This window comes from Blennius ocellaris, assembly GCF_963422515.1.
Source record: "Blennius ocellaris genome assembly, chromosome: 1".
NCBI classification, from domain to species: Eukaryota; Metazoa; Chordata; class Actinopteri; order Blenniiformes; family Blenniidae; genus Blennius; species Blennius ocellaris.
The window spans coordinates 30,845,779-31,112,864 of NC_137650.1; the positions used below are offsets into that span (position 1 = coordinate 30,845,779).

At 39.7% G+C, this 267,086-nt stretch overlaps 16 protein-coding genes and 1 long non-coding RNA gene across 22 annotated transcripts; 8 read left to right on the forward strand and 9 right to left on the reverse strand.

Moving 5' to 3' along the window:
• Window positions 1-23,652: 23,652 nt before the first annotated feature.
• On the forward strand, window positions 23,653-26,381 carry myod1 (myogenic differentiation 1). The gene is made up of 3 exons (XM_080495172.1): window positions 23,653-24,400; window positions 24,603-24,675; window positions 25,689-26,381. The coding sequence occupies exons 1-3, from the start codon at window positions 23,861-23,863 to the stop codon at window positions 25,880-25,882; spliced, it is 807 nt and encodes a 268-aa protein (XP_080351298.1). The 5' UTR covers window positions 23,653-23,860; the 3' UTR covers window positions 25,883-26,381.
• Window positions 26,382-27,040: 659 nt separating this feature from the next.
• Window positions 27,041-37,673, reverse strand: LOC308129278 (troponin T, fast skeletal muscle isoforms-like). Of its 3 annotated transcripts, XM_080495142.1 has the most exons (12): window positions 35,972-37,673; window positions 33,274-33,291; window positions 32,991-33,011; window positions 31,701-31,719; window positions 31,568-31,613; window positions 30,950-31,066; window positions 30,314-30,391; window positions 29,335-29,448; window positions 29,121-29,230; window positions 28,290-28,380; window positions 28,032-28,072; window positions 27,041-27,311 (listed from the first exon to the last, which is right to left on the reverse strand). In XM_080495142.1, the coding sequence occupies exons 1-12, from the start codon at window positions 36,171-36,173 to the stop codon at window positions 27,272-27,274; spliced, it is 897 nt and encodes a 298-aa protein (XP_080351268.1). In that variant the 5' UTR covers window positions 36,174-37,673; the 3' UTR covers window positions 27,041-27,271. The 3 variants fall into 3 exon arrangements, with proteins under 3 accessions (XP_080351268.1, XP_080351269.1, XP_080351270.1); XM_080495143.1 differs by lacking the exon at window positions 32,991-33,011 and having other exon boundaries at window positions 35,972-37,671; XM_080495144.1 differs by lacking the exons at window positions 32,991-33,011; window positions 33,274-33,291.
• Window positions 37,674-38,103: 430 nt separating this feature from the next.
• LOC308129302 lies at window positions 38,104-42,121 on the reverse strand. Its single transcript, XR_013936600.1, has 3 exons — window positions 41,949-42,121; window positions 38,228-38,267; window positions 38,104-38,117 (listed from the first exon to the last, which is right to left on the reverse strand). It is a non-coding gene; the product is annotated as an uncharacterized lncRNA (long non-coding RNA).
• Window positions 42,122-47,108: 4,987 nt separating this feature from the next.
• Window positions 47,109-60,300, forward strand: LOC308128791 (uncharacterized protein). Its single transcript, XM_080494456.1, has 2 exons — window positions 47,109-49,613; window positions 52,272-60,300. The coding sequence occupies exon 2, from the start codon at window positions 52,281-52,283 to the stop codon at window positions 58,191-58,193; it is 5,913 nt and encodes a 1,970-aa protein (XP_080350582.1). The 5' UTR covers window positions 47,109-49,613; window positions 52,272-52,280; the 3' UTR covers window positions 58,194-60,300.
• lsp1a (lymphocyte specific protein 1 a) lies at window positions 51,443-78,963 on the reverse strand. 3 transcript variants are annotated; one of them, XM_080494468.1, is made up of 14 exons: window positions 78,736-78,963; window positions 68,661-68,801; window positions 67,072-67,354; window positions 66,422-66,558; window positions 65,843-66,131; window positions 64,634-64,759; window positions 64,420-64,443; window positions 63,355-63,396; window positions 62,756-62,787; window positions 62,391-62,475; window positions 62,149-62,289; window positions 61,728-61,826; window positions 60,312-60,417; window positions 51,443-51,719 (listed from the first exon to the last, which is right to left on the reverse strand). In XM_080494468.1, exons 1-14 carry the CDS (start codon window positions 78,792-78,794, stop codon window positions 51,694-51,696), a joined length of 1,590 nt encoding a protein of 529 aa, XP_080350594.1. In that variant the 5' UTR covers window positions 78,795-78,963; the 3' UTR covers window positions 51,443-51,693. The 3 variants fall into 3 exon arrangements, with proteins under 3 accessions (XP_080350594.1, XP_080350596.1, XP_080350595.1); XM_080494470.1 differs by lacking the exons at window positions 68,661-68,801; window positions 78,736-78,963 and adding an exon at window positions 67,832-68,346; XM_080494469.1 differs by lacking the exons at window positions 68,661-68,801; window positions 78,736-78,963 and adding an exon at window positions 67,805-68,346.
• Window positions 78,964-103,518: 24,555 nt separating this feature from the next.
• Window positions 103,519-109,555, reverse strand: LOC308138184 (V-type proton ATPase subunit d 1). Its single transcript, XM_080507196.1, has 8 exons — window positions 109,391-109,555; window positions 107,955-108,126; window positions 106,609-106,787; window positions 106,410-106,489; window positions 106,100-106,177; window positions 105,758-105,934; window positions 105,538-105,615; window positions 103,519-104,611 (listed from the first exon to the last, which is right to left on the reverse strand). The coding sequence occupies exons 1-8, from the start codon at window positions 109,515-109,517 to the stop codon at window positions 104,450-104,452; spliced, it is 1,053 nt and encodes a 350-aa protein (XP_080363322.1). The 5' UTR covers window positions 109,518-109,555; the 3' UTR covers window positions 103,519-104,449.
• An 11,330-nt stretch (window positions 109,556-120,885) lies between these two features.
• Window positions 120,886-151,681, forward strand: adamtsl5 (ADAMTS like 5). The gene is made up of 13 exons (XM_080495902.1): window positions 120,886-121,541; window positions 130,419-130,494; window positions 136,141-136,292; window positions 136,957-137,017; window positions 138,203-138,308; window positions 138,443-138,570; window positions 141,782-141,905; window positions 144,953-145,039; window positions 145,628-145,791; window positions 147,262-147,475; window positions 149,330-149,449; window positions 150,151-150,222; window positions 150,930-151,681. Exons 1-13 carry the CDS (start codon window positions 121,522-121,524, stop codon window positions 151,262-151,264), a joined length of 1,659 nt encoding a protein of 552 aa, XP_080352028.1. The 5' UTR covers window positions 120,886-121,521; the 3' UTR covers window positions 151,265-151,681.
• A 2,939-nt stretch (window positions 151,682-154,620) lies between these two features.
• serinc4 (serine incorporator 4) lies at window positions 154,621-175,654 on the reverse strand (the record flags this gene model as incomplete). Its single annotated transcript, XM_080513738.1, has 11 exons — window positions 154,621-154,828; window positions 155,842-155,995; window positions 157,303-157,415; window positions 157,526-157,652; window positions 161,959-162,054; window positions 162,751-162,962; window positions 165,248-165,341; window positions 166,501-166,580; window positions 168,604-168,782; window positions 169,276-169,443; window positions 175,535-175,654. The coding sequence occupies 11 exons, from the start codon at window positions 175,652-175,654 to the stop codon at window positions 154,621-154,623; spliced, it is 1,551 nt and encodes a 516-aa protein (XP_080369864.1).
• A 5,561-nt stretch (window positions 175,655-181,215) lies between these two features.
• hypk (huntingtin interacting protein K) lies at window positions 181,216-183,430 on the forward strand. Its single transcript, XM_080500392.1, has 4 exons — window positions 181,216-181,388; window positions 182,380-182,435; window positions 182,542-182,593; window positions 183,196-183,430. Exons 1-4 carry the CDS (start codon window positions 181,227-181,229, stop codon window positions 183,289-183,291), a joined length of 366 nt encoding a protein of 121 aa, XP_080356518.1. The 5' UTR covers window positions 181,216-181,226; the 3' UTR covers window positions 183,292-183,430.
• Window positions 183,431-183,439: 9 nt separating this feature from the next.
• mfap1 (microfibril associated protein 1) lies at window positions 183,440-187,530 on the reverse strand. The gene is made up of 7 exons (XM_080500273.1): window positions 187,357-187,530; window positions 186,079-186,295; window positions 185,650-185,976; window positions 185,001-185,270; window positions 184,716-184,875; window positions 184,384-184,473; window positions 183,440-183,982 (listed from the first exon to the last, which is right to left on the reverse strand). Exons 1-7 carry the CDS (start codon window positions 187,436-187,438, stop codon window positions 183,803-183,805), a joined length of 1,326 nt encoding a protein of 441 aa, XP_080356399.1. The 5' UTR covers window positions 187,439-187,530; the 3' UTR covers window positions 183,440-183,802.
• Window positions 187,531-188,020: 490 nt separating this feature from the next.
• On the reverse strand, window positions 188,021-191,958 carry LOC308132497 (uncharacterized protein). Of its 2 annotated transcripts, none has more exons than XM_080499619.1 (3): window positions 191,878-191,958; window positions 189,221-189,719; window positions 188,021-189,133 (listed from the first exon to the last, which is right to left on the reverse strand). In XM_080499619.1, exons 1-3 carry the CDS (start codon window positions 191,880-191,882, stop codon window positions 188,618-188,620), a joined length of 1,020 nt encoding a protein of 339 aa, XP_080355745.1. In that variant the 5' UTR covers window positions 191,883-191,958; the 3' UTR covers window positions 188,021-188,617. The 2 variants fall into 2 exon arrangements, with proteins under 2 accessions (XP_080355745.1, XP_080355744.1); XM_080499618.1 differs by lacking the exon at window positions 191,878-191,958 and adding an exon at window positions 189,810-190,231.
• hddc3 (HD domain containing 3) lies at window positions 191,332-193,955 on the reverse strand. The gene is made up of 4 exons (XM_080499639.1): window positions 193,746-193,955; window positions 192,891-192,946; window positions 192,553-192,793; window positions 191,332-192,328 (listed from the first exon to the last, which is right to left on the reverse strand). Exons 1-4 carry the CDS (start codon window positions 193,855-193,857, stop codon window positions 192,198-192,200), a joined length of 540 nt encoding a protein of 179 aa, XP_080355765.1. The 5' UTR covers window positions 193,858-193,955; the 3' UTR covers window positions 191,332-192,197.
• On the forward strand, window positions 193,896-201,148 carry vps33b (VPS33B late endosome and lysosome associated). The gene is made up of 24 exons (XM_080499649.1): window positions 193,896-194,014; window positions 194,275-194,371; window positions 194,699-194,779; window positions 194,873-194,934; window positions 195,026-195,075; window positions 195,841-195,908; window positions 195,992-196,037; window positions 196,130-196,224; window positions 196,457-196,561; window positions 196,900-196,990; window positions 197,076-197,153; window positions 197,820-197,893; window positions 197,983-198,069; window positions 198,305-198,395; window positions 198,471-198,545; window positions 198,897-198,961; window positions 199,061-199,115; window positions 199,200-199,246; window positions 199,823-199,955; window positions 200,075-200,148; window positions 200,284-200,385; window positions 200,492-200,567; window positions 200,700-200,819; window positions 200,962-201,148. The coding sequence occupies exons 2-24, from the start codon at window positions 194,276-194,278 to the stop codon at window positions 201,039-201,041; spliced, it is 1,851 nt and encodes a 616-aa protein (XP_080355775.1). The 5' UTR covers window positions 193,896-194,014; window position 194,275; the 3' UTR covers window positions 201,042-201,148.
• Window positions 201,149-201,928: 780 nt separating this feature from the next.
• Window positions 201,929-209,598, forward strand: prc1b (protein regulator of cytokinesis 1b; the record flags this gene model as incomplete). Its single annotated transcript, XM_080498071.1, has 14 exons — window positions 201,929-201,939; window positions 202,128-202,260; window positions 203,754-203,876; window positions 203,974-204,207; window positions 204,756-204,926; window positions 205,106-205,255; window positions 205,371-205,518; window positions 205,608-205,744; window positions 206,164-206,259; window positions 206,610-206,756; window positions 206,828-206,938; window positions 207,044-207,148; window positions 207,706-207,885; window positions 209,049-209,598. The coding sequence occupies 14 exons, from the start codon at window positions 201,929-201,931 to the stop codon at window positions 209,121-209,123; spliced, it is 1,821 nt and encodes a 606-aa protein (XP_080354197.1). The 3' UTR covers window positions 209,124-209,598.
• A 1,313-nt stretch (window positions 209,599-210,911) lies between these two features.
• ptpmt1 (protein tyrosine phosphatase mitochondrial 1) lies at window positions 210,912-213,920 on the forward strand. Its single transcript, XM_080496991.1, has 4 exons — window positions 210,912-211,192; window positions 211,724-211,804; window positions 212,095-212,286; window positions 213,237-213,920. The coding sequence occupies exons 1-4, from the start codon at window positions 211,046-211,048 to the stop codon at window positions 213,363-213,365; spliced, it is 549 nt and encodes a 182-aa protein (XP_080353117.1). The 5' UTR covers window positions 210,912-211,045; the 3' UTR covers window positions 213,366-213,920.
• A 569-nt stretch (window positions 213,921-214,489) lies between these two features.
• On the forward strand, window positions 214,490-219,007 carry ndufs3 (NADH:ubiquinone oxidoreductase core subunit S3). The gene is made up of 7 exons (XM_080496980.1): window positions 214,490-214,563; window positions 214,915-214,980; window positions 216,282-216,379; window positions 216,599-216,748; window positions 216,935-217,060; window positions 217,165-217,284; window positions 218,711-219,007. The coding sequence occupies exons 1-7, from the start codon at window positions 214,509-214,511 to the stop codon at window positions 218,879-218,881; spliced, it is 786 nt and encodes a 261-aa protein (XP_080353106.1). The 5' UTR covers window positions 214,490-214,508; the 3' UTR covers window positions 218,882-219,007.
• Window positions 219,008-223,238: 4,231 nt separating this feature from the next.
• Window positions 223,239-225,911, reverse strand: c1qtnf4 (C1q and TNF related 4; the record flags this gene model as incomplete). Its single annotated transcript, XM_080498082.1, is given in 3 exon segments — window positions 223,239-223,322; window positions 223,325-224,113; window positions 225,555-225,911. Coding segments are annotated over 3 exon segments (1,230 nt in total).
• Between the last annotated feature and the right edge of the window lie 41,175 nt (window positions 225,912-267,086).

Sequence of the window (267,086 nt, forward strand, 5' to 3'; positions counted from 1 at the left end):
TCTGCAGGTTTCCTTCCAATAGCTTCCACATAGTTCACGTTCACTAAACATTGTCCTCACAAAGCACCTCTGCTTCCACTTTATTTATGTCCCTGCCACCCTTGACCTGTCTCAGGCTTACACCTTGTTTTTATTGCTTCGTGGCTGAAGCCGCAACTTATCTTCTTAGTCACGGCACAAAAATGAAATCACCTATAGGAATCAAGTTCAGGCCAACGTGAAGGAGTTAACGGTGAGGAGGAGGAGCGTACGGGGTTTTCCTATATTACTTTGTTTCACATATTTTCCATTGTTTTTTATTTTACTAGAAGAGTGTTGTAGGTAGACATGAAAATGATCATATTGGGACAGAAATCCATACGATGACTTCATATAGAATTCATTTTGATTGATCCCAGCTGACTCTGTGTGATGTCAAGGTACACAGGGCAAACAGAGACAGTCCTCTCTCTCTCTCTCTCTCTCTCTCTCTCTCTCTCTCTCTCTCTCTCTCTCTCTCTCTCTCTCTCTCTCTCTCTCTCTCTCTCTCTCTCTCTCTCTCTCTCTCTCATGCAAACCTCACACAGAAAGGCCACCTCACCTACAGTAACTATAGTGGCACACATAAACCCAATGACCTCTGCAGCTTCGTGCCTCTGGAAACAAAAGCTGTGCACTTAATTGTGGTTTTGTCACCAAGACCTCACTTCTGGGTGCGGATGTCTTTGATTCTTCCATGTTGATGGCACAGGGTCACGCCGATAAGCTCTAAATGTGCTCACTGATCCCGCCTGACTCTCTCTTCATTTTCTTGTATGGATTTAATCAGGTTTATATGAAATCACAATGTCAGTTATTCAACCTCTCTTTGTTGTCTGTATCATTTCTCGGTGCTTTTCATACAGTAATAATAACTTGCATTACTGATTCATAATTGATTCCTTTCCAATTTGAGATCACAGAATATTTTTTTAATTTACATACCAACAATTTTTTTTTCTCCACAAGTTCCTGTGGAGAATTTTTTTAAACAATGTTTCCAACATGTTAGATAACGTGACACATAGGCTATTCAACATGTTTTATTTGTTTTAAAACTGTTTCCTTGATCCCAGTTGGCCACCAATTACAAAGCCAACCCTGAACTCTTTACTGAATGCACATATTAGTTGTATTTCACCGAGCTCATGTTACCTCTTCCAGGAGCAATTATTAATGACGCTTACAGTCAGACCCCCCCCCCCCCCCCACCCCCCACCCCACCACCACCCTATCTCTAAGTACTTAACATTTCTTCTCTCTGCTTTCAGCCAGACTTCTTGATAAAATGTCCATCCAATATATTGCACTCGCTTACATTATCATCATCTTGTCACTGAATTATGATCCGAGCCCACATTCCTGCGCTCCAAAAGTCCTGTTTGGTGAATGTGAATGTAAACGAGACCTGAAACTTATCTCAATGCTCGGCCTGTTTTGAGACGATAGAGGAATGGTTACTGTAAATGGTATGTGTGTGAAGTGAGACAGAAGTCCGGAGGACAAAAAGTCCTTTGAAAAAGAATGAAAGAGTTGGAGGGAGAAGCAGAGGGCAGAAGTGGCCGCCGTTGATTGGAGTTGTTGTTTTGACAGTAAGACGGCCTCTCCCCGCTCATCTTGGAGCCTCGACTTGCACTCAGAGCACAACTGAGTTCAACCTCAGCAACGTAAGCGCGACCTGGGTGGAGGCTGACGATGAGCGCTTTTGGGATGTGCTGAAGGGAACCACAGGCTGATTTCTGGCTTGATGTCGGGCATCAGCAGGGTTTGGTTTGCTGCTTTTCTTTCTTCTGTCACTTGAGGGAGTCATTAAAATACTTTCACCCATGTGCTGTCCTCGGGGAAATAGTTTGACATTAAAGGAGATTTGTGCTTTCTTGACGCAAGATATCATTCCAGTGTTGTTCTGACAAAGTGTTCTAACATTTAATGGCAATCAGACATCCGCAACATAATTTTTACAAGCACAAATACCGCTTTCACTGTTTGCTTGTCAGAGGTTTTTCATTATACACATCTGCAATACAAATTATGAGACCAGATTGGTTTCCTCGAATTCTATCCGTCATAATATCAATCACACGTAAAGCTGAGGATATCATTCACTTTCTTTAAGCAACATAAGAAATCTCATTTCTCAGACGTCCTGAATTATGGAATTATGGTCTTGATGACGCAAAAACGACTGCACAGACGCAAGAACACTCTAAACACAACACTGGTGACGTGATGTCAGAGCTCAGTAGACTGTTTCTGGAGAAGCGTAAATGGTTCCCATCAACGAGGTGCAGTGTGGGAGAGAGAGCGAGGCGATGCCAGAAGCAGCGGGGTTGCCCCCTGCTCCTGCTTGACACAGAGGTGCTGTCATTTACAGTAAGACACCACCTCTACACCCCACCCACCTCCATGTTTCACCCCAAGCTTTTACTCAGTTAATCCCCACACGCTCCCAAACTGAGCGTGGGCTTCATTTTAGGGAATGTTTATCCCTTCTTCCTGAAATGGCTCGACTAAAAAGCCTGAAATAGCGAGACTGAAACAGATGTCAGATAAACATTTTTTTAGATTGAAGCCTGATTGTGTTGGGAAAATATTCCTTGTCCTTTCTTGTCATTAGAAAACTAATTTGCAAGCCGTGCTCTATACAGCACGTCGCTTGTTTGAATGTGGCTGCAGCCAGTTTTTCTGCATCGCAAAATATTTCTTCACCCAGTCATCCTTTTGCCTTATGTGTTTCATACATCCAAAGGCGGGTTTTTAATAGCTTAGATTGAGATTGTATCTCTTTGCCATGAGCAGAAACTGCAGCAAGACTTTCTCACACTGTATGTTGTCTTTGGCTCCGGCAGCTACGGTTCATTTCCTTTTGTCTTCTGGAGCACAACTGCTGCCAATATTCATGTGAAATATTTCAAGAAAATGAGCTGCAGCAGAAATGAGAACCCCCCCCCTTCCCCCCCCACCCCTCACTCCTTCCCTCACTCCCTCACACCACACACACACACACACACACATACACACACACGCATTCTATACATGTGTGTAATGAGGTTACATGTGAGTCAAATGTTTGGCCTTCAGATCTTTTTTTTTTGTTATGAGAATAATGTAATGATGGAATCCACCCAACTGTTTGGGTTTGGCTTTCCACTATCACATATGGTCCTCCTAACTAACACACCCTGCACATATACAATGCACCAACATACATAACCATAAAATAATTCAGAGGAATCCTCTCTCCTCTCCAAATGGATCTTTTTTCATACTATGTACCTATGCACTGCATGAACTTCTTTCCTTTGAAAAAAGAAAAAAAAAGTTTCCCCAGAAGGGTAAAAGAGAATTTTTTTTAAGCCATAAAAAGTTGTAATTGGTCCCTTTAGCAGTGCAGATGCCTCTTTCAAGCAACATCGATAGGGAGGGGTTGCAGGAGGAGAGGATGAGAAACACGAGGTTGGCAGTATGAGTCATCTCCAAATGTGCTGGGAGCAGAGTTTAATAGCTGGTGTGCTCGGCTGGGAGGTTTTTCAGCCAAACTCTCATGCTCTTTGGCGTCATTCCTGACAGAGAAGACGGGACAATATATCTGAACACCTTCAATGAATGGAGTAAAATGCTGAACTGTCCATCCATGCTAGATCTCTAACATAATCCAATTCTTATAAATTGATCTTAGAGAGAAGAATAAATACATTTGAGTTTGCTTGCTTGTGAAGAAGGTCAACTCCCACATTTAATAGAAGACAGATGAAAGGGAACTGAAATGTGAAATATCAGGACTGAAAACAGGAAGATAAAAACTTTGGTGCTCTCGTAAGGTGACAAAATAATTCTCCCGGCACTGCTTAAGGTCTCTTGCTGACCCTGTTTCAAATAATTAAAAATGCTTGTTCAAGTTTAAGGATTTATCTTCTCTCCAGCTCACTCTGAAGTCAGATGAAGCATTAAAGATACAGTGATCCAATCATTTGTAGATGTACACATACTGTATATGTGTGATATGCCCTTCTTTCAGCAACAAAGAAAAAGACAAGGAAACAAACCTGAGCTGTTGAACTCTCGGCTGAGGAGAATGTGAGGGAGAGAACAAAGGTTTATGTTTTTTTTCATGTGATCAACTACACCTAATTAGTTACCTTTAAACCCAAAAGTGCTTTCATGGAAGCCGCTGCAAAAATATGCCAGCGCAAAACCCTCCAGACAGTTTGTAATTATATCCCTCACACTTCATTCACTTTGAGACCGCTCCAATTTAAATACTGTTTTTCATGCTTCATTCACTGCTGAGGGATACGTGTTGCAATTCTGTTGTGAGGATAGTTTTAGAAAACATGTAATCATCATTAGTTTCCTGATATTCTTACTGTGGAGGAGTAGCTAATATAATGTACTGACTATATATATTCCTGTTGGAGTTTTTTGTTGCAGACTTTATTTTTGCATTCTCGCTCACTACCATGCAGAACACTTACTTCATAGTCCTAAAACTCTCATATTGGACAGAATAAAAGGCAACCAGTCACTGGTTTCTTTTTTGTGGTGTCTCCGCACAGCTGCTTTAGCTTTGGAGATTATGTACATAGCTTCCATTAATACAGCATTCGACACAGAGCTATAGCTTTAGTTACACAGATGCCATGTTTTAACTTTCCCCATCTCTCTAGTCATTCAGTTAAGAAACGATAATCAGTCCTGATATATGACTTCCCATTCAACTGACTGGTATCAGTCTTTGTAATTGTTGGACATGCATATGGAAAGTAGTTATCCTCACTGACCATAAAATCCAACAAACAGATGGACTGATGTGCACAAGGCATATAACTGTTCTCTTTTGTAGCTATCAGACTGACTAGGTTAAGATCCATCAAAACTCATGCTCGATTCACTTTATGTTGCGATAGAGTGATATCCAACCAGTGCTTTCAAGCAATATTATTATTATTATTATTGTAATGGGACATTGTTACATTATTGATCACTTCATGGATCTGTTGACAGGGGTTGTGTCTGCCACCATGTTGGCCTCACCAGAATGTTTTGGCAAAGCTGAGATCAGAGAGGAGACTCACAAGCTTTCTTACAGGTAGTCCTAATCCTTCAAGAAACACAGCTTGGGAATGTTCTTACCTTTGGCTTCGTGAGGAAATTGTATTCCATATGCACAAACTTGGTGAAGTAAGGCAGTAGAATTTTCCCAGTTTCTCATGAAATTGGCCCCATTTTCATACGTTCACTCTGGTTCATTGTTGATTGTGATGCTGAGCTGCAACATGATATCAGGTGTCCTTGTCAAATTGTGCACACCCTCTGTCTGCATACACGTAGATTTATTCAGGAACGGTGCCCTGTGGGGCACACTGGATAGTATCCAGGCTGGTCTAGCTGCCTACTTATCTCTCTTCCACTTGTGATTTATGCTGAGTCGGTGCCCCCCCCCCCCCCCAGACACAAATCTGACCATCTTAGGGATGGAAAACATTCCCTGTTGAGTTTTCCCGCTGGTGGTTCACTGCCACCATCTGCAAGAGACACTCACAGATGTAGAGACTCATAAACACATGCCATACAAAACAGACACATAGAGAAATATACTACAACGGTATTAATGCGATTCTATTAGGCGAGGGCAATCAGACCATAAATTCAAGTGTACGTACACACCGTCTGTTAGAAAAGGGAGTGCAGAAGGGAGTGAGGAGGATGATGGGGTAAAGGGCTGTCAACAAGGATGAAAAGATGTCAGTGATGGAGAGGAAAACAAAGAGCTTAAGCCTGGAGTTCTGTTGATATTGACTTTGCTCCTAAAGCAAAGACTCAGCTGTGTGTTTAAGACTTTACGTTCATGAGAAGCCCCGTTCAGGTGATTTGTACCACATACCAACATAAGAATGATAATGTGATCATGACGGTGCCAATGTGCGTTCATTAGGGGCGTGTCAGCTGAACATGTCTGTTAATAAGCTTCCCATTATTCATGCAGGTGCTTAAAGAATACTGGACACAGTTGCATGTTTAACGTGTTACAGTTGAACGTGCATGCCTTTCTTAATCTTATCTAATTCATCAGGAAGATATTGAAGTATAAGTAATAACTCTGACCTGCTGATGACACCGTATTAAAAGTCAAGGCATCGAAACGTCAGTAGGATTAATTTTCCAGGAATGTGGTTGCAGAATTCTGTGGCAATACATCAAGAAACTGCCGAGACGTTTCCACCAAAGTCCTTTTCAAACTGACCGACGCTGCAGTACGTATACTTCATGTATAATTACCACGTAATTATTTTGAAAACCTTAAGTCTTAATTTATTCTGATACAGTTTTTCTAACTCAATACCAAGTAAAGAGACGTTTCATCATAAAACCCCATATTATTGTCCTGTTGAATTCATTCTGGGAAAAGGTAAAATAAATTATGTGTAAATATAAAGACTGTATTTAAGTCTTTGATTTTTGCACCTATTACTCCAATGTATTGTGACAAAACAGGGAGAGCCACTTTTGCAAGATTAAGCCTTGTTCACATGACAACATTTGGAAAATGCATAATTTTTACATTGTCGTTTTAGAAAAGTTTTGTGTTTACAATGCGGCATTTTAAATACGTCAATTTATACTGAAATAGCAGAAATGCAAAAAATTATGTCATTTCCCTCGAAGACCACTAGTGAGTGCTGTTGGTTGTTTTTATAATGGAAACAGAAACATGTGCACAAAGAACGACACACTATAAATGTTAACAGTGGCGAGTTCATGGACATTCCAATGGACAGACGATGAAGATGGATTGCTATTACGGTGACTATTATCTCAACTATTAAACCACTAAGTCCCAGGAGAATATGAACTGGGAGTCATGAGACTCTGGAGGAAAATGTTGTTATTGTCCATCTACTGGGCGCATATGCAGAAGTATTTTGTGAGCGAGTCTCAAAAAGCTGCGTTTTCAGTGGCTCTGAGCATTATTGTCCTGTTAACTGACATCTGAAATGCAACGAAAATGTCTCTTGCTCTGGTTGGGCTTGGAGGCCTATTTTGTTTGAGTTTCCATTATCTCACAGTATTTGTATGTGCTTTCTTCAGGTTCTCAGGTTTTCTCCTACAGTCCAAAAACATGTGTTTGTCCTGTGATGGACTGGTGACCTGTCCGTGGATAAAACACCTCGTATCTCTGAGATGGATGAAGCAGTGTGGAAGGTGGACGATGGGTTGTTTTGGGCTGGGACATTCTGAAATCTGATTCTCAGTTGAATGTTCTAAAATTATAGACTGTATTTATATATATGTATATTTTGCTGTACTTAGAGTTTGACAGCATTTTGACTGTTCCTTTGTTTAGTTGTGGCCTTTCTCATTGAATATGAGTCATGGAGTATCCTTCCTCTTTGTGTTACACCCTGACAACCTAAAAGGGTGTAACGGCTGTGAGGATGAAGACAAAGAAGAAAGACAAATCAAAATAATCGTTAGTTGGAATAAAAGCACGATAAAGTGAGCAACCCTCAAAGTGTGTCAGTTGAGAAGTTCCCTTGGAAAGTCTGAAGTGGTACACATCATCTTCATCATTCACAACTTCACAAAAGTGGTGTGATTGAATGCTGATCACACAATTTAGGTTTCTCAGAAGCGAGTCTGGAGGCCTTATTATTGCCACAAGGTGTTTTATAGGAATTGGCCTCAGAATGCAAATAACGATTCAAGTTGTACAACTTCCAAAGAGGTATGCCTGTTTATCGACAGTAAGATCAATTGTTGAAGATCAGTGTTTCGAGAGCAGTTGACGGCACCACAGGGATCTTCACAACTCGAAGCAGAACCTGCAGCACGGAAGGCATTCAGGGAAACATCCCTCCAAAGTTTGGGCCAAGTTCTGTTCTGTGCTTGAAGAAAAAAAAAAAGAAGCCAGCCAGAGCGTGAGGGAACAGAGGAGGAATGGAAAGCAGAGAAAGAGAGAGAGAGAGAAACACTGGAGGAAAAGTTGCCTTTTGAAGTTGGCCAACAAACAGTTTAGATTCAAGTCTCCCACATCTGTCTGCTGCCTCGTGCAAGAATCCTGGAATCCCCCACCCCCTCATCAACACCGTGTCTCAGACACACACACACGCGCGCGCACACACACACACACACACACACGCACACGCACACGCACACGCACACACACACACACACACACACACACACACGCACACACTGCAGACTTGAGTTGAATCTACTGGCACAAAGCATGAAAACAAACATTTTCAAGGAAGTTCTTTAGCCAAGTGGCAGATAAGCATGGCTGCTAACTGAACGTGATCACTCACACACACGCACGCACGCACGCACACACACACACACGGTTGGATTAGATCCTAATGACATGAACTGACACTGACCTAGTTTCCAGAGGGGCAACGATAAAGAGAGAGTGGAAAGATGGAGATTTGAAGGAAGTAAAGGAACTCCAGGCCATAATGTGAGTGCGTGTGTTTCTATTCAGAAAGGTCTGGTAACAGTGGTCCACGCACCCATCATGGCTTCAGGGAGCAGAGCTGTCATGCAAAGCTGGGTTAGAGGGCTGCAGCCTGAGAGTTGAAGGAGGTGAAAGCTCAACCTGAGTGCCGCTGAAGAGTGAGGCGATCACTTGTGGGGGTTATAGAGACACTCATCTGTTCTGCTTCGACTCCAGCAAAACAGCAACTCACTCTATAGTCATTTAACAGAGACCCTTGGCTTGCTCCTCCACAGCACGCCCTTACTGGTTCCTGACTTCTGGAAACAGGAAACAGAACCAGGCGCACAAAATTTTTCTTTTTTTTTAAATGCGTTGATCCCTGTGTTTTTACCCATTAGTTTGTGGAACTCACATGACTTGCATGTCTCCTGCTCCGGCCCGTCTCAAGAGGAACATACATGTAGATTTTGGCATGGCAGCAACTTTGCTGCTGCATGGGCCAGTCAGTGGCCAAGTGTTGCTTTGTTTCCTTCCAGATCTGAACTCTGTGTGACTCTGATAACATTGAAATGAGGAACAATTTCATGCTCTCGTACTCTGGGTGCTTTTTATGACTTTAATTGTTCCATTAAGGCGCTTCGGGGTCTGGGAATGCTTTGTCATATATATACGCAGTGTGTGTGTGTATGTGTGTGTGTGTGTGTGTGTGTGTGTGTGTGTGTGTGTGTGTGTGTGTGTGTGTGTGTGTGTGTGTGTGTGCGTGTGTGTGTGTGTGTGTGTGTGTGTGTGTGTGTGTGTGTGTGTGTGTGTGTGTGTGTGTGTGTGTGTGTGTGTGTGTGTGTGTGTATCTGACTGTCTATTTTTTAAAGTTAATGCCCTCAGGCTCATCAGCACTCAAGTTTACTCTGCAAAGGAATTCAAAGAGCTCAAGCTTTTTAATGCTCTGGATCTGGACCAAATCCACAGAACCTGAAGATTATATTGAATGTTTATTATTTCCGGTTTCATAGACTGTCAGGTCAAAGAATGAAAATACAAACATGCACATACCAAAAAGAAAATGTACGCAAAACATGCGGTTGCATAATTTAAGGTAAAGCCTGTGGTGTACTTTCACTGCAGACTTTGGATTTATTAGAGTCCATAATAATGAATCTCATGGAAAACAATTAAGGCTCCTCAGTATGTTTTTGGTGGAGGTGGAGGAGGAAGTTAATGTCTGCAGTGATTTACAGCTGAACTCAGTCAGGATTAAACATTACTTAGCAGGTTTACTGTATATTTACATGATTGAAAAGGTTGCATAGTGGTTGCTGCTGGTCAGTTATTATTATTAATATTATTATCGGGAATTTTAATAGATAAAGAATTTTAATTAATAATAAGCATTTTGCTCATCAATATAGTATTAATTTAAAAAAAATACAAGCGTGCATGTCTCAACCAAACTAAAAGAGCTGACATATTCAGGCTCAGTTTAATTCTTATGTGTACAATGGGGTTTGGGGAATTATTAAAGCCAATTAAAGCTACTCTCACTGAAGGAGAGTGATATTTATTTGAGTGATTTGTAGTTTTATCTGGACTCCTCTGCAATCATCATCTAATCATTAAAATGTTGCATCTACTGTATTTATCATACATACTGTAGGTTACATGAAGACAGAGACAATAAAAGAACGTGTGAAGTTAAAAAGTTCACCTAAAATATATCAAAAGTAACTTTAAGATGACACACACGTAGAGTATTAATAGTTTAAGTTTGTATGCCCCTGTGTTAAAGTGGAATATTGATGGCCATGTCTTTGAGTTCATTCTGAATTTATCACATTTCACAAAGGTGTCAAAATTCACATTAAACCAGAACAAACTGTAGGGGCCCTCAGAGAGCGTAGATCTCCGCCAACACAAATAGTCCACTCTTCTGTGTCCTGTAGATACACAACCGCAAACCACCACATGCCTGCATATATCTCCACTGCCGTCTGGATGATGCAAGATATCCCTTCTGTCTGTTTGCACTTTACGAGTGTGTGGGCTGTGATGTGGAGTTTTTATATTTATGCTCCAAACTTTGCTGTAATCTAAAGAATACGAGTTATTAAGTGGGCCAAATGCCCCCAAGGCAGGCAACACGCGTATGCATGAAGTATTTACAACCGTTGTCTCGCAGCAAGAGGGTCCAGGTTCGAATTCAATCCAGTTCTCTGCGAATTTTCCATGTTTTTACCGTGGCTGAATAGATTTTCTACAAGCACACCTGCTCCCTCCCACTAACCAAAGACATGATTGTTGGCTTGTTTGGTTGGATTGTTGGAGTTGTACATGTTCCTAAACCAGTGGTTTACCTTTATTCCCTTGATGCCCCCTAGATTGCCTCTGAACAAGGCTGTGGACCCTTTCACCAATCTGCTTAAACTTTACAGTGAAGTTAGATGTTGCTGACCATAAACATAATCATAAACATACCAAAATAAATAAATGCTTTGAAATACAAAATCAATGTGCAGTTTCCCAGTCCTGCAGGTCTCGGAAGTATTTTTTATTCTGGCTTTCCTTAATTTATGCAAACCTGATTTCAACATCTCAGGGAAGACAAAACCACAGGCTCTTGTGACTACGGGGGTCCGCACCAGAGGTTAGGGACCTCTGGTCTACACTTTATTTGGATTTTCATCAGACTGTGTGCCTCCATGAGGTTTTATGAAAACTATGCTGTTATTTCTTGTCTTTGTTTTCCACCAACTGACAAAATAACAAAACCGCAAAGAAAAACACAATGTCTTTGTCAGGTGGAGAATATCTAACATCATCAGCACCAGTTTCATTGAAATGTAGTCTGACAACTTTACAAAGGGAATCACTCAGAAACGCCTCCTCCAAACTTCATATAAAATAACAGTGGAGGTTTCCAGCTGGGGCTCTACCATTAATGGGGGGGGGGGGGGGGGGGGGGGGGGGGTCAGAGGTGCAACAATGACCTCACGGTTTTTGACAACATGTGACCGTCAGCAGACCTCACAGGTTTGAAAGAATGGCATCATCACACTAGGTCATTGTTGTTCTTGGTGAGTTGTTCTGGGTGAGGTCCGTGTGACTCAGACAAAATCCACCGGGACGTAATTGAAGCAGGAAATCAACTTCAGTTAGTTTTTAAAAAAAATCTCATGATTTCACACTTGTAGTATGTTCTTTTAATCTGATCCCAGCAATGCTCATATTGATTTTTCTTTACCAAAAATGCAAATTAATAGGAAAAATAAAACACTTCAGGTATGTCCAGGTCCACTTTGTTGAGATTTATTTATTTAACTCCGGAACTTGTGGGAAGTTAAAAGGCTTGTGAGTTTGGTGATAGTATCTGAGTGTCTGACAGAGTTATTTGAACGTGCTTCAACTCTTGCTATTCTTGCGATAGCCCCGAAGAGTTTATCTGGTTTTGTATCAGTCTTTTTCCCCCCATCAGCTGCCAGTTGTTCCCCGATCTCAGCCCAGCAAACTGTGCAGAGGGTGATTAATGTGGGCGAGACCCTCCAAAGCCTCTCTCAGAGGACGACGAGGGCCACGGCCCGAAAAACAGTCAACCGCATACTTCCATCGCGCAGTCATTGTTTGCTTCAGAAAAATCCACAAGTGACTCAAGATTAAAGCAGCAAACATTACTGTTTACTAAGCAACTGTTTTCACACAATACACGAAGACCTGTTAAACATCCTTCAAAGCTGAGGAAGCCATTGTTTGAATCTCACTAAATATGATCATGAAAGCTGCATAATTTTGGAAACGTGCAGTCTTTGAAATGTAACCAGATGTTGTCCTCTCTTTTTCACGAGTCATGGATCCACATACTGGTGCAAGTTGAGAGGAAGGGAGAAGTCCTCTCTGAAAGGATGAGAGCACCACCTTGTGGGTCAAAGCATGAGGATTAAGAAAAAAAGAAAAGTAAAAAGATTTCACTACCCCGGTGTCACAAACTTATTTTTTCCTTCGCCAACAAAGATAACACAAAAGATTTTTTTTTTTTATTAACATTTGTGGCATAAAATGAAACCTGGGATTTTTAAAATTAATTTCACAACTTGAAATGTTCAAAAATATTTATGTAAAAGTATGTTATTGGCTTTTCTTTATAAAGACATTGCAGTTTTGAATATATTGAAAGGTTTATAAGATATTTAGGGATACATGTGCATGTACATTCATGCCAATATATAAATTATGTGTTCAGTATTACTCAAAGGTTGAAGACACAATGAAAATTTAAAACCTACTTTCTCAAAGCATTTGCATTTTATGACATGCACCGGTATTGAATTGTGCAATGTCAGACTACAACATCAAACCTTAGGAGCATCTCAAAGGTTAATTTGAAAATTACAGCTCATAAGATCTAAATTAGATCTACCAGACATGTTTTATTTTAAAGAAAATCTACCCAAATGCTGCATTTAAAGATTATTCTAAAAAAACAAACTTGCACATCTTTCATCAAAATCGTTATTATGCTGTTATTTACAGCTTATCACAGCTGAGGTGACAATTTGAATAATTCACAGGTGTAAAGTCAGAAACCTCATCATATATTTAACCTTCGTTCCAGTTTATTTCCTATTAATAGAGACGGTGTTGTTTATGATGATTGGGTGCCACATCTTCTAATGGAATAACCAACTTCAACAAAATACCAAAACCTCATTACAGAATAAACAACTCTCTTATATTTTTTTTTATAACTTGTCATTGTAACTTGTCATGTACTTCTCACAGTTCATCTCCAGTACCTTCAGGGCCCACTAGAGGGCCACAGCCCACACTTGGGGAACCATAGCTATGCCCTGCCCTGGGTATAATCTGCCTTTTGTCCAGTCAATTGGGATTTCCTCCTGCTCGTCTGCTCTCTGGTGGTCAATAGTCCACAGTTACTGTCTTTGTTTATGTCAGGTTTAATCCAAAAGGCCAAAAGGTCAAAATACCGGGGTACACAACTGCCGAAAAGATAAATCGAGAAATGACCTCATGGGACCCTGGTGTGGCTTCGCATGTGCTCATGCCAGAGCGCCAGCACGTCTGACCTGATGTCAACCAGCCACACCTTGCCTGTAAGCCTGTGCTGAGGGCCTGAGAAGGGCACGCTGTGGCTATCTGATCAGGCTGGATGTCCTGAGACTCGCGGTGATGCAGCTGCTGACGTCCAGCCGGCTGGAGCGCGGCCCCTCACTGACGGTGGAAAAAACATGTAACGGCTGAGCGGTGCCAAGCTGGCCTCTGAGGCATCAAAAGAAAGCTGGCTGATGATGGGGGGGTTCAGTTTCTGGAGGATGAAATTAGTATCAAGTTATTATCATGATGTTGATGCGTCTGCAGATCCCTGCCTGGATTTAAAGATGAAGTCATGTCCTGCTTTTATTTTCAGCAACATGGGAACGTCAGTTCAACTGTGGACATGTTGCTTAAAGGCAAAACTGACATAGAATGATGTTCCTTGATTTTTTTTTTTTTAAGCTCATAAAGGGCTTTAATGGGCTGAACGCTTTCATTTGTTACTCAAAGTGACAACACTTTGGGCTCAAACTGAAAATTTCAAAAGATAATACCATGGAACCACGTCACATCAAGTTAATTTAATTTCAAGAAAATATTTGTCAATGACCACAATTAATCAAGGGGTTTTAGATTAATTGTGATTCATTGAATCTGAAGCATCATCTATTGCAGAGGTACCAAACTAGCCGCATATTATGACAGATATATACGCACACACTCCTAACTCCTGATACATATACCCAGTGCATATATATAATTGTACAATTAGAAAGTTAAAAAATAGCATGAAATGAAGCGGTCCCCATGAGATTGTGAGAAATGCATTGTGGGATCAGAGTCAACAGTGACTCTGACAGTGTCACATTGACAAACTCAGAGCAGCTGCATGGGAACACACACACTTTCAGTTTGTGTGTGTGTGTGTGTGTGTGTGTGTGTGTGTGTGTGTGTGTGTGTGTGTGTGTGTGTGTGTGTGTGTGTGTGTGTGTGGTCCTGTACTGGCTGAACCCATGTTGTGGGTATGTGGGTCTGTTTACACCGTCATCAAATGGGGACATGTCTTTATGAAGCTGCAAAACTTTACATGTAGTTTGTGATCCCCCCCCCCATTGTGGAACAAATAAAGGAACATCTCGTTTTGTCTCGTCTCATCTTATCCTAACTGTGGGTAGATGTAATGAGTCTGTCAGAATTAAAAGTTGTGTGCGTGCATGTGTTCCTCTATACTGATGTGGACCTGATTGCAAACCTGAACCCTTCAAAAATGAGTCCCGCTCCCTCCACATTGAGGTGCAGGCTGAAGCCTCTGCCACAAAATATCACACTATAATGCACTCATGTGGCTTTTCTAATAAAACTGAAACACAGGTGACATTTCCATCATCGTGCAGTTCTTCATTGGCTTAGTCCGCTGCTGTCAGAGTGTTATATATCTGGACATATTTATATTGTATCCACTGACATCCATTCACCTATTTATAATGTGATTAGTTACTGACCCATTTGGACTTCCAGGAGCTCCAGTACAAACTGGTGGTTAACGACAACTCAAGGTGAGTGTTAAATCATATTTTTTTCCTATTATTTGAGTTTTTCTAATACATTTTCAGGATTTTGTTTCAGGATTTAATCAAAGTACAAATCTTTACCAACAAATGGTATAGGTGTGGATTTTATTGCTTTGATATGGTAAAATCAAATAAGAATTGTGTATTTCAACTCTGCCTGCAACGATATTACCTTTCTTTACCCCTGATTATGACACATTTTGAGAATATTGAATTCACTAAATAATCAATGGTATTCAACACGTAAGAATAATACAAGAGAAATACCATATAGTTTATGGACCATTTTATTTTATTTGTACAATTTTATTGATACAGTGCTTTCAGTGCTTCAGTTTATGTTCGTACTGGGTAAAACGACATGCTTGTGTGCAGCTTAGTAACGCTGCACATCTCTTTGCCATACTGCTTTCTAGTTTACTAACTGTACACACACATAATGCTGAATAAGAGCACATACAGTACAGTAATGCAATACAGTGTACCTTCTGACAGGACTTAAATCAACGTCGAAGCGGATTCCTGCCAAGGTGTTGACCACGTAGCTTCACGTGTAATGTTTCCACATTCCAGGGATATTGACACGTGAGCCTTTGGCTCTCACAGAGACGTGTTGAATTCTTGGCAATTATTTTAGATTATATCTTGATTGATTCATCTTTGTAGTAATTATTGACCAGGAGGAGGCAAATTGCACAAACACAACAGGCCTCCTGTAAATGGTTAAAGTCTTGGCTTAAGCTTGGGACTTTACTGTGTGGAGTTTACGTTGACTATGATATTCTGAGATCAAGATCATGCATGTGAGTTTAGCAACTAACTCTAAATTTCCATCAGTGCAGATATGAATATGTGTTTGTCTGTCTCTCTGTGTGTTTGCCCTGTGATGGACTGGTGTCATGACCATGATGCCCATAGAGAGCTGGGATCGACTCCAACAGCCTGCAACACTGAGCTGGAAGATTCTGTTCAAAATAATCCACAAGGGCCAATTCAAAGTACACCGAGGAACATAAAAACATAGAACGACCAAAAGATTATCTTCATATTGTCATATTATTCTGATTAGTCAGATTATTAGTATCGTCTGAAGCCTATGTTTCCTCTGATCTGATCGGTCTCATTCAGCAGAAACGGTTGTCCACGAAGTTACTCTTTCACCTAACTCCTGTTCACTGGAGCAGTGGAAAGCTGCCCGCATGCTTGCGTTGTTGTTGCCTCTTTCTTGACATCGTCGGCTCATAAATTAATTTCTGTTAAGAATCACCAGCCTCCAGATTACAGAGCATCTTCCTCGAATTAACTAATTTACGGAACGCCAATGTACCTTGTTGAGTGAATCAGTTTTTTTAGAGCCACCGGTGCGTTGCTGACAGCTCAGCCATATCATCTGCTCCTTATTGATGCAGGCCAAGTTGAAAGAGTTCAAAGTAACACGAGTCACTAGTTCCTGTTTATTGGCAGTAGCAATGTCATTTCACAGCATTTAGAGTGGCGACTGAATCAGGCAACAGAAAATACAAAAATGAAGGCTGAAAAGCCACATAATTATATTGTTGAAGTAGACATTCATAGAAAGTGATTTAAAAAAGCAGTGGACTACATGTCTTGGATGATCATTTTCTATCATATGACTAAAAAGAAATTTGTTTTCGTGTAATCATATTTTAGACTGTTAGTTTGGCATAAAACTAGACAATACTTTCACCCCTTAAAAAAAAATCACTCATCATTGCATCTACATATTTTTTTTTTTTTACATTATTTTTTGTAAAGAGAACCCAAAATATTATGTTATTTTAACTCGCTGATGGATCCATATTGTTGCACCCTGCTTCATTTCAGTAACTTGTTAAACACATCGGGGTTGTCAGCACTTTAATCACTGCTTCCTTTGTCACTGTGACTTTGAACTGGATGGCATCGTCACTCACATTTAGGAGGCGAAGGAGGAGGAAGAGGAGGAGGAGGGGTAAAAAAAAACATCCTGACGTCAGAGCTGCTGATGACAAGGCCAGAGCTCGACTGTCAGGTGATGTCTGCGCACACTGAGGACATTATTGCCCCTGTACAGGAAGTGACCTGGTGGCTTTGTCACAGCAGGGGCAGATAGCGGGAGCAGGTTGAACTGATTTAACCTTTGACCTCTGAGAGGCGGGAAAAAATAGAAGATCTGATCTGTTCTCAAGACTGACACACACAAAGGGCCACAGATTGTACTACTTCCTTAAACTATATTATCTAAAATGTTTTTATGTCGAAATAAGAAGAAGACTGCCTGTCACATATTTGACTTCTGTAAAAGCAGCACAACTACTGAGTGATGCAACAAAAGTTACTATGTGTTATTCTAATTTACTTTATTCCTCATGACTAAATCATATCTAATGCTTAGCAGAGACGTTGTACAAAAAAATGCTTCAAGATATTTCTGACATTATCTCTTGTTTTCAAAACAGCAACAGGTGCTACTATCATTCTTTCTCCCAATTCAGATAATAACAATATGTTTTTCTTTGGTTCTCATTTCTTTGTTATGATTATGATATGTCTTTTAACTTCGTCCTGAAGAGATTAAAAAAAACAATGAATATTAATCCTAACAAAACTAATGATAACATTATTTTTGATAGTCATGTGCTCAAGTTGGCATGTTATTCCTGTGGCTTTTCTAGAGTCACTTTGATTTGCATTATTAACGCATCCTTACAGTACTGAGAATTGGGAAGTCCCCGATTTGGTTTTACAGGATTTACAGTGCCTTGAGGAGGGGCTGTGTTTACAAGAAGAAGGCTCTTGAGTAACTTACACGAATGTCTCATTTATGAGTAAGGAGAAGTTTTCTCAGAGTTGGGTTTCCAAGCAGTTATTCAACATTTGTTGTCGTTCCGAGACACAGAGACACAGAAACACACGTATGCACTTGAAAACATGTAGCTCAAACTAATTGACTGTAATTCTCTTTTTTTTGAGAGAGAGATTTTACAGTGTGATTGTATTTTCTCAGGGAAAAGTTAACATAATTTCCTTTAGAAGGGTTATATAGCTTCTGTATCCATCAGTCAACTCTCCCTCCTCATTCGTACATCCATCCATTCATCCATCATTCATCCCACAGACATCTATTAATCTACTTATCCCATTCACTTATCAATCCATCCCAATCACCCATCCATCCATTCTCCAGTCCATCTCAGACCACATTCACACCTACGCACTTTTTCTGAGTCATTGGTTTTTAGAGAACCTGAAGAACTTATTCATCCACTGGGAGAACATGCAAACTTAACGGAGAAAGGTCCAGATCTAGAAATATACTCGTATAACATACAGACCTGTTGTGTCCAGCGACATCGAGGGACTGTGCAGCACAGAGTCTGACGGCTTTCCTAAACTGATCAAAAACAGATCTCAGTGGAGCGACCATGGTTAACTACTTTGCCTCCAAACAGGCTGATTACAGCCCAATACAGCATTTAGTCATGGACGTACAGAGGTCAAGTACCTCAGTATGGAGCAGGAAGTCATAATTCACGGTCCTTCAGTGGCAGAAGCTGTACACCTGTCCAACACCACCTTCACTCCTCTGTCACCTCAATACAGCTCAGCTTGGAGACAACGTGTCTTAGATGAATTCAGATCCTATTTAGGAGTACATTTTGGGGGGAAAGTCTTAATACAATTTGCTGTCCTTAGTATTAAAGCATATTTTGCCTAAAAAAACAAGGAAATGAGACAATTAAATCTGAAGAGTGGTAGATGTAAGCCTCAAGTTGTACTTTACTTTTATAATGATTATGCTCAAACTATTTTTTCAAATAGGCTCGGAGGAAAATCAAGATGATATGTTTTGAAAAGAGACGAGAGTACATCAGGGAGAACAAATGGAAAATATTTGTGATAATTATCAGTGGATTATTTATAGATTATTATGCTGTTATTTCACTGTTCTGGTCAATTCTAAATCAAATTGGATGTTTATGAGGCTCTTGAACTTAAGAGAGTTTGACAACCTCAGAGTTGTTCATTCAGTGCATTGGATATGGTCGCCATACAGTCTGAACCTCTAACAGCAGAATTAAGAAAACAGTCTCGAGTGACAAGGCCAGCCATAACAAAAATGCTTCAGGATATAAAAACGTGAAACCTTATCTTCAAAGTAAAAAGTGTTGCTTATTCATAAATGTTGTCAGTGTCAATAACCAGGTCAATCACGAGTTTATGGTTCAATAACAACAATGTGTGAAGAATAATCATTGTGTCTCTTCTCCATTAAACGGATGTGAGAGAGAGCAAACCTGTGAAAATGAAGGAGCGTGAAGCACATAATGAGCCTGACAACAGTCAGTTTGCTTTGACTGTTAACAGGGGTTATAAAACTCAGGAGGGGGTACGGCGGTGTGTTTAGGTACTTGGTGATTCCCTCTAAGCTCCCAGGATCCATCTGGAATCCACATCCAGGTCCAGCACAGTCCTGATCTGAGTGTCCCGACGTGTCCTGTCAGACTGAGGCTTCATGGTTTCCTCGTTTCAGCTTTGATGATGACGTTGTCGATAGGTGAAGGCGCTGAAGATTTACAGTTTGTTTGTTGTCTGAAAGCAAAACAATGGCAGTGATTGATCCAGACAGACTTTCACAGGCTTCATCATGGGAAGTTACCAAAGGAAATAATCCATTCATCAGATGGACGAGATGCCTGGAGTCCATGCTTACATCTTGTCACAAAACTGAACTCAGCAATTAATAGGATGAAGACTCAAGAGTAGGGTAAAAGTGGAATTTCTGTGTTTGCTTAACTCATGAACAACAAGATATGCTTGAATTATATTCTCGCAAAGCAAAATAATTTCTTGTTTCTGAAGGAATCAACCAGCTGAGAATTAAATGGTTTCACAGTGGTCCGGTGGGTAAGATTGTAATTTCACAGCACGACAATCTTGGATTTGAATTTGGCTATTTATGTGTACAGTTCAAAAACATGCATTTTACATTGATTGTTGCACATATTTGATTGTGTGTGTGATATCTATCACTATCTCTTGAGCGTGGAAGCCTTTGTCCAGATGTAATGGGTATAAATTGGTGGAATTGGCTGAATCCATGACCCGGATGGGGTTAATATCCAAACAAAGTTTTCAAGTTCTTGCAATATTGTGTTGAGTGCAAAAAAAGTAACAAACAGACCAAACTGTGTCTGAGTGTAAAGTGCAATTCTTAAATTGATAGTAGGTTGCCATTTTTAAAGTTGTTGCCTCTGTGTCAATCTGCAGCAAAACACCCTGAAAACTGAACGTTTTCACATCCAAATATACTTGTTGTGGCCCATTCAAGTGTTAGAATGAATGTATGGTTGATGGGAAGTTGCACAGGAGAGTTTTCTCACTCCCTGAACATGAAGGAATTGGGGAGGAGCAGTGAAGTCGTCATTTACTAAAAGATTTCTCGATAAACCAGCAGGAACTGATCTTTTGTGAGTTGACTCACAAAAACTGCAGGTCAAAATACTTTGGTTTTTTGTTTTGTCTCACAAAACACTGACTTGAGTTTTTCTCCAAAGACAACTCATTTTATCTGAAAAGATGGCTTAAGATGACTGAGTGTAGTTGTTTTTTTTAACTTTTATTTATGTAAATATTCTAAAAAATATAAAATATAAAAATTCCTCCCTGTAAATAGTGGTGGCTGTGTTTTCTGTTAATTTAATCATTGCTGTGCTTATATTGGTCACCATAAAGCCATATATATTAAATATTACTTATTTAATTATATCCTGTCTGATTTAATATTAAAATTTTTGTTAAAATGTCTCTTCTCTTCTCTTCTCTTCTCTTCTCTTCTCTTCTCTTCTCTTCTCTTCTCTTCTCTTCTCTTCTCTTCTCTTCTAATATAAAAACACATGAGTATAAACAGTAAAGCACAGGAATGTGAGACTTAATTTTATCTCTAATATTCTCATATACATATATATTTATCCATGAATAACACCTTTCAATCCATTATTTTACAGTAATGCAGTGAATGATATTGAAAGTTATAAAAGTAGTTTTGATGAATACACAAACGACAATATTCAGCTGAACATGTCTATTACTCATCTACTTTGTAGCTCATTATTATTATGATTGTTATGATTATTATTATTATTATTATTATTGTTATGATGATGATTATCATTACATTTTGCTGTTTATTGGTAAGCACTAGCTAACTAACTAACTCACATTTCTGTCTTTTGTTACACAACAGTTTTAAGTTATTGTAAGCATGGTGAGTTTCTCAGTACTTTCTCAAATTCTTCTCAAACCCTGTATATATATTCAGTTCATACAGAAAACCCAAAGTCTTATATAAGCACTTCTTGGGAAAGTGATTCCATTGTGACAGCATTTGATTGTGCTGCCACCAGATTATTTCAAGTTTCCCAAAGTATGCAGCGGGTGCGAAAGCCAGCAGAAGGATCTTCCAAAATACCACGGCTCACCTCACCCAGAAGGGCACTCGTCTTCAATTTCACAAGCTGCTAAATTTAACGCAGTGCTTTCCCATTAAGCTGCGAGGAGCCTGTGACATGAGCCGCGCTCTCCCACATCGGCGTTCCCCTCAAAAACCTGAGAAGTCTCTGAGTTACATGACCATTAATAAAAAAAAACAACACTTTTATCTGAAACAGAATAAACAAACAAGGAATGTGTCACTTTAAATCCTTAGTTCGAAGTAAAAAAATCATAGATCCTTAATATATTCTGTGGACTGTGATGGCCAACAGAAAGTATAAAAGCAGTGTAACACAAGCTATTTATGTGCAAATTGCCATTAGCTTTTGTTGTTTTGATGTAACACATCACCATTATAAGATTAGTTGGCTCAGTTATGTTCACTGATGCTGTCATGAAGTTGTTGTTGCTTTTCAGGGCAGAAATAGCTGTAAAGCTACTTTCTCACTCCGTCCTGCTCACTGAGTCTTCTGTTTGTCATCAGCATCATCTACAGCCGTTACCTTTAATAATTAGCTGCTCTGTTCCTGAAATGGATGGAAAACTGAAGTACAGAGAGGAAACCCACAGTGTTAAAATCCATGAACTTGTCTGTATGAGGTGAGATAACTAACTGCTGCATCACCGTACAACCCTAAGAAAGTAAGTAATACTAGCTACTTGCAAGGCACCAATGGTGACAAAAATATAAAGCTATTGATCTTCTATACATAGCTTTTTATCCTGTCTAGTGTTAAGGGAAGCTGGAGAAAATCTCATTACCGGGCAAACACATAGAGACAGAAAATTACATATTCATAATCAAAACTTTGGGAGATTAACAGTTACCAATTAATGTCAAATGCCCCAATTTTCCTTTAAAACCCCATAGAGTATCCATGGAAAACCCACATATGTATAGGGAGAGCATGCAAACCCCTCATAGTCTGGCTAAAAGGGTTACTATTCATAAAACATTCAAATGTCCAGGCATTGAGGAGCTCACATTCAAAATCCATAATAAACATGATTATTTTACAAATAATAAAAATCTTAAACTTGCGTAAATAAGTAGTGTGAATTTTCATTGGTCATCTGGTCAAATACACACACACACACACACACACACACACACACACACACACACACACACACACACACACACCCACGCACGGTAGGGGGAGGAGCTTGATGACTGTGTGAGTTTATGACCTCGGCAGAACAACAAACTGAAGCACTGGACAATAAACTGCTTTAGTAATCTGAATAAACTGTGGACAAACATCACTTAGAAGTAAAAACCGAGCAGTTTCAGAACTTTCTGTAGAAACATGAATTTGTGGAAACTGGCTGATGTTTGTAAAAATGGTTCATTTTGCTGCTGTACTGTTTCAAATATCTGAAATCAAATGAATAAAATAGTGAATGAATGAAATAGTCAAGAGAAATTCACATTGTGTTCATGGGCTTTAAACAATAAAATGTGTATTTTCTGCAGAATAAAAGCTATCAATTAAACAAATGATTCAAAGAGGGTAGAAGTCTTTTTAATTCAGATTAATTTTTGATTTGTTGTATCTTAGGATTTTTTTTAAATAGCATAATCTTTTTGTCTTTCAATTTTTTTCTTAATCTTGTGTTTTGGAATAGACATTGTTTATTTAAAGCACAAAAGTCAAAAGTGCATTCTTGTTATTATTGTATGTAAACAGAAGATGGAGTACTATAGAGTTTCAAATAAAAGTCACTGTCTTAAACAAGCTTTGGTTGCATAATAATCAACCTTAAAGGCATAAAAGAAGCCTTTTTTGTTGACATAATTTAATAGCTTGATAAAACAAACAAACAAACTGAGTATTGTTATTGGTTCATGTACGTTTTCTTAAACGACACGTGGCAGGATGACTCTGGTGGAAAAAGCAGATGACAGCAGACTGATTTGTGAGATTGACTTCATTACCCTCCTATCGCTTCCTTTTTGTGACCCGTGTTACTCACACACTTAAACACACACCCCAACAGACCATTGGCCACTTAAAACCCCACCCAGTCTCCTCACCCATGTCTTTATAAAGACACACCAAGTCAAGGGAGCTGAACTTACACAGGCTGGCCCTTTAACCACAACAGCTCCACTTTGGACAGTTTAATTTAAATCAGTCATGTCAGCTCACTTCAGTGAGACACTTTTCAGAGGGACTTTTCTGTTTTCTCTTTAGGTCAAGTCCTGGACTTTTTAATTTTTTAATTTTTTAATATTTCTTACATCTTCTGTATTCAGAGGGACTTCTGAGGAGAAGTTCTCCTGCAGAAGCTGATGGATCTCTCAGACTTTCCCTTCCCTCTCTCCTCTGCCGATGACCTCTATGACCCCTGCTTTAGCACCGGCGACCTCAACTTTTTCGATGACCTGGACGCGCGGCTTGTGCACACGGGCCTGCTGAAGTCCGAGGAGCATCTCCACCAGCACGCGGCCACCACCTCGGAGGAGGAGGAGGACCAGCATGTGCGGGCCCCGGGGGGTCTCCACCAGGCTGGACACTGCTTGCTGTGGGCCTGCAAGGCCTGCAAGAGGAAGACGACACACGCCGACCGCAGGAAAGCGGCCACCATGCGCGAGCGCCGGCGCCTCAGCAAAGTCAACGACGCGTTCGAGACTCTGAAGCGGTGCACCGCCTCCAACCCCAACCAGCGGCTGCCCAAGGTGGAGATCCTGCGCAACGCCATCAGCTACATCGAGTCGCTGCAGTCGCTGCTGAGGGTCGGACGGGACGACGGCTTCTACCCGCCGCTGGACGCGCACTACAGCGCCGACTCGGAGGCCTCCAGCCCCCGCTCCAGCTGCTCCGACAGCGCCGTCAGTTCACTTTCTCTCTCTAGTAACTCTCACTTACAATTTCTGATGATGCAATTTACAAAGTGCATGTCTGGTTTATACAAATTGTATTAATTTAATTTAATACAAATCAGCATTGAAAACGAAACAGTTTGTGTATTATGCACACACGCCATTGTCAAAATTGGATTTTTGTTCATTGTCATTCCATTTGTCTTTCCAGATGGACTTTATCTCTCCTGGTTCTTCTACAAGTGAAAACAGTGATGGATCATACTGTGGTCAGTCAGCAGGAGGTGAGCCTCTTTTATCATGATGTGTTTAGATTCACCCTGGACACATTTGATCACGTGGTCATCCATAAATATGAAATATTCTGCTATTTTCTTCACAGTGAATCATCATCACGTAATTATTAGAAAGAGCCAATTAAAAAGACTGTCCACTTCATTAAGAACAATCTGATAAGAGCTTTGCTTTGACTTATGGTGCTTATATGGTAAAGACTGATTTGTATCAGATTGAACAAGATCTTAAAAAAATCTATAATTTTTATTAAATGTTCTGCCCAAGTTTCACCCACATCAACAGTTACACCTCTACTTTTGTCTTTACGAGAGCAAACATTTAAATGGGCTATTGGTTAAACATGCAATAATGTTGAGAAATGTGTTTGTGATGTGACTTGTGACAGATAAACAGAAACCCCTTGACTCTGGCGTGTTGCCACCAGTTATGACTTGAAGCTGAAATGATGAAGTGAATTAACTTCACAAATAAGATGGTCTCCATCTGATTGGTCACAAATATTAACATGCATTCACGGTTCAGTCTGTCTGTCCATCCATCCATCCATCCATCCATCCATCCATCCATCCATCCATGCCCTCCTTCCTTATTCCAAATAATATGTGAGGTAATATTTATTTAATATGATTTCCCACTGATTTGATTAAGCTTCTAAGTTGTATTCAGGGCCACATAAGTAAAAGAAAAAAGTTAAATTACTGACACAATCGATCAATATTGGAGAAGAAAATAAGCAGGCCACAGGGGCTTCCAGAATATTAAGAAAAGATGACAAAAAAGAACAATTCAGTGATAAATAAGAAAAGCTACAAAAACCTTCACAAAGTGGTTCAAATCAAGTTGAAATGTTGAATCTAAAACCAAAATGTTATTTCAATAAAATCGCCCTTCTTGTATTCCATGACATTAACAGACACGACCGTCTGTTTATTGCAAAATATGTCCAAACAAAAACAACATATTCAGCAGAAAAGGAACCATCTTTGTTTCTCCTCCTCAGATTGCCGCAGCAGTAAAACGTCGCTCATTTCCAGTTTGGACTGTCTGTCCAGCATCGTTGAGCGTATCAGCACAGAGCCAGCGGCGCCCCCTGCAGGAGACAGTGTGGTCCCCCAGGGCCCTGAATGTCTTCACAGCGGCCCTGCAGTCACCAGTCCACCTGCCCAACCAAACAGTGTCTCCGAGCCTCTCTGAGCCCGACGCAGCCGAGGACTCTTCTTCTCCAAACTTATTCTCCTCCATTTACCAGGAGGCCTGATGACAAGAACACTAAGATTCCTGCTTTCTACAGAGACTTACAGAAATAAGGACTTGTAGTTTCAATGTTTTATAGAATTTCTCTTATTTCTTGTGATTGTAGACTTTTTTTTTCTTGAAGTTTTGTGTCCAGTTTTTTTTTTTTTTTTTTTCTCTGGATGAACTTAAGGCTGCTGTGTTTGTTGAATCCCTGCAGTTTTAGAAAAAGGACCTTTACCATTTTTACTTCTGCTGATGAAAACTGAGGACCATTTGGTGCATTTCTATCCAATTAGGAGCTGACAACTCATATGATACCTTACAACACATTCAAAGGGATGCTGAGTCGAGTGTTTAAAATGTTTCTACATTATTTATGAGTTAACGAATATTAATAAACAAATATTTATATTATGACAGACTTGCTTACACGTGATTCTGCCATGATTTCTCCCTGTCTGGTGTTTGATAAATATTCTTTTATCTTGCAAACTGTTTGGGGGTTTTGAGAAGGATTGTGGGCATAATACCAATTTTGACTTAACACAGAGGAACTTACTGTAAACCAGTCCAATATTATTTATACGACACTTTGAGAATAACAGAGTTCACCAAAATGCTTTTCCTCTGGTCCCGGTCCACACTGATAACACACTTACATCAGATATGATTCAATTTCAACTCTGTTCTGGAATTAACTCCTTGAGACAATGGTTTGGATGAGTTATAAACAGTTTTAGACGAGTTACTTACCTGTTTTGATATTTTTTTAATATGAGTTACTACTGCTTTAGATAATTATGAACTGGTTTACACTCATGATAAACTGGTTTAAATGAGTCGTAGTAATGTTTGGATTAATAAGAGGCTTATTTGAATCAGTTATTACTGCTTTAGATAAACTGGTTTAGATGAATTATATTTACTTTAGATGACTTACAGACTGTAAATTTGCTCCACAGAAAATATTATAGATAACTGGTTCAGATCATGGTTATGTTTTATATTGGTTATAAAATAGCACAGCATAACATTGTTATTATATTGTATATTTTAATCTGATTAACTGGCCTGTAAAGTGAATCCATACATACAAATATGGATGAGCAATGGAACTGATATTATAATTTCTGCACTTTATTGATTGAACGTCACATCTTTACACAAACACATTTATTTCTTTATTGGGTGCAAATTCATTCTTGAAAATGAGTTCACTCGCAGGTGCTAAGACATCCAGCTGTTGGTGGTGCTGCAGACCCCCACCCCACAGGGTGACTCTGGGGGGTCCCAGCCGGTGGATCGTGCCTCCAGCTGCCCCGGGCTGACCGGCTTCCCAGGAGGCGCTCACTTTCTGCGGCGGCGTGTGGCGGCTCCCTTCTTGCTACTGCAAGGCGCAAAACGCACAAAACAAGAGTCAGAGCTGCGCAGTGTGCGTGAACGTATGATTCACTGACGACGTCTGTCCCTCTAAGTATAACTTTTAGATATAATTGTCTACAGAAAAGTGCACAAACTTACAACATAAATGTAATTTAAAGTCCTGGTGAACTATAAAACATAGCAGCTTTTGGTTTAACGTTGGACTTTCCAATGTGTTTCACATTAACTGTTGCACCTGTTACACTTGTTTTTAACAAACAATGTTTTTATTATACAGTAGTTTATTTAATTTTATATTGTAATCGTTACAGTGTATTTATAACATTGATTTCAATTTCAAAATTTTTATGAAAATATATGTGTGAAAAACAATTATTTCATACCCTCTAATCAAAAATACTTATATACAGTACATGTGTCAAACTTTGAATGTCAGCAAGGCTGAGTGTTGTTTGGGTCTGTAGGGCCTTCGAGTGTAGTTTTTGTCAATTTTTTAACCAAATAAAATCCATCTCATTAAAGATTTTAAAAGATTTAAAAGAAATAAATCTCAGCTGATGGCTAAATTATCAATTGATTTTACCTGCAGCATCTCTATCAGTGTATTTAGAGTCAATAAATGTATGTCCACATGATTAACAAATGACTGGTCAGTTATTCATAGTGAAGACGTGTGGTTATTTGAACACATAAAAAAAACCCAATCATTCTTCTCATCACTTACTGTTTCTGCAGCTCTTCAATGCGGTTTCTGAGAGACACGACCTGTGAGACAAAGCATTGACTGAGTTTTTATTTTCAAGGTGAAACACTATTTTTTTTTTCCCACCTGAAAATGATTGAGCATTCTTCATCTTGTTTTAATTAGAATGATAATGTCACCCAGGTTATTCTTTGATGCATTGTCTTCATTATATCTGAATTAATCAATAATAATTCATATCCTGCATGCAGCAGAGATACACAACACGTCCTCACTGACCTCATATCTCTGTCTCTTGAGCTTCTCACAGTCGTCGTACTTTATCTCCTCCAGGGTACGTAGCACCTCCAACATCTCTTTGGCCTTTTCCCTAAAAGAATACACAAACCAGAAGCAAATAAGTTTGATAAAATAATTTGCATATAAAGTAATCATTCATTCTCAAAGTGAGTTAATTATCCAGCAGGATTAAATTGTGTGTGTTGTAATGAATCAATGGTGAGCAGAACTGGTTTTCTCCCTGTTGAAAAAAAATCTTGTTTGTTTTACTTGTAATCAAGCAATGTCAACACGCATTTCAGATTCCAGCCTAGACCGCTAATCCAGGAATTTAGTGATTTAATTTTCTACCTTGTAGCAACCAATATTGTGTAATAATTTTGTCCATTTCAAATGTTAACCCAATACCTAGTAACTTGTCATTGTTGTTCAGTGATGACTTTACATCGACTATACCTATTTTTGATCAACAAACTGCAAAAAAATAGAACTTTATTTCCACAACATTTAGCTATTTTAATGTATTATTACATCATTAGCTGTGCTTATGCCATTTTCAAAAGATTCTCAAAAGCAACTTCTTAAAAGCAACGTAACCAGTCAACTGATTAGGCAAATGGATTTTGGAATGATATTGGCTCCACACTACAATTACGAACTTTATCACATTTATAATGACACGTGTTACTACATTATTATCCATAATTACATTATTGGTTTCTCCAACCCTCTCAGTCATGTTAAATTGTGACTCTGGGGTTTGTAAGCTCCATTTGCATGCAAACCGATGTTGAGTGTGTTTCGTGGCTCTTAGCCTCCTCTGGGTCATACCTCAGTTTGTCCTCACTGAGGGCTTCGATGTTCAGTGGTTTGCATCTCTCAGAAAGGACCTTCTTCTTCTTTTCTCTCTCGGTCTGCTTCTTGCCCCTCTTCTGGTCGATCTGCAAAAGTCACAGCAGGAGATGAAACCCCCAAAGTTGTCACCCACATTTGTACAGTTTGCCAGATGTAAAAATCACCACAGGGGAGGAAAGAAGAGAGATACCCTCTGCAGGTGGCTGGTGTAGCCCGATCCCATGCTGGACAGCGCGTTCTTTTTCTTGGCTTCATCGTCAGCCTTCCTCTGAGCATCAGCTTCCTCTTTTCTGATCCTCTCAGCCTGTAAATCAAAGGTTTACATGACATCAGTTAACAGCATGTTCACATTTGATTAAACCATGGGGCTAAAATCAAAAAGGAGAAACTGATTACACCACTCCTCAGACATACTGTGTCACTGGACAAATCTACACAATTGAAATGAAAATATACGATAATAACTAATTCCAATGTTTGTTCTAATATCATTATACATTTGATGCTCTAATATAACATTTGCGCCTCCATGTGGAGCAGCTTCTCATTGCTGAGTGCCCAAAGTAAACCAGAGGCACCAGAAGAGGTCAGTGTGACGCTGCGGGATTTTAAAAAGCTTCGACATAGCGTCCACATATAGCCAGACTTTCTAAAGCAAATTCATACTGCAATAATATCTCTGGGTTGAGACCAAGCTTGGGGGCCTTTCTTGCAGTTTGCATGTTCTTCCTGTGCATGTCCATGTTTTCTTCAAGCACTCCACAGACAACAAAACCCCAAAACATTTCAAGTTGACCTTTAGGCTGTAGGATTGATCTATATTTGGGTTTTCCATACTAAGTTGAATAAAATTGTTTAGAAGATGGATAATCTCTCTCCACATATCAAACATATAGATAAGCCTGTGTAGTTTGCAGTGAAGGCCAGTGAGTGTGTAGCCTTCGTATAATGTGTTTTTTTTTATTTAGATGCCACATCTATCAACTGAAACTGCAAATAAACTGCTCAGCTACTTCCTCTTAAAGCTTAATTTTTTTTGTTGGGAAATGCCGACTCCTTCATTCAGATATTTTATGAATCAAAGCAGTGGGTGAACACGAGTCTAGTGGAAAGTTAAAGACTGGAGCTGTGAAATAAAAGTTGGATTATATCAGAGACGAGATGCATACCTCCCTCCTGGCCTGTCGCTCCTTATCCTGCTCGGATCGGATCCTCTGCTGCTCAGCTCGCTCGGCACGGCGCTTCTCCTGAAGACACCAAGCAAAACACAAGGCTGAAATCCTTCTCACACAAACACGCCGGCAGATATCACATGCATGGGGGTTTGTTAGAGGTTTTTTTTGTTTTGTCATTTTAAAGGTTTTTTTTTTTCTTTTTCATGTTGAGTAATTTTGTCATACAGAACTCAAGTGCATTTTCATTGAATTAACTGGCAGATTATCAAAGACTAGCATGGTTATATACGGTCATATATATAGTTTTATTTTGTATGTTGTCGTTACCCATGATCCAGTCCCCTGAGCTGGAACTCTACTGTATATGGCACCTGGACCAAAATGAGTCTTTTTGTTTTAAAACAGAGAACATTTAAAATGGATACTATTTATAGGTTATGATTACTTTTTACAACTCTGGCTCCACTGAGACCAAACTGGACCATCTGTGACCTCTGAACTATAATGGAAATGATACTAATCCACTGAAGAGTGTGTTCTGAGGAATCATATGCTCTGGTGACGGTGAAAAAGCAAAAGAGAAAAATATTAATATTAATATTTATTTTACTAATTTCATTCCAAACTCACAATTCTTTCTTTGAGGGCGATGAGCTCCTCTTCCTCCTGCTTCCTGCTCTCAAAGTGAGCGTCGATCAGCGACTGCAGCTCATACAGATCTTTGTTTTGACGTTTCTTCTGGATGTCCTGTGAGAATGAAAACAAACAATAAACAAAAACCCCTAAAAAAAACACTCAGGTATTCTCAAAGGGTCATTCAGGCAAAATAAAGTATGATCCTTTACCCAGTGACTGGTAAACAAAAATAATTTAATCTTTTAAATTTTGTTTCATTGAACATTTCAGCAGCATTTGAGTTTGAGTTTTCTCTCCGCCACCTGAATTTAATAAAAATCTTATGACTGTAAAAATTACAATATTGACGAAAAGACCTTGAGCTGAAGTGACATAAAAGAAAACTTGTGATGATATTCCACACATTATTTGTTTGTATTTTGTTATATATTTTCTATTTAATCTATTTCGATAAAAAATAACTTCATGTAGAAAAGTGACTTGAAATTACATCTAAATTCTAAAATGACATGTCATGTATTTAGATCATTGGATTTTAATGGCGAATATCCACCCACGGGTTCATTTTTAACCTTTTTAATGCAAAATTTAAACTGATGAAAACTCGCTTACATCAAAGTCCACCTTCTCTCCATCAGGGATCTTGGGAGCACTCGGCCTGTTGATGGAAACACACACGTTTTTCAGAAATGCGATCAAGGTGAAAACATCTGCTACAGACAACACTAGAAGTCAATGTACTCACTTATACTTCGGCTTTTCTTCTTTGTAATCGGAACCAGGCAACACCCAGGAGAGGAGAGAGACATTGAACCGTCAGATGTGTAGAAATGGAGAGAGTGCATGCAGCTACTGGTTAATGAGGGAAAGGATCCATGTGGACAAACTGAGTTACATCTGAGGGCTGCAGGTTGTTTCACACCTCAGCTGGACGATTGTAACGTGAGAGTGAGTTTTAATTATAGCAATACTTTCCACCAACAGTGACCGAACGACTGTGCACGAGCCTCCCTTTGAAGTTTTGCTTGTGAAGGTTGCGGACCTCTGGGCCGGTCTGAGCTTACCAGCTCCTCCTGCTTTCCACTTTGCCCTTTATGGGGCGATGAGCATATTTAGTGACTTTATATTTCTTCTTCTTTCTTCCAAACTAACAATAGATGGACAAGAATATTCATGATTAAATCCCCATGGATGCACATAAAATTAGTAGAAGGTTGATGTCAAACCAATGCCGTTCATATATAGGACATTTTTTTATCCTCACAGATAATACTATAAATAGTAGGACAGAGGTCATCAAAAGTGTAGAAGTTGACTTTTTACAGAAATTTCCTGAGAAATGTTTCTAATATTAATTAAATTTAATTACGGTACATTCTGGTTAGTTTAATACTCTCCGACAGAAGTAAGTTTATGAAAAGGGCACTTTAAAGGCTTGAAGCCTTGGAATATCCTTCCTTTGCACTATAATAGAAACATTTCCCTGAGTTACCCTTGACATAATGAGCTAAACTCCCAAACTGTAAAACTAAGCTAAGCAACTGAAGCGGCTTCACTCGGCATTCTCTTAAAGGTGAAGGGTCGTACACAGGAACGAGGCCACTGTCCTACAAGACGTTCACTAATTTACTCGTTAATTTCTTGCGCATTAGTGTGTGAATCAAACCGGTGTAATCAAAAGTGCGAGAAGTGAGTACGTTGCGTTCATAAACATAAAACAACATCAAACTATCCACCATACTGAACATACAGGTGCATCGGGGGACAGAAGGAAGGAGAGTTTGAACTCGTGACTACGGTTAATAGTTTTTTGTGGTAAAGACACATTCAGGATTGGGACGTGTGTGATTAGCTTTCAGTTGCTTTCTGTCATTGTTTTTTTTTCTGTGTGTGTGTGTGTGTGTGTGCGTGTGTGTGTGTATGTGTTTATTTATTTTGTGTGTGGCCCTCTCACTAAAACACAGGAAATAGACAACACAGGGGAGGAAGGCAAAAGCAGGCAAAGCAACAGCGACTCGCGGAAAAGACAAACTACCATCTTGATCGCCATCGTCCACTGGCAGGACACATTCATGCAAAAAAGAGAAGAAGCAGAGATGAGCAGGGGGGCAGGCGGCACCACGATCCAGCATTTATGAATTCCTTCACACTGTTCCTCCTTGTCACCTCGGTCGCCTAAAAGCCAACCGACTAATTCAGCCTTTGCTCTCAGGGGAGATCATCGAAAACAGTTAATAACGTGTCAACGGTGTGAATATAAAGGCTCCCGGACCAGCAGGGAAACAATCAGAAGAACTGAGAAAGTCAGGTCAACGTACCTTCCTCTTCATAGGCGTCTGCATGCAGCAAGCGTCCAAAGCAAGAGCAGAACAGAGATCATTAGTGGCGGCACCGGGCAGCCTCTTCCTGTCCTCTTTACAAAGCACAGCTTAGGAAGCACATTTACCAGATTGGGGTGTTCATATCCAAACTTTAGAGGCAGAAGGAAGCGACTGCACAAGTCTATTGTCATGCACTCACACCGTAGGCAGCTCTCTGTTCATCCAATACGAAAGATTCTGTTTGGAAATGCCTTTTAATTAAAGATTTTTGGCAAACTGAAAGTCATTTTGCTTTTTTCTCTGTTGTTCGGGTTTCATTTAAGCGTTTTTTTTTTGGCCTCTTTCTAAATTGTTTGGTGTCAAAGCAGCAACCCTAAAGCATGAAACCAATAAGACTTTTGCAGTGACTCCCTCTGCAGACAGGATTCATCACATATCACAAATGCATTTGATCAAAACAAAACATTTTCATGGAGGATTTCAGTGGACGAGGACTGTTTTTTGCAACACCCCAATGTAAATGCTTTGGAGCAATTTGCCAATCTCACTCTTAGTCTACACACAGAAAGATAAAAAAAAAAAAACGAAAGAAATGATGCTAAACATGGCAAGAAGAGAGGCGAAGAAATGGCTTTTACATGAGTGAAAGTACCCATCATCCTTTCTACTGGGGCCTTGAAGAGCGACGCACGAGTTTGCCAAAATGCAAACAATGGAAATGGTCATTAACAACAACATGGGATATTAAAATGGACAGAAGGCCACGGATGAAGCAGGGCAAATCAATTCATGTAAGAGGCAGCAGATTTTCTTCTTCTCTCTTCCAACATTGACTCTATATGCACAGCTCATATTCAGAACACACACATGTGACACTGAGTGGCAATGCAGGATAAAGTGCTCTGTGTGCATCGGCTCATGGTGACAGAATGGCGTGATAACCGTGGAGAGTTCGTGAAGCCAAGACCAAATATGTGATGCGGTGAGCGCTACGGTGACACAGAAGGTGGCTTGTTTTTGTCGCAGGCAGTGTGGAGAATGAGTGTGACAAAGTGCAGCTGTTATTCAGAGTGGTGTGTGTGTGTGCAATGATGCCGTGAAGCAATGAGGTATCTCCAAACTTACGATCCGGCTGTTATTACAGTCTAAAAATGTCTTTCACTAGAAGAAAAGAATATAGACGTGACCAAAATCAAAATGTCAGCACCAATTAACTCACTGTAGTCATTAGATCATAGGGAATGTTGTATACATTGTAACCTTAAAATGTCTGTAGAAAAGAAATATATATATTTTTTATTAATACATATACGACTGCAAGTTTCTTTCAATGTGGTCGAAACATCTGCAAAATTGGAAAGATAAAAAAGGCTGACATATCAAATACAGACATTTGTGTTCATATGTGGCCGCAATACTAAACAACACAAGGCTTTCAAGGTAAACCTTCTTGTGTGAAAGTATCATATTAAATCCCATCGGATCACATTGTGAGACGAGAAATCATATTTAATAACTTTGCTTCTGCTTTGTGGATGTACATGTAACATTTGTCATAAAGACTCTTTATGATGTATTTCTGTGTGAATATTATATGTATCTTAAAACGGTTATGGATAAAGTATGGTGTGTGGTGAGAGTCTGTACATTTCTTTTGGTGTTTACTCCTGAAAACTGATTTTGAAAAACTGTATTTATTTATTTATTCTTTTTGTTAAACTGGGCAGCTGGGGACTAAAGTGGAAAAAACAGCTGCATGAATGAACTGCAAAAATATCAAACCCAACAAGTCAACTGAGTGGGTTTTTTTGTGACAAGAAATTGGAATCTCTCAGACAAGTGCGACATTTCTGAGATTTGTTTGCTAGATAAAAAGGGGACTGTATGATTGAAGCAGACAATCTTAAATTGTGATCACTTTGTGGCAGATAGTTGTCACTGGTATCAACAGAAAATGCATTTTGAAACCAGCTTCAGCATGATTACAGTTTCTGCTTGTGAAACCCACATCTTTATTTTGTAGACAGCGAACTGACTCCGCAAAAACATAGTCAGTCATTATAGTGAACCAAAGACTTTCCACAGGCCATTAGTCCTCATTAAACCCACGAGAAACCCTTATTTTGTTTAAAATGAAATCACAAATGTTGAATTGGAAACATATAACGTAAAAAGAACCCGAAAATATATGCATGCTCCCTTGTACAAGAATCATTTTTATTTTATATGGAGTCTTTCTTTTTCCTTGTTTTTTTCTTTAGTAGTAAATGTTTGTTTTGGGATATTAAGCCACAGATCATAGGATGTCACAGTACACTCTCTGCTTGGAGGTTGTCAAAATCATATTTCCACATGTCTGATATTTTATAGAATGGCGAACAGAGCTGAGATTTAGTTCTTTGTGTATATTGTCTATCATTACAAAACTATTCATTCTGATCAGAGACCAGAGAAGAAGTCTGCCGATATTCATAAAGGATGTTTGAGGGGTCCTAAGAAAAAGGTTAAGATTTAGGACCTGTTGTTTTTCCCATGCCTGAAGCACAAACTGAAATCATGCTGAATCTTCCTTTTTAGACTGTTGTGTTGGATATGTTTCTCTGTGTGTCGATGCCTCGACGTTTGGCTGTCTTACAGGGCAGAGTGCTAGATGTCCTGCAGGGGAAGGGTGAACGGAATCGCCCATGCCACGTACCTTCCACCACCTCCTGTGGCTCTGGCTCTGGCTCTGGCTCTGGTTCAGGCTCTACCTCTGGCTCTGCTTCTACCTGGGCCTCCGCCTCAGGGGCTACTTCTACTTCTACTACCTCCTCCTGGGCTAGGGGCACGCAGCATGCACCAAACCGCCGGGGAGAGGAAGAGTGTCGGAGAAGGCCGTTAATGAAGACCACAGACATGACAGAGCCATTAGAAACCAAATAGTGAGAGATTACTTTAGTGACAAGTACGATGGATGGATGAGCGCTGCTGGAGAACAGAGAGAGAGAAACAGATGATGATGAGACAGAGTCAGTTGACCTTTCACACAGAAGACATATTGAACCTTTGAAGCCAAAAACTACCTGAAGGATGAACAGTCATTTCACAAATTAATGAAAAACTTACTTTAATCAACATTACTTCTTTTGCACTGTATCGAGAATCAGGGCTTTTAAAGCTGGCAGATTAATTTGATTTCAATCGAGACAGACTAGCTGTTCCCTTTATCAACACTGAGCTAAAGACGCTCACATGTTAGTTCTTAATTTATATTTATCTTTCAGCATATCTTGAAATCAATTCTGCAAATGTATAAATAATTACATTGAAAGAGGTTGTTTTCAGGCATACAAATGCCCCTGAGGTACTTCTTAGGCAATGAATCCAGTACAGGATCTTAAATTTTCATAAACTGGCATCCATTGCTAACATCAAGCTCAATGTTGCATAATGTTACATTTTACTGTCTTTTTCTGGGTTATATTCAATGAGTTACTACAAGTTATCTTTAAAAATCTACAAATATAAACAAAAGTCACTCATTTCATATCTCTGCAATTTTAAAATCACAAATGTGAATAACATAAATTAAAATATAGTTTACCCTCGGAGTGACCGAATATGTTCCCAAAAAGAAAGGTAGCATATCCCTAAAACAGCTCTATGAAAAATTAAATGTGAGATTTAATACACTCACTTCTTTTAAATCAAGCTTTAAAACACTCAGGACTTCCACTATATCAACAGACTTTTACCTATTTTATTACTTATATCTCTGTAAGTTTTAGACTGTTTCTTTCAGGGACTTTTTGTCATCTTTTGTTCATCATATGTCCGTTGTGTGAATCAGGTCAGCGACCGAGATTTACAGATGACCATGTGAACTTGTCACGTGCAAAGAAAAGAAATGCAAATGGCCTCGAGGCTCCGTCGCATTTTATTCTTCAGCATGTGATCCAAACATCACTCAATCAGAGAGAAGTCACCTTTAAGTTGGAAGTGTTTGACTGACAGCTGGATGTTAGTTGCAAAAATAAAAAAGTTGCTATGGCTAGTATGTTCGCCTCCAGGTTAGGATATTCATTTCTTTACGCATACAAATAAAGAACCAGCCAAAAATAACGCATCAAAATTTTTTTTTTTTTTAAAGCTACACGATAGCCTTATGTAGTATTTATCTATTAAACACTGACCCAAATGTGAGATTACAATTCACTTTTAGCATTTTTATAGAAATCCACTAAAAGTTTAATTCTTTACTTTGTGTGAATAAAGCATGGAATTATTTTAATTCTGTTTTTAAAAAAAGCAGGTGCCACTGTCAAACACTTCAAATCAAGGGTGAAACAAGGCATCTGAAAATTAGTACAATGGAGAAAGTGATCTGAAATGTCGATTGGTTTCGTTTGTCTTTACCTTCCTCTTCTTCAATCATGGCAGCGATATGATGGAAAAAGAGAAATAAAAACATGACGTCAGTTCAATTTCTGAGTCAAATGCCAATAAAGATGAATCGCAAGTTAAAATGACAAGATGCAACTAGGAAGAAACAAATAGATAACATATGATAATTACATTTATTATCTGAACACAATTTATGAATATCTCCATTAGAAAAGAAGAACAGCAGTTGTGAGTGGGTCTATTTAAGGCACCGTGTTGCAGTGACAACACAAAGAAGAAAAGAGTCATTTTAGTCAGGTTAAAGTTTGTTTTCGTGTCAAACTCATGACTAAGTAACAGAAAAAGCTAAAGAAAATTACAACAATGATCACTTTTGCCAATACTGATGTTGTTTTACATTACTTGTATGTAGTAGAAACAGAACAAAGTTTTTTTATGACTTACCCTCCACCTGATCTCTGAAATAGGAAAGATAAAGACATTTAATATCAATCCAAAGAAACAGTTTAAAAAAAAAGAAAAGTTAAATAGAATTTCAAAGTAAAGTCCAGCAGTGCGATTCACTTACATGTCTTCAGTGTCAGACATGTTGACAGCAGACTTCTCACCTGAGGAAGGAACAAAGAGTCTGGTGAGTGGATGGGAGTGGCGCAGATATGAGAAGGTTACTGGTTTAATCCCCACAGAGACGAGTGTCCTGCTGCAGGAATACCAAAGATCTCTTGTTACCGCTCACTCCTCGTTGTCATGAAACTATGAGTATGTGACTCCGATAAACACCTGTGATGGTAAAAATGTTTGGACACAGGACCGAGTATCAAACTTCACTCGCAGAGTCTTACAGAAATCAGCATGTATAGATATATAGAGATACACTTTGATGATTTCACCACAGTTCAATGTAAAAGATGGTGAAATTTACTGTTTGGTTTTACATTACGGTACATTATTTTTAAAATTATGACCCTGCTGTCCTGACTGTTACTGCATATCTGGGCGAAGAGTTTGATACCAGATTTACTTCTCAAAATGTTCATCACAAGAGGGCTTAAGTGAAAATATCCATTAGTATAGCCTTCATGATTTGCCAGTTAAGCAAATAAAAAAGTGTCCCTTTACAAAATTGTAACTTTTAAGGTTTTCTCTCACACATATTCATCCTGTGATATTGATCTGTTTTCTGAGAGGTTTTGTTTTTTTTTGTTCTTGATTGATTTAAGTTTCAATATTGTGGTGAAAAAGCAGCCTTAAAAAATATGAACTATATGAAACTGAAAACTCTCCACATGACTGGTCAAGCAATGAAGGCTAATACTCAGTTAACGGACCACTGCCATGAAATAAGACGAGACGAGACACAGTTTAAAGATTTAAATAAAAACATTCTTATTTCTCCTAATTCTGAAAAGTATATCTTGAATATGAGCTGTTGATGATAAGATGACAGAGCTGTGGCGGTAGATCACACACGCGACCCCACCAGAGCGTTTTGGCACCTTGTCCAGTTGTGTTTGCTCAGCTGTTCTGGGGGTGTCACCCTCTTCACGGGTTGGTCTTGACGTGTGGGAATCCGACAGAAAAACTTCAGCACATTAGACATCATCGACGCTGGTGTCATGTGAGGCCCGTTTAGCCTAAAAGATATTCATTGCTTCTTTCTTTTGGGGTCTTGACTTTGACTATTCTAAGACAATATGTAGTATCACACAACTCATCAGGACAACAAGTGTTTCCCAATATGACAAAAAAAAAGAAGTTTGTGGCTAGCTCCTTAGCTTCTTAATGTTATACATCTTCAACCGGTTGACTTTGTGGCAGTTGATTGGTATTGTGGGCTAATTTTCAATAGCTTCAAATAAATAAATTACATATTGTATCTTTGAACAAAAGAAGTGTGGAAAGAATGCACAGAACTGAACAGATTGTAATTTTTGCCACAACCAACTCCCAATATTATCAATATTGTTAACTGTGGATGGTGTCCATTGCTTTGTAGTTTAAAGACAGTTCTGTAAAAGATTTATATGCATCTTGAATCATCACAATTAAAACTGGCTGCAAAACTGCGATCAGTTTTGTGTGAAGTTTTTGATTCAGGTTTACTTATCCATGTATCCATAACAAAAATGGATGAATCTCGAAATCAAACAATTAAAGTTGTCAGAAAAAACATTTTTAATTTGAAAGTCGTTCATTTTATCCCACCCAGTGAAATTTTTTTTATGAAAATCGCCTCACCAGAGTGGTGAAAGAAGTCTTGATTAATCTTAGAAATCACAGAAAACTCTTAGCTTGATACCAGAAGTAGATAAATTACAAAATACCAACCTTGATTAAGTAATTTGAAGGTACCATAGCCAAATAAGTGTATTATTCGATTTCAGTCATGCGTTTCACTGTTGGAGAAATAAATCCAAACTAAGACTGCTTTTACTGAATACAACTCCAGCTTTCAGTTTCACCCAAACTTGCATGAAAACAACCCTCAAGCAAACCTCAGTGTGAAGATGTTGTGAGAGGCTCTGATGTGAGGTGAAGCGGCAACAAGATTATAATGGACTCCCCTGGGACTCCCCTGATGGATGTCAAATTGCTGTTTATTCTATATTCAACTACGCAATATTTGATATATATAAAGTGTCTTTGGATGACTCCTTCGCACTTAGAGCTGAGCACAGCTGCAGAGGACTGGGAGGATTAGTTGTGGATCAGATTTCTCCCCATCAGCTGAGGAACGGTGTCCAAATAGCAGCTTTAATCCTCCAGCTCGGCCCGGCGGGAGGATCCGGAGCGGCCCAAAGGCCAATCAGCATCAGTCGCAGCTGACAGCGGCCTCACCTCTGTGTGTCCAGCCTTCACTCAGTACATGCCGGCACTTCAGCACCCAGTATATTTAGTGGAGGCCCACTTCATTTCTTCATCATGACAGCACGGGATGCTGAGAAGTGTTCTCTGAGTCTTTCTGAAACTAAAACTCAGGTGTTGAAACCCAAAGGCCGACGGAGCCGGTGAAACCGCCAAGGAAAAACACATCGCCGGCCAATCCAGAACAGATTTAGATTGAAAGGCCAATAGGAGATGATTATATCCACAAGTCACGACCCCGGGAGAAAGTTGGCCAGATGAAGGATGGAAATATATCTCACTATCTTAAAACCTCAAATCTCCGCGAAGTTGGCCTTGTTTTCAAGAGCAACCAAAATATCTGTATGAGCATATGAGTTACAGTTACAGGGAGCACACCGTCATTAAAATTTTAGGAACAAACAGAGTTATGGAGATTGAGAGTAATGACATGATTCAGAAATCTGAGAGTTCAACATCGATTCATGTAGAGCCTGAAGCATGATGCTAAACCCATCAACAATCAAGTATCAAATGTGTAAATATTGAGGCATGTTCTGTTTGAGGTGGAATAAGAATACGAATAAGAAATGTAAATATATAGCCAGGAATCAAACCAAATGTTTGTCCATTTTCAACCTAAAGGGTGTCAAAACATACCCAGCAAATTAGAAATAAATGAATTAAAGCTTTTGTGGTTTTGATTCGATTATGTGGATGAGCTCTACACTTTGTCAGCTGTTCACCTGTGAGCCTCTCCAAGCCACAGCACAGCACCGACAGGCTTAGAGGCATTTCAGAAGGTTTTATTTAACACCCACGGTCCTCTATGCCAGCCATGCTCTCTGAAAGTAAATATAATTGTAACCTGCACCTGCACATAAATTCAAAAGTGACGTGTAGACATTAAAACAGCTGATAAGGGATAATAAAATAAACAGGAAGTAATATTTCTTTATGGCATTCTAAGATCTCTGCCAGTGGCTCATAAAAACATCTAATTTGGCTTCATTTAATCATATTTAACATCCTTGCTTCATTAAATTCTCCCGTCTCCCATTTCATTGTTTAAAAAAATGTGACAAGCGTCGAGAGAAGTACTGAGAAACGCAACTTAAAGTTGCTTTTCTTTTGGATGGAAACTGTAAACCGTCTCAAACATAAACTACATGTGTCTGACATGCTGCTGAACACGTCTACACCTCGTTCAAAAGTTCCTCCTGAAGTTACAGCCTGCAGTGCTGGAGGATGTGTTCTGTACACTGGAGGATCTTTTTTCACCTGATACAAACACATACACAAATCACCTAAGCTAAACTTAAAAATAACAACAAGAACATCCACAAATTGCTTCTTTTTTTTCTTTTTTTTGCTGAAATAGGAAACAAATGTTCAGAAATGAGTTTGTTGAATTGAGGGGTTTCGGGGATGAAAGTGCGTCTCACCTCAGAGATGAAGAGAAGATCCTTCAGTGATGAAGGTGAAGCTCTGTAAGAAACTACAGGCTCCACTCAGAGAATAAGTCCTTGTGTTATAGTGATACTTGAGCTCATCCGGCCCTTATTGGCTGTGGGATGAGAGTGAGGTGTGTGTGTGTGTGTGTGTGTGTGTGTGTGTGTGTGTGTGTGTTTGTGTGTGAGGTATATATGTTTATGCGTGAAAAAGGTGGGGAGGGGTTGGGCCGCTGCAGCCCATGACCCTGGAGAAGGAGATGGGTGAAATACTGTGGATGGAAGAGGAGGGCTCAGGTTTTGGAAAGGAGCAGCTGAGAAGCTTCTGTTGCTAAATTTACAGTGATAGAAGGCTGAGAGCCGGCGTTACACATCAGCTTGGCATGCAGACAATGGAGGGAAAGTCTCTGTGTGTGTGTGTGTGTGTGTGTGTGTGTGTGTGTGTGTGTGTGTGTGTGTGTGTGTGTGTGTGTGTGTGTGTGTGTGTGTGTGTGTGTGTGTGTGTGTGTGTGTGTGTGTGTGTGTGTGTGTGTGGCAGCCACTTCATCAACCAGTCAATCAGTTGGACACTCAATCAGTGCCGAGAAGCAGAATAATGGAATAATTATAATAGAACATAGAATCTCACCAGTCAGTCAGTCCACTTTAATGTAACTTGATTTCAATGAAGACTTTTAAAACTTTGGCTTTTGTTTTTTTGTAGAGACACTTAAAGAAAATGTTCCCAAAAACACACACAATAGGCTAATATACAAAAGGTACAAAAGATATTTTCAGGATGTGTAACATTGTTATCTATAAAATTGCCATATTTTTTTGGGAGTTGTGCAACTTGACAGGCGATCTTTATACAGCACTGCATAATAAATGATAAATAATACTGGTTTTTAAATAGTGAAATTGATTTATTGGTTACTCCAAATTAAAAAAAAAGAAGTTTTAAGCTACTAGGGAAAGATACTGTTACATTACGTTTGCATTACTTTCTCACTTCTGAATGTGAATGGAGTTGTATTACTGCAGCGCTGAGCGTCGTGTTTTGCAATCTGGCCTCATACGGAGAAGGTTTCTGTGCTCGATGGAGAGCAATAAAGCTGAGAAATAAACCAAGCTGCCATTTGTTTTGATATCTCGCAAGATGGACTTGAGAGACACACAAAACACAGTCAGGATACAAGGAATCAAACACAGATTTGTGTATTATCATAGCAAACGGGCAATGCAACCGCGATCTCTCTCGTATGTGTAAATGTCAGCAACAATTTCACACGTAGATCAAGGGAAGTTGCTGACAAAGTACATTGCACATTGCGTTTATGTTTTGTTTTTTTCCTGGGTTTCTAACATTCCCGCACAGCGTCTAAACAGAAATAAGCTCCCGTGCTCTACGACCCAGAACTGGATGAACATTGACGCCGTGCCGTGACACGTTATCTGAACGTAAGTTGTTCTGATGCAGCTGTGACTCTGCTGATAGAGGAGCTTGAGGTCCATTGAGCAGGTCGCCTGTCAACTGCAAGGTTGTGGGTTCAATGTCGAAGTGTCCTTGAGCTGAACCTCAAACTGCTGCTCCCTGTGGACACACCAAACTTTGCATAGCAGCTGCTCTCATTGGTGTGTGTGTGTGTGTGTGTGTGTGTGTGTGTGTGTGTGTGTGTGTGTGTGTGTGTGTGTGTGTGTGTGTGTGTGTGTGAATGAGTGAATGTGACAAACACTGCAAAGTGCTTTCGAGCTGTTAATGAGTGGAAAAGCAACATGGAAGTGAACTTAATCTACCATCTAATGGTTAATTCACTAACGAAGTTTAACATTAGTTAATTAGAGGAAGATGCTCCACTCTCTGGTTGTCAGCAACTCTTGAAAGAAACATTTAAGTACTAATTAGTAGAAGCTGCAACAAACAAGCTGAGATCAAATCCCTTTTGACACAGAAACAGGTTTATCTGTATTCACATACATTTTTGTTTTAGGATGTCCAGAGTGAAAAAAATCTGAAAGTGCTCACTGAGCCTTTTGGTCTTTTGGGCAAAACATGTTTTCCCTTAAAGATTTTGGACCCAATTTTGCCGTTATTTTTTTTGCTCAAATGTCAATAATTGCTAATGTATGTGTTTGGACTTTGATGTGCATTTTTTATGTTTTCTTCACTGTTTTTGAGTACATTTGCCATTGTTTTGTTTTGGGTTTTTTTGTGTTTCATTTTATTCTCCATGTGGAAGAGTCTAACAGCATCCAAACAGCTACTAGATTATATAAACATTTATTTAGAGTCTGAGTCTGGTTTCTGTAAAGGTTTCTTCCTGCTAAAAGGGAGTTTTCCCTTTCCACAGTTGCAATAAATCTGCTTCCTCATGTGGAAATTACTGCGTTGTATTTGGTGTTTTATGACTATAGTTGAATTGAATTGATTTAAAGCATAATGCTAAAGCGAAGAGGTTTTTTTTTCTTTTTGTTTTTTTTTAAGATCGGAACAGAAAGAGACAGCAGCTCTGCAGCTCTCCAACTGTTGACACCTACTTTGACACTCACAAGTAATGAGCTCACTGAAACTCCAGTAACTGTGACTGTGTTACTAATTTCATGATTTTAATTGCTTTCTAACGTGTTACTGCCACGAATAGTGTCACAGTAGTGTGTGTGAATTTCTAACACTGCTAAACAGGAGCTAAACAGGAGCGGGGACGTTTTATATGACAGATTCAGAGCTTCCATACACATAGAATTCCTGCAGATGATGATGGATTTTGGTGCGTGAAGTCTGCTGCATGTGTCTCTCGTGGAGTGTTCACACTTGTCAAGTCTGGTTGCATTTACAGGCGCTCTTGTGTAATTATTCTGTCACAGCTGTTTAGTGGCAGTGGAATCAAACACTGCTATCTGAACCTCGATGTGCATTTAATGAGTCAAGTGTTAACAGTTTAAAAAAAAAAAACAGGTCTGACTTCTGATTCAACAAACAAACTGGATTGGGATTGTTTAAAAAAAATGATTCAGCAAACTTCATTGGCTCTTTGTAAAACAGTCAGGATATATATTTTATTCTTGTGTTGTTTTGAGATTCTAACTGATTGCCGGTCCCTGCTCTGATGTGTTTCACCTGTGACTGAGTGTGTGATTGTCTTCACCTGGTGGGTTTTTTTCAAAATGGAATGACAGTTAGAATTTCTTTTGTCACTGGGTGTGCCACGATAACCAGCAGGCAAAAACAAACTCAAGCCACAGGAACATTTCTGACACAGTTTTATTACATACATAAATGTAAATCCTCATCAAAGCACTGTTTTAAAAGACAAAAGATTGTATCTATCATGCAGAACTGTGCTCACACACACGTATGTACATAACAAAGCACTGTTTTCAATAACTTCTTCAACACATATCAAAAAGAGAGAGAAAAATTACATCAAAAACCCTTTACTCAATATGAAACATACACATGAGGACATGTGTGAACAACAACCCATCTAGACTTCAATCAGATGTAGTGCAGAAGATTTTTTTAATTTAGTGAAGTTAAGAAATGTATTTTCTCAAAAGTTTAGGGAAAACAATTGCAAAAGAAAACGAATTTGACCAAATAGCTAAACAGCAAGTTAAATTGCATTCTTGTTTTGACTGCTTTCTACCTTTTTAACTCTCAGCTGGTAAAAATGCCGCCACAATAATCCCACATGCTTTCAGTCCAGCACACAGGCACACAGCATTGTTCTGGAAGTTATGAGAGTTATGTCGCGGTGTCTACGTCACGGCAGCTGTCGAGCAAATGCTCTGTTTACTGTTCTTTGTCCGTTGTTAGGAAATAAAAACAGGAAAAAAAAAGTTCAACAAATGCCTCTAAAAAAATACTGCTTTCATCAAATATTGTTAAACTGCAGAAAAAAACAGAACTCAATGCTTTTCAAATAAAGATGACACATCTGTTCTCCAAAATCTTAGCAAATTGGTCAACAAATAAAGAATTTTACTGGAGCTCCTAACACTGGAAATGTACTGGCAGCAAAGGAAGCAGGGAGGATTTGAGACATAAACCCCCATAACGTAGCATAACCCCAAGTCCCCCCACCCCAAAAAAATAAGAAAAGAAAAAAAGTTCCACTTTGTTTATAGAAATTTCTTGGTAATGAATGAGTGTAGACGTCAGCGGACACACTAATAGTGTGTAACACTATTGGAAAAATCTGTTTGTTGGAGATAAAATAATAAGAGAAAGTTGCTGTTCTTGGGCTGCAATCCAAATAACAAGACGAGCTTCAAGTCTGAGACATCCCACAGCGAACGAGTGTCTTTTTTTTTTACAAAAGTAAATACCACCACTGGTGCAAACTTCAGGAAACCTTAAAAGTTAAACAGCATCTACCAATCCAATAATATAAAGGGAATAGTTAAATTCTAATATATTTTGTTTTTATAAAAATGCATTATTTATCCAACTGAATTCAAAGTGATTACAGAAATCAAACAATGTTAGTTATTGTGCCATACCGGGTTGCACAAGTGAATTATCACTACATTCACTGACTGTACGCTCAGTGCTTATCAAATCAAATGCCTTTACTGATACTGTGAGCTGTCCAAACATTGACATTGAGGGAGACGCTCTAGTTGTTAAAAATAGGCATTAAAAAAACAGGACAATGCATATACCACATTTACAAAAAGACAAAACAAAACATGACTTAGGATGAAGCTTAATAATACAAATCTGTCGGATGAGGTGCAAGCACATGAGTCAAGTGCAAAATAGATCAAATAAAAAATCTGACAAAAATAGATTTTGGCAGCATTAACACTTTCTATTAAGAGCTTAAACAGCCATCGGATATAAATTTTGTGTTTTCATTGATTTGCATCACCTGTCAGAGTGCAGCCGGTCCATCAGGGTCTCAGATGATGTAACCGACTCTTTCAAAGTAGCGTGTCGTTGTCACGTCTTCCAGTGGTGGCATCAGGCAGACAATGATTTTCTCTGCTGCTTCCATCAAGCTCAGTCAGGTCAGATGAGGACACCACTGTTTTGTAGTTGAATGCTCAACCTATTCTAATAGATGTATATTGAAAGATGATGCTGTTAATGGGATCCATGGACGAATGGAAGTCTTTACTGAAAAGTAGGATGCAATCAAATTTGATTCTTCTTTCGATTTTTCCCTGTTAGGTGTATCTACTGTGGATCTACTCTGTTTTTTGAATTGTCTTTCCTCAAATCACTCACCTACATGTGTGAACCTCCTCACTGGCAGCTTCTTTTTAATTTACTATAATTCATCTTCCATACACGACAAACTGATAATGGAAACTAAAATGTCAACATCACTGATTACAAGGTGATTTGTCTTAATTTTCTTTTAGTGAGTTTGCATTAAAATAATTTCATTGCACGTAGAAAAGTTCTCATCTCAGAGATATGCAGAAGCCAGGATGTGTAATTCTGCCCCTAATGGGCATAGACTTTATTAGAAGCGTGTTGGTTTCTGTGGTTTTTGGTCGATTTGAAGTGTCGTAGATATATGACATAAAACCCACAATGATTGCGCTTAATTCTACAAACCTACTGAAAATCATATGTGTTGCTCAAAAAGCCTCCTATTTAAACACACAGTGGTGTTTCTGGAGATAAAATAGTTTTATGCTGTAAAATGAGGTTTATAGAAGCATTTATTGACAGATAAACTGAAGACATTTTACAACCAAACCCAATCTGAGTATTTAATTTGTGATCTATACACTTTTTTCTTTTTAAGCAAAGTATTTTAGAATTCTATATACTGTAGTTATTATGTTACATGGTAATTTAGAATGGTGACTATGGGACACATTTATTTTATTGCACATAAAATATAAACAAAAGTTGTGTCAGATATACAGGGACACTTTTTTGATTTACACTGGGAAGGTGATTATCTTCACAGACAAACCTTGTGAATGAAGTCTGTCTCATCTTCACAAATATGATCTTTTTTTTTTTTTTTTAGCAAATGCAAGAGAAGAATTATACAAATATCTCATTACCATGCAGAAAAAATACAACATGGCATTATGATGTCATCATATTTATTTTTTGATTCAACATTTTACAAAAAAATGTAAATTTGATTATTTCTTCTTTCCGAGTTTTGCAATGCCATTTTTAAGGAGTGAACCTTTTATCTCCCTCTCACGGCAAAACATCAATAATGCAATATAGACAGAACACAAAAACATAACACTGCTCTGTAACACATTGAAAAGTCATTTACACTAAATTACAGGCGAGAAATAAAATGTTATTTTTGGATGATGGATCTACAAAGGAAGGTGACAAGATTTTTTATTGGTTGAGGTTGTCTGGATACAAAGGCTAGAGAGAACAGTATCTTAGGAATCAGGAAGGGGTGTCCTCACATGCAGGGTCTTATTACATGTCTTACTTGTGATGTTCACAACAGTTTATAATATCAAGCTGTCTTCATTATGGTGACATCAGATTCAGTTCTAATGTTTATCCTAATGAAATATATTTTTGGTGGGGTTGAGGAGGTTTATTTACAAATCACACCACGGATATACATTTTCTTCTATCTAAACGTCACACACACACATATAATGCCAATTTACTTGTTTGATGCCTATTTAAATAATGTAGAATAAATTGAATCATATCTGTATTGATGACTGTTCTTGTATGTAAACATTTAGAAGGACTAACCTTACCATAATGACCATATTATTATTATTATTATTATGGGTGATAAAATTGCATGCAACACTTTAAACACAGGGATTCCATATGGTTGTGCAGTGGTTTACACTCTTGCGAGAAGCTCTGGGTTCAAATTCCTGGCCAGGCTTTTCTGTGGAGGCATTACATGTTCTCTTCATGTGCATGTAGGTTTCCTCTAATAGTCCTAAATAAAAAGCATGTGAGATTATTTTCTGTAGCTTGTCTTCACCCATGGTTAGCTGATGATTTACTGCACTGCCCTGCAGCGCTTAACAGGACAAAGCAGTACAGACGGAGGACAGGTGGACTCTTCCGATTGCAGTCAGGGGGTTATGAAGAAGGGTTCACGACAGAAAATTAACTTTCCAGAAAGACGTTTTATTACAATGATACACAGCCGGCTACACTATTTCATTTTGTGGCACATTATATTTGCAAGCAAAGAATAATTGCAAGGGTTATATTATTGTACAATTTGTTCCTCAGTGGCCAAAATGCATCCCAAATTCAAGCATTTTCAAGCAAATTAGTAAATATACCAAACTGTCATTGTGATTTAGCTTCTCATTTCACCACAGCAAAGGTGTGACTTTGTTAAAATCAACATTCTCGTGAGGGCTGCAGACCAGCAAACCTAGTCGGTTTCTTGTCAACCACAAAGGGTCTATTCATGCTGAAGCTTTGTCCACAGCGGCCGCCCGAGCTACCACCTTCCTTCAGGTGGACGCGACTGTTGCCCGCCTGTAGGGGCTGCACCTCAGCCATCTCAGGTGGCCTGGAAACCCCCATGTGCCCCTGCAACATGCACTGAAGGCAACAGTTTTATTTTTGGAGTGGCCAGGGGCACTGTGGCTCGCTCCCTAAGGCTCCAGTTTACTTCAGGATGAGACGGCCCAGTGGCACTCTGAGCCGGGATTAACAAGCAGAGAGCAGTTTGTCCCCACAGCCGCTTGCCGAAGGTAAACCAGTCAAACTCGGTGTCTGTTGATTGACAAGCTGGTGGTTCCGCTGAACCTGTCGGCCAGGTGCTAACCTGCAAACGATGCATAAGATTTGATAGAAGCACGTGCACGATCTGAAATCTTAAACGCATGATGCATATCAGACGTATTATCCACGAGAGGGAGAGCTTGCAAAGCAAATGTTTGGCATTTTTAAATGTTTCTGCACTATGTATGCATAGGTCAGCAGATAAGCACATCACCACATGGATTACATACATTCTGACCCTCATATCCACTTCGAACCAACATTTCTACCCACTTTCTTACTTCACACTGTTTACTTCGCAGCCTGTCCAACAAAACACAAACGACTCTCACTTCAGGTAAGTGGTTCAATATCATTAAGCAGCAGCCTTGCAACAATTAAATGATCTTCCTCTATTAGGCCTAATTGGCTTCTTTAAACCTCAATAGATTGAGGTCATAGCACAGGTTTATCACAAAGCTAATCTTACACTTTCCTCTTTTGAGCTGCTGCAGTGGAAGCTTCCCAGATATCCAACCCCAGAGCCTTAAAAGGGGGCTTCCCATTTGTCAGCTGGCCTCCTTGTCACTGTGATGAGAGGAGTCACTCTGACAACAGGGAATAACAATAAACATTTACTCCGATTCAGAAATACAAACATCTCAAGGCGTTTAAACATGGCCAGCTCGGCCAAACACCTTAGATGCTACAACATTTAGGTCAGGTAGGGCTAAACAAATGTAAAATATCTCACTCGCTATAATCCTCCCACTTCACTTGATCCAAACCCAGGCTCTGCGGGACATAAATAAAAATTTATAAGAAATCATCGCTCTGAAACACAAGGCTTGGTTCACAGTCGGAGGAGCTCTGAGAGGATTTGGGTGTCAGATTGATTTCCAGCACACTGAGGCTGTTTCTGAGTGCTGGACGGCAGGCAGCAGGTGCTCGGTGTCAGGATGTTTGCTCTTATTTCCCCCGGGTTAAAATTAGACCGTGGACCTTTACTAGTGCCACCCAAAAGACGCTCGAGTATTCAGACAGAGAGAAAACAATTCAGGTCAGGTTGCCACTCTTGTTCAGGACAAACAAGTAAAAATGTAGTAAACAGCCACTTCACATGACAATATATATTCTATTCTATTATGAGCCATTTAAAACAATAGAGCTCCTCTCGGAATCTCATCTTTAAACAGTTTTGTCTGAAATAATCCTAAAAGCACTGGAAGGAATGTTTGTTTTGTGCTGTTGTGAAATCACTGGCTGAAAAGTTTATTCCAACTTTGCATGTTTTGAGCTTCTTTGGTTATGGATATTTACTTGTTACTGATGCTCCTGCCTCCCTGCCTGAACTTAGTCACCCTCCTGTATTTGTCGGTCTTCATCCTTTGGGTTTACTTATATTTCTTGTGGGGGTCATTTATAAATCTGACAGTCTCCTTGAGAGACTATTTCCATAAGTAGTTTGTCATCATTTCAAAGTAGCCTTGCCATAAGCAACAGCTTCACATGCCTTTCTATTTCCAAGAGAGATCCCTCTTGCTCTCATGCAGCATCTTCAGGACACAATTAAGAGTTTTAGAAACTCGCTAATGAGCACGTTTGTCATGGGAGCTCATAGTTTTCTAAGGTCAGCTGCAGGCTTGTCCCGAAGCCATTAGTGTGGGTTAAATCAGTGCAGCTGGTAAACAGCTGAATACACTATGCCATGGAGTAAAAAAAAAAAAAAGGTGATGGCGACAGCTTGGCAGTAAATCAACAGAGGCAAAAACAGAAAGCTGGATGAAAAGCTGTGGAATCATCAGTAAATAATCAGTAATCACTTGAAGTGGATTTATTTAATCGTATTCCAAGACACATAAACTCTCTCAATTTTTTTTTCACAGAATAAAATGAATATCCGTTCAGGTTAAACACAGAAAAGACTTACTCGGCTTTACTGCTCCAGGAAACAACAAGCGATAACAAAATTGAACAAAGTATTTTATCAACTTAATGCTTAGAATAATAACAATGATGAAGCGATAGTGGCAGTTGTATTTTTTTTTCTTTTACCCCTCCAGAAGTGGTTTACAAATCTTCATAGTATGGTCCAGCTGTGAAGAAAAACAAACAAACAAACAAACAAACTAATCAGTATTGGTATCACTTTAATTATATATTTGAAATAGCTATTTTTGCTGAATTTCAACTTTAATCAACTATATAATATTAGAATATGAATAAAAGTAAATACTATTTAATGTGATCATGGATTTATATCCTTTGTTTTCTTGCACTGAAGATGTACTTATTGCCTCCACCTTGTTTAAAAAAAACCCAACTTCTTTAGATCATTGTACAAGGCAATGGTATCATTTCCAATTCCAGCTTTGATATTTTCAGACCTAATAGACAACAGTTACATTTAAGGTAATTGGCAAAATACCATTTGTTTGATCAAAAAGTAGTTTTGGGAAACTTTGAGTCTGTCTAGACAAAAGCATCAACTGTGAACTGTGATGTGATTTTAGGAGAATTTATATTACCTGGTATGATTAAATTAATAACCAGAACAAATATTTTGTCAAACAAATATTTAATTCTTTAAAGACTGATATAGATTTTGACGAAAAGATAAGTAAACTCATGTTTCATTTGTATTGCAGGATTGCAAAATGCTGATGGAAGTCGGCTACATGAACGGGCTGGAGCCTGACCTTTCCCAGCAGTATCCTCCACCCTTACTGCCAAAACCGGGCAAAGACAACGCAAGGCTTCAGAAACTTAAGAAGAAACGAGCCAAGAAAAAAGGGAGCCTCTCTCAGACGCCCATCCCCTTTCGCTCCTGCTTGTCGCCTGTCAACGAAGCGAGCACGGACCTCGAGCACAGTGATCAGTCCAGCCCACGGAGGACACCCGATACAATCTACAATGCGGAGCCTTCCATGTCTAGTTTCCCCTTTAGCTCCTTCTACGATCCCTCTGCAGCTGCATTCCCTCATCCTCAGAGCAATACCTGCAGCCAAGCTAGGAGCTTGCCCCTCCAGCCCCATGCTGCTCACATCAGGACGACCGAAGACCAGGTGGCTCCCTTGTTCGAGTGCTCTTCTTTCTTATTTGACGATGCGTGTCCTTTCATGATGCCACCTGGGATTTCACCGCCCCCACTGCCACCCGAGCAGGTTCCACCACCACAATGGCCTCCTACTTTCAATTCGAACATGATGTCTAATTCTCATGGGTCAGCCACAACAGTCGCCACAGTCACTGTGTTGCAATCCAGCCCTAAAATATCAACTCGCAGTTTGACCCTATCGTCGGCCACCCTCAACTGTGGCCTGGGCCCGGCACCTTCTCAAGTTGCAGAATTACCTCCCGTCCCAGGGCTGCTATCAGTTTCAAACAGACAACCTTTTATTTCCAACCAGAGGGAGACAAACAGCCGTTCAATGGATAACTCCCATAGCCAGACGTCATCTTGGACTGCTAGACCCATAAGTAATGGCAACTTTGCTCCAAGCCAGATGTCCCCTGAAGTCACTGCCTCAAAAATATCACTGGTTGAAACAGTGAATGGTCCAAGATCCGAAGCCACACAAACTAGGATGTATACATCAAAGGCAACATTTTACGAGCTCTCCAAGCCCACGTCCATCCAGGACCTTACATTATTAACCAACTCCAACATGGAAACACCATTACCTGCTGCATACCGGGGGCAAACAGCTGTTGTGAAAACTGAGCAGAAAACGTCGGCAATCAGAACCCCAAGTGTGAGACCTAATACTCCTGCCTATATACCAAGCCGAGTTTCCACACCCATTTTTGAAATATCAAAACCAAACCCGTTTTTATTTGCGGCAAGTCCTGCTTTCAACACCTCCCAAAATTTTAAAGCGCCAGTTCTTCCCAAGGAGGCTCCACAACACAAGCCAGCGCTTCAGACTGGTGCAACAAGGAAAGCTCCACCACCCACAGAGGAACAAGAGCAGGCTGATGTTAACGTAAATTCCCTTCAACAAGCCAGCAATTTTAAAGAGATAGAAATTCTAGATATCAAAAGAAGTACAATAAATCTAAGTGTTACCAATAATGAAATGCACCACAGTGAAAACATGACTGCATCTGAGTTGTCTGTGGTCAAACCAACAGTACAAGAAACTGTCACTACAAAGTTAATAACAGACCAAGCTTCAGAAGACAAAGTTTCGTCTTTGCCAAAGGTCCCGTCATTTCTTTCTGTCCCAAAGAATCTCAATCCAACACCCGTGATTTTAATGCAAGCGCCGCCAAGTCCATTTTCTGCATTTTCCCCCTATTGTCCTCCTGTATTTGAAGCACGGAAATCTTTGTCATCGCTATTGGAAAATCAAATGTCACTGGCAACGTCAAAGTCCAAATCACGATCTACATATTATGGGCTTACTCCAGCAGAATATGTTGCCTATGGTGGCATTAGGACTATTACGTCCCATTGCAGCCCTGCATCACCCGGGATTAATGAAACCACAACAGACAAAACGGATCTATCTTTGGAAGGCTCAAAGCCTCACAGACAGCTCAATGGACACATGGATCTTTCTTCTTCAGTTCAGACTTCACAACTGGTTTCACCTCCAAAGGATTCAGAGCTTCCAGTTGAACGGATTTTCACACATAGCAAAGATGTTCTTGAGGAAAGTCAGTCTGAAGCTCATGAAATTGGAGTACAATCACTTAAAACTTCTATTGTGGATGTAATAAAACCTGAGCTTCCTCTTGGCTTGGCACAGAATTCAGTGCAACAATCCACAACTGATGTATCCACACCAAAAGCCTCAAACTCCGAGGCTTCAATACCAATGCCTAAAGCAGGTGAGGTACACACACAAAGTGCAGCACAGATTACAATAGAATCAGCGCTTAAAGCAACATGTCTAACAGATAGCAGCTCTTCCTCCACCTGGGTTAGCGTAGATTCAAACACTAAAACGCAACCTAAAGCACAGATGAGAAATGTCACAGAAAAAGACACTAACCCTGAAAAAGTACCTCCAATTTTGCAGTCCAATAAAAACTGGACAGGAGAACCCAAGGTCATAAATGCAAAATACCAGCCTCCAAAAGAAGAGGTGGCTCCCGTCCAAGCTCATCAAATTGCTAGATTGGGTAAATCATCAGTTTATGCTCTCAATGCTCAGCTCCCTGTCAAGCCTGTCCAGTATCATGCTAATAATGATAAGCCAATGGTTCAGTCTTCTGGAATACAGAGTAGCATTGCAGATGGTACATCCATCTCAGCCACACAAACACCCACCAAACCCAGTCCAGAAACCCTTCTTCCTTGCAAAGTGGCCCCTGACCCAATTCCACACAAATGCAAGGAAGAAATCAAACAGCACATTGAAGAAAACGATGAGGTTATTCAGCACAATAAAACAAACATTGGAAAATCATTATCTATTTTGGGTACCAAGACAAATGAATCTCCATTCCAAATCCAATTCGCTGAAGGAAAAATGATTGCCTCCACAGGATCATTTTTACCTCATGAGCCTGTCACTGCATCTGTATGTTACACCCACCAAAGCGTCTGCACAGTATCTTCATCTGAGCAACGAACCAAATTAATACAGTTACTCAATGCAAAGGGTCAAGCTTCCAAACATAATACATCTGTAAACAACATGAATGGTTTACCCTCTCCAAGTTTATCAAATATACCCACTTTAAATGCTTGCTCAGCGAAACCTAAAGCGGTTATCCCAGTACTGCATGTTACCACTAATCAACCACTCACTTGTTTAGATATTCAGATTTCGTCAGAGAAAACTCCATCAAATGTGCCAGTAAAAGTGGCACAAAAGCAAACTAACAATCAAGAAAACATGTTTGTAAACCCACAGACCAACACAGTATTCAATAGTAATAATAACATTGTTAATGAAGGGCATTTTAATGCAAACACAAGCAGTGTAATAAGTGAAACTCAAGGGGTAACCAAAACCACAATTCAGAGTAAAGAAGTAGTTCTTCCATATAAAGAAAACACAGTGGGCAAACTGTCAAACAATATGAACAGTGACACAAACAGATGTACCAACTTAACAATAGAAAAAGAAACACATGCACAACTGTTCCCTGAGAAGGCTGGCTTGTTGACTGGGGAAATACCTTCAGAGCATTCACCCATCACACCTTTTGGATTGGCAAACATTCATGCTACTGAAACCAAATCAAAGCCAACTTCAAATCTTTTAAAAGAAAACACGACGAGCACTGAAACCAAACCAGTCAACAAATCAATTGCAAATCAGCCAACGTCTTCAGCCAACACCGTTTCACCTGGAAAACCAGAAGGTTCAGAGGTTATTCAGCATGAAACTGCACAGATAAACAAATTCAGATCAGACAACAATATTCATAAACCCCCAACTGCTGACACCAAACTTCCCAACAAGCTTTACTCAGAAAGTGATCTGCCAATGACGATAGAAACAAAAATATCTAGAAAGTCAACACTTAACAGTTCACAGGCTACTGTACCGCCTGTGCCTTCGAGCCCTAGAATCAGGCAGGTCCCGCCAAAAAGCCCTCAGATGAAATTAGATAGACCCTGGAGTCGATCTACACCAGTCCAGCCAATAAGCCCTAAACCCTCTGGCTCTGGTGAGTTTGCACCTATTCCCATTCCTCTCACGGTAAACACGTCATCTGACCCAACTGAGAAGGGATTTGACACTCAGCAACTTGTAAAGGGACAGTTAGGTATCAGTCAGCCAACTATATTCAGTAAATCTCTGGCAAGTCCAAAAATTGCAGCCAAATCTAAAAGTGAAGCAGCAACGTCAATTTCTGCCAGTTACAATACGGTTAACACATCCAGTGTCAGCGTAGAGCAGAAAACTACTAAAGCAGCAAGTCAGATTGTGTGGTCTGAAGATAACGTTCACACCAGCATTAGTTCTTTGAGCTCCAACATTGTCAAGGAAACAAAAAAATGTGTTGAGGCAAAAAGCCACACTGTTAATACTCAAATCATCTCACACAATACATTGAATAACTGCAGTGCTGCACATGATCAGACTCTCAATGACGCCTCTAAAGATTTAAAAGTCCCACAAAGTCCTCGGACATCCACTCGACCTTGGGCTTCCCCTCTTCCAGAACGAAGACGTTGTTATACACCTAAACAGATCTATACCCCAACTTTACCTCAATCCTCTCAAACTCCTGTCTCCTTAGAGTTAGCTAGCCCAATTCCCAACGGCTTGACAGAACCAAAACAGTCATCATCAGTCGTTACAGATCCGATTAAACCTCCCATTGAACCTCTACAAAATAATAACTCCACTAGATTGGATCAGCGGTCTGATAGGTCCATTTCAGAACAGATCTCCAAACAACAAAGGAAACCAACTACAGCAAAAGACATTTCAATTTCGGAGGTCGATGTGCAATCCCAAATGCAAGACTCAACAACATCTAAACCCAATGAAGTAAAACTCCCCTCAACAAAAGGTACCCCTCCAGTAAATGCCAATCATGTTTTAACCAGTAAAAATAATCAAAAGGCAGATTTAAATGTTAAGCAGGAAGAACAAAGACCTTCAGCCGCCACTGTAGAAATAGTGTCAGCTGAAGTGACACTTTTACATACAGATACTTCAGAATCCCTCCCTGACATTATTAACAAACAATCCAGTCAGGTTCAGCCTTCAACAGAGGAACCAGCAAATAACAATTCCCAAACACAGCCAGCTGCAGATACTGATATAAAAGCCCCGGTAGTTCAAGCTGCTGTGATTGACTCTGCCACTCCTGCCTCTTTGCCTCAGGCCTCAGTCTCAATCAAAGCTCCATCCCCAAACAGAGGAACATCACCGCCATCTCAGCAAAACGCTGGACTCAAAGGCAAGGACCTTCTGAAGGAAGCCCCTGCGTTGACGGACACCCCGGCAGCACAACCCTCCATGAAGTCAGCGACATCAACTGCATCTTCAACTGCTGACCAGAAGTCTGCGAAAGCAGAACCTCCCGCTTCAACTTCTGAGCAAACGGCTGGCAAAAAGCCAAAAGGCCTCAAGGGTAAGCTTAGCGGGTGGACCCGGCTGAAGAAACATATGGTTGTTGAGGCAGAAGAACCGGAGTTTCCAGAGCTGGAGCAAAAGCCTCAGGTGGAGGCTGAAGGCAACGCAGAGAAAAAAGATGAAGTCGATGACAAACCATCGGTCGGTCAGGGGGTGGTTCAAACCAAAGAAGCTCCTCTGGCATTGAAGATGTGGGACGCACTTCTCTTTGGGATGTTCTCCACCAAGGAGAGAATTATGCACCAGCTCACCGGCACCGAGAAAGATCCAGACAAAGAAAAAAAGCCCCCCAAAGACCATCAGATGGATGTTCCTTCTTTTGTCAATCGTCTGCCAATTTTACTTTACAGCCCAAAATTTAATGCCAGGAAACTGAAAGAAGCTGCTGAGAAGCCCCTCACAAAAATAGCGGCAGTTTTCGAAAGAGGGTTAATAAAACGCAAATCTCAGGATGACGAACACAAGGACTTTAACAGGAAAGCCAGAGGATTTGGTCCATCGACAACTATTGATGAATAATAATAACTGTTGGTGATTAATGAATGAAGAGGGATTTTTAATGAAATTATCTCCTGTGTGCCTTATCGCAAAAAAAAAAAAAAAATTAAAGGTGACTTACCTTGAGCATGGAAGCAGCATTGAGAAAATTATATCAAAATGTATGTTTTTTTTTTTTTATTAAGTTTGCAAAAAGAGATTGATAACTGCATAATGAATATTTACTTCACCCAAATATGGAGCCTTGTCACAATTTATTTAAAAAACAAAATTGTGTCGCAAATCTTTGACTCGTTCATTATATTGTGAATATTAGAATAATATATGAATATTGAAGATGTAAAAATTAGTAGAAATGACCTTTGCTGGCACTTATGAGGTCAAAAATATCATTACAGCTTTTATTCATGGGCGGCATTTAAGCACTTTTAATCAAGTCAAATTAAAATGTGACTTAAAAGAATAATAATAAATCAACAAAGAAAAGGAAAATCATACAAACATGTTTTCTTTTTCATTTGATGGAGGCCTAGAGTTAGCTATGGATACACGTATTGTAGTCACTCATTCGATGGTTATATTTTTGAAGCTTTTATCTTTTTTCTATTTTTCTAAACAAAGTGAAGCTTTTAGTGTGCACCTCTGGTAGGCCTTTTTTGTTGTTGTTTTATTTTTTTTTAATCGCTGTAATAAATGGGGCTTTTACATTCCTGGGGCAGATGGATTTGGGAAAAACTGCAAACAGACAAACGAGGGGTGGAGGTTGTGTCAGAGGGGAACTGAGAGGTTTGTGTAGGTGAGGAGGAAAATGCAGTCACAAGAAGGCATTCATGATAATGTTATACTGGTTTTTAATAATGTCCGATTGTGTTCGCTTCCCGTCACTAAGTGCCAACTGCATTTACTGGAGGTAGATGATTAAGTTTATAGAAATTTTTAAAATGATAGAAATTAAGGGAGGTGGGACACATCAAGATATCAAAGAGGGAAACAGTTCATGTGAGGACGTAAAGAATCAAGGTTTTTTTTAGGCGACTGATGGTAGAGTCCCATGTGAAATCCAAAGAGTTAAATAATATAACATTAAACATTTAATTATCAATTGTTAGAAAAAAAAAAGGGGGTTTTGTACACAGCCATGTGGTGTTTGTACCTGAACACAACTAAAGTGTAAATACTACGATTATGACAACTGAACCAATTTAGAGGCAAGAGTGAAGCATAATTTCTCTGGGACTGACAGTGGTCAACAGCAGTGTCTTATTTGGTGACATAATGCAATGTTTATCTCCATTATAACAGATTCATTGATCCAAGTTAACATAATCTGGATTATGGGTTGGAATATTTTGGAGTAAAGAAAACTATGGATGAGTTTTGATCACAAACTGGATGTATGATAGTGATGATGATGATGATAATGATGATGATGATGATGATGATGATGATAGTGATGATGATTATGATGATGATGATGATGATGATGATGATGATGATGATAGGCCTACTGTAGGAAGACTGATTGATTAATAGAGAGGATACAGTTGTAGGATTGCGGTTGATATCAGAAGTTCAGATGTTTGTTTTGACACGTTTTGTCTCTTTGCCGAACTTTATGAAAAAAGCTGTTTTTCCCCCCAAGAAGATCATCTCAATGTGGAATTTCACTTGATGAGGGAGACTAAACCCTTGCAAACTAAGCACAGCCCCATTTATTACACTGATGCTTTAATATGCCTTTGTTCATTGTGTGATTTTTAAAAATGCATAAAGCATTTTGAAACTCTCTTCTTGTATTTGTCCCTTTTTGTATTTGTCCCATCTATTTGTCCCTATAAAGATGTTTATATGGTTCTAGCAAGTAAAACAGTGACAGACCAGACACGTTGTTCAAAGCCATTTCTGGTTCCCTGCAGATTTTACATCTTGGAAAAACTTAATTGTAATTTTGACTATTAGACAACTTCAATTCACAAATTCATTCACTACAATGAGGGAACTTAACAAATACAACATCGTGCTACTGGGAATGTTTTCACCATTACAAATAAAAACTTACATTGAAGAACAGAATATTTAAAGCATTTGAAATCAGTTTGTGTCATAAACATGATGGAAGATTGATAGGTTTTTACCTACCTGACTGACAGCAGATATTTTCACTGCAGCCATCATCAACGGAAACCTTCTCATACTTCCCGTGACCCGCCACCACAAACTTGTATTTTTTGCCGCAGGAGCTCTCCTGAAAAACAGAGATGAGTCATAATGTTTAATATCAGCATTCATTCACTGCTTAGGATGACTGGAGCAAGTCTCAGTCAGGCCAATAGTTTAAACCAGAGTGGCAAACAAATCACAGGCAGAATTCAAGCAGGGTAACACAGGCCGATCTGTTACATTGTGTGCCTCATCTTGATGGTGAGCTGTAATTTAATTTTATTTCTTCTGTTATTGATTTCAAGGCTGTGGGAGGGAGTCATGTGACATCAGCATCCAAAACTGGAAACTCTACCTTTAAATTCAGTTTGTCTGTCTCTCTGTAGCATCATATACTTTCGGCCTGTCACAAGATCGTCATATATCGTCAAAAAGTAGAATCACAATTATAGTGAATCTAAAAATGGCCAAAACACTGAAAGTAAATAAATAAATCTACAACTGAAGCGAGTGCTCTGTTTTCCGTGACAATAAGGGCCACAGTGCCTGATTAAGATCTTTGGCAAGCTGCTTTTTTCCCCAGAACAATAGGTTGCAAAATAAAACTAATAACAAGCAAACAATTGTAAGCTTTGATCACCAGACTACACATTTTATACTCTTCCGCTGTGCAAACTGTAAACTGTTTCCCTGCCAGGAGATAATGTGTTATATTTTCTCCCTGAGAGCAGACAAATAAGTTTGTTGTTGTTACCACACGGTGGCAGGCTTTCACTGATTACTCTGTTAAATTGTGCTGATTTACACCAGATGGAAAGAGGCACGGCTGTATGGGGTGTGAGCACATAAAGCAAAGAAAGAGTAATGAGGACAAAAATGAGGAGGTAAAATAGAAAAAAATCCCCCAAAAAGAATCCATTGTTGAGACTTGTTTGAGGGTTTAAATGCTACTCTTAAAACACAGATATGCGTTTAATGTTAACCAAATAAACCGATTCAATATTATTCCACAGTTTAAGGTCGATGGGTGCTGGAAACACAATGAAGTGGTGATTTAATTGCTCTTGGCAGGAGTTGCCGCAGGTCGTAGTTGCACGCATGTAGTTGCAGCTGAGCGTGGGAAATAATGCCTCCACATAAAGCCACTGGCAGAAGTTAGATTTACTCTCAAAGGAATGGACAGAGGTCACGATGAAGAAGAAAATGTGAAATTAATTACATCAGTACAAACAAATTGTTGTATAGTTACAGTCCAAACAGCGGGTGGAAAATATGCACATGAGATGAAAGCAGGGTAACGTGCCTTGAAAAACACAGTAAGCTCAAGGTGAATACATAAAATACATTTCATGCAAAAATGGTGGTTTGTGCATTGAGGAAAAAAATCGGACATACTGCAGGTTTGAATGGGGAGCTACACCTGCTTCCATCTTCACTTCCTTTCACCCACTGGTTGATGAGATCAGCCACACCAACTTTTAAAACATCTGCGTCCTGAGGCGGCAGTGAAAAACACATTCCTGGCATCGGTTCAATCAAAACAATCACCTATACAGATGTCATGGAGCCAGGAAATCCATTATTTATGCAGGTTTTATGTGCAGATCTTAGTGAAAGCACATTTTACAGTGGAGAACAGTGAAGAAGCTGCACTATATGCATTATATTCTCTGGATTCAGGCTTCTATCCACAACATTTCACATGTCAGCATTAAACTGCACCAAAGTGATCAATGTTGGGATAATACATTCTATGAAATGTGCAGAAACAACATATTGAGAGGAACCGTTATTATTATGTGGAGGGCAACCTGACCTTGTGAGGTGTGGCTGAGATGTTATTTTGGGTTCCAACTTCTCGAGCTTCAAACATGTTCTTCTTGGATGCGACAGGCTCAGTGGGACTCATCAGGTCTGTCGGTGCCTGGCAGCCTGATCTTCCCTCCTTCGAGGAGACCTGAGGTAAATAATACCATCAGCCAGGTCGAATACTTGATGTCCACAGTGGAGAATCAAACCAGCAACCTCCTGGTTTTGACAGTTTGCTAATAGACTTACCTCCAGAGCGTGAGTGTACAGCTCCAGCTTCTTGTCAATCTTGGAAATCGGAGCAGGTGGAGGCGTCTTCTTTATGTTGCTGGTGCTGAAGGAGAAAACATAAATTATAAGAATATTTGAGTCATATTCTGTGTGGATTTCAGTTAAACTTTGTCAGAGCAGAGAGTTTGTTTTCTTTCCAAACGAGCTGTTGTTCATTTCCAAACATCAAATTGAACAATTGTCTATTAATATTAATAATTTTTTGTATACCTTTAGGATAATTGATAACAAATGTAGTTGTAATTTAGGTATAAATGGACTGTATTCTGGCACATGTTGTCTGTATTGAAAATGTGTTGTTATGTTTTCTAACTCAGCCTCACCTTTTCCTCAGAGACTCTGTTCTCTCTATAATCTGAAGGAAGAAAAGAACACAGTCAACATGTAAAATGCACAGGATTTTTTTTAAACAATATGTTACAGTAATTCTGCCTTCTTTGCAAAACACACATACAAAATACAAAAAAAAAAATCCATGTTCTTTTCAGCAAAAGACATAAAATAAAACGGAGCTTTCCATTTTTATACATGAGTGATTCCTAATCCAGCAAATCCAATAAACTCAAATAATCTTTCATTAAACGCACCATAATTACTAAAGCTATTTAGCACTGACACTAACCACAGACCTCCAAGGAGCTCCCATTCCTCGTCTGCAGCAACACATCCAGGCACTTTACAACAGTAATAAACATTTACACAAACTCTACTTCCTCTCTTAAGTATACAAGTATGTTTTTTTAAACCATCCTTTCTAAATTTTTGCATGGTAATGTTTCTATAAAATGTTCCACACTATCGTACGACATGCAGAAAACAAAGAGCCATTCTCCCTCCTCTTGCGTCTGTTTTCTGGAGCTGGCCCTGGATGACATCACCCGCTATCTTTGACCCTGACCGTTTTTGAAAAAGGAGCGCTCACCGTGCATTTTCCATCTGTCGAGACTCGGCTGTTGGCTTCATCCTGCACAGAGAAACACTGAGCTGAGGCACGGATCACTGCAGACGATGATTTAATATTTCCATTGCCCTCAATCATTTTAAAGCCTTTTTCTAAACTCCCCCGGATAAATTGATTAAGGTTGTGAAATCCAGCTTTAGTTTTGACTGCATTGGTTGGCAGACGTAAAGGAGTTTAAATAGCGGATCACATGTTTCTTCCTCATTCAAACTATTCATTTGTTTTGTTTTTATAAAGTAGAAAAGTAAATGCAGGTGCCTTAATGATGGACATAGCTGTGTTATAGTTTTGCTGTGACACATTAACTGATGAGTGATTCACTTATAAGTTCAGCAGAAGTTAGTAGGAGGCCGATGCTCTTGATGTACACACTTTTTGAAATAAATCAATTTTAATGAAAAGAAGAGGAAGCGGCAACTAAACAACTGAGAAAAACATGCAGATAGCAGAAGACAGCTCGTCAATAGTGAAACTAATGTGTTGTCAAGGACTGTTAATGCATTACAGATAATCTGGCTCCAAGCGGATGTTAATATTACTGATCGTTTGACACTTATTGTGAAATTTCATCCACCAGTGAACATGAGTTTAGTTACAATAGACATAGAGCAACAGCTTCAATTAATGCTTAGGGAATGAATGCAAACAGTCCAATAGTTGAAGACAGAGAGACTCAGTAATCATTTCTGCATTACAAGTTTCATAATAGTGATCTGTCTTTTACACTTAGTAAAGCAGCGCTTTTCAAAACGGTATAAACAAACTAATGAAGGGTAACTGGTTCAAACTCTGTAGGGGGCTCATCTCACCTCACTTTGGAAATCCTTGGCAGTAAACGCTTTACTGTATGATGGATTCATTTAAAGGCAGGTTGACTGCTTTTCCAGAGTGTTTAGTGAGTGTACCCATTACATTCATTTGTGTTTTGTGTTTGTGCTGTGTGTGACACTGAAACAGCTCATCCATCAGATAAAAACAACAAATATCACTATAACATCGCATAAAATACATTAGCGCCATACTCACTGGGTAGAACTGGATGAGGAGTTTCTGGAAAGACACATCAAAAAGACAAAAACACAGTTGGTTAAAAGGTATAAAAAAAAACAAAAAAAAAAACCCACAACATAATATCACCATCACAGCTGTAGACGTTACCTCAACAAGAAAAACAATGGACACTCCATACATGAGGAGACCTGAAGTCTCGCTACAGACCACCCTGGGTTTTATGAGCTACCTTGAATGTGGGGCTCATGGGCCCGTAGCAGTTTAACGGCTCCTCGCTGTCGATGATGCTGCAGGCCGACAAATCAGATTCTGCGTTGACCTCCTCGGCCCCCCTGGATCCAATCTCCTCTGATCTCTGGAGTGACATTGAAGCAAAACCCTATTTAACAATCAACATTTGATTTCAACTCACTTTCATTGAGGTGAGTTGAAAACACTCAAAAAACCAAGATGAAAACACTTAAAAAGTTGTTCACTCCACTTCTCAGTACTGGAATATTTGGTGGTACAGGACTAATGAATAGCTGGCACAGAGTTGGTGCTAAAAACTGGAATTCTTTGCTGTGCTTTACGTCATATCTGCTTTCAAGCTACATTTCACTTATACACCCTGCGAGCCAAAGCAGCAGTTTTACTTTCATGCGTTCAGGTTTAGAGCCAGACTATTAACAGGAGGTTATATAACTAGGATGTGCACATTTCATCAAGCCATTAAAAATAAAGAAGAAAAGAAGATTAAAAAAAAACCCTGCTTCCTGTCCCTCCTGTTGAGAAAGCATTTATAGGCAAATAGCTGAAATTGTTCAAATCTTTTTTCTTTTACTATGACGCCTTTGTGTCAAATTTTTAATATAAAGATAAAACGATTTATTCACAAGAGCAGAACCATGAGATTTCAAAAAATGTTCTTTCAATTCAGTGGACTTCAGCCATATGACATGTGACATCTTCACCGATTTACCAGTCTCACTTTATATGATCAGTTTTCGCCAACACCTGGGAGCAACTTGGACTTCAACGTCACTCTCAAGAACTGTCCAACAGATGGATTGGAGGAACATTTGCTCCACCATCTTAGCAACAGATTGTTTGCTGGCTATGATGAGAGATTTTGACGGGGCGGGTCTGTGAATGATTTGTTGTTTACCGAAAAAAAAAATTTTTTTCTGCTGCCAGTTATTCATTCATCTCTTTCCATCAAATAGACTTAATAGACCCAATGGTAAAATTTGAAACAATAGGGAAAAGGGTCTTGCATTGATGAGTGATGGACATGGTTTGGACATGTGATTCATGAATGTAGTGATGAAAAAGATGGAGAGGTTGGTGTAACAGGAGAGAAGGAAGATGATCCATGGAAACGGGAGGGAACCACAATCTTAAAGTGTGTAGTTTTATGCCGTAGACATACTTTAGGAGAGTTTCTATCAGAAATGACCTTGGTTTGTGACTTGTCTCGCTCCTCCTTGAACACCTCCTTGTTGTGTCTCGGCTCTGTCTGGAGGTGGAAGTCCTCCTCTCCGTGTGTGAAGCTCAACTCTTCATCCTCCTCGTCCTCTTCCTCTTTGGGGCTTTGTTGGGTCACCGCTGACCTCCACTTCCTGTGTAATGTGAGCTTCTGCTCTTCTGCTTCCTCTCGCTCAGTCTGCACCTGCTGCTCCACCTCCTCCTCCAACTCCTGCTCCACCTCCTGCTCCACCCCTCCGTCCACCTTGCAGGTCCCTCCACTGTGGAGAACATAACCACACCTGTTATTGGTGCTGCTATCAAGTGATTTGCATTCAGACTGATGATGATTAATGGAATTTTTTTTTTAAACTGTTTAAAATCAGGATCACACTAATACAACATTTTGTGTTTTTTGGTCGATGTACCTTGAACTGACCAGGAAAAGTGGATAACAAAATCCTTTTGCATATTCTGACACATTTATAAGGATTTTTCCTTCCCAGCGAGCACTGTCCTTGCAAAATAAAGAATTTAAAATGAAACCGCACAGAGAAAGTGTGAAGCATACCGAGGCTTCATCGTCCCTGCGGCCAGGTAGGATGTCCTGTCGGCTGATCGGCCTGCTGCGTGATGCAGCCTGGTGTCCTTCGTCAGGAAGACCGACGAGCTGTAAGACGTCCTGCATTCCTTCAGGTTACTGGGTTCCTACAATTTAAAAAAAATAACATGTTACGACTGACATACATTGGCTTGCTGAAGATATGAAAAGTATTTTCAGCCTAACGTATTGTTTTGAAAATGCTCCCAAATGTCTTTCTGATTATGATTAATGCTTAAGACATTAATCAACCCAACTAATCAGGCACCTTAATACAATTTGCTGGTTGAATTTCAACAACAAATAGCGCTTAGCACTCCTGCCTCCGAAAGAAAATATCCCAGTTCAGTTTGTGGTATTTCTGTGTACAGTTTGCATGTTCTCCCTGTGCATGGGATTTCTCCAGGTACAAGCTTCTCAATGAAAAGATAATTAGGTAAAGCGAATGGAGCAGGGATCTGTCCAGGGCATAGCTAGACTTTCTGTCTCATGACCACTTAGGATTGGCTCCAGGCCCTCGTCACTATAATCTTCATAACAGATGGTAGATGAATCTAATCTGAAGTGTTTAAGCCAAGAAGAATCAAACAGACTTGTTTGATATTTTGCCAGGTAGAAACCTCAGCAGCTGATCTGTGGAGCTTCTCTGGAGGTCTTGTTGCCACAGCAGCAGCTTCAGATTGTCTGGTTTGCTCCAGATCCTCTCCCTCCGTCTGCTCCTCCTCTTTCCCCCGCTGCTTCTCCTTCTCCGGGCCTGGTGGCGCCACGGGCCGCCGCCGTCTGGCCCTGCAGACGTCCTGCATCTCCTGCTCGTTACGGTGCTCCAACCTGTGGCTCCAGTCACTGAAGCCTTCGTCTTCGTCCAGGACCAAGCAGCAGCTGGGCTTCAGCTCCCCATCAGACCTGGACACAGAAGATAACTGTGAGGTAAGATGACTTAAAGCTGTTCATGGAAGATTTATTGCTCAGAAGGAGAAAAAAATAACAAAAACAAAAACACAAAAACAAGCTTAATAATAAAATGTTTAAATGACTTGCAAATGAGGAGGTAGAGAGGGAAATATTCAATCTGTGCTCAATTAACTGAATTTTAATAAACGAAACAATTCGGCAACTTTGGCCTTTTTTAAAAGACAAAGATGAATTTTCAAGTCGAGGTGTGAAATAAAAATAATCTCTACTATCTCTTCACTTCCCGACACCACAACACACTGATGTCATTTTATGCATCATATATCGATTTCTGTATCAAGATTTGTTTCTGTCAAGACAAAGGCCTTAGAAAACATCCATCCACCCATCCATCCATCCACCCATCCACCATCCATAATAGATAATGCAGAAATACAAAACCTTTCGAACTTGAACAAGCTAAGTGACCTGCAGCTGCTGCTGAGTTGTACACCCAGGTAAGCAGCGGTCTCACGTGTCACCCAGAGTGATGGAAGACATTCAGCAGGTGGCAGACGGGACCTGCACTTTCAAGCTCCATCACAACAGCAACAGGAACCATGGAAACACCAAACAAAGAGGCACTGCTCAGGTCAACTGAGGTCCATGGACTGAACCACAGCAGAAACTTGATATTTCTCTTAAGATGGTAGTTTGGAACCACACAATTATTTAATTAGTGATATTATGATGGAATGTGCTGGATCTATAATATATCTATAATAATAATAATAATAATAAATTATCATTATTGCTTATTCAAATCTAGCTTCAGATTACCTTGGTAAGTCAAAGTGAAGACACCTCCTTTATGTTTCATTGTGAATGCAAGATTTAAAAAGTGAGTATTTGATGATCCTTGAATTGAGTTGCACAGTTGCAGTGTAATGAAGTTACTTTCCCCTGAGATTCCTTTTCAGACCATGAGTTGACAGCAAAGCAGCTTCCTCAGCTCGTTCACCTGCAGAATCACTGATCTGAACATTGCACACACACACAAGCATTTTCCTCTCTAATCAGCACTACTGGTGGGGCACACTGATGTAAACATCAACAACCAAGTCAATCACAGATGATGATTAGTAACTGCATGGATAGCAGGTCACAAGAATTATTTGGAAAATAAGAGAGTGCAACAGAAGACCTTTTATTTTTGTTTTACTACATTGTGGCATGACCGTATGTCTACACTTGTGCTGTTAAAATTCAGTAGTGCGTCTGACATGTTACATCAAATATGTCAGGAGGTGTAACTCACTCTGTGTTGTGCAGGAGGTCGCTGTGTTGAGGGGGCTCCGGCCAGGAGAAGCCTTCCTCTCCTCTCTGCTTGTCCCTGGCTCTCCTCCTCCGTTCCCGTTCCACCTCCTCAGCATCCTCCTGGCTCCTCTGAGCTGTCACCCTGCAGCAGGCAACGACACCAACTGTCAGATTGTTCATTCAAAATCTAGTCTCAGCATGGGACATTTGGAGAAAACGTCAAAACTACTGGTTGGCATGAGTGGTTACCATGTAGTAGTCAGCAGTGTCCACCAGTAACTTTAGTAACATTCTTCCTGTGCATTTGTGTTTAGCTTTTTGGTTTTTTTAATATGCCATGATCCTTAGATTATTTGCTGACTTTAAGTCAGATTAATTAAACTAATTTGAACTCCCTTTGTTTTAGTAGAAACTGGTATGACATGATGAAAAGTCTGACTTCAACTAAACATCTTAATAAATTCTTACAAACTTTGAATATCTTAAAAAAAACACTTTTTTTTTTAATGAAACCTTCCTGTGCAAAATGCAGTGAAATCTCATAAAACTCTGTCCTCTGTTTGCAGCATTCTGTCACCTTCTGCATGCATGTTACCAAAACACTGCTATCCCCTGAAAATAAATTACAAACAGCAGTTCCTTTTACGGGAAAATTTCCAATCGATGGTAATTTTTTCCCCTTAGTAATGACTAATCCAACAATCCTGAGGGATAAATTGGCTCCATAAGTTGAATAGAGCCTGTGGACAAATTCTTAGCTGTTTACAGTTGCATGATGGATTTCTTTGATTGGCTTTTACCTATTCGTTGATTCATGTCTTTATATTGTAGTTTAAACCACTTTTCTGCCTTTGTAGGAAAACTTACTTTGAAATCTTAACTTCGCAGCGTAAATTCATCAGTATCCAGATATATAGTTAAATGCAGGAAGCATCTCAAAATTACACATATACGAGATATATTTTGAGATGCTAAATAGCACCCATTCTTCTGGTTTCTGGAGAAATGTGTTCTATTTGTGAATGATGTGTTGATGTAATGGAATACGGTAACTATTCACAAATAAAATAAATGAAGAAGCTGAATTATGTGTTCTCGTAATTGTATTATTAGTTTGCTATGATAGTAAAGACTATTGAATAGTTTACATGAGGATGAGGAATTCAAGATCTTTTACAAAATCATTACCAAAAATCTTTTTTTTTTTTTTTTTATATGCCTGATCCTCTTTCTTTCAGTTGGTCTGACTTGATAACAAAAACTCCCTTTATCGTCCCAACACATCTGGAGGAGATCGAGCTGGCTGCTGTGCTGCTTCACTTAGTTTCGATCGAGAAACAGACAAAGCCAGAGGAAGGAGTGGGAGGAGATGATGTGATGAGGGAGAAGCAGCACGGACAAAGACTAATGTCATGTCTCATTGTGCGATAGGCTCCAGAAGTTCTTACAAAAATTCTGGAAATATAGCATTTGGATTGGATGGGACATTGACATCACATCAGCGGTGCAGAAATATTGATATAAAAAAAGAGGATGAGCAATTCTTATATATTCTATTAAGCCATATTTTAAAAATCTGTTATACATAAAGGTTTGACTTACTGAAACAATAGATTGTTTTAACAATAACTGTACAGTGTAAATAAGGACATACAGTCAGTTTCATAGTAAATGCATTGCTTTATTGACTATATGATTTTTTTCCAGCCTATGTGAGGAAACCCTGCATTCAAATAGAGATGAATACTTGGTGTGAGGCAAATGTTTGTTGTAGGAACTGTGAGGCAATATCACTTTCTCATATGGATTTCTGATGACTTCACTGTCTTCATCAGCAGAAAATGACACCATGACTCACTGCTCCTTGTTTACTGTTTCACTCATTTAATTACAGCGTGTGTCTGGATAGATTCATTACATCATGTTTTCTGCATAATTATTCCTCTATAGCCACACATGCACGCACGCAAGCACGCACACGCACACGCACACGCACACACACACACACACACACACACACACACACACACACACACACACACACACACACACACACACACACACACACACACACACACACACACACCATTAAAGGCCATTTTGTCTGCTGCACCTGCACAAATAAGAACAATTTAAATTAGTTCCTCCATAAAGTGTAACTTTAAGATGCCCACTGGGCTCGTCTATTGGAGACACTGTCCTCAATGTGTTAATAAACTTACCGGTACATGTAATGTTTACATTATAGGTAATGAAAGTGTTGCCTGTGTACAATAAACTCACATGTGGTTGTGATACTCCGTGCTTTTCGAAATGGGAACCATCAAAACAATCTCATGGTAGAACGTTGAGAGGAGGAGAGTGTGTGTGGGATGGATAATGCAAATAATGTTTTGGGGGACGGAAATATTTACATTTTTAACAGAAAATGTACTAACCAGCAACTCCCAAGTTGACGCCACATTCTCATGTGAACTAAGAGTGGAAAAAAGATGAATGGGTGGCACTACCTCATGCAATCGGAAGTTTTTCTGCAAGCAGCAACAGGATCCACAAAATTATCCAAAGCATCAAATGTGTACATTTACACAATGCTGCTCATTTCATTGACATGCTACTAAATCCCGGATTTTTCGGTTGAACTTTTTCACTGTTCTCACTGTTCAATGATCTCACTCTGGAAACTTTGCTCAGTATAAAATCTGTCACGATCACAACATGGAGGCATTAGGATCATTGTTATGGAACGAAAGCAGGCCGAAGCTTTGAGCTTTTCTGGCTCTCACTGCAGTAATACATAAAACATGCAGGCCATCCGTCATTGTATTGGCTGGTTTGGGGCCAGTTCAATGCAGGACTGTAGAAACTGATTATTTTTTTTCCCAGTGTGTCAGCCCCTTTGTTCATTAAACATTATGTCTGAATGAAAAACATCTTAAATGTGTAAAGAAACAAGTTCAAATATGATAAAAGGGTGAGGCTGAGGGCACTGGCTACTTAGGGATGCTGTGGTCATTATCATCTGGAAAAGTGACCTAAATAACACTTAGTGAAACTTAGTGGTAAGGTTTGCTGTAAAATAAATGGATATGTGACGGAGCTGCTTTGGCTTTCCAGTCAGACTATTTTTATTGGAGAGGAAAATGAACCGGCAGAAGTTCTGGTCTGATTGTCTTGACATCATCATTCATGCCCAAAGTGTAATTAAGAGAAAATGCATAGAGGACACATTAGTGTGTTGCAGACTTGATACCTGTGACTACAAATACTTTGCAATTGTGAAAGAAACCATTATTTCAAGCATGAAATGTTATTTTATATTAAAGCCTTTAAGATTTCCACACAGTCAGAAAGGTATTACAGTTATTGAGGGTTCTTGATTAAGTTGGTATCAAGTAACGAATGGGTTTGTAGCAGAGTTGGCAAAAAGTACTCATAAAAGTATTCACTTTAGTAGAAGTGCAAAAAAACTCCTGGTTCTGAAATGTATATAATTTCATCAATCATCATGGATTACATTAAATTAAATTAAATTACATTTTGACTTCCTGAACCCCTGATTAGCTGAGTTGTTTATCCATTTTAAAAACTGGATTGCTTTCATAAGGTGACAAACTCAGAACTTTATTACTGCTTTGCAGAAAGTTAGGATGTGTCTCATGTCTGAAATGAAAACATTATAACATTAAAACGTCACTAAAATTGTCCATTCTTCGACCCCATCCAGTTAAAATCCTGTTTAAGGGGTGCTAATATATTTGTAAGATGTTGTTTATTGGCAACTTGTTGCTTTGAGTGAATAAAGATGTACTGTATATACATGTATGCACTTCTCTCAAGAAAGTAGAGGTGTCTGATGAATTATGGGCGTAATAAATGAGCCAGTTTGTGGTTACCGTGTTTAGAAAAGGAGGAAACATTTGACTTCTATTAAATGCTAATTTATTAGGAATGGAGGTGGGAATTTGGGGCGGTGGGTGATGCTGTGATGTTTTGACAGAAAACTGGTAACTGAACTTTGTTACATGTCAGAAAACTATTCACCTCACATGAAACAGATAGATAGATGAGAAGAAACTACAATCCTCAGGGTATTATGTGTCCACCTGGATATATTTGCCGTGTCAAATAAGTCAAACACCCATTTATCATCCACAACTACTTTATTCAAAAAGAGGTCATAGAGAATTGGAGCCCATTCAGGCTGAAAATATGGGTGAAAGGCAATGAGATCATTCTCCAGATCATCGGTTTGTTCATACACTTGTCATTTATAGAAGGCAGAGCTGCTCATTCCAACATAAGGAGATGATGGCAGACGCAGCTTCTGTGTAATTGTGTACACTTACGCATAAGATGAACACACATGTTGCAGCATTTATCTGATTTTTGTGTGAGTGTGACAGCTGAGTGAGTGACAATCCATCCAATCGAGCCTGTAAATCTAATATCTTTGCGGTGGCTGGAGTGAAGAAAAATGTATGTGCTTTTTGAGACATTTTTGGAAGTCACAGCACCTCCATTGCGCAGTCTTCAAAAGCAACAGCACCAACTCTGACTTGCATTAAGATTTGCGGCCCGGGTGATTAACATGCGCAGATCTTCGGAGCTAACTCATGTGGAATAGATTATGATGTCAATGTGGAGCATGGAGAGCATTAATGTAAAGCACAGCTCTGCGAAGCGCTAACTTCCTCCCAAGAGGAAAGAGGAAGCTGGACTACAGGTGGATCAGTTGTTGGGTGAGTAATGCATCAACGCATACCGCAGAAGGAATAAGCAGAGTAGTGCTGACGGGTTGAGTATGATTCAGAAGGTGTGATGGAAAGGTGCAGCTCGGTTGGGGTACGATTGCTCATGGGTCAGCGCCGCATCAGACATGAGGCAGCCACAAACGGCCAGGTTCAGTAAGCGTTTTGAAATCACATCTAGATTGTATTCAGACATTTGGTATAGTCTTGGAATAAAGAGTGTAAATGAGGGGAAGTTCGTCATCTTGTTTCAAGTTTGAAGTCAGCAGCCTGAAGTCCTCAGCAGCATGAAAATATAACTGAACAGGCCTCCTGATATTTAAAACTTCAACAAAGACGTTAAAAGAAACACCTCACCTCATGACAAAATTATACACAATGACCGTAAGACACACGAAAGGATCGCACAAGCATGGAAAATTACCACATCTGTACTTAAATGAGCCAAAAAAGAGCTTAAAACAACAGCTAACACATACAAATTGACCAAAAGAAGATCAAAATGATCACAATGAGACACAAAACCACTACCATACTTAAAGAGATTTAAAGTGAACACTAAAACCCTACAAAGCATAGCAATTGATTAAAAAACAAAAAAAACAGCAATGATGTTTCAACCAACCACGAAGAGGCACCAAATGATAAGGAACAGATGTAAAAGACAAAACAATGTGTATGATTAATTTGCATGTATCGTATGTATAGGCAGATACAAAGAGATGACGAACACAATCAAAATTAGCAGAAATAAATGTAAAATATAAAAAAAAGAGAAGAAGACCAAAAAAAAGCGAAATGGGCAAAAAATAATGACAAGGAGATGCAAAACCATGAAATTAACACAATAACGAAACCACAAAAAAGCACAGAGTGACACTGAAAAGATGCAAAATAACAATCAGGCACAGAAAAGATGCAGGGGTTGGATGGACAGATCTACCACAAAAATTAAGGAAAAGCACACAAACAGATGAAAAACAAATGCAAACATATACAAAGATAAACATACACAGTGAGAGATGATATGAACAAAACTACTTCAAACAAGGAAATAAAAAAACTGAAAGTAAGGGAGAAAAATAAGATTTAAAACCCCAAATAGACCAAAATGAGATGTAAAGTGACCACAAAATGACAATAAACAGAAAAACCTTGCAACCTTCATTATTTGACAAGAAAGGGAATATGAACTCGGCACCCTCATTACATCTGAACCATAAAGCTGTAAACCAATCCCGAAAACACACTTCATAAATGGACAATACACAATAAACAACCGCAGCATGACAAGCAACTGTCATGAATGAAAAAATAAAGTACCAAAAGAGACAAACATTTCTAGACAGAGATACAAAAACAGTGAAAGGAGACAAACATAGCAACCACAATGAGGATTGAGATAAAAGAAACAAAGTCAACAAAAAGTTGTTTTACAAGATTCACAAAGAAAATCACCAAATGAGCAAAAAGCCCACAAAGACGAGAGAGCAATATTTATTTGCTCTCCAGGAGAGGTGGGAGTGTTTGCCCCGGGGGGGAAAGTTGCCGAGCAGCAGAGGTCCTGGTTTCACAACCAGCTCCCTTTACAACCTGTCATCATGATCTGGAATCCACACACACACTTACTGTCCATCTCTCCTATTTTATTTGTCATGTAAAACATTCGTTTCTGAATGAAAAGCAGCTTTGATGAAATAACAAAACTACCAGCGGAAGATGAGGTGACGCAGTGTGTCAGACTCTCGTGCTGTCACAGTGTGTTACCCCGACGCCGTCTCATGTCACTTGGTGTGTATTATGTATCTCTGCAGGACGGATCAGTACAAGCGCCGTATCTCTGGAGTCTGCTCAGACATGATGCTGCGAAGCATAAATGTGGAATGAGCAAATTATAGAGGAGATCCGTCTGATAGGCATCAGTTTTTCCACCATTTACACACAATGAGGCAATGGTGGCGGCGTTTCCTTTGTGTGTGTGTGTGTGTGTGTGTGTGTGTGTGTGTGTGTGTGTGTGTGTGTGTGTGTGTGTGTGTGTGTGTGTGTGTGTGTGTGTGTGTGTGTGTGGCTCAGCCAGATGATGTCATGGCCATTAAGGAAGTTTCAGCTATAAAAGAAAACCATTGAACTCAGTGTCACTTTCAGTGAAGTCACTTCGCAATGTTCCACCACCCGGGGAGGAAAACAAGACGCACGCTGGCAGTCATGCTCATCATCCGGTGAGAGAGATACAAAAAAAAAGAAAAAGATAAAGAAAAAGAAAAAGAAAACAATCAAACAAATTAGTCTGCCATGCCAGTTGTTGGAGAAAAAACAAACCCTGAATTGACTGTGTCAAATTGCCAAATTACAGCAGTGAAAATCTACGTGGTTACAAGGAGCAACAAACAAACAACAGCATGGCTGAATTCAAAGTGATAAGGATCATTTAGGGGGGGGTGGTTTCAATATGTTCCCACAGCTTCCAGCATCCTTCTGGAAAACAGAAACCTTTGCTACTGAAGAAGGCTTATTATTCTCATTGACGCAGTTTAACTCAGTTTAAATCCTCTAAATAGTGCTTCCAGGGGAACTTGTGAATACAATCAGAGCCACACTCTTGAACTAAATAGAATAAGAAGCTCTATTTTTTTTTTTAATATGAATATGAATTATTTTATTTATATGATGTTGAAATTAAAATAAAACTGCTCTGATGGTGGTTAAAAAAATAAACTGCTGTTTTCTTTGGCGATCTGTTTGAAATCAATAACATTTCAAATCTGGAGATAAATTAACATCTCCTGTCTATCAAATTGTATATAACTTCAATAAACTTGGGAAGTGATTTTGAGGCTTCAATTCATATTGTTACAGCTATCACTGGTTTCACAAGCAAACTGACGCAACATAAATATTTCTACAACGAGTTCAGTTTCTACATTTAACATTTGCCACTAGTTTCTGGAGTTAAAACAGTTGTAGAGCTGCTGTCTGATCTTATTAAAACAACCTATATCATTAAGACGGCCACAGTCGAAGACTAATGTATGATGTTCTGTCTGAAGTTACTCATTACTGCTTTTCCAAACAAACTAAAATTATTTCATGACATTCCAACTCCTCTGACTGCCTACATAAGATAAAATAATAGCCCCTTTACCTATAGTTCATGTCACCTTCCGCACTTTTCACACCTTTTTATGATGCTCTTGCTTTATAAAGAGGGTAAAACGTTTTCTTTAGGAATTTCTTCCACGACGACATTATTTGCTACACCTGCACAAATAGGTGCTAATTTGAATTAGTTCCCTCACAAGGTTTAAGTTATAGACGCCTTCAGGGCTCGTCTTGTGTAGACACTGTCGAAGACGTGTTAATCAACTTCTATAGCGTTTACATTATAGGCAATGAAAGTGTTGCTGGCGCACAATACACTCACATGTGGTTGCAATATTGTGTCCATGTTTGCAAGTGGGAAAGTCCAAACCATTAAAACACTTCCCAGAGTCGAGCTATAAGAAACTGACTATAGAGGCTTTGTAAATATAAACTTTTTATGTAATAACTTTTTATTCCCAGGCATGTGTTTGTACTGAGTGTAATTTAGCTGTTGGGCATTCTTCTGTTGGAGAAATTTGCAGCAGATTTCTTTAAAAATAAATAAATAAATAAAGAGCCAATCCAGGTTTCCTTCATCAGTTGAGGTGCAACAACTTCCCTCTCATTGTTTTTAACGATTAAACATTTTTGATCTCCTAATAGACATATTAAAATCTAAATTTAGATAAAGGTGATAGATCCTGATAGGCGGTAGGACGGGAAAAAGTGAGAAGTCCAGTTCAGTCAAAGTGCTCCACATCACCTCCAAATCATTTAAAACATACTCCGAGTTAGAATTTGAATATCCTCGGCAGCACATATAACCAGAAGGAAATAACCTAATTTGGATGTTTATGCATTGTGCTTCTGTGATACATTATTATCATTATTAGAATGCTTCATAGATTGTGAGATGATAGTAATATAAAATTGAGTTAGAGGCAAAACTATGTTTAAATTATAGTGATATTTGACAATGTAGTAAAGCTTCATTGAAAATTCTAATTATAAATGCGAATCACGTTTACAATCATGATTCATTAATTTAAATTGAACTTTGTGACTGATATTGATGTGTGATCACCACAATAAACAAGTAAATGTTTCTACACTGATACTCTCCTTACTCTACTGATTGCTGAGGCTAAACTACAAAATATATGTCAAATTGTACCGGATGATGATCCACTCTTCATGTTTACAATGTCTCTGAGCTCCAATACATAAAAAATCGAATGAAATGTTTTGTATATAAAAAAAAATATTAATGACAAAGTAATAAAATAGATAGATTAAAAAAAAAAATTAAGTACATGGTAATAGAAATATGATAAGTCGCAGTTTAGTTCATGAAAAATATACAGTTCCACACTTTGCAATGTGACTGATAGCCTTCATATAATCACTAAATATTTCGGAGTTTGGTATGTGAGGTTTCACACGTTTACCTATAAAATGATTGTTAAAAAAAGGTTTATATATTTTTCTTCATATAAGTTAAATGTTTTAGACACTTTAAATATTATACAAGTACTGCAACTATTACATTAATGTGTATATTTTTACAGATTAGTTAATGCTTCAATATTTTGTAATGGCAGATGAATATGTGCCATGTTTTGACATTTTTATTGAAATATATTCAGAACTTCTGACTGCATACTCCTACTAGAAAATAAACAATCGTTGTGTTTTAAAAACAGATGAAACTTTGCAGCATGCTCCGAGGCAATGTGATGTGTGTATTTATTTTTTTTTAATTGTGCTTCTCAAGTCTGCATCTGCAACTTTAGCTGCAACAAACAAAATAATAAAGTAAGACACAAATATCTCACTTCGACTTGAGTAAACGGGCTTCATTTGTAAAGGAAACGTCACCGTTTCAGCAGATTTTAAATGCTTCACACTTCAAGTCCCAGTCACCATTCACACACACCAGTGACACACAACATGCAGAGTGCTGGATTCTAAAAGGAGGAAGATGGGATGCAGTGTCTTGCCCAAGGACACTTCAACATTTTTGGACACAGAGATAGAGGGGCAATCAAACCACTGCAACTCCTAGACACTACAACCATCTCCAGTGCGTCCATTTAGCTGCACTTTGGAGTTTCTGGACTTAAACGTGTTACATTATTCCTGCAAATCTGTTCTATTGCTGAGTTTCTGAGAGAAACGCCACTGATTGAGCAGTGAAGGTAGAGAAGCAGCGATCATCATGTGTTAAAAACATTTTCCTCCCACCTGATGAGGTTCTGCAGCAGCTGCCTGCTGGAGCTTCTCCTCCTGATGGACTCTGACATGCTGCTGCCTGGTCCTCGGTCCGGGCTGTGATCCTGGTCCACAAGTCTCAGAACTTCCCTACTGCTGCTCTCCTTTTTCCTCTTCTGTCCCTGCAGCTCGTATTGCACCCCTCTATCTCTCTCTCTCTCTCTCTCTCCTCTCCTCTCCTCCCTTCTCTCTCCCTCTTTCTGTTTAGTCGCAGCTCTCTCCTCCCTCCATGTGGTTTTCATTGAAGCACATTGACTCCCCCTCCTCTGACACTCTCACCCGAACAAGGGGTCATGTGACTCTCCCAAGGGGGCAAGAAGTAAGATGATATCTTAACGGTGGAGTTGTGACAATGTTTTCTGCATGCATGGGTCGCAACCTGCAAGGGAAGAATCATAATAGGAGACAATCAGTGCAATTCTGTGTTTATATATACAATCATTTCTCTAAACATGGAGACAATCTGTTGCTACACACATGAATGATGCTTCTGCCTGCTGTTTTTCCTCAAAGAACTGTACAGAAATTTGAAGTTTGAAAATGTGTTACTTACCATCTGTTTACTTTCTGAATGAGACTCTAAAGAATATGTTACATAATTCATGCTCCTCCAAACAACCCTAGTAATATTAACGAAACACTGTTGTGGTATATTGAGGAAGTTGCTATTACTGAAGTTTGTTTTAGTAGTTTAAGAGCTGCACAGCAGCCTTTTTCATTGTTCTACCCACCAGCCACAAGTTGTTGTCATCAGGGTCGTTATTTTCACTAAACTCCTGTTTACTGCAGGCAGACTGGCTGATCTAACCTGAAGATGTACCACTGTAAAGAATATTAACCATTTCTCCATAGTGCCTGTTGTGCATTAGCAGCACTTTCTGAGGGTTAGGGCGAAGGCCAAAAGGTTCAGGGTGTATTTCCTGCCTTTGAACATGCTAAATGAATTGTTAAAGGCTGGGTTGAGTTTGAAGATGAACTTTTGATACAACAATTTAAAGTGGGATTAATGGATGTCTGCAAATGACATCAGAATCATGTCCCTTCATATTTATCGATAAGGAGATGGTGGCACGGTGCAAAACTGCAGGATTAGCTGGAGATGGCAGAGATGAAAATGCTTAGATTTTCTCCGGGAGTGAGTATAGGATTGACAATTAAAATGAATCGATCTGATAAGAGAGATAGTTAATGTTGACGAGTTGAGAGACGTAGGTAGAGATGACAGGTTGAGAGTATTTGGACTTGTGGTGGGGAGAGATAGAAAGACTGTCCAGGCAAGAGGAGAAGAAGAAGACCTTGGAAAATATTCACTGATGTAATAAAAGTGGAGATGGATGTCGAAAATGGAGGAGGATGCAGACCCAGTTCTCCTCAGCTGTGATATAAATTACCTTTTTTGTGGGTGGAATTGCATACATTGACAAATATTACAAGCCAGTGTTTAAAAAATATTGAGGATCAGTGGAGGAATATGTGATGATGAAAAAAAAACAATTCTGGAAAGGCTCATAAAGTGTCGATGAAGTTGTGTAAGTCACAATTAAATCATCATGATCCATGATAATGTCTGCTTTCCATCCATGCAAAGGTCTGTTCATATGGTGAGGCCTAATTTTAATTCTCTTTTCAATTAAAGAGCTGTCAAAAAAGATTAGATGTGGTTTGGAAAAAAGTATGCAGAGAAGAATTCAAGTCATTTAAAATGATTGTGCCTGATATTTATTACAAAATGAAAAAGCAAATACTTTGAATCTTTAAAAAAAACAACAACAACAAAAAACAAACTGTATGATAGGATCTCTAGTGTCCAAGAGATCAATACTACAAGCTCTAACCATGTTAGTCATGAAGTTTAACCACTTGTTCGTGTTCATGTTATTGGAATTTGAGAAAGAAATGTTAAAAATGTCCGACTCTCACATGGGGGTTGGGGGGGTTGGGAAGGGGTCACATTCTGGTAAACAGACACCGACGCTCGTAAAGAGCCGAGCCTGCGCTCAGTCAGAGATGAAACTTGCTTTGTTCTGTTGCGTAACACTCTGATATGAGCCGCAGCCTGAGAACCTGGCGCAGCGAATAAAGAGCGTGTTGGATCTGGTTACTGCTCCGCAGGTAATGAATAAGATATGGCTGCTCAGAACAGGAGCGGCTGCTGGAGGCGACCGGCCGACCTGAGTCCCGCCACCGTCCCACCACATCATCGGCTGCAGTCCTTTCAGTTTCTGAGCTTGCTGCTTCTTGTGTCATACATGAGAACAATTTGTCTGACTGACCTGCTCATTGGGGAGCTCACAGCCTGCCTGCCCTGCTTCCCTGAGGCACAGCTGATGTTTCTTCTGCTTGTTTATGTTGATGTCGATCTTCAGGGTGATGCTCCTGGTGCAGATTGTCCCTGTGATGCTGCTCGCTCACCTGGTTTATCTGCATTCAGGCACTTGATGAAATGTCGAACTGCGTTCATGTATGCGTGCATGCCAGTGAGATTGTGTGCAAGTGTGTTTTTGTGCTTTTTTTTCTCCATCATATAAAACACTTTGTGCTATACTTCTTTTGTGAAATGTGTTATATGTATATAACATTGGTTGGTTGGTTGATACTGTAGTTACTTCACAATGTAAATGTACTCTATCAATAGCGTTATTCAAATTGATGTTGACTCTTGTATTTACAATTTATTGCAATTATTACAATATATTTACTTTTTATTTTGTGATAAGGTATTTTTATTGTATTTTTGATTTTTTTTTTGTATTGATTGATAATTTGTGAAGCATGCTGCTCAATTAGATGACATGTTATCTTATAGACAATTGTAAAAACAATGCAATTCGATTTCTTTTGTCAGCGTATGTAAATTGCTGATAGAGGGAGGCGCCATATAAAACCTTGCCTACCCACACTGGGTAGGGTGGCTCTGGCGTCAGGGTCCATGAGCATCAGCAACCCTTATCAGCATTACCTATTTTTTATGTTGATCTCGGCTACTTCTAATTTGTCAAAGTCCTACCATTCAGATCAAAGAGCATGTTCCTCAAAATAACTTCAGCTTGAGTGCATCAGACATTATTGGAACAGCCTGAACTGAGGAAGACGATAAATAGTAATGCAAAAGTTGCTTCGCGTGTAAAATTTTGAGTAATTAGTATTAGTAAAGTACAGCAATCACTTGCAATCAAGTACTCCATTCCAGTAACTGGATATCTGTTTACTTATGTGTTTTGTTTTTGTTGTGAAACTGAGAAAGGCTGCTCTCTGCTTCTGCAAGCTAATACATGAGATCTTTTCCCTTTAAAAATTCTCTCAGTCTGTCAGTCCAGCGCACACAGATGTGCATTAGGTCACCCAGATATTTCCAGCCAACACTGATTTACACACACACACACACACACACACACACACACACACACACACACACACACACACACACACACACACACACACACACACACACACACACACACACACACAATTTCCCCCCTCACGCATGCCCCCTCGCCTCCACTTCCCGCTGGAGCTTGAAACACTCACAAACACACCACAAAACGGTTGCCACGGTGACACTCCCAAAGCACTTAACACAGTGTGACCGTTGTGAGAGCCCGGTGTGAGGCTGATGGTGGCGGTACGAGCCGCCAACTCCAACACTTTCTCTGCCATTTCCTCAGCAGAGAAGCTTCACTTGTAAAACACAACACTCCGTGAGCTGGTATCCAACAAACAAAATTACTTTAGTCACTTCTCTACCAAAGCTTATAATCAAAACATTTCTTCAAATCTGCTTTTATTTTTTTAAATCTCTCATGAATAGTAAATGTAGTGAGCACTCTACTGAGACATAGACTGTAAAAATAGTCAGAATATCTCAATTTGTGATTTAAACACCCTTTTTTATATAATAAACAGAGCACAAAACATGGTTAATAAGTGTTATGGTTAGTTATTCATACTTGTTTTGATTATGTTGGGTTATTTAGAAATAAAAAAAGCCAAATCTCATCTGTCATGTTCAACTTGTATTTTGACAGAAGTAAATGACTTGTACAGTTGCACTCCTTTCTAAAACAAAGAGAACAGAGGGTCTAAAGTTACTGTCAAGTTTCAGCTCACTTATATCAGCTCAACAGTTAACTGTTCACATGTCAGCAGCTTTTTCCAAAGCTGCATCAGATCTGCATTTACTGCCAAAGCAGTCAAAACATGCTCCACTGTTGCTATGAGATTTTAAAGCTTTGACCATTCAGGTCAGTGTGGTCTCCTTTAAAAAACGGCTGCGGAATTAATCTACTTTTCTCCCACTAATATCTCCAAAACCACAGATTTCATCAAATTGAAATTAATCTTTAAAGAACTTTTTGTTAATTGTGTGCCTGTCTATTGTATTTTCAACTAATTATCACATTTCTGTATATAGATCTATTGTTTACAGTTTCAAACAAAGTTTATTGAAACATTCATTTCATCCATCTACATGCAGGTTTCCTGAGTCTGTGAACCAGCTCAGCTTACAGGGTACCTGCAGATTACTTAAAACACATATTCGAACTCAAATAATGCAGTTAAAAAAAATAAAAAATTAGGACATATTTATATTCAAATTAAAAGACGTCATTATTCCCAGTAGATCATCTGTTTTCAATGTCACCTTTCATTCAGTTTCATAGATTTTGTCATTTTAAAACTGTGTACAACAAGTTGAGTGACTTGTGGGAGTTTAAAAAAAAGTTTGTCAGCTCAGATTTACTTAGATTTTAATATTATGTTCATCTCGTATTCTTTGTCTCTGGACTGCTGGAAAAGGAAGAACATAAATGTTATCCCCATCCATTCAGTGATGTTTGCAAGGTTCAATTCACATTTCCATCCTGTTCGGGTCATATAAAGACATAACACTAGTGCAAAATAAAATAAAAAAGCATGAATTGTAAGAACAGCTAGAAGAGTGTCGAAACTGGCTGTAACTTCTCATTGATAACTGTGTGTCAGTAATATAGAGCCACCAGCGATTGGTCACGGATATCAGAGACGTTGTACTACATAATACTGAAATAATCAAGTTCAGTTCATTCATGCTGGAAATTAAACAACCCAAGTTCTTCTTTCTTTGATGGAATATGAGTGTTTGCTGGAGAACTTCCACCCGAAGCTCTTTGTAGTTTATTGAATGACTTTGACCTTTGGTTCATTTAGTTTGTTGTTTCAATCATCGGACACACATTGATTTGTTTGAAAAGCATCTCTCTCATGGCTTCTCTCAAGTAAACTGTTCACCTTGGAACACTTACACTCAAAATGAAATGATCATTTCTGTCCTGGATAAGTCTGACATATTAACAGATATATTTACACATTGATTACAGTACAAACTAGGGTGGGTTCAGTTTAAACAGAGTGCAGATTTTAAGCAAACAGACTGACAGGCTTTCCTCTGGAAGCTGAGAGTTTCATGTGAAGCAGATGTTTGTCCTCAGCTTATGTGGGTGAACCTGTCTGCTTCCTTGAGCTAGTTTGGCTCCACGCTGCCTTTTTTGCATATATTATATGAGCACAAGGTTTTTGACAACATGCTAGCATGTTGATCCTTTTATTTTCTGAGAATGACAGCTTCTTTACCATTTGCAAACATTTTTAAGAACTTCCGGTTGAGTTTCAGGGTCTTTGTCTTCAGTTTTGTTTTGGGTATTTTTTTGACTAAAGCTCCCTGTCAGTCTCCCTGACTGCAGTAAATGTTGCCAGCTGTCCCGTAAAGATGGTGTCATGAGCCGGAAAGCAGCCGCTGCTGATCGACTCCAGACAGATGAGGGCATGGATTCAAGGTGAGTGACGTCAAGGGGGAACATTCGACAGCTAATCCAAGAAAAGTTGACATTTTTAAAGCTTGTTGAAAACAGAAAAGAGAGAAAAAGGGGGGAAAAAGTTCTTGAAATGAGTCTTTGTTTCAGAGTAAAAACAGATAAATCGATGTACTTAGGCTTTTCATAAAGGTTACAAGAAGATTGTGGAAAATACGACCTCATCAACTGGAGGGTAATGTTTGTGGTGACTTATAAAAAAAGAAACAAAACCTTTGTCAGGTACACGTAAAGCTGATTTTTTTTTTTACAAGGTTTGCATTGACGGGGGTCAACCCTCCCGCAGCAAAAACATTCCCTTTGGGTCTCTTTTCATCCACCTGATATTCTGCAAATACTGTTTTTCCAGCCTCTCATTTGTGAAAGAAGAAGGAAGAGGTGGTGAGTTCATGTGTTTAACATTTCCCCCATAATAAATTTTACGGATGTTGTAATTACAGAGAGACTGTGGGTGCAGACGTGGAGTCTGATGGTCAATGATCAGGAATTCAAGAAAAAAAAGAAAGAAAAATAAAATAAAATCTGCAGCTGAACCATGTCAGCCCGTGTAAAACATAAACAAAACTCTGCCTTCAGAAGAAAACAGGTCCTATTTTCCATCTCAGCTCGCAAAGCAAATTATTCCAAAATATTTAAGACCAAACCACCAACGTCTTGCAGCTCTACATTGCTGCAGAGGGAGGTTCACAGTTCAGGCCTCTTTCATGGGTTTCAGTCATTTTGGGACCATTTATTGGACCAAAGCACCACCCACATGCTCCCACCTGCTGATAAAAAAATAAAATAAATAATAATAATAATTCCAACCCAAATGCACACACGTTGGATTTCAAATTTTCTAAAAGAAACAAAGTTAAAAAAAAATTTTTTATTCATTTGGGAATTCGCCTGCTGTGTTTGTTTTCTAAATAACATTAATGGCTCCATTTGCTACAACATTACCCAATTCTCTTCAGGATGGGCCATTTATGATGAGTGCAAAGATGATCAATCTCACAAAAGACAATTAACTTTTTAATGAAATCCCCAAAGTCAAGTCCATCGATCCATAAATGTCACCACTGTTTCCATTACGCTGATTAAACCCCGGACTGTGTAAGCGAATCATCGTCTTTAATCACTCGGTCATCTTGAAAAATACATGCTGCAATGTAAAACAAATGACATTGCAACAATTTTTTTTGTAACTGAGTCCCTTTATGTTTGTTGTTCAATGCCTGGGAAATAAATGCACAATTAACAAGCAGACACTATCCACAAACAAAACTGTAAAAATGATCATTGTGCTTGTTTACTTAATTTTTCTTGGAGTTTCAATCAATCAACTCTACCTGCTACAACATTTTTTTTTAAAAGACTATGACAAAACATTTTGGATCTAAATGTTGTTATATTCTAAAAGTACTTAGTGGAGTATAGCCTTTACATTTTAACAGTTTATGGGAAAAAGCTGTGACCTTATACACAGCTGACACTAACGTCAACATAGAAACATACATACTTTATTTTCTATAATCAGTTAATTAGAATTATTGTACAGCAGGAGGTTCTTATCCCACTGAGGGAAACAATGCAGAAGAAGACTGCTCACCAGTCCATTTCAGCTTCATCTCTAACACGGAGATGGAGTATAGTAGCCAAAAACAACATGCTATCACAATGAAAACTGTCCTTTCTTTCTGTAACACAGAAAGTTCTTCTTCTCGGTACAGTCTCTGGTCTCCACGCTGCTCATGTTGGCCCGTGATAAGGCTCCGCAGTGTTTCCACTCCAGGGGGCATGAAGGCAGGTCAGGGTACAACATGTCTGCTCCGTTCACCCACAGCCACAACCCGGCCAGGAAGTGCAGGTTGACCCACACCTGAAGAGGAAAATGTACATGTACATTCATGTGTGTGTGTGTGTGTGTGTGTGTGTGTGTGTGTGTGTGTGTGTGTGTGTGTGTTATATATATATATATATATATATATATATATATATATATATATATATATATATATATATATATATTTGCTTTGCCCAGTTGTGTTTCTATGTTTTGTGTTTTTACTGGATTGTGTTGTTTTGTGTGCCACTTGTCCAAAATAAACTTTCAATTAAAAAAAAAACATACTTCATGAGAACCTTACATTCCTAAGTGAATATAAGCTCACCTCCTCGGTGTCAGCCTCAGCGACCCTGGTCATCACGTAGCCCTGGTCATCTCCAGGCTGCACGCTGAGCAGATCGTAGACATGCTGACTGTCGGAGGTTGAAGTGAGGGCTCGGCAGTGCTCCAGCGCCTCCTCCCAGGTTTTGTTCTCCTTTACGACCAGTATGTTGTCGACATAGCAACTGAAGGGGAAGCGGTCGGTGCAGCTTTTCGTCACCATCTTTTTCCGGAGAGATGAGATTGTGACACATTCATTGCTGTTGTCTGGCTCATCTTGGTCCCAATTCCTGTAGTCTGAAGGGCCTGAGCTCCAGTTCCATGTTTGTTCTGCAGAACAGAGGTGAAAAAACAGATAATTTCCAATGATACTCTCCACTTTATCATCTGCCATGCAGCTAAACTTACAATGCACTGTGGTGAGAATGAGGAAAATGGACAAAATCCTTTTAGAATAAAAAGCAAAATGTTTACTCTGACCTTAGTGTTTCCAACAATGTGAGAATTAGAAATTGCATTGTGCTGGTTTCCACTCTTTGAGCTTTTTCAGACGTTTTTAAGGAGAATCTATGATTGTACAATGTTTGGGGGTATAGTGTTGCCAGCAACAGAGTTTACTCCAGCTTTGCAGTCATTTGAATTTCCTGTCCTGTTCATCCATAAATATATTGTAAAGTTATGGAAACCTAAGTGTATTAACGTATCATATCCTGTCATCTTACAAGAAGCAAATACATGATCTAATTCAGACACACTACATGTGATTAGTTCATATCAGGATTTACAGTTTGTGACCATGTGAGTATGAACCTTCTCTGTGCAGTCCGATCCAAACAGGAAAGTTCTGAGAAAAAACTTGGTTGAAGGAAATGACATCTGAAAACGTTGCGAGATCATCGTAGTGCTGTCTGCAATATTCCTGAGCTTCTGACCATGTCTTTGACAGTGGTATGAACTCGTGCTCGTAATGATTTGGTTTCTTCTTGTGGCAAAAGAAGAAGAAGTAAGCACGACATTTGTTTCCAGTAATCCTTTGAAAGGAAATAGAAAAATGGAAAAGGTCAAATGTGTTCAATGTCGATTCAATTTACATTTAATTCTAGTACATTTCCATTTGAATTCATGCATTCAATACTTCACTTGTGTCCCACTATAGAACTGCTGGGAGGATGGTGTAAATGCTCTGCCACATAAGAAAACACATGCAAACAAATGACTAAATCTATATGACAGCATGCCAACTCAACAAACAACATGCAAACACTGGGAACATGCAAATAGAAAAATGCTGCAAGCATACAACAAGCCTTTTATTTAGGAAAATAATATGGGACAGTATATATAGTCAGTGTGTCAATTCAGAAATAAAATTAAACTCCCAAATGTAAAAACGGAGTTATTGTGTTGAAATTAAATAGTCCAGTTGTGGTTTTATTGAGCAGTAGATTCGCAGCACACGATCGCTCACATTACCATAGGGAGGTGTAGGAGACAAAGCCACAGATGTCCCTCTCTTTTGGCTCGCCTCTTTCCCAGAGAGGATTATCTTCGCTCTCTCCACTGGACCAAAACCACTGATCTTCTTGACGATCTGGCCGATACAGACCAATGTAAGCGTCGTATGGGCTCATGGAAATAGCGTCTCCATCTGACTGCTTGGTGAAGAAGGCCAAGTCAAAGTAGTGCCTGTTGAGAAACAATATTATGCAAACAGTAAAGCATTTCTCTATATTTACTAATACAATAGTATAGTACAGACTATTGAGTTACTATTGTGTAATAAACAAAAAAAAAAACATGATGAAATCTCTGAGAGATCAATTTAAGTAAGTAAAATTCCAATTTGTATTATGTATTTATTAGGTATTAGACTGACCATCTCAGTCAATCACATTATCAATGATACATTTCTGAAGCACTTTTCATAACATTCAAAATGATTCAAAATGAATTGATACTAATAAAGACAAACTCATTAAAAGCCAGAAAAAATCTATTCAAAATGCAAACAATATTTCTTCCATATTCCATCATTTGTATGGCCAACCACCAACATTTTTCTTTCACCAAATGGAGTCTTGCATATTGAATCTGTTACACGTGATATTTATCTGACAATGATGGATCGGAGCTGAAATTAGTTTAGTTCAGAGTATTTGGAGAGGCAACATTGCCATTCAAATGAACTGGTGGTTATACAAAAAACACCTCCTGAAGAGCATGATAGTAACAGTTTCCATACCTGATGCAGCATTATTATGAAAACCAACAGATCATTTCCAAATTCAAACAGATAAACGTCAGCCAGTTTATGTTCAGATAGACAGTAAAGAAGGAAAACTCACTGCCTGCAGAAGGATTGGGCGTCGTACCATGTGTGGTGAGCAGAGTGGTAGGTGTACTCTCGAGAGACCACTGATCCCAGCCCGGATGCTGTGCCGCTGCTCAGCAGAAGGAGAATCGGGATTCTTAACAAGCTGTTGCTCTTCATCTCTGTCATCGTCAACATGCTGTAACCAGAAAGCATAAATGTAAACCTCGTTTTTTCTTTTAAATGACTTGACAGTAGAATAGAATAGAATCTCTCACAATCTCACATCGATTAGAATGAATTGTAGTAGTTGCCTGTTTCTGTTCAAATGGATATCAAAAATCATTTACACCAACTAATGATAGTGTAATAAGTTGCCTTATTGAGCTCCAACATTGAGGAAGATTGGGCAGTGATCCTCCATAAGTCTCCAAAAATCTCTGCGGCACCTTTCTGGACTTGAAGCTGCACATATCAGATCAGTCATTTGAATACAAGACACACGTAAATCAACAATCCGCTGCCTGCCACTGCATCTGCAGGCAACATTTGACTGCTGGCAAATGAAGAGAAGGTTTACATGTAGGCATTACAACATCACACCCCCCCCCCCCACCCCCACCCCCACCCAACCCACCCCAGAGAAGCCCTGGAAGCAGACATTATTGTTTCATAACCACATAGAACCTGTGCAATATGGAGCGCTTTACAAAGTTGAAAAAAACGGATGAAATGTAAATGTGCTCACATTTATTATCATATAAAGTGTATAAATTGATGACTTTTACTTCATAGTCGTATGGGAATGACAGCAAAATTGACGCTAAAGAGTTTCCTGATCTATTTAAAATAAAAAATAAAGACAGCTAAGAAATACAATAAAAATGATGACAACACACTGGTTCGAATTAAAGGAGTCTTAAACTGGAAGGAGGCCCCGAGGTTGGTCCAGGACACTAGAGAGGCAACCTCCCTGGTCTTGCAGAGGCTTCCTCTGTGAACTGTGAAAGATGGAAGCATCATATCAGTTTATTATCAGTAGTTTTGACACTTTTTGTAAAATATCCCATGAATGCAAGAGTGGTGATCATGTATGTTTTGTTCAATCTCAGAAAACAGAGTATTTGTTCTGTAGTATGTGAACCACCTTCCTGTTCCACGTTTTCAATGCCGGCTAACAATGTGGACATCCCAGACAGGTCACCAGGGCAACACATCCACGATCACTTCAGAGGGATCAGTTATGTTCAGATGCATGTTTTTGGACTGTTGGGTGAAACAGGACTACCTGTGCTGGAGACAAAAGGAGGGACTAGATGCAAATTCAGCATTGAAATGCTCCAAGGGCTCGATTCAAAGCAAGGGTATTCTTTGCTGTAAAGTGAGAGGACAAACCACTGCATCACCTTCTGGTCTTTCATCTAAACATTTGGAACAAATTAATACTATGTGCATTTCTTTTTTAGTCACAGGCAGTAAATATATATAAATCTTGTACATTAATCTCTAAAAGTCACCTTTATAGCACTTTTCCACTGATTTAACAGACTCCAAAGGGCTTTAAAAATCAGACACAACCTATTAGTGACAGGTTGTGTCTGATTTTCATTAAACACATGAAAAGTGTTTAATCCATCTATGCGAGCAATGTTGGGATTGATTGTCTTGCTCAAGGGCATTTCAAAGAGTTGACAGATTTGGGATTGACCCAGCAATCTTCCACTTGAGAGACTCCTCAACTGAGTTGCACCTTATCTTACCCCAACAACAACCCCAGTGTGCCTGCTTTGTGGTGCATATGTTATTTATGTATCTTTAAAGCTCATGTACATTATTGGTTATGAAGAAGAAAATTATGAAGAACAATTTCAATATTCAAACAGCATCTTTGTGTCTGTGTGCAAGTTCTGGTCCTCTGCGCTCGCTATTACCACATAAAGCTGAAGAAAAAAAAACCCAAAAACAAAACTATTCCACTTAGTAGCACATTTTTGCACTTTGTCCCAGCTGTAATTGTGGGTGGGGTACAACAATACTGCAGGTCTGTGCAGAGAGTATGGGGATCACATCTCTGTGGATTCAGACTGTGTGGCAGACCAGACAGCCGGAGAAAACTTGACTACTTTCTACTCAGCAGCTCCTCCAGCTGGCTTTTCTCTATAAACCTGCCAAGTTCCAGCAAGTGTCATGCATATGATGAATCAGCAGCACAGACATGGATCTCAAGCCTGTATTTTAAAGTCACCATGAAATGAAGGGCGATGTGAGCAAAACTGAGACCTGTTTTTGTTCAGCGCTTCATACAGACACAATTCCAAGTGTATCTGTTGTTTTTATAACTTTTTACAGATATATATTTTTTATGAGTAACAACTATATAATTTAGGTAAAGTTGTCTGCTATGCTTCTTACCTCACAGCTCTCTGTCAGGTTTGACATTGATATCATTGAACCACGCTTTTGCAGTAATTTTTGTGGAATAACCCATCAGACAGGCGCCTTCCCTGTCTGTTTTTACATTTGCATCTTAATACTCACCTTCTCTCTTTGGCCTTTACCGTGTGAGCTGCTGACTTGTTTTATTTGTATGGTCTCTTTCTTTTCACTATTTCTCTGTGGTGAATTTAAAGTGCTTTAAAAATAAAGTTGCTTCCTTGCTTGCTTGTATATAAAGAACATACAAGCACACAGAGCTTTACAGATTTCCCTGATCAAGGCGTCATACCGACCTAATAAAGAATATGTAAATACACTTTATTCATAGAAAGAAAAATCATTACAAATTCAGCTAAGAAACTAATATTTCAATCTGGAAAACTGTTCTTGACTTTTATATTATACTTCTGGGTTTTTTCACATGGATGGAGCCTGAATAAGGAAGCTCAGGATCATTAACCCTTTGTAAAAAAAAAAAAAAAAAAAAAGATTCTTCAAGCTAAACTAATAATAAACTGAGTGATTTGACTTCAAGTTTCCTGAATAATTCAAATAATTTTGTTTGTAAGGACTACTGACCAGTATTTTTAAGGCAAGCCTTAATGGTTCCAAGTTACATTCTAAAAAAAATGGAACTATCAAAGAAAAACATAAAATTTTATTGATTTACTTCACATCTATTAAGTTGTCATGCTGTTTGCATAGTGTCTTGTATGTAGCTCTTGGTGAAAAGTTTGGGCACCTTTGTTCTTTCTAATGAAGTAACATATTTCTCCAGTATCTATATTCGAGATTTAGAGATTTAATATATTTTTGAATTAGTTTCTTTTTTAGGTATAATAACTAATATTAAGAAAAACATTTTACCACCTGTGATCAAATGAAGTGCATTTCTTTATTGAGGCACTGAAGAGTAAACATTTTACCCACAGAAACACACAGGATGCAGGAAAATACAACTGGCCAGTGTTTATATATATATATATATATATATTCTTTTTGCAACTTCACAAACAGTAAGGGCATTAAATTAAAAGTTATGAAGAAAGAGTGCAAGTTGAACAGTTTCAATACACAGGTGAGGTGTCACTATGATTATTTTTTAAATCCACATCAGGCGTTGCAACTGATTAACATCAAACAAACATAATTTGATTTACTTCTAAACCAGAAAAGTCCACACTATAACTTATGGTCTATTTTTAATTGGCTTGTAGAAAATCTCACCCTTGAACTTGACTGTATTGTTCTTCTGAGTTTTAATAGTCTTCAACAAGGTAGCCTCACTACTAGCCAGGGGTAATTCAGCAGACAATGAAATAAAGCCTCAATATTTTAGAAACTGAAAAACATACCAAACCCTAACTGTTTGCAGGCTAGATTTAGGGTGCATTAACCTCATATTGTAACAAAACTCAAGAAAGTGGTGGGTTAACAGAAAATGGGTGTGCCATTATTCATTGACTTGAATAACAATGTGACTTTTGGTCTCTTGACAAAGTGGAGGGACAGAGAACTTGGATAAGGCAGATATGCAAAAGCCACAAAGACTACTAAGTACAAGGATACGGAGAACCTGCGACATGAATCATGACAGTGGAAATGTCGGGGATCAAGATGACCGTTCACAAGGACCCACAGTGGTACCAACAGCTGCAGCACTGCGTCTATAAATATTAGTAACCTTACCAGAACTAACTGTTAGATTCCCTACTTTCTGTAACACAGAAAGTTCTTCTTCTCTGTACAGTTTCTGGTCACCACATTATTCTGGGTGGTCGTGGATAAGGCTCCACAGTGTTTTCCATCAAGGGGACATTGAAGCAGGTCAGTGTACAACATGTCTGCCCCCGTCACCCACAGCCAGTACCCAGCCAGGAAACGCAGGCCCACCCACACCTACAAGGAAGAAACTTCAGTAAATACATTTTCAAAAGCTTCATCATTCTCTCCAGAAACTCAAACATTACAAATTAAACAATTGTAATTATTAATCACAGGGCATTCACTTATAATGTGTAACGTTTTCATTCCCATCCTGACAGGATTTGTATTCGTGTATATTCACTTCTCATAACCATACCTCCTTGACTGTTAATGATACCTAGAGAATTGAAAAAAATAATAGAAACCTGGCAAATGAAGCTCTAATCCCACACACTTCTCCATATAATGGTCCTCATGTCTTCAGCCAGTTGCAAGCAAAATTCAATAGCATGTTACTTATTTGTAACATGCCAAATTAACAACATATAGAAGTGTTGGATGACCATTTGTGGGGCTGAAGTTTTCACTAGTAGTACATTTATTTTGATAATACTCCAATTAAGAAACCTCATCATGTCACATTTTTGCACGACACATTGAATTGGCTGTAACAGATTTATATATATATAAAAAAATGTTTTAATCTCTTGATTTGCTTTTTTCTTTTTATATAATGTGCATTTTCCTCCAAGAAAACTGAAAAAAATAAAATAAACATTCACATTAATCAAGATGCACTGAGTTTATCATTCCAATGTCAATCTACTGTAACCATACACGAGGTGAAAACTTGTTTGTGTTTTTTTCTCACATCTTTCAGATGTTACACCTTAATATGTTATTTGCCAAAAAAAAAAAAAAAAAAAATGCATAGGAGTGATTTTGAGAGATGGCCTGTATCAGATCCACTGATTGCCACTGAATGTGAGCTCACCTCCTCAGTCTCGGCCTTCCTGACACTGGTCATAATGTAGTCCCGGTCGTCTCCGGGCTGCACACTGACCAGATCGTAGCGGTTGTTGTTGTTGTTTGAGGGCGAGGTGTAGGTTCGGCAGTGCTCCAGCGCCTCCTCCCAGGTTTTCCTCTCCTTAACCAGGAGTAAGTTGTCACCGACGCAGACGAAGGGAAATCGCTTGGAGCACCTTTCAGTGGCCATCTTTTTATGGACGGATGAAATGGTGACGCAGCCACCATCATATAGTGTTGGACTATTCCAGTTCCTGTAGGCTGACCATCCCGAGCTCCACTTCCATGTTCCTTCTGCAGATATCGAATAATAACGAATGTGTGTGAGAAGAGAGATCAGATACTTATGGTGACTTTGCACAGTACATGATGCCATCTTTGAAGAAACCAATGAATTAGTTACTCAAAGAAAAAACTTGATCTTTTCCAGACAATTCCTCACCTTCTTTGTGCAGTCCAATCCAGACTGGGAAGTTTCTTGGTCCTAAAGAATTCAGGGAGTTGGGCTGATTCAAGGAAACCAACTCTCCTCTGATCCTCTTGCAGTACTGCCGAGCTTCTGACCATGTCTCTGACAGAGCTACGAATTTGTACCACCAGTTTCCTGATGCCGCTTGATAGCAGAAGAAGAAGTTATATGCTTCACAAGTAGTGGCCTCAATCCTTTCAGTGGAAAAAGACATAAAAACAGTTTTATGTAGAGATTACATTTGTTGAAATTGACAGTTTGTGCATCACTATACCAGTGTTCTGACAGTGAGTCGCTTTGAGTTGTTTGCATAAATACTTTAAAAATAAAAATAGAACTCACACCTTGACCTAATGACTTACATGAAATACTTATGTAAAAAAACAAAACAAATGTGCTTTTGTAGTATGTAAATATGTAACTGAGTGGAAAGGAATTATTTTTGTGCATATTTACTGAGATGTGAATAGATGTGAAGTATATGCTTAGCTATGTTCCAGAAAGCCAATACATTAAACTTCATATTTAATGTATTGAATTGTGAGAGTACATCTGCATTTAATAGGAACAAGCAGTCACTGTGAACACTTGATGTGAATGCTGAGCTCACGAGGCCACTCGTACCTCTGTTATATCTTATTTATCTTAGCAATATTTTTGATAATAGAGAAAAAGCAGCACTGTGGTCCATTTTATGTGTTTTAACCAACTCTGTTACAAATAGTAGGACTTACTTTTTGGAGCTATAATCGAAGTAAGCACAGCGGCCGTCACCTTGCAAGTTGGATGTTTCCCATTCCGAATTCAAGAAAAAAGCAGGACTTCCATATGTCCAAATCCAGTCACTTAGTCCGGCATTGTTTGCGTTTCTGTATAGACCAATCCATGCATAATATATATCTAAAGACATACTGTCTGCATCCGATTGCTGGTAGATGATGGCCAAGTCTGTGTAGAAGCTGTCAAAACGGCAAAAAACATTGAGAAGCAAAATGAACACACTTTTCTAGACAGTTTGGAAAATTCAGTTGAAGAGTGATATGATATTTTTATGGTTTTAGGCACACTGTAGACTGCTTGTGTTTTCATCCCCGATTTCCTTTAAGTTTAAGGATTTCAATCATTTCTTCTACCCCTGTAGAGTTGCAATCTGGGCCATGTTTTTTTAATGCAAACAGTGCATTTGTGTTTTGGAAACTTCTAGACATTTAAAAGGTGCATATAAATTTTAAGCAAACATGCATTGTGTTGAGGTATTTCCACATATTATTGGAAAACCATCTCTATCAGTGTTTCCTCATCCTGCTCCTTCAGATGTTTTAGATGTCTGCTGCAACACAAGTGACTCAAACAACAAGCCATTCATTTCAATCAGGTGTGTGAGAGACAACAAGCCACCAATCTTATGTATTGTTGTCCTACAGAGTCAGAAGAAGCAAGACTGTATGAGCGAGCACAGATTTTGATTGCACTCAGGACTTCTCTGCAGAGGGACTGTCAAATATTAACTGACTGTGCATCTTGTGAAAGGATGAGCAAATTTGTGCCATAAATAATAGCACCAGGAAAAATCCAAAGAAAAGGCTGAGAAGGAAGTGCAAATTTAATTAAATACACACAAATAAGTATAACCATGCAAGTATGCAAGCTTGAAATCCATCAATGCAACACATTGAATCTTCAGGAAAATATTACATTATATAATATTTATTTCTTTGTTTAAAGGGGACTAAATGTTCATATCCTGATCAACTGAATCTATTTTCCTGTAATTCGATTGTATTATGCAAGCTTTACTTCATTAAATCAATGTTATGATCACTCCTATTTACCATCAACAGTAATGCATCTTACCTCCGACAATAGGTTTGGGCATCATGCCAGGTTCTAGGGGTTTTGATGTGCGGGTAAACTTTTGACACCACTGATCCTAGTCCGGCCACTGTGCTGCTACTCAGGAGGAAGAGGAGGAGGAGGGGGGGTCCTGACAGGCTGCTCTTCATTGTCTTCATCAAAATTCTCTTCTATAGGAAGCAATCAAATAAACCATGACCCCGATTAGATGGTGACTTTTCTTTAACAAACCAAACAAGACAGATCAGCAAAAACTGACATTATCCTGAATGCTTACTGTTCTTAACATGTATGCAACCACAGTCACAACATTGGTGGTTCTGTGTCTAATAAACTGTCTTTGGTTGTTTAATTCATTTTCGACAGTATTCAATAATTTAATCCCAGATTTGTATGTTATTTTAGTAACATTGATTGTGGAAGAGGTTATTTCAGGCATACTAAAGCATGTAGAGTAACCTCTGTAGCTTAAATGTTCATCTTTACTTTTAGAGATGCAAGTTTTAGACAAACAGAATTTGGCATTGTTCCAGCACAGGTAAACTTTGTGCACCATCTTTGAGGAAACAAGCGAGTACCATTAACATATGGAGGTTCAGCAGAATGTGGTCATCACATCATATAGATACATAAATGGAGGTACATTCATATGAAACCAAAGAAAATACAATGTTAGAGTGAAAATTGTGATCAACATCCAAAGAAATTGTGGAAATTTCCACTCAAAGCGCTACAAAACAAGTACATTGAATTTGCCTTATCTCAATTAGACTGTTCCATTAGAACTGTTGTATGAAAAGTCATTTTATAAATCGAAAAGGCAATCTGAGGCTAAATCTACCGTCAGCTCAAAGTGAGATAATTACATTCATTATAGTGCACAAGTTAAAATTTTGGTCCAGTGAACATATAATCCCACAACTGATACTAACCAAGCGTTAAAGTGTTCTATTGGCTCATTTATTTACCCGTCCTGATGCTTGTTTTCCTCTCTCTGATGTGCAATGTCCATCAGTAAGTCGCCGCTTCTCACTGAGCAGCCAACTTCCAACTGGAGGTTTCTTGTTGTGATGCCCAAATATCAGGATACTAATTTGAATAAATAAAACATCTTCGATCCAGAATAAAACATTTGACTGCTGGCAAATGAAGACTTGATTTACATGCATCCATCAATAATGAAAGAGACCGACAGGATGAGGAAGATAAACCTCCTGCATCAGATTGTCATCATCAGATTTGCATCTTAGGAAAAAAAAAACCCTGCATTTTAACATTCATCTTCTTTGTATGCTTTATCAAAAGTTGTTTCCCCTGACTTAATTGGCCCCAATGTCACATCATACAGAGTATATTTTTTTTTCGGGGGAATACAAATACAGTCTTCACAAAATAAAGGCCATTATGTATATTAAGTTTTATTTAGCATTTGTTGTTTTTTTTAATCTCTCCATGAATGCCGTCACATTGCAGGTATACTCTGAATCATATCTGGAACAAGAAGGAAGTTTATTTGTTAGAAATATCATTGCAGCCACATGAAATCCACCTTACAGATTTACATCCAACAGTTTGTACCAGGACATGCTTCAGAAGCACGTTTCCTTTTCTGTGAAAATCTATCCCACATGATCAAACGTGTATAAAAATGAAATTTCACATTAAAATTATGAAAACCTAAATTGACTAGTTTGTTCAGTAGAAAGAGGGCTGTACTGTTGCAGCCACCTGGGTGAGACATGCTCCTCTCTAGTTGTTTTAAAGATTCTCCCGTCAGCACGGAGAGGTCGTCCTTCAGCCGGCGTTGGCCCTCTACAGTCAGGTGCCAAAAACACGACTTCCTCTTGCCATCTCTGCACAGCTGGTTGCAGGTTTTACGGAAGCTGCTGTTGAAGCACAGGTTGTGCCGGATGGTGTTCTTCCAGCCGTCCGGGGCCGTCTGAAAGAACGGGAAATGCTCCCTGTAAAAGACACCGGAGAGGACAGACCATAAATGACTGCATTCTGTCTTTACATGACAGAAGACACTTGTGGTCCTGAAGTGTCATGATCCTGTACGTTTTTAACTGTTCTCGGTTCCAATTGAAGGCAATCGCCAACATGGCAGTGACCAAAATAACTTAATATGTCTACAGTGCATCGTTGAAGATTTCTGACTTCAGCTGGTTAAAGTACACAATGTTGTTTCCATTTATCTCTACTACATTCAGTTGAAAGTGTAGAACAGACTCACTTTAAGTTTATGGCTGGACTAAATTTCGGAACCAAAGAGATTACTCCTTGGATTGCTGCAAATTAAAACAAAGTTGCCCACACACTATTGGACACCATTATCAAATGATAAAGTGGGTTTTTGTCCAAAAAGAAAAAAAAAAATTGCAAACAAAAAAAATGCACCTTGTTTGAGAACAGATATATGGATTCACAGGCAAAAATATGCCCATTAAAGAGATTCCGTTTTTTTTTTAGCAAGTATGCACATAAATGTATAGTGTGAAACAATCTCCTATTACAAATTCCTGAAAAGTTACACATGTTGCTCGTATCCTGTGATTAACAAATTCACAACTAATCACACTAATCTCTAATCATTAAAAAAGTATAAAGAGTTTAGATCTATAAAAACTTCCCAATGGCTGCAAGAAAAGAATGGCCTTTTTGTTAAAAAAAGAAAAGAAAAAAAAGGGGGGGGGGTGCTATCATGGAAGGAGTTAAAGGAGGAAACCAACTGAAGCCATGCAGAACTGTGGGCTCTGCTTTTTTCAAAAAGAGATGTAAAAATCAGAAATACTTTTAACCTGATGAAATTGTAAATCTGCTGAACTTTCAGGCTCCCGCTAGGACTGCTCTTCAGTGCCAAGGTGATGAGGATGCAGTAATTCACTGGTGGGCGAGGCCAACATCCAGGTTTCAGTGCACCATTGTCCTGGAATAAGAGAGAAATGACCAATGAAATAATCTGTTCATGTCACTGGTCCTGGAGATCTGAACTGATTGGTCTCACCATTGGAGTCCTTCTCTTGCATCTGGCCTTGGCTGGTTTACGAGAGGCTCCATTCTTCAAATAAGTTGAGTTAAGTTAGTTCGACTCTGCCCAACATTAGATACACATCATTAACCATTTGTGATGGCGTCTCAGGCGGGTGAAGAATTAAGTTTTTACAAAGCAGCTCTCATCATACTATGATTAACAAGAATATACAGCGTAAACTGAAGTATGTTGCTACGCATGCATTGAGGATGTGTCACTGTGCACCATATGGAGGGTGGAGGGTAACTCAGGGGGCAGCAATGTCCTGCTGCGAGAGGCAAGGTTGCAGAACTCTACTTTCAGTGAATGTTTGGTCTGTAAAGTCCCACTCGTCTGGTCGTCTTGATCAGGTCCAGATAAAGTCTGCAGACTTGCAGGCTTTTCGTACTCCACCGGGCAGACGATGTTGGGATTAACCCACAGCCATGGGTTTGGTTTAACAAAAGTATCTGATGGACAGAAAACATGTCAATGTTGTGACTTGTACCTTCTCTGTCGCATACATGAAAAACGATGACTTGATTTGGTTGAGTAATTTTCTTTAAATTTCTTGAAGGTACAACGTCGCGTCCACATGATAAAGTACTTTAGTTTGTGCATCTCAAAGCTTTTGCATATCCTATTAATGCACAGTCCCGCCAGCTGTACATGTCAGTAATGCAAATGTACAAAATGGTGTAGGCAAATTCAAAGACATTTATGGTAAAGTGACATGTGTTCGTTTAAAAAAATTTTTTTAAAGTACAGGAAAACGCGAGACGAGAGCTGCCAGCAATAAAAAGTAAAAGCAGCTATCTGGGCACTGGTTCAGCAGCAGAGAGTTCTTGTGAATGAAACTGTATTTTATATCTCCAATCAGAGACACTTTTACTTGCAGGAATCCTACATGTCCTGTGCATGGAACTCAACACCAAGCCTGACGGCCAACAACTGACCGAGCAGCATTCAAAGCCCGAGATAAAGACAAGAGTGCTTGTATCCAGAATACTACTTTTTCCTGCAGCACATCCCACTTCCAGCTGCTTTATATTGTGCAATATAGTTAAAAGTCAAGTTTTTTTTTTTTTTTTATAACATTCCACTTTTAAATAGTCAAGATTTATTTTATTCAAACCATATTCTTTTCCATTACTTTGTTCAATTTAATTCAAGAATATGCTTTCCCTCACGCACACTGATCTCGGAAATAGCAGCACGTCTGGACACCTCAAGAAAAAGTGTTTTTAGGAGTGTGATGGCAACACAGCAACAGAAGAAACTACAATCAGTGGCACCTTCTGTAACAAATCTGTAAGTTTCAGTGTATTGTGGATCTATAACACACCCAATGAAAGTTTTTATTGAAAGGCCTCAATTTCCATTCACATTTGGCATTTTCTCCCAGGAACTAAATGCAATATACATTTGTACTTTATACAATTCACAGCATGCGTAGCTTCAAACCTCCATGTTTTACAGGTTGTTCTGTGTGTACATGGATTTATTTATTCATCCAAATATATTGACCATAAAAACATTTAAAATAAATGCGCATGTTACAATTTTAATATATCAAAGTGTGTTTTAGAGACTATGAAGAACGTTTGTTTTTGAACAAGCTGGTATTATCACTTTATCTGAAGAGAATGGTAGGAAAAGCAACTCTTGTTTAAAAACACTCAAATTAAACTGAATTTAAAGCAGAGGCATGATCCTCTCTGGTTAGGTTAATACAGTAAAGCAAATAAACTAGTTTCCTGTCAATTTGTTGTTTTTTTGTGTTTGTTTTTTACACAATTCTATGTAGTGACAAGCCGAAATGTTTTTTTCAAGTTGACTAAACAGAGTTTGAACCAGACTTCAGACACATGGGCAACGCATATTAAACGGGATTATGAACGTTTAAAAAGGGATTTATTTATTTTTTACAAAAGGGAGGAAGGTCTTGAACTCATTAAAAAGTGTTTTCTCCAAACTCACCAGATGTTTTATCATACCAAATTAATTCATCTTTTCTCCTCGAGGCACTCGTGGAACGTTTCTGGGCGACATATTGATCGTTCAGTTTGTCCTCTGTCAACAGAAGGAAAACTCAGTAACACACGCACACATTTCAAATAAATGAACCACCAGGACGCATGCAGCGCTCCTGTCTGTAGAGTTAATCACATCCATCATTTCCATAAAAGCCGGAATAATGAAGCCCGTTACCAAGGCAACACTGGTCAGTAGTCGTTGCCAGTTTCAGCTCCTTGTCCATGTCCCAGTCAGTGAGGCCAACAGAGCAGTGCAGGTCAAAGAGCCAGGCTCTGGTTGTAACCTGGAATGTCATGCTTTTCTTTAAAGCGTGTCCTCTAAAGTCTGACAGAAGCTCTGTGAGGACCGAAGACGAGAGAAGCAGCAGCAGCAGCTCTGGACTGCTGGTTTTTCTTCTTGCAGCTGCAGGTGAGCAGCTTGATTAGACACAATTAAGTTTAAGCGAGAACAGCTGGTGATGGACAGAGGCAACCTGAGGCTCAAATGATTCACCTTTCATGAGGAGAACGTCAGAATAACTTGATTTAATATTGATTCGACATTAGGTAGGCCTGCAAGACTCGTACAGAAGATCATAAAAAAGGTGAAATAAATATATTGGGCTGTATTAAGAATGTGTAACCATGAAAATTAATTCAAAACTCGAATTAATTTAATTTGTACACAGCTTTAAAAAAATTATTGAACTTACCACATGCCAATTATTACATTGATTTAATTATATTTTCTGTCCATGCTGGTTATTTTTACCACTTAATGTATTTGATACTGGCTGCGTCACCACTTCCTATGATTTACGACCAATGTGGGGCTCTGTGGTCAGACTGGTCCTCTCGTCAGACGCTGCTGCAGCTTACCTGTCGTGACGTATCACAGTGTTGCGATCACCTTCATCTCTGGCGTTATTGTGTCGCTTTGCTGTGGGAGAAATAAGCTCCTCCCTGATCAGGTCCGCCACAAACATTATTCCTGGAGCGTGTCATTAAATCAGTGTCGAACTATCTTCCCTTTCTCCTTCCGTCATCTTGTCTGTTTAACAAACCTTTAGGCTTCTTAGAATTCTTCCTCTTGAATTTTAACGGTTTCACATCTTAAGAGGTCTCTTACGGCTTAAGATGCTTTGTGAATTGCTTTTATTTTGGTTAAGGAAAAGTCTCAAAAAAATCTTAAAATTCGAGGAATTCCAAGACATTTTTTGAAGAGTGACGTCACTGCATTAAGACCTGCATTGCAACAAAATAATGTAATAGACACTTTTATGTAGTTTGAAACTATGACAAGGTTGGGCCATTATTTTCTCAAGGGGCCACAAGAATTATTGCTTTAGACCAGTTATGATAATAATTTGTACTGCAGTTTCCTTGTAAACAATTGCAAAGTGGTACCGAAGCAAAACAAAAAAATTAGAATTTAAAAGGTTAACAGGGTCATTGAGTTCTGGGGGTGAGGAGGGAGACTTCGTATTTAATACCGAGTGAAACAGAGTCAGTGAAGAGATTTCAGGTTGGTGGTGATGTGACCAAGTTTGCACACCCTGTACTGGAATTCATGTTTTTGTTTGACAAGAGTACAACTGATGAAATATTTTACTGTCTTGACCAGTTGCGAATGTGTCCAAAGAAATTCTCATCAAGTCAATTGGCGACTTTACGTCAGAAGTGTGAATATTTGCGCGATTGCCTGCTTGCCAATATCAGCTCTGTCATGGATTTTGTACCGTGATGTTTGCTGGATGTCACCTGGGACTTTCTTGACGACAAAACATATAAAAGCTGAAAGGACTTAAATTAGAATGGAATATTTTGTAAAAACACAAATTTAGAAGATTCTTATTCTCACATGCACGGATCTTTGAAGGAGGCGCTTCAGAAATCTCGTCTCAAAATTCAATCACAACAAAACTCAGTTCAGCCGTGTTTACTTTCATCACATTTACTATACACATGTCACATACAACAGATCAAAACAGTAATAAATCATTTTTTTACAGAAGAAAACAAAGTCATATGGTCATTTTTAAATATCTATATATCTTTTGTATAGTTTATACGTTACGCTCAATCACATACCCATAAAGTTTCGCTCCACGGCCATTTACAGAAGCTTCACGCTTGAACAGATCATCGACTGGAAGCTTGTGTTCAGCTGTTGTATTTTCAATATTTAACAACAATCTAGTAGAACAACATATCGGAAGGAGCTCATACATTTTCACTCGTTAAGGTTTTCTTTTTGAAGGGATAAAACCACAGTAATTACCAGACATGCTAACAAAACCAAGCACAATAACAGAAATAAATATGGGTTTTATGGAGTCGGCTGATGACTGATGCTGAGGAATGTTTGTACGTTTTGTTCATTTTTAGATGAACGGACTGAAGGTCATAGGTTCAATACATTTCCATTTGCCTCTGCAGTTAATATATTAAGCGTCTCTCTCTCTCGCTCTACAGGTGTCTGTCAGCTTTCCTGCTGGTTTTTGTAAATTGCAAATCCTCCCTTTGGTTTACTTTGCCAGCTGATGTTTGAGACGGACGGAACCTCGTGCATAAAAATAGAATTTTTGTTTGTCTTTTTACACAACCGCAGACAAATGTTTTGAAAGTCAAATGAGTGACTCTCGTGCACCGGGCTCATGCAATTTCTTTCCATTTAAAAGCTCTGAGCGGGAGTTAATTGCGTGTTTGGCCAAGTCTAATTTACACCTAGGAGCGAGGAACAGGGGGGGAAATCTAGCATCAGACCATCAGAATGTTTAACAGAGCCGTGACTGGAAACAAATTAAAGACTGTGAAATGATGGCAGAAGGAAGAAGAGGGAGAGAGGGGAAAAAGAAGGCTCAAAAGATGGGAATGTAGTTGTCGATCTTGGCGCGGTGTCGCTGGGCGATGCACTCTGCAATCCACACGATGTTCCTGCACTCCTGCTCCTTCAGTTTGACGTACGCGTAGAAGACGCTGAAGTGAAACTGATTGAGGAAGGCCAGCTTGTTGAGCTTCACCTGCAAGTGGGAACAGGAGGGCAACCAGTGCTTAGCCTGCGTTCGGTGCAACCAAACATCACTGCACTGTCAGGAAGTGGGCAGGCACAAGGAGTGAAATCAGCGGCTTTGACTCCGGGCCTTTCCATGAGCAAGCGTGTTTTAATATCCATGCACGAGTTTTCTCACATGAAACAAAACTACATGGTTTGGGATTAGCTTCAACGATCTTCAAACTCACAAAAAAAAAAGTGTGTAAACGTTTTCCAGTCAAATATTTTAAGGTGAACGTTTGTCCTTTTATCTTTTATTTTATTGCAGCGATTCTTGGTATTTAAGAAAGTGTGTGAGTAATGCTTACATTCCTTAAAAACAAACATACCCTGGCATGCAAAATCTATCGCTGCAGCTTGATTTTTTTTTATTGCTTGTCGAGTCCCACAAGCTCGTTTTCATTGTGTTTATTAGCCTGAAGTTGCAGATCATGTGTGAAACAGTTGCCGAAATGATTTAACATCTTTCAGGTTTTTGTTTTTTTTTGCATATTAGTCTGACAGGAGAGATGTACCGGGATGAGCAGGCGAGATATGAACTGCTGTAAAAAAACGGCTTGTAGAGAGAAGCTCTCTGCACTGCACATTCACATAACTAATCGAAGAAGACACAATAAGAGAAACCGGAAATCCTGATTCATGGAAAAAACTCAAAATAAAGGAATAAAGGAACTGATGCCCCTTTGTTGAAGGTAAATGCTTCAGGAAGTTAAAAAAAAAAGTCAATATAGAATACATGTTATTAAATATTGACTCTTTACGCAGCTTTTTCCTTATTTAGACTAGTCTTCATTAAATGCATCGTTTATTCAACAGAGAAATGAGTCCCCAGTAAACATTCCCACTTCAGACATGTGGAATTTTCAGTCATAAAAAAAGACTAAAACTTCTTGCCTCATGTTCGAAGAAACGGTCCTCCAGTGTTTTATCCCCTGGGTTGCTCCCAGCACCCTCAAACAGCAGCTTGTATTCCTGAGGAAGGCAGAAAATAATCAGCTCAGAGATTCATCTTACAGAGAAAAGAAAACTAAAATAAGCAGTTTACATTCAATGTAAGAACAAAAGCACCAAAGATCTCATGATGTATTTCAGTGCTGAGCGATTGCAGTCTTACAGGGTAGAAATCGGCCACAGCTTTGACTTGCTCGTAGTCGTCCGCGCGAGCCAGCTGCGCAAGGCCTTCTGGGTAAAGCTTGCCGCAGTGGGGGAAGAGCTTGGCTCTGTCCTCTTTGGATAGCTCGGTGCCGAACGAGTTGATGGTGATGATGAAGGCTCGTCTGTCGGCTTCGAACTACAGAAAACAACCAAAAAAATAAAAGTGAAACACCGAATGTGGTCAAACCTTCATATTACACCTCTTATGGGAAAAGATTTTTTTGTTTGGACTCAGAAAAGTCCACTGCTCCAACATGACCAGGTTTGTGTGTTCCTCTGACAAAACTGAGTGAAAGCTCACCTCCAGGATGGGACACATGGTGTCGGCTGTCGTTCCCCCCAAGTTGGAACAGAATTTATAGAAAGCCTCCAGATAAGCCTGAGAACATATTCATCCAGGAATTTAAACACTTGAAAAACTTTGTTTTAAATTGTGCTTTACAAACAAAAGCCATCAATAATATCAAGGGGAAAAAAAGGTGTAAATTCAAAAGTGAGTTTAAGTATTAGTTTTAAATCATCACATTAGAAATTAGATCATTCTCATATTGTTCAGACTTTAAAGTAAAGTTTTTGTACATTTCTTTAGATCAAATTTGATTGTGGTTTACCTTGTAAAGTGTGTTACGAATGATTTCTATGTTCATCTCGTCCAAATCTTGCTCAGATATGCAGTCCTGGAAGAAAGCAGCTGGGGAAAAACCAGAGAAAATTCACATTGAAACAAACAGCAGAGCCTCATATTCTCTTGAGATTTGGCGCCCTCTAATGTTCACCTCGAGTCAGTACTGCTCGTATTTGTATGCGTACCCAGAGGAGTGTCCACCAGAATGGCGTTGTAGAGCTCGGCGGGGGTCTGAGCGATGTTGACGGCCTCCATCTGCTCGAAGCTGCCCAGCGGGTGACACTTGGGCACCAGCTCGGAGATCGCCCGCTGGTGCAGAGTCCCGGTGATCAGCAGGATGACGTTATCGATCATATAGCTGTACCTGAATGCAACGCAAGGCAAAGCGATGGTTATTGACTTGTTTGGGAACAAGGTTTGGCATTAATAATGAAGGGAAAAGAAAGACAGTAAACTGAAACTGTGATGAAAATATAGCCGCTAACAAAAACAAAACAAAAGCCGGACAAAATCCCAAGAGTAAATAAAATATCTCATCGACTATTAAACTGCAGCATACAGTTTTAATCTGCGATTTCAATGATCTGGAAGTTTCTTTTACAGGTGGAGAGCCGAGAAACTGACAGCTGATATCCGACTTATTTCAGTATATCAATCATTTCCTCTGCCAAGGAAGTTATAAAATCACCCGTGATTGTGTGTCTGTCTTTTAACAAGATATCTCAAAAAGTAATGAGCAGATCTTCATACAAATTGGTACAGATGTGCATTTTGATCAAAGGAAGAACGCATTCTATCTTGGTGCTGATCCGGATCAAAATAATTGTTATAATAGAACATTCTGATTTTGCAGTGTTGTCTTATCTTATGTTCTTTCAAATTATGAAATAAAATAATGTGATTACTAAACTAAATAAATGAATAAAGGCAGTTAATCTGGATGTGGAATATTTGTCTTTTCCCTGTGTCCATGTCTCCCCTAGGCGGGGTCAGAAATCTGTGATGGCTTTTGTTCTAATAATCCATTAAGTGGCTTATCATCATCTCATTATTTATCAGTGACGATATCTTAATGACCTGGTCTTCATCACATCAAAAAAATTTCATAATTTGACAATGCAATGTCATGGGCATCATTACATACTTTTGAAATGTAATATTCTGGACTTTGGAGCATCCCAATATTCTGAAAACTCTCCTTTCTAAAAATTTAAACATCACAGAAAATGTAGACAACATCAGAGAGCAATGACTTGAAATGAGCGGAAAAGGTTTATATCCTGTTTTGAGTGGAGAATAATAATAATAATAAAAATACAAACTAATTAAAAGTCATTTCAGGGTCTATTGACACATGATGAGGGTGAAACAGGGGATCGAACCAAGTGATTTATTTTCCAGGGTTTAGTTAAAACAGGATTGCTTTGACACAGAGGGTATACTGCTTTGAGGTCTGTATGTAAAGAACATTTTTTATTTAATCTACAAATTGAAACTTCATATTCATGAAGCACAGTGGCTTTTCCCTTACGTGATGAAATCCATGAAGCTGGCCAGCGGCTCATATGACTGGTTCCTCATGTGGCGAAACTCCACCACCATCTTCTCCTTCAGCTTGTCATCGATGACGGACACGGTGAGAGGAGATGCTTCGTTGGCCAGGAAGCTGCCATAGTCTGTGCTCTGCAGGTGGAGCTTCAGATCTGCAGGACAAACACAGAGAAAGACGGTTGACTTCATTGAGGCCTTTCAGGACACCTGAGAGTACAACTGCCAGATTTTGAAGGGTTCGGAGTGTGTCATCTGTATGTTATGTACCACTTGCTTGTTTTACTAAGAGTTCGCATCTCAAGACGCTATTAGATAAAGATACCTTATGTACCTCACAGTTACCTGGCTGAACACAAGTACCTCATGTAGAACTACAACTGCATGTTTATTAGTCAGGGCAAATATACCACAATGTGTACTGCCTTTAAATCATTTCTTTATTCGAATTATTTCCATAATTAGTAATTGAGACTTTTCAAGATGTTTAAATATATGATGAACAACCTATTTAAAACATCTTTGAGAAATTGTGTTGGTCACATTGAAATTTGGATTGATTTAGCACCAGATGCTCTTTTCAGCTGTAGTGATAGACATACAGGCAGTGGAATTCACACAGTGGGACTTCTTCCCTAAAGTCTAGGCTAACACTACAAATTCGATGAAAATATAGAATTAAATATTAATAACAATAATAATAATACAGAGCACATAGGTGTAGTAAAGTAAAGTTAATGACATGGATGTTGGAATTTTTCTTTTTTCACACAAATGCATTTTGTGATCGTATAATTATTACAACTGCATGTTCGCGTTTTTCCTTTGACTTCCTGTACCCGATGTGCTGCTCGATTTCAAGCTCTCTGTAAAATATCAAGTGTATCAAAACAATAGTCGACTATAAGAATAGTCCCGTGTCACAAATCCAGACAGTTTCACTTTGTTGTTATTTTCACTTAATCTCAGGACTCAGGTCGAATCCTGTCGTGAACCCAAAAGTAAACAGACATTCTTCAGCTCTGGGGTTGCTTAAATTGCACAAAGACCGCAGGTGACAATCAAATCCAAGCTTGGTCAACATTACAATCATATATTCCCAAAAAAATGAAGTAAAACCTTTAACAATTGTGGTTTCACTTCCTCCAGAAAGGCCCATTATTGACCAATAAGCGATGGAGTATTCAATGTGCCGTGCTATTCTCCAGTAAGCTGAGGCTGGCTATCTCGGAAAGACATGGCAATGACATATTACTAACAAAACGTTGTATCTAAACCAGTGTATCAAAATCCTGAGTATCAGCTGAATGACAAGAATGGAATAATAAACGCAAATTAAGCTTATAAACTGCGTTATCATACGTTGAGCTAAGCTAGTTAGCCTGCGGGGCGAGCGGCTGCTCGTCGAGCTCGGCTCACCTTCCAGGGTTTCACACTGGACGAGGTTCAGATAATCCGCCTGGGACAGAATTCCGGCTTTGAATCCCCTCACCAGTCCCTCCAGGTAGCCATTGTCGACGTTAAAATACAGCTCGGAGAAAGGCATCCTGTCTGACCGTCAGAACCGTCCCTGCCGCTGGAGAACCGTCCGTCCGGATGCTGGCTAACGTTAGCATCAGCTGACTGGACCACGTGACTGTCATCTGACCGGTCACACACCCGCCCTCGTGCGTGCGTATGTACTTGCGCTTCCGGAAAAGGAAGCGAGAATGTTTTTTTTTAGTTTTAAATTTTTTATTAGAAGAAATCCTTTTTAAATATTAAAATGTACAGTTATGTTATTTAAAGAATGGGTTTTTTGGTCCGCGAGTGTTAGCGACTTTTTTTATAATGTCACTTGAGTTTGTTTCTCCCCAAGGTATACAATTGTATTGGTTTGTAACGTATGTTATAGTCCTTGCCTTTCTGATTTAATATAAACAATAAAATTCTATACTCTGTATTAATTCAAAGGTTTCATTGTCTTACAGCAACTGGTGTGGGGATTAATCCTGCCACTAGGTGGCAGTATTGTATTAGTATTAAGACATACATTTTACCGATAAAATAACCCTAATTTCAGAGGTTTGAACCTACTTTTGAATTACAATATCAACTCAATTGATGTATACAAGCCTCCAGAAAAATAATCACTCCAGTTTGAGTTATGACAGCTATTTCAGCATTTATAGGCCACCCTCTGAAATACTTGAAAAAAAACTATTGCATTTTCATTGCTGGCTTATTAAAGTGCATTAAACCACTATAATATATATTTTCGATGTAAAATGGCAAAGTTCTCGGTTATGTCATGAAGTCTGTTGAAACTTACCAACAATGTGCGTTTGCTTGGTCAAGGGTTGAAGGTGCAGTTTGGTTTTAGTAATGCTACTCCTGTGCTTAGGAAGGTGGCAGTGATCTAGCTTTCAGTTTGTCCTCAGTCTTAATTGATGGTGGCCTATTTTTCAATTATAACTTTCTATGAGTTTCATTCATTTTTGCATGTAATGTTTCAGTCTTTGCTCTTCCTGCTTCTTCAATGAAAGGAGAAAATCAATCGACACAAGAGTGACTCGTTTTATCAGCTTGAGCTAAAAGTTGATGTGACAAGTTTTTTTTTTATTGTGCTTCCAAAAGTCAACCAAGTTTTTTTTGTTGTTTTTTTGTTTTGTTTTTTTTAGGGATTTTTCTTTTGTTTCTGGACTAAACACGACATTTGGTGCCCAGTTGGTGGGAATCAGAGTCCCCACATTCACAACCGATATATACTGTACACACATCTTGGTGTGTGAGGACAGTATACGACAGATGGACCATGTGGCTTCCTGGAAACCATCCGAGGAAATCTGGACGTGACTTCCCCAAACACCAGTGTAAATACATGGAGTGAGGAAGCAGACGTTGAAGCAATAGCCTCATTATTGTTGGCTTGTGATTTGAATCTAAGTCTGGTGATGATCTTTTGATGGAACATTTATATTTAATTTCTTTTAAATTGAGGTAAAAAATCACATTGAGTAGAAACATGACATGTATTTTTAACTGATTTTCAGCTCAGTAACTTAATCTTACCAACTTAAATTTCTCCAAATTTAGACAAAAGTTATAAACAACACCAGCTGAAGTGATTTACTGGCTGATAATTGATTTGCTTCATAGTTTATATAAATAATACGAATGCACCAAGGATGCAATATATTCAGGTTTTAATTAGTAAATGTGGAACATGTGAGGAATGTTCCAAGCTCCAATGATTTAATTAAATGAAGCTACAGGGATTTGTCAAAATTGTCCTATTAAATATTCATTGTACTGATTGGTTTGATAAACAATTAGTGATGTACCAATGATGTCAGGTGACTGCTCTTCATCTACTGTTGAAGTGTTATTTGTAACTTCTAATTTTGTTTTGCTGACAAACTAATAGTTCAAAAATTATTTGCTTGACGAGCAGGAAAGACAGTTTCATTATAATAACTTGGAGTCTGCGCTTGTTTGTATTCTATTGATGACTACGACCTCAAACACACCGATGGCTCTTCACCTGTCCTCCAGAACAAGATGTGTCCCTTCACTACAAGCTTGACCTCAGTTCTCAATAACTGGTTTCCGACCCCTACATTTTTTTTTTTGTTCCGCCCCCTCCACAAGCACTCTGACGCCCCCCTCAGGAAGCTGAGCTCAGGTCTCAGTTTCTCAACCCGTTTGTGCATTTACATATTTTCTGTTGGCTCGGCTGCACGCAAACGTGGTTCTGGGATGTTTCACTGCCTCAAACGTTTCTGTGGTAACACCTGAGTTACTCAGACAGGCAGCAGAAGAGTGCTGACCTTTTAGATTTTTTCACTGGATGTTATGAAGCAGCTCCTTTGTGTGACTCTGATCTGATGAGCATCATCAGAAAGTTTGGGCCGCTCCTCCACTTTCATTCCATGCCAGCACTTTCTTTTTTTGTAAATCTGCCCAATCTTAAAATGAAAACAGAACAACATCTTCAAAACACACTCTGATCTCCTCTTTTATCGATATTACAACCACCTGAGGAAACTCAATCTGGAGACATTTCTTTCAGTCCTGGCCTGGGTTTTTCATCTCTGTGGGGTCTGGCTGGAATTAGCTTCCAAACAGCAATGGGAGGGAAGCTGGACTGGGTCAGACACTGTAAACATTAGCAAAACATGTGGTAAAACCAGAAAGAGAGCAGTGAAAGTCAAGAATGCTTCATACTGGGGATAATAAAAGAACAAGGATGAGCCAAACTATGGAAGTGCAAGCATTACAAGTTCCCCTGTTGTCATTCTTTCTCGTGAAATGTAACCAAACTTTACAGCGTTTGTGCCGCTTTGGCGCCATGTTTCCTGCTGGCTGCACTGGTGAATGACGTCGCTGGTGTCTCTGGCTTTTACAAAAACTGATATTTCCCCCTCTATGTTGACAAAAATAAATAAATAAATAAATCATCATTGTCACAGACCCACATATACACCGGGTTCAGAACTACTATGAGCGTGCCAAACCTGTAGGGGACAGTGTAACAAAAAGCATGAAGTCATGATAGCCAATCCAATTCCTGGAAGAAAAAAAAACCCTCTTCATGAATTGTGATGTCAATCTTGTGGCCTACCCCTCTTTAGATGCAAACAGAGACACTTAATTTCCACTGTGGCTGGAGCTTTCTGGAATCATTGTTTGTAGTGACTCACAGCTGTGTTCAACCTGGGTACGTGTAAACACGTGTACATGTTTGCCAACATGAGATGAACTGTTCTTAGACCTGGTCCCCGAGAAATCCCCACTGAGCAAACAAATATGATAATTTCTGCAGATATCTGAGAACTGACCAGCAGACATGAGTCCAGACCAACAGTCTGTTTGCAGATATAATTCCTGGTATTATGCACAAAATGAGTCTACACCAAAGTGACAACTAAGATCCATCCTGACTGATGGGTTCTGTATTATTATCTTCCCTGAGCGGCCACATCTCTGGTGTTGTATGTTGCGTGAGTGACAGAAAATAAACTAATCCTGCACAACAGGAGCAGAATTGGAGCCGAACATGCTGAAATAAACCGGTTCTCAGAACAGCAGCTTTCTGAATGGTTGTGGCACTGATCCATTCTGGGTTTAGTTTACATGCCTTTGTGTTATCCTCAGCCAAGTTTGAACAACCTTTTTAGTTGCACAGCGGGAACATCTGACAGTGATAAACGAGTCGGGGAAGATTTTGTTTATTGCGTGTTTGTGATTTTTATTCAGTAAATGTAAAGTTATCTTACGTGCACACACACACAGTGGCCTGCAGCTGTGTTTGACCACCTATATTGAGATACTGAGACATGTTTCTTAGACTACTGTGTCTTAACGTAAACACGATTTGCCCGCTGCACCTGTGCAGTCTCAGTCCGAGAGGAATACTGTTGACCTGTGGGTGTTATTTATTGTGCTTGCGGTATCATTGGGTGTGCTGGACAGGAGACAGCCTGCAGTGCACTTCACATATGAGAGACACTGAGATAAGGTCTGCAGATGTTTCCCATCCAGGCACTGTGTTTATGCCATAACTGACAGGCTGCAGATTGGTGGGAAGTTACAGGAAAAGACGCAATGCTTTTGTACCTGACGCGTGCGGTGCATGTGTGTCTCTCAAATGTCAACCATGTAAAAAAATTAAGATTTAATGTTAAGTTAAATCTCAACACAATTAACCCCCTTGCAAATTCTGTGAAGCTGACTCGTAATGGGACAAAACAAAAACAGCCTTATCACTAAATGTTGTGAGATATTCAGAAAGGAATCCAAAGATTTCAGAAATGTTTTGTAATGGGAGGGGGGTTTCTCTGCCCTGTGTCTTGTAAACCAAATCATACACATTGTCCTGCTTACTTAAATTAAAATACACTAATTTCTTTCCATACAAAACCATTCTATTAATTCATAATATCACATCTCTCACAGCTATTTCAGTTAGAAAAAAGATGCATATCCCCAATCTAGCAAACGGCATTCATATGATTACGACACACTCACAGGGCTTATGCTGACATTTCTTTTCTATATATTCCTCCACACAGTTAAGAGTAGCATGTGGCTGTTTTCTGGACATAAACTCGCTTCACAGATGTTCAGCCTCTTTTACAGTATTTAAACCGCCCAGTAAATGATGTGGATGGTATTTACAGGGAGGGTTTGTTGTGGTATTTTGTCCTTTGGGAAAGTGGCTGCTGAACTGCAGTGGTTGCTCACAATAAGTACTTGTAATGGGTAATATGATGAGTTGGGATGACACAAAACTGACTCAAGCATCGATATTTGCCTTCACACCCAGCGTCTAATGCTGTGGCGTGGCTTTCTCTCACTTTCAGTAAATCAAAGTGGCTGATGTTTTTCTTTCCACGCCTATTTTTTGTATGAACTTTATGAACCCCATCCATGGAACCTTCACGGCTTCCCGCTCACCACGTAATCCTGCCGCAGCCAATAAACCAGCGTCACATCCAAAACATGTCATAACATCACATCCGTGTAGGCAGTGGTTTGCTGCCCAGGTGAAACATGACAGATCCAGATGAAAGCAGGAAGCCTTCGGGTCTCCTGATGTTTTTTTTGTTTTTTTCAAGTTCTCTAAATAAAATGGTCACATCATTCCTTCTGCAGGTACTAGAATTTATTTTAAATACCACCCAGGATACATGCTGGGGCACATTCACTTAATTTCAATTGTATGTAACCAAGGAGTTATAATCTTATTTTTATACTTTGCAATTCCTTTTTTCGATTTCATCTATTGCAAAGGTTAAGAGACGGTCCTTTTGCTATATTTAATCACTGTCTGGGCATCTAAGTTATATGATCATTTTGTGTGTGTGCACGAGTGAGTGAATGTACATTTTTGTGTTAATCAACAGTGAATATTTGATATCATCTTCACCTTTTAGGAGGTAGTTAAAATTGTATTTCTATACTTCTATGTAAAAATCTATAGCACACATAGGGCATGCTGAGCTCCTGTCTATCTTCTTGCATCAGATCATTTCCAAAAAATAGTGAAAATGTGCATGCGTAGTAATGGCGCTCCATCGACTACGGCAGTCTTTGCAGGAGGGAATCGCGACTATGAAAGAATCTTTCCACCTTGGGATCTGGTTTAAAACTTAATGGATACAGTATATTTGCACACTGGTGTCGTTTAAACGGACCCCCCAAAAGTGAAGAAAGTTTTTCAGATGTACTCGTATTTGTCGTTGTGTAAGCGGGGCCTTAGATGGTATGCTTTTGCTTTTACCTTAACATGTGGGTTTTGGAGCACCATGTGATGTGATGTTATTTATCCAAAAATAAATAATTAGTTCAGGCTTCATGTCCTAACAGGAGTCCAGGTAAAATTGCCAAAAAAAAAAAAAGAACCCACTCCAGCCTTAACTCCACTTAAAAAGACATTTCCTATAAACATCTGCAAATGTGTACATACTGTAGTGTATATACAGGGGGTAATTTGGAGAAAGAATTGGGGGCATTTATCCCCCTCTAGCCGATGCAGTATGGCTGATTGAGATTTATTGCATCAAGAGAACATAAACTATGTCCATTCACCAACAGACTGAGCAAAACACATCAAGTTAATGTATTCCAAACTCCAAGTGAAGCAGTCATGTGTAAGAACAATTGCAGCACACATGTTGCATGCAAAGATGTAGACCCCCCCACCCCCCACCCCCCCAGTTCAAGTTTGCATCTCAAAGATTTGCATTTAACCATTTAACTCGCTCACAAGCACTCAAACTACATTGAAACTTAAGACAGAGATATACTCACACACATGAAGCAGAGCTTCACTATTCATTGGGTAAAACAAGATTTAGGTTTTCTTTAAAGAGACCAACGATGCTGAATGAAAACATTATGTGCATGCAGTGGTGACAAAACAAAACCAGGTCCTACTGGTTTTGGAGTTTTGGCTGCAGGATGGGACTGATCACATCGGCCCACCGTGATTTGTCCTGGTATACCAGCTGTCCAGTACACCTCTGGGCACGTCGTGTTTCCAATCACTTTTTCGGATAAGGGGTATTTATAAAAAAGACAATGTGAAGCACGTTGCTGTCATAAAATGGACTTCTTGTAGCACAAAAAAATGGAATAAAAAAACTGAATCTGAATTAAGAGAAGTGGAACTGAAAAGTCTGAATGAATTAAAGAGCTGAATTTTTCAACTGAATGAAATTAAGTTTCTATTTCATAATGATACACATTCAAATCAATAAATTCCATTTCAAACTCCACTACTTTGATTCTGATTCTAAAAGCAATAGTTGAAACCGATCGATCCTGGTTCAAATTGAACGATTCACATTCAGATCTAAAAGATTCAACTACACTTCCTACCGGGACATCATTTATCCCATAGCTTTTATCAAGTTTCTTTTAAAGGAACTTTGACATTTATTAAACAGGTGCTTTGAAATCATTTCATATGTGACATATTTGCTCTTTTTCATTTATTTCATTGGTTATATTCCAGTATGAATAAGAATATTTGAATTAGGATGCATTTCTTGAAGCTTAGCCCACACACACACACACACACACACACACACACACGCACACACACACACACGCACACACACACACACACACACACACACACACACACACACACACACACACACACACACACACACACACACACACACACACACACACACACACACACCTGCTGTCTTGCCTGGAGGATTTCAATCCAAAGTTGCCACTATGCAGCAAGTACACTTTGATTTTTTTGTGAGCTGCAGCTGCATCATGCCTGCATGTAATGTATATGACATTTCACACCACCATCAGCGATCTTTTATCAGGGCTGCTGTGCGAAACCCAGTCCGCCCATAAGGTTTCTTCATCCGTACTGGCTGGCTGCCAAGCTCAGTAAAAACCTGAAAGCGAGCAGGGTGGGTGGACAGCAACCCCCCCCCCCCCCCCCCCCACCTCCTCACTAATGTCTTTGAGGAGCAGGAAAGTGCCACTTTGCGTCAGAGGCCTTTTATTATCCAGCAGAACACTGCAGGCCGCCAAATGCGCTCGCAACCAAAAGAGACGGCGTTATGTGCATGTATGTGATGATTACGGTAAATACTTGGCTATCGGTCTCGCAGTAAACACATGCAGCACGAAGCAGTGAAGTGTGTTTTGCTAATGTTAAGGGAGCAATAGGTAGGGCGGAGGAAAATCTCTCTGCAAGCCGAGACAAGTGTGGAGACCTGAGGGCACTTAGCTAATCATTATATACACAGGTATTGAGGAGCCACTCGCTGCTGATGGAAACATTAAAATAAAACTTTTAGCTAAAAGGTCATCTCATGCACTGCTATTGCCAGATTGCCAAAATAATTTCGAAAAATATAACATATAATCTTAAGAAACACAAATTGCTTTGAAAACTCCTTTTGGAAACTTGAAATGACAAACTATGATTGATATTGGGACCAAAATTGATAAAATGACAAACAAAGGAATAACAGTTATCTTTTGCCCTGCTGATACAGTTTGAAAAATTGTTTTCCGATAAGTGCGAAAGCCTCCTCAGTTTGGGTACAATGAATCAGCATGAAACGCTTCGTTACTGTGCCATCATAAAAAAAATTATATAACATATTAGAGGGATTATACTCGAATCTGGATGCTAGAATGCCTTTAAAGAAACATTTTTATTGACCAATAACCACATGAAGTAGCTCCAAAACAAATGAGAGAAACTATCATTATGCAGAAAGCTTTATTAAAGCAAATAATATTTTTTTCTTCAAGGCTGTATCACTGTTGCAGTGGATACAGATAAAGACTAATGTTACTGACAGTGGGAAGACTGAGTTAGTTAAAGACTAATGAGGCTCTTTTTCACCACTGAACAGGAGTTTAGTCAAGTGATGATAGAACCACTCTTCAGTGGAGACGACAACTTTGGATGGTGCGAATGTTAAAGCACAGAGTAAACAAAGACTCTGCGGTTTCAGCAACTGTATTACAGTCATGAATTACTTTGTGATATATCATTCACAACACTGACCACCTTTTCTATTTTCCCTGGTCTGTGTGCTCACTAACACTGTACCTGTCTGACTCGTATCCAGGTGTTAAGGATCCCTTCTAGATCACTTACGACTTTGAGTCTGATAGTTTGATAAAACACCATGATGGTGGATGAACTTGTTGACACGTCCAACTCTGCTGTGCATTTACCATTTCAATGCAAACTGTAATCAGACCTGCCATACATTATAGAACGTTTTTCTTTAGCGTATTCATCTAATTCTCTTCATTTCCTGGTAGTTGATCTAAACACGTGAGCTATTCAGTGAACACCATGCTGTTGCTGATCATTTCTCCCCGGTTGATGTTCTGGAAATTTACGATACTGCAGACTCATGTTTGTCTCCACGTCAACATTTGCAGGTCTGTCATCCTTGGTATCTGCTCTGGGCGTCAAATGACTTGCAACATCAGAAGGTATGATCCTATTACACTTGATACACTACTGCGCAGCCATATGTGACGTAAAATGACATGATTTATCAGACGAGACCACCTTCCTCAATTTCTTCCATATGGCTTTCCTTCGAGTGCTGTAAGTCTGCATGTAAGAGCTACTGTATTAAACTCCTTTAATGTCCCTTCAATTCAGTGCAAAGAAATGATTGTCTCCTTTAAGTCCGTTAAACTCCAGATAGATGGTTGTCACATGCGGCTCAGATAAACAAGTTTCGCCCTTGGCTGAGCATGAAGAGACTGTGACAGAGCGAGGAGGAGACAGTACTCTGAGTTCACACAGAGGCCAAGTGGTTGTTTCACCATCACTAAGTCGTCCCATTTGTCCTGCTGGAAGAGTGCGGTGAGGAAACTGGAGATGGACCAGCACGTTACAGCCCCATACATCAAAGCAGGTACTATAATGGTAAAACAAAACCTGCTAAAAGGGGCTGTGGCTCATCAAACGTGAAGCACACTGAGAGACACAAAGGAAACGCCTGAGGGTTACAGTTACAAAAAAAGAAAAAGAAGAAGGTTCCCATTAAATGTTAAGGCTGGTATGGAGTATGGATGTACACAGAAAGGTGTCCTGACATGTTGATGGCAGACAAGGTGGGAAGAAATGCAGAAACAGTGAGTAATGTGGAGATGAAGAGATTGATTAGCATGACGTTGAAGGGAAATGATAGAGGAGACTGAAAGTGGAAGTCTATACTTGACAATGATTTATTATTTTTGTGAGGAGATGAATACGCTTTTGTTTTCAGAAAATTCAAGGGCAATAATAATTATACTCGTGTGGAAAATCATCTGATGTATAGTAAAGTCAAGAATAGAACATCTGTTTTTGTAGTCCAGTCTGACTCTTTGCTGAAGTTGTGAACAAACAGGAGCTTGGACCGAAGTCCAGTTGCAACCTACTGAAAGAGAAACGAAATTCACAGACTTAAAACTCCAAGAAAACATTTGGCTTTGACTGCCTCTTATAATCACTCCAATGATCTCTGCAACACGTCCCCAAAATAAAACAACAAAATAAAACTGCTCGTGTTTTCATCATTACAAGTCATCATGACTTTAAACTGCGGAAATACATCAGTAAAACCATGCGTCCGGTTCATCTTAAAGAAAAAGAGCCATTGTAGGTCCTTGTTAGCAGCATAGAAATGTGGTTCACTGTTTCCCAACCAGGAATGTTACATGTTCTCATCTGTCTGTGGCTTTTCTCCAGGTACCCCAATATCCCCCCACAGTCTATCAACATATATGAGGTTCACTTTATACCACCCAGATTGTCTGTGTTTTAGTTTTTACATGGTGATGGACTGGCCTTGCACAAAGTCAGATCGGCTTCAGCTCTCAAACTGATTAAAGTGGAGACGGATGGATGTATGACTAAACTAGAGCCCAATTGATATGGATTCTTGGGAGCTGATGTTGAAAAATTCTGATGTGCTGGGGTAACGCCTTAATGTAAACACCTACATGTGTCAATAGCATCCAAGATGGAGGCATCCAGTCAACGTGGCAGCAGCGATTAAAGCATGGATGGAGACCAGGCGAACACATCAGTCAAGTGTGGATGACACAATAAGGCACATCATGGCAAATTGGACACTTGGTGATTTATTTATGTCACAAATTTATAAACTTGCATTCTTTACTTTTACTTCTTTCGACCAGGCCTCAAGTACAGAATTTCATACCATGTCACGTAACAGTGTAGTAGAATGACAATAATCCTTGGACACTGTGGTAAACTGCTCGATTCAGTAAAGGCACTGCACTGGATTTGTGACCACAAGGACATCAGAAAAACAATGTATTCCCTGCATTTTATGAGCAAAAAAACTGTGAATGATGATGTCATATTTTGGCTGAATACTTATTATTCAGCTACAGGTGCTCTTCTCCAATACATGGCTAAATAATTTTTGCATCTTGCAGAAAAGCCAACTTTTAAAATTGCAAACTAATAATATATTTTCAGAATGTAAGAAGTTGCTCCCCATACGTTCACAGGGGAAAATTGCTTAGATTCACAAATTCAATACAATGATTTCATGTACAATAGTGTATCTATAACCTCTCCCTTCTGAATACGTATCAATATTGTGGAAGCTTTAGTTACTTCTCAATAACATTATGTCGTTCTTCAGTTGACAGCAGCTAAAGTGGTCTGTGAAGAGAAAGAGAGGGGCGTGTTCACTGCAGGAATGCACTGCTCAGGTGGAGAGAGAGAGAGAGAGAGAGAGAGAGAGAGAGAGAGAGAGAGAGAGCGAGAGCACAACAACAGTGCACTCAAGCAGCACGCGCGCAGCTGTTGGCCCTCTGTGCGCCTTTTAAGCGCCTGTCTTTCGCGCGCGGTGCGCACTCACCACCAGGTTGGACAGGGTGGACGTTCAAGAGGAACACGAGTGGAAAGAGCTGCTGGAGCTACCTGCTGCTGGAATTTGGGGACAAACCGCTCAGGGTTAAGTGAAGAGAACCTGGACGACAGGACAACTATTGATGCGCACACGGGGACTATAAGTAGTGCACGGGTTTTTTTTGTTTGTTTGTTTGTTTTTGTTTTTCTAATTGACTGGCATGCTGGAGATATTTTCTATTTATTACAAGAGTGAGAGAGATTTTCTTGCCAAGAGAATAAACTAATTCATTGGCTGCTGAGTATCCTGCAGCAGACGCGTTTTTGGAACACTGTGCCTCAAAAGGCAAAACTTTTGTGTTTGGGGAACTGAGTCACACAGCTGTTGGATGTATTGGCTCTGCACCTAGTTTAAAAAAAAAATAATAAAAAAAAAACCGGGACACACACAGAGAAGAAGATAGATAATTTAAAGTGTACACTTTAAAGGCAGGGGACGAAGACCCCCCTCAGGGGAGATCTGGATATGGATGGTGTTGTTGGACCTGAAGTCTGCGCACAGCCTGCAGCTGGGATGCACTGTGCGTCTGATCCGTGTCATTTCACATTATGATTACGGGATCAAAACTCGACCTGACTGCGAATGTAACGTTATTTAAACCCCAACCCACAAGGATCTACTATGTCCTCTGTACAGACCAGGTAAGAGTCTCTCAACTCTGTGGAGCTCTCCGTGCACAAACATTTACATAAGACTTTAATTATTTTGATCTATATGGAGCATTCTGCTTTCTGTACTCAATTTGTGCACTTCACGTTAAAAGTATAAAGTGCCTTAAATGTGTATTTCGCTTGCATGGAGTTTCAAAGCCTCGAGTAATATTTTGCAGTTCAGTGAAGGACGTGAGGTGATAAATTCCAGAGCCAATTAAGTTTTGATTTCTTGAAGTTGGATCCTGTTTGATCAGCGTTGTGCTTCTTTGCAGACACATCAGTTTATTCTCAGCTGCTTTTGGTGGATATACAAAGAAAATGACTTGCAGAGGTGTGTGTGTGTCATGCATCGTTTGACTTTATGAATCGATAAAGCCTGACTTGAAGCAGCCTGTGCTTCATGTGTGTTTTCTCTGAGGGCAAAAGTGATAACCAGGCTGATGTATGTGGGCTTCACACTGCTGGTATGACAGGTAATCCTGCTTGCCATATCAGTGATATTGCAACTCCTGTTCTGCATTCCTCGCATCTTGCTACAGTACCTTTATCTCCCAAATGTCACTGGCTATAAATACCCTGCTCATATTTGATCTAATCCCATCCCAACGGAGCACACAAACATGGGGGGGGGGGGGGGGGGGGGGGGGTGGCGCTACAGAGGGACTGAATCTTTACTTCAACTAGTTAGTCTCTAAATGTCATGCATTTAAATCAAATTAGTCTGCTCTTACCAACAATCAGGGCTGTCATTTCTGCTTCCTGCACCCGCAGTTCCCCCTTTTTATAGGCAAGGTTGGATGTAATGTGTCAATGGAAATGTTTTGTCTGTCAGTCAGGTGGGCCACTGTCATCCCGACACAGAGAGAAAACTCTAGAGAGAGATTTGGCTCAGGGCAAATTATCTGCCTCCCTGATAAACTCTTGGGAGGAATGTTTGTTTGGGAAGGAGCCATCAGCCTCATGAACAGATTTAATCTACTTACCATGGAACACTGAGCATATAGCTTCAAAACGAGGACTCTAATTTGGTGTTACACGCAATGATGTCACTCTCCTGCAGGGAGGAATTTCAATCCTTTTCTTCCCCGTGGATGTGAACTTTGAGCACAAGAGAAGGACATTAGTGCTTTAAAAAGTGAGTCACTGTGAACACAACTGGCAGAAATGCTTTGAACTACAAGCAAAAACATTCAATGTAGTTTAGTTTTATTCATACACTGCCAGTTTGGTGATAGTCAACTTCACTTAACAATACAAAATAAGGAGTAAAAAAGCCAATGATCCCACATGAAAGGCACAGGCATCCATAAAAAGGAAAAAAAACCTCATCCTTTAAAAGGAAGAAAGCTTGAGCAGAGGTCGGGAGGAAAAGAAACATCTGCCTTGACCAGTTGGGGGAACATGAAGAGAGAAAATCCAGGACAGAGTCCATCACACACCACAATAATCAACACATTGCACTCTGATGGGAGAAGGAAACACAGGTCAGAATAGTGACATGACATCATTACCTTTAAATGCAAAATGATTGGAAAACAAGAGTGCAAAATGGTTCCATCAGTTTATCCCTACAGCAGCTAAACTAAGAAAATGGTTCAGAATCATCTGAGCAAGCTATGATAAGACACTTCAGTAAATGAGAAAGTTTCGTTAAAGTGCCTAATTTCAGTTTTCTTTTTGTAGCAGGCAGAAATAGAGGAAGAGCATTTTTTTTCTGACAGCTGTATGATTTAAAGATGAGTATTTCTGATCCAGACAAACATACATTTTAGATTACAGATGAAAATGTGGTCCAAGTTGTCGAAAAACAATGTCACAACAAAGAGAATTGTTAGACTACAATGACACTGACTGAAGTCATCCCCAAGTATGATTACTTTATATTATTTAAACATCATCATGTTTGTGAGACCTGGGCAGAAACATCTCATCAACACAAATCAGTGTTGCTGTTTTGTCGTTGTTGCATGACACTTCTACAACTTTGAGCCCTGGATGTGAAAAGCAGTTTTTGTCATAAAATGCAAATGGGGACCAACCGAACACAAACCAGTGTTGTAGTGAATATATATACAATGGAACAATGCTGGCTTAAAGTTCAAATCCACAAACATGCACAGTTTAGCATCTCTCAGCAATATCTAAAAACAATTATATCACGTCATGTCATTTTTATAGAGAAAAAATCCAACCATCTCGCATGAGTAAGACATTTATTAATTTCTAATCACTATCGGCTCGCATACTGGAGCAGTTATCAGCACTCTTGCCTCACAGTGAAAAGACCTTGTTTAGTTTTCCGATCCTAGTTGACGCATTGTCTCTGTTCTACCTTGATTATATTCTGATTTCTCTTCACAAGCCAAGGACAATCTGGTAAATGTATCTCACCTGCAGGTATTTACAGTCAATTCTGTGTCTCTGTGCTAGTTGTGTGATTACCTCTCAAAATTGCCTTCACCACAATGTTTTTTTGGATAATCCATTAGTCTCTGCAACTACAATTTTGGCAAAACAATGGACCAGTTAAAAAAAACAAAACAAAACATATTTAGCATTTTCTATATTTTGTTTTCTTATGTTTTCTATCAAAATGGTGTCTGGGGATTGCACCAAACATTTTCCAAAAGTATCCATCTTTCCTGCTTATGTCAGTCTGGATGTTCTTGTCATATTAAGGTGTGTATCGCTTCAAATTCCAGGCACTCGGCATAATTTTGTTTCATGATTGTATTAATTTGTAGCATTGTGTATGTTTATGAAAATATTCATTGTTTTATTGAGAAATGTTAGGTCTTTTAGAGAATTTTACACAATCTTTACATAAGTTGTATGGATATCTTAGTTTGTAAATTCACCAAATATCCCTGTTACCAAACAAGCAACTTGTATACAATTTTTCTTTTTCTATAAATGTCTGTATAAAATGGAGACAACTCTTTCGGTTCCATTATTAGAGTGTGTGTGAACTGTGAGATTTCTGCACAGCAATTGCTCCTCTTAAGGTACAAATGGGAGATGTACAAACATTTGACTGGAAAGCTGTTAGTGCCCCAGCAACAACCTTTTGTCCTTAACAGGTAAGCCTCTGTTCTCCCTTCGCCTGAGTGTCTGCAACCTGGAAAGATTCCAGTCAGTAATCCAGCCAAAGATTTATTAAGAAAAAAAACCCACACATGATCCTATAATACAAAACCTGCACTTCCACAAGTCAGAGGTACAGAACAAACAGCACAGCATGGAAAACCTCTCAGCTGAACACTAAGGAGCGTCACTCCCACGTCCTGATGTGCCACCACGTCCTCTTCACCCAAAACACAGTTTCCAGGCTACTTTGGAGCAGATCGTGAACTTGACAGGAATGTGTGTGCTGACCTCTAGTCTCTGTCAGACTAAACCGTGAAGTCTTGACATTACCGACAAGTCGTTTCAAGGTTCAGCCTGATAAGGTTTTACTGCTTTGTTCTCGTGTCTCTCTGCATGCGCTCAATAAAAAAAAAGCAGAAGAAAGCCATGTTTTCAAGGAGGGTTAAGGTTGTGTTTGTGCCCATCTTGAGTGTTTTTTTGTCTGTCAGAAATTTGATGGACACGTGGGCTTCGAGCCAAATAACAACTGATTTGGTTTTGGTGGCTATCCAGGGCTGGGATTCCTGCCATTCGACCATTAGTGTTGTTGAAGGTGTAATTATGTCTCTGACGGAGACAGATGGAGACATGACTCCCAACCCTGCGGATACATTTTCAGGATTTATTCAGAGTTAAGGTGTTTTGTATTATGTTTTGGAGTGTACAGATAAAAGAAATCTCCATGTAGGACTACGTCTGATGAGTTTGATTAATGGTATTTCGACGTTTTCTCAATGGCTGAGCTTCCTACTCACAACACCACATACGTGCGTCTCTCCTCTTTCCCATTTTGTGAAACCATGACTGTAGATGACCTGAGAGGCTCTGCTTTAGTCAAAGTGGCTGTGAAAAGATAATCTCATAATCCCTGAGGTATGACGGTGTACCAAGTTTGTTCTCCCTGTCGTGGAAGGAGTGAGTGAAGTGAAGCAAAGCACAAAGGGACCACAAGTTGAACAAAAGGCTGAGTCTTGACGTTTTTGAATCAATAAAACCAATATGAAGTTTCTCTTCTCACAATCCTCTTCATGGGTTCAGTTCAGACTTACAACTAAATTTAGTTTACTACTTTACAATGTCTTCAAGTGGAGCAGCTGTCGATTTATAAAGACTTCCCACTCATGTTCAAAGAGGCTTGTTTTGTCAATGTGTGCCATACGAGGACTCGGGGTGCGTGATTGTTGCCGCCTCATTCATAGTCAATATAGATCCAGGGGTCAGAGCTGCCCACAGAGGCCCTCAGACTGAACATCTGTTAAAGGTTGTGTCTGTTCATTCAGCAGCTTTCTCCGCACAACCGTCAGACCCTCCACCAGGCATTCCCAAACACTGGGTGGGGTCACAGCTAAATCTCTGGGCTGGTCAAAGGTCAAGGCCGGCCCCTGGTTGGAAGATGGGTTGCTTTTCCTAACTTGGTGGGTGTGCAGACATTTGCTTAAGACGGGACGCCTGTAGGTCAACATACAGAAACCCCATTTCGACCCACTCAAACAAACCAAGGGGGCAGAGAGCTCCAGTCAGGTGTCTTCAGTGTTGACATGACTCACACCTTCCAGGGGGTCAAAGGACACATTCCCACCTGCAACGCAATCCAGCCGGTGCAACATAATGATTTCCGTGTTCCTGCGTGACTACAGCGTGGGACTGATGTTTATTTGTGCAGGGTGGGAATGTGGGAGCTACCTGTCTGTCGGGGCGTGTGTTCAGGAAAGGTGTGTGAGTTCATTCACATTGCAGCGGAATTACAAATGAGGGTGGAGAGAGATGAGTTTTATCTTCAGCTGGTGAAGACAGATGACTGTGATGCTTCATGTCTGACTGATTGCACTTAGTTGTCAGTGTCCGAGCTTTGTGGCAACCCTTAACTGGGATTCTCTGATTACTGGAAAGACGGAGACTTTGTTTTGGCTGTTATAAGTTCATTATTCATGTAATGAATAAATGTGCAACAACAAATTTGTTAAAAAAATTTAAAAAAAGCAACAATGAGTGGCAGTGACACTGTCGTAATAATTGTTGTACTGTGTATGAACACAATCTTTATTATAATAATAAAGCAATAAGACTCAGGGAAAGATGTCCAAAAAGAATGCAAATTGTCAACCAGAATTTTACAGAGTGGCAAGAATTAAGGGAATCCTTTTCTCAAATGATTCATCATTCAAAAAATCTTGATGGATCTTGGTTTGAGTCTCGCTGAGTCTTGATATCTATATATGCTTTCTTTAAGAGTCTAATATTTAAGTTTACCCTCCAAAATGTAGTCAGAATTCTTCTACCAGCATTATTTAATTTAATTTAAGATTTCATTAGTCAGACCTGACTCTTTGACCAGTTTTGGTAACGTCCGCATCCCTGATTTAAGAAGTTGTGCCGTTGGTATTGGATTTGTACAAAATGTGGAAATCATAACAATTCACAACAATGAGCTTTATTCATTTCTCAACATTATTGGGTTTTTCTTTTTTTTTTTTTGCCTTTCCAAAAGCGTCTTGTTAACTTTTTTTTTGTTTTAATGTTTATATAATTGTGAATCAGCTTTACGGTTTTTGTAAGATTTTATCAACATATAAAATATTTTGGTATCTAAAGTATCTTTTGGTCTTAATTTAGTTGTGAATGAGTTTTTTTAATATTCCAAATGGTTATATAGAGCTTTATTTTGAACGTTTATTAGAGTCATAGTCAGTGCGACGCTCCCTGGTTAAAATTTTTTTGTTTCTTATTTGGTAAAAGTTGTGTTGTTTGTTATCTGGGAAACTCAATTTTCTCTCTCTTGCTCTTTTTCCTCCCTTCGGTCATGTGAGTGACTGATGTCAGTCAAAATAAACAACCATTCTCGCGTTGATTAAAGCCGTTTCCCTCTCCCTGCCCTGCAGCTATTCACTAATGTGCTGCTATAGTCTTAATGAGAGCAGGAGGAGGCGGGCTGACCCCTGCTCACCTCTGTGAGGGCCCCTGGAGTGAGGGGGCCAACCAGTCAGTGACCGGAGCTGCTGGCTTTTTATGGTGAAAATCCAAAGCCAAAGATCAAGTGAAACTGAGAGGAACGACTGTCTTTGTGAGTTACTGAAGCCCGTCACGCTCATACTTGTAAACTCTGCCCCTACATAAACAAATGAAGATGTAGATTTTTATCAGGATCCTGTTTATTGGAGTAACAAAACAAAAGTTAAATTTAGTCAGGTTTAAAGTTGTACCTGTGTCGACTTGGCAGGTGGGCTTCTGGTGCACTGGGTTCTACATCTGATTGGTCAGATATGTTGGCCTGCAGAACAATAAGGTACATTTAGATTTTTTTTTACTTGTTCTTTCTTTAAAAAGTTTGTTCTTTAAGTACGACTTTACCGACCTTTAACTTTGGAGGGAGCACGAGAGAGAGAATATTTTGTCCCTTAAATAGTTGAGTGATGTTACAAGTGACACAGAATTAAAAGGAGGGAGATAGTTGGGGAAGTCACGCTGGCATTGCTTTTAATTGTTTCTCTCAGATGATATTCCATAACTATTATTTTTGTAATCTTTGTTGATTTTACCTACTCCTTAATTTCAGCTGAAGATCAGTTAATTAACTTGGTGGGAGGAAGATGCTTTTATAGTAATCGATTACGTGCACATTACTGTCTTAAGTCATGGTGTTGCTGTAAAACATTGCTCATTCCCAACTCTTTTCTGTCCAGCCAGCTCACTTTACTCATCCATTTTTGATAAATTTGGGAGTTTTTGTCTCATTGGGGCACTGTGGTACGTATCCAGGGTGCACTTTGTCCGGGAATTGGGCGTTTCCATGTGAGGAAACCAAAAACACAAAAAAATTCAAAGTTTTGTCCAGGTTTTTCTACTTTGCTTTGTATGTTTGCAAAATGTCAGTAGAAACTTTACAAGATACACGGTGCGAACATAAAGTGGGGGAACTTGCGAATGCAGTGGCCTGCAAGTTTGGTAGCTAAGATACATCAAATGAAATAGGGAGTGTGAGAACTTGAGAAACTCCCCTCATATCAATCACAGTTTACGTCCTCCTCTTCTCTTTTGGTCACGGCGACCTTCTTTGTCCCTCCGATAAGAATTCCACCATGTAAGGCCGGGACGGGCTCCGAGGGGAAGGGCTGCTCAGCCGAGTGTGAGGGAGATGTGTATCGTTTAATTGGACAGGGCAACTACTGACCTGGTGCTGAGCCAAAAGCCAACTTCAGAAGCCTCAGACCAGCTCTGAGTTCATGGTGCATTGAGAGATGAAAGAGATGGACAGCAGACAGGCTGGGAGTGGATGTCAGACAACATGAGACACACAAGATTGAGGGCAGGGCACAAGAAATCGAGAAGATTGAGTTAGTGTAACTTAAAAAAAAAAAAGGCAGTCTGTGCTTAGTGTTCGTTAATGTAATTGAAACGTTCCTTCACATAATGGACCCTCAAACCTATGACACACTGCGGCTGTCGGCAGCGGCGCAGCCAGGAAGCAATCAAAGTTAGGGGCTTTCCAAAAACCTTCTGGGGCTTCTCAGAAAAGCGATTGTCCTTTAATGAGTCAGAAGTGGAATAAGACTGAGGATCACTGTGTTTGCCCAGAGGTAAGGATGGAGATTACGCTGTTTTTTTAAGCAAACAGTCAATTAACATGAAACACGTCTGGCAGCACATCACCAGTGACTCACAGTGTTGGTGCTTTCATCGTCTTTCATTGTTCTATAGTCCGTTTGGTTATTTAGTTGAATAACCAAAGAGTGGCTGCCCTTTCACAGTTTTGCACTTTTAGGTGGACATTTGAGATTGGGGTAGGAAGGTTGTTTGTTTTTTTTTGCCTCCGATACCCGACTGCTGAACGCCAAAATGCCACTCAGGGGTGGGCAAACGTGTTGGATGGCAGCCATTGGTTTGTAAATGAATAAATTACTAATTAAATGTTTTCATAACATTTAGTTATCACATTTTGCCATTGGATGAGTTTTTACGGCGCTTCAAACTAGAAATCTAGATTTAATCAAATCTAATTTTATCACTCCCACATGGGGAAATTCAGTTATCACAGCAGCAGTTTGACATTGCACAAAGTAGTTAAAAACAGTATAGTTGTACACAGAGAACAGACTATGTATATATAAATAAAAGTGGCAACTTTTGTGCAACCTCAATGTTTCTCCTAAAACAAAATAATTTGGCTCCATTTTCATATACAGGGTTTAAATTGAGACCAAGTTTTCCTTTATTTTTACTGATACAAAAATACAATATGATTATTTACAGTAGAGCAAAAAGAAGACTAAATGTAGATTTCTCCATGAGGGAGTGAAGAGTGACACAATTTACAGCACAAAATGGATATGCTTCCCATTTTCAGTGCAGAATTCAACCAGAGGACTCACGAAAGAAGAGTTCAAGAGTTGTTGCTTTCCACTTCTGCCCTGGCAGGCATGCAGGAGTTAATAAGATACTGTGGGGGTGAACAGTACGTTTGGAGTGGAGGGAATTAAAGATTCATGCTGGGGTGCTTTCTTAATTTTGCTTGCAGCGATCTGCAATGCCGTGGCAACGGTTTTGTGGATATTATCAATGACCTTAAGACCTGTGCTGTCTGAAGCGTCGACTGTGACTTTGCCTTTTTCTCTCTCATCCTTGTCTTCCAGCTCTCCTGCTCAAACACGTCTGCTGTAACGGCGCCTTGACTTCTGCATGCATGTGTGATGTGTACCATAACAAAGGCCGTCTGACGATGTTTGTTTCTCTCTGTGTCTGCAGGAAGCCGACTCTCTGCCTGACCCTGACCTTTGTCCTGCTGCTGGTGGCACCGCTCTGCCTGTCGTCCCCACGGAGCGTAAGTCCAGCTCAGATCAGTGCACATCCTAAACCTAGTGCACTCCACAGGACTAACTCATCAGTCCACGGCAGCTTTCAAACCATCAATTCTGTGGAGTGGATGTATTTAAATCAAACAGACTCAGCTTAACTAACCTACACTTTTTCCTTATTAAAACCACACGCAGGGATTTTGTTATTAAGTGATCAACATTGCTGTGAAAAGGCAATTGTATCAGCTATAACTTCCTTGTTGAATGCATATGATCAGAAATATCTATTTATTATATACCTTGAATTGATTATGAATGGATGGATATATGTCATAGAACTCCTCCAGTGAGACACACTTATATTTTTTCGGGGGGGGGGGGGGGTTCAGAAAGGCACAGAGAATCAGACCACGTTTGCTGAGTTGTGCAAATATGTAAAGCTAATAGGTGGATGACAGTGTTTCAACAAGTGGCACCACGCTGTATTTACACAGACTGTTGTAGTCTCAACCTACCAACAGCCAAGGCCATTTCCCGAGGCCCCACTATTCTTTCCTGCCTTTACTTCTTCTTTTACTCATATTTGACAGCGTTACATGTTGTGATTAAGGTAATTGGTGTGGAGGAAAAGCCCCTGCTCTCTGATCTGAGGTCCTAATGAGGAAAATCCCTTTGTATAATAAACCAATTGGAGGCAATTGACTGGTAACTGAGGCCTGGTACTGATTGGATTGTTTGTGCTGTGTATTTTTCTTCAGGCTGTATTTAATCTTAGAAACAGTAGTGTTGCTACAAGCAGACCTCTTCTGGTTTCACCCTGCTCCATTTGTTGCTGCACCACCTTTACCTTCATTATTTCCCAACCTAATGTCGTTGCTAATTGTCTTGCCATTCTTTATATTCAGCTGGAATAAATCCCTGAAACATTATTATTTCCAGATTGTTCTGTGACATCAAATGTGGGAAAGTGGTTGCCTGTTTTTTTCTTTTTCCATCATTTGTCAGTGGTTCACTGATGTCATTTAAACAAACATGACACGTTGAAGCGCTGCATCAGATGTTTGAGATTGCTGAAACATTTTCTTTGCTCCGTCACTGTTGCAGCTGCAAAACACACGTCTCTTCCGCCAACATTGAGGCAGATGGGACCAAGACGATTAGACCTAATAAATCCAGAAAATTATAAGACAAGACTTGACAATGAATGTAGCCTTGTTGGCTGTAGGGTTATTTCCTCTGTGACTCAGGGAAACGAGAAAAGAAAAACAACTTTTAAAAAGTCGATGTTAAAATTTTGGGTTTTTCAACTTGTGCAATCTTTTTTTACGTGCGTGTGAGCCTGCTTTATCATTGTTTAAGACTCTTCTTGATCTCAGTTTGTTTGTTTGTTTGTTTGTATTTACTCTGCACTGAGGTTTCTATCCAATGCAGTCCTGTGAATTATTTAAAAAATGTGCTAGAATGAACCGTTCCCAAATACCTTGCATCGGTTTGACTGACAATGGGAATGACGAGAAATCCAGCATTATAATACATCACTGCAGACTTGTGACTACAGTGGTTAGGGCACTCGCTTCATAGCGAAAATAAAATTTTGAAAATGAGGCATTTGGTGTTGATTGGTGACCTTAAAAAAAGTGTCTTTGGTTGTCTCTCTCTGTTTGCCCCGTGATGGATTGATGACCTGTCCAGAGTGTGTCCTGCCTTTATCCATTGTTGACTGAGATCAACCCCAGCGCCTTGCAACCCTAAACCCTATAGGTTCATTGTACAGAAATAAAGTGGCTTTAAGAGTCGTGGCACTTGATAACCAATGAACAGAATGCAGGTGTGTAGAAAAATAGGTTTTCTTATTTTTTTAAATGTATTTCACTAAAATAAGTTGAAATCAAGCAAATTGGGGAAGAAAACATAGGTGTGTGTGTGTGTGTGTGTGTGTGTGTGTGTGTGTGTGTGTGTGTGTGTGTGTGTGTGTGTGTGTGTGTGTGTGTGTGTGTGTGTGTGTGTGTGTGTGTGTGTGTGTGTGTGTGTGTGTGTGTGTGTGTGTGTGTGTGTGTGTGTGTGTGTGTGTGTGTGTGTGTGTGTGTGTGTGCGCGCGCGCTGTCCTGCACTGGCCTTCTGGGTCAATAGCTTTTTCAGTCATGTCTGTCAGCTTCAGTCCGTCTCTTCTGACTGGGCGAGTCGGTGTGATGACAGAAGATGAGAGGCACAATGGGAGAATAGGACATGGTGCATATTGGACCCTGGACATGCCTTCACCTGTGCTGTGCGAAGTTGTTGCTTTTTGTAAAAAGTAAAACTGTGTGTGTGTCTGTGGGTTGGGGGGGGGGGGATTGTCAAGGTCAAAAGTCGCTTTCATTAATCTAGAGAGGCAGCCGACCTCATCTCCAACTGTTATCAACGCTAATTTGACCGGCGGTAACACTAATGAGGGCGACCTCGGGTCACCCTGCCATGGAAAATGATGGAGAGTCATAGCACAAGTTGCGTTTTCAGCCGAGTGAGTCAGAAAGTCAAAGAGCCTCATTCAGGCTCAGGTTTTTGTTTTTTTTTCCTCCTGCTGCACCTCCAAGAGCTCAATATAACTGTCAGGAGTCAGAAGTGCGGCTGATTTGTTTTGGCATTTTGGAAGTGGGATTTTTATTACAGGGATTAATGGATACAGTAATGAAAAGCTTGTAAGTGTGGAGATACTAAAGAGGTGACAAGACTGTGTACAAGATATACTGCTGTTTTAACCTCAGTTCAGGGACTTGAAAAGACCTAACAAATCAATCCTGTAAAGCTGTGGTATATACTCGACCATATTTATTCTTGACACATTTTAACACCAGAAATTACATTAAAATTACATTAAAACGTAATTTCTGGTTCAACCTGTTGAAGTTGTCCGTCGCCCTCCGCCCTGTGTCAGTTGAGATGAGCTCCAGAATTGAGAAGATGGATAGATGGATTAATGGATTGATGCTTTCATTAAGTCAGATTTCATCCACAATGACCTGCTCTACAGCCGCTCCAATATGGATCAGTCACTGCAGTGGTATATAGGTTTCAAGTTAATGTTATTTAAACTTGATCCCCATTTTGGTGGTGTTGTGGTTTGCGCTTTAAGCCAGTTGATACAGTACTCCATAAGAACAGGAAGAAAGATCACATGCACTTTCCAGCTCGCGAATGACTCAGTCATATTTTAATCATATTTAGCATGTAACCTTGTTACTATATGAGCCCCACACCTCATTAGTATGTCAGAGAATGGATGTACATGATGCCCCTGAACACATCACTCAAAGCTGTCAGCTCCTGCAGTTAAAATCAGACCAACATGGGGCCCCGGACACAAACTTTCTCTTTTATTACTGAAACAGTTCAGCGAAATGTATTTCTGAAAACATTGGAAGTGAGAAATAAGCTGTGTTAAAAAGCTGCTTCACAGAAACGCGTCTTTTGTGAGGGGGTGTGGCCTGGCAGCTGGCTGATGTCACACCCAGACTTTTCTTCTTGTGCTGATGGCCTTTCCCCCCTCATAGCAGTAATGTTGTGGGTTTGAGTTCGGGCCAGGCTTTTCTCTTTGAATAAATGAGTTAGGGATTTAAGAATTTCTCTATGCTTTAAAAGTTTTACTTAGCATTTATCTGATTCAATATTCTGTATTTGATCCAAAGCTAAGCTGATTAATGTTTATAAAGACCTGCCCATTTTGGTTTGTAAAGGTAAAGTGTTTTCTCACTTGCATCTCACACCTGACTTCTGATTCTCCATCTTGCACAACCGATACTCCACTTGACTTTGACTCGGTCTCTTCCTCATTGAATGAGGCACTGAAGCACTTCTTGAATATGTGTGTCTGTGTGTGTGCCGGTGGGCATGTTGCCAGTTTCAGTCCACCTCCGGGGCAGAAACTCTGGAATGTGTTGCAGGAGTGCCATTGAGGTTTCTCTAATCACTTTCATTGTTCGTCTCTGGCGATCCTGATCCACAAGGCTCACAAGGATATCAGTTGTTTTTTGTACGTATGAGCTCCTCTGAATAGATTTAACTGCCTGTTGGACTGTGGGGATATAAATAAAGTGGCTTTTATTTGGCGTCACACACAGCTTCCAACTCCTTTCATGAATGATATCCCGTCAATTATATGCTCGCTATTTGTTACACACAGCGTGCGGGGATTGTGAACTGCTGACAGCTGCTTGTTGCCACCTGACAGATTTAAACATGCGAGACAGTGCTGCAGAGTGATGCTGCAGAGTGATCCGAGCAGGGAGTCCCTGCAGCGAGGCGGTTTATCCAAGAAACGCAATGTACCGCACACAAACTAAAAACAACACAACATAGAAACCAATCAATGTATTGAAGGGAAGTGCAAATAAAGGGTTTGTATTTCTTTAGATGTTGTATTTGTCGAAATGTTGTGAAGGGTTGCTGTAGTTATTTTTTTCCTCAGTTCTTTAAATTTCTTCTCCCATACGTGATGAACTTGGAGCTTTGTTTACTCTCATGTTGCCATTTGTGTCATCATCAGGCCGGTACATGGTTTATTTGGATGTTGTTGTAATACAATAACTCCAGATGAATATATTGTAATAATATTAGTGCTGTCAAAAATAACGCGTTAATTTAATTAATTGATTTGAAAATAGAAAAAAATATTTATGAAATTAACGCTGTTTTGTTTTCCCTCCAATTTTTAAAATTTTCTTATTCCCTTACTGGAGCAAATTCTCAAAATGGTGGACCTGCACTCTAATGAAACCCAGACTTATGTTAGATGTTTATTAATTAATTTATGTTTTTACTATTTTGTCAATCTTCTTCATTCACACAAAGCTAAAACACATTATAAAAAATAGTCTTTGATTTTAAATACAGTCTCTGTGTGTTGAGTCAACATTAATTCTGTCATTTTTCCCCAAATAAATATCTTTTACAAGCATCCGTCTTCAGTAGAAAAACAATGAATTAATTAATTACAATTACTTACAGAGCATTGGGCTATTAAGTAATTTTTTTTAATTGATTGACAGCACTAAATAATATCCAACCACAGTGCATGATTATATGATCAAATGCATAAATCAACATGAACTATCTGTAACTTCACTCAGAGGTTGAAGGAGCACGGGCAGGTGGTATTTGTTCTGAGGATGTCAAAGCTAAATGAGTTCACTTCAACTACCATTGTACACTCGCCTCGAGGTGTCCAGTCCTGGTGCTGGGGGGCGACACTCCTGCATTTTTTTGACATCTCCCTGCTTCATTGAGTGGAATTGTTTTACGTGGCTCATCGTCATCTTTGGCCAGAGCTTTATCATGACACATTCATGAGACATGGGTGTGTTGGAACAGAAACACATTTAAAATGATCCTGGGTTCTGGGTTATAGGACAGGGCTATGGTCTATGAGAGGGATAACAAAGAGGTACAGGATCTCACAGACAGACACATTGTCACCAACGAACAGTTCAGTATCGTCACTTTCAATTTGGATTCAGGGAATATGCCAAAGTAAAATTTTGTCCCTTTCAGGCTTTTCACCATTCCCACCAGATCTTCAAATTTGACCCTATTTATGTTATCTTTTTTTTGTTCTGTCTCTTTGTAATGAAGTGACCAGACTGTGTTCCTACTTGTTTGTCACTAACATCTCCATATTTCTTTTTATCATGTTTCAGGCTTCTTGGATTTCTTCTTTATCGGGGCATTCAGCACGAGCACGAAGGCAGCTGCACTACAAAAACGAGTGGGCGGCGTGGGGTGTCTGGTCTGTCTGCTCGCGCAGCTGTGGAGGCGGAGCCTCTGTGCGGATGCGCACCTGCATCACCAGGTAACGCGACACAGGGACACTGAAAGTACATGGAGATGCAACTATTAGCATTTTCCATATTTTTCACTTTAAAAGTGAACAGTCTGAAGGTAGCGTATCAGATCTGGCTCAAATGTTACACGTTGCACAAGAGTCTACATCTGATCAAATCCACGTGAAGATCACAACCATCGGCTATAGCGCCACCTGCTGGAAATGGGAAGTATGGACTACGTAACCTGTGCATGCTTTGACTGACCCCAAATTTCACAGGTTTTATTCGATGGCATACACATGCTGACTGACGTTCTCAGTCGGAGTCCCGCAACTGGTGAGGACCGGTTCAATGCTGCTTGCAGCTTTAATGACTTATTGAGCATCGTTAGCTTCGATAGATGAATCTGATTAAGCTGTTTCAAAGGCTACTAAAATGAGGGAATTTTTCAAATCTGTTATTATTTTGGAATGTGTCAAGTATTTGGAAAAACTGTCAAAAACGGCTTGATTTGGATCAGTTTTCCTGCTGCATTACAACAAATTGTGTAGTTATATAAAATAAACTTTAAATAGTGAATCTTACATTTGAAGTCCAATTTCGCTCACTTGAGCAGTTTTAAGGAACTACCTCTACCTGCGTTGACTTCACTTAACTCCATAAATTTCTTTTTTTTCTCCTCTGGCTCAGGAACCCAGTTGGTGGACCATGCGCAGGAGATCCAAGACAATACAAGATCTGCAACACCAAGGTCATATCGACGCAAAGTTTTTCACATTGTATTAACAAAAATGATTTTCAATGCAAACAGTTGGAAACAATAACTGATGTTTGCTCTGTGACCTGGTCGTGGAGGCGTGTCGTCGCAGCCGAGGGCTTCAGGGTGTGAGCTGGAATTTCACTGACATATTAACCTGAGTCACTGCACCGTTCTGTATCACCATTGGCACCTGCTGTGAGGTTGACAACTGTGTGTCATTTGTGTTAAGATGGGTGTGCATGTGAGTGTGAGGCTTTGTTCTTCTAAAATCTTTAAAATTTTAGTAAGGGTGAAATCAATACCAATTCTAGCTAAGATTTAACCATGAGGCCTTGTTTTTCAGTACTAACCCCAATGGAGGTCCCAAAAAAGAAAGTTCCTATGTTTTTCGTATAGGCACATTGTAAGATCAAGTTAGTGGTTACCAACATGTGGTCTGGGCCCCTTTAAGAGTTCACAGAGGGTCGCTAGGATGTATCGGCTCTTGGAATGTCAAATCAAACCTGAACATGTTGAATAAAACTACGATGAGATACTTTCTAAAATTTAAAGGCCAATATTAAATCCCACTAATATTTTGCCCAATGTAGGGATGTTTTGCCCAATGCTAATGGGAACAAACTTCAAATTGTTTTTGGTTTAGATTACTGTAATGGCTCGTATATAGTATATTGTTTTAGTTGGAATTGGAGTAAATATGAAGGAGTTTAATGTAAGATATGTGTTGCACACAGCGTGCATCTTTGTATCGCTATAAGGGTTGGGTCCTCAACCTGATTGGAGATGGCGATTATGGGAATTCATGTCACTGTTGAGACAAAAATGAAGTCCCAATTAGGAAAGAAAATTTACTATGTGTTGAACCAGTCATAGTGGAACCATTCCATTTAAAGGAACACCACACTGTTGTTTTGCAGCCTGTTTGAGCAAGTTTGAATGAGTGTTAGTCCTCAAGCCTTTGAGTGAATGGTGACGAATCCTGACTTTTCTCCTCATTGTCAATCACTTGCTGCATATGTGTTTATGTTGAGTTCAACAAACCATGGAGGCAAAAATGGGTTGAGCTGAGATAAGTGAGTAATTTATTATGTGAATGCTGAAGGAAGTCACACATTTCAGTGAGTTAGTTAGTCAGTTAGTTAGCATCTCAATAGTCTTTGTCTTGTATGTGTGCAGGACTGTCCGTCTGGCTCGGAAGATTTCCGAGAGATGCAATGTGCTGCCTTTAATGACCGACCGCTGATGGGTGGAACCTCCTTCAGATGGACCACCTTCCATGGCGGTCAGTGAGATGAATCATCAGTCAATATTTAAATTATGTTGTCTAAACCTACAGGGTTGTCACACCTACTGACTTACCTACCTACTTTCTCCCAAAAAACTGACGAGGCACTGACTTGAGCTCTTTCCTGCCAGGCTCTAACCCCTGTGAACTCAGCTGCCTGGCTTTGGGTCACAACTTCTACTATAACTTTGGCCGAGTGCTCGACGGGACGGCTTGCGACAAGGAGCCGGGCGCGGTGTGTGTCAACGGACGCTGTCTGGTAAGCACAAATATAATTTTTTTTTTAAATATATGTAATTCCATGTATGATCTTTCAAATACAAATACACTACATTACATAAATACTCAGCTTCAATGGTCTTTCTTATAATCTCGTGATCACTGTGTTGTGTGATACAAAACAAACCCTCGCACAAAACCCTGCATTGTGCAGAAAAGGCACCTCGAGCACTTCAGTGAGCAGGCTTGTCTTCATGGTTTATTATATGTTAATTGGGGTCGTATTTTGTCAATAGATGACGTTGACCTGGAATGGATATTAGTTTTATGATAATTTCAGCTACTTTATTGATAGACATGTTCCCATACACCAGTTCAGGATGAAGGGACATGATAACTTCTGGTTTATAGTTTATTACGCCGAAGGAACCAATTCCTGGCTTTGGTAAAGCAGACAGACTCTGAAATTGACTGGCTACATTTCTGTCAACTCTAAAATCTCTGTACTGCCACTACTTATGTTTACTATCTATGTCAGAGTAGAGATCACATGAATATGCCTCGTAGATCCTGGCAAAGTGTAAAATCCCCCCCTGCTAAAACGTATCTCTTATCTGTTAATGTGACTGATAAAGTGGTGATACGTAATTGTTTTAATAAACAAGTCCTCTTCTGAAACGCCTTCTCACGCACTATCTGCCAAACATGCCCTGAGTAGAATCAATTTTTCCTTTATCTATTTTTCCATCTCCAGTGTTACAGTGTCAACCGACACCGGATGTCGTCACTCTCTGTGTCCCCTGAGTTCATACAGAATTATATTGAACATCTTTCATTTATTCTGCATCATCAACCTGGAATCAACTCCAACCTGAAACTGTATAATCAGATTAACCTGGGCGATTGTATTGCCTGATTGAAAAACCTCCACAGCATGTCTAAAGGCTCTTGGTGTTGTTTTTAATCATTTGACGGTAAACATATGTATTCTGTTTGTCACTTGTGTTACCGAAGTTTATGTTTGAACAGGGTTCTCTTGAAAATGTGAACTTGTACAGTTACTTGAACAAATGAAGTCAAGTGAAAGCCATTGTCATGTTTTATGTGACTGCTGTTAACTTACCATTGGTAGTTAGGATATCTACAAGTTCTCAACACGGTCACTTGTCCAGTGAAGTGTTAACCAGCGTGAGGACCTGCATTTCAAACAGGACCTGGCCCACTTGAGAGCACTCCTCCCATTTCACAACTCCCCTGATTTGGCATAAATTTCCAAATGAACTTGGATGAAGCCCAATGTTTCTTTCTCATTTTCTCACGCTCTCTTTCTTCTCCTCAGTCCGGCTCTGTTGAGGTATAAGTGATGTTGACCACTGTGACTGGAGCTCTCTGGAGAAGTGAACTCCATGCTGCGTGTTAGGGCCAGAGTGCACTCATCAGTGTGGACTGCAACCTTCATCTGGCATTACTGCTCTGCAGTGCACACAGTCCTCGGACCCACATATAGCCTGTCCACCGCTCATCCCTCACACCCTCACACAGATGGACGTGGTGGGAAGTTAAAGTGTAACCCTCAGGGTCCGTCGGCACATGCAGCATTAAGCCATGCTGATGTCAAGACATCTGCTCGTTGAGGGAAAAGTTAAAGATGCGGCTATTTTCATATGGCTGACCGAGGATTAACGTGTGTCTGTGTTTACATATGCCCTCGTGTGTGTGAGTTTTTTGTGTACACGCTCACACATAGCCCCGGTAGTGTAAATAAGTAGATTTATGGGCCATGGACCAGAGCGGCTCTAGGTCAGAGAGCCTGAAACAGGAAGCAGATGCAGCCTGCAGCTGGTTTGAGGATTGCAAGTCAGAAATTGAGATCATGCTGCAGAGCACATGGCTGGTTTGGATACAGAGCATTAGTGCATGTGGAAATATTATTTCGAGGATTTTTCTTTCTGATTCACACATTTTCTTGGGGGTCGGAGGGGTCAGTCTGAAAAGCTAATACTTAAGCAATAGTCATCAAATGTGGGTTTTGAAGAGCCAAGAGATGTGATGTTGATAATTATCTTGTAAAATACAAATACTCAAGCAGTCATCCGTCCAACACCCCCCCCCCCCCCCCCACCCCCACACACACCTTTTTTTTTTTTTTTAAATGCATCGTTTCATGCCATCATGCGGTTAAACAAGCCAAATATAGCCATCTTGATCTTCGCCAAGGTATGTCATTTAGTCCAAAAATGTACTAAATGTTAGAAAAGACTCTCCCTTATTGTGATGATTGAGATCGAGACACATGACAGATGCTGGCAGTTGTGTATAAAGAAAATGTTACTCAATAACAGGTTTGAAATATAATAAACCTCATCAGTTGACTATAGGTTTGCTTCAACAACATGAGATTGGCTCCAGGCCCCATTGTAGAAGATAATTGGTGTAAAATAGAGAGCAAACAAATATGCCACCTTCTTGATTCGGTGATGTTGCTTTCTATGCTAACATGACGATGTGTTACATTTCTGTCATGATCCTCGAAAGAAAAAACACAGGAAGCAATGTAAGGGAATATTGATGTGTGTGATTAGATTTGAAGCTGTGCAACAGTGAACAAACTTTTCTCGTCAAGTTCATTTCAGCACTCTCTCAGTAACACCAGCACAGATGACTTTGCCTGCTGGAGTGTTTTTGCAGGACTGTGGTCGCTCCCTCAGTGGGGCCCTCATGCACTCTGCTACCTTGTCACAGAGCATTCATTTCCTGTTGTGCACACACAGATGCTCGCAGTGTTTTGTTTTTTAAGGGGCTTTGGAGCCTGATTATAAGTTCCCCTCAGATTGCTGCTCTCCTGCCTGGTAACCTCCCCTTTGATTGGTCCGATCTGCAGAGAGCGTGATGAAGTGCGTTGAAGAAAGCGGCCACTGTAATCTGTATAGCAACCAGCTTGTCCACACACCATAAAACATCCGGCTCATCCTCTGTGCTCTTTGCTTTGGCAGTCTTACGTTTACAGAGAGGACTCTCCAACCAGTCCTTCCCTCTCGAGACTCGGATGTTCTGTTTTCTTCCTGAGTAAATGTTTGCGAGAGGGGACGATGAGCGAGAGAGGCAAATAAGAGAAGGGAGAGGGAATTACATTGAGGCCTCACAGTAGATTGCGACTGTATTGAAAAGTCAAAGCAAAGGGAAAGGTGATGAGCCTTTTTTCAGACTTGAACCATTTATGGAACAGTTTTGTCCAATTGTGTGTCACACAGACCCCTGGCTGTGACTCCATCTTGGGTTCAACGCAGCAGGAAGACGTCTGCATGGTGTGTGGAGGGCACAACTCCACCTGCCTGCACCACAAGAGTGTGTACCAGAGCAACGGTGTCGATGCAGGTAGGACACACTCACACTCCGTCATTATAATCTTCCCCTCAGGGAACGAACTGCAGCAGTTTCAGACCGACACGATGTAGTAATAATTCCAGGCAGCCTCCGTGCTTTCTCACCCAAATGTTATTAGTCATTGGAGCTCAGTCAGGACATGATTGCTCGCTGAAAAAAAGTGAGCATTAACCACGGTCACAGTTTTGCCAAACAAAAGCGATTGGCTGCCTTCCAGGTGGAAACTCAGCCAATAACAGGTCCAAAATTACAGTTGTTAACGTTTCAGGAAGAACACAGAGCTCTTCAGGCCATTCTGGCTCCATGCCAGCAAAACATTTTCTACCTTCACTCTTACCTGCGGTTCAGAGGCTAATGTGGGGGTCTGATGGCATGCCGGGAAGAAAGCCTGCAGAATTTCCTTTGTTTTGTGTATAAATGCCCTATTTGAAACAAAAAAAAAACAGGTTGTTGAGCTCTTAGTAGGCCACTGCACATGTTGCTTGAGCCATTTTACTTTGAAGTAAACTGAAAGAAGAACACCTAGTATTCACCTGGTGAGGACATTTAATCATGACATGTATATAAATAAGGATCCATGTAAACTGATTCTGCACCAAAATTGTAAGAATATATTTCAATATAAAATTCCAGTTTGCTGTCTTATTCTACACAGATATCCCAGCGTGCCCTTTCTTTGTCAATTCTGAGATGAAATTCTGACATAAAAGAAAAAAATTTAGGTAAAACCGATATTGATTTTAAAAAGACATTAAGATTTAGGAAATTAATGTAACTCAAATGTAATGAGAATTGTCTTAAATTACTAAACAGATTATAGTGTGATAGCAAATCATTAGTAAGGTCAAACTAAAATGTTTTGATAGCATCTAAACTCGGCTTAAATTCCCTAATAATGAGCAAAAAACCCTGAAGGGAAAATCCCAGATCGCAGAGTTCTAAGGATTATGATGGATGCCAAGTGCAAAGAGCAGTTCATATCGATTAGGAAAAAAATGTGTTTAAATTATGATTAACTGTGCCTTTATTATTTAGATAAAAACCCTTTTATGCAGCATTTGTCATGACAAAATTCAATTTTCTGTACATATGAAGGCCCACAGCCTAGTCAAGTTCACCCTCTTTGGATGGAAGATTTTGCACACCGTGGAAACACACTTACGGGAAGTGCTCGACACCTCTGCCTCGTGATTTGGCGCGAGGCTGGACTGTAACAGTGGCGTCCTCAGACGGCGCTGTGTGGCGGCAAGGCGGAGCTGACGGATGGATCACTGAGCCGTAATTGGCTCAGATTGAGCAAGAAGAAAACAGCCTGATAATGGCCGCTTTGTTTGGGCGACTCGGCAGGATGGGAGGTTTTCTCTCCTCCTGCAGATGTATTTCCCAGCAGGCGGAGAACCGACGAAGGGCAGCGGGAAGAAAAATCTCCTCCCAAGGTCAAGCTGGCCTCAAGCTCATCGCTGCCTGCTTTCAACTCAGACATTTCCTCAGTCCCGACTCCACATGTTCTTATAGAAAGCCCCTACAGATGAACCTTGTGCATAGTTTCACTCTGGAGTGGGTAAGCAGGAGCAACCGGAGTGAAACGGTCTACAGAGGCCTTGATAAATGGAGTTCATCCCGTGGCCACTTTTCACTCCACAACAGCAGGGGAACCATAGAGCTGTCCATGGCTCTTTCTGCCCCGGCTCACAACGTGAAACATCACTCTGGAACCATTAGTTGTGGTTTCAAGTCATCCATAAGTTGTCTGTCCTGGCACTTGTAAATCAGTGCTGTAAGCCATCCATCATAGTCAAACATTACTGACGTTCAGATTCCGATTGAGCTCTAATGACATACAATCGAAGCATTGCAACAGCCGTGTGAAGTAATCCACATTCTTCAGAGAACATGATTATCTCAGTAATGATTCAGGTTTGGTCGTGGCTAACTGATACCCTATCACTAGTTGGTGTTAAATGGTGTTTAGTGCCCTAATTCCGAGATTAACCCTGATTATAAAGTGCAAAGTGTAGACTATTAGCCTGCAGAAGTTCTTTGGTGCAATGCGGTTAAATGTCTTTGAACCATCAGAGTAAAATAGTTTCAAAGATTGTGTTTCAAAGCTGAGACATGCGTGAAAACATACTCATGTTGGTGTTAATCTGCTTTTAATGTACCCTCTTACCAAAATCCTTTAGTTTTACCAACAGATTCATTTTTTTCTTTTAACCTGCATTTTTAACTCCAGGCAAGTCGAAGCCTGAGACATAGTGAACTCTCCTGTTTAGAAATTGACTTTGTTGCATTACTTACTAGTCAATCATGTTGGAAACATCAAGAGGTTATTATGTGAAACAACAGAGACAACAGAAGCTTTCTTCCTTAACGGTGGAGAAAAAAAAATCAAGAGACTTGAATGTCACATGAAGCTGCTTTCATTTCATTTCACAAAATGAAATGAAATTTGTAAAAACTAAAGTTGTTTATTCTTGAATGTGGTACATGGCGACATCGACTCGTCTCTCTGTTATTGACAGTCCAGTATTTAATTTAAAAGATATAATAAAGCATTAAATGATGAGTTGTAGTTCTCTGAGCAGACAGGACCAAACAATAAATTTCTGTGCCCAAGGAGGAGGTTGTTGTGTCTTTGGTGGGATTCCCTGTGACGAAAGTGAGCAACTGTGACATGTAAATTCATGCAGGGTTTCAACAAAGACATGAACTTTATTTTCAGCTGCATGTATAACATTTCACTGTTTGACATTTTAGCTCAAATCTCCGTTGGCATGCATCTAATTAGCAATGTAATTTTTGAAAACTTTGAACTCCATTTAGATGCTAAATAACATTACAGATTTAGTCTTTTACAATCCATGTACTGCTCATCATGTAAAGCCCTTGTTACTCTTTGTATTAAAGATGTATTTTGAGCAGCGTTTCAGTCTCTGGTGTTAACGAGTTGACCTTTTCTTCATTCATGTGAAGCACTTAAATTAGAGGAAGCCAACATTTAGACCAAGGCCTCTAAACTGTCTGTCTCTGTGTGTCAGGTGGTCCTTTTGGGTACAACGAAGTGGCCATGATACCAGCTGGAGCCACTCACATCCGAGTGACCGATAACAGCCGGAATTATCTGGGTAAGATTCATGCCTTCACAGGACCCTCTGGCCCACCGTCTACATCGGTTTTAGCTCCACACAGATGAAGTTAATGACTATCTCTGGCTCCAGACCTGCATTTTTTAACTTTTAAAGTTATTTCCTACACTTGCAGTCACTTCCTCTCCCTCAGAGACTGGAGGGGCTCAGCAGTCCCATCTGGTTTCTGGACCAGCTGTGTTTTTTTTCCAGGCAACATAATAACCAAGGGCATCTATTCTCATCCTTGTTTATGGGACCAAAATAAAATGGGCCATCGAAATGGCACACACTGCGGTCTTGAAAAAGGGACGCTCATAAAGGCTTTATCCGACCGCTGGGGCAAGGCAGGTGAAGGTACTTGTTTCCGTGTCATGTCATGGAAAATCCCTCTCCCTGCACTGAGAAGAAACAGCTGCCATATATAGGCAGCTGGGGCACTTCTGCTCCTCACCTCAACCTGACCCAGCGATAGGGAGAGTTATTTGTTTCCATAGTTGTCACGACACAAAACTGAGGAATCGTTACATAATTTAGTCAAATAAAACTTCTCTTCCTTCCTTCTCAACTCTTTCTTCTCCCACCCAGCACTGCAGAACGGGCGATCCCAGTTTGTTATTAATGGGAACTGGAAAATCAGCGTTCCAGGCGAGTATAATGTAGCCGGGACAAAGCTGCTGTACCGACGGTCTGCAGACACCTACGAGAGTTTCGAGGTCCCGGGACCCACAAAGGAGGACCTTCATCTAATGGTAAGAATGTCGGAAGAAACTTTGGAGCTTATTCTTTTAATCCGTCAAATTAAACAACATAATTGGGAATATTGTTAGTATCGTCGATACAGCATCTATTTACCACACATGTGAGCCATTGGTGAATAGATATAAAATATAAACCTTAAATTTCAGATGCAGATGTTTGAATGACGCATTCTGAAAGGAGCTGGCAGTAACAATTCAGGAGTGAGAAATTATTGAAGTTAAAGTGTTGGCCAAATGCCACAGTGTTTTTCAAACACTAGCAAACAACTGTTAATAAAATACAGTACACAGATAAGAAATCATAATTCACATATTTTGGACAAAATTAGTTAATTTTGAGGGTTTGAATCATTTGAGTTGCTTTTTTTAAATAGGTTATTAGTTTTTTGATCAGCGAGTAGTGTAATCATATCATGTGGTTAAAAAGATGATCAATATTACAAAACATGAGATTAGATTGGTTTAATCTGTTAAATGGATTCAATAAGAATTTTCAAAAATAAAAGCATTGATTTACTGATGCAACAACTACTATTATCTGGTTAACATGTCACGTTTTAAAGTTACATATTAATGTATTTTATGAGTAATATAAGTACAAACATATTAGTAATCCTTTTCATTCACTATAGAATTTGTAATGTAACTTTTGGCTGGACATTAGAGATGTGGGCCTGCCTGGTCACAGTCTTGCATGTTTTTAATATCATCATCCTCCTATACACTTTTCCAATACACTTTCATTTAAGAAGCATGGTTGAAAGCTTGATAACAAGGGTCTCAGAGTTTCTAACCGAAGAATCTGTGTAGGATTGAGGCCCTATAGCGGCTTTTTTTTGTTTGTTTTTTTTGTTTTAATAAAATATGGTGAAACTATTTGTCATATGTTTGCTTAAGTCATGCTCACCAAATGTTTTCATCGAAAACTGGTCATAGGAGCTAAAAATAACGTTGTGTTCATATTGCCTTCTTTGTCGAGCCATTATGACGTTTCAATCAGCTACATGTGAAAGAAATATCTGTAATATGTGTTTCACAACCAAGGCTTCATCCTGGTGAGTCTGTGTGACTGCAAATTATTGTTCTGGCACATAAAATACATTGTGGAGTGGAAAACGTTGTGCTTATGACAAGAAAAAAAACATGTTTTGCTGAATACTTGATTGCTTCCATTTGATCTCCTTGCAGGTATTTTACAAACCGACCTGTCTCTGCTAACTAACAGCTGCAAACTATTGATTTGCTTTAAGAGACTTTTGATGTCATTTTTGTGAAACAATCAAGCCTGGAAGTAAACTATTTATTTTCCTGGATAGTTTATTAATATTGTTTTCATACAAAATGAAAATGAATGGAAAAGCAATGATCCTCAAGGGGACGTTACAAACGGAGGAAGCTGTTTTGATGGCTGTTGCTGTACACAGGATCGTTTCACTCACTCTTTGCGGTTTTCGTGTGCAGGTCCTTGCCACAGACAGAAACACAGGGATTGAGTACGAGTACTGGCTACCACCAAACCAGTACGCCTTGTACCACGGCAGAAGCCCCCCGCGACAACCTCACCACACTGCTACCTACCTCCCCTGGGATCTGCCCACCACTACAACCACAACTACCACCACCACAACCACCACCACCACCCGGCCTTCCACAAGCACCGCCCGATCACACTGGTGTAAGACTCGCCTCTTATTCAAGTTTATTTTCGAAACAAAAGAGTGGAGAGGTTCGCTGGTTTAAAGCTGTCGTCTCGACTTGACATCGATCACTCTCTCTCTCTTAAAAGATAGATTTCAGAAGACTCTTGCACCAATGACGGTTCTGCATCGATAAATTGTAACATTAAGATTTCTCACCCATAACTACATGTGGTATTTACAAAACACAATTTGTTCAGCGGTTGACTAGTAATGAGGAAAATACTGGACAAAGTATTGAAAAAGTACTGAAAAAGTTGTGTCGTTAACAGGTGCCACAAACTAAAAGGCCAGTGGGTTTAGATGTCGATTCGTCTCAGAATCGGCTCTTGTGAGTGGAAACACTTGTGGTGCAGTTTGGACAGTGGGGGTGAAAAGAAACCGTTTATCTTCTGGCCAGCCTGGTTGCTGCTGTTGAGGAATGTAGCTGCTTTATCGGTAATGATAAGCCTGCAGCACACATGTGCTCCGTCTCTCTTTACCCCCTGATGAACACTGACGTTCGTATAGAAACCTTCGTCCAGCCCGACGACTCTGACATTCTGCCTGACTCCATCCAACACTGACAAATTTATTTAGCCTTTCATTGAACATGTTTCTTGTTGACTAGGAAAAAATGTGTTGGTGGTTTTCTCGGTGGCAAGATAAACTTTCATTTCATGATGTTTGAACAACATAACAAGGCCAGGATGACCTCTTGTCTGTGTGAGGAATAATTCAGGTTTTACCACAGCTTTTTCTGATGCATCACTATTTATAGTTGTGAAAAACTTCTGCTGTTTCACACTCGAATAGAGCATGCTGATTTTTGTTGTTGTTGTTTTTTTGTCATACCTCATCACTGAGCTGATGTTTGCCTGTGTTTTACAGCTTATTCCTGACCTAGGCAGCTCAGTGGGTCTGCTGTCAGTGTATGACTAAATGAACACAGCAGTCGTATAATTTCAGTGAGCTGAGTTTGACCCAGAACTCAGCGAGAAATCCAGTAAATTGCCCGCCACCCAAAGCTGGAGAGCAGGTCCTTGTGCAGGAGTCCCTTTATTGTCCTGCAGTGAGGAATGGAGCAACTGCTGACTGAATCGTAGATGGTGCAGACAGCTTCTGTGATCTATTACTTGCAAACACATCCTCAAGCAAGACGTCCATCCATCCATCCATCATGAACGACCACTTTGCTCAAATCATTTATCTGATCATTCATTCATTGATGTGTCATCGTCTTTTTACAGACTATGTCACTAAGTGCATTTCAACCAAGAGCGATAATTTGAGCAATCTAAGCAATCTGTTGAATGAATAACATTTTGAATATGTCATAGCTATAAATGTGCGCCTGGCCGTTTAGGTATTTTGTGTTAGTACAAGTACCTTAAATTGGATTCTGAATTTAATGTGGGGCCACTGAAAGAACATAAAATTGGTGTAATATGAGTCATTTAATTGGTGCAGTTTGATAATCATGCAGCTGGATTTTACCCCACAGTGAGTCGAACCAACAATTACTGTCGTCTAATGGGAAATAAACGAGAGCATAGGTGATCATTTCAAGTTCTGGCCAAGAAACTCTGGGGTGGAATTTGGCCTTTTTTTTCCTTTTTTTTTTTAAACAAAAACATGTGTTGAAATCAATCTGTTACCTCGAACATGCTTTTTTTGTTCTGCAGTCTTGAATAAATTTAGAGGTTATAACGCCTTATAGTGTATATTGATGATGATCCATCCATCCATCCATCCATCCATTCTTGTGATGTATTTGCTTAATTAGAAGCTTTTATCCGGGTTGTAAACGTGATTCACCCAATTTCAATTCATTATCAATATTGTGTTTGCAGTTTCCAGATATGCGAAGCTTCCACGCCAGCCTCCGCCTCAGCACCCTCACAGGCCCATTCCGCCCCGCCATGAGCGAGAGGACACCCACAGGAACCATCTCCCTCAGCTCACTCCAGGAAGTACGTTCAGTTCGCTCCACAGCCATCCACCAACACTCTGATGCCCACTAACCATCATAACACTCATATATGTTCATATGTTGGGATGGTGAGATGAAAACATTAAACTAAATTATATTTTATTTACAGAAACAAGCACAGTAACTAATTTTCAGTCTCTTTCACTACATCCGTCACACTGTTGACGAACGGATCCGTCCTGATAGATTATTTTACACGTCTCAAAGAACTTGTCTTAAACATGAGATACAAGAGGGTTGTCATTAAAATGACTTTTCTTTAGTTTGGATATACACGTGTTCAGAAGGCAACGGCACCTTACCAGTCGTGCAGGGAATCAGGTGCACGGTGCTGAAATCAAAGTCAAGAATTAGATTCTACAGATAACAGAGGAAGCTTTCTCAAGAACTTCTACAGCAATCCTCCTTAAAATCTTGTTAGTAGTAAAAAAAAAAAAAATATCGTAAATATTAATAGAATTACTAATTAATTAAACATGACTTTTTAGAAAAAAAAATTTCCCTCACGGCCAACACCAAAGCTTGTTTGAATGTGTTAGAAGTTGTGGGATGTAACTAATTGATGTCAACTTTCCAATTCAACGAAAAGAAACAAAGCCATAAAGCATTTTTTTCCCACCACACACTGATTCCTCCTGTAATGTCTGTTTTAACGTCCGATGCTGTACGTTGTGTTTCCAGGACATTGTGGCGAATGTCCACGGGTTAAAGGTCGGCGAGAACGTCAGAAACAGTATTGTCAGAAGGATTTTGGTAAGACTGCTTCGCTTTTTCTCTTAGCTAATGACTCTATGATTCTTAAATCTAATCTTAATCTGTTGGTCCAATATATTTTCCAACTGTTTCACGGTCTTAGCAGCTCAGCGACTCACTGGTTTGAATTGCACTGCATATCCTTGAAGCGGGGTTTGCAACCTTTATAACCAAGGGAACCATTTTAAAAACTTTCAACTGAATAAAATTCAACTCATAAAGTTGTATATATAGTTTTGCTCACTGTAAATACTGTAAACTTAACAAAGCTTAATAGAATGGCACCAATGCCAATGATTGTGTCTGATTTGGTGTTTTATTACAGTTGAATAACCCAACTTTGTCAAAGTGATACTAAAGGAGTCATTCAAGACTCTTTTACAATAACCATCAAAGTTCAACTTAAAGAATTACTGTTGACTTCCAATGATCGCTGATTGTTATGCAGTTTCCATAATCTGCTCTAGAGTCTAGAAAGTGTCTTATTATGTTGTTGTTGTTTTGAGGTTTTGTTAACTGTGGTGTTTTGCCAATCTCAGAATCAAGAAAAGCAGACAAACCCGCGTTAGGATATGTAGGAAAGCTTTTTTCTTGAGCAATAAGGGGTCTAGAATAAAGAGAAACTCTATTCTATCAATCATACCAAACAAGACCAACTAGAAACCGAGTGATAAGCAAAATAATGTTGTCATTGTTTTCATTCTCAGTTTTCCGAGCCAGAGTCCTCGCGAAGCTGTACCATGGCGAGGAGACTCGCTTCGACGTCCAGATCATCCACACCTACCGAAACCGCTTCCGCGTGGAGCACCGGGAGTTCCTGTGGGTGCCCAACGTGTGCGACTGCCCTCAGCTGGAGGTGGGGAAACAGTACATCCTCATGGTGCGACGTCACATCAACCACGAGCGGACGCTGAACCGCATCCTGCTGGAGGAGGACAGCTACGTGGCGCCGTACAAACCCCGAGAGGACGAGCTCGTGCGACCGCTGGAGAGACAGTGCAGCAACAGAGGGCCCAAAAAGCCGGCGGAACTGAGGGGATGAGTGCCGAGACTCCGTCTGGGGGTGCGTGGGACTTTTATGATCTGATGTCTGGATCTGCACGAACGCCGCCACCGTTCCTGAGAACTTGCCACGGATTGAGTGGCGTCACCGGAGACAAAATGATATTCGATAAACACTTCCAGCCTCAGCTGTCTCTCGCAATAAAAAAAGACTTCATGTTTATTTAAAAAGCCTGATTGGCTGACCATACCAAATAGAGCACTTTAGGTGGGCATGACTGCACACCTTTAAACACAAACCAAAGAGAAGAACATTGACTGAAATGGCCTGTTTTTATGTTTTAATTTTTTCCAGAGCGATCATATATTTTTTTGTTGTTGTATATATGGTTTTTTGGTTTTTTTTATGTATGTGTTAACTCAAAGAAAAAAAAAATCCACCTCAGAAAACTTTGAAGTAAATCCATCCATCGTTTTTTTCTTTGTATTTTTGTCTACAAGCTGTCCAAGTCTATTAAACTCAGCAGGGGTAGGACAGCATCAGATCCTACTTTAGCAACAATACATTTGTTTTTTTGTTTGTTTGTGACCTTCATTTTAATGCAGTTTGTGAAAGTGACACTTCAGTCAATCAAGTAAGTCAAAACACTGTCCAGCCACCATCACAGAGCAGCGAACATCATTTAGTTGTACAGGCAAGAGGGATTGTAGGGGACTCTCCCAATCTGGTCAATATGTGTCTATTATTATTATTATTATTATCATTATCAGGGATAAAATCCTTCACCACTCCTCGTGATTAATGCGACTTCACCAGTAGATCATACAAATTTAAAGAACAAATGTATTCAAAAACACATTTTCCCTCTTGACCTGATCAGGTGGATTTTTTTATCTCTATTTTATCTTTGGCTCATGATATCTAACAACATATCGCTTCACAATGTATTTAAAAACAAGCTTAAAAGATAACACATTGCTTGTGTCACTAGTTTGTGCAATGTAATTAATATTGTCTGCGTTGCTTATTTGTGGTATTATATATTTTTCTAAAGTGCATTAAATCAGGTCTTCTCTTTGATAGTTTACATGAAAACAGATTTTGATATGTATACAGTATTTTGTGTGGCACTGATTAGCTACAAATATACTAATGTATAATTTGACTATAACTGTTTTGTAAAGCTTGCAGTTTTGTTTTTTTTTGTGCCTTGTGTTTCGCATTTTGATGATCAAATTTGCTCTGAAACCTCACACACGTGTGCCAAAACAGGTTGTCTATAGAAAAAAAACATATATAACTGATAATGATTCACTGTATTTAAAGCTTTGCAAGACGTTCAGAGCAGTCCATGATGAGACGTAGAGGTGAAGTCAATTTCATTCGTGTTTATGTGGTTTTTCAAATGAGAAGTCAGACATGAAAAGAGTCACAATTGTAAGAAAACAGTGTATTTTCAAAAAAAAAAAAAATAGAAAGAAAAACGCTTCACATCTACAACAACTGAGACACTACATAAAACTACAGATAAAGTAACTACACATACATTGTTTGTACTGAGCTGCTGGTCATTAACTGTACGGACGTCATCACAGACGCTCAGTTCAATTTCAACGTGATGGTGAACGGTTTGGAGACGGAGGGTCGCTGTCGTAAAGTCACAGCTTCAGCTTCCTGTGGACGTGATTCACCTGAAAGGCAGTAAACCGAAAGCTTCTATTCCCCCAATAAATGTTTACTTTTATCTGAGCACCTCGGGGTTTATACAAGTTTTAAACAAATTGTAAACAAGGATGAGTATTTTCTGGACAAAATATAAACTAAGCACAAAAGATAAGGAAAGTGCTTTTGGTGGATTATTTCTTTATCGTAACAAAACTTCCTTTTATTACATTTTTGACTATTAGAAGGCCTGCTTAGTTTATCGACATGCATTTGTAGGATGAATTTTTAATTTGGATTGTGTCTTGTAAAAAAAAAAAATGGCCAAATGTCTTCTTGAAAATAACAAACTGCTTATTCTGTCCATAACTTTTGTTCACTGATGTTTGATGCACCATTGTTACAACAAAGAAATCTTCTACCAAATACAACATTTCACATGTTTCTGTGCTCATGATTGAACAATCATGCTATCACAAATATTTCCGCTGCATTTTGACACATCTCATGTGTTTGCTCTATCATTGCATTGTGGATTTCCCTTTAGCTGCATCTCTTTCCCACTGAATATCTCACCCCTGGCACAGAAAAGACAGTTTTTAAAATTTTCTACAACATTTTCAGGTTTTATTTAAACACGCAAACAAATCTTTTGTTTTCGCTGCTGCGGTGCCACAAACTGGGATTTTGTGAATGAATATAAAGATGCATTTGAGTTGGTTCTGTCTGTATCTGTTCTGGTGTGTAACTTGTTTTAGCACTAAACGAAAATAAAGCTCACACAATTATTATGTGTAACGTACATACGTATCCACTCTGCAGTCATTCCATCAAACTCCACATGTAATTTCAACACTACTACATTCTGCAGTACTGTGTCGCTTCAATTGGACCATCACAACAGAATATTTTGTGTAACTTAAAGGGCCAGCGTCGGAAGAGGTTGGATAACAGAAAGAAGAAAATGCAAATCCATCACAAAAAGGCCAGCGTCTAGATTACAGCTACATTTTTTGTTTTGCTATTAACGACAGCACGGCCACCCCGACCTGCATTACATGAAAAAATATTTATTTAAAATGCTTTTGGGATGGTTGCGCAGATCTTTATGTATACTTGTCATTTTCACATCGACTGGAAAGCAATCAGTGAGGATACGTTTTAGGTTTATATGCACTGTTTGCTTGCAGCTTAAAAACAAAACACTTATTGGCGTTTACAGGGCTGGAAAGGGACGACTCTTCATTTAGCCAAAATAAAACCTTTAACAAATAGTCACAATATGTGCATCTGCATGAATATTACAGTAAATATCTAAAGCTTAACTTCTAATATAATATTAAATATCTAACTTAAACCAAAAAAAAATAGAAAACAATCTACATATTAATGAGTCCACCTTCAAATTGCTTCCTGTAATTTCCACATGCTACAGAGTGAACGTTCACTCCTTCTGATCCCTTTGGCAATTCATACTGTAAGAGTGTTTCCAAACCACAGTTTTGTCCTTGTAATTTGATTTTAGGGTGCCGAGCCTGACGTGTCGAGGCTGTGCACGCTTTCCCACATCTCACACCAGGGGCATTCAGTCTTCTCATCAGTCCTCCTCACGCCACCGTGAGTCTTCGATGCCCGAGTCCTCGATTGGCCTCCACTCCTGAAAGTCTCCTCCTGCAGAGAGTCGCCCCGAGGGCCGGAGTCCTTTGGCCTTCTTTTTGTCATACCCCTACCCGTCAGACGCTGACAGTGACGTGGCGGGAGGACGTGGAGCGCCGCTTGATGCGTGAGCGCCGCGGTCTGGATTCAGGCTGACAGCTGCACAGGGGGCCCAGCAGGAGCCAGAGGTAGAGGATGACACAGGCCCAGCAGGACGACATCTTCACCCAGAAGGTAGACCAGCTGCCGTGGGTGAAGGTGGTTTCCAGAACCGCCGACTCATAGCTGGGGGGGAAAGGAGAGCAGAAGAAACCGCTCAGAGACCAATGGTGGATGTATCTCGAGGCACTCATCAGCCATAACGTCAGAAAGCGAATGTTTCGTCCTCCGAGTTTTAAACCAGGCGCTGATATTGTCTGAAACGTGCTATATACACTGAGAAAAAGTAATTGTCAGTAATTTCCATAAACACAAGAATAAGTTGTAATGTAATGTAATTTAGTCATGTCACACATTTCCATATTTCATATTATCTGAATAACATATATTAGAAAGAACCATTTAACAACAAGAAACTTAATATGCTCATGTTAATCAAACATTTCTTATATGTAAACTGTAAAACTGCATTGTTTATGTTTTTGAGTGTATAAGTTACTTTGTTCTTATTTTAACTAACTTATTTCAAACTATTTGACTGCTTTTAGAGTTTTATCTTTCATATGCTCTCTGTGTCTGTACTTCCTATTTGGATTTCATGTACTTGTCTGTTTGATATTTATTTGTTTATAAGACCATTGTAGTATTATTGACACTGTACATTTATTTTATGTACTCCTACCAGGACACACTTAAAAAAGAGATTGTAAATCTCAATGTGGTTCTCCTGACTAAATAAAGGCTAATGTATGAAATGGAATGAATGATTAGTTTAAGATCAATTGTTCACTGCATTAATAAAATCCCTCGACTAAAAGCACTGTTGCCATCTGCTGTTCACTTCTGAGTCTACCCTTTCTGAAAGAGTGTGAAATTAGAAACAGCAGTTACTTTTATTGACGAATGGCAGTTATTTTGTTATTTGTGATTTTTTTTTTCCAATCAGAAAATTCATGCAGATTGAACCCACTTGTGGGCCACATGTTTGACACTCCTATTTTAGTAGCAGAAACAAAAGGGAAAAGATGATGATCGCTAGGCAACTGAAGCAGGGTGTCATCTAAGCTGCTGCTGTAGGGTTCAGCACAATATTAAGATCATAATATTATGGCCGATCAGCGAATGGAGTGATGACTGACCTGAACCAGTTGGTGAGGGTCATCATGACGTAGAGCGAGGCCAAGAAGAAGACGAAATGGAAGAAGAAGTAGCTGTAAGCGACTCTCTGGGTCTCGTTGTGAATCACCTTCTGGCAGCCTTTGGTCTCGTCGTCGATCACGAAGTCGTCCTCCACTGGAAAGTAAAAATGTGAAAGTGTCTCTAAATGAAGTTCGTGAAATGAACCCCACATGTTCATAAAGATCAAACTGGCGTGAACAAATAAAAAAAAAAAAAAAAAACTGCAGACATGCTGGATTTCATGGGTTTTTCTTCAGCGATGTCGAGAGCAGATGGAAGAAATTGTTTTGATCCGAGTTGCAGACTCGTATTTTGGCACTGGATTGTGTTTACAACTTAAGTTTTATATCAACAAAACATTGTCAATCAGGATCAACAACATTTTTTACTTGATCGGGAAATTTTCTTTTTCTTTTTGTGCCACAATTTCATGTAGCCTTTTTCATATTGAAAGCAGGTTATTTGTTTGTTTGTTTTACTTGCAGGCTTATTTGATTAGATTATTGGATTAGACCGTCTGTAAAGGCAAGAGCGACCCAAACAGCCTGGTTGACAAGTTACCACGGTTACCAACCAACTAGATTGTAACCGTAACTGTTTTATGCAGCATTAATCTGGAAAGCAGATGATTTAATTTTGCCCAGACGAGGACAAGTTGTTCCTGCAAGTCTTTTGTTCTGCAAAAGACCTGCATTTTTCCAAAACAAGGACTTTTTTTTTTTTTTTCTAATGGCTTTTATTATGTCTATGGACAATTTAACCACTGAATGGCAGTTACTTGAGCAGTGCATGAATGTAAGACGGTACAAACAAACAACAATCCCACCCAAGCTCCCTGTGGTACTTTCATAAATCGCACCGATAATCTACAGGATTCAATTCGGGCAATTTGATTTGCAAATGTTTGCAAATTTATTTCAATGTTCAATAGTAGGCAGTTTCATGTGATAATTGTTATTGACACTACAAAAACCATGTAAACAGTTTTAAATTTAGCTCAGTGTGCAGCTGTTCTGGTTCAAAGGGACCTTTTCTTTCACATTATTACGTGTGTGACTAACATTGTGAAATGCTTTGGAGGCTGTTAAATCAGTGGAAAATCACCATATCAGGGGACTCTGTTAACTATTTATCATTCATTACATACTTATGGTTGAATTGCAGGGTTTCTGTCTGCAATGCAATAAAGTTTTATAATGTGAAGTGAGTCGAGATGTTACGATTCGGCACGATAATGATACTGCATCAAGCTATACAGATACATTTTTTTTCAATAAAGGTCTAAATAAGATGAGTTAATGCAGTGTTGTGCAGTGGTTAAAGGAAATCCCCACAGCTGAAGTGAATGCTTCATTATGATGACATTACAAACGCTGCTCGTAAAACTAAAATAAAAAGATGTTTAGTGCGTCAGCACAAACCTTCTTCCTCCTCAGGGCAGCAGAAGCAGCAGGTGGCTTTCTGAAATTCGTAGCGGTAAACTTTTATCATCCAAAACGGACCAAACACCTCTGCCAAGTAGGAAGCTTCATTGCTGCAGGGAGATCACATTTGAACACATTTATCCTCTCAGTGAAGTCGAAGTTTGAGTCATGGCATGCTGAAAGCAGATTTTCAAAATGTTTCTACGTTGTGTTTGCTCACCATGCGAAGAGGACACAGCAGTACATGATGGCAGCTCCAATTATGGCCACAGCGTTGCCTTCGTTCTGGATACCGTCCTGCCCCACGCTGGGGTAACAGACGGTCATGTTCATGCCCTGATACACAACTGAGACACAAAATATAGCAGCAGGTTAAACTTTCAGCACGGCGACTGTCATCTGACTGTGGAGTGAGTCGAAGCAATGCAGTCAGTAGAATAGAATACAATCTATATCCTTCAGTCCAAAATAATGTGTTTCGAAGAATGCAAGAGGAATTTACATTTTAGGAAAAATTATACATAGAAATAATAAGGAAGAGTTTGGTGGGGGGGAGGGTTGGGGGGTTGTTGTGAGCTTGAGAACTTGGAGAAAAGTCAGGCATGCACAGGAGAAACATGCATTCACATAGATAGGACTTCAGATTCGAACCAATGACAATGACACAGTGGACGGTCCAAGTACTAATATGAGTTTGACGATAATTTACTAAAGTGAACATGCTCTTCCTACTAAGTTGATTCTTGGGTTTGGACTCAAATTATTTACCTGATTGGTGTGACAGTCATTGTGTCTCTTTGTATGTGACCTTGTTTATCTCATACTTTCAAATACCTGCATTCATTTTATCAGCCATGAATTATTCCTCTACTACATAATGCTCACTTGTCGTCACTTCACAAACTTAGCAACAAACATGCACATGAAGGCTGGGCATCAGGGGCAGTAGGACTCTGATTGGTCACATAAATCAATATGCTAAACATGAATAAATGGGAACTATTTATCAGTGCAAACTTACACACACATGCATTCACAAAAGAATTGTGCAAATTTCCCTAGCTTTTTTCCCCCCTACACTGAACAGTGAAGTGAAGCAGCGCAGGTCAAGCGTTGTGTTACTTCATTCCGTCATTGTTTTTTTCGTTTCATTTCCTGGGAAATTCCTTTACTTCTCGTAAAAAAGGGGCCTCGGCTGCGTTTGCCCTTCAAGGACTGTAGACTCACCCTCTGGACACTCTTAGGGGCAAACACGAAGGGGTTCACAAATATGTACTGTATGCTCACACATGCAAGTGCACAGGCTTTATGTTCTACACACACACACACACACACACACACACACACACACACACACACACACACACACACACACACACACACACACACACACACACACACACACACACCGACCTCTCGAGACTCGTCTCAAGTGGATTCCTAAGTTGAGTTTAGTGTTTTAAAGTGTCATGAGGGGAGGCTGAACTCAATGAAAACACCAGGTAATTTCACAAGTAAGACCATAAACGACACACACACACCTCTGCTTCTATCTGTGTGAGGACCAGCAGAGACATGATGTGTTACAGTAAATAACAAACACAAGTTAGACTCACTTGTAATCTGGATACCAATCTAAACAGCCATTTCAAATGTGTTTCTTACAATGTCCTCACCGCCAATGCTGACGACTCTTCATATATGTATCCATGCATGTACACAGTGGGGTCAGAAGTCATCAAGGTAGAGAGAACATGCCTAGCTGCCTGAGCCGTGTCTTTACATTTGCTTTCCAGACTAATTCTTCGTCTCGAAAACATGAGGATTAGGTTGTGTGTGTTTGTCACGGTGAGCTCATAGAGCAGAATAAGCCTTCCGGGGGACGGACGAGGCAAACGGAGGCCGGAGCAAACGGTAACAAGGAGTCACTCCTCAGAGTAGAGAAGTACTCCTCTGGAGAAGTTACAACAGGTAATGGACTCCTGAATCAGAATGAGTGACTAAGGAAGGTGAGCAGCAGCGTGCATGCGTGTTTGTCGGCCCTGTGAAGCACAAGACATTGTAGCAACTTGTTGGGAAAATATGCACTCTGTTATAAAAACGCCTTTTCTCCACAGACCGAGAAACAACAAAGACACGCATACGCACGCACGCACATGGGCAGCACTATCTTTATGGCGCCTTTCCATTGATGTAATGCATTTATTATCCCTTTCCACATATTCACAAGACATTTTCTTCTTGCACCAGTCAACAGTAAAAACACACACAGAGAAATTATGCACTTTTGTGTTATGGAGACTGAAAACTTCACAGGTATGAATATGTAAATGTTCCCTGTACAGTATGTATTTGTACTATTTAGAGATATTTTAGGGTACAATATATTTTGTGTTGTCTCTCTTTTCCCCCATCAAGGTAAAGTACTACTTTTTCTGGGTATTAGGGTTCCTATTCTAGGTTATAATCATTTGATTATTTTCAATATACAAATTTAATAACGTAGCAAACAGCAGAAAGATGATCAGTGACTTAAATTAAAAGAATCTTGGGGAATTTCATTTCAAACATGAGATATTAAAATTTTGTTTAAACAGCATATGTGTGATTTTGGCCCACGACAAAGTTTGATTTATTCCACTTTGTGCAAAATGACAAGAGAAAACTGGACACAAATCAGTTCTGTTCTACGATTGCTCCTGTTGACAATATTTTATAGAGTAAATTCAGAGCAATGTTTCCGGGAATATGGCATAAAATCCAATGCATGAGTGGAAGCAGTTGCACCTAATCATTTAACGACTGCATATTTTTGTTTAATCTATTGATGCTGTCCAGTCTCGCCCCGCTTGAATAAAACAAGCTGACAGCTCATCCTGACACACGGAAATATGAACATTGTATTTCACCTTCCTGTTGATTGCAACAAGCGCCGTGAGGACCTGTGCCGTGACACTGCCAAGTTGTATTCCTGTGTTATTATGTTGTCAATGGATCCACGAGGAATGTGAAACAAATATCCTTCAGTCTGCCCTCACCACAGGCCACCAGCTCAGCAGGCTGCATGTCAGAGCACATCTCATCCCAGATTATCTGTGTGGGTCTGCCTTTGTGTGTTTGTGTGTATGTGTCTGCACCTATACTTGCATGTGTGATTTAGATAAACCCCTGGATAAGACAAGGGCCTCTGACAAGCCCACTGCGCTAATGTCTCAGTCATGTGGGGGCTCTTTGTCTTACCTGGAGCCAACAGGTGAGTCATTAGGAGAAAAGTGAAGGCTAATTATGAAGGATTGTGTCTGTCTGTGCGTGCAAGTGTGTGTGTATGTGTGAGATCGGCTCCTCAGTATTGGCCTGAACATGCGTGTTTTAACACACTGTGTCCACAATGCTTAAAATACCTGTTTGTTTTGTTTTTTTCAGTTATATTCATTCTGTTATGCTTATGCCTGTCACCCCTTAACTGTGTATACATAGCAACATCTAATTTTACTTCTTGAACTTTTACTTCTGTGCTATTTATTGTGTTCTTGGCTGTGTGAAGCTATGCTACACAAATTTCCCTCTACGATAAATTAAGTATTTTCTATTCTATTCTACTCTATTCTATTCTAAACATCCTTACATTACACTTTTATTTGAAAACGTAGGAAAAGTAGGCGACACCATTTTCTGCCACATCCGGCATTATGTATCATTGGCAAAAGAAAACCCCTAATTATGACTCTCTTCGTTTATCCTGAATTGCCTGTAGGTGTGAATGTGGGCGTGTGCTTGTCTCGTTCTGTGTTTGCCGTGCGATTTACTGGCGACCTGTCCAAGGTGTAACCTGCCTGCCCCCAAAGTTAAATGGGATCAGCGCCGGCATACTGCGACTCTGTCTGGGATGTGGTGCAATAGAAGATGGTTGGATGAATGGATGGATGACTTTTACAATTATTTATTTCGAGGAAACAGAAGAACGATAGAATATGGAGTGAATAAGAACAGTTTGTTTGTTGCACAAACACTTTTTTTTTAAGTTAGGGGGAGAATCCATTACAGTGCATCCAAGAAAAATAGTCTGAAAGAATGATAAAATACAACAATTTCCTTGTAAGAATCCTCAGACCTATGTTCTTTCCGTTCTTTGAAGACAGAGCCAAACGTGAAGAGCATCCTTTAATGATTTATTTCTTTTTTCTTCCGAGAAGGTGAAATGTGGCGTACTTTCACATATTTCATCGCTCACAAATCTTCAAAACGATGGCATCATCTAATATATGTTCATGTTACAGTTTGTTCAAATGAGAATCATTAGTTTTCCTACGCAATGACAGATTTAAAGAAAAACTCTGGCATAGTTGTAATCTAAGTCACATTATGAGTGATCATTGTTTGTTTAAAATATTTCTTCTTTCAGCTACATAAGGGGGGAAAACGTGTCCATTATCATTATAATCAAGAAAGATGTTACTGTTACTGTGACATGATGCAGATGTAAGAGCTCTTCCACATGTTTCTATTTAAATTGACATCTAGAAGAAAACCTCTTGAGTCCACTTATGCACCTTATATGTTTCTGTCTGTTCACACAGAACAGAAAATGTGTGTTCAGAGTCTCTATGGAGCTGCAGAGAACTCTGTGCCCCGGATGTGCGTTAGTCAACGTACCTTTCTCTGGCGGACGGCTGGACAGTGCAGAGAAAGTGAGGTACATCACGTAACAGCTGATGATGGAGGCCTGGAGGAGCCCCGACCGGGGCTGCTCTGCAAAGGCAGAGAGAAGAAGAGTCAGGAAATACACATTCAAGCACACATTATACGATTATATTTAGATTTCTATTCACCTTTAGTAAAGAAAGAGGTTTTCAAAATAAAGGGACAAAAGTTGACAATCAAAATTCAACTCACTAAAGCTTAAAGCAGAGACTCAGTCAAAAGGTTTACTTTTATCTATTTGAAAACAAGTAACGTTCGTTTTTTTACTGACATTTTGCAGCATTTAGTCTTTCCTCTGCTCTAATCATCCAGCACTGGTTGTCTATTTTCTTACATTCATTAAATAACTCATCTTTCATCCCTCCTACACGACTTCTTTCAAAAAAGAAAACACAGGTGAGATCAACCAATAAATCAGCTTCAGGCTGAAAACTGTAAGGAGTTGAGGTAAACACATTATGACCAAGCAAAGATTATCGCTTTGTCGTAGGACATTAGGCCGTAAATTAACATTTTGTTCTCATTATTGATGTTAGAACTAGGAGGGCTGGCCATTGATGCATAAGGTCAACTGGAGCTTTTTGATTTAAAAAAAAAAAAAAAAGAGAAATAAGGATACTGGTTGGGGATACACGGTTTGAACAGGTGGCTTTTGGCTCAGCTGGAACCAGACCAAATTCTTTTGTTGCGCTTTAAAAGCTTTCCCACCACTGACAGACACGCGAGTGCTTTTCGTCAACTTACTCTGCTTGACGCACGGCGTGACTGCTATGAAGGACATGAGGCCGCAGAGCCCCAGGTTGATCCACAGCAGGGCCTTGTTGAAATGGCAGGCGATGGGGTGAGTGTAGTACTTGTACATGAAGGTGAAGGCCATGGTGGCGATGGTGTAGAAGAAGAGGGTGGCGCACGTCACCGCCAGGTACCAACGTTTGTTCTCTGCTGCCCCGGTCAACCTGAGGAGTGAAAGAGGTTTAGGTTCTGTCCACACTAATCAAAGCCAATGGATTGTTATGAACAGATAATAGTGGCACACTTTGTCTTGTTCAACCCGGCCTGATTAATTCAAGAATTATAGCTGTGTGATTAAAGAAGAAGCTGAATGTTAATCACTTGAGCCATGTTTTAAAAGGAGGTGAATGACAACTTCACTATAAAGGGGAAGAGAAGGATGTCTGGCTCAGTGCATTTGCCTTGGAAAAGGTCCTGATCTAATAAATCCTCTTAGCCGTCGGAGCTACAACTCATTCAGCAGAGTTCAAGGGTGGCTGAGTGCGACTGACGGCGAGAGCAACAGATGGATACAGTAAATAACATCTGGGACGAGTCTGGCTGGATGAATGAGGACACGACAGGAAAGATGCAACAAGAGAGGGGGAAGCCATCAACGGAAATGCAGCTTACAAACAACCAAATGAATGTGGGGAAAAAACAACAACCAAAAAAGCACCAGTACGTCAATGATGTTACAAGTCATCAAGCAAAGTAGCAAACAAACACACAAATACCGAGATGTGTTTAGTGGAGTGGGAGCACTGAGGTCATGCTCGAGTTTACTGATGAGCATCGGCTGCTCACTTTGCGCTGCTCGGGGATAAACTGACAAATCCAATCATATCCATGCTCGCGCACGCAGAGGTCCTTTAAGGTGCCACCTCTCAAAATGACTGCAATTATTGCCACAAAATAACAGGATGCAACAGAAGGCAGCATGTGAAGTAATGTTTCTGTGCACCTGCAGGTCTGCACATCTGTCCGCTTGGAGCCGATGCTGAAGTTAGTGTGTATATGATTTACATTCCCAGATGGTGGATGGATCCATCATCACAAGTGCTTCTACTGCAGATGTGAAGCAGGGTTCCATCACTATGTGTATGTGTATATATACTGTAAACAGTATGAGTAAGAAGCTGTAGGGAAACTTAAATAACACATCAGGGCAGTCCTGTGAGATGCATTTATCTCTATAATAAGCTTTACAGACACACATGAGCTACAAGCGTGTTTAGGTCTTCAGGATAGCACATGCTTTTCCATCTTTAACTACATCTTTCTCCGATGTTTAATGAGAGTTTGCATGTCCTCCCTGTGTTTGCATAGGTTTTTTCTATTTCCTCCTGAAAAAGATAAAGTGATGACTCTAAATAGCCGATAGTCGTGAATGTGTGTGTTGACCGTCTGCTTTCTCTGTTTGTCTTTGCCCTGTGACTGGGATCTGCTGAAGGATATGCAAGCCTACATTGGACAAAGCAGTATTGAAGACCGATCGATAATGACTTGTTTTATTTTTTTTTTCTGTATTATATTGTTTCATTTCTTACTCTTTATGCTTTTAGATTCTCGTCCATTTATGTACAGCACTTTGGCTTCAGCTGTAGTTGTTTTTAAGTCCTACAAAATAATGAAAAAAGTGCTCTGACTTCTTTCTAAATTTATTGAGAACATTAATTCCTAATAAGAGTTGGTCTGTCCATCAGCAACTTCCGCCACCGTTCCTGGTGGAGGAAGTTGCATCTTTAAGGTCAGGGGAAAATAATTTGGTGCCTCATTCTTTCAGGTTTGAGCAGTTTCCAGTTACTCGTAAATGTTAACTGATAATGATTTAAAAAGCACATGTGCCAATAAAAGCTATTTTTAACAGCAAATGCTTTTTGTTGTTCTTGAGATTTTGTGGCAAATTGGGATTTATAGGATCTGTATGTCAGATTAATGGGGCCAAAAATATGTGAACACTAAGACATTAAAAAAAACAACAAAAAAACAAAAACAAAAAAACATCCATTCCAAAAACCATGTGCTTGTCTGGCTGCAGTGTTCTCGCCAGATGTTAGCTGTAGGCTTTCGCTCCCATTTGCACAAAAGCATGAGTGATGCTGTGATAAGGCCACACATTCCAGTTCATCCCCAAAGTGTTTGAAGTGGTTGAGGTCACAACCGTGTGCAGACCAGTCTTCCTTAAACTGGAAAAACCACTTGTTTACGAAGACGGTTGCATGCATCAAGAGCATTGTGTCGTTAAAACATGAAAATAAATCACTTGCTGGAAAGTTTGGAATACAGCAATACAATGTCTTTTAATTTCCCCGTAAGGCCTAAACAAAGACTTACATCAAAGAAAGCATCCATCAACTTGAACGCATTTTTTGGTGTGTTCTCACAACCAGCTTGCCTCACACATTTCACATAATAAACGACAAGATTAAAAAACAAAAAAAATAACTCATAACAGCCCCTCACTCACCAGTTCTTATTCCATGTGTGTGCAAAAGCTGTGATCAGGATGAGTTGGATGAGGATGAAGGCAAATCCTCCCACCACACCTACGTAATGCCAAGCTGAGAAGAATAGGAGATGATGGAGAAAGAAAAGAGCCGTTATTCATTGATTTGTCACAGAGAAGTCAGAGGAGAACATGAGGTTATAATATTGTAAATTATTAATCAGCTCAGATATCAAAATTGATTCAGAAGCACATTTCATTGTCACCAGACAAAACAAAGCCAAATTGTCGGTATTTATGGTCCTGTTATCAATACTCCTACAGTTTGCAGAAGTTGATCTCTGCTGCCCTCTGGCAGGATGCAAAAGAAAATGCATTGATACGTTTAAAATATGTGAATGCGCTCAGTGGAATAACTCCACAGGAAGAAATGTCTGAAGTGAGATTGTATATTTATGAAAACTGATGCCAATTATACATGACACAACTTTAAAAAATCTTAGCCTTCCCGATTATGTCCATTTTCTGGAATGGAACTTGATGTTTTACCTAAACCAAAGATGTGTGTACACAATGTTTTCCTTTTCCAAAGAATTTAAAAAAGAAAACTCACAGTATTTTGTCAATTACTTGGAGGTTGAATCTTCTGTGTGAATGAAGCAGTAATACAAACTGCTCAGCTGCTAAGATGCAGCACCACTCAATGAATTTCACAGATTTCTGAGCCTTCTGTTTGGTTTGTTGCAATTACGGTATGTAGCTTGATGGTTTCCGTTTTTACTCTAACTTTTATTTTGTACTACTTAACATATTTGAAAGCTTAAACTTTGCTTTGAAATTGATAACACTGATATTCAAAATCTTTAATCATCTTAACCCATTCAATTCAATTTAACAAGTATTTTGGTTTTACTTTACGTCAAATTCTTGCAAATGTGTAATTTTGTTAATGTTTTTCATTTGAAAAAATATAAAAGGTTAAACAGCTCTTTTTCAAAAGGCAAAATTGCGACAAACAGTAAAACCTATGGGTCAGGTCAAATCTATTGTGATCCCAGAGAATTGCTCTTTGAGAAATCTTGGTGTTTATTGTCTCCACCCCTTCACAATAAAATGCTTCCACCCCTGGATTTACTGTCCCTGCCTGTATCCTGCTTCATTGTTAGTCGGGATCAGCTCCAGCACCCCGCAACCCTGAACTGGATGAAGCGGTGCAGAAGATGGATGAGTGGCTGGATTTACTGTCAGAGAAAAGAAAGAAAGCAGCTTCTCACCGTGAAGAAAAGACTCTGTCGGGATGAAGAAGGCCGCCGTGCACATCCCCAGCAAAGTGATGAACTTCAGAAACCAGAATCTGTCAACGGACCAGACAAAACATCAGGCAACAGTGAAATAAAGTTCAAAAGCTGTACCTGAAAGCTCTTTTTTGTTGTTGTAAATACTCAGTACTCTTCCTAGCAGCTTGAGGGCTAAACATTGAATATCAACAATCATTATAGATCAACAGTCATTCTTAGAAAATGAGGTAAAAAAGTACATGTTTATCCATTTTAGGGAGTTTGATTGAAACAGCATTGTAATCAAGTGGTTATGTTAGTGCTGCCGGTGGCTTCCTCTGGAGGGTTGAATGATCTCTATGTGCCTGCCTGGATTTTCTGCAGGTGCTCTGACTTTTTCCTAGAATCCAAACACTTTATTCTGTTAATCAGTGAGCTGTTCAGGATGTACGCTGCCTTCTGGCTCCAACTACCCTCAATCACAAGGTTGGAAAGCAGATTCACAGGAAGGATGGATTATCTATTTTTAATGCAATTTAAAGAAGCCTGAAAAAAACAAAACATGTGGTTGTATTGATTTCATGCAAAAAATCTTAGTTAAACTGAATAAATATCTGCATTGTGCATTTCTTTGGGTAGTGTGTTCATGGTGCAGAGGTTTGTCTTTTTCCTGAATGTGTTTATGGCAGGTGTTGTTGGTTCTTGGTCTGCTGGGTTGCACAAGCAGATATCCAACATCTCCAGCCTATTTGAAAATTGCATTTTTGAATTTGGGAGCATACAAAGCTACCCGTTAGGAAATCCACACTTCTGACTTGGAAATCAAGTTGTCAGTTCCACTAAAAATCTATTGTCAGAAAGGAAACCTTAAGCAATGTTGTTGTCACCCTAAAAAGCCAAAATACAGATGAAGTGAATTGTGAAGTTGATATTATTCAGAGACTTAATTTTAAACCTATTTTTGGTTATGAGAAAACTAAATATATTTTCTTCTCCACTGAGATTGATTTTCTTCGTGTATGTGCAATAATGGCAGAATAATAAATGTATTTCACCTGAGTCACCTGAGTATGAAGTTTTCTTCACTTTGTTAAGATTGTTTTAACATTTTTATAAACTGAGAATACCTTGCCTTGAACACAAATTATTGTAGTGATTCCCTCTAAGGTTTTCTATCCTTTAATATAATTATTTCAACTGGACAACACCAGATTTTTCTTGGTTTCTTTTGTAAATGCATGATCAATTATTTACGTGATCACACAATTCAATATTTAACCAAACCAATGCACAATTGCAAAAAAGGACGTTTTGTATATGACAACAGTGTATAGTAAAATGTTGTCCAATACAAACAGTATCCGTGTGCACATCCTTGCGACTTCGCCGAGTCTTTAAAGTTTCAGCAGGGCACTGGGTCACACACTGGCCCCCTGGAGACCAATATAAGACCCATAACCTTTGCCAAAGACCCTCAATCCTTTCACCACGGCACCAATAAGACTCTTGTGAGTAGATTTATACCCGAGACGAGAGGAGCAGCAATCCGGTCTGCCAAATCCTAATCCCGGCTACGTCACAGCCTTAATCGACCGCGTTGCAGTGGAAAGTGTGACAACAAAAGAGCTTTAAATAGAGCGGCAGGCGCCGTCAGGTAAGTTGAGCGAGACATAGAACACTTTCACCGTTCACAGACTGGAGGTCAAGTATTTAAAGATGCTTCAGCAGAGGTGTTGTAACATCATCAAGTCTGATCTAAATATTCTGATTCGGGGTAATTACATAAAAGTCTATGTAGGGCAAGAGAGTTGAGTGCTCTAGATTTCTAATTGCTGATGAAAATTAGTGATGCTCACTATTTGCTCTTTTGTTTAGTTTCTTTTTTTATTGCATGCCAAGAGGAGTGTTATAAATGTCCCAAAAATTGGAATAAATGTCATGTAATCATAATCAAATAAAGACTCCAACAGAGACTTAACTGTGCAATTAATTAAATTCCTTTTTTTTTTTTCTTGTTTTGTGATTTTGTGTGCAAATACGCCATTGTAAATAAAGTTTATCAGTTCAAATGTATTCAGGCAATCATCAAACATGACAGACCCGTTGTGTATGAGTGCTCTGAAGTCCTGACTTGACTTCACGTCTATGAGGAAGATGGCCATCATCAGGTAGAAGCAGGACGTGCCAAAGCAGACCCTGTAAACTGCAGAGTATCCCACCAGCATCTCACAGTGGCCTCCGCCGTGGGCCTGGTCGCACACCATGTTGAAGAAAGGCACCTGAAACACACACACATTTCATCACCACCACAGTCAGTAGTGAGGATTCAAAATAATGTTTTATTCGTGTTCGATTGCTACTTATCGATTAGGATTCAGCACAAAAACAACTCTTTGTTTTTTAACCACAGAAAACTGGAAAATATTTAAAACTCTTCATGAAACAAAACAACACGTTTTCCAAGTTTTCCAGCTCCAAAACATCACGAAGGGCAGAAAGAATCCTGAAAGCACTGTTCAGTACAGGACCAGAATTTACTACCCTGGTCACAGTAAGAATACCAAGGTTTGTTTTAGCATCCACCTTTCTATATGGAGATTGCATGTTCTTCCTGTACATGCATGGAATGTCTCTATATACTCCTTCACACAACTCAAAGACATGCTTGTTAGAGTAGTCGAATCGTTGTATGATTTATGATTTGGCTCAGTCAGTCCCTTGTTACGTCTGGCAGGATCCATTGATTCTGCCTGTGACTTGCAGGATGCTCACATTTTCCCTGACGAGCTCCGAGACGGTGCGGGACAGCATGAGGCAGGACACGGCGCAGCTCATGATGTGGAAGAGGGTGTACATGACCCGTGTACTGGTGGACGACTTGACCGGTGGACAGAAGGCACAGCAGAGCGAGCAGGGCGCCGGGCCACAGCAGCAGCATATCTGCAGAGGACAGAGGCGAGGAGGCAGCTCAGCGTCAACACAGTCCAAAGGTCAAAAGGACGAGTTAAAACAGACTTTAAACCTTTAGATTTTCTGCCGTATTCAACTTGCATTGACATGAGCGTCACACTGACTATCAGTCAGGGGAAAAAAAACAAGGTGATGTTCTTTGATGATGCAAAGAGCAGAAGGTCAAGCACAATTCTAATTATGTCGTAGCACAGTCAGAATCTGAATCACTGATAACTTCTATAGTAAATTTGTCAAAACATTACAGTTGTTTCCCTGGTCTGCTATTGGTGATGACTGCCAGTAAGTGCCGTACCATGGTTTTCTTTGACATGTGTAATTCTAAGTTAAACAACCAAAAAACAAACTCCCTGTTTTATTGTTCACCGTTCATGACAACATGGAGCGGACCACTTTTTCTTTTTCTATACGTTTTATTGTGTCTGTTGATATATTCTGCAAAAGACTTTTTAGGGGGTTTTTTTTGTTTATTTGGGGGTTTTTTTTGGCACAATTGCACAAAGTGTTTGGAGCACATTTCTATGAGGTGTTTACTAAACAAAGTATATACATTACCCTTCTTTTGAGTTGTTGGTGCTTCTTTATGACGTTATAGGAAAATATGAGGCATTAAATGTGGGTTTGGCCACAGTTGTTGGCACTTTCTTCCACCATGTTTTATCTGATATGCTCAGGGAACAGCGTACTGGACCTGAGCTGCACTGCGACCACTTCGTCAGCCAGTCTCGGTGAGGCTGTTTTGGTCTGCACCAGATTGCCTTGCTGCATCGTACTTGGCCCTAAAACTTGACCACGTAAACCTGCAAACTCGACAGCCTCGTCGAAATATAGTTTGCAGTATTATTGGAAAAGAGCCTGAACCACAACAAACACAAACCAATGCAATACTAAAAACATTTATCCTTTGAAAATTGCTTTAAGGTTTCGAACTAAGCCATTCATCACGTTAAGCCCAAAGCTTGTTCTTCAAATGTAAGCCTCAGTGTCCCCAAATAATCAACCAAAGGTTACGTGAAAAAGATTTTGAGAGGAAATCTGAAACAGATACTCGATGATAAGTCAGTGACGGTGATGTTTTCAATCTCTGTTTCAAAAAACAGTCTCACCTGCAGCTAAAATGAGGGCGGCAAGACTGAAGCATAAAACATTGCAGCATCCCTCTCAGTCCCTCTGCAACCGGTTCGGCCTTTCATTCGACATGCTACTCTTAATCTGCAGACGTCTGAAAGTCAAGAGTATCAGACAACCTACATTGTGGAGTCTCTGGCATCAGAGAGGTGGGTGGCAGATTAATCTAATGAGTCCAACAGCATCTGTTTGGTTCTGATTCTAATAAATCAGGGCTGTGGGGGACTGGATGTAAGCCCATCATTGCTGATCCTGGACTAAATCGAAGGAGGCAAAACCTGCACGCACATGGGTCTGCAGGCTGCACTGCCGAGGTCTGTCCGGTTTATCCGGGTCACAAGATAAAAGTATGGGATTCCAAAAAAAAAAAAAAAAGTCAACTATTAAATGTGAATGTTTGTTTGTTTGTTGTTTTTTGTTGTTGTTCTTTTGCTTTTGGGAAACACAGAGATGTTCAATATCTAGGACTTGAATTATGAGTATGTGTTCGAACGCTGGCGCAGTGAGTCCTGCTTGTCACGTGCAGGTCATAATCTGAAGGATAATCTCCATCATCTTCTCATTGAAGTGAATAAAAATAGATCTCAAATCATACACAGTAGCTCAGAAATTATTTGAACCCATGCAGCATTGTTGGCCTTTTTAAGGGGACGCATCCAAAGTACTTAATATGTAATAATTGAAGACTTTAAAGTCAGTGTTGATCAACACAGCAGTGTGTCGTTTCTATCTATCTTTCATTCATTTCATTAGTCATTTTTAGCATACAAAATTATCGAGAACAGATTTACTTTCTCAGTTTCTGTAAAATATTAGCAATTTGCTATTGTTTACAACTGTCTCACCGTATAATACATTACTTGCAAAAGAAATCCCATTGGATCGCTTTTTAAAAATGAACACTTGCACTAGTTTTATGTACTTTTGCTCATGTTTTTTTTTTTTACATTTTCAAGTTAAGGGCATCAGTCAGGGTCAGCATGATGAAGCAGTGGTTTGAACTCTCGCCTCACAGTGAGAATGTTGTGGGTTCAAATACTGACTCAGCCTTTCTGTGTGGAGTTTGCATGTTCTCGCCATGTGTGTGTGGGTTTCCTGCAGTTATTCCAATTTCCTTCCACGGTCCAAAAACATGTATGTGGGATTAATTGACGACACTAAGGGTCCACACGACAACAAAAAACGATCTTTTCTCCCCCCAGCCTTCTCCCAAATAAATCTGTCTCACTATGGACACTGCTCAACATGAGGTTGAAGGGCATGTAGTACACATGCCAGGCCTTTAGGGGAACTGTGACTCACCAAACACACCAAAAACGCAGAAGACAAGAGCACATAGAAATTTAGAAGTAGATTCCTGTCATAACTTGGAGTCCTTTAGGTTTCTGGCCACACCTGTCCTGCTGCTAGTGTAAGTGGCTGCTGCAGCTCCACTGGAGCTTGTAGTCTGTAAAGCAATCATAACTATTTATTCATGTACTCTAAATTTGTCTCACAATAATCTAAACAAAACACCACTTTTTGAAAAGCTCAAAAGTTGGCATTAGTATGATCACATTCCCACTCTTTTTGTCATCGTATCATAATAATAGGGAACTTTTTCCACATTTGTTTGTTTTTGATCCTACGAAGACGACATTGCAAGATAATAGCAATCATCATATGGACTCTGACTGCGTAATCTAGAGTAGGGCAAATATTTTCTAATGAGCCACCATTATCATTATCATTATCATTATCCATAAAACATTAAAAGATACTGCACATTTTAAAAGCACCAGTTGCATGTCATTTTATGGAAGGATAAATTCAGTAATATGTTCTTCTATAATATAGGTGAGACAATGTACAGACAGCCAGGAGTCTGGCGTGTGGCCTAGTTTGAGCTTCATAATACAGGATTAATGGGAAGTTGTTACAGTAAGCGAAAGGGATTAATTCTACCATAAAGACAGAATAATCACGCTGATAAAAAAAATAAATGTATATAATATATGGCAAGTAGCAGAATTGGGTTGAATGCAAGCAACAGGTTTGCAGAAATATCTATTAAAAATTGCTTTCTTTAATTACTTTAACTCAGAACATAGTACACCATGTATGGTTTTACGTATATAGAGGCTAAAGTTGTAAAAACCAAGTTATCACATCTAACCAGAAATTTTAATATTATTTTCCTCAATACAAACAAACCGCTCTAGTTGTTTACTCAGTGATGATTATAAGATTGTTCCAAGTATTCAGGGAGCTAATCTGAGAGCTAATCCAGAAATGAAGCACATACTTAATTGAACACTGATCCAAATTTACTTTCACTATGTCCTGTATGAAAGCCTTCAGTGGAATCCTCCAGTTTAGTTTAGGTTTTAAAAATTGATTTAGTCTAGTAAATCATCATCTCTTTTTGAGACATTAAACAATACAAGAAAGAAAAAGCTGGATCTGAAGGAAAAAGCTGGATCCTAAAAATGAAATGTGAAATGTTATGAACAAGCACATGTAGCAACTGCATAACAGCTCTGTAGATACGTGCAAGTAATGGCAGCTTTCAAGACATTAATACTATAATGCTTTCATTATGGTTTTCTTTTACACAATTTTAAAACATATTTAAAGAAATTATGCAACTTCTTACTTTTTATATTTAGTTGCTTTTGTCGCATGCAGAATTTGTCATATGTTTTGTATCATGTTACAAATTGGGAATAAACCTGTAATTCCTGAAAAAAAAAAAAAAAAAGTAAAATGTACTTTTTTCAGCATCTATAGTTTCTTTAAAGATTACTGCAATAGTTACACGGTGTATAGCTTTATCCGTCTAGCTTTTTTTCCCTTTTTAATGAACTCAGTGTTGTGAAAGCAATGTACCTTCTGGACCGATCTCCAGCTCCTCACAGGGCAAGAACAGTTTTCACACCCACGGGCAATTAAGAGCCACCACTCAACCTCAAACACATATTTTTGGAGTAGCAAGAGAAAACTCAATGAACTGGAAGAACATGCAAATTCCAGAGTGAACAGTAAACGGAAACTGAAATATATTGTTCATATTATATATACCCCAGAACTGGAGGATGACTTTTATTGAATTGATAATGATGATCATGTTTCTCATTTAGTATTTGTACTGAAACTCACAAATACATCCACCATCACTGGAGATATTAACAGTATTTTTACTTCACCATTGGACCCACATGCAGTTGTTCTCTGACAGCCTCCAGACATTGTCCTTTTTTAACCTTTGTATTTTTTGAAAGATTTTATCATAATTTGATGGATGTTTGGTTTGTATATTTCTGTCAGATTAAATATCAGATACCAACGCATCAGCATGTAAACTTAAGTGATGTTATATAAACTAATTAATCTGGTGCAATAAAGAAGTTTTCCCAACAACCAACTACTAAGTCTTTCTAACTCCCCATGAAGGGAGTATTCAATATCCTATATTCATCACCGGACAGAGTAAAAGACAAAAAATCTTACAATCTGTCATGAATTATGAGAAGAAGAAAAAACCTGAAATCAAACTTCTATTCTCTGTTTAGTTTTTTTTCCCCTAAAAGTACCAGGCTGCAAAACAAATGCAAGAAATTTGTGGATCTTGTTGCCACCATATTTATGAGAAAGTCGATCAAACGTTGGGCTGAAATCTGCTAAACACAACCTCATGATAATATGTGTTTAAACAATAGTAATACTTTGTTTGTGATCATTAGTTCTTGAACTCATAAAGACTGAACTGAACACTGACATTAATTAAATTGTGTAAAGTTTAGAGGAATATTAAACCAAACAAATGATATCTACGAGAAAATACACAGGAAAGTACCAAACACATGGGAATCAGTTCATAACCAGGCAGTGTTGATTCATACATTTCATACACCGGAAGTGAAACATTACCGACGAAAAAATATGTTTACTTTGTTTTTCTAAAGGGTTGCATTATGTTGATTTGGTTTTGGAAACTTGGATGGAAAAGGGGACTTTGGATTGTTTCACACTTACTAGATGAACATGGTCATTTTCTAAATTATGACAAATTATGTGAGAAATATAATCTGCAATGGTAATGTAAAAAAAAAAAAAAAAAAAAGTACAATAAAATGATCAAAGCCATTCCAGTTGCCTTCAAAAATTCAAGTGTTTTAGAAGTGAGATCTCTCTGTACTGGAGTCAGTCTACATATACACATTTTTCTGTTTGTGTAGTTTTGTAAAATCTTCACACCAGATATGCTTCACGTCTTTTCTAATATTAGGATACTTTGAATTAGAAATAAAAGTACTGCTAAAAAGTCCATAAAGTCCAGCTTTTTTAACAACACTAACAAAGACTTAAGAGTTTGATTCGGGATTGAATCTATAACACTTTTCAGAACATCATCTGATTGAAGTCACAGATGATATTAAAAGGGCGTAAATAAAAACAAGATACAACAAACTTAAAGCTGACGGTATCATGGAGCCTTGCAGAAGGAAACCCATTTGCTATATTGCCATGCACACCAGTGAAATACTCATCAGGAGGTACTCCCCAAATTATAATTTTTTTCATCCAGAGCATTCAGCTTATGAATTATATCCCCTCCTGTCTGCAGTATGTGTCAGAATTGGTTTCATAAATGACCTGAAAGAAACAGAACTACAAAACCAAAAGTGTAAAAAATAACAATGTAGGACCACAGAAAAGTTTTTTTGTTTGTGTAATTATGTTCTTTTTACATAATGTGACGATTACTTTTACTTCATTTAAATATGTGAATACTTTTCTCACCACAAGATGAGCATTTTGTACATATCTTCATAATTTCAGGATCTCTTTTAGATCAATCCATCCCCTCAACAGGTACTCTCACTAAGGTGAACACTTGAGCAGACTCCAGCTGCAGTCGCTGTCTCCTTCCCTACTGCTCCTCAGCTCTCACCTGATAGGCCACCATGTTGAGGAAGTAGTTGTAGACGCCGCTGCGGTTCATCCCCTGAGTGGCTGACATTGCGCCACTGAGTTGCTTCTCATCGATCACCACTGCTCTACATTTGGCCATGAACCTCCACCTCAAGCTGCTTCCCTCAGAGTGCCCACAAAGATGGCATCCTCACATCCTCGGGGAGGCCAGAACACGTCTCGCACCACGCCCGTGTGAGAGCAGAGGAAAGTAACGCCTGCAAAAGTCCGGCAGGTCAATCCCACGCGTTCCTTATACTGGATTAGCAGTGCATCTAGTCCGCCTGGGCTCCCTGCAGCTGAGACCCTCAGCATGAGCACCGGTTCAGCTGCTCCCCGTCCACCCTCTCAGGGGAATAACTTGTTTTTTTTGCCCATGTCCTGCCTGCTTTGGCTCTGCGGCTGTGCTGGGCTCTGCCAGAAAAGAGGGAGAGTTGGTGGCGAATGCCCGGTTGTCCTCCCCCATCCCTCCCTCCTGTCCTACCCGGTCAGATTAGGCAAAGAGTCTGTGAGGGGAGGAGGGGGGAGAGAGGGGGAGGAGGAGGAGGAGGAGGTCGACAGGCACCATGTGTCAGTCCCATCTGTCCCTCCCATCCCTTCCCCCAGTACCACGCAGACACAGTGAGATGGGGGTAATACTTGTGTTTAATCCAGGTTTATAAAATTAAACAATTACCCCCCCCTGCACGATTTGTGGATGCTGCCGTTTGACACCTCGCAGCACTTCTGCCGGGTCCCGTCCAAGTCGGAGTGTGAATATGGCACACTCAGAAAGAGGCCACATCCATAATCCCAATAAGTTATCATGATTGTGTTACGACCCAGAAACACCGAAACATGGTGGCATGTGATGGAATCAACCGCGGCTGGAGGCAGGGTGCATTAGTAAAGTGCTCACAGCTTTATATTAACAAACAGGCCAATGGATTTTTATTTCCCCAGCCCTTTTTTTTTTTTTTTTTTTTTGCTTCGGTGAGACTTTCTGGTCGAGGACCAAAGTTTACAAATCTATTGCACTTTTATTACACACGAGGGTAATCATAGATTTCTGCTGTTGGTGGACTTTTTACTGAACTTGTCAGGTTTGGAAAACTTTACATTTTTTTCAAAAAGGAATTATTTTAATGTTACCAAATGAACTGTGTAATTTTAGATATTCTATAAATGTAATGGAAAACTCATTAAAATGCTATATTTCCTAGAATGCATTTCTGGAAAATCATGCAAACTGTTGAATTTTTCATCTTTCTGTCAATATTTGTCTGCGTAACCGATTATTCCTGAGCACAGATGTCCCACATTTCGCCACAATCAAGGATAAATAAGCTAAACATCTTTAACCTGTCAGCCACTGGCCTGCAGAATCAGCCTCAGGTTGTTCCTTTGTGTCGTGCAGCAGCAGTAAAGTGCAGCTGTGTCCCTGGTGGCTGGGTAAAATATATTTTTTTTAAAAAGAAAAGCTGAGTGCAAGAGGAGAGATAGTCAGATTAGATTTGGGTTAGTGTGCAGGGCGGAGCGCTGGGATAATCCTGTCGTTGTTCCAGCCTTCCTCTCTCTCCTCTCCGTTGGGATGACCTTCACTGGTCGAGACAGAACATTTGCATCTGCAGCCTGTTGCTCCCTCTGAGGCCACAGATTGGCTTCTGCAAGTCCAATCAAACTGCAGAGATTTCACTCTGTGCTGGAATCTCACACGTTAACCTACATAAAGACCTCGTGAGTGTTGTTTGTGTCCGACAAAATTAGGCCCAGTGTCCTGTAAGCCTGTGGAATTTGAAATGGGGAGGTCATGCACGTTATTCCACTGATTTCCCTTCATAATCAGTCTTATTTCCAAAAGATTTTAAAAGGCTGCGATGATGCTAATAATTAAATTAAATTCAAAACATTAACTCTGAGATGTTGTGCATCTCTAGTTGATTGTAAATAAATATGGGGCTGCAAATGATATGGCTATATGACTATGACTATCCTATGTATGTTGTTAAAATCAGTCCGACAAAGAAATCCTGTAATTCTATGGAAGATCTGCAGTGTTTACACGTTTACTTTCTTGGAACTACGTAACAAACAAAGGGCTAAATAAATGGCGCCATCTGAGGTTAGCTTGGCTCACGCTCAGGTAAGAGGCTTTGCTGTTACAACCCCAGTGAATGAAGACTTCAAGAACCTTCGAGCAAACAAACAGTTGTAGGATTAACTACCTGAGGCTGGTGCCATCAGACAAGCAGCTCCAGACACAAATGATCAAGCCACAGCTCCAAGCACACTGCCACATTATGATTCTGATCAACCAAGTCATCGCCAGTGTATGAATCACTGAAAAATTCACTAAGAGCCAATTCGACATCCTCCAGTAAATGTCTGTTATATGTTCCAGAAAGAGACAGCAAACTAAAAAGCATCTTATATTCTTAGGGGGAAAAAAAGAATAAACCACTTCAAACTATCACAAAGAACGCAAAAAGACAACAATGGAATGCTGAAAGCTCAAAATCAATTGAAAGCGATATCAAAAAAGAGAGAGATGACCAGCATAAGTCACCAAGGAGCCGACTATGTGATAGAATTGAAATAAGCACAAGATGCAAAATCCCCTTAATGATGGATCTAATACACCACAAAGACCTCAAATTAAATATGAAATGACAATAAAAGCAGGTCAGTATACCAAAAACCCCAGTGTGAACAGTAATGATGCAAAGTGAACAAAGCTAATACGAATTTCACATTTTCATCATTGCTACTATCATTATGAATTCATTTTTATAAATGTGATTTCCACCTGGATACCATCCTGTGGATAAATGCCTCAACAAGGTTAAAAACAACAGTTGCATCATGTAATCTGTTTCATTCCACTGTGAGTTCCTCTCCTCCTACAAGCCTTTTGGTCCCTGATGAACACGTGTTGCTCTGAGCGGGTCCAGTCAGCGGCTGACCGGCATTCCTGGGGGCCCCTTTCACTCTCAGATAATTACTGCTGCCTTGTGGGAGAAGAGGAAGTGCCAAAGGGGACAAACAAAAGCAAATTAGCGGATGCAAATGGTCGCTTGAGTGAAAGCGCTCAATCTATGGTTTCAATAGGGCTTGTGCAATAACGGCTGGCTGCGATCCAAGCCTTGTTTACTATAAAAACAAAAAAATAACCAAAAAAAGAAGAAGATTATGCATTCATTAATCACTGAGGATAAAACTTAACGGTTTTTCGGCAGCAATGTTTTTTTTAAAACTTTAAGCGGTACGTTAGGTGTCGGAAAATAAGGAGATGAGGATTCACTCATAGCTGAAATAATTGACAGCGCTCCGCCTACAGTGGCACAAAGTGTCCATTCATAACTGTGACACCACTTGAATTCACAGGTGCTCGTTTTCTGGGAAATTACATGAAAGGCAGATTAAAAATATCTCAGAACTGGATTTTTCTCTTCATGGCTTATTTATGTTTGTTTATTCTTAGTTTGTTTTAATTTTGTGGTTTAAAATTAGTAGGATCAGGCTTCTAACACCAGCTTTGCCTTCATCATTTATATTCTTTATTTGTCTTCTATTTGTTCCTTTTACTAACCACTCTTATTACAAGTTTGCCAAATGTGATTTTTTTTTAACTCTTGGATTGTATTCACTGTTTTCTTGTCCTTACTTTATTTTTGAACTATCATCACTGTCGATCATCTGTGAAGCACCTAAAAATGCACTAACTTACACGACAAGGTTGACTGATTACTTAATGGACAAGTATCAAAACATTTTTTTTTAATGTTTTAACATAATGCGAATAACGGTATGTGTCTTAATTTGTGACCCTGGCTATGAGTTATTCCTTTTGTATCTACCTCATTTATAGAATTGTTGAAACCACTATTATGACTCCCAAATATATGCAGTCCCTCAAGAAAATCTTGTTATTAAGATTAGGATTATGACACAGTACAGTCTTTTTAAAAGCCCCCTCAAAATTCAGCTTCATAGAAGTCGGTTCATAAAGTACATTAGATATCCAGTGTTGGAGTGAACGTGTTACTGTAAGGCCACTGTAAATAGTTACACGGTTAACATTATATAACTGGTAAAATAGCAAGTTATTGAAGTTGAGTTGAGTTTGTTACTTTTGTCGTAGATGGAAACTGTTGCAGAACTGCCATCTCACTGAACTGTTCGCAGAGGAGTGCTAAAATCCAGATTATAGAGCATCATCCTTTAATTAACTGTTGAGTTAGACTTAAGGCACCAATAGATTAAGCACTTCATACATTTTCTGAGGGAGAAAAAAAATAAAGACAGCCTCCAAAATGTTTGTTTCTGACAAAAAGCCACAGGAAATTGTCATATTTTAATCACCCCAGCGTCTAAAACGTGTGCTTCCAGCCTGCACAACCTCACCTGAGTCCGAAACCAGCGTCTTGTCATGCCGTCCCTAAGCTGTCAACCAACAAGCGGCCCAAAGAGTCAGACGGATGTTAGTCGTAGATCAGGATGAAGGGGTTGCTGCAGCGACAGTGACTTCTTTTCGGCCCTAAAGCCATTCCTCCTCTGGTCGATCGCGGTCAAAGACATGTCCTGAGCATAGTTGGTGTTTTCTGCTCTGCTCAGGGCTGAAAGCAGGTTTCTCTTTCTCTTTAATCTCATTACAGTGGGTGGATCGATGGAGCTCAAGAACATGGAGGGGATGGAAAAGTCTCAAGACACAGGAAATCTGCTACCGTGGTTCAGTTACAGGTAAACCTCTTAAATTACCGTAAACAGGAATAGAACAAGAGGGAGCAGAAGGAATCAGTAATCCGGTAAGGAAAAGGAACACATAATCCAAATATTTCCCTATTTTTCTATTGATCTTTATTTTAGTATAATGTTTAGAATCCTTTTAGAATAATTCAAACATGTTGCTATAACATTCTTTTCTTTTGGGAATGTCCTTATGAAGTATTCTATTTTATTTTAGGAAACACCTCAATTTACATCAGAGTTTCTTATGAGAATAAAACATCAAACCTTACAAAAACAAAATAGCTTTATTACACAAGTTTTATATTTGGGATAAACATCTGGGTTTTTCATTGAATTAACTGAGCCACAAAGTACCCTATACTTTCAGGGTTTGTCATTTGCTGTCTTTATTGTCTCTTAACTATGACACACAATGCAGATTTTTTTCTTTTGATTTGATTTGAGTCTGAGTCAGTTGAATTTTTTTAATTAATTAAACATAATTACATTTCAGAAATTAATTTCACAGTAACATTGTTTTCAATGCTCTGTTAGGCCATATACAGGCGTCACAAAATACAAGATAATAGATATATATACAATAATAAAGTTAGTCCTCTACTCCCGTGCAAAGTTTTACATTTAACATATAATAATAATAATAATAATAATAATAATAATAATAATAATAATAATAATAATAATAATAATAATAATAATAATAATAATAATAATAATAATAATAATAATTCATCTTTAAAAAATTAAGTAATTTATTTAGGTCAGAAAGATTGTTAAATTTAACAAGCAATCAGCTATGTCTTCTCAAAAAGCGTTAATAAAGTATTTAAAGTAAAAAAGAAAAAATGTTTGCTGCTCAGCATTGTCTATTTCCGGTTGTACGTCCAGAGCAGTCCGGCTTGTAGCGGAACCTTTCTTTTTGTTCCGGTTTTACTTGAGCAAACATGGCGGCAGAGGGAGACGTCGATCTCGACCTGGAAGCGGAGGAGAACTGCACCGGGAAGCCGGCAGAGAAGCCCCGCAAACATGATAGCGGAGCCGCGGACTTGGAGCGGGTCACGGACTACGCGGAGGAGAAGGAAATCTCCAGCTCCGATCTGGAAACGGTGAGATCTGGAAGGTGTGCCCGGAACATGCGGCCGCTATGCGGCTGCTGCTTTCACGGTCTGAGCTCTTACTCCTCACCAAACCAGGAAAACTATTCTCTTCAAACATCACCCACCTGCCTCCTTAATCTGAAACAAAGACTTTACTTAAGTGTTACTTGAGTAAAAGATAGTTTCTGTAACTTTTGTGGGTTGATTGTTTGGGTAATCGTGCTTTTCGTACCAGTCAAAAGGCTTTAAAACAAAGTGACAAGTTCGTGCAGAAACACTGGATCCTATGATTTTTACATCCAGGGATGTGTGGCTGTATTATGCCTAAATGTTTCTGAAATACCTTTATACCTTTTAAGCATTATATTGCATTAATTATATTATTGTAGACGTTGTCATAAATCTCAGATGTCATTACTTCAGAACGTCAGACATTCCTCATCAGACTTTCCGTGGATCTTGATTGTGACACATTTATTAGTTCCCGGCACTTTGGAGCAGAATCACATTTAAATATGTGCTGAGGTCTGAGGATAACTCTTGAATGAGTCTGCTCTGATTGTCAAGTTTGTGTGACCCAAGTTATGACTGTGTGAAAGCCTTCAACTGAACGTTGTTCATTAAAGAAATGGACCAGGTTCTTTTCAAACTATCCTCTTCCAAACCAACTGTGGTATACTGAGGTACAGAGGATGGACATATGAGCTAAAAAAATAATAATTCTGAAGCACCATGATGGTAAATGATAGCAATAACCTAATATATATTGAATATTTGATGATCAATCAAAGCATCAACTTGAAAAGATTAAAAATAAGGACTCTTCGGTATTAAAAGACCCATGAATGTTAAAAATGAGATTATAATAGATAAAGTCTATAGTTTTTTTGCACATTGCTGTGTGGATGCAGGTATTTCCTGCACTGATGAAACTTTAAAAATGACAGGGAGAAAGGAGAGTGTTTTAGTTCATCTAAATTAAATCATGTGTGTTTTTCAGGCGATGTCAGTGATTGGAGACAGAAGGTCACGAGAACAGAAAGCCAAGCAGGAAAGGTGAGATCAACTCTGATCCTTCAAACACTATGAGCCTTTAAAGGCCTTCTATTGTTTTATGTTCAGTGTCTCCCAGATACCAAGTTTCTGCTTTTTCTCTTTTCAGAGAAAAGGAGTTGGCCAAAGTCACCATTAAGAAGGAGGATGTAGAACTCATTGTAAGTTTGTTTTGTGGTTTGTATTATATTATAACTATGTGGCCACTCTTGTCTTTTGGTGATTTGCTGTTATGACTCGATCTGGGCCAAACGGTAACAATCACTTCGAATCCCCCTTCTTTTCACTGATCATTACAGAATTGCAAATGTAATGAAATAAAATGGTTAATCCACAGTTTACCTGGAAGTATAAAATTTGGGGAAATTTGCATTTACCTTCCCAAATGTAATTTGATCAACAAGCATCCTGTTCTTGGATTTAATGCCAATTAACATTAGATCATTGTACAAACAGTGGTCTTTCGTTGTGGAGTTTGCATGATCTGCGTTTGTGTGGATTTTATCCAGATACTCTGGTCCACAGTCGAGAATGTTGGTATTAAATTCATCAGTAACTATGAATGTTCACATCAACCAGTACTACTGATAATACTTGTTCAACTTTGACCCATAAAAGTCAAAATTTTCTTTGGATTACATTTTACAGCGGTGTAATTTCAGGAGGCCTACGTTCATCTAGTCTAGACCACTTTCTGCATCATAATAGTTCAAATCAGCAATTTCTTATCCTGATGGATTCGGTTTGTGCCGTTGCTGTGCAGATGTCGGAGATGGAGATCTCGAGGGCCGTGGCCGAGCGCAGCCTGAGGGAACACATGGGCAACGTAGTGGAAGCTCTGGTGACTCTGACCAACTGAACAAAATGTAATTTCCACACTGGACTGCTTCACTTTCTTCTTGTGTTTGGCCAAGACTCTTCAAAAATCAACGAGACTCAGTGGTTGAACTGTTGTATTTTTTTTTTTTTTTTAATAAAGGCTGACAGTTTGCTCAAAGCTTTTTGTGTTGGTTTGTAAAAATACGGCTTTTATTCGCACACATCACAGTACAACTGGAGTATTTTCACAAAACAACTAAGGGTGAAAAAGTCACTCAGATTAAAGAGTGAATCTACATGGAGCCAGCTGAATATTTACAAAATTACACCACAAAGATCTGCTTTAAATTGAATAAGTATTGGGCGTGTGGTAGCAATTTACCGGTTTGTGACTTTGGAGGACAGAAGGAAATCCCACCTAACCAGCTTCATGGTGCAGCATGATCCATTTACTGCTTTCCTTCTGCAACAAAGTCTTAACAACTGAGTGAGCAGGCCGCAGTCTGTCTCTGATCAGTCTGTAACGCTGCTGCTTGCGTCTTTCACACGCCTCAAGTCTTCCTCTTCTTCACGGTGGGCCGGTCAAACACGTCCCTCACGCCCGCCGCCTTTTGCTTGAAGAACTTGCTGTTCTGGGCGGTCTCCTGGGCCCAGGCCGAGTCGAACGACGTGGTGTCCTGGTCCACCAGGTGGGTGTACTTGGTGCGTCCAGAGCGGCCAAAGTTTTTGACCTTGTGAATGAAAATGAACCCAGACAATGGAGTCGGAAAGTTTAATGGATTTGCCATGAATCTATAGTTTATACTGTAGATAAATGTTGAAATTGAATTGATAGCACTGTTTGTCTATTTATGTACGGCTCTGTCTGTTTTAAAAGTGTGATATGAATAAAGTTGAGTTTAATAAGACACTGCAACCAAGACTTTAAAAAATAAAGAGATTTAAGGAAAAAAAATGGAACATAAACAGATGTTAATGTCACCCTTTCTAGGTTTTCAGAACTGGATTCTTTAAAAAAGTTTAATTTTATCCCCGACAGACAAAAAAAAACACAGTGCAAGTTCTCCTTTAAGACACTGCAAGCCGTAAAGTTTGCAGGCAAAGGTATGCTGAAAGAGTAAAAGGTACTGACCTGCATGACTTTAGGCAAGATGGTCTTGTTGAAGTGATCCTCCAGAGTCGGGGCACTGAAATCCCTCTTGTACACGTCCTCTTCCTCATCCTGCAACACAAACAAGATTATTTGAAAATTCAACATGTGAAAACAGCATGAACAGAATCTTGAACGCTCAAAAAAACACGACATCAACGTCAGCTTAATATCACGACTTTACTCTGGGCATCAAGCATCGCGCAGTGTGATGATAAGACAATAGGTGCAGAATCACCCAGCTGTACTCCAACGTTAAAATGAGACGAGGTAGTGAACGTCGCAGTGAGATTGAGGGCTCTGCTGACACTCACCATGAAGAAAGCTCCTCTGTGGTAGTACTTCTGCAGGAACTTATATTTGCCTTTGCTGGCCTTGTTGGTGATGAGCTTGCCGCTGTTGCGCAACTCTGCCCGCCGCTCCTCCTCCGTTAAGTTACGGAATCTGTCAATTTCTGACTTCTCCTTCTCCAACCTGAGAATGAAGAAATCTCATTACCATCCTCAGAAGAAAAAAAAACCCAAAACAAAAACAGACAAAGCACGCAAATATTTTTTTAAAACAAGTTGTTTTCGGGAGTCACGTCTGTGTTTACTCACACTTCTCGGGCCTCTCTGTCCCTCTTGATGCGTTTCAGCTCTCGGACCTTCCAGGCCTCGTACTCCTCTTCCTCGTTCTCTCCGTCGGTATCGAGGGCTTCAAGAGCGGCCAGCGTGCGCCGGTTCTCCTCAAACTCCTTCTTCGCCTCCTCCTCCACGATCTTGAGCGTGTAGCGCCGTCGCTCCTCAACCTGCTTCTTGGCTTCGGCCTCCAGCTCTCGCTGTTTCAGCTCTTCCGCCTCGCGCTCTGCCACCGTGACTCGGTCCTTTCTGTGGCGCCAACACAGAAGATACGACTCAGAGTGCGAATACAACTGTGCATGTAATCTCAACAGTATTGCAATCAGGTTATAAAAATGCAAAAAGTCACCGTAGATGAAAAGTGAAACACAAATGACATGCATGCACATGTAATAAACTGTGTAGAAGCATACACAAATAGAAAGCCATATCATTGTATGTGCCAATGTGTAGAGACTAATTAATAAATGAAGAGCAAAGAAATCTACTTCAGTTAACCCATTAAAATATATTATGAAAAAGAAATCTGAGAAATTACTGTCAAATACAATCAAATTGAGTAAATTAACAAGTTGAGCCACATAAGTGGTCAAAACATTTAAGATCTGACTTTAAGAGGCCTTCATACTTGCGGATGAAGACGGGTTTGAGTCGCGGCTCAGCTTCATCCTCGCTGTCTGTGTATTCCTCATATTCAGACTCAGACTCGGACTCCTCCCCCGACTTTCCCTCGTCCTCCACCTCCATGACCTCCATCTCCTCGTTCTTTCTTTCCAAGGCCCTCTGTCGCATCATCGCTCGCCTTCTCTCGATTTCCTCATCGTCCACCTCTTCCTCCTCCTCCTCTTCATCCTCGCTGCTCTCCTCACGCTCGGGGTGCCACGTTCCCTCGTCCGAGTCCTCGCTGCTTTCGGCCACAACTTCCGGCTCTGCGATCTGCCGGTGTCTGGCAAGTCTGATGACAAAGAAGCACGTGAGCGGTGCGGTCAAAAGGAGAATTTCAGCACAAACAACCATACAGAAAAGTCAAATCAAACTTATGGGAGCTGTGCAGTACCTTTCCTCCACGTCCTCAGAGACACGGTTGAGCAGACGTTTCAGACGTGGGTCTGAAACATCCTCCTCCTCCAGCTCCACTTCCTGCTCCATTTCCTTTCCCTTCTTCACAAACTGGAAGTCCTCCTCTTCCTCATCCGACGACTCCATCGGTGCATAGTCTGGACGTTTACCCGACACATACCGCTTCACCTTCACCTTCTCCATGGACAGTTCACCTGAGAGATGAAGAGGCAACAATAGTTTAAGTGGAGCATATGGACTTGGAATGACTCAAGAAGTTATTATGAAATGAAGAAAAAAAGAAAAGAAAACATCTTCAGATAGTGCCCTCAAGAGAGTCTGGCTATTTAAAAAGTGTGACGTACTCTAATAGTTAACTACTCTTTTAATACTTGAAAATAAACCCCTAACATAGATCTATTCTAGTTTTGTGCCTAAGGAAATAAACTATGATTGGACCAAACTAAACACAGATTATTTGGTCCAATCATAAGTTTTGGCATTAATCAAGTATTTACTTTTTCATCCACGAAAACCCAGAATTTACACACCTGACTTCATGGTCTCAAGATACAATAGATGTCCGGGTATGTTTAGAAAAACTGTCATTAACGCATTATAAAGCCATTTCAATGTTACTTTTGGTGGTAATTTAGAGATTTCATGCTATTCTACAATAACAACAACTTGGCTCCTGTTCTCAAATTTGATTAACTGCTTGGATGAGATATTGTTACTGTTAAGGATACTGTTTCGAAGCAGTAGTCATAAAGTAACCAGATGTGACCCGTTTTGTTATAGCGTTTAAGATGGCATCAATATATTGCTTAGAATATTGGTTAAAATCAAAAAAACAATTTAGACTATTTGAGAAAGTGTGCATGCAGAACAATATGTTGGAACAATTACTCAATCACTGAAGCAGTAAACTAGAATGACTCTGATGTTAGAAGATTCTGTGGTAAATAATAAACATAAATGCATCTTTGTGGTAAATTATTAGACATTCAACGATGACTGACACCAGTTTTAAAGACACATTGGAGGAAAAGGCTTCGGTTTATTTACGTGATGATTGCTCCACAAATATATTGAAGGCGAAATATAATGTTTGTGTCTGATTTATTTCCATTAAAACAATCAGCTATCTCCGATGACTCTACATTAACTGGATCATTTAAGCTGTGAACATTTATCTCATCTTTATCTGTGATAGCAGGACGGCTAACGTTAGCACGTCGTTAGCCGTCTGCAAACACTCCTCTGTAAATCTCACCTTTCTCATTCCGGACCGGCACGGCGCCGGCCGTGGACTGGATCGGCGGGAGCTTCATGTTGAGGGCTTCGCGACTAGACATGATTGCCCGGTCGTCGAGGGAAATCTGGGAAAAACGTTTGTTTTCTTTCTTATTTTTTCCAGTGACCAAAATGAGCTCGATGTCGTTCAGCTAACCCGGAAGTTAAACTCGCAAGGTTGACGGACCGGAAGTGGAAAGTCCGATCCGACCCGACCGTTAGTAAAAAATAAATTACTAAATAAATAAATTTAAAAAAGGAAAAAAAAAAAATATATATATACACACACATTTTTAAAAAAAATAAAATATCCAATGTGAGTGTTATTTGACTATCTATAAAAGTTGACGTGAACATTTTTTGAGCAAACTCTTTAATTAGGTTGGGTTCCAGATTCACACTAGTAATCTTGTGTTCTATTCCACTCTGTCAGAACAACGGCATGTGACCATTCTCAAGAAAATAAAGCTGACTTATTCCAGGATTTCACAGTCCAAATCAAATATATCCACATGGTTTATGAAAGCCTAAATTGTGGCTTTATTCAAACTCAGTGTTTATCAAAACTGCCGTTGGAATTTGTTCTGGCAACTAATGTCTGTCAAGTAAACACAATTTTCAATCAAAACCTGATTTATGTAAATATAATGAAAACTTTTTTATGCAAGTGTCAAAAATCCAGTGTTGTAACAGCAATCTATTGATAAAGACAATATATAAGGTGAAAAGGAGTAACATGAACAGAAACATAAATGGAATATGCAATAACATACATGACAATAAAACATGATGTACAAGGAAATAATAATAATAATAATAATAATAATGATAATAATAATGCATTGGCTTTATATAGCACTTTTCTGGACATTCAAGGAGACTTTACATTGCATTACTCATTCACTCCATACTTGATGGTGGTAAACTACGTATGGAGCCACAGCTACCCTGGTGCAGACTGACGGAAGCAAGGCTGACATTTTACGCCATCGTCAAAAAGGCACATGCTGCTGCAAAACCTGTAAAAATTAATCATTAAAATCAATTGGAAAAGTCCAAATCACTCATTGCATGTACACATAATGAACCCGCCTACCATGATAGATGATGCTTTTTAAGGTGTGTTCTAATCACAAACTGAAGTAAGACACTTTTCCATTAACTTTCATGTAGAATGAACTCAGACCCCCCCAAAACAGCTGCAGTTCTTTACCTAAACATTGGCTTCTTCAATTAATGAACTAGCATTTATGGATGCAGCGACGAATTGTGTTCACAGACAGCGTTTTTCCAAAGTGTTTCTGAGCCCAAGCAGTGATTTCCACGACAGAATCCAGTTTGTTTTCCATGCAGTGCTGCCTGAGGGCCTGAATATCACAGCCAGTCAATATCGGTTTTCGGCCTTGTCCTTTGCGCACAGAAATTTGTCCAGATTCTCTGAATCTTTTGATGATGTTATGCACCGTCGACAATGCAATTCCCAGGTTTTTGGCAATTTTCCGCTGAGGCACGTTATTCTTGAATTGTTCCACTATTTTCTCACGCAGTTTCTCACAGAGTGGCGATCCTTTCCCGATCCTCTCTTCAGAAAGATACTGCCTCTTTGGAAAACTTTTGCCACACTGTGTGAGGTTGCTAATTTGCTCAACCAAGTTGACAGGTCCAGGCTCAAAGTCAGCCCCCTGCTTCACCTTTACAGCCTCCATCCCTCTCTCCACGGCTTGTGGACATTTCATTGCACCTTTCCTCTCGACTTCCTACATCAGAGCATAAAGAAATGCCTTTAGTGTGATTGAATGAAAGAACAATTAAAATTCAATGACAGAAATTGTAGAATTAGCCACCTTTTCCTCAGCCACACCACTCTTCTGACACCCAGAGTGCCCCATACCACCATCAGAGCTGTGAATGTTGTTAACCACATGTTCAGGCTTGGAAATCTGTCTGAGTAACAACTTGATCGGGGGTAAAAGGCTGCATAAATTGTCAGAACAATTAGGGTTTGACTTTAAATGTGTCTGAGGTTGTTTGACTTCATAAGTGTGGATGAAAGCAGGTTTAAACTGGAGTTCAACTTCATTTTCACTGTCTGTGTATTCTTCATATCCTGGTTCAGACTCCGACTGGTCACCCGGCTTCCCCTCCTCTTCCACCCCCATAATCTCAATCTTGTTCTTCCTTTCCAAAACTTGCTGATCCATCTTCATGAGTCTCGTTCCAACTTCTTCGTCATCCACATGCTCTTCATTCTCACTGTCCCCCTTGCACTCTGCGTCCCATGTGATTTCCACAGAGTCCTCGCTGCTTCCAGCCATGATTTCTGGCTCTGCAGTCTGCCTCTGTCTTACAAGGGACACAAAACAGTGGACAAATCAGTATTTCGACACGAGTAACTATAAAGTTGAGTCACTTCAAACTTGTGCACTGTGATACCTCTCCTCCAGATCTTCAGAGATGCAGTTGAGAGGACAATTCAGTCGTTGCTCTAAAGCACTCAAGCCCTCCAGCTCCATTTCCTTTCTCTTCACTGAGGTGGCACAGTTTAAAAGTAACATTTGAATCTAATGCCAATGATGTTGATCAGGCTGGCTCTTTAATTCATAACTTGTTCCCTTTGACCCACATATGTCCCCAAGTATTTTGATTAACTTTACACGAACCCAACAAATTTCACTGACAGCTGGTTGTCATGTTTAACACACCGCTAGCAACCTGCTAACAGCTCACCCGTCTCATTTCAGACTGGTACGGTGCCGGACGAGGCCCGAATCGGTGGAGACATCGCGACAATCCATGGTTGTCTGATCTACTACATGGATCTGAAATAAAAATGCGTTTTCCCCCAATTTAATGAAATTAACACGACGCGGCTCCATCAAAGCGGAAGTTGAACTCGTTATGGTGACGGACCGGAAATGGGAAGTCCCACCTCTCGTTGGAATGCAGACGAAGAACGTTGCAAGGGTTTATATTATGTAGGTCTATTTTCGTAACAATTTAAAATTGTTGAAATAATAATAATAATAATAATAATACTGTTGTAACAGCAGTTTTCCTTTAGTGTTTTAAACCCTTTAAGTATACTGTATATTGTCATGAGGTTCAAATGTGGCAATTGAAAACCACAACTTGACAACAGGACTCAACCAGACATACGATACACAATACCATGGCAAAATAGAAGAAATAAACACAAAACCAACAAAGAACGAAACATCAAAATTAATAACTAGAATAAAACTCTGAATTTAGGCTAAACTTTTCAAAAGATTAACAAAACCACAAAATAAAACACCATTAAAGCTGTATGCAGCATGAGTCCTTGCATCCTTGCTGGTCAGAGATTGGTAGCGTTTGCTGTTACTGACAGTGTATTTTGACCACGCCCTTTGACTTTTGCAGTCGATTTTGATGCCATTTTCACCAGGAAGACCTGCTGTGTATACAAACCAAATGTGAGGAGTCTGAGTTCAACACAAATTTTAAGTTGAAACCAATTGGCAAATGTCCAGTTGCTTTAAGAGTGCTTCATCTTTATGAAGGTGATTCTATTAAGACAATTGTCACAGTGACTCATATAAGCAAGGGAAGAATGAAATTGACTGGAAAAAAACACCAAACTATTTACAAAGGAGGCATTAATAGAACACTTGTAATTTAGTCTTTTGACTGGTGCATGTTGTTTTTGCTACTTTCATCAATAGTCTGTTTGCTTGGTGTTTTTTTTAAATTTTAGATTTATTATTCCTTTATCTACAGTTTGTTGCTGGCATTAGTTTTCAGATTGGGTAAATATTTAATTCTAATTAATTCTTAGTTCCAACAATTGATACATTGGCGTTGTAGCATTTGTTTTTGTTCACATTATTTCACACATTTTGCAAAACATATCGCTGTATATAAAACAAAAAAAATTGTAGATTTATATTGAATGTGAAGTATTTTAATAGAGGACACACACTACTCACAAAACGTTATGGATATTTGGCTTTCGGGTAAAATGGATTAAAAATATATATAAAAGTGTAAAAAGTTCATGCTCCAGTGATACATTATTAAAGGAGGTCACTTAAATAGAAATCAATATCAGTGGTGGGTATTCTACATTAAAACAAAATGTCTCAATAAATTATCATGTGCCCTTGAATACTAATTACACCTTGACTGCATCTTGACGTCTCATGCTGTTCAAAAGTCGACTTATTGTCTGCTGATCAGTTGATCTCAGATGTCTGTTTTACAGTAGCCTTTCCTGAATTATGCCACCCCGAAGAGCTGGAGCTTTGTCGTCCATGAAGATAAAAGTCAGCCTGTTTATGCAGAGACACTGGGTTACTGAAGTTATTCAGGTGGTATGGGCTTGTCACTGCACCATGTAGGCCAGCAAACAAAAAAAAAGAAAAAAAGATTAAAACAATTGCCGATGCGTTTCTGCTTGATATGACTGGACCTTCATCAGAGAACAGTACTGAGTCCCTCGTCCAATATAAATGCTTCTCACCCCATGCCAGACGATGACGCTGGTGCCTGGTGGAGTAGTCGGGTGCCGTTGCAGGTCGTCTAGCACAGAAACTAAGCTGACGTTAACAGTCCAAAGTGACACTTGGTCCTTCTCACCTCCTTTAAATGCGCATGGAGTTGAGTTGCATTGGTCAACCGGTTCCACAGGAATTGTTCAAAATGAAGCAGTAATCAGTCTGGGACATGGCCAAAAGGACGTCAGGCTTTTATGTGAACTTTTTGTGAGTAGTGTTGTTATAACAAAGCTGTTGAATTGTTATGTAGAGAATCTCCTCTTCACAGTGTTTTGTGTCCATGTGATCAGAGCTGGACTCCTCTCTGTTTGAACAGCTCCTCCAGTTTCTCCTCCAGAATGGAGTTTGTTCCTTTAAGGCCTTTCACCACCTGACAAGCCCAGACAAAATACTCCTGCACCCGCTCAGCTGTCCAACCTGAAAAACACACATTAAACTATTAGAACATATTTCTTCTATTATTCATATTTCACAAGCAGATGTTCATAGGGAACCATTATCGCTTCACAATTCAAACTACAAGGCAACCGCAACACACTGTGGCCGGCAAGTCAATACAATAAAATGTTCTTCTGAATAGTGTGGTGAAGATAACCCTGAAAAGACTCAGCTAATAGTAGAAGAGCAGTGATGATACTGACCAGCAGGTGTGATGCGGTTCAGGTCCCTCAGGTTGTAAAGCTTATCAGCCAGTTTAACCAGTTTGGCTTGGTGGCTGCAGTGCGGCGCATGTTCCACCTGAAGACGCTTCCTCTCTTGCTTTGGCAGACTTTTGTCGTCTGTCACTTCCTGAACTATGCGGGCAACAACTGGCCCAAATTTAGCTTCAAGCTCTGCATGAGTGGTGTCTGTGTCCTCCACTGTGTCATGGAGCAAAGCAGCCTGCACAAGAAATGGTCAAACGGAGACAACGTACTGGTTGAGTGACCCCAGAAGATAGGTCCATGACAGCAACTCACTTATGCAGCTGATAGCATACTTGCAAAACTTCAATGTCAATGATTCCTCCCTCGTGGCTAAGGATTCTAGCTACTCCTGAAAAAGAATCATACAGAGCTTTGAGTATCAGAGAGAACAAAGTCAACAAAGGATCTGACTGTGTTAAGCTTCGGAACAAGTCAAAAACACCAAATAGGAGAGCTTTCTTTGGATTTGCTGTCAGAGTGTGGGTGTTTTGTGTCATTATGTGGCCACTCTCTGCTATTTAATCACATCATTTCTTCTGGTGAGCCATAAATGACTTTTCCATCTGTGTTATGGTGCAACTGAAATATCTGTGTGCAGGGCTGCATAATGTAATGGAAATGTACACGGACCGTGCATTCATTTATATGATTTAAAGTATGAATTAAACTTCATGTGACTAGCTACATTTTTTTTAATTTAGAAAGAGAAAGACTGAAATGTTTGTACCAATGGAACGTCCGCCTGATATGTTGCACCCCTGATTGTTTGCCTTATCGCAATTATGTTTTTGTTTGTAATATCTGGACGGTCATAAATATTTGTCACTACTTTGGTGTTTCTGTGTCTGTGGTTCTTAAGATAGATAACTTTTATAACTTTTAATGCGTGTTACTGATAAGTTACCAAGGAGGCTCAAGTACTTTATCATCGACAATAAAAGGAAAGTGTCTCAGTTAAGAATCTCTACTTTTGTTCCAATCTCGAAATACAAGAAAAAAAATTTTTATTTGTACAACAACCATTTTACTTAAACAAATATCTAGCTTTCTGTCTCATAACAACAAGTTAGACATCAGCAGTGACCTTACATACAGTGAATTGACAGATTCGATCGCGTCATTTTAAGGTGGCAACACTCGTTTCCTACCGATGGGGTGGTTGATATACGGCGTTCCTTCTGGGTCTTTTCGTCGCTGGTGTCGATGTTTTTCCGCAGCGAAATTGGCCGTTTCTAACAGAAAGACGGCATCAGATGCCATGTTTTCACACAGGTATCTTCTCACTGGTGCACAGCAGTCCGTCTCCCGAGCAGTCCGGGCGGAAACTGCGTGCGACAATATCGTTTCTGCCTATGGAGCTACGGAAGGAGGCAGATGCTAACTACATATACACGTCTGTTTCATCCTGATTTATTAAGTATGTTTTTCGCCATTCCTGTTAAATGTTGAGAACGTCCTTATCTCATATTATCTCACGCCGGTGTGCCTTGTCGACGTTCATTTTGTAAACTGGTCTGATGTGACAGATGGGCTTTAGCTTCAAAGCTAACTTAGCTCGTAAATTAACAAGATATTTTCGTCTCGTCTTTGTGTTTCTGTTGTCTGTGACTTTAAGCAAATGTTTTTCTGTATTTGTTGTGAATAACCGGTTGTTCTGTTGTGTTGGTTCCGCTCCAGCATGGCATACAGCGCCCGGAGGGACTCCCCGGAACTCCCTGACTTCTCCCTGCTGAAGAGGCTCGTCAGAGATCAACTCATCTACCTGCTGGAACAGGTGAGAACAAGCATCAGTGATGTGACTCTGATTAGTGAGGCTCTGCTGGATTACACACTACACACTAACACGATTGTCATGTCACTCATAGACATATGTCAGTGTTCAATGTTTATGATATGATTTTACACCTATTTTTTCCCACACATTTTATCTCTTCTTATCTTGATTCGTTTACATTTATAGAAGCCCATGTCCCAGAGCAAAGTGACTGTTGATAAAAGAGTATTTGCTTCCAAAAAAGTTTCAGGAAACAACCCTTTCTGAGTCAAAACAATCTTTGCTGTGCTTCGTCTTCACTCATCTTCCCCCTCTCCCATTACACAGTTACCTGGGAAGAAAGACCTCTTCATCGAGGCTGATCTGATGAGCCCACTCGATCGTATTGCTAATGTGTCAACTCTAAAGGTGAGCCATCTGACCATCCCAACTCTTCTTGTCCAAAAAAATTGTTAAATGCAAATATATTTTAAAAAAAGCCTTTCATGTTCTCTTTTGCAGCAACATGATGTTGACAAACTTTACAAAGTGGAACACAAACCAATCGTCAGCACTTCAGATCAGTGAGTTCCGCACACTGACAATGACACATCAGCTTACATATGAGCACGTCTCGTGTATTTGTTTGACAATGCGCTGCTTCTCTTTGTATAGGCTCTGCTTTCTGATTCGACCGAGAATACAAACAGTAAAGTGGATATGTGGCAAGTCCAAAAACTACTCTCACTTTCACTTACACTTCACAGTAAATTTATAGTTGTCCAGGAACGTAGCCAGGATTGTGAGAAGAGTTTAACCTGGATCTCCTGCAGTTATTAAACAAAGTCAAAGATATAACTAGGTGACAATAAACATCTGGTATTAAAATAACAAAGTAAACAAATAAATTAGAAATTTATTTTTATAGGAATCAAACATTTGGTGGAATTTTAAAAGCTCCAGTCATTTGGGAACATTTGATGTGAAAGAATCTTTGATTCTTTACTGATTGTAATGCAAAACAACTGCACAAACAAAGAAGCCATAAAAAACTGTACTTGTATGTTTCAAATCAGTGCCTCTAACAACGATGATTTTTCACTGAATATGATTATTATTTAGTTGTTAATGTTTAAAAACACTTTGTTCATAAGGAAAATCATTGTCACTCTGAACACAATTTGGGTTCGGGTTACGATACCACTGAATAAACTTTTGCAATAAAGCCTGCTAAAAGTGTAATTCCCAACCAGAGTTGTCTCCACCTTGTGTAGATAGAAATTATTTAAACGTCACTACATTTTTAAGATGTCATTCATTTTTCTGCAACTGTTCAAATCTGCGTGCATTACAAGTTGTATTCTTGTGCCGATGTTAATAGTTTTTAAATATTTTCTATAATCCCCAGCTCAACATGACCGTCTTTGGTTCTTTCAATGCTGTTTATAAAACTCAAAGTTATTTTATGATGTTTTTCCCACTCCTTCCAGATGTTGTCAATGCCGACAAGGCTGTTGGGAAGTTTAGAAGATACAAGATCATTTTTACCCCTCAGAAGGTATTTCCCGTTCTGTTGTTTGTATTGACACGCTGCTCAATTCTCGGTATTTACTCCGCTGACCATTTCTTTCTGTCGTTCAGTTCTACGCATGTGAGGCTGTATTGGAGGAGCAGGGGATCTTTGGGGGTGAGTTTCACCACTTTCAGCCATTTTGTTTTTGCACCAGTGACCAGTGAAGGTCAAAGTAAACATATAAATATGGTTTTGGTTTCTCACAGATGTGACCACAGATGAATGGGCTTTCTACCTCCTTCCACTTGACGATGATATCCTCAGTATGGAACTGCCAGAATTCTTTCAAGACAACTTTCTGGTAAATATGAGCTTGAATATACTCTAAAACTAATTGGCTAGAATTGGCAGAGAAGGCAAGAAACAAAGTATTTTTACTCATTTTACATACATAGATTTTGGAGGTATCTGTATTTAGTTTTTTACATTTACTCTCTCCATTTTGTTCTTTTGCCTTCTTTAATTTTCCGAGTGTCATTTTGCTGCCGAATGGTGAACTGATGTATTAATAAACAGATGTTGTGATTATACAGGCAGGAGACCAGCGCTGGGTGAGCACAGCTGGCAGCGCTCTGCACCTCCTCCACTCCCTTTACGGCCCGTTTACAAAGGTCTATGGGATCGGACGCTGTTCTAAGGCAAGTGCTTAGTTCTGCTTGACCGCTGGGGATTGCCGCTCTGTCAACGCTGAGCTACCAGCACTGCGTGGGATGTTCCAGTGACTATTTCTGTCATTAAGTTCAACTTGTGCTACATCAATTTGTAGATGGAAGATGCTCTGTTACCTCAGTTTAAGAGTCGCTTGAAGTAAAACTGGTTTAAGAACGAATGACAGCGAGAAGATGCAGCAATTTACCAGCTGATATAAACTATGATCATACAGATTAGCAGCAGACGCTTCTTTTGATGCTTGGATAAAGCTGCTTTTGATGGACAAAATGACTGAAAAACACAAACTCATTCTGGCTGAAAACAGATGGCGTACGCGTCATGGAGGGAGCTGTTGGAGGACAGTGAACAAAAGCCTCGCCAAGCTGAGATAGGAAGTGTTTTTCTCATCGACAGAGGTGAGGAGCCCCTCGTTCTCCTCTCGGCGGGTTACACACCGTGCTGTCCTTGTTTCTTGTGCCGATGTTGTTGCTGTCTTTGCAGATGTCGACTTCGTCACTCCTCTCTGCTCGCAAGTTGTCTACGAAGGACTTGTGGATGATATATTTCGAATTAAATGTGGTGGGTGTCCCCTGAAGTGTGCCGTCCTTCTCCGTGCCGAGCCGCCACAACCTCAACATTTTTCAGATTCAGAAATGATGTCCAGTATACTAAAAGGAATTTATCAAGTAGACTGAAATAAACAGCTACTGATGTCTAAATTAAAACATCTCGCACCTGGATGAATGAATTTTACATCCTAAAAAAATTGATTGTCTAAATAGGCATTACTTTGATGGTGTCTTTGACTAAACTGTTGTGTATTGTGGTTACAGTTACTAGTTACTTCTTTCATAACCACTGGACTTACTAATTACTGAAAATTTTAAATAAACTTTGCATTTGGAAACGAAATGCAAAAATGATGTGATTGAAACTATAAATAGAACACCTTCAAAGATACTACTTACTTTTTGTAACTCAGGATAATCAAGAGTTTAAAAACAACATTGTTTTTGGAACATGTGCTTCTTCACATTCTTATGTGAAATATGATTTCTACATTTAATCCATGCACTGTGGGATATTTTTAAGAATATCAGCCTTGACTCTGCAGGCCATTAATAAGTATTTAATCAAGTATACACAGTACTGTCACAACGCACGACCGCAGACATTTTCAAACACGATCCTGTTTCGGCCCGTTCTGTGTTGATATGTCGTCTCATCACAGCGTCTCTTCTGCAGGATGTGTGGAGTTCACCCCCGACGTCACCACCTCAAACAAAAGTGTGAAAGTCATGCTGAACTCGCAGGATAAGGTGGGACCGACTTCAGAGCCGAGCCGACTGCTGCCCGTCACCTGACATCTTGAGACAGACGTCTGTATGAACTTTCCTGTGTCCCGTAGGTCTTCAATGAAATCAGGAACGAACATTTCTCCAACGTCTTTGGCTTCCTCAGTCAGAAAGCCAGGACTCTTCAGACTGCATATGATGTGAGTTTGTGTCCGTGACAGTCTCTATAACCAAAGTCACATACATCGTTTGATGGTCATGTCATATTTCTCTTTCTCTCTTTCTCGCTCTCTCGCTCTGTTAGTATATTTGTAATTTCTAAATACATGTGTATGTGTGCAAATGTTCTTTTACATGATAACATTTTTTTATTTTTAGTGAATTATGTGTCAGCTTCTGCTGTGAACTGTTTCTTTTATTCCATTGTTTCGACAGAAACGCCGGGGGATGGACATACAGCAGATGAAGACGTTTGTGTCGGAGGAGCTGAAAGGGTTAAAGCAGGAACATCGACTTCTCAGCCTTCGTGAGTCTTCCTGACCCGAACTGTAAATCAGACCTGCAAAAGCTTGTTGGCTTAACGACACGTTTTCGCTTCCAGACATCGGTGCCAGTGAATCTATCATGAAGAAGAAAACGAAGCAGGACTTTCAGGAGCTGTTGAAGACGGAACACTGTAAGGAATCTACAATCTGTCCATTGGGTTGAACTTTTAGATTATAGATCTGAATCAGATTAATCTTTATCATCATTGCTTAAAAAATGAATTGTAAGTGCAGTCTGTATATGTGATACATTATAAATATGTAAAGAGGTAGAAAATTCAAAAGAGAACCAAAAATGGCATAAAACATACAACATTCAGTTATGTTTTGCTGATGTAATAAAAAAAATGTGTAACATTCTTACTTTGGCAACTTTGCTGAATGGTTTCTTCAATCTGAGATGCTGCCATTAAAACTAACGTTTTAATTTAGATCACGGAACATGATTTATAGTGCAGATTTTGCTTTCTTGTGTTCTCCAGCTTTACTTGAAGGATTTGACATCCGCGAATGTATTTCTTACATAGAAGAGCACATCAACAGACAGGTAGGTTTATTTAAACAGCTCCACTCTCCAGAAGTCCAGAAACAAAAGCATCTTCACATGAAGTTTGGGTGTTTTTTTTTTTTGTGTTCTTTTTTCTAGGTCTCCATGATAGAAGGCCTGAGGCTGCTTTGTCTTCTGTCTATCACAGAAAACGGTGAGTCCTTTCCTGCTTTTTTTCAATGCAAGTTCAATCACTCGTATGTTGTTTGAGCATCTGTGTGACTTGATTTTCTCACAGGACTACTGCCAAAGGACTACCGCTCATTAAAAGCTCAGTACCTTCAGGTGAGCAGAGAAAGCAGTTGTGTGTATTTCACAAAGAATATTCTCAGAGAAACCATTGAAACCATTACCAGTTATTTTAAAATGACATTATTATACTTTTATGACTAGATGTGTAAAATGAAAATGGCACCACCTTATTTTAGGTGCTTTTTTTTATAAAGTTACATTACATTTTTTTAGAAGGTATTTCCCGCTGTGAAATGTGCTATTTTGTATTAGTTGTTCTACCCACAAGTGGAGAAACTGACAAACGTATTTATTTGCTATATGGGTAAGAAAACAGGAATAGGAAACAGGAATTTCTGTAAACAAGGAAAGTTTAATTGTTTTGCTCTCTTTCCAACAATTACTGTAACAATATATAGAGATTGACTCGATATTATATTGTGTATATTCCACAAGAGCATATTGATAGACTGTGTTCAGTATTTCTTTTCAGTTTGAAAAAACAAACTATGCGTAATTTTGACATGGACTTGATCCTTGTTAAAAGCCTGAAACATGTTTATGTGTTCCTCTCTTGATGAACAGCCTCCAATCTAATGCTTTTTACATGTTTTTTTTATGACAAAACAGAGCTATGGAGTAGATCAACTGCTCACATTTCACAACCTGAAGCAGATGGGGCTGCTGGTTGAGCAGCAGCCAGGCGAGACGCTCACAGTTATGGAGAGCAAAGTTGGGAAACTGGTCAACGACAAAACGGCAGGTAAAATAACAATCACCTCAGGAAGAAGAAGCAAAAAGACCTTATAAGTATTTGAGGGTGGATTTAAAAAAAGATATATTTGGCTTTCCTTGATTCTTTGATAATGTCTTTGTTTCTAGGGAAGCTGACTGATGCCTTTTCTTCTTTGGCAAAGAAAAGCAACTTCAGGGCCTTGAGCCGAAAACTCAACCTGGTAAATGATCATCACCAAAACTAAAACTCTTCAAAAGTGCCTGTTTAATGTTGATGGTATCTCTGCATAGTTACATTTGCTTTTAATCTCAGGCAAATCATTATTGTTACCAAGCACACTTTCCTTTGTATAAAGGTGCCAAAGTCAGATGAAGAATATGACCTCCGTGTCCCACGAGACATGGCCTACATCTTCAGTGGCGCCTACATCCCTCTGAGCTGCAAGCTGATTGAGCAGGTAGACCGCTGTCAGCATTTATTTATCTCACTGGATCAGACTCAGATTCCACTCTCTTGCAGACAGACAATGAAACTCCTGTCGTGTCTTCATGTGCTTTTCTTAGGTGTTGGAGCGAAACGGTTGGACGGGGCTCGAAGAAGTCACTCGGCTTCTAAATGGACAGGAATTTGCTGTTACAGGTTAGAGCATCAAGAGTTTCATGGTTATGATTTGAGCAAGAAGTTCTACTCTTATTACTACTCCTTGTCATCCCCTTATGCATTATTTTTGAATTATTGTACGCTCTGTTTTTTTTCCCCATTTCTTTTCAGGCAACAATGGTGCTGATTCAAAGACAAAGAACGATGCTCAGCGCATCGTTTTGGTCATGTTCCTCGGAGGATGCACCTTCTCTGAGATTTCTGCGCTTCGTTTCCTAGGCAAAGAGAAAGGTAAAAACTGTAACAAATTATTTCTTCTTGCTGTAATCGTTCATCAACTTTAGCTTTAGTATTGTTGATTATGAATATTAATACAGTGGCTGCGTGAGGAGAAATAAATATTTAATAAATGTTTTCTGTTTTCTTGTTTCAGGTTATAGGTTCATTGTGGTAACAACTGCCATTACAAACAACTCGAGACTTCTGGAATCTTTACTGGGTAACACTTCATGAATCCTGTAAGCACATCGTCCAACGGAATCCTGGCACATTCCTGCTACATTTGCTCCAAGGCTGGCATTACATTCAGAGAAATATTTGCTTCTGGCCTGTTTGTGACAGCAAAAGATTTGTAAAGATGTATAAAGTGAATAAATGTTTTTTTTTTAATCTACAAGTTTGTCTCTTTTGTTGTATTCAGACAAATATACCTTACACCCACACACACGCGCACATGTCACACCATCAGCGTAAGTGAAATCACTAATGCTGTACTATATCTCCCATTATTTTCTTTTAAGAGCATCACAGGATGCCATAACAGAATGTGTTTTCCATATCTATCTTATAATTTATAACATCCAATAATAACATGCATCTGTTTTAATTGAACAAATACACTTTTTTATGCACACATTTTTTCAAAATCTACATGTTTTATTTTTTTCCTAGCGTCTGACATCATAAAATGTATGAATTTGGTATAAACTTCTAATCTGGTGTTGCTATTTATAACGACTCTATCGGCTTCCTCTTCTGTTAATGTGTCAAAAAATAAAACAACAGCGACATTATTGAAGGTTTACGTCACCGGCAGCTCCTCAATTGGTACGTTTGTTTTAGACACGAACTGTGTAGCGATGGGCGGTGTCTCAAAATGTTCCACTGTATAAGTCACATACGGGTCTTCCCGGTGTTATTAAACACGCGCGACTGCAGAAGGAACCAATCAGGAAGCGGGACGCTGCGGGTACGCGTATTTTGAAACTGCTTGCAAACGGACCATACTGACCGAGCGAGAAAGGGCAAACGGAGAGGAGGAGATTTCTGCTTCCCCTTTTCACAAGATTTTGTTATATCGAAGTATTTACCGGCGTGGTAACCGAGTGTGGATTTTAACGATGAGGAAAAGGTAATGTCAAATGCTTTTTTCCTGGTGAGGGCAGCTTACTTCATACGTAAAATGTAATTACATCAGGGGTTGCTCAGTGTTAGCTTAGCAACGGTGAGACCAGTAAGGCTGGATATTGCTTCGCGTTTTGTAATAATGTTAATCTCTCGGTTATTGAAAAGACTTATACTTTGCAATATTGCCCGCAGTGAGGTGCTCGCAGGAGAGGCTGTGTCCTGCTTAAATAAAGCCTTGTGCCGCCTGAAGGATATTTGGGAGGAGATCGGCATACCAGAGGACCAGCGACTGCAGAGAACCAATGTTGTCAAAAACCACATTAAGGTCAGAGATTTCACAATGTGCATGGATGTATTGTTGTGTTGAAACTTGTAGCGGTGCGGCATTGTCACACATTGAAAGTGAGTGAGTGGATTCCTGGAACAGACCCGTTTTGTGCCCCAACAAGGACTGAGGCAGGTGGATCAGAGGATGCAGTGCCAGGATATCAATAGAACACCAGATTCAACTCAAGATTACGCATTAATTTATTTTCTCTCATACCATCTGTTTTAATAAAAACATCTTTCACTTGAGTGCTCACAGCCAGATACTCGACCTCAGAGTTGTGATCAGGAATCTGATTTATGTGCCTCATGAGCACGAGACAAGTTAGTGTCTGCTTCAGTCAAGAGAAGACCAGACAGGAGCTGGGTGTGTTGACCCTGCTTGGTTATGTAATCCACAGACGCACTAATTGGGATATATCCCTCCAAATAACCATCTTGCAAATGTTTGCTATTGTGGTCACTTCATGGATTTTTTTTTTAATTACATTTTTAATAAGTGGGGGTGAATATTTTTAATGTTGTGCACAAAATGCATTTTCTTTGATCGAGTTTATTAATCTTCTACAGAATATCTCCATGTCAATGAACAGCTTTTTATTTGTGTATTTTGTATATTCTGGTATTATATGGAATATATGTTTGTTTTGCATGAGTACTTGCTAAAATGTTGATCAGCTTTATTGTCAGATGGATTGAGGTTTTGCATATTGGAAAACCCTTTTCTTTGTAACTCTTCATATTAAATTAGTCAAATTTTTGTGGTTTCATAGTTTCAGGGATATGGACAATGACAAATTATCTTAGGTCTATTCCTGTCACGCTCCTTTATACTAGCCTGCACCTGAGGCTTTTTTCGGTTCAGTACCAAACGCATCAATTGAGTCTCAATGAGAGGTGTAAACTTTCATTCAACGTTCGATATATGTGAATGGGTTTTGGTTGAGTACACAAGACAGAAAGATAGGTGGGGGTGTTGGGAAAACACAATGGTAGTTCTCAGTGAAACTAGGCCACTGGAATGTTTCAAATTCCTCATGTTAAAACAATACTTGCTCTATCTCCTGTGTGAAATCTGGTCATTAATTACCATAACTGGTATTGCTTGCTATGGTATTTGGCCTGAGAGTTTTATTGTTTGACTTACTCTGCGCAGTTCAGCTGATCTTCACTAATTATTGCCTTATTATGTAATACAGACATGCTATTGAATGTTAAACACTGCACAAGGTTGTCTATTTCAATACATTTTAAATAACCCACTGTGAGGCTTTGACTATTCTTGTACTTCTTCATAGTTTTTTAAGTCCGTGTTTATGTGCAGGTGCTAACACACATTCTTTTAAAGCAACATTGCTGATCTCTGCAGATTCATCAAAGTGCAGACCATCTATAGTGGAATATAAAGAAATTACTTGATTAGTTTGTTACTTGACACTTTACTTGAATGTCAATTTTGCATTATTTTGTTGTTCTTCCTCACATCAACAGAACTTACTCGAAATGATGATCCAAGAAGAGGACACCTTAAAAAGGAAGCTCCAATGCAGCATTCAGACCTGCGCTGCAGAAATGGAAAAGCTTTGCTTGGAACTTCAACTCCCCATGTTTCAGGTGGCGGCATCGTTTCCAATCCTCAGTTACTGATTTTACCTGAGAATTTAGTGGAAGCAAAGAACATAAATCAATCTGTGATCATCTGTGGTTTTAGGAGGAGGCTGGAATTAGCATGTTGCAGAAGGAGAAGAACATCCGCACGCAGGTAGAAGCCCTGACGACGGAGAGGACCCACCGGATGCAGCAGCAGAAGGATCTGCTGGAGCAGGACCGCGAGCTGTGCGACATCCTGTGCTCTTTGCCGTACGGTGTTATTCCCGACTGTGTCCCCTCACTGGAACAGCTACAAGACTTCCAAAGGCACATCTCTAACCAGAACGCAGAGAAGGTTGGCAGTTCATTTGTCATGACTACAACACCACTATGTTACATTGTTTTGCAAAAGTATATATACACTGTGAACTTTTTCTACATTTTGTGACATCATAACCACAAATGTAAATGTATTTTATTGGGATTTTATTTGATGGACACAATGTGCCACATAATTGTAAAGTGGAGGGAAAATGATACGCGGGTTTCAAATTGCAAACATTGCAAACCCGTGGATTTTTGTGGGATTTTGAAAAACCTGTATTATTTTACTGACTGCTTATTGTCTGCTCTGCTACAATGACTGGTTCTTAGATTACACCTTATGAGATTTTGTGTCTGTCACGGTTTGATACCAGTCTCATTTTGGTGTTTTCCTTTGTGACATATTAATGGATGCAATGCAAAAAGTCTTGACATTTTTATGGCAATTTTTTTTCTCATTCAACCAAAATACAGATGAAATGATAACATGACCATCAAATTACCCCAGTGGGCAACAGACCCTCGGGCGTTGGTTATCATCGACCCTCAACGTTGTCTTGTTGCGCTTAATGTTCACAGGAGAAGCGACTCATCGAGTTCAAAGATCTCAAAGAGAAGATCATCCTGCACATGGAGCAGCTCGACCATGTCCCTGACACGAGCTTTGAGAAGGATGTCGTATGTGAGGACGAGGACAATTTTTGCCTTTCCAGGGACAACATCACATCACTCAAACTGCTTCTCTGTCAGGCAAGGCAAACGGTTTCGGCTTTGTAGCGTGCAGTTTATAACGGTTAGGGAAAATCGTCAGAAGGTGTTGGCAGGTTGTAACCATGACTCTGGTCCACGTGAGATTTTTATCCAGTTTAAAGTTTTAATTCAAAACCAAACTGCTGATTTATTAGCCTTAAACAGTGTTGTTCCTACAGCTGGAGGAGCGCAAAGCTGAGAACGAGGCGGCATGCGAGACTCAGAGGGAGAAGCTCCAGCTGCTGTGGGATCGGCTGCAGGTCCCACAGGAGGAGCGACAGGTCTTCAACGTTCACATGGTCACATCCAAGAAGAGGAACTTGCAAGCGGTGAGACAACTCACCTGATTATCCGTTCTTTTCCTTCTGATTCTCGTGGCCGGTGACGATTTCGCTGCTCTGGTGGCCATTTTGCAGTTCAGTTACAACTTTTCTTCCTCCTTAGTTACAATCAGAAGTTCACCGTCTGGAGGAACTCAAACTACAAAACATTCGCAGCGTCACAGAAGCCATCCGGTCCGAAATTGCTGTGATGTGGGAAAAATGCTTCCTGAGCATTGACCAGCGGCAGGCATTTGCACCGTATTTTAGCGGTTGGTTTTTGCGTTTTACGCTAAAGTTGTCTTATCTTAATCAGCCAAAAAACTCAAATGTGATTCTGAGACTTCATTGACTATTTCAGAGGACTTCAATGAGGAACTGTTAAGTCTGCATGATGCCGAGATCCTGCGCTTGAATCAGCATTTTGAAGATCACAAAGAGCTTTTTGATGGTGTTCACAGATGGGAGGAGAGCTGGAGACTCTTTAAAGAGCTGGAGGTGAGTTTATTTAACCAAGAAAACCGTAATAGGGAAACAAAATTTGTACTTCCTTCCAAGTCCCCATCCATCCATCGATTTTCTAAACCCATGACTCACACTGCCCCTGCTCAAGCGGTCTGTCTGACGTCTTATCCAACTTCCTCTTGTATGCAGGAAGACATAATGGGTTTATTGGTAGCATGAATGTACAATTATTACTGAGTCACTCGCCATGTTCAGAAAGAGTCTTTAATGCAGCTCAGCTTGACAAAACAGGGAGATTTTATTCACCAAATAATGTATAACGCATGTCTTTGTGATCTGGAAAGAAACTGGACTACCCACCAGAAATGTCTAAAGTTGCTCATCTGAGTAATCCTGTCGTGTTCCATGAAAATCAAGGCTGCGATTGCTTTTTTCTTTATTCTCATTCACAGAAAAAAGCAACAGATCCAGCGAGGTTCACTAACCGAGGGGGGAATCTTCTCAAAGAGGAGAAGCAGCGGTCGGAGCTGCATAAGAGTCTTCCAAAGGTGAGGCACGAGGGCGACATGAGTTCTGACGTGGAACTGTCACTTTGTGGCGAATAAATCCGAGGCAATGCTAGACCTTCCTGTTAACATGATAATAAAATTCATCATGGTTTAGTAGTTGCGCTCCCAATATTTAACCATGATCACATATCAAAAAATGATTCACATTTTTCTAATACCGCTAAGTCAATCTTTGTCATTGTGTATTATTACAACATGATAAGAAGTTAATGCTTTAAGATATTACTTTTTAAGTCCACTGACTTTTCTTGGTCAGTAAAAAAAAAGTCATTCAAATTAAAGAAATATCCTCTCAATCCAACCTCTAATAATTTGTTTTCTTTTTTTAGCTTGAGAACAAATTAAAAGCCGAAATTGATGCGTGGGAAAAGGAGCAGGGTCGGGAATTTCTGGTGAACGATATGAAGTTCCTGCAGTACGTGGAGGAGCAGTGGGAACTGCACCGACTGGAGAAGGAAAGGGAGAAACAAGAAAGGGTGAGCGTGTTTACCGGTATCATGAGCTTTGCATGCTTGCCGGGACACTCGCTCACTCTTTCTCCGCACAGCACCTCAAGAAGAACAAACAGACGGAGGAGGACATGCTGTACGGAACAACTGTACGAACGCCAACCAAGCGCCGGCTCCTTGGCGCCAACACGCCGAACAAATCGCGAAAGGTGGTGAACTCAGTTTGTGCTTCACTCTGGTGGATGTGGCGTGAATTCTTGCTTGAATGGGAAAGCGCTGTCTGTATGCCACTAACCTCCCTCTTTCTCTCTTAGTTCAATGTGACTTCCAGCATTTCTAGTGGCACGTCTAACAGCACGATGCGTTCAGGGACTTTGTGTCGTTCACCCGTGCCCCGCCCTCCACTTTCAGCAAATAAGGTTGGTCTACTTTTGAAGAGAATAAAGTGGAGGTTACACAAGCTTCAAAAAAAGTTTGAATAAAACATTGCAGCAAGCCTTGTTTGAGAAGAACCGCTGGTATTTAAGGTGCATTGTTAGTATTGAACAAACGTGTGTTGTCCAAACAAATATGGAATAAAAGATCAACCGTCTATATTATGGCACCTACATTTTAAATACCCAGCATGTGATTGTCTGAATATGAAGTAATGGCTGCAACCATCTACATTAAAGTTGGTTAAGCTTCATTACGTGATTTCTGCATCTGAGAACTTAAACATTTGCAGACTTTGAGCATATTCGCCTACCTTGTGATATTCATCTTAACCACTGCTTTATCTAACACAAGGTTGCTGTTGTGCTGCAGCTCATCCCAGCTGACTGCAACAGGAATATTTCTTGAAGTGTGTGTGTGGGAACTGAACGTGTGTCATTTCTTGTGCTTTGCCTTCGACCTCATCACTTTATTTGCTTTCAGTCTTTATTTCTTGACAATTTTTTCTGATGGAATTCCTTCCTACTGTGCGTCCATCCAGGTCCCAGGGGTGCGTACGCCAGGCGGCAGTAGACCGCCCCACCCACGATGGCGGGACTGCAACAAGGAGAACGAAGCCCAGATGAAGGGCTCGCCTCTAAGTGGTGCGTTGCTGACCTCCGCTAGTCCACAGCGTACCTTCAGCATGGCTTCTGTTGCCAGCACATATTCACAGTTTGTGGTAATTTATCTTTTTGTCTCTAATCTCTCTAATTCTATTTTATTTGTATTTTTTTCACGCTGTAAAGCATTGAGGCATATTGTGGAGCTTTGTCTGCAGATGCTAATGATGCAAATTTATGTTTTAGAGGGACTTGGCCACCACTGAATCTGTTCAGTCAAGGTCTGTTTTCAATTCTAAAATCTTGCAATTCTGACTAATTATTCTTTCTAATAATGAAGTGACTGCATGCCTCGAGTCAAGGAGGAAAACCCTGCAGGGAACCTTATGGCTTTTTTTATTTAGATGTGGCTCTTGACATAGATGTCACAAGAAACACACTTTGAGTAGATGTTTTGACATGGAGCTGCATCTGTGAAAACATACAATTATTTTGTTTTGTTGTTGGTTTTTTTGTTTTTTGCTATTGCCATGCAGTGCTTTGCAAATGAGAGCATTTTAAAATCACCATTCGTCCCCAAACAAAAGTACTGACAAATGGGTGTTATTTTAGTGTACTTGTATTTTTCTGAGATCTTTTTTTTTTTTTGTCAATTTTACTCCCAGGTAAGTCCAACTTGCACCATGTTGTCTACATGATGCCTCTAAACTCTTGTCCGAGTTCAAAAAATATTTAAATCATTTGAATATTCCAAATTGTGTATAGTTTGTGATTCTTTTTTTGTTGTTGTGATTTCCTCAATCGACTCCATTAACGGCAGTGATGTTCTGCTTGATCTCAGTTAAACTTCAAGTAATTTGGTTTTGCTCGCTTGTTTGATGAAGCAATAATAATCATACTAATCTCCAACACTGAAGGTTTTGAATAGAGGTTTTGCAAATGCATGAAGACACGTTTCCCGTCAATGTGGACTCCTTTATGTGCCGTGTGCTACATTTTGGGAGTCAACTTCGGAGCTGATCGGCCAACACAAGCTTGCCCTCCACGTTCTCTTTTTTTCCTGTTTCCACTTCTCAGAAGCTGATATAATCAGATTTCTACACGTTTGTTTGATTTTCTCATCGTTGTCTCTCTAACTTGCACTAATGGCCTTCAGTGTTCTTTCTAATGATCAACAAATATTACTTTAAAGGAAAAAAAAGTTTCAAAGTACAGGCATGTTTTGTTTTTTTCCAGATCATCCCAGCCTCTCAGCTTAAAGTCTGCTCTTCTTTCTCCACAGCGAGACCTGTCAAAGGCTTCTGACGCCAAGATCCAGCACAACATCCTGAACTCCACCACCACCAACAACCTTTGACCCTTGCATCATCTCCAAAGCATTTGTTTCCCGACCAATGAAGTTGAGGTCTCCTTCGAAACCTATCACTACTGTCCCCTGCTACTCACTATTATATGTAAATGAAGGCATTAATATATCGTGTTATTTCAGCGAGAGACGAGTCTGTTGTATTTTAACCTGTTACCCTTATTGAGCGTGTTGCTGTAGAAGAGAGAGCAGTGTGTTTGTCATAAAATAAAGCAACACTACTTTGTTTCTGTAACCTACCAGTTATTGAGATGGAATGGATATTGTGTGTACGGGCTTAATCCTGTTTTTAAAAAGAAAGAACACACGTTATGCAAGCTCGGGTTACAAACCAAATCCAATAAATGTTTTGCACTTTTTATACTATGTTTATCTATATTGCAGCACAGAATGATGTATTATCCAGACTTATGCCTCCATCTGATTTTTTTTCTTTTCTCTAAATATATGTATAGATTGTTGTTGTATAGTTATGTGTTCATCTAAATTGATGTCTACTGAAATGGCAGATTGATGCTGCCTTATAGTTCAATATAAACTTCTCAAATGTTTGGAAATGTAATTTTGGTCAATTATTTCTCCCCTTTAATAATACTAATTGATTTAGTATTCTATATAATTGGAAAGTCACCTTTACAACAATTTATCTCTTGTAAGGATCATGCTTTCGTGGAATGAGCAGTACAGCTAAACGTGTGGGTAGCGCTCCAAAAACAATGTGCCAAAATCCAATATCTCCTGTCGGTATTGGATGATCACACTTTCCCACAGCAATAAGGGAAAAAAAAAACATTGGCCATTTTTTTTGCTTTTTACACTGTCAAAGAAAGCTTGGCACCTCCTTGTGCTGGTCACCCACATAACCACATTTTGTGGTGGGATGGTATCCCATTCTTTAACCGGGGGTTGTTGGTTACTCCGGGATGTACAGCACGCCAAAGCTGATCCCACATGGGTTCAATTGGGATGAGGTCTTCTCGACACAGCAGGCCATTCCATCCTCTCCACGCCTAAACTCTGGAGTAGTCTGATCCTGGCTCTGTGGGGGTGAGCGTTGGAGGAAAGAGTGACGTCCCAGATTGTGGAGATAGGGGACTCTCACTGGCTCCAGAATCTCATTCTGATATATCACTGCATCGAGATTACCTTCAATAATGGCAAGTTCTATTTTGCCTGAAAGATGTTGAGTGATCTGTACAGCAATCTGCACTGCGTTCTCTGCGCCATTTCCATACTTTGATCCTGCCATCTAACTTCAGCAGACAGACCCTTGAGTCGTCACTGAACATGACATTTCCTCACATTCTTCGGTTCCAATGTCGGTGATGTCGACACCAGCACAAACAGGCCCGATGGCTGACGGCTAGTCATTGCAGGCTTCCTCGCAGCATTAAAGGAGTCATATGATACAGGTTTTAATCAATTTCCCAGGGGTCTCGTAGATCCCAATAATATTATATTAAAGGTTTAAATGCTGCAAAATCCAGCTTTTCTTTGAGTTTCAGCCATTTCAATCTTGGATCATACAAGTTGCATTCAGAATCTGCTGTTAGCTGGAGTGGCTCTGCTCTATGTGTCATTTTGTATATTCGGTATTTTAAACACTTTAAATAAATATTTTTTTTATTTTATTTAGTTTTAACGTTGTAGCAGGAAGTCGCTTTATCGGCGACGCAGACGGGGATTTATTTTGAAATTTCGTAGCCGGAAGTCCTGTTGTGGGCGGAACTGACCACCGTTGGGAGCAGCGCCTCTTCCCCGGCTGACAAGTCAGGCTGCGGCCGGTGTGTGTGTGTGTGGGTCACATTGGCCCCTCAGGAACAACACGGGGAAGAACCGGAGAGCTGACCCGGTCCGACAGAGTTTCACTTGTTTAGTTTTTACGCGTTTCGTTGACTCCGCACAGCGCAGCCATGTCCGGAGCGTTAGCCAGGCTGCTCTTCTACCCGACCCTTGCCTACAATGTGGCCATGGAGAAGGTCTCCTCCCGGCGCTGGTTCGACCGGGTGGACGAGACGGTGATCCTCGGAGCGCTGCCCTTCAGGTCCATGACCAAACAGGTGGGGCGGCATCTGGGGCCTCCAGGCACCGGGACAAGCTGCGGCTGATCATTATTAAATAATCATTAAAAAGAAATTATCATGTAACGTCATCTCTCTCCAATTTCATATTCCAGATGCATTAATACATTTTGTTATTATGTGCAAGATTAATTCCTTTTTTTTCATATCTTGACTTGTAAGTTAAAAATTGGAAGAATAAGTCCATGTTATTTCTATAATATATGGACGTGTCATTGTTTTGATTTAGTTCTGTAAAAATATTCATCATTGTCCATTTTCTTAATTTTTTAAAAATTCACCTGCATTATTAATACATACTTAAAATCCCAGATTCCCACTGAGATGAGACAGCGCTTTGTGAAACACTTAAGCAACACAGGAAATCATAGATGGATTGTAAGAAGGACAACAGTGCTGAAGGATGAGCACCAAATGTCAAGTGGATCAAAGATGTGTGATTGTCATGTCATATATCGGTGGGATTTCCGCAGCTCTAAGAACTCATTGTTTCTGTTTCTTGTGTTGCAGCTCGTGGAAGAGGAGAATGTTCGAGGGGTCATCACCATGAACGAGCCATATGAGACCAAATATTTCTGCAACTCTGCCGAGGTGCGTTTACATTGTCGAAACTCGATATTCTAATCTTTCAAACTGCTGGATCTTTGATTCCCATACTTTGCAACACGAGAATGAGAACCACAATGGCTTGAAAATGTTTATGTGCCGTAAATGTAGAATATTGGGTAGTTTAACTGGTGAAAATCTATGTCAATTTATTACCGTGAATGTGTTTAAATCCCTGCTTAAATACTGAATTTGGAGTTCCTCTGGTCTTGAACTGTGACCGTGCAACAGCAAAAGCTGATCAATGACTGTTTGATGTGACACGTGGGCTGCAGGAGTGGAGGGGTGCAGGTGTTGAGCAGCTGAGGTTGAGCACCGTGGACCTGACGGGCGTCCCCACCCTGGAGAACCTGCACCGAGGCGTGGAGTTCGCCTTGCAGCACAGAGAGCAGGGGAGCAGCGTGTACGTGCACTGCAAAGCCGGGCGATCCCGCAGCGCCACTCTTGCTGCAGCTTACCTCATACGGGTCAGTATAAGACAAAAGAGCCTGTTCATGGCACGTTGAAGGTGAAAAGTTATTTTTGCCGTTGTTGTTTTGCCCGAGAAATTGTGAAGAGATCACGTTTTCTTGTCACCAGCTGCTGTTTGACAAGGAAATGGCACAATTTCACTCTTTGATCAAGCCGATATCTTTGAAATATGCAGATTTTATAGTGTGAAGCTTTTGGGAGAAGTATATTAGACATATGATGATGAAACAAAGACTGCACCTCAAGTACACACAGTCAACTGCATTTCTCAGTACATTTACACCGAGGCTAACTGTTATTTACATGATTAGACGTACAACCGGATGAACACAGAAGAAAATAAATCATTGAAAAATAAAGTCTCAAGCAATTTTGATTATAAATAACGAATGTAGGAAAACATTATTTTATATATATATATATTTATTTTTTTATTTTTTTATTTTTTTTATGTTCAGAGCCTACAAACTTTTACGATAGAGGATTAAAATGGGTCTTTTAATTTAGGCGTAATATATATCCATAAAGTATATGGAGTTTTTTTATTTAGTTTTTTAAAATGACAATCATGGGAAAAATACATTTTGTATTAAATTAAAAAATTTTGGGGCTCCCCCATACATGCTAGATTTTACTTAATTAAAGGTTGGTTATGTATTTATCAAATTGAATGGTTTATTTAAAAAAAAAAAATAAATAATATATATATATATATATATATATATATATATATATTAAACTGACATCCCTGCTGCAGAAAAGTTGCTGTTCATATGATTGAATTGAATTGAAATGATTGAAAACATTACCTCCAATATATTTATTTGACCACCAGGGTTGTGCAGGGTTAGAACTTAAACTGAGTAATGCACTCATGGTCGTTATTTACGTCCCACCTCAGCTGTCTGTTGACTCGTTTTCCAAATGTTTTGACTTCTGCCGACAGTTGCACAGCTGCACTCCAGAGGAGGCGTGTCAGAAGCTGGCGACGGTTCGACCGCACATCCTGGTGCGTTCCGCTCAGCTGGACATGCTGAGAAAGTACCACCAGCAGGTGTGCCAACAATGCAGCTGAGAGAGCGGAGCTGTGGATTGGACCTTTATTATAATCCCACTTAAACTGGGAGGACGGACTCGGAGCCAGTGCCGTTATCTGCTGTGTACTCCGGTTTTTGTTCATCAGTTTTAGAAAAGGGCATTTTTAAATGGTTAATTTTGGAGACCTTTGTTTAGCAGAAAAGGTTACAAATCATCACATAAGCTCCAAGTTCACAGAATGAGATGGAGAAAACATCAAAATATCAAATAAAAAAACAAACAAACTGTAATATGCTGAAAGAGCTGTAGCCGAGTCACTTGGGTTTCTGCATTTTTTTTTTTTGCCACCCCCATCGTCTGTTTTTTTTGCCAAAACATAATCTGTAAGGAATTCAACATTGTGATATTGTACACTTGTATATCTCCAGTAATGCCACACTCATCTGGTGTTTATGGCATCTGGCAGCAGTTTGGATATTTTAGGGAATTTATAAACAAAAGAAAACTCTTATTTACTCTTTTAATCATCACTCATGTTTACAAAGTGCCTTGAAACTTTAAAATTGTGTAAAATAAATACTTGTGACATGAATATTGGATGAATGGTGTTGCTGATTTATATATATATTTTTTTTATCCACAAGCTCATTGATGGATGTCAAGGGAATGAAGGGTGTTTTTACATTTCCTCTGTGTGATGATCAAACAAAGCAACATTCATTTAAAAACACAAGTTTATAATGAAATCATTGTTGATTAAAAATATTTTCCCCATCATTGTAATAACAATTTTGTGTCATTAAATAGATATATATGAATATCCATCACTTTTGACCTTTTCATATCCATTTTGTGGAGATTTATTCTCAACTGCCATGCACAGGACTAATGTAAGTTTGCAAGCTTGTTCATCTGCAGCAGAATGATGGTTTCTTTTGGGACCCAGCTAATGTGCACGAAGAGGTGGCATCTGCACCCATCAATCAATCAGTACTAATGACTGTTGAGCACTGAAATTTTATCACTACTTGGGTGTGATCCGTTATTTTAGACGCACCTGTCTACTAAAATGTCCGTTTTTGTTGTTACTGTTTTCCTCCGGACCACCAGAGGGCGCCAGACCTCCAGTCCGCCGTCTGCCGCCTCTTCGGCCGAAGAAGCTCGACTCCGGGGAGGAAACATGGCGGCGTCGTTGGTGCGGTTTGTCCGCGGAGGACTTGGAAGGAGTTTTAACAGTATGTTCACTAGAAATTGATTTTTATTTATACTTAATGTCCGCTACTTTCACCTCTTCTAATTTGCCTTTACGTGCGTCACATTGAAAGCCACACGGTGTCATTTTAAACCGTCAAATGTCTCAGCTTTGACCTTCGAGCTAGCTAATGCTAACGTCAGCCTGCTCTGGACAGGTTTTGTTGTTACTGCTGCTTCAGACTTCATTTAAGCAACAACGGGAATGTGTACCTTAGTCTCGATTTGTGGCTGGCAACACAGCAGTTCCTCTGCATTTTCGTTTGAGTAGTTCTGTCATGTTTATTCTCCTGTTTCAAAAAAATCGATTTCTTCTGCTTTCCCTTCCATTCCAGTTGCGAGGAGTTCGTGTCTCCTGCAGCAACAGACCAGACTGCAGGGTTCCACCTCTGAGACCAGCCGTGAGTACACACTCCTTCATGGGGTACACCTGCTTCACATGTTTTCACAAATGCACCAGCACAATTGTATCCTCAAGCTCAACTGAAATCGCATCTTTACTTGACACAGGTAGACATCTAAAACTATGATTGAGAAACGCAGACCAAACTTGTGTGATTTACATTTCTAACTTTCCTTGAAAATCAGGCTTTGGTTATTGTTTTTGATCAGGTTTCTCCTTTCCTTGAACTTTTTCAAAATTAATCTTAACATGGCTGAGTGTCTGGTTGTAATTTTGAGGATGTTAGAAATGTATATTAGTTTATAGCCTGAGCTGTCTCTCATCTGTCTATCCATAAGTAAAAGTGTCCTTGTGCAGAGCTGAACCGTCAAATTGCTCCCAAGGGATAGACCAAGCACCAAACATAATGTAAGCCTTCATTAGTGTGTGAACTGGGAAATTTGACTAACGTTGTCATTGTAAAGTGCTTTTGGGGCAGTTTAATCAGTCGATAAATCTCTATTTGAGTTATTAGATCTAATAGTTATCAGTTGTTGAAAATAACTAAATTCATTGTTTAATGAAGGCTGGGATTTGATCAGTTTGCAGTTTGCAGCTGGATTTTGTTCACTGCTGCGATGGTCACTGTGAAACCATGCTGTTATTAAAGTTGCAATATATGATTTAGCATCATGTCGCAGTACTATGCAGGTCTTTGCTGGATTATAGGCAGTGCTGTTATAAAACCTCATTAATTTTAAACATTGGTCAAGCCTTTCCAGATGTGTAACCTACCCACACACCACAAAAAAATACTACATCATCGTTTGTATAGACAGTTTGACCACAAACAGTTTTCTAATCTGCCTCATTCTGTTGTAAAAAAGATGAGAACATTTTGCATTGTTCACATTTTTTTACTGCACGGCAATGTAAAGCTCTGTTTGGTATTTTTTCACGAAATAGTGTCTGTTTTCTGCAAATGTTACTGAGCTTGTTACAACTGCATTATCGTACCTGTCTTACATTTATGAGCAAGGACCTCACCGTGTCCTCATAAAATACATAAACAAATGTGATTTTCTTCCACAAAAGTAAAGACAAGTGGTATTCATCACTATGAAGCAATATGCATTTTGTTTAGCTTAACAATGAATGTTTTTCCCTTATTGTTTTAGGAGTCTTGTCAACATCGCCACACCCAATTGTGTCAAAAACAAATAAGATTTAGCTGTGTGACTGACATGTAATCAGACCTGTGATGCACTAAGTTCATTTATTTATGATGATTAACTGGATGTGTCGTCTTCCTTCATTCAGCCACTGTCCGGCCCAAGGATGCTGTCACTCACAACCAGCTGGCAGTGTTTGGAGAGTACGTGGCTGAGATGATGCCCAAATATGTCCAGCAGGTCCAGGTCAGTTTACATAAGATAAGATGTGATCAAACTTAGATCAATGTCAACTAGTACTGGAACTTGATCCTGAACATTGCCTTTAAATACCAAACTGGATTATTTATTTTTTTTGACCTTTTTTCGAAAAGAAAATGGAGGCTGCAGAAAAGCCCAGTATAATTTTAAGAGGTAAATTTACATTGTCCTGTTTACAAACCTGCAGATGTTGTTTCCATGCAGGTGACCTGTTATAACGAGCTGGAGGTGATGATCCATCCTGACGGAGTGATTCCGGTGCTCACCTTCTTGCGGGACCACACCAACGCTCAGTTCAGAAACATGATTGACCTGACGGCTGTCGACATCCCGACACGGCAGAACCGCTTTGAGGTGACTGTGGACTTCGCACACAAACACCCAGAGTTAATTCTTGAAGTTATCTCCATAAGAGAAAATCTAGTGTCGTAGTACAGGCCTCTAACCTGTTAAGGTTTCAGCAACAACATTTGGACCGCTCTCGCTTAAATGACCTCTTGTGTTGGATGTTTTCATAGAATTTGTGTGTCTTACTTTCAGATCGTGTACAACCTGCTCTCGCTGCGCTTCAACTCTCGTCTCCGGATCAAAACGTACACGGATGAGCTAACACCAGTGGACTCCGCCGTCTCCGTCCACAAGGCTGCCAACTGGTACGAGAGGGAGGTGAGTCGCATCCTGCAGAATGGTCACGGCTTATATTTAAGCCCCTTGACGGTACACTGGCAGAGACGCACACAAACTGAGCGTGCCCCTGTGTGTTGGACCAGGTGTGGGACATGTTTGGGGTGTTCTTTGCCAACCATCCGGACCTGAGGCGCATTCTGACCGACTACGGCTTTGAAGGGCACCCATTCAGGAAGGACTTCCCTCTGTCAGGATATGTAGAGGTGAGTTTCTGCCAGCAGCAGCAGCCCGATTAGACAAATGGAGGATTTGCAATCTCTCACTAGTCAAGGCTGATGTATTTCTAGCATATTTATAAACAACTGCTGACTGAAGTGTTGCACTATCTCAAAACGCAAAGACAACGAATGATAAAAATGACACGAAAGCAGCATTTTCAACCAGGAAACGACTTCCACACAAAGAACCAGCAAAGTATTTCTGGGCAAGATTTAAGCCTTGTTCCAGGATCAAGGTTCTAAATGCAGAAGCTCTGAAGTCGGAAGGTGTTTGCAGCAGTTCTCTGTCATCTGGGTGATGTGAGGCTGCAACAATATTGTGCACGTACACAATGAGATTGAGAGCCAGTGGAGGGAGGCGAGGAAGGAGGATGAATTCTCAGTATTTTTTTCTGTTTGAAATAAAAAGCTGCAACTTTCTAGGCCAACAGCAGGAATGAGGCCTGTTTAATTCCCTCATAAAGAGAACTGCAGCAATTGAGTCCCAGTGGGATTATAACTGGATTTTGCAGTGTTTGTGATTCACCTTGTCAAAATAGGTTTTCATGCTAATATTTTACAAAACTGCAATGTTTTCAATTGTGGGAAATTAAAAGCGGTCTGCTTATGATCTATATTTGTTTATGTAAAAGAAATTCATGATAAGACACTTTCCAAAATTTGGAGCAGACTTGAGGGGAAACTGCATATTACTTTTCTTTTGAAGTTTCGTGCTTTTGTAGTTTAGTGGGTCAGTCTGCCAGCTTTTGGATTTCAGGTTTTATCAGAATCCGAGCCCATTAGAGGTCTGCAGCCTTTCTTAGAGGCTTCTGTCCAAGATAAAGTGGTTAATCACGGCTTATAACTTCCAACAATATTAGAGGGACTGCAGTTTACAAAATAGCTCCAAATGGCCCCAATATAGTTGCAGGAACAACATCTTTAGGGATTAGTACAGCTGTCGTACCAGATCGTGTTTAATCGGAACAAATGTAGAAAGTTCTTGGAAACTGTAAGCGCCTGCATGACAGAGTTAAAGTTTGATAGTTTAAATCTAAATGGCTGTTTTTTTCATAGTCTGCATGTTGTTTGTAGTTTAAGCTTCACTTATTGTTCTTATTTAAATTAAAATGACTGATACTAGATAATCAATTTTAATGTAGTGCTTCTTTATCATCCCTACCATTTCATTTTCATTTTTTTATTGCATTCTATGATTCAGGTCAGTCCAGAATTCAGACTTGTTCACGGAATAATTAATTTGTACTCCTAATTTAAGAATCTGAATTCAGCAAATTTTACTGTTAACATTGTTTTGTGTTGCAAGTGCCTCCACTGTATTCATGAATTGATAAAGCGATACTCAATTCATTATATAAAAGAGTATATTAAATAGAAGAGATTGCAAGCTGACGCGAGACCTCCTCTGCAGGTGCGTTACGATGACGAGTTGAAGCGCGTGGTGGCCGAGCCCGTGGAGCTGTCGCAGGAGTTCAGGAAGTTTGACCTGAACACGCCCTGGGAGGTTTTCCCCGCCTACCGAGAGCCCAAAGACGCAGCGCCCAAACTGGAGGCTGGCGAAAACCCCCCCGAGAAGAAGTGATGCCCCCTTCAGTCCAGTCTGCAAACACTTCACACCAGTTTGTGTCTGCGTGTGTCACCCAGAGAGTCCAGACGCTGGAGAATTCAATATTTATGTAAATAAAAATACAAATACAATGGTCTTGAATGGAGTTTGAGATGTTTGTTTTTTTTGCTAAAGTGTGAACTGAAAAACGCACCGGCAAGTCATTTATAGTCACTAAAGAGGAAGAGCATGTAAACTCTGAGAGATCTCGAAGTCCAACTCAAACTTGGGACTGCCTCACTATCAACAAGTGATCTGACCGTGTGGCACAAAGTACATCACCCTTCCTTTTTCTGCTAAAGTTAACATTTAAGAATGAAGACTTTGTTGAAATAGACACTTTGTTCTTGAGTGAAATTGGGAATATTAAGTACATTAACCTGCAAGAATTCTCTTGAAAGAAAAAAAGGTAGAAACAGACCTGTGTTGGCCAAACTAGACCAGGATAATGAATTTTTTTTTTAAACCATGTATTTAAATTAAACTCAGAATTGAAACTTGCGTATTTAGTCTTAAAACTTGACTGGAATTCTTTAAACCTGAGACATATAAAATGGGCAAAGACAAGCTTTTATTTAGAGTTTTACAACCAGACATGTTATTTAAAAGAAACACTCAGTTTCTACTAAAGCTTAACTCTTGAAACTACATCTATTTTCTGAAAGCATATGCAGAAGTCTTTAAACCAGAACTAGCTTTGTTTAAAAGTTGACACAAATTACTTTTGATAATTTTTTCCAATGACAAAAACTTTCAATAACCCACAAAAAGGGTCTCGTGCACAAATCTACTACATTGTAATCCACCAGCAGGTGGTGCTGCAGCACAGAGGATTAAATCAGACTTTAAAGTCGTTTTAATAAAACGGCACAGACCAGACATTTCTTGTACTTTTTATTTTGTCAAACATATCCATTGAAGCATTCATTTAACATGTAAGAAATAGTCAAAACACCCCAAAGAGTCGACATGATTCAGACCACTGAAAACGAGACATGGGTCAAAAAAGTAATTTTTAAAAAAAACATTTATGCACTTGAAATTGACTTATTTTGGTAATCAAACAAATCAAATCCAGTACTAAACAACACACCTTGACCCATGCTGCTTCACATATTTTCTAATACACAATCTTTCTTTTGGATTATCAGAAACAGAGAAGCACAGACCAGAAAACATCCAACATATTGTCAGTTACTGTACAGATATTTCACTTATCAATAAAAGTACACAGTTAACAGGCGTTGACTGGGCCTGTGTAGCTGCTGGGCAGTCTTGATAAGGTAACGTTTTATTTCACTGTATTTTCTGTTACATGCATGCATCACAGAAGTGTTTCTGAGTCTGTTACACAAGATGAATTCTGTGAAGGCGCTGCAGACTGGCTGGGGCTTTTTTTTTTTTTTTTTTTAAATGAAGTGCATCAGATTTGTCTCACAGTAAAAGTGAGGCAATCATAGGTGAACTACTCCAAGCACTGTAACCGCTGAGGCCCAGACTGTGACAGAATACATTATTATCTGAAATGAGGCACACTCGCAGCATAATTTCATACTTTGAGGGGCAAAAAAAAAAAAAAGCATTTCATTGTTTGAAATTTCACTTTCTTAGAAGTCGGTGCAGCCGTAGAGGACAGGAAATTGACGATTAGTGAAAGTGTGGTGGAGAGCGGCCTGAAGCCAGACTCTCACTGACGCTTATTAGTTTCCAGACAAGGTGCAAAGGGGTGCATTTACTCCTGTGCCAAATAAAGTCACACCAAAGCACAAACTCGTATGACTTCTCACCTCTCTGACTGTGCAACATGATCACATTTTCATTTCTATCTCTGGGACATTTAATTTGACCTTTGAAGGTTTTATTTCCATAATAAATACCCTCGGAAGCCAACACTGTGTCCACAGGGATCGAAAAGTATTCAGAACACCAAAAATTGTCTTGCTTTTCTCTTTTTTTCAATGAACATTTGCTTTTAAGTAAACATGAGAACGATATTGAATGCAGAAGTTATAAAAAAAGAAATGGTTTATCTATTTATGAACTCAAACCAATAATTATTCAGGAAGTCTATATAAAGTAGCCCTTCATAAAAGTCAGAACCGTTGAAATAACTGGAGGAGCCATGTGCACTAAAGCCACTTTTTCTGTGCAGCTTTGGGTGCTTGATTTGTAAATGGTGCTCCATTTTTATTCCACTTGAAACTGGGCCAGACGTGGCTCCATATTATACACAAATTTTAGGTTTTTCATGAAAGTTTCCAATTTCATTTTTCGTCCAACAACCGATTCCTACAACATGCTATGACGATTATTATTTTTTGTTTGCTTTCTTCTTTGTTTTTGTTTTTTTCAGCCACATGTGCACAACATTTCTAGAAATGAATGTGCTATGTTTGGAGTGTGTATTTTGTGTGTAGAGCAACACTTGATTAGAGCCGTTTAGGAAATAACAGATTATGATACTATGTTACTATTTCAATAAACCCCTTTTTAATAAAGGAGATATGTCTAATTATTCTTCAGCTAACCTTCTTGCACAAACATAAAAACTACACCAACATGAATAACATGCATGTTGGTATTTTATCTCAGATGTTGCGTTGCTGCTTTTTCTCCTTGCCACCAGTTCATATATTCCTTTCTTTCAAGAAAGGCTGTCTTCTAGATTATAGAGCATCTTCCTCCCAGTAACTACTCATTTAAACTTAATGATTATTCAATAGACTGACCTGACCAGACTTTTTGTTTTTAGTAGAATTACATCACAAACATTCGAAAGAGGCAATGCAATCTAAACCTTCTACTGAATCATATCAGTGAATCTGACAGAATATGATAAGAATTATAGCTTTTTGTAGGATTACTGCTAGAAGCAACACTTCCATTATTAACGGAGAGAAAAAGATTAAATAAATGCAATCTTTTCACTGTTTTGCGAACCCTGCTTAGAACACTGGTAGCATAAATCAGAGCAACTCTTAAAAATCAACATGGTACCTTTATAAAAATGAAAATCGTGGATTCTCTCCTGCTGCATTAACTTTTAATGACATCTGTTCCGCTGTGATGGAACGAGTGACTAATGGAACCCTTTGGAAGGACACTGTTGTGTTTAGAACATTTGCGTCTCATAAATCCTCATCTCGTTAACTGTAATGGAAATAAATGCAAGTGTTTGGTGAATGTGAAGTGTCATTTCACACAGCGCGTCTCCAGCAGAGAAGGTGATTTCATAAAGTCAGGGGTTCGTCACAATGAGAGCAGCATCATCTTTTTCCCAGTGGCGTGAAATTAAACAGACGTGCATATTAGAGCAGCCTGGGAGAAGCGATTCAATTTTCCCCACAGTGGTCGCCATCTGAAGACATGAATTAAACGCTGCTAGAATTAGAAATCAAATTATGGTCCAGATCCCCGCAGGCCCAGCGGTGGCATGTGGTCAACGGTCGGGCGGATATGGAGTCTGCACATTTTTCCAAAAACACGTCAGCGTCCTCCCGTCGTCCTTTTGGTCCTGCTGCGGCCAAAATCGGGGCGAGAAACACCAAACTCGTGAAAGACAAAAAGAGGGGACTCATTTTGACACAAAACACAAAAGTTCATATCATTTCACATGCCTCTAGAGACATACAAAGAAAATAAAGTGACTTTTCACTTACAAGCGGAAACACCAAGTCTCACCAAGACGAGGATAACGGAATGCACTTAAAGGAATATTTCACTCCAAATGAAACTTCAGATACTTTCTGCTTCACTTTTAGGTCAGGTGGGACACCCACTGGGTGACTCTGAAGCTCAAATCAATCCCAAAGGTTTGCATAAAAAAAACTCAAAGTGAATGCAGCTGAATGAGACTGACGTTGCATTCATGGAAACTGAGGAAGTTGTCACCTTTTGAGTTTGAGGGTGTTCACCTGAACACAGGAACAACCAAGAACTAAATCTTTTGCAAAAGTCCCCAGATAAACGGTGTTTATGAGTAACTGGGAAATGGGAAGGTCCCACTTTAGAGCTGCAGAGCAGACATGGAGGCCCAGTAATGAGAGCCTTCTTTTGAGGGTTCAGCTGATAGAAAAGTGAGCGCGCGATGGACTGAGGTTTCATTACAAAGCAAAATATTCACATTTGAGTGGGATTAAGTGAAATCCTGGGAAGCCATTAGCTGAAAATTGAAGAGATTTTCTTTATAAGCTCTGCACTCAGTCCAAAAGTCTTTGCGACTTGTTGAAGGGATTCATAATAAGTGGAAAACCTGAAGGCCGACCGATGCCTTCTGCAAACACTTTGATTTTCCCATTTTGCATGAATTCCTTCCACAATGTTCAGTCTTTCACTAATGTGCTGCAGCTAGGGCTTCTTTTCTGCATATGACTGGCTGATGGCACTGCTGCTGCTGCTGCTGCTGCTGCTGCTGCTGGAGGTGGAGGTGGAGGTGGAGGTAGGGAAATCGGGGTAAACCAGAAAGCCAGTGAAGGTGATGTACTTGGCGTGGTTGCTGTAGGCACCAAATCCATCCCTCTGGTGGGAGTAAAGCCAGACCGTGTCACCCGGTTTGAGCGACAGCATCACGCTCTGACTCTGCAGGGCCTTCTCGCCCTGGCTGTCGTCGTAGATCATCGCCTGCACCTCCAGGCGGTTCTTCATCAGCTTGACGGACAGCGTCTTTTGAGGCATCTTGCCGACGTTGAAGGAGAAGTAGTAGGCGCCCGGGACGCGACAGGTGAACACGCCCTCCGTCACGTTGAAGTCCTCTCCGATGTTGACGAACGCCGTGTCGAAGCTGACGGGCTGGTGCTGCGGCAGGCCCACCTGGTCTACTCCCACAATGCTCTGAGTGCGTCCCACCGAAAAGGCAGACCTCTGGTCATCCTCGTCGTCCTCCTCCTCTTCGTCCTCCTCCTCTTCCTCTTTGTGTGGCGACTCCTTGTCCTCCGCCGTGTCTCTCGCTCCAGACTTGACGGGTTCTGTGGCCTGCTTGCTGTTCACGTTGGGATCGCTGTCCTGCAAGGGCTGCTGGGCGCGGTAGTCAGGGTGGTCGTGATGGTGGTGGTGTGTCTGGTAGTCATAGATGTCAGGGTAGACGAGGTAGCCGTTGAAGGTGGTGTAGTGCCCGGTGTTGCTGTAGAGTGCGTAGCGAGGGTCGCCATGAAGGCGGAGCCAGACGGTGTCGCCAAACTCCAGCTGCAGCATGACGCTCTGACTCTGCACCTGAAGAACAAGATAGACTTAATTTTTTTTCCTGTGACGGATTCATGTCTGGGCCTATTTTACATCAAGGCACACACACCAAACACATAATCCAATCATCTACCTGACACAGCTCTGCATTAAGGAGAATAATCCCCTCTGTTCTGCTTCCATCCCCCACCTCTACACAAACACACCCTCAGTAACAACCACTGTAATCTCTGACATGATAAAAGACTCCTGTAAACATTTCCTTAGAGAGGAATAGCTCCTAAAAGAGAATTTAGACACATCGGAGGAGTACAGGCCTGTCTGAAAGCCCACAGCTTCAAGGTAAATATCCACATTTTGGTAAATATGCGTATCTGCTTTCTTGCCAAGACAGAGATAAAAAGCTCCGTTTTGCTTGACTGTGTTAACTAACGACATAAACAACAGTTAGACCTTGTTTCCCGTTGAAAAAAAAAAATACACAACACGCACCTATATGGTTTTATTTCTGGTCTGTACTGGTATTTTTTGGTCTATGCTTATTTATTATTCACCTTCATTAAACCAGGAAGCCTCATTGACAATAAATAAATCCTATTTACAAGGGAGTCCTTTATTGTGATTCAGGATGCTTTATGCAGGTCTGTGTTGGTTTGTGCTTGTGTTGCTTTTTTCTGCAGGTCTTTGCCAGTCTCTCTTAGTCTGTACAGGTCTATATTGACTTACTCTGTTCTATGTTGGTCAAAATAAACATGATATTTATTGATTTATACTGGTTTATGTCAGTTTATGCTGGTCTAGGCTTGGTTATACTGATTTATAAATCGAAAAACAAAACATTTCAGTCCTCATCTAAACCAGTCCACTGATAAAAACTCACAATATAATCTGGCATAAACAGCATAAGCACCATACTGTGGGCTGGTCATACCGACTCATGTGTCACAGCAATCTCACAATAAAACAGTGATGTAGACATCAGAGAGCCTCCATTTGGAGTGAGAAAATTCAAAGAGTTTCCTGACTTACTTTCCATTGTAACTACTCAATTTTGTTTTCAGTACCTAATTAAGAAAGTTGAATAGTAATTCCAAAAGTAAATATGAAATGTGTAATGGTTTTACATAACTCACTGTGGTTTTGAAAAACCATTTCTGCGCTTTAGTCGTGGGCCACTTTCAGCAAAGGATTTACACATTCATGGTCTTCGCAGTGTTACCCAGCTATGTTTCAAGGGACTCACTGACCTGCATGAATTTATGGTCATTAAGCTCTGCAGAGGCCTAATAAAAGCACATTCATTAAAACAATAGCGCATCTAAAGTATGTAGGGCAGGCAGGTTTTCCAAGACCCAGATGACAGAAAAGCAATGCATTAACCTCTGTAGCAACCCAGATATGAACCTTCATGAATTGTACAACCAAAGCTCTTGGAAATGTTCGATATTGTGTCAGATGTCGAAAAACCTACTTTCCTCTCTTCTCCGGCATTTTCCTCATACACGATGGCCTGCACCTCATTCCTGTTTTTCATCAGCATCACAGACAGGTCCTTATGTGGGAACTTTCCCACTGTGAAGGAGAAGTAGTAGGCCCCGGGGATGCGGCAGCGAAACAAGCCAGACTTGGCATCGAAATCCCCGCCGATGTTGACGTAAACGCTGTCAAAGGTCACGGTCATCTTTGGCCCGCCCTCCATGCTGCTGGTGCGCGCGACCGAGAAAGCCGAGCGCAGCTCCACGTCGTCCTGCAGACGAGCGAAACCCGACACGCTGCTCGCGTGACTCAGGCACAGCAGGCCGATCAGCACATTCACCGGGAGCAGCATCGTATCTGTAGACGAGACCGAAAAGGAGAGAAATGAGAAACGTTTCAGTACATCCGTGACGTTTTGTCAGTCGAATTGTGATATTTGGTAATTTCGTAAGAAATGTTTACATTTCACAGCAGGAGTCGCTTTATAAATAAGTAAGTAAGTAAAGGGATAGGCTGTGAATACCAGGTTGTAAAACCTTTTATAGAAAGAAATTGATCCTATTTGGAGACGTTGTGTAAAGCAGGTCTTACTTGGATCAATCACACATTTTCAATTGAATTGTATTTTACACAAATTGCATATAATGTAATTTTTACTGATTATAAAAAGTCAAAAAAGTGGGAAAAAATGAGTAATAAAGTCTTGAAAGTTCATTCTCTAACTGACTGGAGCTTAAAGATTCAAGATTCAAATCCTTTATTGTCACCATCATAAATACAACGACATTCTGTTGGAGCATCTCAACCCAACATAGTATAAAAAAAAGTGCATTAAAAGTTCGAAATGTGTCAACGAGTTTTCAGTGAATCGACTCATGGAGGAATAGAATTCCACAATTCTTTGATTTAATGTTATTTATTTAGTGACAAGTAAGCTGGAAAAGTACATTTGCATCTCAACCTGTGAACTTCTGTTCCGGTTATATGCTCTTGATCTCGGTCTTTTATCCCCTCGCAGTGCACCTGAAGAAAATTTATTACATTTCACTGTTTTATTCAGCTTGATTTAACACAGAAGAAGCTCCAAATCCTTGTCGCTGCCTGGGGACTGTGTTTATTCATTTTGTTGCTCACCGATTGTAACATTAGCAATAATCATTATTATTGTTTTTCAGCATCCCATCACATAATTTCATGCACCACTGGTTGTGCCCTCTCATGACAGATCAGTGATAATTGTTGTTTTCCAAGTGTTTCCTGCTAGTTCTTTTTAGCTCCTTATCTCCAGACTAACTCTTGTCTTGTTGGGCGTAATCTCACTATTCTCTATACTTGCAAAGTGTCACACAAAGTTAGAGCGAGTCACTTTACCCCGGGGTTTCATCTGTCCTACCTGAGAGTTTAGAATTCGGTTTGGAAAGTATTACAGGAAGAAAAGACATAAAACCACCATCAAAAGATAACAAACACTAATTATTCAGAATATAACACAATCATGAAAGAACGACAGCTGCAATGACCAAATGATATCAGATTTTAAAAATGATATCGAGAAACAGATGTGACCACAACAATTACTTTTTATCCTCACCGAAATGTGCGCGCTCTCATTTTGACTGAAAAACCTGACAAGGGTATTCAAAACAAAACAGCCCGAGCAACATCCTCTACAACTGCAAAGCAACGCTTAGCTTATGTAGGAAAGTCAATTAAATAACAACAAAGAGAAAAAAAACATTACTGCTAAAAAGCACAGAAAGACCAACATTTTAACTTCACTGTGGATTTACATTACACATAATATTCATATACATTATTTATGTGTTCATTTACTTGGTCTTGATTTCCATTTCGTTGTTGCTTTAATATTTAACAGTTTAATGACAACGGTAAACTGAAAGTATGTGAGATTTCATTCCAATTTAAAATCAAATAATGAACCTATAGCCTTCGAAATAATGACCCATCGAGAGCTATTGAGAAGTAATGACCAAAGTTTTATATGTTTTTTTTTTCTTCTATAATATAAGTGTAGAATGTTTTAAAAGAAACGTGAAACGCTTTACTAAAATCCAGGGACATGGGGTTCATTTTCTGTATGAAACTAAAAGCTTGTATTTCATAACTATGAATTTTCCATGACCTTAAAACCTTAAGATCTGGAGCACATATAACTATATTTGTTTGTGTGCTGTGTCACTGAGAAGGAGTCACATACAAAATGACTGAAGTCATGACCAGTATTGGTAATAATGTACTTTAAAATATTGTGGAAACGTAATGCCACTAATGTCACCTGCCCCAAATTAGTAATGCAAGTTTCAAAGCCTGTGCATACAGATTCAAGGTCTTTAGCCACAAAAGCTCTGTGCTGCTGTCGGCGTGTTAGCAGTTTTTTTAGTAGTTAAAAAATGTCATGAAAAGCAAACATATAAGAGAATAAGAGTGAACAACTTACTACTTATTGAAAACATAACTGCCAACGCTTCATTAACTTCATCAACACCAGCCGTGAATGCTTACATAGCATTTAATGACTTCATTGAAACTCTTGCTGCTTCTTTAATCCTGAACAAAATCAGTCAAACTAAAGGCACAAAGCATCACAAGATACATCATCATCCTCATCTTCACGGGGGTTGAGCAACACATACCTTGGTGTATGTTGCATACTGTTCTGTACGCACACTGAGTCAGGACTCAGGAAGCGCTTGTGGGTTGTGTGAAATTGTTGCACAACAGGAATCAGCCTCATAAAGAAATGTCAAAATGGACAAAGCGACACCTTTAGCGCAAAGACACGAGTTCACCAGGGCAATTTTAGAAGTGAAACAATAAAACCCACACACACAGTCAGACAACATCAAACATAACCTTTGCGTAATGGAGACGGCATTACATTTGCACCTGACAAAAGCACAAAATGGGCTCCAATAAATGTGCCTGAAAATAAAACCCTTACATGCTCTCAGTCCCTGAGCTGTGTTTGAGTCATTCAGGCGGATAGGTCTCAGTAGAGACTGCAATAATGTGTCCTTTATGAGCAGAGACAGGTTCCTATTCTCTCATTGTCCTCCCTTTAATGAACCAACAGGAAGCGAACACAAGCAGGTGGAGCCGTCAGTGCTCTCACCGCGCCGTCAAAACAAAAGGAGCCCGGCTTATCTTGCACAGAGCGGAGACCCCGAGGAGCGACCTCCATGTTCAGTTGGCGCTGCAGTATTCTCACCTGTTTATCAGCCTTGGTTAGCGTGTTGTGTCGTTGATGAAATATACATGACAGCTAATGAAGATTGAACCGCTTAATAATGTGTGCAACAACAAAACAAGACGATGAAACCCTCTCTTAACACCGTGCAAAGTGCAGTACAGGCACGTCTTTATTAGTGCCAAACCTGCACAGCTCTCATTTTGATCTCAGGCATCAGTGCTGCTCGATAGGAAATATAAAATGATCGGCCATAGCAATGTGGCTAATAAAGTTTATGGCCCCCCCCCCCATTTCTTCCAAATGGCCCCGTTGAATGGTGGACTGCTGTGGTAACTGGATTCAAGATGTTAGCGGCAGAATCTCAAAGTCCTGGAAGTGGCCTCCAAGGATCAGGCATCCCACAGATGCTCGATTGAATTGAGATCTGCAGGATTTTCAGGTCAAGTGTAAAACAGTTGCTTTGTTTCTCAAACTATTCCTGAACCATTTTATCCTTGTTGCACGATGCATTATTCTATTAAAGGGTCGGCCGAAGGAAAAGTAGTGTCAATATGGATGGCAGGACCCAAGGATTCCCTACAAACATCTCATTGGCTCTACAAGCTCACTTGTTACCACTTAATACACAGGATGTAAAAAAAACAAAACAAAACACCAGAACACATTTTTCCATGGCCCAGACACTTCTGTGCCAATTGTTGGTGGTTTCGATGGAGTTAGCATGACCAACCCGACTGGTCTCCAGCTCAGTAGCTCTATACGCAACAGATGTTATGCACAGATGCACGGGGAACTCTGATGTCTTTCTTTCTGAACCAGTATTAATTTCTACAGCAATCCAAGCCACAGCCTGTCAGTTTTAACCACATTGGCCAGCCTTCATTCCCCATGTGAATTAATGAGCCTTAGCTGCTCATAAGCTTGTCATCAATTCAATGCTTTGTCTTATTGGACCACGTTTAATAGATCATGACCACTGCAGGGGAACAACGCACAGGAGTTGCAGTTTTTGAGATGCTATGAGCCAGTTGTTGAGCCATTACAAATGTTCCCCGTGTCAAATGTGTTTGAATCCTTCTACTTTTCCTACTTTTAACTCATCAAATTTGAGCATTCACCGACTGCTTATACTGCTTACAAGATGAGATTAACATCTGATGGCTTGTTCATCTGGGCACAAATAATTATACAGTATAGAAAAATTCTGTAATTATTAAAAATATTCAATGTTCATGTCAAATCTACGGGAGACTCAGTGAAAGCATGACAATAGAAAACCTTTTTTCTTGTGAGAGCCACACACATTTCAAATAGCACTGACTTTCCAAAAAAGATTAAAAATGGTAATATGGTATGTAACTTTTGACACACTTTCAAATTATTCTTTTCATAATACAAGGTTTTTGCTTCAATTTTCATGGAGGGATGTATAAAGAGACTTGAAATACAAGCTGCTCATAATAACAAGGGGCACTCAGAGAGGCATAAAACTACCTTGAAGACACACAGGCTAGTCATAAAGTGTCCCACAATAACCATACAGACCCTGGACTACTACTAGTCACAAAACAACCACAAATATACATAAAACAACAAAGTCACATAAAATTAGCAGTGATGAAATGACACAATAATGTTGCTTCAATCAATTTTTACAGATTAAAGCCACGCCATACGTTTCTAAGGGGCAAGGATGACAATTATTCCAATCCTGCTGTTATTTAAATATTGCTTACCACATCAAGACTGAGTGAAGTGCCAGACAATGCAGTACGTTTTGCCTCCTTATGCAGTGTGCACCCCATGTCTTTTTTTTCTCCTCTTGTTGCAATGCATCACAGCTGAAGCCTTGGAGTTATTTATCATGAAAACTTAATGTTCTCCTTGTATGTTTGTACTAAATCGACCTCTTTAAATGGAAACTAATTACAGCAGTTAATTGTACTTAAGGCACTGAGGCACAACTGATCGTTTTTGTCTGATTACTCGTCCCACTGCAGCAAAGGGAGAAATCCATTCTGCCACAGTGAAAAATGCTGCAGTACCAGCTCGCTGCAGAAAACTTCCTTGTATGAATCATACCACACACTTTTTAACCACCACCTTAAAAAAAAACCCCAAAAAAAGACAAATATTGCAGCAATGAGGATTGCTCATATAATGGCAGCTTAGCAGTAAGAAATTGTGTTTATTTGCTTGTGTAATGGCAGCAGTTTTAACGAGTTATGTTGATAGTCTGTATTCTGCAGAGTGTGATGCTTCAGGTTCAAACAGCAATGAAAGAATAGATCAAACAAACCTTCCATAATGAGCACCCATGGGAGTGAGGCAAAGAGAATACCGGCGCAAAAATGCAGAACAGAACCAAATGGAGCAAAATTATTCTGTGCAAGTTTCAGAAATACAAGTTGTTTTTTTTGTTGTTTTGGGAGGCTGAAGTTTGCAATCATTATAATTTCACTAATTAGCCACTTACTTGTTATCTGCACCATTTCAAAGTTAGAATTCATCAACCAAGTTCACCCTGGCATCCATCCATCCATCCATCCATCCATCCATCCATCCAGTCTTGAGAGGGATACATGCTGATAATTCACCCATCCATCAATCTTGTATACCTTCATTCCCAGATTCAAGCTGGGATCTTCTTGCAGTGTAGTACTTTTAACCACCACACCGCCATGCAGCCATTTGACTGCTGCAGCAGAAATAATTAACAAGTAAATGAAATACAAGATGAAACAGATTCCATCAAATTAACTTAAATGTGTCTTGGTTTATTTTCAGGAAATGTTTAAGCAAAGGAATCTGAGTGAAACGTTGTTCTGGTTTTTAACCATTTACTAAGAAACAAATGGTTCCACAAGCAGCTGCCGCTAGGACGACATGAGGAACATACAAATTGAGCCATCTTTGAAATTTCACTGAAATGCAGCCAAAAAAATACAGGATTAAAAAGAAAATTTCAGTGCTTTTCTTCTGAGCAAAGTTTCACATTTTTGACCCTGGCATAATCAGATGGTTCAAGGCAGGGACAAAACTCATACATACTCCCACACCCGCCCACTTCACCGTCCTTAATCATCGGCGGCTGGTAGTGAAAAAAACAATATTTATTCTGCGTGCTCGCAGCCAGAGAGTCTTGGCTGACTTGCCTGTTTCAGTTTATTGTCAAGACAAGGACAGCAGCAACAACTCTGTAAAGTCAAGAGAATTTAAACTGGAAATATTTAAGTTATTTACCCTCATGAAATAGGTTCTGAAGTTTTACATGCTGTTGCATATTAGCGGTCCCCAAATCTACTTTTTGACATTCTCCAAACTGTAGCACACATTCAAAACAGTTACATACTGTACATTGATAGTCAAGGTGATCCTAAATAGAAATTTATGAAAGTGAAAGTCTGGTGTCACAGCTCATATTAAGTTTATGGAAATTTTGACACTAACTGAGCAACATTTTTTTTAATGAGTTTGCAATAATCTTGCCATGTATCTCAAACACAATATCACGCGTTTTTTCAAAACAAATGGATGTAAACTCAAACGACTGAACACAAAATGTGACAAGAACACAGTAAATACACCCCCCTGCATCATCTTTTATTTAATCATTAGTGGCACATTTTTATGTATTCTGCAGTAAAGAGGTGTCGAGTTATCATTTAAATCAAATTGCAAAAATTATTACATTTGGTCAAAGATTTCTCCTTTAGAAGAATGACTCTGATTAAAATTACAACTGTGTTGTTTTTCCTCCTGAAACTTCACTAAACAGTGGATCATTCACAAGTTAATTACCCAAATGAAAAGTGTGGGCTTGTATCATGAAACTGATACATTTGTTATTTCAGCCCACAATGGTACTACTTTCCTCTGATTGACCCTTCAGCAAATTATAGAAAATTGAGCATTATCATCAACACTAATTATGATGAAGTGGGAGCTTTGAGATTGGAGGCAATCGTTAATCAGTCTGCACTGATAAACTTGAAGAAAACTGAATCTGGTGATGGGATTTCACTAGTGTCATGCATTATAATTTTAATTACAAATCTTTGCTAATAAACAATCATTTCCAGACCTCATTTCAAAAAGCTCTGTTCTGGGAAATTCCCAGCAGGATGAGCAGCCGGGGACTCGTCCCTCCAGTAAGTCCTGGACCTGCACTGCAGTTTCCTTTTACACAGCCTGTCCTTGCTCATTGTTGTGTGTTTACTCTCCTCCTGGAGTAAATAAAATCCCTTTGCCATTCCATAGCGTGTTTCCAGATGCTTTCTGCCTCCAGGTAACAACATCTCCTAAAATTTGGCAAGAGCCATGCAAACAATTTGCAGAGATAATCAAGCTCTCCAAAGAGAATCTGGTACAACAACATGAAAACAAGAAGCCTAGTACTTTTATTATACGGTCCTCAATAGCTTAGAACAAACAGAGCCCAAAGAGGGAGGAGAATTGAAGCAATAATAGGAACCTTTAGGAGAATTTAGGTGTGGAGGCAGCAATTTCTTCAGGGAGAAAGAGAACATTTTAGCTGTAGAGGCTGTGGATGGACACTTGTGAACAGCTGTTAAAATTCACACTGCAATTGTAGCAGAAGGTGAAAGAATTTGTCCTAAAAAAAAAAAAAGGAGAGGACCGATGCTAAAATTAGGAGTGAAAACAGTGAAGAAAGTCTCTAAGCTGAAGCAATACTTTTACCTGTTTAAATTACTAATTAGGCAAATAGTTTAAACATGATTTCAAAAAAGACCATATTCAGAGAGCCAGGAAACATTTTCAGAGAATGCCCACGTTGAGTGACTCATCACTCCTCTAAAATAAACAGAAATGCCTCCTAAAGAGAGTTTGATATTTACCTAAACTCCAACATAGAAACAATCCTCCCCATCCTTGGTGTGATGAAGCAGTTTCACACCTTTACATTGTTGTTTATAGCCAGTTAATGCTGATATACATCAAGGAAATGCTGTATTGATCCAGAAGATAAAGGACTGCCCACCTGAGTAACATTGACAGAACAATCAGGATAAATCTGACCCTGGAGGGGAATCCTTCTCAGGCAAGCATCTGCATGGATGTGTGAAGCTTAAAATATATGGCAGTGCAGTAGCTCCTCCATAAATTACTGCTCGTTTAGACTGACTCAAAGCTATCAATATTCACTTGTTGGTCTCAGTATGCCATAATTGCAAAATTTTCACTTTTCAATACTGGATATGTTTTACATATTGTCAACACCAGGTAGCGCCATTACAGCACACGCTGAACTGATGAAAGCAGGAAGGTACTCTGAGCACTCTGATCTTTAATGATTTACGGACAGATCAACAGATTTCGCGACATCAAGCTGAGCTGATTTTAGCTGTAATTTACATTAAGAAGTAACCAAGCAATTAATTTAACTTTCACAGCTTTTCTACAGATATCAAGAGCAAAAATGAGCATGTGGTTCGACTTATTCAGATTTGTCCGAGTAGAGAGAAGCCAGTGAGGAAATATTTGTACCGTTTCTGTCGCAGTTACGATGAATTGGAAACGGAATGTAGGATCAGAACCTGTTTGCTGCAGTTCTCTTCCCAAAGTGTTAACCTGATCAACGTTTTAATGGTCGCTCACTGGTGAGAAGCTGTAACTACAATACACAAGAGTTTAGTGAAATAGTAACGACAGCTTTGATGGATGCGAAAGTTGATTTATTGGTTCGTTAGTTTACCTCATTAATCTCTGTCTGTCTCTCCCTCTCTCTCATGCATGCACGCTATAGATGTCGAGACAGCAGCTCGTCAGCTGTGTTCAAGTATGATCAAAGTGATGAGTGACAAGTCCACTGAAACTTTGTTCACAGTTTATAATGGTAAATAAATAACTGCAAAAGTGTCAGTGTTGCGGTATTGTGTTCCATTACAACACTGTAATCAGACTTTCCTCCGCTCCAGTGGTCTCTGCCTGTAATTAAATCTGCCATCCATCACTGCTATCTGGTCACTTGTATCTACAAAATCTCTGTGACTGTGATTATAACCATGTTTGACACTGCGAGTCAGGCTGCTCCGGCTTAGAGGATTGATCTGCCCTTCGAGCGAACAGACAGAGGGTGCAACAGAAAGATTGAGGGACACACCACACCGTATTTATGTATTTTTGAGGCAGCAGAAACTTGTCAACGGAAACCCTTTTGTCTCCAAAAGGTCAGCCTACATCAAAGATTTCAAAACGTGCCTTATTTTTAGTTTGACCTTCACACATGGGGCATATATAGCAACATCTTTAAGTGTCGAGATCTGAGAATTTGCCACCTCCTGAATCTCCAAGAGCATTTTTAATTACATTTAAAATGCAAAACTAAGTTAAAGGACACCGTGTTTGCATATCAGCGCAGGCGTTTCATATCGTCGCAGTGGACCAAATGTACTTGAAGCCAGCAGGGTCCTTCTTTCACAGGTTTTCCTTTCATCCAACTCTTTAATCACCTCGCCATCAAATTAAACACCACCTCGTCTGTCCTTCTACTCCGTCTCTCAGTCAGGTTGTGGCTCTCCCCGAGATCTGCCTGGAGTCTAAAAATAGAAGGAGCAGAGGCTGATTTCTCCTCCCTGGAGACAGATCAATAACTGGTGATTGAGATGGAGGACAGGAGAGGAGGGAGAGGAAATGAAAGACGAAGGCATCGACGATGACAAAGGAAGATGAACAAATGTCGAAGAATTTCCTGTGAGAGTGGAGTTTGTGTGAAACGTGAGGATGTGGGATGTGTGTGTGTGTGAGTGTGTGTGTGTGTGCCCTACATAACTTTGTTGTGTGGGTGGTATTGTGTTTGTTTATGTAGTCCTGACTGTGTAGGATGCTTCCAATGTGTACAAGAAAAAAAAGTGTTTGTGTGCGTGTTGATCAAAAGTGTATTTTCAAGCAAATGTGAGCTCACTTAGATGAAATTGCATTTGTCCTATATAATATGGTTATGTATTGTGTATGAGCTCGTAAACTCGTGATGTGTTTGGAAAAAAAAACTATTCTTTCTTTTTTCATGCGAGAGTACATCGATAAAAATCAGGAAAGTTATGTTATAATTTCAGGATGAATATATTATGATTTTTTTCATTAAAAATACACATCTTATTGAGTATAAGGTATGCTTGAGCTTGTTCTTCCCTCTCTGGCTCACAAAATGAGAATACACGAGTAAGACCTGTTCTCAGCCAGCTTTGACTGAAAAGTAGCTTGGAATACAAGAGATACCGAGCGCTACTGTGCCTTTATTATAGTGTGAATAGTGCACTGCAATTAATGGTTAATACCCATGTACTTAACTTGCAACTTGGAGCAGCTCAAGGACACAGTTTCTTGTGTGTTAAATATACACATTTGAAAGGATCAAGGTCTTTTTTCAAGAGTGTCAGGCCTAAACTAACTGCATTCTCGTTTAGTTGATAATGAAAATAATCAAATATAACCTCCAGATCAGGGTGTTTGCAGGATTGGACAAAGATAGGTTTACTAATTACATTCAAAAATCTCGCAAATCATTTTGCATAAATATAAGTGGAAATGTTTTGTACGTTTTCTTTTTTATCACTGCCAAGGTGATGCAAGTCTGATACACCTATTGCATAGGAGCAACAAAGACACATTTTACATTGTCTAAGGGAATGCTTATATTTTGTTTTCTTTGCAATGAAAATAATAGACCTGAGGGGAATGAATTTCACTCCTCTACTGCTCTGGAGTGAAACACTAAAACTAAAAAATATGTAGAGAGCATTTCATTAAATGCGAAGCAGTGACATGATGCAGACCAAATGCAAGATCAGAATTTTAACTAGCACCTGTTAGAAAAATAGTAATTTGTGGCTATATATATATTGACAACATCCTAACTGGTGTGACGGTGTGCGGATAAACGTTTTGTCGTTCTCGTGAGATTATCGTCTGTGGTTGCTCTCCGAGTTTCTCAAAACCCCGTGAAGTCACTCATGCCCACCAAATTGTCAGATTTCGTTGCTTGATTTGAACAAATTGTCGCAACGGACTCAGATGTTTACTATTTGTAGGAGTGTAAATTTGTAGCGTGTGCAAGCTTTGTGTCGGCATGTGCATGCATGATATGCATGCGTGACGGTGCTTTGCAGTTGGGCACATTAGAGAGCGCTTGTGTTTGTGTGTGAGTGGATCTCTCCTCTGTGATGGACCATCTGCTCGACGTGATAACAAACACATTAGCCCACAGACTGAAGCAAAAACAACCACTCTCCAGCTCTCACCAGCTGATGGAGGATTACTAGTTTATATTACCTTTAAGTCTGCTCCCAGAACCTGGTAATACATTTTCCTGTTTACTCCTGCCGCAGAGCACAAGTTGCGGTGTCATTATCTAAATGTCACATGAGCACATTCAACTGAATACATCTGCTGGCTATGATCGGAGCGGAGGAACGACTCCACTGTGGCTGAATTGTTCTACTTCTATGAATTCTTATTAATATTTCATACAAACGCTGAATAAACTATATGCATAGTAAATGAAGTTTCTCATACGCATAAAGAGAAGAAATAGTGAAACAGACCATACCAGTTTTTTGTTGTTGTTTTAAAAAAAATCATGTAAGTCAGATGGATTGAAAACACGTAGAAAAACATCTATTCACCATCTATACTGGAGTCGATCATAGATAACAACAAAACTTACTCACTTTCACAAGTATGAGCAATTTAGAGTTGTCCGAAAGAGAAACATGAATTTTACTCTCGATATCTCGAGAGGTGACAGCTCTACTTGACTGAATTTTCAAATACATTCATGAGATGTTTTTCATCCTGGTCTGCTGGTGAAGTAGGTTGAAGGGGAGCATGTGGATCAGTGGGACAATTGATTCCACTCAGCATCCTGCATGTATGTTTTATGAACCTGGTTAGCTTGGTACAGTTTGACTGGCGACCTCTCAGTGTGCTCTGCTTTTACCCACAGTTTTCTAGGCTTTTCTAGGGTTCTAGGCTGCAGCTCCCCGTGACCCTGGCTGCAAAAAAATGGATGGATAGACCTAAGTAGGTAGTCTTTTCCAAATACATTGGAGGTCTACATTGGTTTGTTGTTGGATGCAGTAACTATGTATGAACCTTTTCCTCTGCAACGTGGATAGTGATTTATGCAGACATTATATCAAATATCTGGTACAGCCAGATGCTGATATTTGAAATTCAGCTTGTTCCTTTAATCCTGAATTACATATTTTTATTCCCACTTTCTGATTAATTAATTTAGTTCTATGCTACTGACACAACTTCACATTCACAACCTAACCAGCTACTGCTGCAAGTATAAGGAACAAGTAACTGATTTACTCTAAAATAAATGTTTTACTCCTCAAAATTACATACTCCAATGTATCTTTGGTCAAGCGAAAGTAAAAAGACAGCCATTGAAGTAACAGTTTCAATCTCTCCCCCTCCCTTGCCTCACTCAAACCTGCAGCTCTTTCTCTCTCATTAGATCAAAGCTTCACAGAAAGCTATTGTTGTATTGTGCAGACGAGCGCGACTGCCTGCCTGCCTGCACTCAGACCACAAAAACAAAGAAACGCTCATCACACATATTCATGGCTGCACAAATTCACATTCACAGCAGTTGTTGTTTTATAAGCTCCTTCATCTACATATGGGGATATTTCTGTGGGATCAGATGGATTAGAAGCTTGGCAGAAATGTAATGCAATCAGTAAAGAGGGACAAGCAGGATACCAGCACAAGTGTAACATGCCTGGTTCTTACAAAACTTGACATCTCACAAAATTGAACATTTTTCTTGTCACTTTAAACTAAATGCAAGAGTACATACAATTTTAAAAAGGTCTTGTGGAACAGTGGTAACAACCTTATCTCCTGCAGAGTGCTCTGGAGAAAGTCTGTAGACCACGATGATAAAACATTCCAGTGAAACCAAATGCTGTTGTAAAAACCCACAATGAACCAAAACTGTTTTCTAGGTCTGCCCTCAATTTTAGGAAGCTTCTAATGATTTTCTTTGAAATCTCTCTTGAGGGGTGTGCATGTTCTCACTGTGCTTGTGTGGGTACCAGGTACTCTAGATTTCACCTAAAATCCAATGATATGCCTGTTGTATACACATTAACCTGGCAACACATTTAACGCTCAAGTGTTTTGTTTTGTTTTCTTTGATGGGTTAAAATGCAATTTAGTGACCTTTATTGCAGGCAAAGCCTCAGACCCATCCTGGGATCTTTGTTGGTCCTCCTCGGGAGTCCCGGACCCTATTTAGAGAACCAGTGTTATAGGCAGAGTTCACAGCTCCCTGGACAATGGCTACTGTGTAGTGTTGCTCCATCATCGGCAGTGAACTGAGATTTTGCTCACTCTGTGGCACTATAGTGAAGGTTTAGTTAAAAATCTATCACCCTGCATTTAAGGCTGAAAGAGATTCATCATTCCTTGAGTCAAAAACATGAAGTGAAGGCTGAAGTCTGAACATGAACTGAAGTCTCCATTTCTATCCATGTTTACTCATTCTCAAAAGATGACACATCTTTTGCTTCACGAGCTAGGACAAACATCTATTGTGAAGCTGAAGGCCACCCCCCCTCCTGTTGTCCTTGCAACAAAAAGAGGGGCAGTGATGGAGGCTGCTGATTCCTCCTCTCCCTCTGCCATCTAAGTAAAGAGCGCCTTTGAAAATTACTTTCACTGGAGCCGCAGCACGCAGCCTTGGAAGCCACACAGGCACAAAATAAGCGAGAGCAGGTCCAAACCCGGGGCTGTTGAGAGGAAAGAGGCTTGATCCTGATGAGAAAATAACAATGCCACCAACACTTTGTCTTAAGCAGCGTGCATTCCATCCAAAACAAGCAGTGATATAAAAGACTGAAAGGCGAGGAAATTGACTTTGTACGTAATTCTAATGTGTTTTGTTTTTTTTCTTTCTCTCATTTTATCTTCAAGGACATTGCTTCAGATTAATCCAACATCCATCACCACAGTCAAACAGCATCAAATTGTGATTTTATGGGAGTTATTTTGAGATCTTGCAGCCACATTGTATTTCCTGCAATCCACAATGTTGTTAGAAAGTATAAAGATAGCAATGTGTTTCCATTACACTTGAATTCAATGAGTGTGCAGTTGAACAACTAAAATTCATCTTAAAGAGACCTGAATGTTTTTGTGGAGAGTTTGAAGCTTCTCCACACGGTTTATTTATTCCCTGGGTCAAGCTTTGCTGTTTCGGTTAATTTTTGCCGTGGTTGCATCAGTTTAAGGGTTAATTGGCACTAAAAACCAATCGAAAGATCTTGATCGTGTAAATTGGATATCCTGAATGCTTCTTTTATTTACAAATACCCACAAGACATAGCATCATCTAAAGCTACATTTTTTACCAGCTCATGATTAACATGATTAACTTAATATTGCAACACCACTTTTTTCCTGGTTCAGGTGTTAGTACTTAAAATGATAAGTAAAGTTATTTACATTTCATTGAGTTTGTAGCTGAAAAGAGCTGCCGAGTTGCTGTCTCTCTCCGTCATGCTTACTGAGCCCATCTGCTTTTATTTCCCTTTACATAATTAGTCAATTATTAAAATACTTTCACAATACAATGATATCTAATAAATAATTGTACTAAAGTAATCAGCGACTGTAACCAATTACAATAGTGAAGTACATTGCTGCAAACCAGCCACTGTGAAATGTTAGAAAGCTAGAAAATCCAGCTCGATATAACAGAAGTCATGGATGGTGAAACAGAGGATCTTGGATTTGCCTTTAGTTGTTGCTTGCATCCGAACAAAATAAAACAAGACAAGATAGATGCCAAGCTGGCGTACCTTCTGTTCAATGCATCTGTAATATTAGCAGGCTTGTTGTGTCAAGAGCAGTTAGCCTGATGTTTGTTTGTGCAAAGATCTGGAGTAGTAAATGTCGTCAACAGACGTTCGGCTGCACCACAGACACCTCACGGTGATGTTTGCAAACTTTCTGGAGAACACACGCACGCACGCACTCACACACACACACGGGTCCTGCTAATAAGTGCTCTTGCTTCTCAGCAGGAGTTACATAGTGTTCCTGTAAAGCTGAAAATCAGCGCAGCACAGCCACACATTTCACACCCAACCTTCGGAGCACAGAGCAGATAAAGAGACACTGCAGCCTGTGCTTTTCCTCAATGCCTTTCCAGCCCTCGCCACCTACCTCCACATGGGTTTGTGATTACGTACTTTATCCAGAATGCATTTCAGCAATTTCTCATCTGACCTTGATCCATATTAGACAGTTAAGCTAAATCTGTTGTGATAGCAACAGTAACACGCGAGAAAGAGAGAGAGGTTACTGTTGCTGTGGGTGAAAAAAATAGAAAAGTGGCACAGTGAATTTCTTGTATTGTTGAACACTGATACCAACTTGTGCTGATTATGTTAAAAGTGAATGCACGTGTATGCCTTAGACCAGGGTTGGCCAACCAATTAGAGACCAAGAGCCACAAAAATGACTGTGGAACTTCAAAGAGCCACATTGTACACATGTGGATTTACAAACTCCCTCTTTCACACAAACATCGGTGTACTGATAGTTTAGTAGTAGTGTCCTTGACTCTGATGTAGGACGCGGGGGATTCAACTGCCAGTTGAGACTTTTTTTTTTTTTAATTTCTTCTATTTTTTGATCGGCTTTTTAGTTAATGGATCAAAGAGCCACATACTGACAAGCAAAGAGCAGCATGCAGCTCTCAAGCTGCCAGTTGGCCACCCCTGCCTTAGACGCGCAGGTCATTTCCAGGATTTAAAAAAATTAAAGAAAAAGGTTTCAGATCCGAGTGGCACAATTGTGAAATGGTTAACACTGCTGTCTCAGAGCAAGAGGGTCGGCGGTCAGTTGGCTAATGGCTCCTTCCTGTGTAGAGTTAGCATGTTCTCCCTGTGCTTCTGTTTTTTTTGTTGGTTTTTTTTTGCTTCCTCAGAAAATCCAGATACAAGCTTGTTATGTTTTCAGGCCAAGCTGGTGAGTGTGACTTTAGCGTGAAAGTGTTGGATCAACACGGGGAGCAGAGTCACTCAGGGCTGGCAGTGGGTCAGACTCTGATCGGCAGCTGTACTAACAGCTGACGTAGTAATGGCTGACCCACGTGGTCAAACTATTATTATCGTGAGTTACCGACGAGGAGGTTGATTCTGTGGAAAATTCTGCAAAAATAGCACAGAACGGGCAAGACGCAAAAATGATGGCGCTTCTGTTGATCTGTTAAGAAGAGGCGAGTTTTCACAACTTGCACACCAGAGGGAGAGGATACGAATGCAGCTTTTGTCTTATGAATTAAGCCTGGGTTGGGCATTAATGTGTATTTTGTCAAATGGCGATATGTCACGTTGACCTGCTCAACAATCATCTCAATGGGTCAGCAACAGTGAGGACATTGATTTTTGGTTACCATATCTGATGAATAACAGTCAATCCTGCCATTTGAACACCATGTCCATTTATTTCCTTCCGACTGTGCCAGTGTCCACTAGACTAAACTCATTCAATGTTTTTCCAAGCCATCCAGACAAGTTACCCGCTTCAACGACCAAAAACTGTTTTGTGCAACGCCTGACCCGACAAGGAAAGGTTCCTACAATACCTGCTCATTAACCCGTGACACCTATGTGATGGAAGAATCCTTTGCAATGTTCAAGAAATATTTTCACTTGTGTGGCCAACACAATGAACTTTTAACCTCACAGCTTTGGTTGTAATTTGCTTTCCTGAAGGGGTGGAATCATGGCTAGCGAGCTCCTGACCAGTGGGTGAATACATGGAGTGAGATACATGAATGCACATCTATCTACCATTGCAGCAGAAAATTCCTCAACAACCTGATTAGCAATAAACTATTGTTAAATCACTTTAAAGTGTGCTCCTACAGATTCAGGTCAATTAAAACAAACGTTTTTTTCCCCAAATGGGCTTTATATGGTGTGCGTACTTCACTTTTTTGCAGGTGATTCTCGTACTTTTTATTCACATTCACAAACACACACATACACTAGAAGCGGCTGCCCTGTAAGCGGCTCGCTTATCACCCGGAGCTTCTTTAACACACAGACAGGTGGAACGGGTGAAAGTGGGGCACAAACCAGTGAGACAGCTCAGCCACTCTTTGTTCGTCTCTTTTGTCTTCTGAAGTGTCACACATCACAAGTTTCACATCCACATGCACAACATGAGTTAGACGTGATTAAGTTGCGTATTGTGATATGACTTTTCGATATATAAACATAAACATAAGACACTAATTTCAGTGCTCTTTTAAATTTAAATTGCATTTGTTCTCCTTTTGTCTTTTAACACAGGTTTCCATCAGCAGCGTTGTTGGTATGAGGATGACAATAAATGTGATATATTGTGCCATTTTTGGTTTTTTGTGTGACATGTTTTTGTGGCTCACTTTTATTTCGACTACTTTCATGGTTGCAGATGTTTTACCGACTGTAATAAAGTTGTGCAATCAAATCAGTTTATATTGAAAGTAAAACGAAAGTGAGCACGAGCAGATCGATGGTTGATGCTGTGATGGATTTTTACAAGGAGCAGTTCATTTTCACTCTACCTGCAGTAGAGTTTAGACAATTTGTAAGTTTCGTTTGATTCATGCCGATAGTTTCTTTAGCTTGTGTTTATGCTTATGCTTCTTGGGCAAAACAAAACAAGAAAATAACAATTCGAGTTGTAATAAACCAGCATAAAACTTGCAACACATCAATCAAAGTACACCGGAACCATGATTTATTTTCCACTTGGTCTTAGAGTCCAATAGTCTCTCAACAGAGTTCAATACTCTGTAAGACACATGCACTAAGCTCCCAACCTCCCAACAGACCTTAGTGCCCTTTCACATCTATTGATCGCAGTCACTTTGAAAAAGAATAAAAATCAATATGTGTTTTCCCTTCTTCTTCTGTGGTGCCAAATGACTGATTCCAAGTCAAAATAAGCCTCTCGGGGCTCATTATAGAAAAGCTGAAAACACAATTTTTTTCAGCTCAACTTCTTCCAATCAATGTGGAGTCGAATTCAATGCTACTCACACATGCATGCTTGTTCTTCCTCCCACTTACACAGAAGAATCCAATGGGAACCAACGTGTCTGTAATCATCAATACAGCCTGCTCAGTTTGGCTTGAAGGCCGGAGGGTGTGATGGATGTTTTGAAGCCACCTCACTCTCCTTCCTGCTGGGAGGGCGAAATCAAAGACCAAGCCTCTGAGGGAGGGTTGATATGAAAGTTCACACCTCTGACGAGAAGTCAATATCAAAATGTGCTCGCAGACTGAGGACGGACATCAAAGTGCTCAGTCGAGTGTTATCATTTTGTCCATTATCAGGGTGCGTGGCCCCAGGAGGTGAAATAAAAGTGTGCATGCCTGAAAGCACAGGGCGGTCCCGAAGGGTTTTGCTCTGTGCTGTTGATTAAGAAAAGATTTTCCTTTGCAGAAGAATAGCTTCAGAGAATATTCCCACTGACATCTGTATTGCACACTTCATATAATCAGCCGTGTGCAGACGAAGCCTCGGAGCAGAAGAGCAGACAGTGAGCACCTGAAGTCTGAACTAAAATATCTTCTGTGGCCCTCAAAAGTTAGTACCCATAAATATTTAATACATTTATTTCACAGCGCTTTGGTTATAGAAGTCTTTATTTTTTTTTAAGGGTTTCCAAATGAGAAAATCTATAAAAACAGCAGTAGGACAAAATGCAAAGCCGAGGATTAAAATTGGTTTCTGCATTTAACATGCAGAGTAAAAATCTTCCTCCTTAAATACTTTTAGGAAGATGCCTCGGATTGTCTTAGGAGCCTGTACTGAAAGGAAATTTGCTGGAGATAAAAAAAATTTTCTTGTCACACATTGCACTGCTCCAGACATTACATAGATATTCAGACACCATCAGTGCTCCTTCACAAGGTAAGACTATCAGAACTCTGCACTGTGAGCTGTGTCTGCTGCTCTGTCATGCGTCGCGGTGGAGGTAGGAGCTTTATTTGATCTTTAATACGACAGACTATGTTCTCTAATCATAAAGAAATACTGCTATGTGCTGCAATCATAAAGACAAGTAACACATAATTAATCAACATGTAATATTGGTCAGTTTTATCTTAAAAAGTGTTGAATAATGTGGCTAATGTCACCCTAAAATGGCTCCCCATGATTGTCCACTGTAAAACAAATGTCTGCATTTAGTAAAACAACAATTTGGCGAAAGAGAAAGTAGCTAATAGATAATGTTAAAATATTTAGAAGATAAATACTCCCCCCAAAATTGAGATTTACTGAATATCTCTTCAGTAAAGAATCTATTTTTTTTCTTAATTTGTAAACAATAGTTACAGAATACTATAAATAAACTTATTTCCAGTTAATATTCTAATTTTATTATCATCATCATCATCGTTTCAGTGTAATATTGGTCATGCGTAAGCTTTTAAACAATATGCTGTACCATTTTATGTTTAGGCAGTGCTGCAAAGAAGGATCTCATGTCTTTCTCAAATAATAGGCAATAGCAACGCATTAATGTTGAAATAGATCTTTTTAACTGGAGGTGATCAACTAGTGCAAATCAGAAAACGTTGCATCCACTACAGCAGAAACAGCTGCTATGTACTGTTAAATAAACATCAAGACTTACTGATCAGATGTTGTGTTTGTCTTTATTTCACCGCACAGCAAAAGAAACGACAGTGACGTTCAAATAATGATAATCTAAGACTACAATCACTGCAATATGCCTCATCTTTGTTTGCTGGTGCTTCTGATTCTTCATTGTCACAATGTAAAACCAAAACATTCCATTTTGTAGTTGTTACTTGCTGCCAAGACAGGACAAAATGCTGACTGTGGTTCACACTACGTGACTAAATGTGGAGCATTCACGATACATAGCAGCATACATTAGACTTTATCAGTAAGGATTAAACCAGTTTGTGTGCCATTGGATATAATCCAACAATGTAGTACGTTTTCGTTGTCAAATGTCATGAATTATTTATTTGATGATAAAAACTGGCATGTTTGACCCTTGCAGTAATTCCTGCTTTGCCGTTAGTTTTGCTGACATGTTTTGAGACTAATTGGTCCCTCAGGGAGGAAGGTTACTGTGAATCAGCCAGCCATCCATCCTGCTACCTGCTTGCCCCGACCCGAGGTTGCAAATCAATCAAAAGTTATTCTGAGTGATCACCTTCCTACTCAAAGTACATGTCCCACATGTGAAGTTGTTTGGAAGCACCAGGTCGAGTTTATGACCTGTTTGATAAATGCACTTCTTGTCAAATTCTTGACAAATCCGACACACATTTCACAGACATTCACTTAAAAGACGTTTTACAGAGAGTTGCAGTAACTGTGGAGGAGTTTCGACTGACTAACATCCATGTGTTGATAAAATGGTTGAGATTAATCTCAAAGCAAAACGTTTTCATCCATCCATCTATTGTCCATCGATGATCCCGGCTGAATATATGGAAACATCAGGCCGCAGAGTGGACAGGTCACGGGGCCACCACATTACTAAAACGCACACATTAACACTTCAGGTAATTCAAATGACATTCTTAAATGTCCTACTGCTTACATATTTCAAATCGACCGCATCAGTTATGTTATTTTCTTAATTTTCCATATCTCATCTCCCTCATAAAAGTTCTTGCAGCTTCTCATAAACAGGACCCTGATTGTTTCACACAAACATAAGCTGAGAGCATTCATAATCCTCTACAATTCCCTCCTCTCAACCTGTCTCAATATTATAATATTGGATCTTACGTTCAGTTTTGCTGCAGGCTTTTTATTTATTTGAGGTCTGACAGTGAAACCCTCCGCTCCCTCTCCACCTCCTCCTCCCTTTGCAGCTCCACGATGTGTGGAGAAGAATAAAAGGGAAGCCCGAGGGTGGTTAATAAGCACCCCACCTCCACCTCCAGCTCCCTGCTACAAGCTGATGGAGCAACCTGGTCACTTGGGACAGATATCAAAGAGAGTCGCGGGGGCTGTTATCTGGAGGTGCAGTGACAGACCCCTGCTGCTGCTGCAGTCCCTCTTATTAGTCCCTCTCCCTCCCGCCATCCCTCCCATCTCATCCTCCCATCTTCAACACTTGTCACCATGCTGTCAGCTGCCCGCTCAGCTGTAGACACACAGAACCAGCCTGGGGACTGGATGCATGGCAGGGATGAGAAAGAAAGAACAAAGTGATGAAAAAAAGAAAGAGTACAAAAGAAGGAAAGACTTTTGAAGCGAGTGCCAGGGTTGTCAGCAAACAAGAGACGAGATCCATTTCTATGAATTGTAATCCGTCCTGTAAATGTCTTTTCTTTTTTCTCCCGCAACCGTCTGAGTATAAAGAAAACCTGGAGCAGAAACACCTCTCCCCTATTGCTGTCAATTCACTGGACTGCAGAGAGACAGAGAGAGGAAAAGAAGCAGAAAGAGAGAGGGAGAAGGAGAATCGGCTTTGGCAGCTAACTGGTGTCTCGCCAGGAAACTCGGCAGGATTCGACCCACCGGTAACAGACGAAGACACGAGCTGAGGCAGCAGACCGGGCACGGGCCGCTGCCTCGGCTCATTATGTGTGTGATGACCAGATCCTCGTGCAACAACGTCACTCATGTAAGGAGCTGATTTGGGGTTTAGAAAGTGAGCGTGCGGAGAAAAATGGAGCGGCAAGATGTAACAAGCGGCCACTTTTGACACTGAGAATCATGTGGGCACAAATCCATCGGGGGAGGATCAAAGATCCAGTCATCCATCTATTTATAGGTAATCTATTTATTGCACTGAAGTAATCCGGTTGGGTCGTTCATGCTAGTTTAAGACCCATCAGCACTCTTTCAGTTTCCCTCATTAACTCGAGGTGTTAAAGACAAAAGCAAGCACATTTTATCCGCTGAATAGTCACAATATTTGTCTGCAATTGATTAAAAGTACAAGTTAACGAATCAGCTGCTGTGATTTCCTCTCTCAGGAAACGTATTGCTGTGAGAGGAGAAAGATAACCACAACATGTGCAGCTCTCACAGTAATGCACAAATGTTATTCTCACAGTCCTTCCTTTGTGTGAAAAAAACCCAACAACTATGTAGGTCATTTGTATCGGATAAAAAATAACCCATACACAGATATATGGTGTATTTGTGGTTGTGATAATTGTACAACCAAACAAAAGTGATACTGGATTAAAGTGTTTTTTTTGTGCAAATACAGTTTCGTCAAGCCACAAGTACAAAAAAATTGCAAATACTTAATGGGTAAATGTAGATGGTAAAAACTCTTTTAATAGTAGAAAGCTCCAGCCGAACCAGACTGGTTGAGGTTAGAGGATAAGGCGCTGTCACAGTGATTACAAATCTTCTCTACTTCTGTTTGTTTTATTACAAATGCGAAATCTGTAAAATCTGGTAAGTTGGGCTTCACGCAGTGGGAGCAGCAATGCTACTTTAGTGCTTTTAGCGACTTAAATGAGATAAAAGATCACTTATATTTTTTAAGGGGTTGCTTTTAAATGTAATTCGGGTGTTGACTAGCTTTGGAAAACCTACTTCCTGCATCCTGGTTGTCGGATAATTTGCAAAGAGATCTAAAAAAAACACCTCAGTAACATTCATGAATAAATTCAAGAGAGGTATCATAGGTAAAATGTAGAAGGAGACATGTTACTTTGACTTTGTAGTGACAGCTACCTCAAGCCAAATAGTAGCTTACTGAACTTGTTTGTTGCGTACTGAAGTTGTTATCGTCGTGGCGGTCACGTCTCCACAAATGTATAACAGCAAAGTATATTAACTGCTGTTTTAAGGCTCGACCCAAATTTCTGAATGGTATTAATTTGAGATCCGAATAAGAAACTCCCTCGCCACTGCACTGCAACGCTACTCTCTCTACTTGACTTTCACTTTACAATGCAGTGGACCTTCCGCCCCTGATTTGATTTAAAGGTTTTTTCCGCCTGGCTGAGCTTCTGCACCAGCGGTATGCGGTCCGGGAGGCAGGAAAGGAGGACAGGCATAGCGAGGACACTTGCTGTGCCATCGCCCCAAAAAACAACAAGAAACCACCAGGAGATATCCATACCATTGCTGTGGGACTTTGAAGATGAATACCACGAAGCATTCGGCGTCAATCTACTGTACCTCTGCAATGAGTTTCCGGTGTTTCCTGGACATGACAAATCACAGACACAGTAAAACCTGCATACTTAACCATGGAAAGAGCAGATGAGTTCATTGGCGAAATACGGGAGTTACAAGAATATCATCCAGGTTAAAAGGCAATGCTGCTGCAGCTGCTAAGATACACAAGGCCCACTGACAAAAAGTGGTTGGCTGTGCGCGTGCTCAGCACAAGAAAATCTCACTATAGTAACATTTTCCTCCAACCAGTCAATTTCTTTATCACTTTATCTAACTGGGGGTTGCAGAGAGCTGGAGCCGCATCCAGATGACGACGGGTTGATTCGGGTTACACTCAACAGTCCATCACAGGTCAAACACTGAGACATCCCACACAGAAAGCACATTTTAATGTAATACTCCTCAAACTGAGAATATTCTTGCAGTGAGAGGAGTGGCGCTAACCATGTGTATGATAATTTTCTACTGCAGTCCCTCTGAAGAAATGCGACATCTTTCATAAAAAGACTTCAAGGGGAAAATCGAAGTAGTTTGAGTCAGTGTCTGTAATTTCTTGCTCCCCGTCTCACTATTCCTCGGCAGGATCCTCCAGAACCCTACACACCGTTTTCCGAGAGAGCTGATTGGTCAGTAGGTGAACCTCTGTACATGCTGAGCCGTAACCTAGAACAGGTGAGGCGTTCATCTGAAGTTACCATGGCAATGTGCCTCGATAAAAACATAAAGAGTAGTGAAATACCAGAGTTAACCCCGTAGTTCCTGTTGTCCTGCTCTCCTTGACCTTTTTCTCAAGCCCATTGATATTATATAAACCAATTTGACCTTCAGTGGACCAGACATATAACCTTTGACTAAAAAAATGTAGACAGCTCCAAATGTTTTTCTTTAGTTCAGTTCAAAAAGCTATGAACATGTTCTGATTATATTGACATTCAATTTCTTTTTACATAACCATAAAAAGTTCAGAATTTGAAGAGATATCACTGCAATTTCAGTCTTTAGTCTTATATCTGCCACTCTGACTAAAACACAGGAATCCCAAGTGAATAAATTAGATACACGAGTAACTCTTAAAGGAAAAACTCCACTGAGTCTTTTTTCTTTTGTAAATTTGACACCTAGAAATGTCTCAATCTGGGGGACATCTGGCTAATCTTGGACCCTTAGCCCATTTATTTTTTACTCACCTTTTCCCATATTCTCCACAGGCTGCACTCTGTGCTTCGCCCTCTAAGTGATGTTTTACTTGTGAAAATAACAGTGAACTGGTGAACTGCTACACTTTACCCCCAGAGGAGTCTCTGAGTCATGCTTATGCTTTTTTCCGAGGCATGCCACTAAACACCTACACAAAATGATAAACCCTATTCTAGGAACTGAAGTTGAAGTTAAATGATTTAGATCTTAATTTCTGTGATAATATGTAATTTCCCAATATGTCTTATTTTCTTCTTATTGTCTTGGAATATTCCTAGAGTGAATACATTAAGGGTTTTCTGTAACCCCCTAAACACTCCGCCCACCCATCAGATGTCCTCCTACTCCCACTCACTTGACCCACCTGTTCACCTCTATCTCTAATCAGCCTGCCTCCACTCCCACACCATCTGTTTCCCATTCCTTGACTGGCTGTCAGCGTATACCTGCTGCCTTTACCCAGTATTTAATCAGATCCTGTCACCCTGTTTGTTCTTCTTCCTCCCATTACAGCCACTATTCACTCCTGTCTAATGTGACATGTGAAAGGTCAATCATTTTCAGTGATTCAGCAGATATTTAACTTGAAATACATTGAAGGGTTGCCTCAATGCTTACGCTTTTTGTGGTGTTTGACATATCCCTTACCTTCCGCTTTGTGGGAAACGTTTTAGTGATAATCCTTTCTATTTCAGCTTGACTCCTTTGCACACAGAAAGTTCTGTATAGCCAGGGTTGGATCATTGCTGAGGAACAGCTTGTCTGACCAACACAGATAATTGGTCTCCCTAAACTTCATCTAACACCCTTTGAAATGCCACTTTTTAAATGATTTATTTCAAAACACCCATAACATACTTCTTTGAGGGGAATTTATAAGCCTGTCTAAGTAGCTTGCAAATTATTTGAACACAAGTGATGCAATTGCTCACCCTTTAAACAAACAATTCATGTTTATCTACAATAAATCCCTTTTTTTTTAAATTCAGCTAAAGTATTTGCCCTCAAGGCAGTTCATAATTATCATTTCTGTGATGAAAACAACATTTATTAAATGCTTTTATCATAAAGTGCTGTTGCTCTGTACTCAGCACAAGCAGCACATCCCCACAGTTTCTCACTTTGATTTACATAATACAGGATGAAGGAAGATAGCAGAAGTACTCCATCTCATCATCATTAGCTGAGAGTACCAGGAAGTCGTGAGTCGACAAAACAAGCAGGAGAACCCGCAGCCGTAATTTCAACATTTGGGAATGGAAAATGAGGCTCAGTTTCAGGAAAGGCTTATGTTGAGGAAACGGTTCAAGGGTTTGGTTTGAAGTGAAGAAACTGAGCGTGATCTTCACGATGTCGCACCAGACAGATTAGTGTATCAACAGAGGGATTATCAGATGATGACACTGTATAACTCAAAGACATCCTCTGCTGCGGCGCTGTCATGTTTCTCTGCTCGGGGCTTATTTTGTGACTTCTAACAGACACTCCCACTAATCCAAACCTCGAAGTGTGATGATTAAAATAAACACACTGCGTCTCATTTTTCCTCTTCTCAAACAGTATTTTATATTCACGCCGGCTGTGCTCGCTGTTCAGCAACATGCTCACCTGCAGCTGGTCAGTGATCTCATGTGATTTGCTTCCAGCGTCCTGTGAAGGTTGCATGTTTTGTCTTCACCACCGCACTGCACAGCTCAGAACAAACAGACCTCCGCCTGCTTTGAGTATTCTGTTTGGAGCTCTCTGTGCTGTTTCTCAGCAGCTGCAGCAAAAAAACTGCTTTCCAAAATATCCCATTTCCATTTGGTGCATACTGCCACACTAATGATCGTCCAGCAGGGTAACTGCAAGACTAATTTCCTTAATAAGACATTCTTTGGAAATTAAATAATTGCAGTGACTAGTGAGTAAGCAGTGGAGGTATTTCAATAGGACGCTACAAATAAAAAGTAACTAACTACTTTGTAAGACTATTTTTGGATTTAAAATTTTCCAAATATTGTTGTTAGTGTTGCTTTGACACAGGAGCTGAGCTGTCATCTCTGTGTTCGTTCCAACTGATTCTCTCATGAAGATCAGTTAAAGAACAACTCCATAACTTGAAAGAAGATCCTCTAAAATACTTATGTTGGCATTTCTTGGAAAAAAGAACTGATTCATGCACAATTAATGAGAATAAAAAGACATAGCATCAAAAGAGTTGTGAGTAACAACCGACACACAAACAGCAGCAGAGAGCTCTTATAATTGAAACCTGATAATCATTTGAGGCTGTATTTAATTATCTATCTATCTATCTATCTATCTATCTATCTATCTATCTATCTATCTATCTATCTATCTATCTATCTATCTATCTATCTATCTATCTATCTATCTATCTATCCATCCATCCATCCATCCATCCATCCATCCATCCATCCATCCATCCATCCATCCATCCATCCATCCATCCATCCATCCATCCATCCATCCATCCATCCATCTATCTATCTATCTATCTATCTATCTAGCTAGCTAGATCTTACTGTATAATGTGTCTTCCACGACACTCTTCATTAGAAAAAACACTTAATTGTGGCTACATTAAAGAGTATTTTTTTTCTGCAGCTTAAAAGTATTTCACAGATCAAACCACGGCTATCCCCAGACAACCTACAGAAGGCCGTTCGTATAATTAGCTGCTCCTGGCTTACACAGGATTGCTTCTGAAATACCAGCAAGGCTTCAGTCTAGTACAGACCAAAGTAATTTCACTTTCACCATCCCTGCACTGCTTCGTTGACTGTTACTGATTCGGCTTCAAAGTTTTAACCACCATATTACCAATAGAGAAATTCTGATGTTCTCTGGCTGGTAATATGAATTTCTTATTATATTTCTTTACCTTAAGCATCTTATAGGTCTGTACTAATATATACGGGAGACTAATTGAGGGATAACTGGTTATAAGAGGGACTTCTTATAGCCTTTTTTTCATGGATGGATCACATTTTTGTAGTTTCTTTTTTTTTTTTTTCAAGTAAAGAACAAAGAAAATCCCAAAGTTGTTGATTACTTGTCTATCCATACACCATTTTTAACCACTCTAATGGATGAAGGGAACTCCGTGAACAGCTCTTCAGTCCATCAGAAGGCGAATCAGCAAAACAAAAAGGTCTTTGCATTCTGGCAAGAAGCTGAAGAAAACTCTTTCCAGCACTACAACATGCAAACGCCACACTGAAAGGCCTGGGAGGAAACCTGTGTCTCCTGGCTGAGAGGCAGCCACCACACACACCACATCACAAACTGCAACTGTTTATCAGCAATAAAACTATTCATCAGCCTTTATTATTCCTGTGGTTATGACTGAGAAGCAATGTGTCATTTTCAAGAGAGACCGGTTTCTTTGCCAATGATTGTTTATAATACCTTAATTGAATCAGACAGGACAACTTCAGACCCCCAATATGCATGATCAAGTTTGAATTTGCTTCACTTTAGAGGTATGCACAGCGCAATTAAAGCAGCACGACACAAAGAAATTTCACACGTTGTAACCATAATATGGTATAAATGACAGTTTCTTCCTCTTTGAGACGAAGTTGGACGGTGAGAATCAACGTGAAATACAGATGTGTTTCATTCGTGGGATGTAAATTATGGAGAAAGCGCAGTAAGGTGTAACGCGTATGTGTTGAAATATACCACTGTAAAGGGTTAATAATTGACATGATCTAAATGTGAAGCGTATATTGAAAGCACACAATATAAATTGTGCCTTCTTCTTAAAAGGTTTGTTTTTTTATTTTGTATTTTTCTTGTCCTTTCCTAGAAGAACTGGACTAGTTCTGCTGTGTTATTCGCGAGCAAATGAGAAGAATCAACCAAGACCCAGAAATAATTGCTGCATGATGCAAACGTTCTGAAATCCACATCAGAAGGTGCTTCTTTTTGAGAAAGTACCACCTGTCACTGTTGGAGTAGCGGACTGCTGAACGAAAACTACAGCAGAATTGCAGCTGGACATGAGATGATCACACTGACTCACAGCATCCCGGCCACAACTTGAATAAAATGTAAATTGGCTATCCCTGCCGTGCTGTTTCAAGGGGATTCCTGATTCTCAATATCTGAGTAGGTTCACTGTCCCATGTGTTTCTGATATGATGTGAAGAAGTGTGGCGTGGAAAAAAAAAAAGTCAGCATGTGAGCCTTCTCCCATTCTAACCAAAATGAGTTTTGAGTTTCAAACATGCTCTAATAAATCTGTAAATCCTCGTGAGCTTTTCTCTGTAGCTAAAGGTGAGGAAAGGTTGCAACTCTTCACTGAGTCTTCACAAGTCGTTTTTGCAGAAGCGAGAAGCTGTCTGCTTAGTCACACAAAAAAGACGTAATGTTTGTTCATAAGTTCAGAGACTAAGTAAGTACAGCCTGGAATGCTTCAGAGATTATTCACATTAGTGTGGACATGCCGTGAATACACTGTGAAGATGTTGTTCTCCTTCGTTGTGTAATTTACTGCACAGGGCAGTAATGCTTCCACTAATGGCTCCCATTCGCTCGACCCAAAGACGTTACATTAGGAGATCGACATAAACAAGGGCAAGGGAGGGCAATGCAGTTTTCTGAGGAGCAAAATTGAAACAACTAAAACTGCCACTAAGGCCTGAGCCAGAAGTTACAACCCAATTTTGCTTAATAATAATATGACTCCTCATAAAAAGCCACATGTTATACATTTGAATAAACTAGTGCTCAGGCTCTGCATCAGTCATGTTCCTCTTTTTCTTTATGATAATTCAATTTGAATTGTGAATATTAACTATTGTGAATTACTCTCGACAAATCCTAGAACAATGATTTTACCTTTGACTTTACTAAATATATACAAGTCATCATGAAAAAAAAATCACAATTATGCAACTGAATATAGTTTAGTATGTGTATACTTGTGAATACTATAAATGTAGGTTCTGTATGATTTCATTAACAGAATTACCAAATTTGCTTTATGTAGTTAAACAGCAACTAGATGGAAATCCTCTCAGATTAAATGGTCATAAACAAACTTGTTTTGGGGACTCCAATGCACACTTTTATCATTTGTCCTCATTTTACAAACAAACTGTAATAAACGTGGTGCAGCTCAATCAAAAAGCAGGAGGTGAGGTCACGCTCCCTCCAGTTTAGTTTTCAAAAAAAAATCTTTTGAAAGTACTTTTGAAAACCCTCAATCTCAAACTCTGTCCACTGAAAAGAAATTAAGCAGCTATTTTTAAAATAAAAACAGTCTGTATCGTGTACACTCATCTCTATTTGATTCCTAATATCTCATTGACCTCATGTGAGCCAGCGAGGGACATCCATGTCTGTGTGCCATGAAAACCCAGTCAGAGCGTGACTCACTCTTCTAGGCACTGAGGAAAATTCACAAATGTGAAACCTTTCTGAATCACACCTTCAAATTAAATTAAAATATATCTAATTTCCATGTGAAGGATTCCTTTTGTGGTCATGTTTTTTCTTTTCTTTCTAAGCTTCAACAGTGTTGGCGACCAGTCACAGGAACGAGTAAGGCTGAGTGAGGGCGTCACACACTTTACAAAAATACAAGAGGATTGAGTCTGAAAAGTATATTTAAGTTAGAATAGAAGCAAGGTTGGTTTGGTTTAGTTTGGCCTGAATAGATTTTCTGTTACATTTTTTTTATATGGCCAACATTTAGATGAATAAAACAAAAACAAAGAAACAACACAATCCACTTGATGCACCTTTGCATGATCAAAAAGGAGTTGGAAGAATTAAAAATGGACTCTTAACCCTCAAACACTCCTATATCCCTGCCAACCACTCAGTCACAAAGGTTCCTTACAATTCAAACCGACCGTTGCATGTATGCTTATGACACACTATGGTACATCTTGGTGCAATATTCTCCATTTGACAATCAAACCCTCACAACGACGAGCTATTGTACTTCCCCAGAATCAGTCCTTTATATCTAAGAGAAAGGATAGTCGGAGCTGGACTGGTAAAATACGTCAATCCTGCAGATCTGGATCCATCTCTGATGAAAGCTGGTGTCACTATCAAGAGCTTTGAATGTGGATTATTTTCATTAGAACAGCTAATCAATCCAATGAAACTTTAAGGCAAGAGGACAATCCAAAGTGTGCATATGTATTTTTATGTCCTCTTCATGTGCTGTGAGTTAGATACAGAATACTACTGGGCAGATAGCATGTTGTATTTACTAGTAAGATAATAGAAACTCTTGGATGATTCAGCCTATTACCACCTCCTCAAGGACTGAGACTGACGGTGTGAGAGCCCATGTGGAGTATCATCACCGGCACAGTCTGCTATCACCTGTGAACCTGCGTGACTCGCCTCTGTGAGATTTCTTTTTGTGATCATTAGTCCTCCAAATGCGTGATTTCAGATCTCCACATGTTATCGAATACACTGCACATGTCATTTTGTATTTTTCACGGTGGCTCGCCCAACATGTTCCCTGCCTCACCCCCCAAACAGTCAGATGAGTTCAGCTTCAGCACCCTGCGTCCCTGAGTTGGATGAATTGGTTCGAAGGGATGGGCGGATTGTAGTTCAGCTTTTAAATCCATCCATGTGCAGTACAGTTTGATCTCAAGGTACAATCTTCAACTAAGCTGTAAGCTAAAAAAAAATAAAAAAATAAAAAATAAAAAACTTTTCTGAACCACTTTGCAAGTCCAAAGCAACTGCGTTTTCATTGAATTCGTACACGGTGCATTCAATATTTTGTTTACTGTGTTCCTTTGTTCGCTGCGTTGCTGTCAGCCTTTAATAAAAGCAGGCAGAAGCAGCAGGATACAAGCACACAAACACATAGAGATGCTGTAAATAACAGGAGAGTATGCCCCCCTTACAAATGTGTGATCTTCTCACTCTGGGCAGGATGATCAATCTGATTGAGATTCTGTATCTGCAGACAAAAGGAGTCAACCTCCTCTGGGGGGTGCAGAGATAAGACAGCTCTCATCACCCGGGGGTCCCTCTGGTATCTCCACCACAGATAATGACAGCTAAATAAACCATAGGATATCCGTGCATACTGCTGCAACCGGCCGTGACAAGACGCGGCAATCAAGACAAAGCGAGTGTGGCTCAGCTGAACATATAAAAGATGCAGGTTGTCCATCTGCTCTCCCCTATTGCACGGAACAGTCCAGCCCTAGGATATGATATTAGGGCTCGCATCTCACCGTATACATTCCACCCTCTGAGGTGTCGCTCTTTCTGGAGATCACTGCAAATAAATAATGCATGGATCCCAGATGCGGCACGACTGCTGAACGCGCACAGACACTATAGCGCGTTTCCGCCCGCGCGCTGCCACAGCATGCAAACACTTAAGGAAAAGCTTCCATTAATATTACAGCAACACTTACAACCTTGTTTGTGCTGCGAGTTGATGCGGAAAAAACGACACCCATGCACTTAATAAGTGCTGTAAAGCCCCCCCCCCCCCCCCCAACACACTCACACACACTGGACTGTTTATGTTGACGTTCATCCCCACCGGACACAACAAACCTTCCCTTCCTCCCGGTGTTTGCACTGCAATCTGCATGCCTGCACACTGTGCCAACTTGGACTGCACCTGAAGTTCTTCATTGAAGGAAAGAGGATGGAAACCCGGAAAGGTGTCTCACCTGCGCGCGTGCGTCTCCGATCTGCTGTCCTTGGCTCGTGTTTGAAGCGCAGAGCTGAAACTTCTGTCTCACGAAGCGCTGTTGGATCAATCTCAGTTCCTTCGTCTTTACTCTCCCTCCTTTCTCTCTCTCTCTCTCTCTCTCTTTTCTTCTTCTTCTTTCTCTCTTCCCACCCTCCGCCTTCTCCCTCGCGCTCTCTCTCTATTTCTCTCTCTCTCTCACTCTCAATCTGCTCGCCCACCCTCCTCACTCACCCTTCTTGCTCTTTTTTCCTCCTTGTCACTCAATGTTTTCCATCCATCTGCTTCTGCATCTCCCTCTTAACCTACTGCTGATGTAGTTGTTTTCTTCTTCCTCAAGCTCCATTAAGAAAACCCCTCAACATTGACGCACGCGCGCACATGAACTTTTGCACAGGCTATATATATATATATATTTATTACCACCGGGGATCTGATGAGGAGGTTGAAGAGGTGCAATGCGTAACACTGCGGTGGAGCTGCGAGTGAGATGCACCCAGATTATGATACTCCGTTAATCTACATTGCGTGCGTGCGTGTGTGTGTGTGTGTGTGTGTGTGTGTGTGTGTGTGTGTGTGTGTGTGTGTGTGTGTGTGTGTGTGTGTGTGTGCGCGCACGCGCGTGTTTACGGGTAAATAGGATGGGAGGAGCAGCCCCGCCATAATAAACACTGGGCTCCGCTTTTTGGTGACAGCTCTGCCAACTTCCTCCCCGCCGCTTCATTGTTGTTGGGAGTCTTAATCTCACCTCTGGGAGAAGAGTGGTAGGACACACACACACACACACGCACACACACACACACACACACACACACACACACACACACACACACACACACACACACACACACACACACACACACACACACGCACACCCGCCCTGGCGCGCGCCCGCAAGCGAGTGAGAGAGAGAGAATACATGTAATGCTCTCAAATTGAAATTCATCCCAGCCTTTCTCTCCCTCTCTCTCTCTCTCTCTTTTTTTAATCTCATTCAAATTCCAGAGTCTGTTGCTCACTCATATTTAAATGAGCACTTGACTAAATCCCTCCTGTGCTTTTGCTTTTCTTGGCCAGCTCTTGGCAGGCTGCCGCGCTCTGTTGCATCCCGGCTTGGATTGGACGCTTCACGGCGAACTGCTCCTCGCGCTCCTTGTGCTCCGGCCAACACTCTGATATAGAATTAAAAGAGTGGGCAGTCAGCAGGACGGCCGTGCAATGAGGCTAAACAGATCTAATGTCAGGACCGGGAAGGTAATGGGCTGTGGAAGCCACCAAAGCTCAGGACAACAACACAGACTGTTTTGCACTTGTCACATAATCTTGCTGAAAGTCACACCGCACCGCAGAAAATCCCCCACAAAAGCGAATGGTTACTGCAAAAAGCCAAGGTTTATTATAGAAATGTTTGCACGGGATGTCACCCAAAGGAAAGAAATTCACATTTGTGTTGCACAGTTTCAATGGTCATAAAGTTAAAAATTAAATGAAGCCATGGCACTTGCTTTTCAGATATATAAAAATGGCATTGTGTTGATTAAGCTGGTGTGCCACCAACCATTTAATTAAATTGTGGCTTTAAATGGGGACATATTTGCATTATTTTTGCTATTTAAAGTTATGTTCTTGTAAGCTGAGTCATACCAATACCCACCCTTGCCGATGGCAGTCTTTCTCTTTTACTGTGTCACCCATCTCTTTGTACATTGCTTTAAATGTTGTTAGCTCGAGGAGGCAACAAAATGCACTTCATCATATACCACGGCCAACACTGTTCAGTATATGTTTTCAATGTGTTCAGCATATAAACTTAAACAATAGATTCAAATACATAAAACAAACTGTTTGCATATATGAGTTGGGAGACGGAACAAAATGGCATGTGTGTTGACACTCAGTCTATTATGTGCTTGTGTATTCGTCGTGCCTAAATAAGAGCAGCACGCGCTTTTCATCTTTTCTGATTTACTGCTTTGAGCTGCCTGTCCCAGTCTCTTCATATGATCTTTTTTCTTATCTTTAAGTGGAGCTTACATCAAAGCCTCTGTGTCTTCAGCCAGACTTTGTTTGGATAGAATTGAGTCCATCACAGTGAAAATCAGTGCAATCTTTGACACAAGGAAACTGACTGCAATCAACCTGATGACACAAAAAAACAAAAAACAAAAAAACATATTGCACAGACAGAATGGTGCTGAATGATCCACTCACAGTAACTCGTGCAAATTTTACAGAAGTGATACAAAACACACATTTATATACCTGTATATTCCTTACATCTCAGCATGAAAGTTGATAATTTACCTGTTTCAGTTGGAGCATTTCTGTGATTCGCGTACTAATCTCAGTGTTGGGGATTTGTTTTCTATACATACGTATTGAATTGTTTTGAGAAAAAAACCCATATATTTCTGAACATTCCAGTGAGTATTGGTGTGACATTGACTATTACAGTCGTTACTACTAGGGTCCCGCATTAAACAGTCACTAACAGTTTCTCCCTTTACTTTATTTTATCAGAATTTTTGAACACAGTGCGGACATTTACCTTAGAATATCTATCTTCTGTTCTATCATTTTAATCAGTGTTTGTGTGAAGGAAAGCTGTGGCCAATCCCAGCTGACCCTGAGAAGAATGCATGTGAACAGGCTGCCAGTTCATCACAGGACAACTAAAGAGACACTGAATCACACACATTGACATGTATGTATAAATCTGGAGTCATCAGTTGATCTGACACACAGGCCTTTGATGATGAAGAGTAAAGTATGTAAGCGCAGGGAGAACAGGCAAACAAATCGTACCAGAGATGAATAACCTTAACCACATGGTTAAATTTGTTGGAACCAATCCTCCTGGATCAGCATTAAGTGAATGTATACTTTACATTCCATGTGCACGGTACCTATAACTAATGAACACATCTCATATTCTCTGTTAGTTTTTTTCTAATTTTCTGAACATCTTTCCTGCAGTAAGAGTTAAACTTTCTAACAACAAGCACCGAAAAACTCCACATTTCTCCATTTTTGAATGGAATAATCAGGCAACTGAGCAGAAGTTGAATGGTCTACAATTCCCCTCTCATGGGTATCTATTTCTGGGCACTTCATTCTGCCATCTGCCACCTTCGGCAGGTGTTCCTCATCCTGCACCATGAGACCAGCACATAGGACAGACTGGGCTAATGACCCGCCCCAACTATCAGTTAATGATGGAAGAAGATAGTAAATTGGTCCCAATGTCCTCGTCATCTCCTCTTTTTTTCCCTCCTCCCTTGCCATTTACTCTGTAGCTTTGCGCTACTGTCAGTCCTTCACTGCGTCTCTCTCTCTGCCTCTTCCTGGTCATCAATCCCTCCATCCACGTGGGATCAGCCAATTAACCTATGGTTGGTGTGAATGTGCCAAGCTGAGAGATGAACAGCGCCAACGACTTGCTCCCTCTCTCTCTGTAAGTATGAGAAACCGAGAGCGCATGTTTCTGTTGCTCTTGGTGAGCGCATGTCAGAGTTGTCTTCGCTGGCATTAATTAGTGAGAAAAGCATCTGCTGCAAATACAACTGCACGTCCAAAAACCTTTGAAATGTCAATTCATAATAAAAAAAAGAAAAGAAAAAAGAAATACAGATTTCAAGAGTAGATGATGTAGCAGATATGTGGATGTTTCATCATAAACACAAACAGAGGAGCTGATTTTTTTTTTTTTTTTTTTTCCCAGCATTAAAATTAAGACTTTTCTTCAAATAGGAGGTGATGCGGTGCGTAGGCAGCTCCAGGCAACCTTGTTAATAACAAAGCACCGTCTCTCATCTGTGGAAATAAGAGATAGGGCGATAAGCCTGCCATGACATCTTCATCCTCTCTGACATTATGTTTTATTGCTGCACCGTGCCACCCAGAAAGACAGATGGAGGGCGGAAGAGGAGGAGGGGGGAGATGGATGGATGCATGTATGAGAAGATGAGTAGATATGGGTGGGTGGGAGGGGGGGGGGGTCTACAGGGAAATGGTAAGAGCATGAGAGACATAAAGAAAAAGATGGCTGTAGAAAATTATCCACACACTCTGATCCATTTCAATTGTATTCTATCTTATTTAATTTTATTTTTAATAATTTTTAAAGAACCTCCATCAATTTATCTTGAGGGCAGTCGTGATGCTGAAAAGTCAATAAATTAAAACTGAAGGGAAATTTAATCCTCTTCACTTTATTCATTTGGAAATGATGATACAGCTTTGTGTATAATTTGACTTTTGCAAATCTTTTTTGGACACTTGATTTATTAATAGAGCATCTTGTGCTAAATTTCATATTCATGCATTTTCTTACCATGCATTTTTTTGTGTGAGCACCTACAAATATTGATATGAGGGACAGGTTACAACATAGAAAATATATTAAAGTCTGCAAATGAAAGTCACGTGAAACTATATTCTTTGATAGCATGACCTTAATTAACATATTTTGTTTACTCTCTTTGCTTGAGTCTAACGTTCACCATTCAACCTGAGACTGAATTTTTTTTTATATACACATTTTCTGTACATTTATTGCATTAAATACCATTATATCAGATTTTATTCCTTGTAACAATATGACCTGACCAAGAGTTTTGGTGGCATTTGCATTCTGTATATCTGTAAAGTAAGGGTGACATTTCATTTGTTATCTTCTGTGTTTTCATTTCATCCAAAGATGGAAACCAGTAATTGGTTCAGTTTGATTATTTATTCCCTAAATAATCTTTTTTGACCTCGAGACAGATGTTTGCAACAGTATTTGGTGGTTGCTTATTGCTTAAGCCCCGGGTAACCACACATTTCATGGTCCACAGATTGGTGGAACTGAAGGGGTGGATTCCTTAAAGATTAACCAGCCATAACTTCTTCATACTTAATACATATATTTTTTCCTCCTCAAAATGAATTGCAAACTGAAATATGGTATGTTTATTGGAAAATCCCTTCTAAGTTCTTTTTTCCCCCACATTCATGTTTCTGAAGCACCGTTGGTGGTATTAAATTTGCATTTCATAGTGTGATCGTAAACATCTTCCTGGGGGGTAGGACATCATCTATTGGTGTGCACTGAAGGCAGCTTAAAGCTTGACGCTATAGCATCAGCTCAATTTTCTCTGCTTGGAAGAAGGATTTCAGAAAATAAAGCTCAGTGGTTGCTGTCTTTCACACTACATTATAATTAATTATAGTTGAATGCACTGTGGACCTTCAGTTTAAAGTGAAAAATATCAAAGTAAAAAAGCCAGCTCCCCCCTAGCCTAGCTAACAATGAAACATCCATTTCTAAGATTTTTAATGTCATTTTAACAATCAACGACTTTAAAATTTTTTTAAATGTGGGCCTTTTATTTTGTAAGCCAGCTCACCCCTGGCCTCGCTAAACCCTAGATATCACTTTTGAAGGCCACATTGTCATTTTGATAAATGAGGACTTTTATTTTAAAGGACATTGGGGCTATTATTTGGAAAGTCAGGATATGCAGGTTAAGTGGTCACAGTTTGATTGACATGGTATTGAATAATTCTTGATGTGAATGATGCAAAAGTGTTCTGACCACCTGCATTAGTGATGTCATCGAGAGAGAGAAGAGGGATTTTTAACTAAAGTTTTTGGAAACAACTTCTCAGAATCCACAGTTTTTGAGCAAATTCTTCCATACATTTTTCTTTTTTTGCCAGAGTTTTTGAACGTGATTAGGGGGTCAAATTTGGGTCTAATGACATGGCGTACTACTACTACTACTACTACTAATGATAATAATAATAATAGTCAGGCACGTCAACATGTGAGGATAAATACCGCAATAATTCATGCTAACGGAGATGAGGTTCAGGTAGTACACCAGATTTCTTCCATTCCCTTTTAACCCCCATCTCGCATAATATAGGGTTAAAAGAAAGGCTTCACTCAGGGCAGATGATAGTTTATCATAAAAAAGAGAGATCCTCACATGAATTCAAACCTCTGGCCAAGGTTGAGTCACAAATCGAGAGAGAGAAAAAACAGCACAGGTCGAACATCCAGGCACAACAACAGAGCAAAAATGGATTGATATAGTGGTATAGAAGATGGATTCAAAAAACTGTATTTGAGGTTAATTGTTAACTCAAAGGTGCCTGGAGGGGTGTGTGTGAGTGTGTGTGACTCAGTGTTTGCCACATATTACCTGTATTGATTTCCTTGCAACAAACAAGAACAAAAACAGGATATTTTGGATTTAGGTGCATCCACTGTGCTATTATGTTTGAATTTCATTTTAAAAGTGGAAGCCTGTACGGAGCAACCTATTACGTGAGCGCTGAGTCCCATAAGATATTGCTTTTGTGTTTGTATAATAACATTCCAACATCTCCCGAGTCATCGGCGTAGTGTTTGGTACACAAACGATAACATGTTATCTGTCTTTATTTCACAGATGTAGTTAAATAGATGTAGGTATGCTTTTCCTGAACAACAAGCAATGCTTGGATTTCTTCATTTCATAGGTGAAGAGAAGGTGCTCATATGAGCAAAGTGAGAAGACTAAAAAAAATTGAGTTCAAGTTCATATCTGATCTTCCACACGCCTCTGGGTTACCAATTGCAGTGTGGGTTGGTTGAATAGTAATGCAGAATAGCTGGTGTGTGTGCATGCATACATATAATGCCGGCAGTTTTTTTTTTTTCTCTCTGCCCGGATTCATGCCTCTGTGGAGAATATGTGCAAATGTGGATATAAGTTTGACAAGTAAATGAGGAGCATTCCTCCATGGCGGTGATGTAACAGTCTGGTTTCATTAAAGAGATTCTGATTTCCCTCTGGTTAATTATTCATCACAGCGATCCACAAGCGCTCACCGGCTTCACATTACGACTCAACCTCTGTGGAGGGACGCTGTGCCTTCCTCTTTCCTGAATATTTCAAATATTTGAATGTGTTAAAGTTAGATTGAGTCACATGTGATTAGGCCGAGGTGATTTGTAGTTCTACATTTATGATAACCCATCTTACACAACGACTTCCAATACCTTAAATTGCATCCGTTCTAATCTTGAACACCTATGTCATATTTGAATTCCAAGTTTTTAAAACACACAGTTGCATCCAGACGTGTGTTGTACACTATGCTACCCTTTTATACTGTCTTTCCAAGCAAACCAGAGTCCTCCCTACTGCCATGAATCATCATTTGTTTAATGCATGTATGTGATGAAACTCACATAAGAAAAGATGGAATCTTTCAATTTGGCTGCAGCATATTAGCATTAATGAACAATTTGGGCACCTGTTTAATTTTCACAGCAGAAAGTACAGGTGAGAAGTGAATTCAGCAAGTTTTCTTGGGCTGGTATTATTAACATCAAGGGCTTTGGGAGAGCATTGCTTCAGGTTGCAAAGGGCTTTGTCACTGTGGGCCGCCCTAGTTTTCATCATTAGGTCTGTTTTTATGGAGCAAGCTGGCAAACTAAATATAGCTGCTCAGTCACACAGCAGAAAGAACAAAGCAAAGCGCTTGTTGTTGTTGGTGATAACTGCCGATGATGCTGTGATGTGGATGAGTCAGGATCAGAAACGACGCTTTCCTCAACCCCAAGTTGCTTAGAAAGAAGCAAACTCAAATGTGGTGTTGACACATTTGTACCGAGATCCACAGACTGATTTCACGTGTCAAAATAAAAAAAATGAAAAGAAAGAATGAAAAACCAAAGAATTTCAAGGAATGATTGTAAAAACAATCTTAAGGTATCAAACCATTTATAGGTGCCACTATATCCTCAATAAGTTTAATAGGTTCAGTTACCTCTGAACCTGTCTGTCTCTGTAATCAATTTGAAATATTTTCCACTTAAACAAAATTAACAATCTATGATTAAAAATAAAATGCATATTTCTGCTGCAAAACAATCACAAAAGAGAATAAATGCGAATGGAAGAATTCACAAATACATTATTGTATTTATGTGCAAATTCTCATCTGCACAGATGTATTTTCCAATGCGCTCACAAATATGAGATATCTTATGTGAATACAAAAAAATGAAAACGTTTTAAATAAAACATGGGCCACGAATGAGTTTCTGATGTAAACACAAAGTATTCATGTATCTCAGACATTTCATACGATTACTCAAATATGTGCATTTCAAGTATTTACAATTGTATTTCTCATCAATAATATCTGAGTGCCTTTACATTAATATTTAAATCGCTGACTTTACATCCATAATGTGCTTCTACATTTCTCGATTTTTGGAACTTTGGACTTCTGAGGTGAACTGATTAACAATGTTTTTTAACCCTAAATTCTCTGTAAACAAACAGGCGTCACCATATGTAATATACATTCAGAAGCCAGCTGTAAAACAGACACCTGATAATAGGAGTAAAGACAAAATACAATATTAGCCTATATGAATGTCACTTCTTGAAAGAAAGAGCTTTACAAAGTAAAGAAAAAGAGAAAAAGCAGCCATAAAACCCCTCAGATAAATAAACTACCAACAAACAGACAGCATGCATAATAGAAAAAAATCAAATTAATTTACTGCTGTTAGTGAAAGTACTGTGGATAAAGTAAATTTTTCATGTCAGGATAGGACTGTAAGTTCAGGATTGATGAGTCACGGTCATTTATCATGTGTTCATCGATTCATGAAACTGAACATAACATGGATTTCATGAACCACTCCCAAAACCAAATGGGTTTTTAAATGAATTCCCATGAGGAACAGGTTGCCTGGAGCTGCATCTGCGATGATACATGGTAGAAGGAGACACATGTGAGCTGTGAATGACGGAAGGAAGCGCGCAGCCGGCTGTTTACCACGTCTCGTGTGGTATTTTGAGACCCAAAATAAATCACAGAGGGCTCATGCAGGAGGGATCTCTGGCGGGTGAGGAAAAAGAGACGTGGGACAGTCTTAACGTGAAGCACGACTTTCCAGATTTCTGCGGCGTGACGTCCTTATTTTCAGCTCCCAGAGTGACACGTGTGTTGGCTTCCTTCTGCCACGAGCAGGTGTAATCCTGTTAGTACATGTTGACGGTGTTTCAGCTGGAAAGTCAGGATATTGAACACTTGTCCTTGTCCTTGGCACGTCTCTATTGCTGCATTTCTCCTTGTCCTCTCTATTATGCCTTTATCTGTGTGTGTGTGTGTGTGTGTGTGTGTGCGTGCGTGCGTGTGTGTGTAGGTGATAGGTGGAGGGCTTGATGTCAACCAGGCACAAC

What these genes read in the sequence shown, in the direction of transcription:
- LOC308138184 (XM_080507196.1), bottom strand. Translation starts at nt 109,517, where the DNA reads ATGCCTTTCTCCGAGCTGTATTTTAACGTCGACAATGGCTACCTGGAG. An exon ending in CCAGTGTGAAACCCTGGAAG is followed by an intron (nt 108,127 to 109,390) that starts GTGAGCCGAGCT and finishes TTTGTCCTGCAG; the next exon opens with ATCTGAAGCTCCACCTGCAG. An exon ending in AGCTTCATGGATTTCATCAC is followed by an intron (nt 106,788 to 107,954) that starts GTAAGGGAAAAG and finishes CGTTGCATTCAG; the next exon opens with GTACAGCTATATGATCGATA.
- vps33b (XM_080499649.1), top strand. Translation starts at nt 194,276, where the DNA reads ATGGCATACAGCGCCCGGAGGGACTCCCCGGAACTCCCTGACTTCTCC. An exon ending in CTAATGTGTCAACTCTAAAG is followed by an intron (nt 194,780 to 194,872) that starts GTGAGCCATCTG and finishes TCTCTTTTGCAG; the next exon opens with CAACATGATGTTGACAAACT. An exon ending in ATCGTCAGCACTTCAGATCA is followed by an intron (nt 194,935 to 195,025) that starts GTGAGTTCCGCA and finishes CTCTTTGTATAG; the next exon opens with GCTCTGCTTTCTGATTCGAC.
- ndufs3 (XM_080496980.1), top strand. Translation starts at nt 214,509, where the DNA reads ATGGCGGCGTCGTTGGTGCGGTTTGTCCGCGGAGGACTTGGAAGGAGT. An exon ending in ACTTGGAAGGAGTTTTAACA is followed by an intron (nt 214,564 to 214,914) that starts GTATGTTCACTA and finishes CTTCCATTCCAG; the next exon opens with TTGCGAGGAGTTCGTGTCTC. An exon ending in AATATGTCCAGCAGGTCCAG is followed by an intron (nt 216,380 to 216,598) that starts GTCAGTTTACAT and finishes GTTTCCATGCAG; the next exon opens with GTGACCTGTTATAACGAGCT.
- adamtsl5 (XM_080495902.1), top strand. Translation starts at nt 121,522, where the DNA reads ATGTCCTCTGTACAGACCAG. An exon ending in ACAAGATCTGCAACACCAAG is followed by an intron (nt 137,018 to 138,202) that starts GTCATATCGACG and finishes GTATGTGTGCAG; the next exon opens with GACTGTCCGTCTGGCTCGGA. An exon ending in AGGAGGACCTTCATCTAATG is followed by an intron (nt 145,792 to 147,261) that starts GTAAGAATGTCG and finishes TTTCGTGTGCAG; the next exon opens with GTCCTTGCCACAGACAGAAA.
- LOC308132497 (XM_080499618.1), bottom strand. Translation starts at nt 189,931, where the DNA reads ATGTTACTTTTAAACTGTGCCACCTCAGTGAAGAGAAAGGAAATGGAG. An exon ending in TCTGAAGATCTGGAGGAGAG is followed by an intron (nt 189,720 to 189,809) that starts GTATCACAGTGC and finishes GTCCCTTGTAAG; the next exon opens with ACAGAGGCAGACTGCAGAGC. An exon ending in GTGGTGTGGCTGAGGAAAAG is followed by an intron (nt 189,134 to 189,220) that starts GTGGCTAATTCT and finishes GCTCTGATGTAG; the next exon opens with GAAGTCGAGAGGAAAGGTGC.
- hypk (XM_080500392.1), top strand. Translation starts at nt 181,227, where the DNA reads ATGGCGGCAGAGGGAGACGTCGATCTCGACCTGGAAGCGGAGGAGAAC. An exon ending in CAGAAAGCCAAGCAGGAAAG is followed by an intron (nt 182,436 to 182,541) that starts GTGAGATCAACT and finishes TTCTCTTTTCAG; the next exon opens with AGAAAAGGAGTTGGCCAAAG. An exon ending in AGGAGGATGTAGAACTCATT is followed by an intron (nt 182,594 to 183,195) that starts GTAAGTTTGTTT and finishes GTTGCTGTGCAG; the next exon opens with ATGTCGGAGATGGAGATCTC.
- lsp1a (XM_080494468.1), bottom strand. Translation starts at nt 78,794, where the DNA reads ATGTCAGAGTCCATCAGGAGGAGAAGCTCCAGCAGGCAGCTGCTGCAG. An exon ending in CTGCTGCAGAACCTCATCAG is followed by an intron (nt 68,802 to 78,735) that starts GTGGGAGGAAAA and finishes TGCCTGCTGCAG; the next exon opens with GGTGACAGCTCAGAGGAGCC. An exon ending in GAGACAAGTCACAAACCAAG is followed by an intron (nt 64,760 to 65,842) that starts GTCATTTCTGAT and finishes ATGTCACTCCAG; the next exon opens with AGATCAGAGGAGATTGGATC.
- hddc3 (XM_080499639.1), bottom strand. Translation starts at nt 193,857, where the DNA reads ATGGCATCTGATGCCGTCTTTCTGTTAGAAACGGCCAATTTCGCTGCG. An exon ending in GTATATCAACCACCCCATCG is followed by an intron (nt 192,947 to 193,745) that starts GTAGGAAACGAG and finishes ATTCTTTTTCAG; the next exon opens with GAGTAGCTAGAATCCTTAGC. An exon ending in TTGACATTGAAGTTTTGCAA is followed by an intron (nt 192,794 to 192,890) that starts GTATGCTATCAG and finishes TTTCTTGTGCAG; the next exon opens with GCTGCTTTGCTCCATGACAC.
- mfap1 (XM_080500273.1), bottom strand. Translation starts at nt 187,438, where the DNA reads ATGTCTAGTCGCGAAGCCCTCAACATGAAGCTCCCGCCGATCCAGTCC. An exon ending in GACAGAGAGGCCCGAGAAGT is followed by an intron (nt 184,876 to 185,000) that starts GTGAGTAAACAC and finishes CTTCATTCTCAG; the next exon opens with GTTGGAGAAGGAGAAGTCAG. An exon ending in ACAGAGGAGCTTTCTTCATG is followed by an intron (nt 184,474 to 184,715) that starts GTGAGTGTCAGC and finishes TTTGTGTTGCAG; the next exon opens with GATGAGGAAGAGGACGTGTA.
- LOC308129278 (XM_080495142.1), bottom strand. Translation starts at nt 36,173, where the DNA reads ATGTCTGTGGTCTTCATTAACGGCCTTCTCCGACACTCTTCCTCTCCC. An exon ending in CTCAGTGAGGACAAACTGAG is followed by an intron (nt 28,381 to 29,120) that starts GTATGACCCAGA and finishes GTATTCTTTTAG; the next exon opens with GGAAAAGGCCAAAGAGATGT. An exon ending in TCAAGAGACAGAGATATGAG is followed by an intron (nt 28,073 to 28,289) that starts GTCAGTGAGGAC and finishes TTTGTCTCACAG; the next exon opens with GTCGTGTCTCTCAGAAACCG.
- myod1 (XM_080495172.1), top strand. Translation starts at nt 23,861, where the DNA reads ATGGATCTCTCAGACTTTCCCTTCCCTCTCTCCTCTGCCGATGACCTC. An exon ending in CCAGCTGCTCCGACAGCGCC is followed by an intron (nt 24,401 to 24,602) that starts GTCAGTTCACTT and finishes TTGTCTTTCCAG; the next exon opens with ATGGACTTTATCTCTCCTGG. An exon ending in CTGTGGTCAGTCAGCAGGAG is followed by an intron (nt 24,676 to 25,688) that starts GTGAGCCTCTTT and finishes TCTCCTCCTCAG; the next exon opens with ATTGCCGCAGCAGTAAAACG.
- ptpmt1 (XM_080496991.1), top strand. Translation starts at nt 211,046, where the DNA reads ATGTCCGGAGCGTTAGCCAGGCTGCTCTTCTACCCGACCCTTGCCTAC. An exon ending in ATTTCTGCAACTCTGCCGAG is followed by an intron (nt 211,805 to 212,094) that starts GTGCGTTTACAT and finishes CGTGGGCTGCAG; the next exon opens with GAGTGGAGGGGTGCAGGTGT. An exon ending in CTGCAGCTTACCTCATACGG is followed by an intron (nt 212,287 to 213,236) that starts GTCAGTATAAGA and finishes TTCTGCCGACAG; the next exon opens with TTGCACAGCTGCACTCCAGA.
- LOC308128791 (XM_080494456.1), top strand. Translation starts at nt 52,281, where the DNA reads ATGCTGATGGAAGTCGGCTACATGAACGGGCTGGAGCCTGACCTTTCC.